Source organism: Molossus molossus, unplaced genomic scaffold, assembly GCF_014108415.1.
Source record: "Molossus molossus isolate mMolMol1 unplaced genomic scaffold, mMolMol1.p scaffold_m16_p_16, whole genome shotgun sequence".
NCBI classification, from domain to species: domain Eukaryota; kingdom Metazoa; phylum Chordata; class Mammalia; order Chiroptera; family Molossidae; genus Molossus; species Molossus molossus.
The window spans coordinates 26,476,772-26,715,654 of NW_023425351.1; the positions used below are offsets into that span (position 1 = coordinate 26,476,772).

Genomic DNA, 238,883 nt, shown 5'->3' on the forward strand with positions numbered 1-238,883 from the left:
CGAGTTTTTGTGGCACACACATTCCTTGGGAGTTCAATGGAGTCCTGATCTCAGTTTACGCGATTAACTCTCAGCCATGTTAGTGAAACTGACCCCAGGGATTTGTAGAGCATCCTCAGCTCAGGGATGGCGTGTGGATCTGTCTCGCCGCTGTCAGGAGGATGTGACTGGCAGCCTGGGCAGGGGTACAGGCCTAATGCTTCACTGTCACCATCTTGAAATGCTTCATTTGGAACAAGGCACCCCACATTTCCATGTTTCACTGGACCCACAAACGACGTACTCCTGTCCTGGGTGGTACAAATGATGTTTTCAAAGGACGAGAGGGTACCCACCAAAGGTAGTTTGGGTTCTTTGGGACCATGGACTTGGGTGGAGACCTACCCACCCTCCAAGACCTTGAGTTTCCTGATGGAGTTCATACACTTCCTCCTGCTCCAGTCACATAACCTCTCGAAAACAGTTTCCTCAATTGTAAAGTGAGAGGTTTGAATTGAAAATGGAAAATGCATAGCGTATGTGCTTTCTTTTCCCAAAATGTGCCCAGGAAGATATTGCTAATGCGTCCAGACACCTTTTCATTAAGCCAGAGTATCTGTGTCCTGAGAACGTGCTCAGTGAAGCCGGCTTCATCTTCTTCTTCTTCTTCTTTTTTTTGTTAATCCTCACTCAAGGATTTTTTTTCTATTGACTATTTAGAGAGAGTGAAAAGGAGGGAGGGAGGAAGAGAGAGAGAGAGAAAGAAACATCGATGTGAGAGAGAGAGACAGCCCTGACTGAGGCTGGGGATCAAACCTACAACCTAGATACATGCCCTTGACAGGGAATCAAACCTGTGACCCTTTGGTGCACAGGCCGATGCTCTAACAACTTAGCAACACTGACCAGGGCAAGCTGGCTTCTTCAGCCAACTACCACCAACACTGTTGATCTGATGTTGGCATGCAAGACAGACACCTGTCTGCCATACCCAAATCAGATAATTAATTTTTTTTTTTCTTTATCCCCACCCAAGGACATTTTTCTATTTTTTGTTCAGATAGAGTTGGGAGAGAGAGAGAGAGAGAGAGAGAGAGAGAGAGAGAGAGAGAGAGACATCGACATGAAAGGGACACATCCAGTGTTTGCCACCCGCACGACCCAACCAGGGCCCGGGACAAACTGCAACCGAGGTACATGCCCCTAGTGGGAACTGAACCCGGGTCTCTCTGGACCGCAGGCTGATGCTCTACCACTGAGCCAAACTGGCCAGGGCCAGATAATTAATATTTGAGGCTCTTCCCAGCCTTCTGGAAAGAAATCACCTATAACCACCGGCATTTGCAGGACGTTTTAAGAGAAAAGGAATGAATACTCACCACTCCCATTCCATGCCAAACATACCTCCTAAAGAAGTTTTTAAGTACTTGTTTTTCAGGACTTGCTTTAGAGCTGATATGACCTCAGGTCCTCCATTTCCCAAATTAGTCTAATTCTGCTTGATATTTTCAAATTTTATTTTAATGAAAAATAAATAACTTCAGTTGATAATTAAAATACTCTGGGCAAGTACCACCTCAATGTGGTTCACCAGCCTGGTTTATTTGGGCCCTCATGACTTGTAGAAGCTGCTATGGATGCTATAATTGCCCCCTTGGCCCCTTTTCCATCCCCAGCCTCTCCCAACTCCAACATATCCCACACTCACCACCAAGTGAGTCTGTCTTCACCATGGCTCAGGTCTCAGCCTCCGACTCAGAAATCTTCAATGATGGTTTAGTGTCCTCTGTGAAGCTCTAACCTTTCACCCACCCACCTGCTCCCCCTCCACCTCACTACCACGACCAGCGTCCCCTGGGTGGGCACCACCTTCCCAGGTCTGAATTTTTCTCCACTTTCCACCTACCCTCCTGGGGTTAATCCCCACTCCCCACCTCAACCTGTGGAAATCTCATCCACCCTTCAATGCCCATGTTATTTGTTTTGCTTTTTCTTTCCATGTAAGCTTTCCTGGACTCCTCCACCCTGGACATAACATCTCCCCCATTTTACACTCTCCCTTAGGTAAAGAAACATGGTGTTGTACTAAATCTGGGCCGACAGGGTGAGAATAATGGGCTACGTGCATAACCCTGCTCTTTCCCCATTTCAGACCAAGAAACTTAACGTAATGGCACCATTGTTTAGTATTGGGCAACTCACCTAGTTGTGTGGTTGACATTGAAAACTTCGCCAGCCTAATACCTGGGCCTCATAGTGCATCCACTGCTGTATGAAGTAAGTGGAGAGAATGACTTTCAAAAATCAGATTTTCTTCCTGCCGGGACTAGAAGGTCCCTGATCCCAGATATTAGAGAAGCACGCAGGGAGTCGGGGACACTGGGAGCTATGGAGTTGAAGCCTTTCCTGCTGAGCGCAGCCTCGCTTTTCTGCTGGCAAATGGGAGTGGTGAGCAAAAGTATTGACCTTCTGTCCTGAATTTCCAGCCCCCACACCAGTCAGCCTCCCAGGATGCTGGAGCTCAGAATCTGCAATCTCTCTCCCAATCCTCCTCTCCCATGTTACCCTACTTCCCAGCCCAAACAGCACAGGTGATCCAGAACCAGAGTGGCACCAATAGGTCTCAGCAGAAAAGGAGATGTCATCAATTTCGCCACCTTAAATTAGTATATGTGTGGCCATTAAAAGCCTGGCACAACTCAAACCAGAAGGGCCCAGAGATTAGTAGAGCATGTGTTTTCCATAATGACCAGTAGGTGTCACTGTAGTGCAACTGGAGACATCTTGGCCGGGAGCCAGGAGCTGGCCCCCTGGCAGACCTGCTACTTACTTGATTTCTAAAAAGTAGCTTCACTTGACAAGAACTTGTCATTTTGACAAGAACACCTAGAACAACGTGATCTATGGCAGGCTCACTCTGTCTTCAGTGCCTAGGAACCTAGTCATGCCAGCAGGCCAATGAACAGTTTTAGCGTTCTACTGATTTATGTGGATGAGTTGGAAATATATCAAACTTTGACATTTAGATTCAAAGGTGAGCACCAAATATTGATTTCCTTGCTTTCCAAAGACTTTGTGCAATTAAAAATGTTTTTTGGCTCCCACAGGCCAAAATTCCAGGGGCCATCTCTGCCCCGCTGACAATTTTAAAAACAAGAGCAAAACTGGATGCTTTTGAATAGCTCTTAAAACACTGAGGTCACCCAAGTCTGAGCTCCAGCAGCAGCTCCAGCATAACCTTTCCTCTCTCTTTATTTCTCCAAAAGAAACTTTTTCTTATGTATCTGTTTCAAAAAGTCCAATATCCAGATCAGTTCTGCCTCTCCCTTGAAAATGTGAAGTATTAAAGGAACTCAAGAGGAACCCTTTTGCCTAAATTGTACACAAAATTGAGGGAAAGGTGGTAGGTTTGGGCAGGGGGTATATTTGCTCTTTGCATAAATGGCTCTCCAGATGAATGCACAAGGAATGGCGGGAAATATGCCTTTATCCAGAAGTAAGCAGACACACGCTACCCCCCGATAACTCATGTACCTTGAGTCACTGTGACCCTTTAGTTCTGCTGCGCAGGGGGTGACAGAGTGAGAAACGGAACTCAATTAGCCTGCTCTCCACCTATGGAGTGCTCCAGGCAGTCTTCTAAATATAAAATAAAACCACTGTGCTTCAGTCCATGAGTCATGCTGTTATTCCCACCGCTTCTTTACCTCCTTCCACGCCTCACCCGGAAGTCCCAGATGCCGGTGCACTTGGAAAGTTCTGCCGTTGTCAGAAGAGACCTCAAAATCCAGGGCTCTTTTCCCACGGACGGAATCTGAGCTCAGGCTACTCCTCCAGTTTCAGACCAGTTCCTGGGCCACTTTAGCAACAATTCATGCAGTGAAGATTGGGGAAAGGGAGTTTTAACTGCTTTGCTGACCAACTTTTGACAATCCTTTGGACATTATTCCTTTTTACACTTGAGACTTTCCTTTTGTTTACCAATTTTTCGAATAATGAGTTGGACTCCTTTGGGAATGATTCTTAATCTATCATAGTCAACTGTGTGGCAAAAATAAATAAAAATACCCACCAAATGCTCATCATTTTCTCCCCTACACTTGCAGGATCCCAGAAGTTGGGCAGGGACGGGTAACTAATTCAGACCTATGCAATGTGATACGCATCATTTCTGAGCCAAGGAAGGGAAAAGGCCCTTTGCCTTTCTCCGGGCTCTCCCTCTCCTTGCTCAGCAACCAAGTCCAACTCTGAAAGTCCCAGAAGATGGGGGTTAAAGGTGGTAGGACCTCTGTCAGGCTGGGTCCCTGAAGGACTCCGTGGAAAAGTCCCACGTAACCATGTGATAGAAATAAGACATAAACTTTTGTGCTGTGCAGCCCCTGAGATTTGGGGGTTAGCATGTTTTTAAGCATAACTCAGCCTCTCCTGATTCCCATAAACCATATTCAAGCACAGAGTTCTGCAGGGCCAAAGTCTGTTTGAATTTCGACAGACAAGTGATGGACTACCTAAAATTACTCTTTTTGGTGACTCAATGTAAAATGTGCTCCCCCAGGCTCTTATAACAATAGTCCTAATAGTTGACAGGTAGGACATTTGGCTTCCAGACAAAGTTATCAGTTATGTAAGAAGTTCATTGCCACCATCTGTCAGAGCAGTGGTGGGCTATTTAATCAACCAACCCTGTGTCTTCATTGTGCGGTGGTAGAGGGAGGGGATGACCACACTGGCATCATTGTTTCGTCTCTTCAAACCACAGAAATCATAAGAGGCAAACTGCTTTCAATCCAACACACTTTCTTATTTTTTTGTTTTTCTTAATTTTTAGTGATCAAGTATTCAAGATGTTGTAAACCAAGGTTGATTAGTACATTGACAATAGATTTCATTAAACACAAGGAAATGATACATCTTTTAAATTACCCTAAGAGGTCACCAAATAAATATTCATTTTAAAATTCACAAAATCAAACTTCTTTATGCAACAACTCAAAACAGCCTTTCATCACAGGCATACACACCTCTACACACAAAACACACACACTCCGAACACGCACTCTGCTAGGATCCTAATTCCAGCTCATTGGACACAGTATTACATTTCCTTTAACTGAAGGATTAGAGGCTGACCCGCCTGTTTCGTGCTTCTGACATTTGGGATTTGGAGTAGAGATATGTATTTTTTTAAATGCCCACTATAAAGTCTTACCAATCATTCTTATTTTTATTTTCTAGATACAATCTTTAAACTTCTTTTGTTTACCCCTTGGTTTAACATGTCCCTGCAATTAACATTAGTTCTAGTTTTTAATCATTTCTCCTTCGATGTTAACATGTAATAGAATACCAGAAAAAAGACACCTTCAAAACCCCAGTATTAAAAACACCTTACATGGGTGTACGTTTTTAGAGAGGAAACAAGAAAAGATTATCTGAAATACTTTCCCCTCTCTGGAATTATTTTTAGCATCTGATTATTCTTGCTAAAATAAATATCAAAAGCGCTGTGAGTTTGTTTTTTTAATAGAAAAAAGGATTCCCCCTGACACTCTTAATTTTTGCAACGTCAAGTTCATGGATAAACTGTAGTTATGAGAGTAATGAGTGCTTGCTTCCGGGGAGTTCTCCAGGTTTCCAAAAGCAAAGCACATGCGGTCCCTTATGAGTGAAATACTGTGAATTCAGTGGTGTGTTTTTGGGGTGAGCATGCTTCCTCAAATACTTCTGGCACCGAGGCATTTTTTTTAACATTGCAAAAGCAAGTATCCAGGAAGGGTTTTCCTCAGATTTGACCCTTCCTAGGGCTGAGTAAAAATGAAGTGCTGCAAATAACCTCTTCAAACATACACAGATCTGATTCCAATGTAGCGAGAAGTCTAGGATGGATCCGGCCAGCAGCATCCTGGGAGATGAGGAAAGACGAGAAGACAGAAAAGATCGAGTGCTCAAGGCCATTGACGCACGGTCAGCCACGGCGCTCCCTTGGCCAGGATGAAAGAGAAAACGTGAACACATGAAGGCCACCTACTGGTCTGCATAACAGAGAATCAGCCAACCTGCAGCCTCGGCAGTTCTGGGATGATACAGCATTGTGATGTCTATCTGCTACTTAGAATTCTCAGTATGCACCAATATGTCAATCGTTATATTCATGTTTCTGTGTCATTTAGGATGTTTTACGTACACACAGAAATATAAAGTAGAACTGGCTACTACCCTAGGCTCCTGGGCACACGAGAGAATTTCCACAAATGCTTCAAGTCCATTCACACGCTGAAGCTTCTCTTTGGTGCACCTGTGGTTGATACGTAACCACTCCCAAAAGAAACTGGCTCCAGGCCCACCAAGGAGTGCGAGCTGGCACGGCCCACTGAGGAACTTTCTTGGTCAGTGTGGAAATGGAGGCGGCCCTCACCTCCGTCAGGGAACCCTTCTCTGGTGGCGGACATTTCCGAGTGCACGCTCCTGCTCCTTACCGCAGCTACTGACAGTCACCACCGCGGTTTGGTATATGACCTATAACATTTTGTATACGGTCACTTAACATGTAATACTTTGCATACGTTCATTTAAAACTTTTATTAGGAAACTTTTAAACCAATTTTCACCAAAAACTCATGGAAATGTTAACATTCTGAAAGAGGGAGTGGAAAAGCATACACCTGAAATCCGCAAAGCTCAATCGAACTGAACCTCCCTACCTCATAGAGTCTCATTACAGAAGCCCTACTGAGACTCAATGTCATCCCCAAAACTGGATTTGCTCTACATTTAAGTACATACTATAAACGAACACTTGAGGTATGTTAGGACAAAATATTTTGAATATAACACTTAGCTAAGTAAATGTAGATTTACCTTGCAAATCTAAACATGAGATTTTAACGTTTCCTACAGATTTGTTTTCTATTTTACGCAAAGAAATAATAACGTCTCTACTCTTCAGAAACAGCAGCACATCGAAAACTGAAGTGATTTACCTCACTATCCTCTAGTCACATCTTAGCTCTGTCAACCCAGACTATTAGATGCATTCTGTAGTGTAAGAGGTGAGCCACGGAGAGTTGGACCCTGACTTGCCCTCTCTACAGTCCTAGTGACCTCTCAGAGCCTCAGTTTTCATGATCTATTTTTTTAAAAAACAACAAAAACATATCAGAACATAATTATCTTTCAAAGTTATTAAAAGGATTAAAACGATGTATATTAAGTGCTTGACAAAATGTTCTGCAAATAGTCAACACTCAACAAATGCTCATTTGTGTCCTCTCTGCTCCTTCTTTCTCCCCCCTCCCCCCTTGGTTCTGAATGACTTTTGACTGTTTGTCAAGATTAAAGTCACCTACAAAGGATCAGGATTTCACAGTAATAAAAATAACCAAAGAATGTGCTCCAACCCCACCTCACCCCCTGGGGCTTTCTGAATTAATAGGCTAGAGTCAAGGATATTATATTTGCATATAAGCCAAATAATATATTAATCTCCAGAGTTTATAAAGGAACAAGATGACCTTTTTCCAAAAGAAGTAATTATAAGCCTAAGTTCATGGAGAGTGGCAATTAAACTTATAATAGGAGCTGTGACTATAAAGTAATATTACCAATTTATTAACAAGCATATAAGAACCTCATATATACAATTAAATGGCGTCATCTATAATATAATCACCTTAGTTGACTACATAATATTTCAGTGACACTACCAGGGCCCAAACCATTTCGGGGACAACTCTTACTTGGTACATATTCCAAAACTTCAGTCCCCTATAATTTTTAGTACTTACTCTACACTCCCCAACGACACATTAATGATACACCTGCTATGTATAAGTATCGGATATTGAGGAAGAACAATACTAACATCGTGATGTACAACTCATGCTAATTTCTTTTCATTCTGGCCTAACCAAACCCAAAGGATTTCATAGAGTGGCAAATGGTAATGGGTCAAATGGGGCCCAAGAGAGGACAGGCACCGGGTCACAGATTGCTAAACTGGAGGACGGTTCAAGGTGGAGAATGGAGAGCGGCTCTCCACGCTTGACGGCGCCATCGGTCCCTATCCTGGGTTCTGAGAGCAGCTCCGTTTCCGAACATCCTACCAAGAAGAGAGAAGTTGCAACAGTGTGGAAACACATGGTCTCAGCTATATAAAAAAGGGAAATCTCACCAACGCATTTTCATATTAGAGGGAAATTAAGAAAACACTACCTCTCCCTCCGAAACCACGTATCTTTAGTTCCAACACAAAGGGAAGCTTTCTCTTCCAAAGGCTTGAAGATTTCCCATAGAGGGTAAAGGGGAACCCTGAGGCCCCAGAGTAGGCACTGGGTTAATCAGCAGTATATTCTGAAGACCTTCAATATGCACCATGTTGACCAAAGTTTGATGGACACCAGTGTAACTACAGACAACAAAGGTTCTATGACTCCGTCAAACAAGACTGCTCAAAGGGAAGTCCTTGTCACTGAGATCACTGGCTCCACCCCTTGGAGACATTATTCAGTCCAACAGTAATAACCTTCTCCACAAACTGCATGCAACCAATAGAACCACTTGACTGATGCCATTCGTAAGTAGAGAGGAAAAGGACCCTGTTCCTAGGAATATTCATTCACACAACCCCACGGGGCAGCCAAGGATGGAGGGTAAAAAGCCTGAATCATGGGACAGTCCTGTCAGTCACATTCCTTCTGTGGAAGAGTGTAAACCAGCCAAGGAGGCCATTTCCCAGGTTAGCTCTACATAAGCACAGGCTCCTTGGCAGAAAGTGATATTGGTATTTGGACCTCACAATCCCGCCTAAATCTGGGTTGTCATGATTCTTTTTCTGAGCAGCCAGCTCCCATGAGTTCACTTGCCATCAGTCCACAGTGCTGTCAGGAGGCATCTGCCTTAAGAATCACGTAGAAAGCATCCTGGGTGGCACCTAAGTCTAAGTGATGTGCTGGGTGGCATTAGAAAGGATCATGGATAATGAACCCCAAGGAAAAGCAGTCCTCTTGCAGAATTTTCCAGAAGGTCACAAAAGGGAGGAGTCAAAGGACAGTGTAAACAGATTCTAACCCTGATAAAGCAGGATTCAGTACGACAGACCAGTTTATTTTGTATTTTTCAATCATTACTTAGGATCATATTCTAGGTCTGGCTTCCGGATCTCTCTCCTCCTATATTCAAGGTGATTTCCGTACAGCAGGTGTAGCTTTCCTGGTTTAATGACTCAATCTCTGTAGCAACCACAGCAATTTTCAGTACATAAGAAAGAGAACAATACGGATTTGCTAGTGTTTCCAGGCAGATAACTAAAATGATTGGGTGAGACTCAATCTTACATCTTTTAAAATCCCTTTTCCAACTATTTAGAATGTCAAGGTTACAATTCCTAATTACCCTAATGTGGGTCCTTAAGGGTTAAAAGAATTTCTGCAGCAATTGTTTTGGATGAGAAAACCATGAGTTTCTTTCCTTATTATGTATTTCAAATTACAGTCCCTAGCCATATTATTTAGCACACTAGTTTTAAAGCCCCTTATGGAGGAATACTGAGTTTATATTCAAGCTATCAGATGATTTAGCAGCCTCCTTAACTACTTTATGATGGGGGCAGACAGACCAAAAGAGAATGTGTTTCATGAAATGAAGTAGCTGTTCCTTTTTTCACCCTGTGCATATGGTTCCTTTGAAGCATTTGAAAAAACCTACCTGATTTATAACTCTGCTATGGCTTAAAATGCTATTGACAGTACTTTAAGGAAAGTTGAGCTTCCTCTTTTCAAACACGTATCTGATTTAGTCTCTGAAAGCAAAAGTAACATGCTGCACTTACACTTTCCCCCGATCAAATTGCATAGTTGAGGCAAATTCATTTGTGCTTTGAAGCAGAACTCACAGTAGGTGTTCAGATCTAAAAAAACGTTGATTCGTAAATGCAAAGTCATGGTCAAGCTCACCTCGGTGTGGAGTGCATGCTAATGAGAGGCACCTCTATTACACTCCCGTGGTTTTGTTAACCGCCTACCTTGGCCTGATGCCACATTGGTGCATGAGCATGAAATTAACAGCGGAAATGGTAACAGGTCTATCTAAGCTCCTCCTCCTTGGAGAGAAGGTGGGAGAGGTTCTCAGTCTCGTTGAGGTATCCAGCCCTCAATCAGTAGTGGCTGTGTGTACTGAGTTTTGTTGGTTTGAGGATTGTGTCTTTAGAGGTTACAAAAGGAAAGAAAGAAAAGAAGGCACGGGTGTTTTCTCAAGTCGCCAATATTCAACTCAACCAACAAAACTAAAGTCTTCCATTTTCAAGCTTCAGGAGGGAGGCTACACGGCAGTCGGGCTCTCGTCCAGCCCCGGGTCTGGGGAGGAACGTATTGCTTCTGGGAAGGGCCCTGGGTAGGTCTGTGCTGTGCACTGGATCCCTTTTCGCAGACGAGCCTCCTCGCGGGACTCTCCCTGGTTGCCGAAAGCCGGGCAAGACCTCGTCCGGGCGTACCTGTCGCCACCTTCGGGGGCGCCCACCAGCTCGCTCACGGTGCCCAGGGGGAATTCTCGCCACCTCTGCCTCTGCAGTGCGTCCTCCTTGTATTTGATGGAGTACCAGGCCAGAAAAATAAAAACAAAGCCAACGAATTTGAGGCCGGCTGCCAAACCGAAATAGACAAAACGAAATGACGTCACGTTGTACTCCCAGCAAGAGCCTTGCACGCCGCACTCCTGCTGCCAGAGCATGCAGGTGGTGTCTATGACGGCTCCGAAGTAGATGGGCGTGGGGATGTAGGCTGCAGGTGCAGGGAGACAGAGAAAACAGTCAGCACTTTCCATGCGAGAAAACAGATTTGTAAATTAGCAAGGTGTTTACTCGGAATCCGGGAGAGGGGAGCGGTGTTCCTTTGTTACTTGATTTCTTTAAATGGGTGCCGTGCCTTATCATAATATATTTATTATAAAAATGTTTCCTAAATGTGGATACTTTAAATCTTCCCATTTGAAACTCAGTCGGAAAGTGTTATTGACTTTTAGGATCATAAAAAATGTCTATTGCTAAAAATGCAATTTGAGAATCCTTTTAAATTTCAAAATCAGATTTTGTCATTAACCGCTCAAGAGGCTCTATTGGAAGTCTTTATGATCCACTAAATTTCAGGACAGTGAGTTCTTGGGTTCTAGTATTGGATGAGGTAAACATTGCCTCCCATAAGTCAGAAAATCATATTAAACAGCAACTTTATAAAGGCACTTGAGGTACACAAATAATTAAGGCATGAAATGCATCTTTGAAGCTTAGAAACATCTGTGCTGAGTAGTCATAACTTCACTGTGGGGCCATGATATAATAACTTCATTTGGGGGCCATAACAAGAAGGACAGTTTACCCAAGTAGGCTTCCTCATCACGTGTCACTCCCTTTCCGAGAATGTGTCCCCATCCCCCACTTGTTCACCTTTCAGTTCTACCCCTCCTTTCAGTTCCCCACTCCCTCAGACCCCATTTATTCCCACTGCATTTTGTATATACCTCCATTTTTCAACTATCACCTGGTATTTAAACTGTTTGCACATCTGTCACCCATAAGCTCCTTGATGGCGGGAGCCATGCCTTTTATTCTTTGCATCCCAAAGACCAAGAGGACAGCCTATGGATTCTCAATAAGAGGTTATAGAAGGAAGTGGTGGGAGGGCGGGAGCTCGGGAGGAAGGAAAGGAAGAAGAGAGGAAAGAAGAAAGACAGGTGGGCTAAAAGCCCAGGGGGCGGTGGGTGATACACATGTTTAGATGTGTTGCATTCATTTAAATGGGGGTATATTTGCTATAATTAAAATTTAACATTTTTAAATTAAACTTCTCTGTTTTCTTTGGAATTTGGAGAAATGGAAATTGGCTTATTGGCCAAACTTTGTAAAAATAATCAATGGAACATAAGTTAAGGTTGAATTAAATAAATGCCTGGGACATTCTCCATCCTGCTGGTGTCCATCTGTTAATCTACATTTACCCCAGCATCCAGATCAAAGCACCCCAACTCCATCAGGGACAGGCCAGCAAAAAGGAGGAACTATCTTTTTCTTTTCTTGTCCAACTATCCCTTTGCTAAACAAACTTCCTTCTTTGAAAACAACTGTAGTTTTCAATGAGAAGTATAAAGCATACTTCTTAACTATATCAAAGTATGACAGAATTTCCTTTAACTAGCATGCTTTGAAAAATGGTAGCTTCGGCATCTCATTGGTACCAAAAAATCAGCCACACATTCAACGCAACCAGAGAAAAGCCTTTGAGGCCGTCGACCACAGCATGGAGCAAACCTTGGGGCAAACTGAAAATTCCAGTGAGGATTAGGGCCTCAAAGGGTCAGATGATACCATTCTAAAATGTTTCATCTTTCAAAAGTGAAATAAAAAATTTGAATCAGAAAACTGTTTTTTGTCTTGTGGACAATGATACTGATTACTAGGGGAAATAACAGCTGTAGGAAATCAGACTGCCGCTTAAGAAAGAAAATATGTGCCTGATGATGAGGAAGTCAATTAAAAATACATTGAAATTGATCAAGAGAATGGACTGCTTCACACGCTATTTCCCAGGCATTGTCCCAAGACATCACAGGGTGATGCAGTGTTTGTGAAAATCAGAACGATATTCATGCCCAAGCGAGCTCGGCGACTTCCCGCATTGACATGGCGCGAGGGGGCTTCTCTTGGTACCCAGGAAAGGGCAGCGCCTTTATGGCACTTTGGGTATCTTTCTTTTTTCTTTTTACAATATTTTATTTCTTTTCCTCAGACAACTTGATAGGCACACTCTTTGCTCAATCCAACAAGATTACTGGAAAGAAGAAATGGAAATTTTCACGAATAAAAAGAGCACCACTCCCCATCACTGTCATGCCAAAAAGCCAGAAAGGGACAAAAACAGCCAGGATCATAAGTCCATCACAACTGTTTGGTTCAATCTTTTACACTGTACCAAGTTCCCTGGGGAATTTGCCCAAGTTCATGTTGACGGTGAAAAAAAATAGGCCTCAACTCTGGTTTTGTTTCATCCAATGACAGAACTGGTCGGCTTTTACTTCAAATCAGAAACCAGGGGAGTGGTGCCCTCACTGCCAAACTACGCAGCCCAGCTACTACACTGTAACAAATGGCTTCACCCGCCATGTGTAAAGCACAGTGAGAATTTGCCATTCCCAAGAGGAGCTAAGGGGTACACTCGGAAACTGAGGAACGTACCAAGCGTCCGCAATAAAACAAATTGCATTCCCAGGGCGAAAGGTCTCTCCTCGTCTTCTACAGACCTAAAGTGAAGGGGAAGAAAGAAAGCTTTCAAAATCGTGGCCTTGAGACAATCACGTCAAGTCAAACCAGCTTAGCGCAGGGCCCGGGGCTAGAGGGGCTGAGCCAAAGTATTTCATTTGCTAGAATTTACTAATAGCCAAGCAAGACGGCTGATGGCTAAGCAGGTGAATAAAGGTGTCTCCAATGAAGACATCCAAGAAATTCCAGTTTACGCTCATCATTCCCATGTCAATACAGGGTCAGGGCTGGCGGTGGGCAGTGGCTCTAACTGAGCTTCCCAGATCAGTTCTGTTAAGTACATAAAGCTTTGTATCCTAACTGCTACTTTTTCCCCCCTCTTTGCCTGCACTTTCCTGAATGGTGTGCACACTGAAAATTTCTTCTGTAATTTCTCAGGAAAAAGTATAGAGAAGGAAGTTTTATAATATATAGTTTTAAAAAAAAAATAATAATGATGATGCATAGGGAACAAGTCAAAAGTTAGAGAAATAAAGAATTCCCTTCCAGCCACCTCATTTTTCCTTCTTTTCCTAAAACGTATGCACCAAGTCATTCCCACATGGACAGAAGGTTAGAGTCTATTGACTTTGTAATTAGCAAAGATTAAAGGGCTCCTTTTCCGATGTTTTGGGTTCGATGCCAACTGCCATGTTTGAACACTAGAAATTGGGCAGCCCTTATCTGGGTGACCGAACATCTCTTGCAGAATTAAAATTCAAAGAATAAAGTTATTTAACTTCTCCTGTAGAACTAAAGGTCACAGAATTAGGTTATGAACGATTCATATCTTTTAATGGCGAAGTACCTCCGCCTTTTGATCCCATACACATGGGTCCTAGGCAGAGAAGGTAAAATTCCCAAGGACCAGCTCTTGTCCTCTGTCCCCAGCTTCTTCGTTTTCTCAGAGCAGCAGCCGGATGCTGCACACAGAGCTGCTGCTCCGTAACCATATGCTGAGGGAGGACTGAGTGAGTAAACCAGCAGGCCTTCCAGGTGCTGCCATCTACCTGTCCAGGAGGGAACTGGCTGGGCAGCCGCGCAGAATAAGCAGGCAGGCAGCCCAAGGCCGCTGTCTCTGCAGCAGCTCCCACCAGGTGCCCAGCGTTGTGGGGAACAGAGGAGGCCGGAGGAGATAAATGCAGATCAAGGACTGACTCCCTTTCCTGACTCCATGCACGGCAACCCCGGCCCCTACGGTCAGGTCGTGGGTGTGTTCTGGTTTCTCCACGCTGCCCCCTCCTTCCTTTGCCCACCACAGCCTTTACTTTAAATGGAATGTGCTAGTGTCAACATTTTGAAAAGGACCTTCCATTAAAGGTAACATCCACATTTTCATAGAAGAAAAAGAAAAGAAAGAAACGGGATCTTTAATATGGCAAAAAAGGCAGAGTGTGAAATGAAAAATTACATTTTCCAGTCTGCCCTTTCCCTGTTTGACTCCAAAATTTTATGAGAGTAAAAGCAGTGAAATCAGCATTGTGAACTGCAGGCCCAGCCTAAGCTGTCAGTGGTGGAGGTGGTGACTTTGTACAGGGTTGGGGATCATCTGTTTTGCTGTACGCAGGGCTTAGCAACTTCACTGAAAGGACCTCCCGCCGCCTCTGGGGCCAAGCTTCCGGTGGATGTCGTGGTGATGCTTCCGCTCCTGAAGGAGAACCTTTCAGTGCAGAAGCTTCAAGAACCCAAGGCACCCGAAAGAAGTTACCCTGAACTACAGGTACAAAGCCCGCCTGACTAAAGAAAGTTCTGGAGTATGCCATGTTACAACCTTCCTCTCTCTTTCCGACGCAGGAAGCTCACTTCTAAGTTCGCCTGGCAAACAGCCGATGCTTTTGCAGCACATGGAACTTTGTCTTCCTCTGTGCACCAGACCCCGGTCCTGGAGCCGGTGTTCTGGCAACTCGGAGTGTGCAACCCACCCGCGAAGTTGAACGCTGCTCTCACCTGAGCGTTACGATGATGGCTGAGGGCTGGGCACACGCTGTGATGAAGGTGACTATGAAAAGAAAGACTAAGAACGGGATGAGGGTATTGCAGGCCCGTTTGCACTTCCCAGACACAGCATAGCCGTTCTTGTTGAGGTACGTTTTGACGATAATCATGTTGCGCTGACTGTGCTGCCCCATCGTGGGGGGGGTGATCACTTGCTGGCTTTGGACACAGGTGCATTCCGTGTAATTCCTTATCTGAGTGGCCGATAATAAAGATCAGTTAGCTGTGTGCCAATCAAAAGCAAAATTCAACATAGGAATAGAAAGACAGTTTAGTTCAAATGCCACCCAAAAACTCCAGTAGTTTAAAAAATGCAATATATTTACTTGGAAATGTCTTTCTCATTGTTAACAACAGGGGTCCAAAGAGTGCATCCAACAATACCAAAATCTACTGGTCAAACTGTTTAAACCAAACTTTTCTAAGAAGATTTCAACACTCAACTCTAGAGCATTCAGATTTTGTGCACTCATTTTTAGTCCTAATTAAATGCAGCTCCCATTGCTCTGTAACTCCAGGGCGCTTCAATAGAAGTCCTCAAAACCAGGAACCACGCCCAGGCTGGGGTGGCTCAGCTGGTTGAGCACTGTCCCAAGCACGGAAAGGTTGCCAGTTCGATTCTTGGTCAGGGCACATACTCAGGTTGTGGGTCTGATCCCTCATCTCTCTTCTCTCTCTCTTTCCCTGTCTCTCCCTTCCTTTCTCTCTAAAAATCCATAAAAATATTTTTAAAAAAGAAAACAAGAACTGAGCCTTGTTTTTGTTTGCTTGTAACTTAACTTTTATTGCTGACACTATTTGTGCTCACCAGAGCACCTAGCAGAACCCTGAACTCAGAGTAGGACCTGCAATAAATGTTATGTAAATGCAGACCATTCATAATGACCTCCGTTCCAATAGTAGTGCACATTGATAGTATTGGCTGCTTCATTTGAAACCAGCTAATTCAAGGGACTAAAAGGCTGTTTTGATGAAACAACCAACGAAGCTTCTTGCCTATTATGTTGCTTTTACTGAATGGAGTTCAGCCGAACTCTCTGCAACTGTGACCTGTCAGTCACTTAGAGAGGCACTAAGCGCAAGGACAGCCATCCTCTTTGGGAGAATGTGCACCAGAGAACCAGCTCGCTCCCAGGGAAGGACAGCCACCAGAAGAACAGACCTCATTGTCTCTTTCAACGTGGTCACACACTGGAGCTCACTAATCATGTAATGGGGAGCCAGCAACAGGAATTCTCGATTTGTCACTTAAAACTCAAAAGTCAAATATGACATTCCAGAAACACGCAGTCAATGGGATAATCCCTTATCACCAGCCTCCTACAATCCGTTTTGATGCAAAGATTGAAACCAAACTCAATAAGGAACTGAGTAGGATATAAAAGCCTTTCCCTACAGTATTACAGCCTATTTATAATTCACAGGGAAGGGAATTCTCAAAGTAGCCTATTCTTGAACTGACAAAAATATCTTTACTCTGAAAGCTAAAAAAAAAAGTTGGAACTGATAATCTATGAAAAATGGCCACTTCCCATCTTCACTGACTGTCCCCAGGGGAGGTACGCCCCTATCCTCTTCTGTGAGCACCAGTGGGTCATCTTGACCTTCATATCCATCACAAGGGCATTGTTGGAGGAACTCATGAGAGGCCCAGCTCTCAACCCTATCAAGTTGCAGCCAGTCGGCACTATGTGCAAAGTAGGAGCGAGGGCTGCTTGGAAGCAAAGCACTACTCCCAAATACCCCAACTATCCCTGGGGAAAATCACGGCACTGCATGACTTTCTGTCCTCTGGGTTCATGTCATAGGTGTTTTGTAGGTTATTTGAAGGTTCTTGAAAAGGGAGATTGAAGTCACGTGTTTGCCTCTGAATTCTACCACGCCCTTGTCACAGGATGTTGGATTAACAACAGCACAGGAACGTGCGCACTGTACTCACCCCAGTGCTAAGATTACCACTGTTGACACAGCCAGCCAGGCAGGGGTTAAAGTATGTGATTCCGTCTGAGCCACAGACTGGCTCGTACTCGTGTGTCTTACAACCACAGTTAACGTTGCAGCTCCCAGTCAGGTTCCTGTGGGGCATGGTGAGAGAGGGTCTACAAGAGAGAAAAAAGCAGATCATGAACAACATTTACTGAAATAAAACGAAGAGGGAAGTGCTTGATATCGTCATTTGTCCATTTTAGAGAAGATAGTCCCGTTAACTCAAAGCAATGGTACTGTGATGTGGCCACTCTTTTTTTTTTTTTTTTTATTTTAATCCTCACCTGAGGACATTTTTTCATTTTTTGTTCAGATAGAGTGGGAGAGGGGTAGAGAGAGAGAGAGAGAGAAACATCGACATGTAAGGGACACATCGAGTGGCTGTCACCCGCACAACCCAACCAGGGCCGGGGACAAACTGCAACCGAGGTACATGCCCCCAGCGGGAACCGAACCAGGTCTCTCCGGACCTCAGGCCGACGCTCTAACGGCTCCAAACTGGCCAGGGTGATGTGGCCACTCTTGATCATTATTTTTATAACTTTAAAACAAATAAAAGAAAAATGTTACAATGTTTCTAGTACCATAGATTCAATACTTTAGTATCAAATGATCTGTCCTGCCTCAGTTGTACCCTCCAACTTGCTGCTATGGACCTGGTCTCAACATCTGGGCTCACAGTTATAACCATAGACACTTTGTTCTATGTCTTAACCAATACAGGCCTCAATTCCTTGAATTGTAAAGTGAAGGAAATACCTTTTTGGGGGCCATATCAATAACATCATTGTGAGGGCATAAACATGGAATCCATCAATCACAGTTGTCAATACAGGTCCCTTTGGTTAAAAACTTTCATTGTCCTAGAATAAACTATCAAAGAAAGCCATGGGACTCCAGAAAACCAAAAGGAAGTGATTTCCAGAGGTCAGGAATCACATCACTAGTGTGATTCAAACGACCTCAGAAGGAAGATTAAATAGTCCCTTCCTCAGGGTTGCCCAGATGTCGTAGATTCAGTCAAATGTGGTGGGTTTTGTTTTCTTATGGGATCATGATGTCTGAGGCAAATAAATAATCCAATATAAAAAGCTCTAATAAAATCAATTCAGGCAACAAATGTAGAAGGGAGAATAAGGCCGGTCAGGATGCAGGGCTGTGGAGAGAAGAATCAGGAAGCAGCCACGGAAGAGCGGAGCAGGCAGGTCCGTGGGGGACCTGGAGGAACAGAAGGGGCCCTGCGGTGCTCACACCCAGCCCCTCTTCCCTTTGCTTTCACGCCCACCATTTGTAGGTGTCACTGATGGTATACGCTTCCCAAAGCCGCATGAGTGAGCAATAGCAGATCCTCCATTCATCTGTCCATCTACTCCTCATCCACCTATTCAACAAACATTTTGGAAGGTCTGCTATATGCTGTAGTCATTATCTTTAATGACCCTGTTGAGTAACCACTCAGCCAGTAGCAGGGCCCATCCCAACCATACACGTTAATCTAGAAACATGACGATTTGTTTGTGCAAAGGTTTTTCTCCTGTGGCCTCTTTCACACTATGAAAACGAAGGCTTCAAATTTTTTTGTTTGTTTTTTTTTTTTTTATCCTCACCCGAGGACATTTTTACAATTTTTTGTACAGATAGAGTGGGAGGGAGAGAGAGAGAGAGAGAAACATCGACGTGAAAGGGACACATCGAGTGGCTGCCACCCACACGACCGACCAGGGCCAGGGACAAACTGCAACCGAAGTACATGCCCTTAGCGGGAACTGAACCCGGGTCTCTCCAGACCGCAGGCCAATGCTCTAACCGCTGAGCCAAACCGGCCAGGGCCGGAGGTTTCAAATTTTAATGGAACAAATTTATAGTAATATTTAAACCTTACCAAGAAAGCCTTCAGAAAGGCGCAGTAAAATAAACCATGTTCTTCATTCATGTCACTTCACTGAAGAGATTTTACTGCAAGACATTGGTGATTATTATGTTTGCAAACTCTTAGACCATACAACATTCAAGTTGAAATTTAAAATGTGATTTTTTTTTTAATGTGATTTTTTTTAAATGTGATTTTAGACCCATAGTTCTCACCAGGGAGGACTCTGTTCCCTCAGGGGACATTTTTGTTTGTCACAACAGAGGGGGTGCTGCTGGCATCTGGTGGGCAGAAGCGAGGGATGCTGCTGAATATCTCACAACATAGAGAACAGCCCCTCCCCACAGCGAAGAATTAACTGGCCCAGATGTCAATAGTGCCGAGGCTGGGAAACCCTGTTCTAGACCTACTACCACATTCTACAGGTGAGAAAACAGGGGTCCAGGAAGGCCAATGATACACTGTTAAGCTGAGCAGTACTACGTCAATAGTTATTGCATGAAAGGTATTCCATGCACATTACTGTTCTCTTCACTAGTTCCTCAAGAACTTGCAAACATGACCAAATAAAAAACTTGTACATGCCTGCATGCTTAGTCACTAAAAATGACAGGCTTCAAATCTATACAACGTGGTTATTACTATTGCTATTTAGAAGTTGCAAGGAAAATTCTTCTTAGCAGCGTGCTTTGAATTCATTTAGGGCAGCCACAGATTCCAAACACCTCTCCTTTATGGGCAGTCCACTCAGAAGAAAAGAATCTAAAGATAATATTAACAGATGTTCAAAACACCCTGACAACAGGAAGGCAAATGCTTTCCTGAGTCCCGGAAACAGAAGCTCAGTCCTGTGTTACCCTTGCGTGTGTTTGCTTTTCTTGTAAGATCATGGTGTCTGATACAAAAAAATGATACAATATGAAAAACCCTAAGAAAATAAAAAAGGCAGACAATTATAAATAGCAGTAAAAAGAAGTGGGCATTCATGAATAGTTCATGAGGAGAAGAGGCCATACTGGCATCAAAAAAGATGCCAACACGGTTCATCCTTTACAGAATAATGATTTCTTGTTTGATCATCACTCACTCTGCAGAAGACAGACTGGATCGTAAGAATGGTGCAAGTGTTTAAGTCTGAGTGACACTAAGCAAGCTCTCCTTAGCCTGAAGTGAACCCATCACAGGGACATAAAATGCACAAGGGCTGCGGTACACTGCACTTATCCTCGTGCGGAGGGACTGCACATCACCTTCCCAATAAATTCACGTGTTTCTGACAAGTCAGCCTTCCAAATAAAAAGCTCACGTTCACTCAGAGTCAATGTAAGTATTAATTCCAATCAAGGAACCAGGCCTCACTAATAAATGCCTTATAACTACATGATTCAAGCTGCAAGACTGAGAGTCAGTCACACATGATATTTTACTATAAAAATCATGGCATTAAAGAACTAGCATGCCCTGGCTGGCTTGGCTCTGTGGTTAGAGTGTCAGCCCTCAGACCAAAGAGTCTTGGATTCAATTCCCTGTCAAGGGCACGTACCTTGGTTGTGGGTTCAATCCCTGGTCCCAGTCAGGGTCAAGTGGGAGGCAACCAGTTGATGTATCTCTCTTACATCACTGTTTCTCTCTCTTTCTCTTCCTCCCTTCCTCCCACTTTATTTAAACAAACAAACAAACAAACAAAAAATCAATGGAAAAATATCCTCGGGTGAGGATTTAAAAAAAAAAAAGAGAGACAAGACAGGTCTGAGATTATCCAGTACAACTTTTTTAAAGAATAGAAAATTATGAGAGGTACGATGACATGCCCCACAATCACTGAGGTGCAAGAAAGCCAGCCATGGGGAGACAACCAAACAGGAAACAAGACCAAACTTGCTGCCCAAAGTTATTAAATTAATCACTTAAGAATCAATGTTTATTTAAAGTCATATACAATAATAAAACAGATTGTGGTTTAACATAAGTAAAAATCTTTGCCCTGGGTCATTACAGCTGGGTATGTAAGAACACAGTTGCTCTCAAATCACACACTCATACTCACATTGTGTCATTTAATGCTACCAACACCTATAAAACACTTGAAATTCCCCATCTGACATGTTTCTATTGTTCTCCAAAAATCAAAGAGGAGCACCCTAACCTTTCTACCTCCTCCTAAGTTTCTCCCTATTAAAAATTACAAGTGGAAATGCATGCATTCCATGCTCAAGTCACATGGTTTAAAAAAATATATGATTCAAATGTCAAAAATCATTTTAGAAAAATATACTAATCAACTATAAAAAATTTGTATTGTTCTCATAATTTTTAAATCTTTATCAGTGTAACTCAGTCTTCAAGAAGACTTTAATTGAAATGTTTCTTTTTAATTTTACTTAAATTCCTGGCTTAGTATTAAAATCATTCCTTGGCTATATATAGTTGTGCAACTTTAGGTTTATATTATCATTATTAGCATCATAGTCATCATTTTCATTTAAAACTAACATTAACAGAGCCCTATGTTTACTCCAGGACTTGTACAATGAGATCTCTATATAAGTTACCTCATTTATTCCTCATGAGAATTATAATTATTTTTCCTGAGTCTCCATCTTTCAGATGAGGAAACTGAAAAATTGAGAAGATGGTACCGTCCAAGTGCACACAGCTAGTAAGAATCAGAGATGTCTGCAGAGTGTGTACCCTCAGCCCCCTACTAGCAAGGAAGCTTTGTGTATGAGGTTTTGTTTTCCCAACACAAGTCTTCTGGGTGGCTCCTCTGCCGCCTCCTTCTTCCTGAGAAAGCTCAAAGGTAGTTATTCTGTCCCTCAGCTTTCGACTGACTGAGCGTTAGAGTTGGAAAGAGCTGGCTCAATTCCATAACTACAATTCACATTTGTAAAGTGGAGACCATAATGTCTACATCCCATGGTCGGTGGGTGGACTGGATGAGCTAACGCATGTCCAGTGTCCAGCATGGTGCCTGTCACGTAATAGGCACTAAGATATTGATGTGCTTCCATTGTCTACACATGGCAGAAGCATTAACAAGAAACAATAACATAATCACAAATGTAAAAATGCAAAAGGCCTTCATGATTTATTTCCAAACAGGAAGAAGTAATTTTCTAATGTACCTCTACAGAAAATGGGGGAGGCGGGGGGTGAGACTAGATTGGTTATCTGGTTTCAGGCCACTCATTTAATCGCTATATAACTTTGGGCCAAGTCTTTGAGTCAATGGCTGTGAAACCCCTCCTGCCTCCGTGAGAGGGGAGGAAGCATAGTTAAGAGCAGTGTGTGATAATATGTGTACAGCATAGGCTCACTGGAAGACTATATTCATGAAAGTTGTGATTACTGTATCCAATCATTATTTTTGTTGTTTAAGTTTCCTTTATCTATACAGCCAACAAATTCAAACCAGTTATAACTTGAAATTTACTTATGATACTCTAAACCTGTTATAAACCATCTCTTTAAATCCAGAATAATTTTTTATAAAATAATGTATCCTTTATATGGTACCTTTAAAAATACCTTTATTGAAATGCTCAACACCACTAATCATCAGAGAGATGGAAATTAAAACAACAATGAGATATCACCTCACACCTGTCAGAATGGCCGCCATCAACAAATCATCAAACAACAAGTGTTGGCGAGGGTGTGGAGAAAAGGGGACCCTAGTACACTGCTGGTGGGAATGCAGACTGGTGCAGCCACTATGGAAAACACTATGGTGTTACCTCAAAAAATTAAAAATTGAACTTCCATTTGACCCAGCGATCCCACTTCTAGGAATATACCCTAAGAAGCCTGAAACAGCAATCAGAAAGAATATATGTACCCCCATGTTCATAGCAGCACTATTTACAATAGCTAAGATCTGGAAACAGCCCAATGTCCATCAGTGATGAGTAGATAAAAAAGCTGTGATACATATACACAATGGAGCACTATGCAGCTGTAAGAAAGAAAGATCTCTTATCCTTTGAGACAACATGGAGGGACCTGGAGAGTATTATCCTAAGTGAAACAAGCCAAGCAGAGAAAGACAAGTATCGTATGATCTCACTTATTTGTGGAATATAATGAACATAACAGTCTGAGGACCGGGGTAGTCCCAGAGATGTGGAAGTGGGGTACAGACTGACAATCCCCAGAAGAGGCGGGGGGGAGATAATCCACAGAACTTATATGCATGTATGTATGAACAATGGTCATGGACAACAAAAGTGGGGACAGGGTAGGGAGGGGGGAGGGGGAATCAGTGAGGGGAAAAGGAGAAACATCTATAACAAAAATAAATAAATTCATTTAAAAAAATATTTATTATTAAAGTAATACATATTCATTTTGGAACATACAAAAGGACTAAAAAAATTAAATTAGATTCACACATAATGCTACCACCCAAGAATATCCACCATTATGCTTTTAGCATATTACCTGCTGGTCTTTTTTTCAATATGCATATAGATTAACATTAATAACAGATTTCTATAAAAATTTTACAGAGTTCTAATTCTTTTATTTCTTGCTAACACTGCATGATGAACATCTTCTATTGACTATGTTAATATGAGTTTATAGAATTGTAAATTTGGTCTTGAGCTTAATAATGTCCATAGGTGCTTTTGAAATTAAGAGTTTAAACAGATATTACATCATTTTATAGATTTCATGTGGATTTGTTTAGATCTTGGTTACAAAATTTAAAACTCATTGGGCAAAAATTTGCTTATATTTCATATCCCCTTGATACTCCTGAAATGAAATAAAACCAATTTTGTTTGTGTCTCCAAATTGAGTTAAAAACAGATGGAATCATATCCTTACAGCTAGCTATGAACTCTGAGCCTGCTAATAAAAGTAGCTAGGATAATCACAAACACACACACCTGAGATCCTTTAAGTAAACTTTTTTCTTGTACTTTTCAGAAATTTTCTTTAAAATTAGTAATAGCTATAATGAATAAAAGATTTTGAATGGTGGCAAAAGATTTAAATAGTGGGGAAAATCTTCAGCAGGTTAAACTGTCCGTGAGACACAGATGAGGAGATAAGTGATTTAATTAGAGAATGTAGGAGTGCCAGGTCCCCCGAGGGCTGGCAGAAGCCTACGCTCTAAGGAGAACACAGGGCAGGAGAAAACCAGGGGAGGTGACAAGGAGAATGAAATGCACCTGTGAGAAGTAAGTTCTGCCTCAACAGACTGTCTCTACTTAATTTCTACAGTCAGGACTTTGGGGCAATAAAACCAGACTGAGAGAAGTAACTTCAGGGGAAAACCCCAAGCCTGGAGATTTTAGAGCTAGGAAGGCCTAGGTGGATTGCTCTGTCCAGCAGTCATTGCTGAACACAGACACCTGAGAAACGCTTCCTCGTCATTTCATAGCTCAAGAAATCCTCCCTAGCAAAGCTCTGGCCCAGTACCTCAAGTCACAAAACCTGAAGGTGATCTCCTAGGTCTTAGTTGAAGTTGAGAGACGGCACAATAGATGAAAGATAATAAAGCGAGAATTACTAAATGATTTACCAAGACAGTACTGAGGAAAAAGCCTGCACATGGACATCAGATTTCACCCCACTTTACAAACGATTTGAAGAAAAGGTAAAGTGAAGAGCCGTAACTCACGTTATAAAATGTGCTTATGGCAAGTATTACGGAAGCCGCGGTTTTCACAATAGACCCTGGCTCCTTGGCTGGGAGACGATTACGACACACGTGTGTGAAATACAGTTCCGCAGACACCGAGGGGAAGGAAAACACATTTCCTAATCAAAACTGCAGGGAAATTGTGGGTGCTGGGAATGCCATTACTTCAGTTGGAATGTCAATATCAGCTACAGCTCCCAGGATTTTTCGTAAGGAAGAATCATCAGATTCTCAAACCTGAAGGTTTTTTTTTCCTTTAATTTTATTTTACTGTAGATAGAATAGTTAAATGAGGTCTGTTCTCTTAACACATTTTAAATGAACAATACACTATTGCTGACTCGGATACAATGTCGCACAGCAGAGCTGTACAGCCTGTTCACCTTGCTTCCGTGAAACTTCATGCTGATTGGTTGATGACATCACACTCCCCCCAGGCCCTGGGCACCAGCATTCCACTCTTTGATTCTATGAATTTAACTATTTTAGATGTTGTATAAGTGGGATCAGGCAGTATTTGTCTCTGTGACTTACTCACTTTGACTGATTTCTGGCTTATTTCGCTTAGCATAATGTCCTCGTTTTCATCCACATTGTCACATACTGAGTTTCCTTCTTTGTAAGGCTGAATAGTATTCCACTGTGGGTATATATTACATTTTCTTTATCCATTCATCCACTGATGGACATTTAGGTGGTTTTCACATGTTGGCTATCAAATCTGAATTTTCTAAGGGAACCACTAATAATGGGTTCGTTCTACAAAAAGACTGGGACTCCATTTTGGCTCAACAGGAAAATTTCATCCTTGTAAAACTTCCCAGCTCCATCCAGGCACCTAGTGCTCAGCGCTAATTCAAAGACGGTCAGTCACTATGTCTTTTAATGTCAGAAAATTCACCACGCTGGTGAATTTCCAATTAAAATTCCTGGTGAACCTGGAACTCCTTATACAAACTTGAATAAATGGAGTTTGCTTATGTATTGTGCTTTCTTCTTTATGTTTTTTTCTTCCCTCAGAATAGTTTAATAATCAAAAGCATTGCATTCAAAATCAGAGAAACTTGGACTCAAATCCTTGCTCTACCATCTCCTAGTTGTGTGACTCTAAGCTAGTTATTTTACCCCTCTGAGCCTCTTTCTCCCAATATTTAAAACAAGAAGAAAATCAGCTGCTTATTGTTTATGGGTTTTATTCCATTTTATCCTCTCTAATTCTAAGAGATAAGTACTATTATTTACCCATTTTACTGATCAGGAAATTGAGGCACAAAGAGGTTAAGGAATTTGCCAAGTACCTTACTCAATCCTCACAGTCATTCAACAAAATAGCTATTATCAGTATCCTCACCTTAAAGATGCGGAAACCAAGCACAGAAAGGTTCAATCCTTTGCCCTTCCTCATCCAGCTGGTGTGTGGCAAGGCCAAGGTGAAAGTCTCAACTGGCTGATCTGAGAGCTGCAGAGCGCGGCTGTACCACAGTACTAGAAAAGGGGCCTCCTGAAGGAAACGGATACATTGCCTGTCACTCTCTTCACAAGGGAGTGGCGTGATCACTCAGGTGTGTACCCACACGAGGTACAAAACTGAAAACAGCACCAACATGGTCTTTAGAAAGAACACAAAGTCTGAAATAGATATACTGGGTTAGATTCAGTTCCGTTCTTTATTAACTGATGACTTTGGGCAAATCACTTAATCACCGAGCCTCGGTTTCTTTCATTGAAACATGTGGATACTAATCCATACAGTAGAGTGAGGCTGGAAGCATTAGAGATAAAAGACATATCTTAGGTGCCAATCACCATTGCTGAGCCAAACAAATGTCTAACAAAGGCCCCCTCTCTTCGCTGCCACTCCCTTCATCTTTCTCTTTATTGACTTCAAAGAAGAAAAAGAAACCTCACATGCAAGTCTCAAAATTGAGACTGGCCAACCACATACAGATGAGCAGGCTGTGATCAGGAGCACTCAGCCAAGGGGGCGCAGAGGCTGAAATGGAACCCACACCCTGATTGGAGGAAGGGTCCCATTATTTTCCACACACTGTCACTCAAAAAGTGGCACACCTGCCCGGCCAGTGTGGCTCAGTGGTTGAGAATCAACCTATGCACCAGGTTGCCAGTTAGATTCCCAGTCAGGGCACATGCCCAAATTGTGAACCCGATCCCCAGTGGGGGACATGCAGGAGATGGCCAATTGATGTTCTCTCTCATCGATGTTTCTCTCTGAAATTAATAAATAAATAAATGTTAAGTGGCACACCTGCGCAATTGAACCACCCGAAAGTGTTTATACTAATTCAATTTTAGACTGTCTTCCTAGAAGTATTTGGGGAACCAGAGGAGTCCCCAAAGTCACTGGGTTTTTGCTTTGCATGTTTGTAAACGGCACTGAATGACTGGGTCCTTGCAGCAGCTTCCAGCCTCCCAATGGAGCGTCCCTCCGCTGAGTACAATCACGTGAGAAATCTACCAGAATGCAGGGATTTAGATAATTCAGAAGTTTATTTATGTCACGTTCTTTCTAGCTTCAGCAACATTATGAGTAACATCCCTGATCAGATATAGATGCCGGACATTCATTCATCCTTCAAAGAAGGAAAAGGAGCGACTTGGCATGATCTGGAAGGGAAGGAAGTAGAGACCAAAACTAGCTTTTTTCAGCATATACTAAGTGCTAGACACTGCGCTAGGAAACATCAGAACCCTTCCTTCATATAACCCTCAAAATCAAAGCTGCAAACATTTGTTTAAAATATTTGAATGCTTCAAACTAGAGGTTGAGAATGGAGGATGGAGAAACAGCCTTTTTGTTTTCCACCCTCTGTGGTATTTTAATTTTTCAACCATGTGTATTTTACTTTAATCATGCTTATGACCAGGTGTGATTCACATTATCGCTGATTTTACACATGAGGAAACCAACACTCAACAATAACAGGTCATCTTTTTTGCAAGGTCATACAGGTACAAAGTGGTGGCACTAGAACTTGTCTTTGAAAACGATACATTGTTGACCAAGAAGTTTGAGGGGAGAGGGGAGGAAAGTTCAAAGAGTGTATTCGTTGGATCTCTGTTTATTCAAAAATGCAGAATCCTAGGTTGTCCAATACGAAAAACAAGATGAGGGTACGATCGAACACTTGAAGGAAAAGAGCGTGTTAATGGAACCACCACCATGGGGCATAGGAGGGAAGCTGACCGGCGCCAAGGAAGTGGGCTGCTCAGCACAGCTGCAGGCCTGCTGGGACGGGAACCTGTACATTTGTAATGGAGCCAATCAGCACAATTATAGAAGTTTTGCCCAGTCGCGCCGGGGCATCCAGATTCAGTTGATTCAGAACTGGCAAGAGAGACGTGGTGTTGAGCAAGGGCTCTAACAGGCTTGAGGTGACTTGTAGTTTAAAAGCAAGTAAGACAGCGAGTCCGTCTGCTTTCCATTCCTTCTGAGGAGGCACTTGAAATAAAAGTAAGGTTAAAAGGAATAAAGTAACAAAGAGAAATGGAAAGAGTGACACAAAACATCTTGAAAAGAGCAAGTGGATTGGCATAGGTGTGTGTGACATGAGCAGATGCCCCCTTGGAGAGGAGCCAGCCACCCGTGGAACCTCCACAGGGCCCCAAGCTCGGCAGATGTAACGGGGGCCAAAGGAGTGTGCAGCTAAAAACAGTGGGACTCACTGGAGATCTGAGGGAGAAAAAACTGTATTACTGGGTGTTTCCAATTTCCTCTATTCACCCACCTCTATTCCCAATTGCAAACCCAAAAATTCACCAGAAAGTTCTTCTCTAAAGAAGTTGAAAGACAAATTTTAAACTAAGCTTCTACTTTAGATGCGAACAACTCAACACAAATTTTTCAGTCTTGTATTTGAGGGAGGAGGGGAACATAACCTGAGAGACGTTAGACTGAGTGTTGTCAACCTGTAAAGCCCCCCAAAAAAGAAAGAAAAACTGATGCTTAAAATCAAATGATAAAATGTATCACTATAAGTGCAAAGAGATTCGCGGAGATGTTACTCCCTAAAACAACATGAGGATGGAGATGTTACTCCCTAAAACAACATGAGGATGCCATCCAAAGGAAACGCACAGAATACAACACAGAAAAAAGTATCTTCAAAATAAAAAATTTACATAGAGAATAAAAAACAAGATTTGAAAAAATCTCTCAGAGCAAAAGGCATCAGAAATTTGAGAGAATAAATTAAACACACAGGCAACCAGCCCATACATTCTGACATCTGAATTTTGCAGGAGCCCTGGAAAACACAGAAAAAAAATGAAGAGGAAGGAAAGAATAAAGCTACAGTAGAAGAAATTTCCCTGAGGTAAAAAAACAAAAAACAAAAACAGACATACATGTTGAATTAAGTGGGTCAGAGATTACCTGGTATAATCAATGAACAAAGAAAACCCCGTGCCAAGTCATTCATTCATGTATTCATGCATTCATGCTACGAGCATTGTTTTGGCTGGTGGGGAACCAACTATTATATAAATAGTCATTGTACCTGTTCTCAAGAAGCTCATATTTTGGAGACAGAAGATAGGAGCTAAGCAAATCATTCAAAAAGATAAATTCCGACGGTGGTAGGTGCTGTGAGGACACTAAAGAGGAGTGATGATAACAACCGAGGGAGACCAGAGTGTGTTTCCTTAGACTAGTTTGGGATGAAGCCTTGCTAGGAAAGTCACATTGGAAGGGTCTGGCCAAGACCGAATCTGAGGGTAAAGCATTTCTTATGAGATTTCAGAACACCTTGAATGAAAGATATCCGAAAAATGTCCAAATAAAGTTGGCCCCGAGAAATGAGAACTGGGGCTGGTACTAAACTTTTTATCAACACAACAAATGCTGCATTACAAATAAAGCAATGACTTCAAAGTTGTCAGAAAAAGGGGGAAAAAATCATTTTTAACCTATAATTCTATACCCACTCAAACTCTCATTTAAATGTGAGAGGAGAATAAAGACGTTTTAACACACTTAGGCTCAGAAGGTTTTTCTTCCCATGTACCCTTCCCTAGGATGTTATCTAAGGGTTCTTCTCTCGCCAAATGAGTTAACAAATAAACAAACACACAAAAACTAGTGGATATAGCTGAGATCTGTGAAAAGAAGTTCCAGGATATAAATTATGCCAAAAGAGCAACCAGTTCAAGTGAAGCAAAGGATGGAGAGATTCAGGAAAAAGAAGGAGTCGATAAACAGAAAAAATGATTGAGAACCTAAAAATATTCATGGACATGATAAAGGCCAGAGGTAAGGGAAAGACGAACAGGCCTTTAGAACTCAAGAACACACAACTCAAGAAGGTTGTGATCCAAATATGACACAATTTTAAGGAGAGTCCCATCCCTACTCTACTTAGTACCATCTCTACTCTAAGTACCTTCCTTCTTCTACATGTCTATTTCCTGGAGAAATGAACCAAAAGAAGTCCACTTAAAGAGCACCAGACATGGCCCTGGCCGGCTTGCTCAGTGGTTAGAGCATCGGCCTGTGGACCAGAGAGTCCCAGGTTCAGTTTCCGCTAGGGGCATGTACCCAAAAAAAAAAGACCACCAGACATAAAGGATCCCTTTGATGAGATACTAGAATGATGGCAGGGGAATCAGGTAAAATATACAAAATGAACAGTAGGACCTGCCTGCCACTACCTCCCAGTTCTAGCATGCCAGCAGCCAGGCTTACGACCCTGAACCCACCCCAACACAGTCCCAGCCAAGAGCCAGGAGCAGCCTTCTCTTGAGGAACTGAAGCACCTCAGAACGTAAGACCCCAGATTCTGACACTGAACACCCCACTGAAAATGCCACCTGCCCCCCCCCTCTAATTATCCGACAGTGTGATCCACCCAATGACAAGTCCTACCCTCAGACACAGAGCACCTACTCAGCTTTTTGAATTTGCCTTCTTCAACGCTAACAAGAGAACTAAGGATCACCAGCGATTTGAGAGAAGCTTTCAACACAATGGAGATAGCAAAATAAAGAGAAAGTAGGCATATGTACTACAAAATGAGGGAGTTCTAACAAAACAAGGAAGTAAATATGAAAAGAGGTGTCTACAGAGTCCAGAAAACAAAAGGTCAGTATGGAGAGAGGCTGATGAGATTCCCAGGGTGACAGCTGGGCAGCAGGCCCAGGGAACACTGTGTCCGGAACACAGCGGTGGACGAGGGCTCCCATACAGATGATCCGTGGGGTGGGAAATGGAGCCATGAGGTCATCAGACAGGTGAAAACTCACACTGAGATATTTTGAACGCTTAGAGCATGTGGGGAGCTGGAGGCAGGTTCAACGAAAATAAAGGAAATGAAACAAAGGCAATTATTAATTCTGGGAAAATCAATGTTGCACAAAACAGGAAATCTAATCATGATGCTCTACTTGTGCTCAGCAGCTAACAATATTTTCATAACCATGACATGAAAATATCAACAAAGGATTTGACCACAAACCGCAAAGGGAAAGCAGAACTCCTCATTTACCAAGACAGCAAGTCATAAATAATGTCTCAATTTATATATTATGCCTTAAAAATAGAGAGGTAAACACCAGAAGAAATACCTAAAGAAGAATTTTTAAATTATTGCCCCTTGGAAGTAGGGTTATTCAGGAGACTGCTGGTGTTTGTTACTTTTTAATTCTATTTGTGTTTTCCAAATGTAATAAAAATAATTTGCTAGAAATAGCAATTATTCTTAATTTATGAGTTATGACCAATAACAATAGCTAACTTTCAGTGAGCACTTACTGTGTGCCAAGTATTGAGCCAAGAACTTTACAGGTGTTACTCACGTAATCCTTGCCCACAGCCCTCTAAGGTCATTACTATTGCTATAGGCTGAACATTTGGGTCCCTGCAAAATTCACATATTGAAGCCTAACCCTTAATGCGATGTTATTAGGCAGTGGGGCCTTTTGTAGGTGATTAGGTCGTGAAGCCCTCAGGAATGGAATTACAGATGGCACCCGACTTACGATGGTTTGACTTATGATTTTTTTGACTTGATGATGCTACGAAAGCAATATGTATAATAAATTACATGAGATGACACTTTATTGTAAAATAAGCTTTGTGTTAATGGTTTTGCCCAACTCTAGGCCAATGTAAGTGTTCTGAGCACTTTTAAGGTAGACTAAGCTAAGCTATGATGTTTGGTAGGTTAATCACATTAAATGCATTTTTGACTTACGATATTTTCAACTTATGAGAGGTTTATCCGGGTGTAACCCCATCGCGTACGTCAAGGAGTGTCCAGTGCCCTTACGAAGGGGACCCTAGAGAGATGCCCCACCCCGGCCACCAGGGGAGGACAGGGAAGGACAGCCGCGTGAACCGGGAAGTGGGCGCTCACAAGATACCACACCCGCTAGGGCCCCGATCTTGGACTTCCAGCCTCCAGACTGTGAGAAATACATTTCTCTCTTTCCAAGCTGGTCTATGGTGTTTTTGTGACAGCAGCCCAAACGGACTAAGGTTCTATTGTCATCCTCCCATTTTGCATGATGAGACTGAGGCTTATAGAGTTAAGTGACTGGTCAAGCAAAGTCAAGACTCAAATCCAGACTTGACTCAGGAAACTGAGCCCTTATGCCAGACTGTCCCACATGTTTAAAGATTTCATTTCCTATGCCATTTTAATAGGCACCGCCAAGGGCCACACAGCTGGTACGTGTGTGGCACACACTCAGAACTCTCAGGACAAATGGCTGTATTCTAAGCAAGCTCTGATGGGCAGTTTCTTTTCTGTTTTCTCTAACATTCTAAATTGGATAAATAAAATTGAAGCTCTTCATATTCAAATTCAAGTGGAGATTTTATTACATAAAGCTCCACCGAGAATCAAAGAAAAGCAGAGCATTTATTGGTACCAAGCACCAAAAACTAGGCACTCAAGTTCTGTCCAGTGAGCAGATCCTAACAAATCTCGATGTACTCAAGAAATAAAAGTTAAGGTTTTCACAGCTCTCAGAGAAGTTTTCCACCTTCTCCTGGCAAGGCTGTAGAAAATCAGTGCTCATAGCCATTGCCGGTGAGGGTGCGAACCGGCACAACACCAGGGAGGTGACTTGGCTGCATGAATTGCAACCTGCTTCAGGGATTTCATCCGGCTAATTCACAGCACACAAGAGAAGTGATACGTGCATGAGGCTATTTATTGCTGCACTGTTCTAATAGTGAAAGTTCAGAAATAACCCAAATGCCCATCAAATAGCTACTGGCTAAGTTAGAACATAGAATTAAACGGAATATTATACCGTGGTTAAGAGTACTGACTAAGGGCACGGGCTCTGGAAAGTGCCTGGGGTTAAGACCTGGGTCACACAGCATAACCATCCTGAGTCGCAAAATCCTTCTGTGAAATTTTTAGAAATTTTGTCAACTGTTTATTTAGCACAGCTGTGATTAAAAATTAAGTTACATAAACCTACAGTTAAATAAGTGATATTAAAAACAAAAATAAAAACTCAAACTCATCACCTCCTACTTATTTTACTACATGTGACTGTGGTGTGTGCTCCGGACCCGGCTCTGTAAGTCTGTCACATCTGTATGATGGATGTTACATGATGGTGTATGACTGGCATCTCCTCTGAACTCGGTGTTCAGGGTCTTCGTGTTGGTCACTTGAGTCAGCCACAGTGGGAATAACTACACCTCTAAAATTGGCAAATGCTACAGATCGGTGGTTTCTTTTTTGAGAGATATTTGTTACATATTTATCAGCACATCTGCGCTTCCCCACACACACACACACACACGTGATCTGAACCTCAGTTTTGCCATCTGTAAAATGAGGAGAATAATAGCACCGACCTGATCAGGTTGCTATGAGGATTCATGAGTTGCAAATGTGAAGCACTTAGAAGACGTGCTTGGCAAGCAGCAGGGTCAACATAAGGGTTAGCCATGTTCCAAATGTTATCACCGGGACAGAGGTCTCCAAGCTGTACCTTGACATTTAAAAGAAAAGCTCAGCCCGGCCGATGTGGCTCAGTGGATGGAGGATAGTCCTATGGACTGAGAGGTCCTGTTTGATTCCCGATCAGGGCACATGCGTGGGTTGCGGGCTCGATCCCCAGTAGGGGGCGTGCAGGAGGCAGCTAATGGATGTTTCTCACATCGATGTTTCTCTCTCTCCCTTCCTCTTTCTCTAAAAAAATCAATAAAAACACATTTTAAAAGAAAAGCTCAGTAAAGTGTGCATAGAATGCTATCTTTTGAATATAAAACAGGGAAAATTGAAAATACATATTGATGGTTTCTTATCTAAAGAAGCCTTGGGCCCTGGCTGGTTAGAGTGTTGGCCCGAGGAGCAAAGAGTCACAGGTTTGATTTTGGCCAAGAGCACATACCTCGGTTGCGGTTCATCCCCAGCCCTGGCCGGAGTCATCCAGGAGGCAGCCAATCACAGCCAATCACAGCCAATCAATGTGTCTCTCTTACATTGATGCCCCCCCCACACACACACACACTCTAGCTGAAGATATTTGGAGAAATATTCTCGGGTGAGGATTAAAAAAAAAAAATTAAAGAAGCCTTGGAAGGATACACAAAAAATAAATTAACGTCATCACCTGGTGTGTCCGTCATCACCTGGTGTGTCTTTGGTTGGAGAAATCGAAGGGGGATGTGGGTAAGAGCTAGACTCTTCACTGTCCACTGTATTGTCAACTTTGTTTTTAACCTATGTCAATGTAGCATCTATTCAATCATCACATTAAAAAAAGAAAAGAAAAGAACAGTTTCATTAACTCAACAAGCATTTCCTCTTCATTTGCTGTCATCAACATTCTATGGGATATGCATGGCCCATGGATACGGACAACAGTGTGGTGAAGGCCAGAGGTGGAGGTCAGGGGCGGAGTGGACAGGGGCAAATGGGGGGAAATGGGGACATTTGTAATAGGGTCAACAATTAAAATAAAACAAACCTGAAATACCAAGACAAATTTCATCCATAAACAACAGCTCCTAGGGGAAAGAAACTCAATGGGAGACACTGTGTGAGGGTCAAAAGGGACACAGATGATGGAGCAACATGTCCTCTGCCCTCGGAGGGAGCGTGCCCTACTTGGAAAGAGGAAGCACACAGAGACTGGCTTGAAGGGGAGCGCACAGGCTGCCCCTGGACTGAACACTTGACCCATGATGACATGGAACGGCTCTTCCGAGATACTTACCCAGTTGTGTAAGGGATGTTTATGCCTCCTAGATTAATACTGTCACATCCCACAATGAACAGGGTTGAAAAACACAGTAAAGACACCCCACTGCAGATCATTGCTAGTTTTGCAGATTCTCTTGCACCAAGTTTCAATTTTTTTATAATGTAGCCTCCCAGGACAATGCCAACACCAGCGCTGGGGACAATAATAACACCTGGAGAGAAGGGAAGGACAGGATTAACTTGAAGTAATGTATACGATTGTGTGTTTTCTTTTTTTCTCTTTATTTTATTTTTTTCCATCTCCATTTATCACCCCTGTACCCTCTTCCACCTCCACCCACCCTCTACTCCCCGCTATCTGTTTCCTAATTGTTGTTTCCACATATTAGTATTAAGGTAAAAAACAAAAATACTGTATTCAAATTTGGCAGTTATAAAAATAGTCAGGATACAGCATAGAGAATATAGTCAATGATATTGTGATAACTATGTATGGTGTCAGGTAGGTACTAGACTTATTGGGTGATCACTTCGTAAGCTATATAAATGTCTAATCACTATGTTGTGCACCTGAAACTTATATAATATTGTATGTCAACTGTAATTGAAAACACTTTTAATTATTTAAAAATAAAAAATTATTTTTAAAAAACTGTAATTAATAAATCTTCATTGTGTGTGATTTTATAGTATCATTTATTTTCAACACATACAACTAACAAAAAGATTCATTTCCAGAAAATAAAAAAACTGTTATAAAGCAATAAAATAAAAACAAGCAACCCATTAGAAAAGTAAGAAAAACTTGAATGGGCCCTTCACTAAAGAGGAAATCCAGCTAACCAATAAACACGAAGGTGCTCGGCCTCTTTAGTAAGAGGGAAATACAAATTTAAACCACAGTGAAACACTACTCCACCAATCGTGTTGGTAACATGTAAAAGTGACAGTACCACAAGCTGGCAAAGACATGGAGCGACGGGCACTGTGGTGGGATGCAAACTGCGACACCAGCCATGAAAACAGTGTGGTGTTTATCTGGTGGAGCTGAGAATGTGCACACCCTGTGACAGGCAACCCCATTCCTGGGTCTACACCCTGAAGAATCTGGTGCACCTGGGACCAAAAGAAGTATACAAGATGTCTGAAGAAACGTAATAGTTAAAAACTGGAAATGACCCAAATGTCCAGTAATAGGTACAGAACATGTAGTGAATGCACACAATGGAATGCCACACCACAGCAATAAACGTCAGAGACCTAATTACACATAACTATGTGCATGGATCATACAAACACAATGTTGAATGAAAGAAGCAAAACAGAACATATATGTGATGGCATTTGTATCGAGTTCAACAACAGGTAAAATGAAATGATATTGTTTAGAAAGGCATATACAGGTAGTACAGTTATGAAGAAATTGCCATAAAAGCCAAGAAAGTAGGGGAATGGGTGAGACCCAAAGAGGGCACAGAGGGCTCCAGGAGGACTCAAAATACTCCATCCCGTGACCTGGCACATATCATGGTACACACGTGTTCACTTCATAATTATTAATTATCTCTGAACCTTGTTTAATGCACTTCTTAGTGCATTATATTTCACAGTGAAAATATTTTTAAATAGTCACAGTGCCTGCTCCAAGAATCTTACAATGTAAAAGAGAACCAAACAACAACAAAAAAATCCAGAACACAATAAAGGAATTATAGAAAGGGCGGGGAGAACACAGCAAAGGAAGCATCGGAGTTTTCCCTGGGAGAAATCAGGGAGGGCTTCCCAGAAGTGGCAGTATTTGAGCTGACATTTGACAGACGAGACAGAATCTTCGCAATTTGAAAGATAAGACAGAATCTGTCCAATGCACCAGCACAGAGAGGACATCCTGCACAAACAAACATGGGCAGAGGCATGAGCTAGAATTGAGCGTTCAGAGCAGTCCAACAAGCTGGGAATGTAGAATGAACGCAAACTGCCGGAAAGTGGTGGGACAGGGGAGGAGAGGTAAGAAAGAGCAGAACCATGAGAGATCGTAACAGGAGGTCAGGCTGCCTCTCTGGGCAACGAGACACCACGGAAGAATTTTGAGCCGAGGTCTGGCAGGCTGGGAGGCGTGTGTTACAAAGACCATCGCTGGCCCTGAGGTGGAAGATGGCTTAGATGGACTCAAAAGAGAAGTGGCCAGGAGGGTAAGTGCAAAGGTCCAGGAGAGCCGTGGGCAGCCTCTGCACAGATGGCACGATAAAGTAGCGGAGGAGGGCAGGGACGGAGAAAGGACTACTGCACAACCTGTGCGACAAGCAGCCAGAAACGCCTCCCACAGGTGCACCCGGGTCGCGAGCGCAGGAAGAGCTGGGCTGGGGCTTGTACAACCTGCAGCGGAATTCATGCACCGAACAAAGAGAAGTGGGAAGGGCCGATGCCAGAGACCTGGAGAGCACCAGTGTCGATGGGGATCATAAAAAGATGAGCCCACAGAGGAAACTGAAAATACGCAGCTTCAGAGGGGAGAGGAAATCTAGGAAAGATGAATGTCTTAAGCCTGGGCTTCGGATTCACAAAGACTGGACTCGAAAGCCTCGCTCCGTCTTCTGTAGCCGAGTGTTCACACATCAGCACGAGCTTCCCCACGCCCTGAGCCAGAGTTCTCCACTTTCTCACGGAGATCTCCCTTTCGTGTTGAAACGAAGATTACTGACACTATGTAGCCACAGTACACTATATTGCACACAATATAAATTGTAGTTATGTACTACCATTACAGTGGTGCCATAACCACCAAGGAAAGAGTTTTAAGGAGAAAAGGAAGAGAAGTCCGGTGGGCTAAAGGCGGAATGAGACGACCACATCGCTGGAGATCTCCCCCAGAGCAGTGTTCAGGGCGCCGTGGAGGCAGAAGCCCGGCTGCAGTGGGCTGAGCAGCAGCCACGAGAATTTGGAGCCTGGAATCAGCACCGCCTTTGGCTAGAGGAAGAATGAGGGCTCTGGGTCCACAGAGTCGGGGTTCTCAGGGTCTTGTTTGGTGCTCAGACACGGAGAGGGCTGAAGCACATTTATACAGAGTACTGACAAAAATTGACTAAAAAGGAGTAGGAGGCAGGATGTAGAGGGGAGAAGTTACTTCGTGACAATACAAGATTCTTTTTTCTTTTTAATGAAGAGGTTGAATATTTTACTATTAAACAGTCTTGTTTTCCTGCAAGGCTGCTACTTCACTGTATAAAAATAGCACCAGCAAACTCGGTGTATTGCTAAATTAAGAGGGTATTGTTCGTCATCCAACGTTGTGACAACGAACAAAAACTTTTCTCCTCTGACGGTTCTTTCCAATGGAAAGATCATTAAGTATTTTGACCCAAATCCAAAGACTGATGTAAGCAAGTTACGACATTATATAAGCTATAAGATAGCAATGTTATCCCTGACATACATACTTTTTATAACCAGATTTTACCACGGATGACAGGGTGTTCTGAAAAAGATGCATATTGTGTTTATCTGTAATCATTAAACAGCTAAGGGGTATTTTCTTCCCACAGAATTGTTGCAGTTTCTTTTTCCACTGGCGTTACTGAAAGGTGCTATTTTAAATCTTCTATCCACCACGGATTTAAGACAACCATGCTAGATTAAGTCGTTTCATAGAACTTTATTAAGGCAGGGTCCATTTTCACTCCTCACTCCATTTTATGTATTTCCCCTGCTTCTTCACTCATTAGTTCATCTAGTTACTCAGCGTCATCTGGATCAGCCAACGGTCTTCATGACCAGATTTGTTGTCAAGTCCTGGATTTTCTGCAAAAGCTTCATTGATTTCAGTTACTTCTCCCGACAGAGGAGAATCGAGTGCACAAACAGCTTTCACACCTTCCAAAGCGCCAAATTCATCTTGTGTGTTCAATTTTGTCCTAATTTCAGGCAGGTTACAGTCAACGACCTCTCCCAAAGCTTCCTGCGCAAAACTGATGATTCCCACTGTTCCAACACCGTTTCTGCTGTTGTCCATTCGTGTTTCTCTGTGGATTCACCCAAGGAGAGCAGGTAGGGGCAGCATCTGGACGGCGCTCGCCCTCGGGCCCAGGGCCGAGCAGGCTGCAGATCCCAGCCAGCCTGCTCGCTCCGCACAGCGGGGAGCGCCCTTTTCGTAGGAGGGCTGGGGTCCTCCACAACCCCTGGGCCACCCCCCAAAACCCTTGAGAAGTCGGGAGAATGTGGAATTACTGACACGACGATCAGATTAGCCCTGGACGAGGGAAGATCTCTTCCTCTGTGCTGGGAACAAGATGGGGAAGGAGTGGGCAGTAGATTTTCTGTTTCATTATTTTCCCATTATTTCGGAAACATAGTATAACACCTGTTGCAGCAGAACATTTGAAAAGCACAGAAAAGTATGAAGGAACAAAAATTCACTGCTTACATATTTCCCCGTTTCTTTCCCTCTGCCTTTTTTCTTTACGAACTGGTAACATTGGAATGCAGACTGGTGCAGCAACTATGGAAAACAGTATGGTGTTTTCTCAAAAAATTAAAAATTGAACTGCCATTTGACCCAGTGATCCCACTTCTAGGAATATATCCTAGGAAGCCTGAAACACCAATCAGAAAGAATATATGCACCCCTATGTTCATAGCAGCACTATTTACAATAGCTAAGATCTGGAAACAGCCCAAGTGTCCATCAATAGATGAATGGATACAAAGCTGTGATACATATACACAATGGAGTATTATGCAGCTGTAAGAAAGGAAGATCTCTTATCCTTGGAGACAACATGGAGGGATCTCGAGAGTATCATGTTAAGTGAAACAAGCCAATCAGAGAAAGACAAATACCACATGATCTCACTTATTTGTGGAATATAATGAACAAGGTGGGCTGATGAACAAAATAGACCCAGAGACATAGAAAGGAGTATGGTTCAGACTGACAAACTTCAGAGTAGGGGGGTAGGGGGGATGGATGAGATGAACCAAACAACTTAAGTACATGTATGCGTAACCAATGGACATAGACAACAATGCTAGGGGGGTAGGGGGATGGGGAGGAGGGTGTCTGGGGGGGGGGGGTGGAGAACCATCTGTAACAAAAATAATAAAAATCGGGAAAAAAAGAATTGGTAATATGCCGCGGATTTGGATTTTTATAGCTTTGGTTTTTCATTTGGTTGTGTTTTTTGTTTTGTTTTGTTTTCCTGTATAACTAAAAATAAAAGTAACTTAGAGGGAAGGGGTCCTGAGACTTGAAATACGGCCCAGGCTTGGGATAACCGTGGCAGGAAAGGGAAGCCGGGAACAGGGCTGTGCTGTGGGCTTGGCTAGGGCGCGTACTGTGCGTCCACTGGACAACACTTTCCAGGAGCCAGCAGCTGCGCCAGGGCGCGCCGTTGGAAGGCTTGCTCCCGCGTGTTCAACAACCCAGGCAAAGAAGCAGACAAGGAGGGTTAGATTATCGAAAGTCTGAGCTCTGCCTGGCAACCAGTTCATCTTGTAATCTGCACCTCAGTCTTGATTTTTTAAAACCAATCTTGGCCCTTGTACAGATGAGGAAATTGGTGGCTGAGAGCGGTAACTTGACCAATAGTGCCCACAAGGGAGGGAGACAACAAAATTGAGGTCTCTGATTCCCAGCTCTGTCCACATTACCACAGCAGCCTCTTCGAAGCAGCGACTTCCTGGACTCTCCCAGGTAAACTGACAAGAGAGCTGTCTGGGCTTAGAGGAGCTGGTTAGTAAAGTCTCCTCCTCATTAAGGAGAGGTACGAACGCTCTCAACATGATTTAGCAGGCAAAGCTTTACATTTAGAATGAACATGGTATGCTAATACAATTCCTATTTCAATGGAACAATTCATGGAGTGACAGGTACTATGCCAGACCCCCAGGAAACAACAAAACAAATCCCTGTGCTCACCACTGAGTCGTAACCTCAAAGCAGTATAATTTATTTGACTATGCATCCTAATTAGGGCTCAGCTCTTAGAAACAGGACATTTGTCATCAGTTAATATGAGGTTCCATCAAACAGAGTAAATATCCATGAACATTTTCTCCTGATGCCTCTCCCATCATCTAAATCTCACCACACTGTCAAAACAGAAGGGTTCTTACTATCCACTCATGCTAATCCATACATAGCTCAGATCTCCTGCTTGAGTAAAAGGCCCAGATGTTTCCATGTTGGAGTTTATGGCCAATGGGATGAGTGGGGAAAATTTGGGGCTGGGGAGCAAGGAGTGGGGTACGATTATAGAGCCTTCTCATGGCCCCCATGTTTGGGAAAGCATCCTTGCTAGTTTGGGGTTGGCTTATAGAGAACTTGAGGGGCTGGGAGTCACTTCCCCACCCACCACCACGCTGCCATCTAGGCACCCCAACCTCCCCAATCCCTTGTAAAGAGAGGTAAATAATTATGTAAGATGGACTCTCCTTGCCCAGCTGGTGTGGCTCAGTGGTTGAGCATCGACCCATGCACCAAAAGGTCGCTGGTTCGATTCCGGGTCAGGGCACATGCACAGATTGTGGGCCAGATCCCCAGTGGGGGTCATGCAGGAGGCAGCCAATCAATGTTCTTACTCATCGATGTTTCTATCTCTGTCTCCCTCTCCCTTTCTCTCTCTCTAAAAATCAATAAAAATAAATAATAAAGATGGGCTCTCCAGGCAGAAGCTGCCGCACTCAAATTTACCTCACTGACTGGTGCTCTCTTTCTCTTCCCAATGTCCCCAAACTCCGGACAGCCAGCCCACCCTCTACTGACTCCATTCCTCTGAGCCTCTGCATCTGATCCACCTCCCTTCCAGGTTCTGCTGTCCCCAGCTTTCTGCTCCTTGGCTCTCTAGTGGCCTACACGTAGGGAGAGGGGTCCTGGGCGGGGGGGGGCAAGAACATATGATCAGCTGGTGCCCAGGGCCACCTCTGGTATCATTGTAAGGGGGAAAGAGGTGGGGACTAAGCTTGGAATAATGGGAACACCTGGACCAAGCCCAGGATCCACCTAAAATACAGGTGGTAGAGGAAAGAAGCCAATGCAACTGCAGAATTTGCCTAAGAAACAAATCCAGGTGTGAGTATGAGCAGTGTAGACAGATTCCCTGAGTTCGAAACTCAGCCCTGCCACCTACAAGCTGCATGTTTCTGAACATTGCCAGGCCTCAGATTTTCTCATCTATAAAACATGGGTAAGAATAGAATCTTCCTCACAGGGTTATTAGGATCAGACAAGGTAAAATATATGAAGCGCTTACAGCAGTCTGACCCATAGTATACACTAGGTAAGTGTCAACAATCATCATCACAACAAGCATGAACATCAGTAGTCTCTGCCTAGTATGGAGTTTAACATTTACACAAAGCACTATAGCATGATTGTAATTAGGCAAATTTGTATACACTATTAATCTATAGAACTGAATTCTAGCTACAACTAGTGGTCTAACATAAACCTCTATATTCTTTAATATGGAAACCTTTGATATTTAGCTACTATGAGTTTCTCTGTTAGCTGTTCAGCTACTGTGCAACTATATCTGAATCTAAATAACTTATTGCTACATTAATTCACAAAAGGTTTGCTTTCTAGTTGGAAATCTTTTCTCTTTGTGTATATCGAAGCAAATTGACATGTCAATTGCCCTACTTCCGTTCTTTCTCTTACATTATTCAATTTTGAAATTTTTACTCGGGGTCACACTCCTGCTTGTCCTTATAAAGTGTGGCTGCATGGAGTCCAAGGTCTTTATGAAAATGATATTTGGTTAATTATCAAATATTAAAGCTAATAGAGGGATTTTTCCTCTTCACTCCAATTTTTGCCGATAGATAGACATTACCTGCCTCAATGGACACATAAAATATACCCAAGCTTAATCATGATTTAGAACTCAAGAGAACCTTGGACCAAAGGAGAAATGGAAAAAATTAGGTGACTCACTCATTATTAAGAATGTTTTATGGCCCTGGCCGGTTTGGCTCAGCGGTTAGAGCGTCGGCCTACGGTCCAGAGAGACCCGGGTTCGGTTCCCGCTAAGGGCATGTACCTCAGTTGCAGTTTGTCCCCGGCCCTGGTCGGTCGTGCGGGTGGCAGCCACTCGATGTGTCCCTTTCACGTCGATGTTTCTCTCTCTCTCTGTTCCTCTCTCTCCCTCCCACTCTACCTGAACAAAAAATGGAAAAAATGTCCTCGGGTGAGGATAAAAAAAAAAAAAAAGAATGTTTTATGGAGAAAAATGAGGGAAAGGGAGAGACCAAAACAAAACAAAAGACAGTTTTAAGTCTGGGGAACTTCCACTGCACTGTAGCTGTTGCTATTATAAAAAAAAAATTCAGTGTGCTCATGGGTCCCATTGCTCACATTGTCATGGGGTCCTGCTACCATTATCATGTCTCCATCTGTCTTTCCTGCTAGACCATAAAGTCCCCGCACACAATAGGGATGTTATCTCTATTCTGCATATCTCTCTAGCACTTGACCAGGACATGGTGCAGGTATGGCTTGAATGTACTAATTTTATTATTTATAATTTACTGCATAAAATCTTCACATGACTTTTCATTTCATTTTTCACTTTTTCCTTGAACTAGGCTATATCTCATTTTACAAATAGGAAATCTAAGATCTAAGTTGGGGCAAAAACTTGCTAAAATCAGTTTAAAACTGGCAGGCACTAAATAACTAGATTGACGCCTGAAAAATCTCACTGTCCTCAGAATTCCAAATTGCACATTATTAACAGCCAACCCACTAAAGGTGCAAAACGTGTGGTCTGTAGTCCTCTGCCACCTCTGCCACCTCCTCCGTCCTGAAATCACAACGGTGCAGTGTCCGGTGGTGAATTCAGTTCACATAGACAGATTCTCAGAACCTTCAATGTCCTCGTGATCTTTTCTCTAAATTCACTGAACCTTTCCATGTATTCCACATCCAAAGTTTTCCTTAGTTAAGTTGAAAATAGATGGCTTGCAAACATAGGACTATGAGTCAATAAATATCATTGTAAGCCTCTATGGCCTTCAGGTCTGCTGCCTCCTTTGGGGAGGGTGTAGGCACGGGGAGAGGAGGGGGGGAGCGGGAGCACTGGAAAGAAGGAAACTATAATTCATTCTCATTTCTGTTCCCATTCATTCATATTCTCCCCCTCGCCCTCTCCCTCTTTCCTCCATCTCTCCCTTACACACACACACACACACACACACACACACACACACAGATGTTGAGTACATGCCAGATAGTGTGATAACTACTCTGCATATAGTACCTCATATAATTCTCAGACTTGAAAGAACTTTGAGTTGCTCTGAAATCAGAACGTGTCCTAACATCAACAGTATCTCAGCTCTGTGTCATAATCGAATTAGAAGTATTTTTCTCTTATCATAATTCAAAATCATGGTGCGTCTCACAGTGAATGGTGTCTTAGACCGGGGGGAACCTAGCATTCCTTCCACGTCACGGACGAGGAAGCCGAACGAGTGGCAGGCAGGGCAATGAACTCTTTCACTTTCTAAAGGCCGTGCCTCTAATCTTCTACAAAATCAACGTTTTCCTATCACCCCGTTAAGCTTCTACTTCCCCTTGAAAACATTTTCGTGTAGGAAATAAATATCAGTTACTGTCAGAGGGGAATAAAAAAGAGACTATTTTAAAATTCAAATTGAAGCAAGAAAACTTAATGGTCTGGATAGTCTGCAGAGTCCAGATCCACTGTCACTAACACTGCATAAACCCACAAAGTATCACAACAGCACAATATATCTTTCTTTCATAGATCTCAAGACCGCTCTTGTGGAAAATTCTAAAAATCCCTTCACAACGAACAAGGTATATCATTAGAATGAATTTATGGTAACTTCCTACTAATTCACTGGCTGTTTTAAGACAGAGCACAGACTCTTTCTTGAAGTCCACATTGTTTCCCAGCGGCACACTCCATCCAACTGCAAAGGAAGGCTTGCGGAGTACACAACCACTGCCTGCCTTAGAGGACGCAGCCCGTGTGTGCTGAACTGAACAGCACACTCCATAACCAGAGCTGCCAGGACCTCAAGAGGAGCCTACAGCTCCAGAGGAGGGATTCACAGGGAGTTAGTTCCTTTAGGAATTCTCCAGAGGTAGGTGAGCTGGCTGGGTAGCCCCACACCCGGCTGCTGCAGACAGCCGTCTCAAGCTGCGGCCCTCTCTAGGTTCAGATAGAAGACACAGTGCCCGAAGACAACCTCTCAGGCCACAGCTCCCCCTGTGAAGTCCCCATGACAGCAGTGTGGCTCAGGCGGGACCACCTGCAGCTCACAACAGAGGATGCTGTGTAGCTGCTCGCATGGCCTTGCAGAGACTGCCAGCCAAGGCTTTCAAAGGAATGACACACTTCTGCAAACCTTGGCCTCCCTGACCTCAGCATGGAGATAGAAATCTGAGGCTCATATTTAATTCCTACTTGGGCAAATGGGCCTCATTCACCCAGAATAACACTTTCTTCAACTCTGCCAATACAGGGAGACTCTGTGCGGTGGGAGAGAAATCCGAGAACCCCACCTCGGGGAGTCCAGGTCTCAGGATCGCCGAAGGAAAGGCAATCAAAAGGTGCATTCAACAGAGAAAACAACTACACTTTTCATTTCAGGTTTCTGCAGAGCTCTGGCTAAAATAATACAGAGGAACAAATGCCGAGCTGTGTCATGCAAAGAATTCAGAAATCAAAACAAATCAATATTTCATCCTTTACAGCTCAGAAGCCCAAAAGGGTTTTCTGCATCCAGCGATGGAAGTGCAGAGGGCACAACAACTCCAACGACGAGATGCAAACGTCGGAGCGCTGGCTTCCGGTCCAGGGGCTCTGGGAACCCAGGCGAAACAGCAGCCGCTTTACACAAGTCACTGCAAAGGGGGGAGGGGAAAGCCCCTCGGAGAGGGAATTTTATGGGGGAATAATAGGAGCTTATTAACTTCTTCAGTGACCAAAATAAGCTGCAAACTAAGACTTTGGTGTTGAGTTACAGGACTTGGTTTCCGTTCGCAGAGGCAAGGCCTACGGAGGGGGGTCAGTGCCAAGTGCCAAACCTTCTTAGGAGGCCCTTCGGGGCGAGATCCACTTTCTGGGAGCAGTTCTCAACTTCTCTCCTGTCCCCCGCTGTCTAAACCTGCAGCTCTCAAGGCTTTCCGTCCCCCACCAAGACGGTCATCTTCGCGTCGATAACAGCTGAGCCCAAAGGCCTCACAAAGTTATCCTCCCCCTGGGAGAAGTAAGCAAGTTTCTGAACCTCTATCTGTTGGGGAGGGGGGGGTTGATACAAACTTCTACACACCTAAACTGGACTGGCTCGAATGTTGTTGCCCCTGGTGGGAATTTTGCTCATTAAAAAGCAGGTGAATTCTGCCAAGTTTATAGGAAGGACCACAGCAGCCACTTAATAAACAGTCAGCTCACTAATAGAATGTGCTGTGTTTCTCTTTCTTTATTGACAGCTTCATTGAGCTATAATTCACATGCCATACAATTCACCTACTAAATAAGTGTACAATTCAATGTTTTTAGTATATTTACAGATATACAACCATCACCACAATCATTTTTAGAACATTCTCATCAGCCCCCCAAAAAACTCTGTCCCCGTAGATATCACACCCATTTCCTCCCAACCCCCTCCCTCAGCCCTAAACAACCACTCATCTGTTTGTAGTCGCTGTAGTTTGCCTGTTCTAGACACTTCATGTAAATAGAGCCACACATTCTGTCACTGAGCATAATGTTCTCCAGGCCCGTCCGTGTTGGGGCCCTGGCACCTCACGTCCATCTGTGGCTGAGCAATAATCCACGAGCCTGATCTACCGCATTTGGTTTATCCAGTCATCCGTTTATGGACATTTGGCTTGTTTCTATTTGGGGCTAGTATGAACGATGTTGCTATGAACATGTGTATACAAGTTTTATGTAGACACACGTGTTCATTTCTCTTAGATACATGCCTACATAGAAATGAAACTTCTGGATCGTATGGCAACTCTCTGTTTAAGGAAATGCCAAACTGTTTTCTAAAGCAGCTACACCATTTGACATTCCTACCAGCGGAGTGTGAGGGCTCCAACTTCTCCGTGTCTTTACCAGCCCCTGTTATTATCACAGAGAATACCTGATTACAGTCATCCACAAGGGTGTGAAGTGGTATCTCATTGTGGTTTTGATTGGCATTTCCTTGATAACTAATGAGGTTGAGCATCTTTTCATATGACCACTGTATATCTTCTTCAGAGAAATGTCTATTCAGATGCTTTGCCCATTTTTTAATTGGCTTATTTGTCTTTTTAATATTGAATTGTAAGAATTCTTTATATTTTTCCAGATACAAGTCCCTTATCAGATACATGTTTTGTAAATATTTTCTCCTATTCTGTGGGGTTGTTTTTATTTTATTTTTTTACATCTCTGATGGTGTTCTTTGATGTACTGAAATTTTTAATTTTGATAAAATCAAATTTATTTTTTTTCATTAGTTGCATTGTCCAATCCAAAGTCACAAAGATGTATACCTATATTTATTTCTAAGAGTATTATATTTTAGCTCTTACATTGAGGTTTTTGATCCATTTTGAGTTCTTTTTTTTGTTGTTGTTACAGATGTTTCTCCTCCCCAGCCCCGGCTTTGTTGTCCGTGTCCATTGGTTATGCGTACACGCATATAAGTTCTGTGGTTTATCTCTTCCCTCCCTCCATCACCCCCTCTTCTGAAGGTTGGCAGTCTGTACTCTACTTCCACATCTCTGGGTCTACCCTATTCCTCAGAATGACTTCATTTTTATACATGATGTGAGGTAGGGGTCTAACTTCATTCTTTTGCTTGGCACTATCCAATTGTCCCAGCACCATTTTTTGAAACAACCACTCTTTCCTCATTAAACAGTCTGGGCATCCTTTTCAAAAATTGGTTGACCAAAGATATATGGGTTTATTTTTTGGACTCTCAGTTCTATTCCACTGATGTTTATGTGTACTTTAACTACCATGTCTTAATTACTGTTGCTTTTTATTAAGTTTTGAAATCAAGAAGGCTAACTCCTCCAACTTTGTTTTTTATCAAGATTGTTTTGGCTATTCTGGGTCTCCTGCATTTCCCAATGAATTTTAGAATCAGTTTGTCCATTTCTGCAAAGAAGCCAGCTGAAATGTTGATCTATCTGGGGAGTACAGCCATCTTATTAACATTAAGTGTTCCCGTTCATGAGCATGAGATATCTTTCTATTTATTTAGGTTTTCTTTCATTTTTAAACAATATTTTGTGGTTTTCAGGATATAAGTTTTGCACTTCTTTTGTTAAATTTATTCCTAAGCATTTTATTCTTTCATACTAGCATAAATGGAATTGTTTCCTTGATTTCATTTTTAAATTGTTCATTACTAGTGTATAGAAATACAATTGATTTTTGGATGCTAATCTTACAACCTCACCAAACTCGCTCACTAGTTCTAATATATTTTAGTAGATTTCTTAGGATCTCCTACATAATATCACATAATCTGTGAATGGAGATAGTTTGACATCTTTCTGTCCAATATGAATGCCTTTTACATCACTGTCGTCCTAACTGCCCTGGCTGGAATCTCCAGGGCAGTGATGAGCGGAAGTGACAAGAGCAGACATCTTTGTCTTAATCCTGATTCAGGGGTAAGGCATCCAGTCTTTTACTAATAAGTATGATGTCAGCTATGTGCTTTCTGTAGATGCCCTTTGTTGCATTGCTTTTCATCTTTAATCATTTCAATAGCAGTTGAGCTAAAGTTCATTTTGTTATTTACAAATGTGTTAAGTATAACATTCAGAAAACTTATAAAAATATATAATTTTTTAATCTTTATTGTTGAGAATATTATAGATGCCCTCCCTTTTTATCCCCCATTGCCCCTTCACCCAGTTTCCACCCCTCCCCACTTTCACCATCCTATTGTCTGTGTCCATGGGCAATATATATGCATAAAATTCTTTGGATCATCTCTTCCTGCCCCCTGTCCCCCCTTCCCTCTGAACATATACTTAATTTAGCAGAAAACCTGTACTGAGCACCTACTATGTGTTGGGCCCTGTACTAGACTCTGGAGGTACATGGTGAAGAAAGCTGACAAAAAATCCATACCCACATTGAGTTTACAATCTACAGTGGGAAAAACAGACAATAAATAAACCAATGACTAAGCAAACTGTACTGAACGTTAGAAGATGAAAGACACTAGAGAGAAAAATCTTCAACCCAGCAAGGAAAATCAGGAGTTCTGGTGGGGGGAGTGGCATTTTTACACAAGAAATGCTGGGTTGGGTCTCAATGACAAGTGGCCAGCGGAGCCAAAAGGTGGAGAAAAGGTAGAGACTATCCACAGGGAATAAACAACACCCAATTATACACTGTTTCCATCTACCCATTAAAGTAAGCTTACTGAGAGCCAAGACTAACAGTCAGAACACTTTATAACTAGAAGAAAATAAAATTATTAACTTCCTTTGCTCTCTGAACGAGATAGCTTAAGCCAGAAAATCTAAGACCTTTGGGAAAGATAATGACAGTTGGGATGGAAATAATTTTTTTAAATTCTCATCCAAGGACATTTTTGTATTTTATCTTCAGATAGAGTGGGAGTGGAAGGGGGAGAGAGAGAGAGAAAGAAACATTGACATGAGAGAGACACATCAACTGGTTGCCTCCTGCATGACCCCAGCCAGGGCCGGGGACAAACCACACGGAGGTATGTGCCCTTGACCAGAATCGAGCCTGCAAGTCTTTGGTCCGCAGGCTGATGCTCTAACCGCTGAGCCAAATTGACCAGCTCGTGAGATGGCAATCTTAACCAGTATGCTACATACTGCACTTCTTACCTAACATGTTGTCTTGTTTCAAAAGACATGCATCAATCCACCAGATAATAAAGTCACAAAATAAGTTTTATGAATAAAAATGTACTCTAGTAATCTAATGGTCTGAGCAGCTTTGGAGGACACAAAACTAACTGTGGATGAGAACTCAGGCTTCAGAAATTCGTTAATTAATTAACCTTACAAAAAGTAGCCACTGGATAGAAAGCATTAGAAAAGAAATATATGACATGGATCCTGTGTGCTTTCCTAATGCAATGATAACAAGCTGCTGTCTCTAAATCTCTCAGCAAAACACCAATAGTCTCCCCCCTTATTGGACAGATCTCATCTATTCTTGATTTTGAATAATAAAATCATACATTTTCAAATAAAACTTCTTTCTGGACGACAATAGTATATCTTGAAAAGCTAAAAGAATTAGAAAAGGCAATAAATATTTTAAATTTCTACCCAAATGAGACATGTGAAGCCGCAGAGGAAAAATACATGGCATAGCAGAAGTCAGTGTATTGTACCTCCGGACTAACAGCCACTGGCTCCTCTCACAGTGTGATGGTCACCAGTACACCGTCAACCCCTGAGATACACTAAGGGGACTTCCCCAGCGCCAGAGGTATCCCTGCACCTTTTCACATTTTTACTGTCACCAAAATGAAGACACGTGCCAAATAATGTAGTTTTTAACTCAAAGATGGAGAGGAGTAGCTGATGCCTTAGACAACTGGGCTAGAACCAAAGGCAACCACTGTGAGATGGGGACGTGGGCAGAATAAAAAGGCCATCTGACAGACACAACCCAAGTTTCAGCCTGTTCACCAAGAAAGAGCTTTATGGTTTAGCATTTACTAACGTGTGTTAGTGTTTATTAACATTTTCAAAATTATTCTAAGAAATTAGATTTTTTTTTTTAATTTATTAGTTTGAAAGAGAGAGAGAGAGAGAAATATCAATTTGATGTCCACTATTCGTGCATTCATTGGTTGATTCTTGTATGTCACCCTGACCAGAGACTGAACCCGAAACCTTGGCATATTGGTACAGTGCTCTAACCAACAGAGCTATTCAGATTTTTTATTTGTTTGCTATCCTAGAATCAGAATCTAGAAGGGCACTGTGGCAGAGATTGTTACGTATCCCCTGATGACTACCCTTCTTTTTTCTAGAGTAGGTATGGATGAGTTTTTGTTTGTTTCTTTGTTTGCTTTTTATAAAGGGCCAGATTGTAAATATATTCCACTTTGTGGACCAGACAGCATCTGTTACAACTATTGTTATAGTGCTAAAGTAGTCATAGAGTTGTGTAAACAAATGGGCATGACTATGTTTCAATAAAATTTGATTTACAATAATAAACAGCAGACTAAATTTGGCCTAACACCTCTATTCTAGAGTAAGAACTTGGTATATGGCCACCTGGAATGCAGACTACATTTCCCAAACTCCCTTGCAACTAGATGAGGCCATGTGGTAAGTTCTGGCCAATGTGATATAAGCAAAAGTCTGTCCAAGCCTTTCTTCCTTCAACCATCCTGCTGCTTGGAATGCAAAAGGTCCATGAAGCTGGCTGGACCTCTTCTTTGGACCATGAGGACAAGAGTTCGTGATGGAGCAAATACACTTGTGCTGCCTAATTCCAGATTTTTTGTGAAGAACAAATAATCATCAATTTTGCTTAGGCCTCTGTTACTTTGAGTCTCTAATATTCTCAAAAAATAATACTAATAAATAAGATCCTAAATTAACACAGGAGCTCAGAGATTATCTCTTCAATTCCCTCATTTTATAGATGACCAAAAAACCCCGAGGCTCTGAAAACATGCGTGACTTGACTTAACTTGGATCGATGGCTCCTTATGGGTTAACAATGGCTAGTCCAAAGCAAGGCCCAGACTCTAAGCGTTCTGAATCCAAATCTACATTCATATGAGTCTAACACTCCCATGAACACTCGTTTAAATGACCATTGTTATTTTCCCTGTGTGTTTTTTTTCAACCATTCAAGCTACTTGTTTTCCCTGGGAATGAATGGTCAGTTTTATTCTAAAAGTCAAAGGGAAAATGTTTGTTATTTATAGAAACTCACTTTACACTTAATTCTTCCAAATTCTATTTCTTTCAGAATGGGAAGTGTTTTAGACTTATTTTCCACCTAAAGCAACAGAAACTCTGCAAAATTTCTTTCAAAGAATCTTATCTGTTACTGCCTTGAATTAGGAGGTATACACCCAGAAATAAATACTGCAATTAAAGGTTAAACGTTAGAGAAAGCGGACTTCAACTTTAATAGAAATTAGCAGCAACAACCTCAAATCATATGAGGGAAATAAACCTTCATAGTTTTTTCAGAGCACATTCATATTAATTATTTAGTTGAGCAACAAAATAGTTTTGTAAACGGGTATTAGCCACTTACACAGATAAGGAAACGGACTTTGGGGCGAGGAAATGTAATCATCATCACAAATGTGCAGAGCACTGTAAGTCTTAAAGCACTTGTACTTCATCTTATCCCATGAGATGGGTTACTATTTATCCCCATTTTTTATAAAATTAAGCATTAAGGAACATAAGACACATGACGGCTATCACCAAGCTAACAGAGTGCAGCCAGGACCCAAATCTAATTTCCAGCCACAGAGTTCTTTCGGGTCTGAGCCAATAAATCCGCTGCCTGAATTCCAAATCCACTGTTCCTTCTGAAGCTGCTACCTCGTCTCTTAACTTCTACTTAATTTTTTCAGTTAGTTACACTGTCTCATAAAACAAACTCAAATCTTCAATACAAAAGGGCTGAAAATATTTTAACATATGTAGTGTGTGTGTGAATGTATATATGCGCGCATAAAAGTGTGTATATGTAGGTAGTGTGGGTGTATATTTCTGATAGCCAGTATTTTATTTACTTATTCCTTACATCCCTCATAAAAAGGATTTGAGGCCCTGGCCAGTTTTGCTCAGCGGTTGGAGCGTCGGCCTGCAGTCCGGAGAGACCTGGGTTCAGTTCCCGCTAAGGGCACGTACCTCGGTTGCAGTTTGTCCCCGGCCCTGGTTGGTCGTGCAGGTAGCAGCCACTCGATGTGTCCCTTCACATCGATGTTTCTCTCTCTCTCTCTCTTTCTCTCTCTCCCTCCTGCTCTATCTGAACAGAAAATGGAAAAATGTCCTCGGGTGAGGATAAAAAAAGGATTTGAGATTTGAACAGGTATTATCTGCTTATACAGATAAGAAAATGAATTTTGGGAAGTTGGTATTTTCAAAACACACGAACAGCATTATGAAACAACAGAAAAAGTGGCTGAGAAGAATTGTATCACCTCTTTCTTTGACACCCCTTCCCCCAAAGAAGGATAGGTGCTCAGTTGTTTCGAGCGGTGATCTTCAACCAGTGTGCTGCTAGAGGCGCTCTGGTGTGCTGCAAGAATTTTTAAAACACGCAGTACCAAACTATTTTAGTCAGGTGCACTGACCTCTTTTCCCTTAGGTTGTCAAATTTAAAAAATAACAACAGCCAACACAACATTAGCCATCTGGTGTGAATGATTTAAAATTATACCTCTTTTTTGTCAGGTCAGCAAAAAATATATTGTTTGGCCCTGGCCAGTTTGGCTCAGCGGTTAGAGCATCGGCCTGCGGTCCGGAGAGACCGGGTTCAGTTCCCGCTAAGGGCATGTACCTCGGTTGCAGTTTGTCCCCGGCCCTGGTTGGTCGTGCGGGTGGCAGCCACTCGATGTGTCCCTTTCACATCGATGTTTCTCTCTCTCTCTCACTTCCTCTCTCTCCCTCCCGCTCTATCTGTGCAAAAAATGGAAAAAAATTGTCCTCGGGTGAGGATAAAATATATATATATATATATATATATATATAGTTTGATGTGTCACAGAATTTTAGTAATTAGTGTATGCGTGCCATGAGATAAAAAAGATTGAAAATTGCTGAGTTAGAGCAATTTCAGTATGCTTCTTAGAAAAAGTAGCATATACCAAGTCACCAAAAAATATCACAGTACATGAGTATCTATTCATTAAACAGAACTCCATAAAACGTCAACCCCATTGACTAACAGGACTACAGCCATCTTTCTTTTAAAAAATTAGTTTGCATATTTTCTATTAATTGCTGGTTGATCCTAAAGTTTCTCCACTAGGGACTCAAAGCTCTCCATACTATGAAGCCAGTCCACATTATCTGTTCTATTTTATTTCCTCCATTAAAACTCTTTCAGTCGTTTTCATACGCACCATAGTGCCCATCAGAGTGGTTTGCTGAACGGGAGGCACTCAATAATCACTCAGTGAGTTCAGGGAGTAGACATAGTATCCCTAGGTTATGACCCTAGACAGGCTGGGAGTGCACAGCATAGAGCAAAATTCTCCACGGAGCACATAGTGTATATTAACACAGAGTTTCTACTGGCAGCTTGTTCCGCGATTCTTGGAATCTGATCTGAAGACAAATACGACATCTTTTATTAGTTTTCAGCACTGACAGTGCGCCTGGTGTTTCCATAATACTGGAGGCAACTTATAAAGTTTTCTTAAATATTTTCAAATTCTCCCTAACAATATTTCATTAACGTGCAGAATGCTTTGATAAGCAAAGTCAATGCCACAACTCCCTTCAAATAAAAAAAAAGTTTTAAGTATAAATTGACAATTTGCTGACATATATATATATATATATATATATATATATATATATATATTACATATATATATATATATATATATATATATATATTAATATATCTGTATCTTGTAACCACAACTACCAACCCATCGATTATATAAATAACTATCTCTGAGAGCAAGGCTGAAATAGGAACAAATACAAACTTGAACTTGCAATGTCATGAATACAGATGTTCTATTGGAATGTCTTATCAAAGGATATGGACATTTATACAGCTATCCTATTCTGTTTTATTATTAAATGATTCCACCAAGCTCAATTGCATTTCCAAAAGGTTTTGATATTCATATGGAAGATACTTTGAACAAATTTAAGGAAGGTGTTACAAAACAATATTGAACTACTCTATATAAAACAATTATCTATAATATTTCTTTTTTATTATTATTATTATTTAGAGAGAGGGGAAGGAAGAGGGAGAGAGAGATGGAAACATCAATGAGAGAGAACATCAATTGGCCGCCTCCTGCATGCCCCCCATTGGGCATTTGGCCCACAACCTGGACATGTGCCCTGACTGAGAATCGAACCAGCGACCTCTTGGTACATGGGTCGACACTCAACCACTGAGCCACACTAGCTGGGCTGCACCTATAATGTTTCTAAATATTTACTTTAATCAGAAAACCAACATAAGTTATATTCATCCTTATTGCAAAGAGATAAATAAAAATCTTTTCAATGCAATGACTTGAAAAAAATTATTAGCCTAAAATCCAATCAGTCTAACGGTTTTATCCAAATGTTCTGCTTTCTGGCCACAATGAGACTTGGAGCCTGACAGCAAAGCAAATCTGCTGTGGTCCAGGTTACAAAAGAACATCACTTCAACTTCTAATGATGCCTAAGCACATGTTTCATTATTTAGTTGGAAAGAGGAAAGTACTTCCTGCCAGTGTGGTGATAACCATATCCCAGCCATACTTAACGGCCAAGATACACATTAGCTCTGAATGTGATATTCACAAGTTAACACAAAGCATCTCTGAGGAAATGACAGATGGTGGCAAGGGGGGGGGGGGTCACACAGTTTGTCTCTAGACCCAGTTTGCTACTACTTGTGAGGCCATAGACCCTTCAATTAGTGTCTGTACCTTTATTCACCTATCCACAAAACTGGGACAAATCTGTCCCCTATTTTCCTCCCTTCTTCATCTCGCAATAATGATGCTGATTCTCCTGTCCCATTATAGAGGACAAAATATTCGATGTTACAGAGAAGAAAGCCAGGGTCGTTTTCATTAATAATATTTATGTTGTTCTTTATACTTAATAAGTGATTTTTAATTTTTTAAAACTTCACACCATTTTACAGCTGGAAAAACTAAAGCCAGAGAAATTAGTTAACTCATCCAAGGTTACATAGCAAATAAATGGTGGAGGCAGCTCTTGAACCCAGTCCTTCTGACGCTAAAAATATGTAATGTTTCTCTTATAAAATGTTGGCTTACTACAAAGTAGGTAGGAACCGTGCTTAAGTAGGGTGTGGATCTGCTAAAATGGGACCATGCTCAGTAAAAAGTTTCTGAGTTCTCAAAGGAGAAATTTAATCATCAAGCTACCTTGCTCCTTGACCGTCCCTCCAAAATAAGCAAAAAGTGGAGCAAGTCAACCTCATTCCATCACATACACCAAAGGAAGAAAAAGAATCAATATATATAAAATTCAAACTGCCAGGAAAAGGTGTTACAGATATCTAAAGCAAAATGGTAAGACAATAACTAACTTCAATGCCTAGAAAAAGAAGTTGCTCACAAAAATCATAGGATTTTTAGGGTTGGCCAGGAGGGGAAGATGGTGGATGCGTATTAGTTGATCTTTGATGAAAGGTCCTTTAATTCAATCTCTCAGCCAAAGATGAGACTGAGGGCCAGAAAGATAAATGTTTGCATTCCTTCATCCATCAACTCTACTGAGTGTTCCTTGGATGCTGATTTAACCAAGGACACGCTTCGTAGCAGAGATGGTCTTGCTGTGCTCCTGACACTTCATTCTTTCCCCAGGGTTTTTAGTCCTTTTGAAAAGCTTCTCTAATCTTTCTCAACTTTTATACATAAATGAATCCTGCTCTGTGAACGTAATATAGTATTTTTGACGTCTAAGGCTCTCTTCTTTTGGGTTGTTCTGAACATCAATGATCATCAAGGAGCGATCAATGTAGATGCAGAAATCTGGAGAAAATGGGGCTGAATGTCCTCTGCAGTGTGTGTACCTGCACACACATGTGCACATGGAAAACAAGTCCCAGACATAAGCCTGTGCTCTTAGTCATCAGAGACAAGTGGAACAAAAACAGTTCATTTAACTGAGAGATTTGGTCACTTGACATTTCACTGCACCGTGCTTCGAATATATGAAATTATAACACTTAAAAATGTTTCCCACCACCACCAAGAATTGTAAAAAAAATAGACATATTTGAATTGAAAAAAATAAATGAAGAATAAAGAAATCAGAGCTACAAAGATTTAACCCTCCCTCAACACTGACTCAGCTAAAATCACTTACACGTATAATGTGTAGTATACTCTTAAAGCAACTGCACCTTCATTGATTATATTAAATCTCCAGGCCTCCTTCAGTCCACTGGAAGCAATCCCTTGCCCCTCTCATAAGTGTCCCCTGCCCTCTCTTTCATGTTCCCACTTCCGGTTAGCAACACTTTCTCTCTTCTTACTCTTCCAATCCATTTTCCCCAGGTGCCCTTTCCTGTGACAGTTTCTACGTGTCCTAAACCCCAGCTTTCCTCTTCTACCTTGGATCCCTTCTCCTGAGTGTGTCATAAAGTGGCCACTGCAGTGTCCCTACTTCCCAAACACTGTGCTAACATAGCACCCACATTCCCTCCTCTGATCCTAACCCGCAGCTCTCAGAAGTTCACGAACGTGTTCAGGGACACAAACCGCCCGCTAGGGTCACCGTGCTGCAAGGCCCTTCAGGACAGGCCCCTCCATGTTCTCATTCCGCACAGCGCCAGACTCACAGCAGAAGTTTCACAGATGTTTGTGCATGGATGGATGGCGAGGAAGAGCAAGAATTTCAACAAGGTGTGTCTCCCTCCAGAACAGATCCTCTTAACGACTGGACTATATGTCTTACGTTAGTGAAATAAAAATTCTAAAATGTAAGCAGCCTCTCTGAGGACCAGCTCAACCTCGATATTATGAACTGTATTACGGATGTCTGGTGTATAGTTCGCAAAAAGTGCCCTACAGCTCAGTTCCATCGCCCCTGCCCGGAGGAGAAGGACCTCCACCGGAGCACCACGGCGAGAACCGCACGGAAGCCCCTCTGGTCACTGTGCCAAGCTCAGAGTGGAAGGTCAGCAAAAGCCACCTGCTTTTACCATCACGGCACAGACTCCACTGAAGGAAAGACTCCAGTTTCATTTGAATTCCCAAAAGCTATATAGATTTTTCAAAGTGCTTCCAGAAAGGTTCTCTCTTTTGATCTGTATAACAAACTGATGATAAATGCTAAATCTTGGCGGGGGAGGGGTGCTGACTATTATATGACAAATATGCTCATGAGCTCTCAGTCCCCCTCCACTGTCTGGAATCAGCCTCTCTGCCAAGATAAAGGCAAGTAGAAAGTTTAGACAATTAAATTAAATTGTTAAAAAGAAATAAGTATATTAGACAAACGGGCTATTTAGTATAAAGTGATTTATACAGATAAAGATATGCATCATTACTGCAAAAGAATGGAGACAACCCAGTGGCCACTGACAGGGAACCAGAGAGACTGTGATACACAGCAGAGTGCTGTGTGGCTGGACACAGTCTCTGCTGCTCCCGTGCAGAGCAGAGGGGACAGTGACCAGTTCTGGGGGGACACAGGGGAAGCACTGATATAAAACACATAATACACATATTTACTTATATATTCAAAAGGAAACAGGAGGAGAGAACAAATAAAATGCTACCTATAGAAAGAGAGAGGGCATTGGAGGACAGCAGGATGCAAGCAAGGCCCCTCGGAATGTCCTTTGTTTAATGGCTTAGACTCTCACATCACAGACATGTCTCACGTTGTTTGAAAAACAAACTTAACTTAAAAATATAAAAATAAATGAATCCCTAAAAACTGAAAATAAATGAAAGCAAATAAAGTCCACATCAGATCAGGTTGAGGGCATAACCCATACGAAAAAGAATTATTTCAAATAAGTTTAGGTCACAGTATTTTGCATATCCATAAGAGAGCGCCTCCGGACCAAAAGAACCACAAACAAGTCTAAGACTGCGTTTCATATTTTATAGGTAGACAGGATACTGACAGTTTATTTGACACTGTCATACACACAAATAATATGTATACACACATAAAGTAATTACATTAAAGTCATTAGGGAAAACAGATTTTCAGCATTAGAGCAAAGAGATATATCAAAGAAGTAATAACCTGTAATCTTACATTTGAAGCAGAAATATTAGTATAACCTCAAGATTTGTGTTCTCATGTTATTAACAAAAGTCCTAGAAACAATGACAACTTTGTAGCAATGAGCACCCCTATTATCCAGATGGGGACCTCCAAATATCGTCTCCTCTAAGGGGAACCGGGGCTCCTTGAGAAACATGACTGTCTCCAGGTCAGGGCAGGGAACACAATAAACAAGCCCCATTTGTCGTGCTGGAAACCACACAACCTGCTGAAGCAGTGTCGAAGGACACGAGTGCTGACGTGAAGGGGCACCCAGCAGCCAAAGGCTGGACAACTGGAGAGTCCAAAATAATAATGACTGTGCTCAGCTGGGCCAGTCACCCGTGGACTGAGAGGTCCCAGTTCAATTCCCGGTCACGGCACATGCCCAGGTTGTGGGCTTGATCCCCAGTACGAGGCATGCAGGAGGCAGCCGATCAATGTTTCTCTCTCACTGATGTTTCTGTCTCTCTCCCACTCCCTTCCTCTCTCTCCAAAATTCAACTTAAAAAAATAATCACTGCAGTAGATTTTGCATATCACACACATAAATAGCCATGAGCTCATCATTATATATTTTTTAATATTTTTGGTCACTAGACAAATTTGCTACAATAGAAATACTTATTCTAAAATTGGTAAATGAAGGGAAAGACTCACAAAAGAAATAATAGTCATTTGGATAACTGGGCAAACAGAAGGCTGGTCATTGGGTGAATTGATTTAGGAAATTCAAAGAAAGAGTGAGAGAGAGCTTCATGATATGATATGAACACTTCTCCCCAACATCCCTGGCTGTCCCCTGCGCCAGAGAGGTCTGCTAAGACCAAGACTAAAATAGTCCTTACAACTTCATTTGAATATAGTACTTCTCTTAACAGGTGCCTTCTAATTACCACTCTGAATTACACTAATACAAAGTTTGTTTTAATTCACAAAGCGTAATGAAACTTTTTAAATCCTCCTCCAGGGCTCTGCCTATCACTTCAGGCTTTCCAAATTTCAACTTCATAATATTTAATTTCAATCAATAAGTGTGACCCTAAATGTTTTCACAGAAAGACCACAAAGGGAAGAAGGTAACGTGAACAGAGACCCACTATTGCACAGATGAAAACAAATGGGTTCCCACAGGCCAGAGTGGCTCAGTTGGGTGTCACACTGTGCACTGAGGTTCACTGGTTCAACTCCCAGTCAGGGCACAGGCCTGGGTTGTAGGCTTGATCCTCAGTGGGGAGCATTCTAGAGGCAGCCAATCTATGTTTGTCTCTCACATCAGTGTTTCTCTCTCTGTCTCCCTCTCCCTTCCTCTCTCGATAAAAATCAATAAAAAAATCTTCACTCCTATGTTCATTGCAACATTATTTATAATAGCCAAGATTTGGAAATAGCCCAAGTGTCCATCAGTAGAAGAGTGGATAAAAAAACCTGTGGTACATTTACACAATGGAATACTACTCTGCCTTGAAAAGGAAGAAAATGTTACCCTTTGCAATAGCTAAGTGAAATAAGCCAGTCAGAGAAAGACAAGCACCATATGATTTCACTCATATGTGGAATTTAATGAACAAACTGAACTACTAAGCGAAATAGAGACAGACTCATAGATAGAGAGCAGGCAGACAGCTCTGGTGGGGTGATGTTGGGGTTGTGGAGAGATTGAGCAAAAAGGAAAAAAGAGAGAGAACTTAAGGACATGGACAACAGTGTGGTGATGGGGGGGGGGGGGAGGTGGAAGAGGCCGTAGAGGGGATAAATGGTGGTGGGAAAAAAGTATCCATTTCATGTCCCTCTAGAAGATTGCTTCTACATTTATTCCAATGAGTTGTTGAAGGAATCTGTATCAAGTCTTGCTTTCTATGAAAATGTGGAAACATAGCAAGGCCTAATTTAAATAAATAAATAAAAATAAAATGTTTTTTTAAAATTGATTACTTAAAAAAGAGCAAAAAACAAATGGGGTCAATAAAGGTATTTCAATGACACCCTCATCAGACCCTGGTGACAGCACCTCCCCTCAGAGCACAGATGACCTCGGTGTGACGACAATCTGAGCCCAGTAGTGCTAAAAGTCCTTGAGTAGATTTTCACCCCAAAACCAGAAAATGTGCATCCACCCTCCCACAAGACCCCCACCTGCTTGCCATTAGAACCCTGTCTTTTTCCCTCCTAAGAAACAAACTGCTTTTTTTTTGGCCAAAACAAGCCTTATCCTTCCTTGTTCTTTTCCTTTGCTCCAGTTGGTCCTCCACAGGGAATAAATGCCTTCCCTCTAAACTCCAAATAGTCAAATTCTATTTTTCCTTAAAAGCATTTCCCCCATGAAACGTAACTCAAACACACCACTTCACCAGCCAAAACAATCTCTGCAACCCAAATCTTCTTGTGAGTCATTCAAACAGCTTTTTCTAAATGTATTTCATAAACTTTCTCTCTCCTCTTAGAACTGTAAGTAACTTAAGGTCCTAGTTTGAGTATTTACACACACATACACACACACACACACACACACACAACATAACTCTCTGCACAGAGCTGGCATTCGATGACCATGCAGGAGGGAGAGTAATCAAAGTCTCATCTTTTGAATTATGTCTGGAGTTTTATTTCTACCATATAAGTCAGCACAGGCAAATTGCTATGGAGAGCTAAGGTATTTATCCAAATAATTTTTTTAATGAAAAAAGAACTTTAACTCTAAAACCAATAGATGAGAAACTAAAACTGAAACGAAATGGGCATAATCAATAAAGTGTCAAAAAAAAAGAAATTAAAACTATTTTTAAAGTCTTCAAATACATTTCTTAATTCTTTGTCACATATACATAAAAAAGGATTCAAAGAACAGATGATTAAATTAAGTAAGTCTTTAAAAAATACAAATCTCTGCTCAGAGAATAGTCAGTTGACAAAATTTCAAAAAGTCAAGCTGAGTTTTAAAACAAATTATCCACCTGTCAGAATGGCCGCCATCAACAAATCATCAAACAACAAGTGCTGCTCAGGGTGTGGAGAAAAGGGGACTCTAGTACACTGCTGGTGGGATTGCAGACTGGTGCAGCCACTATGAAAAACACTATGGTGTTACCACAACAAATTAGATATTGAACTGCCATTTGACCCAGTGATCCCACTTCTAGGAATATACCCCAAGAAACCTGAAACACCAATCAGAAAGAATATATGTACCCCCATATTCATAGCAGCACTATTTACAATAGCTAAGATCTGGAAACAGCCCCAGTGTCCATCAGTAGACAAGTGAATAAAAAAGCAGTGGTACATGTACACAGTGGAATACTATGCAGCTGTAAGAAAGAAAGATCTCTTTTCCTTTGAGACGACATGGAGGGACCTGGAAAGTATTATCCTAAGTGAAACAAGCCAAGCAGAGAAAGACAAATATCTCACTTTTGTGAATATAATGAACTAAACAAACTGATGAACAAAATAGACCCAGAGTCATAGAAGTAGGGTACAGACTGACAATCCTTAGAAGAGGGGGAAAGGAGAGGGAAGGGTTAAACCACAGAGCTTATATGCATGTATGCATAACCAATGGACATGGACAACAATGCTAGGGTTGGGGTGGGGGTGATGGGGAGGAGGGTATCAATGGTGGGAAAAAGGAAAAACATCTGTAACAAAAATAAATTAATTAAAAATAAATAAAATAAAAAATAAATAAATAAAACTAATTATCATCTTTATTTAATCTTAATATGACAAGCCACCCTCTGTTCCTAATCTATCTGAATATCTCTTGACTATTATTACTTGTTATCAATCTGGAAAGGAAGGGAAAAGTATGTGAGCTGGGAATAAAAAGCAGGAATACAATGAATATTGTATAAATTGCACTGACAAGGATTTTTAAAAAATGCTGCTGACAAAACCAGAATGGAATTGGCACTTGGTGATACTGCTCCTGACTGCTGGTGTTGGCACACGGGATGAACAAGTTCCATGAGCTTGCTGTGCTCAGCCCTGCACTCTCTCCACCAAGGGGCCACACTCAGTCCTGCTGCCTTGACCCCACCACTGTGGAATTCTGCTGCCAACTATCCCAGGGCCAGGCGAACCTTTTACTCCATTTTACTCCATCTTTCCACAAGGAGTTGTCTGTCTAGCCCAGGTTCTCAACCTTCCTAATGCCGCGACCCTTTAATACAGTTCCTCATATTGTGGTGACACCCAACCATGAAATTATTTTTGTTGCTGCTTCATAACTGTAATTTTGCTACTGTTATGTCTTAGGCGACCCCTGTGAAAGGGTCGTTCGACCCACAAAGGGGTCGCAACCTACAGGTTGAAAACCGCTGACTGGCCTCGGCCTCTACAGTAACTAAGAGAGGGCCTGGCCCTGGCCAGGGTGGCTCAGTTGGTCGGACATCATCCCATGCAATGGAAGTACACTGGATAGATTCCTGGTCAGGGCACATATCCAGGTTGCAGATCCGATCCTTTGTTGAGGTGCATACAAGAGGCAACTGATATTTCTCTCACGTTGATATTTCTCTCCCTCCCTCCCTCTCCTGTCCTCTCTCTCTAAAACCAATAAAAACATATTTTTTTTAAAAAGAGAGAAAGAAAAAAAAATTTTTTAAAGAGAGAGAGACATGGCCTGACCTATCTGCGCTCATTATGCATCAATTCCTACCTAGCTTGGCACTGTGCCACCGCCCCAGTAGGGCAGAATGGTGCATCTGGGGGGATGGGAGGATCCAGACAGCGCTGCTCCGAGGCAGGTCTGAAACAGGACACAGCATGGACCAGCAATGTTCCCCGATGCGTGTCCTAAGAAACTGTTCATGGGTAAGATGCCTCTTAAAGCACTGGATTTTATGGTTAAATAAATTTGGAAAAGACTGTAGGCTGAATCTTCCTCTGGGAGTTTCATAATGCACATTAGCATATTAAAGGTTATCAGTCCTGCAGCAAGGGACTCCATGATACTTTATTTAACTCGGTAAGTTTCAAATTTATTTGGCTATAAACCTTCTTTCCAGTAACACTTTTCACTTTGGGAAATACTTGAAGCTATAGATAACAGCTATGTGGCTTCAAATCCAGCTCCTCTTGGCTTCCCCGTCTGGGAATTGTTGCAACAAGAGGTTAGTGTAAGAATGAAACTAGAATTGGGAGGTTAAGATTTTCTGACAACCAAACTGCCAATTTTACTTTAATATACGAAAAACATTTTTGAAAAGCAAGAGAGAAAAACATATTTTTGTGTCACAATTTATACAATGGTCCACTGTAGCATACTATTTAAAAACAAAAATTTTCTATCATGGACCCACAATCCAATTATGTATATCTTTACATGCAAAGTGAAAGAGAGAACAAAGTGATTACCCAAATATTTCAAGTCAATATTTTCTTTCTATAAGAATATAATTCTGCCTGTTAATTTTCAGATAAGAGATGCTTGCTGGGTTTGGATGTGGACATAGAGAAGAAAGTGGGAGCGAAGTCCATTGGAAAGGTATCATAATTCTCTACTTAGCCGTTTACATATACTTGCTTAATATATCGAAACTTAGGTAGATACAATCACTTGACCATCTGAAACCACTAAGAAAATATCCAGAATATCATATGATATAATACACTGAAAATTCCCCCAATATCTGAGAATCAATGTTCCCACCTTGCTGAGCACCCAATTTGCTATGGAAAGAGTTGAGCACTAAGGTACACCAAAGTCTCCTAAAAATCAGTTTTCCCAGACATGAAACAATTCTTAAAACAATATTCGTATATTTTCTTTCTAAATTCAAGCAAGCATCTCCAGTACTTCGATTAAAATCTGTTCACATTTATGAAAGGAACATCCTGGTACCATAGAAATGATCTATATTTCAAATTATAAATGTTCAAAAACCTAACCCTTTAAGATTTATGCCAACCCATAAAAAGATTTACTCAGATTTACATTTGAATGCCATTGCCTATTTCATTCTGTTTAACTCAGAATCATGTAAACATAAATAAATGCAAAGTTCTCCCTTTCCAAAACACAGTGGTAAAATTGTCACACAGTAAGACAATCTGAATCAACAAGAAAATATTCGAAGACTTCCTCCTCCTAAAATCTGGGGGGAAGTTATCTGTAAACGAACTTATTTAACACTTTGATACTGGAATGAACTCGTTCTCTTCACTATTGCATTTCAGTTCCGGGGTGGGAAGTGACCCCGTTTCCAAGGGCTCTGAGGGCGGTGCCTTACCAGTGTAGATGCTGGCATTGGAAGCCGGAATGCCAAATTGTGACTCGATGAACTTGGGAATGAAGGTAATGAAAGCAGTTACAATGGCACTCTCGGCTGTGTATGACAAACTCACAAAAAGGAATGTCATGTTGCTTAAGATCCTGACAGCTGCTCTTGGTAGGTCTACAAAAATGACAAAAATGACAAATGAATGTTATAAACAAGGGATGGAAAACAAAATAAAACTGAATTGTTTTAGAAATGAACTGAAAACAGCCATTCAGCAATATTTGAGAATATTGAATAAAGAATAAAAATAGGAAAAACCTGATGCCCGATTAGAAATGATCCCCTTTATTAAATAAACTTGCGTTTGTTTGTCTTTACTTTTTAACTAAGATAAAGAAATTTAATCTTTTTAAAACACACCCATAAATATCCATATAAGAAGCACCCAATCTATGACTCCTGTTTTAAAAACTGTTTAAAATAAATTATTTGATTGGGAAGAGCAAATAAAGCCTTTTATAAGAAAAATATATAAAATAAATTATTTACCATTTTTATTTATTAAAATAATGTTATTCTTTAAGACTCCAAAGTCTGCTAAATGTGTAAAATGCCTGCAAAGTAACCCTAAATTACAGTTTACTTCTGGGTTGCCACCTCCCTGGCACGCACAGCTGGGGAACTGGCACATTGTTGGACGGCTGATCTTCCAGCCTCAGGAAATAATATAGCTCGAGGGCACGTGGGATAAGGCCACCAGGTCAGACACTCCACGGGACTGAGGAACAAAGAGAAATGACCTCCAAAGGAGCAGGACAGCCCAGAGGTGGGAGCTCAGCACCTGCCCAGCGGGCTGTCAAGGAAGAGAGTCCATTCCCCCACTGGAGGCACTTATTTCACAGAACTTGCCGTATACGTGCTTCAAGACGCATGTGCAAGTATTCCTATGTCCACATTGCTTATAACACAAAATCTGGGGGGCAGATGCCCATCAATGGGAAGTGTTTAAATTATGGCACAGGCATATAATAAAAGACTATGCAGCAATGAAAACTGAAATAAGCCGTACATACTGCATAAAAGGAACACCAAGAAATATTTTTATTAATAAAGTCAGCTGCTGCAGAAATATATATGTGTGTAAATTATATCATATATTTATATAATATATAATTATATATATAATATAAATATATAATTATATGTAATTATATATTATATATAATATTTAAATAAAAATCAAACAAACCAAAAATGTATATATATACAGTAAAATGTATGCAGGATGGGGCAAAAGTAGGTTAACAGTTGTGAGTTTGTGAAAGTTTATTTTTGTATTATTGTTTATTAATTATTGTATTATTTTTTATATGAACAACTGTAAACCTACTTTCGCCCTACCCTGTACATCTCCGTATCTGTAACACCAAGAAATTATATGAATGGAAGTAAGACTGGAAAAGAGGAATAAAAGACAAAGAGAGAATCCTAAAAGCAGCAAGAGATAAGCAACAGGTTACCTACAAAGGAACCCCCATAAGGCTCTCAGCTGACTTCTCACAAGAAACATTACAGGCTCGAAGGGAATGGCATGAAGTAATCAAGGTCATGAAAAACAAGGATCTGAATCCAAGACTACTCTACCCAGCAAGGCTATCGTTCAAAATAGAAGGTCAAATAAAGAGCTTCCCAGACAAAATAAGGCTAAGGGAGTACATTAGCACCAAACCAGCACTGCAAGAAATGTTAAAAGGACTGCTGTAATTACCAGGAGAAATGGGGAGAAAAATAGAACCACACTAAACAAAAATGGCAATAAATAAGTACATATCAATAACCACCTTAAATGTAAATGGACTGAATGCTCCCATAAAAAGACACAGAGTAGCTGATTGGATAAGAAAGCAAGACTCATCTATATGCTGTTTACAAGAAACCCACCTCACAACAAAAGACTCACACAGATTGAAAGTGAAGGGATGGAAAAAAATCTTTCAAGCAAATGGAAAAGAAAAAAAAGCTGGGGTAGCAATACTGATATCTGATAAAATAGACTTCAGATTGAAGGCCATAACTAGAGACAAAGAAGCCCACTACATAATATTGAAAGGATCTATCCAACAGGAAGATATAACCTTGATAAACATATATGCACCCAATATAGGAGCACCAAAATATATTAAAAATCTTCTGGAGGACTTCAAAGGAGAAATCGATAGCAATACAATCATAACAGGGGACTTCAACACCCCGCTCACATCACTGGATAGATCCTCTAGACAAAAAATTAGCAAGGAAACAGAGACTCTAAATGAAGCACTAGACCAAATGGATTTAATAGATATCTACAGAGAACTACACCCCAAAACTACAGAATTCACATTCTTCTCAAGTGCACATGGAACATTCTCAAAGATAGACCACATGTTAGGGCACAAACTAAGTCTCTACAAGTTCAAGAAGATTGAAATTATAACAAGCATCTTCTCAGACCACAATGGTATGAAACTAGAAATCAATTGCAAGAAGAACATACAAAGACATTTTAACACATGGAAGCTAAATAGAATGTTATTAAACAATGAATGGGTCACCGAGGAAATCAAGGAAGAAATCAAAAACTTCCTGGAAACCAATGAAAATGAGGACACAACAATACAAAATCTATGGGATGCAGCAAAAGCAGTTCTGAGAGGGAAGTTTATAGCACTACAGGCCTACCTCAAAAAAGAAGAAAAATCTCTAATAGACTACCTAACCTCACAACTTAAAGAACTAGAGAGTAAACAAAAAGAAAACCCCAGAGCAAGCAGAAGAAAAGAAATAGTAAGGATCAGAGCAGAAATAAACGACATAGAGACCAAAAAAACAATCCAGAGGATCAATAAAACAAAGAGCTGGTTTTTTGAAAAGATAAACAAGATTGATGGACCCTTAGCTAGACTCACCAAGAAACAAAGAGAGAGAACCCAAATACATAAAATCAGAAATGAAACAGGAGAGATAACAACTGACCCTACAGAAATACAAAAGATCGTTAACAACTACTATGAAAAATTATACGGCAACAAATTCGAAAATCTAAGCGAAATGGACAAATTTTTAGAAACACATAGCCTCCCAAAATTGGATCAGATAGAGATTGAAAACTTGAACAGACCAATAACAACAGAGGAAATTGAAGATGTAATCAAGACTCTTCCAGCAAACAAAAGCCCAGGCCCAGATGGCTTCACAGGGGAGTTTTACCGAACATTTAAAGAAGAACTAATACCCATTCTCCTCAAACTATTTCAAAAAATTCAAGAAGAAGGAAGACTGCCAAACTCGTTTTATGAAGCCAGCATAACTTTAATTCCAAAACCAGAAAAAGACACAACAAAGAAAGAAAACTACAGGCCAATATCCCTGATGAACATAGATGCCAAAATCCTGAACAAAATACTAGCAAATCGAATCCAGCAATACACCAGAAAAATTATCCACCATGACCAGGTGGGATTCATCCCAGGGATGCAAGGCTGGTACAATATTCGCAAATCCATAAATGTGATACACCACATAAATAAATTGAAGAATAAAAACCACATGATCATATCAATAGATGCTGAAAAAGCCTTTGACAAAATCCAGCATCCATTTCTGATAAAAACGCTCACCAGTGTGGGAATTGAGGGATCATACCTAGACATAATAAAGGCCATATATGAAAGACCTACAGCCAACATCATACTCAATGGGCAAAAACTAAAAGCATTTCCCTTAAGAACAGGAACAAGGCAAGGATGCCCACTTTCGCCACTCCTATTTAACATAGTACTGGAAGTCTTAGCCACAGCAATCAGACAGGAAGAAAAAATAAAAGGGATCCAAATTGGAAAGGAGGAAGTGAAAGTGTCATTATTTGCAGATGACATGATACTGTACATAGAAAATCCCAAAGACTCCACCAAAAGCTTACTAGACTTAATAAATGAATTTGGCAAAGTAGCAGGATACAAAATTAACGTCAAGAAATCGATGGCATTCTTATACACCAATGATGAACTCACAGAAAGAGAAACTAGGCAAACAATCCCATTTACCATTGCGGCAAAAAAATTAAGATACCTAGGAATAAACTTAACCAAAGAGATAAAGGACCTATTCGCAGAAAACTACAGATCTTTGAAAAATGAAATAGAGCAAGATGTAAAAAAGTGGAAGAACATACCCTGTTCATGGATTGGGAGAATTAACATCATTAAAATGTCCATATTACCCAAAGCAATCTATAGATTCAACGCAATCCCCATCAAAATACCAACGGCATACTTCAAAGAATTAGAACAATTACTTCAAAAGTTCATATGGAACCAAAAAAGGCCTCGAATAGCCACAGCAATCTTGAAAAGGAAGAACAAAGTTGGAGGGATCACAATACCAGATTTCAGGTTATACTACAAAGCCACCATAATCAAAACAGCCTGGTACTGGCACAAGAACAGGTATATAGACCAGTGGAACAGAATAGAGAACCCAGAAATGGACCCTAGGCAATATGCTCAATTAATATTTGACAAAGGTGGCAAGAGCATACAGTGGAGTAAGGACAGCCTCTTTAATAAATGGTGCTGGGAAAATTGGACAGCTACTTGCCGAAAAATGAAACTAGACCATCAACTTACACCCTACACCAAAATAAACTCAAAATGGATAAAAGACTTAAATGTAACCCATGAATCCATAAAAATCCTAGAGGAGACTGTGGGCAACAAAATCTCAGACATCATACGCAGCAGAATTTTTACTGACACATCACCTAAGGCAATAGAAACAAAGGAGAAAATGAACACATGGGACTACATCAAACTCAAAAGCTTCTGCACAGCGAAAGATACAATCATCAAAACGGAAAGGCTACCCACTGTATGGGAGAGCATAATTGCCAATGATATATCAGATAAGGGGTTAATTTCCAATACATATAGAGTGCTCACACAACTCCACAAAAGGAAGACAAAGAATCCAATTAAAAAATGGGCAGAGGAACTAAATAGACACCTCTCCAAACAGGACATACAAATGGCTAAGAGACATATGAAGAAATGTTCATCATCACTAATCATCAGAGAGATGCAAATCAAAACAACAATGAGGTATCACCTCACACCGGTCAGAATGGCCGCCATCAACAAATCATCAAACAACAAGTGTTGGCGAGGGTGTGGAGAAAAGGGGACTCTAGTACACTGTTGGTGGGAATGCAGACTGGTGCAGCCACTATGGAAAACAATATGGTGTCACCTCAAAAAATTAAAAATTGAACTCCCATTTGACCCAGTGATCCCACTTCTAGGAATATACCCTAAGAAGCCTGAAACACCAATCAGAAAGAATATATGTACCCCCATCTTTGTAGCAGCACTATTTACAATCGCTAAGATCTGGAAACAGCCCAAGTGCCCATCAGTAGACGAATGGATTAAAAAGCTGTGGTACATATACACAATGGAGTACTACGCAGCGGTAAGAAAGAAAGATCTCTTGTCCTTTGAGACTACATGGAGGGACCTGGAAAGTATCATCCTGAGTGAAACAAGCCAAGCAGAGAAAGACAAATTTCATATGATCTCACTGATTTCTGGAATATAATGAACATAACAGTTTGAGGACAATCCCCTAAGGAGTGGGGAGCTGAGAGAGGGATGAACAACAGAATTTATATGCATATAGGCATGAACAGTGGACATGGACAACAATCGGGGGAAGGGGCGGGGAGGGAAGGGGGAGGGGGGAACCACTGGGGGAAAAAAGGAGAATCATTTGTAACAAAAATTATTCAATAAAAAAAAAAAAAAAAAAAAAAGAAAAGAGGAATAAAAGCAAAATTTTGTTTATGTAGTTTTGTATTTTTTGCATGTTTATCATGTGAAGTAATTCACACTCAATAATTTTTACATACCTTCATGGAAAAGGTAAGCTGCATTATTTTTGACATATACAGTCAGTCATCTCAGTTATCAGAACAGTTGTTTTATGCTATGACATAATAAAATCATTTCATAACATAAAAATTAAGCAATAACTGTTGTTAAAGCTATAATGTACAGCCTATTCACAGGAATTTAAAACTTAGGAAGGCAAAACTATTCGCTATTATCATTTTTAAATGTAAATTAATTTTCATTTCTATATCTTAATTTAATTATTTAAGGTTTAAATGAAAATATTTTTTTAAAAAATTAAGATGCAAACTTTATTATTTTTAACATGGAAAAACACACCAGAAAAAACTATAATCAAAGTACATCATAAAATTGTCCTGCCCTGGCCGGTTTGGCTCAGCGGTTAGAGCGTCGGCCTGCGGTCCAGAGAGACCCGGGTTCGGTTCCCGCTAAGGGCACGTACTTTGGTTGCAGTTTGTCCCCGGCCCTGGATGGTCGTGTGGGTGGCAGCCACTCGATGTGTCCCTTCACGTCGATGTTTCTCTCTCTCTCTCCCTTCCTCTCTCTCTCCCTCCCACTCTATCTGTACAAAAAATGGAAAAATATCCTCGGGTGAGGATAAAAAAAAAAAAAAAAAAAAAATTGCCCAATGTTCTCTTATAAACACTGCAAATCAAAATCTTATATCTAAACTTTAAAAATTAAAAAGTTAAAAATCCATATCAATTTAAAAACTTATCTTTTTTTTAGAAAGACTATTTTATTTCATTTTATTTTATTAAATTTTATCTTTACTGTTGAATGTATTACAGATGTTCCTCATTTTCCCCGCATTGACCCCCTCCTCCCACCCTCACCCCCCCTCCTGCCTTCTCCCACACTGCTGTCTGTGTCCTTCCCACTCCCCAACCCCCTTCCCTTTGAGGTTTGTCAGTCTAGCAACCAATTTGTACTTCTTAATCCCTTCAACTTTTTTACCCATTCCCCTAACACCACTCCCATCTGGCAACCAACAAAATGTTCTCTGTATCTATGTGAATACTTCTGTTCTGCCTGTTCGTTTTGTTTGTAGATTCAATTGTCAATAGATATGTATTCATTGCCATTTTGTTTGTTCATATTTTTTATCATTTTCTTCAAAGAGACCCTTCAACATTTCATATAATAAGGTTTGGTGGTGATGAACTCCTTTAGCTTTTTCTTGGCTGGGAAACTCTTTATATAGCCATCGATTCTAAATGACAGCTTTGCAGGATAGAGTAATCTTGGTTGTAGGTTCTTGCTTTTCATCACTCTGAATATTTCTTCCCACTCCCTTTTCTAAAGTTTCTTTTGAGAAATCAGCTGACAGTCTTATGGGAACTCTTTTGTAGGCAACTAACTGCTTTTCTCTTGCTGCTTTTAAGATTCTCTCTTTGTCTTGAACCTTTTGCATTTCGATGATGATGTGTCTTGGTGTGGGCCTCTTGGGGTTCATCTTGTTTGGGACTCTCTGTGCTTCCTGGACTTGTATGTCTGTTTCCTTCACCAAGTTAGGAAAGTTTTCTGCCATTATTATTTCAAATAGGTTTTTGATTTCTTATTCTCTCTCTTCTCCTTCTGGCACCCCCAAGATGTGAATGTTGGCACGCTTGAAGTTGTCCCAGAGGCTACTTACACTATCCTCATTTTTTGGATTCTTTTTTCTTTTTGCTGTTCTGATTGGGTGTGTTTTGCTTCCTTATATTTCAAATTGATGGTTTTCTTCTTGGCTTTACCTACTCTACTATTGAATCTGTGTAAGTTATTCTTTATTTCAGTTAATGCCTCCTTCATTTCTGACTGTTCCTTTTTTATGTTTTTGAGGCCCTCACTAAGTTCACTAAGGTTCTCACTCATTTCATTGAGCTTCTTATAAGCAGTATTTTGAACTCAGCATCTATTAGTTGCTTATCTCCATTTCACTTAGTTATTTTCCTGGGGTTTTGTTCTGTTCTTTCATTTGGGACCTTTTTCTTTGTCTCCTCATTTTGGCCGCCACCCTGTGTGTTTTTTCTATGTATTACTTATAAAGAGCCTCCTGATTTTTATCCACCACACGTGGGTGTGGGACCAGCCGGTCCGCCCCCGCCCCTCCTACCAGTCTGGATGTGGCTGCTGCTTTAATTCTGTAGTTGTAAGACCCCCATTCAGCTTGATTTCAGGTGGTTCTGAATGATGGTTGTTCTGTAGTTTAGTTGTAACTTTGATGTGGTGGTGGGACAACACGGTACCGCGTTTACCTACACCGCCATCTTGGCCGGAAGTCTAAAGATTTATCTTTTACATTAAGTTTAGCTATTATATTAAAAAGCCAATGTGTTAAATATGAAATATCTGGGAAAATATAAAATAAATTATTTTAATCCAGGAAGAAAACAAGTATCACATGAATATTTTAAAAGATACTATTTATAGAAAACTGGTTTTCCTTTCATACCCATTTGTTATGCTTAAATAACTCAATTTCAAGGTAACTAAAAATAAATGTGATGTATCTCTCTTCTCTTTCATTAAAAAAAAAAAAAAAGCCTGCTGTTAAGAAGACTTTAGCCAAAGTTCAGACTTTCAACATTAGTTAGCTTCCTTTCTTCTTCCACCTTGCTCCTTCCCCCTTGCTGGGCTACCTTTCAGCCTACACGCCCTGATGGAGTGGGAGCCAGTATCCAGGGTTGTGTCTTCAGCTAGTAGGGTGGGAGTTTGTTTACGTAATGGGGAAGTGAGCAAGTAAGTCTAGACATCGAGAATTAGGGGAGTTTGTTTTTTAATTGCCAGAGAAGGGAGTTACAATTATGGAAAGGGGACAATTAGATATAAGATTGAAACAAGAGGTATTGGTATGAATCCATGGGATGATATATAAATAGATGAGATGATAATTAATTAATGATAGATTGTGTATGTGTGTGCGTGTGTGTGTGTGTACATACAGTGTGAGGCAAAAGTGGGTGTACAGTTGTGAGTACACAAAACAGTTTATTCTTGTATTATTATTTATTAATTATTGTATTATTTCCCATAGAACAATTATAAGCCTACTTTTGCCCCACCTTGTGTATACATGTCCTAACTCTGTCTACTAACAGGGCTTAGAAAAAATGACACCCTGGCAGCAATGAGCCCACCTAGCACCCAGTTCTTGGTTTTTCAATGTCAGTTTCCACAAACTGACCCAAGCTCCTTGGAGAATTGTCTCACCTCAGAGCTGAGGCAGAGAAAATACAAGATGAGCCTGGAAAATCTTGCTGAACAAAAAGGTAAAGAAGTGCTGAAAGAATGATGGGGACATGTCAGTAAGACGGAGGACAGCATGAAGGATCCCCCATGGCCAAATGTGGAACAATCTGAGCTCAACTGATACTAAAAATAGTACGTGAAAGTTTAATAGGAACAAGGGACAGTCGATCCTCATTACCACAGATTTGGTATTTGCAAATTCACCTGCACCCGCTCGCCAGAATGGATTTGTAACTGGAAAATCAATCCCAGCGGCAGGTGGACATTCGGGGACAGGCACAGAATGGTAAAACATGGGAGATGCAGGACGCACATTCTTGCTCTCACACTGCAAACAAGCGTCCTTTTCACAATACATTGTCACATTTTTCGCATTTTTGTGATATTGGTGATTTCATTGTTTAAAATGTCCCACCCCCACCTTGGCTGGTTTGGCTCAGCGGTGAGAGCATCGGCGCGCGAACCAGAGAGACCTGGGTTCGGTTCCCGCTGAGGGCACATACCTCAGTTGCAGTTTGTCCCCGGCCCCGGTTGGGGTTGTGTGGGTGGCAGCCAGTCAATGTGTCTCTCTCACGTTGATGTTTCTCTCTCTCTTCCTCCCTCTCTTTCTCCCACTCTATCTGAAGATAAATGCAAAACAGGTGAGGATTAAAAAAAAAAATTTAAATAAAATGTCCTGCCACCCCCAAACATAGCGCTGAGGTGCTGCTGTAGTGTTGCTAATGCAAGAGGCTGGGACGTGCCTCGCAGAGAAAGTGCATGTGTTAGATGAGCTTCTTTCAGCAGGAGTTACAGTGCTGCTGGCCACAGGTTCAATGTTAATGAATCAACAATGTGTATTAAATAAGGTGGCACTGACCCAAAACGCACATAAAACAAGGTTACGTACTAATGGGTTGACCACTGTGCTAAGACAGGGATCCAGCCCAATATTTCCCCCGGAGCAAGGCTTCCACTTCCGTCTGGGCTATTTCAGTATTCACGGTGACTTTGTAGAACAAAACTGCAAATAACAAGAATTGACTGTACACCAAGTACTTATAAAGTATTTATTGCTTTATAATTGCAATAGACTTATTGACTTCAGAGTGGAGAAACCAGGCAGATACAATCTCATCCAAGTGGTAAAAGTTCACCTAATGGTAACGAGGTGAAGTCCCACCGCGTGGCGGTGTAGGGTGCGCTGAGCACAGCGCCATCTCCGTGGCACGCCTATGAGAGTGCATAGATCAGGGCGTGGCAGCACGGAACCCAAGTTGAGTGATATCTATAAAGTTACTGGCTTATACTTTTTAGAAAGATAAAGGTCATAAAAGACACACACACAAAAAGATTGGAACTTATCCAGACTGACAGAGATGAAAAAGACACCAAAACTAAACACACGTGGCCCTGGACTGGATCTTGGACATAAAAGGCATTGTCGGAATAACTGGTGACATCTGAGTGGGGCGTGTGGTCTGGGTGATAACACAGCATCAATGTGAATCTCCTGACGGACGGCTGCCCTGTGGCCACACAGGAGTGTGCCCTTGTACTTCGGAAACACACACAAAGGTATTAGCGAGACGTAGAGCATCATGTCTTCAACTTCTCCAGGGGGTCAAAACGTCAGCAACTGGGGGAGCAGGGTGCAGGGTACACAGGAGTTCTTCGTGCTGCTTCTGTGGCTTTTATGTAAATCCAAAATTATTTCAAAAACACAAAGTTTCCAAACGCAAGTCAGCAAAGAGGTTGTTAAACCCATCCCTTTGCAGCCAGATACATAGTTTTTACGCTACAAGACAGAGTTTAGATCTCTTTCTTGGTGTCACTTATAACTGTGTCATTTATTGTCAATAAATGTAAGCATGTACGTTCAGGAATGAGTTTGGATTTTATTTTTATTTTATTCTTTATACTTTTACATGCTTTCTAAATTTCCACCATGAGCAAATATTGCTTTTATATTCTAAAAACAACCCCCCAAAACTGGAATTTTAAAGGGATGCAGCAAGATGACATCCTCTAGGAGACGTCTTCCCTGATGCAGGCAGCTGCGTAGACGCTCCTTCACCTCTTCCTCCAACCTTCCTCGGAATGTACCTCTCCACCTACAGCTTATTTTGTCTATTTTCCCTTCGACCTCCCTTAAGAACAAGGACTGTAACTTTTCATATATGTATTCTGAGTTCTTTGTCCTATAGTAGTTGTTCAATAAAGATATTTGTGAAAAAGAAAAAGAAATAGAGACGTTTTCTTGGGATAGATATTGCCAGCCATCTATTTCAATAATTAGAATGCTATTTGGGAACCAGTCTTGTTCCTTCCTAAAAGTCTTACATAATGCCAATTTCTTAAATAAAAGTAAAATTCGAGGGGCTTGTCACTTGAACAAGCAGGTAAAGGTGGCTTAAACAGACTAAGTCAAACATGACATAATTCATATTAGGTACAGACAAAAAGATCACCAGTAAAGATGGAAATATCAGAGAGGGGAGTCCTTGTTATATAAGAGGCTGGGATTTTTATTGATCAGTTATAAAAGAGCATGATATGGCCAGAATACAAGGTGCTTTTCCAAGCACATGGGCAGGACCCAGGGCCTGGGCCCCAAGGTGGAGAAGGGGAAGGTACGATGAGGAGACGAGGGGACACCGTGTTATGATTATAGTAGAGTCAGGCCGGACGACAGTCTACGCTGCCTGTAACACGTTAAGTTTTTATCTTAATCATGTGTTTTTTTCTGTATTTCACAATATTTTGACATCTTAAAATTTTTTTTTCCCTTTATTGATTTTAGAGAGAAAGGGAGGGAGAGGGAGAGAGAGAACATCGCTTGGCGGCCTCCTGCATGCCCCCCACTGGAGATTTGGCCCACAACCTGGGCATGTGCCCTGACCGGGAATCGAACAATCGAACAACCGCTGAGACACGCTGGCCAGGCTTGTTTTGACATCTTAAAAATCTTGCTGGCTGGAGAGAGACTGGACTGCCAATTCTGAGAAATAGCAAGGGTTCACTGGAAACATATCTTTTTTTTTTCTTCATCCTCACCCAAGAATATTTTTTTTCCATTGATTTTTTGAGAGAGAGAAACATCGATGTGAAAGAGACATGTTGATGGGTTGCCTCCTGCACGACCCCAACCAGGACCAGGGATTGAATCTGCAACATAGTATATGCCTTGACTGGGAATCGAACCCAAGAACCTTTAGTGCGAGGGAGAATGTTCTAACCGCTGAGCCAAACCTTCCAGGGCTGGGAACATATCTTTTATATGCAAACCAACCAATCTTGAGTCTATAGCCCCAACCACCAACTTGTCTAACTCTCACACATCAAGCCAGTATTTCCCCTGTCCTAAACCCCCAGGGCCAGGTACCAGACAACTAGAGACCACTCCTACAGCCCAGAGCCCACTGGAATTATGAAGACTACCCAGTCTTGTCTTTCCATGGACACCTCAGTGCAGGCTCTGGCCCCGGCGTTCCCCCAACTCCTGTCTTGTTTCCTGACCAAAACCTGGTGCTTGCCCTGTGGTCCTGAATGGCATGGAAGACCCTTCTCTTGGGATATGCAAGTAATAAATTCTTCTTCCAAGACACTGACCTCTGCCTGCTGTCCTTCAGTCACCTCCATAAATTAAAATTCAAAATATAAAACCACTTCCTTGAACACCTCTCCATGAAATCCCCGATTGCCTTCTTCATACGTACTCAGAGTGAGTATTTCATTTTTCCTTTATCTCCGATCTCTAAGTTCCTACTGCTTGTACACTTTTAAGATTTGTGGGGCATCACCGAGCAGGTGGAAACATGCCATCACCATGCAGGGGACACCTCGATAGCTCCTTCTACGGCCTGTGGGCCTTGCACCATCCTGTGAGTCTCATGGGCAGAGAGCAGACACAACTTTTTGATGCCTGTGACCCAGGAGCATCAAACTATTTTTAGTCACGTCTTTCGGTAAAAGCAAAACCAAAGTTGCTCTTCATATGTGACATGGCCAAATAGGACCCAACTGCCCCACTCATTTTCACTTCATCCATTTCATTCTTGCTCATTTTTCTTTGAAATCAGTGATCCCTGGACTCCTCCAGGAAAGCATCCCAACTTCTCCCGCCCGCACAACACACTGCCATGGTGTGCCCTGTTGCCGGCGAGGCGAGGAAGGCGCGGGGTGACCCTGGCACGCCAGTCACCTCTGGGCGAGCACACGCGCGCCTGAGATGCCTCCCTGCTGACGGTGGACAGAAAGGGAAGCCTTGGGCCCCAAACACATCACATGTGGTTGCTGGCCACAACACTGTCCTGCTTGTTTAAATCCAGCACTAATGAGCATTTCTACAAAGATACCTTCTGATGAGTACCCTACAGTCAATTCGCACTGAGTATAAATAAAGTGCCTCTTTTTAAGGAATTCTTTGCCAGGTCTGTTTTTACCTTTTACCTCATAAGCTGTAGGTCCAACTCTAAAGGTTTAGCTTATCATAAAACATGCACATCAAAAAAAAAAAAAAAGTAAAAAAAAGAAACAAAGCATTAGAGATAAAGAAGATGGAAGTAGAACAAATCATCAAAACCAGAGAAAAGAATTAAATATGTCTATAAGATCTTCCCTGGGCTTCAAATGTGACTCGGAAGCAGAAAGTGGTACACTCGTCATTAGCAGAGACGTTCTGCTCCAGACATCCCTGTGTTCCAGGGCAGATTCTTACAGTGTGGTCTCCAGACCACCAGCATCAGTATCATTTGGGAACTTGCTAAAAATACAGGTTCTCAGGCTACACCCAAGCCACCTGGCCCAGCACTCTGGGTTTTAAGAAGCCCTCATGGTGATTCCCAGCAGGCTAAGTTTGAGAACCACTGTTCCCAAACAACAGGGTTTTATATAAAGGGCACTGAGCCATGGTCCTAGGGAAATTCAAGCACCAGCTTTCAATAGAAGCTGCAACCATAAAACTGAAGTTCAATTCCACAAAGGAGCCAAAGTACTTTGCAAGAGAGCTGAAACAGCATGGCCCTGGCATGTGGCTCTTGGCCATCCCTCATTGCTGAGTCGAGGACTGACCCCAGCACAGTCCATACTACACCAGTTTTAAGACGCCAAGCTACAAGCCACACACAATGGTTCCGATATACTTGGGTAACTCACATTTAGAATTGATTTCTTCTGCCCTTCTCCACTAGTTCCTGTCCCCACTACCAGAGGCTGAAACCCTGAAACCATCCTTGGTACGTCCCTCCCCATCATTCCCGTATCACTTGCCACATCCTACAGATACGATCTTTTTCTTTCCTCCTTTTCATTCCATACTTCTTCATCAAGTACACATTGAGTATCTAAGGCAGTATAAATTCATCAGGGAATATGATGGGCAGAAAGATTCTTTGCTTTCATTAAGCTTACTTTCTCCTTGCAGAGAAAATACTATAAAAAATAAATACACAGTATGTTAGATAATGATGACTGTTGAGAAAAATAAAGGAGAAAAGGGGATAAGAAGCTTTGGAGAAGAGGGTAGAGATTTTTAGATAGGATAATTTAAGCAAGGCCTCACTGAAAAGGGACCATTTGAGTTAAATGCCAAAGAAAGTAAGGGGATCTAGGGAAGAGCATTTCCAGCACAGGAATGGCAAGTGCAAAGGCCCTGAGGTGAGGATGTGCCTGGCATGTTTGAGGAACAGTGATGAACCCATGTGGTTGAAGCAGAATAAACAAATGGGATGGCAAGAAAGAGATGGGTCAAGCAGGTGACCAGGGGTCAGACTGTGGCCCTAGTAGGTGGTATCAGGAAGGGGCTTTTCTGTGAGTAGTATTTTAACAAGATTCTTCTGTCTGTTGAGTTAAAAGTAACTGCAAGGAGCAAGGATAGAAGAGGGAGACCCATTTACAGGATTCTGTTTTTTCCTTCTCTACTTATCAAAAGCATCATCACCTCTCACTTTGGCCTGTCCCTAGCTTTCTACCTGGACCCCCTCCCTCCATTCCACTCCTTCCCTCCATAGTCTGCCTAAAGGAGGGCTGTCGAAGTCCGCCCAGACCTCCCACTGCCCATCAGGGACGACTTCGGTTACAGGCTGGAACTAAGCTCTCCACACACAGCATGGCCCTACCTCACCTTCTGAACCTCATCTCCCAGGCCTCGGCCACGCACATCCAACACACCAACCACGACACAAGTGCTCCACACTTGCCAATACATCTTCAGTCTGACCTTGCCTTTGCTCTGTCTGACGGGAACACTCCCGCCATCTCCCTCCACCTACTGAAATTCTCCCAGTCTTCCACGGTTCATCACCAATCCCACCTCCCCTGTGAAACCTGTCCTGTTCCCTTGCCTGCCTTTGAACCGCACACCAGTGCGTCTAGCCTCCTTTATGGTCATTATATATATTCATCTGTATTTGTCCTGTCTCCCTCAGTGGACTGTAAGCTCCCAGAGGGCAAAACCTGGCTCACTCATCTTCATATCTGCAAAGCAGAGAGGACAGCACCTTCTACAGAGTAAATAGTTGCTTAATTAAATAATGGCAACATAATCCTTTAGTGATCAAAATTCTCTAACTTTCAATGGTCTCTTTAAATCTGTTCATCAACTCAAAATAACTTTTATTTAGTTAGTGTGTAAACACATTACACTCTAAGACAAAGTTTGGCAGAAAAAAGTCTGCTCTATTTCTTGCTAATTTATAATGCTAAGCAATTAAGCATACAACTTTCAAAGTTGTAGACACAAAAACAAAATTGTTCTTATGATTAACTGCCATCCAAAGTTTTCCGTTTAGGAAGATAAACAGTCAAATTTGGAAAACTAAAGTGCTGGATTTCAAAACTCTGGAAAATTGATCCACTTAAATATTTTAAGTGTTTATTTTTATTTTGTAAGGTTTTGATGCAATCAATACTAATTGTAAGGAAAGGTGATGCAGACACACTAAAAATTCTACTTTCCCCTTTGCGGTGTTTTAAAACAGTCTTATTCCTGCATAATTTATAATAAGAACAAAGAAACACTGAGTCAGATTTCCCCAGTGTCTGTCATTGCGATGTGAGGCAGAGCGGAAAGTCTCGTGCATTTCTTCTAGTGTTCTCTGCAGTAGGACTTTCCAAAAGGGGACCATTCAGGATGGCCCAAATCATTTTCTTTTTAAGGACGTATTAACTTAGCTATAGTTCCACCTCTTCTCTGAAGAAGCTAATATTGGTATCCAAATTTCAAATACTGGGCGGGGCAAAGGTAGGTTTACAGTTGTTTCTATGAAAAACAATACAATGAACAAGTAATACAGGAATAAACACTGTATTTCCCATACTCCCAACTATACACCTATTTTTGCACCACCCTGTATAAAATAAAGACCCAGAGAAGCCCTGCTCAAAACAACAGAACAAGGGAAAAGAGGATCTGGGCATCAAGCTCAGATTTAACTAGAAGGACATCGCACTAACCATTCTTTAATTCAAGACCTTAGTAATGAATCTCAGCTTTGTAACACGAATTATGTCAACAATGGAATGATTCACAACAATGGAATGACTTGCTCTTTTGAAAATCAGTTTAAAACTAAGACTATAGATCTGATTTTATTTCCTATAAGTGAAACCAATATGTGCAAAATAAATATGAACTAACTTTATATATTCTAACTGAACATTATATCAATATTATCAACGTAATTTGAATCATTTTCAGCAGAACATTTTCACTTGATCATCCCATTAAAATAGGATTGCTTTTTAACAGGAAAAAGTGTCTCTTGAAGTTTCAAGAGAGAATCCAGGACACAGGGAAGTAATGCAATGAACCAACTTTATGTCTGAATCAGGCCTGGCTGCAGAAATGACATCAACCATCATCATCAAGGCAGAGATAGGGTGAGGAAGTTGAGAATTTATCAGAAATACTGACAAGAAAATCAGAATGGAAAGAGATTTGATAAACCAACTACCAATCACTGTTAGAAGATTCCTCTCACTCTTTCTTTTAAAATAAAATATCCTGAGCCATGAAACTGAGCATCAGAAAGATGGCAGGAAGCAACCCCGAGTAGCACAAGAATACACCCAATAAAGCAGTGCATAGATTCAATTCTCAAACAATTTAAAAAATTTGCAATGCCTTGTATCACTGTTGAACCTGTCTGCCTAAGCGCATGTCCCCACAGAAGCAGATCCTGAGACGAGGATCCAAGTCTACGTCATTTATCTGGAAGATTCAGGAAACCCTGGACAGAGAATGTGGATATGATGCCCGGGCAGAGAGGGCAGCCTACAAAGGATGCAGACACACACAGACTGCCTCTCCCACGAGCTGGGCATTTGTCAGCCATCGGTGAAGACTGCTCTGGCGGGGGGAGGCCAGGGTGTTAATTCCTTGGCACTTGAGCCTGTCTGACGCAGAAGCCCCACAGTTTCCCAGCCTACGAGGAAAACCTTCAGGCAAACCCTGCAGGTACTGGCAGATGACAGGCCTCCACCTTGAAGACAGGAAGTCTCCACTGCAGCACCCAGAAGAATGCTGTTCCCATCAACAGCCATTTCTACTGTGGGTATCTGGTATCGGTCTTCTCTTTCTCTTTTCTCTACTACCCAATACAGCGTATATTTCACATTCAGATGATCTATTCTTATGCTATAGTACAAAACATACCATTTTAGCTCACCTATGCCTTTCTTTCTCCCCTTGACTCAACTTTATACTCTCCTTAAGTTAAGACTCTAAGTCTACTCTTATACTGTCAATTTTCTAACATCAACCTTGATCTCAACTAAACTGTAAAAAAAAAAACCAAAGTCACTCTTTTGGTAGCAACCAAAATAATAATAATGTCCATGAAAAACGATGGGCTGGTCCACAGGGTAAGAGCTCAGGGCACAATGGCACCAATCTAAACGTTATTTTTCATGGGCTGCAGGGATAGTTTGGTAATGTATTAGTAACTTCTTCTAGACCCGGCAGGTGTCTCTTTGCTTTCCTGTATGTGGTCACACTGAGATAATAATGTGTCTAGGTAAATTCTACCTAAAACAGTAAGCACTTGACTGATCTTATGCTTCATAATTGCATATAATCACTTCACAGAATTCAGGAAATAGCAGAAACTAATGAGAGTACGGCACTGTGGGTTTCCTGGGGTAAAGGGATTTATTTCCACGCAACAGGTACATGACTGCTGGACAGAGATGGGCTGGTTGGGATTCAGTTAAATTGTTTCGTTTTGAAATTGCCCCATCTGGCTTTAATGAGGTCATTATTTTTAAGATAAAAGTAAAAACAGACCAGTACACATCACTGAGACTTTCTGGATGATTTTACACTGGGTTGGGAGGCCGTGCCCTGGCCGCCCATCTCTCTGTCCATTTACAAGCATTTGGCGAACCCACTGTTGAATGAGATCCCTGTCCAGTGCTGGGTTTTATATTTATGGAAGGATCAGGCCATCCTACCAAACCCACCATTTCCCTGAAACAAACCATCCATTTATACAATGCAATAAGTGCTTTTAAAAATGAGACATCTCTAAATATAGTAAATTATACATATATATATATATATATATATATATATATATATATATATATCTTTGGATCTAAATCAGTGCTTCTCAAACTATCTTCGGGGAACAATCATTGTATTGTTATTATTTACAGTCTATCATGTGCCGATACTTTTGCAAAAGCCACTAAAAATGAATCATTAGAAAATAAGTTTTTAAAAAAATACAAGCCCAATTTTTAATTATTTCTATTAGATTCAAGAGGCATAAAATGACTCCGTCAAATTTCTTTAAAAATTCCGCAATACTTACTCTCAATTTCGGTCCTTATCCCGTCTCAGACCAGTGACGGCTGTGGGCAGCACTGGCCTGGACCACAGCCTGAGTCACACTGTGTGCACATATTTATTCAAAAGACATACTTTACCTCTGACATTCTTTCCAAATCCCATAGAAGACACTTTTTTGTCCATTTGCTCATTATTGTTCGATTTCTCCTTCATAACGTCATCATCGCTAACAGCATCAGCAGGAAATTTTTTCTTTTTCTTTTTCTTGTGTCGAGGCGGAAGCTTTTTTGGAAAAGTAAACATTGGGAATATCACAAGAAACATTGCAATGGCACAAAGGAGGAATCCACTCCACCTAAAAAATTGGGAAATGTGAATAGCATTTTTGGCTTTTGTATTGGGAGTGAGAACAAATTAGCAAAGTAGAAGTTTGTGGTGATAAAAGTCCCCAGATAAAAACTTTTGACCCTCATAGAATTCTTCCCTTTTTGCAGTATAAATGAGAAATCTATCCAATAATTATACTCATATTATAATAAACATTATAATGAGCAACCTGAAAATTTTACTCAAGTATTTTAAACACATATGCGTTCATCCTGCTACAATGTATATTTTATAATAAATCAATAATTCATAAATTTAATAGATAAATAGCCCTGGCCAGTGTAGCGCAGTGGTTGGACTGTTGGTTCATGCACTGAAGGGTTGCAGGTTTGATCCCCAGCCCTAGTCAGGGTATGTACGGGACGCAACCAATTGATGTATCTATCTCTCTTAAATTGATCTTTCTCTCTCTCTTTTCCTCCCTCCCTTCCACTCTCTCTAGAAATCAATGGAAAAAATATCCCCAAGGTGAGGATTAACAAAATAATAATAATACAGACTATGACATGCTTTGTGGATCAGAATAGACCCTTTTTTCTTAGAAGAAAACCATTACTACCTCATGTAAAATGTATTTTAAATTGCTGACGGTGCTCAAATATTTTTTTGTAAGCACTTAAGAATATATTGAACACTCTTAGCTGGCCCTCACCATACTGAGCCACGCCAAGACATTTCATTTGATCCTTACTTTAAGAATTATAACCTAGTTGTAAGTGAGCTAAAACTGTATCTCCAAGAAATGCAAGAATGTATACAATTAAGTCTTCGATCATAGAGCATGGATCTTACGAAAGCTCAGATCCTTAGGAGAAGTAGAACTTGACTGTTGTAGAACTGAGAATCTGCCTTTGAACTCACCTGAGGTTACCACGCTGCAGAAACCAGGAAGCAAATACGAAGAGTAGAACACAACTTTAAGGCCTGCACCAGAGCTCTGTGTTTATGGCCTCGGGCTTCTTGCTTGGGTAATTCCCCAGGGACAATCTCTCAGTCCCCTTGTAACTTTTTCTTAGCAAACAGCCCTTGGTCCTACCTAACAGAACGTCTTTCTACCTAGGACTCCTCAACTCCAAACTCTGCCCTTAAAGCTTCCAAGTTCGTGAATGCTCAGACTCTGTCCTCTGTATCAGCACCCCGTCAGCTATAACTGGAATGCAAGCAGCATGCTAAGCATAAATGTTGGATTCAACCCAGTGAGAATACAGACCAAATGCAAAGTAAAAATTTATTTCTAAAAGTAGTGTTTCAATCACAGTGCTGTTAGCTGCTAAAGGTTTAGCTGAATCATTCCTAGAACTAGTCATTAATAATCCAGTGTGCTATTTTCAAACATATTTAAAGTTATATCAAATAAAGATTTTAGAACAATCAGAAAGTGGCTTCATCTTGGGTAGATTTCTCACTATGGACTTGTCGCAATGTCAGTTATTCAGGATATAATCACAAACCCAGTGCCTGACCCAGAGTAGACACTGAAAAAGTTTCTTGAATACATTGAATCAGATAGACAGGTTTCAAAACAATCAAGTCACCTGTCTGCAGGGAGCAGAACTACTATAATATCTGGCCCCTGTAGTACTTGCCTGCCTAGGAGGCCTTCACTAACCTGGCCCTGCTCATCCACCTTTCTTGAATCTCTTTCTGCAAATCTGACATTCAGTCTCCCCAGCCTCCAGTTCCCTCGTCCTCCCATGCTCTCTCCACAAGAGGGCAGGCAGCGTGGTGTGAAGGACAGTTCTTAAGCTATAGCTTCAGACAGACCTGGCTTTCCGTCCTGTCTTTACCACTTACTAGCTCTGAGATCCTAGGGAACTTATTTTGCTTGTCTGAACCCACTTTCTCATCTGAAAGAAGGGCAATAATAACTGTTTTGGAGTCATCGAAGTTAATAAGACAATGTACAGAATGAACCTAATAACATGCCTGCCCCATCAGCAAGCAATCACAGTAGTTCATTTTGGTTTTATGTAGATCTGTAAGCAGGCTCCCACACCCCCAGCCAGAGCCATTGACTTAACGTTACATGCAAACATTAAAGATACATTCACAGTAGCCCCAAATGGGAGTAAATACAGAAGAAGGGGAAGAATGATAGTGGATAAACAATGATATAAAGGTTTGGGGACATTTCTAAGCAGAGCAAAGCAGCCCGCACTCTTCAACGGTCCACAGTGACAAACCGTTGTTAACATGTGGTACAATGATGGTGCTAAAGAGAACCCTGAGAAAAGCCGAGTAAGACAAGAAGATGTGCATTACGTGTTGGAAAAAGAAGCAAGAATAAGAGTCAAAATTGAAAAGCCAGGGTTCCCAACTCCTTTTTACGAGCCATTGTTCAGAGACTGTTCATTAAAAGGGTCCGTTAAGTATGTTGACTAAGACCTCCATCCAGACTCAGTTTATCCCAGGTCTCACTGCCTCCGAGGCTCTGGGTGAGTAATTCAGATTGCTGAGCAACAGTTTCCTCATTGGCAAAATGGGCATAATATTAGTGACTACATATAGTTGTTATAAGGCTTAAACAAAAATGTGTATAAAGCTCTTAGTATAATGCTTGACTCATAGAAAGCACCCAATAAATGTTAGCATTATTCCTTCCTTCCTTCCTTCACTCTTTCAGCACATATTCATTGAAAAATATATCTTTCTGCTAGGCATGGGATAAAATAACATTGTATCACATAACTATGTATTTGTTCAAGGTAGAAGTCTTACAAACAGGGCTACTCAGTAAACAAAATTCACTTTTTAATTAGGTCCTTATTATATTTTCCTATATTAAGAAATTTTATCATTTGTAGAACTAATATTGGGCCATTAAAATGAATAAACTACTTGAACATTGATGACATACAAAGGAATGAATAATAACTAACACATTACATAGCAAGAACTATTTAGACCTCTACATACATAGACTCATTCGTTCCTCACAACAACCCAGTGAAGTAGGTATTCTAAGTACTTCCATTTTATGGATTGAAAAAACAATAGCAACAACTGAGACACAGAGAAGTTAAGTAACCTCCCCAAGGTCACACAGCTAGTAGGTGGCAGACTGGGATTTAAATCCAGGGGACCGGGTTTCAGGGTCTGCACTCTTAATCCCTCCACTTGCTAACAATGGGATTGATGTCTACTAGGAAACTTCTTAAAGACAGGATAAAGCACCAATACAATGAAAACTCCTGCCTCCTTCTTTCTCCTGCACCCCAGTTTTTGGTCTTTGCCTCTCTCCCCACCATGCTCCTCTCATGGACATCTGCATAGAACACAGAATATACGTGGAATGTTTATAAGTCTAGTTTTCTGTAAGCAAAACAAAAAGGTCCTTGCTCTAATTTATTTCAAAACTGCAAAGAAAACAGTAGTTGAGACCACAAATTTCACTATCAGTCAAGAACTGAAAACTCCTGTGTTATTCCCCTCGTGCTGTCAAGGGAAATTCCTTTTGTAAATTTCAAAATTCCGCCAGGCCAGGCTCATCCAGGTCTCAGCACTTCCTTCTTCAAAGGGCACTACTTATGAAAATAAGAAGTGTTCCATAACCTAATTGATATTTTTAACTTTTTTGAAAATAGTGTTAAACATTATTCCCATCTACCTCAGAGCTATGAGGTTATCATCTTGTCATGAAGCCCAGAACACAGTACTCTAAGAAACTCTTTAGAAACTAATTACTCGACACTAATGTCTGATACTGCCGTATTCTCTCTGGTATAAAATGAAAATGTGTTATCAATGTATACCTGTTACTAATGCATGTTAAATGAATTTAAGACACCAATACTTTATAGTGCTTACAATTATAAAAAAAAAAAAAAAAAAAAAAAAAAAGAACCCCTGTTCAAGTGGATAGCTGTGGAAGACTCGGACACAGCCCTGGCTCTCTGAGTAAATCACCTAACACCCCAAGTGGAGTTCTCCTTCTCTGAGTCCTCAACATTGCTTACTTAACAAGACAGCTGAGGGCTACAAGTGAGCGGGGGCTAACTCTCCAGCGCACGTGGGGAACAAGCTGCTCCCCAGTGAAAAGATTCAGTGTGTGTGACAACGGAAAAGTAGAGCTGGAGTTCTGGGCACTGGGGGAGGGTTGACAAAGTACAAACACAATAAGAAAGTGGGGGAAATTATTTTAAAGCACAGAAAAGATCATGAAAGCGTTGATTCAAGTCCACAGGAAAGTCCCAGCAGCCACATCACCCTTGCCCTCCATTCTGCTCTAGAGGAAACACCTGCCTCCTTCTGAAAGAATGGAGAGTAAGCTGTCATTCCCAAACCCTCTGTATCAGTGTCCTGTGGCTGCTATAACAAATGACCACACACTTTGTGGCTTAAAATAACACACATGTATGCTCTTACAGTTCTGGAGGTCAGACATGGGTTGGCAAGGGTGCCTTCCTCCAGGAAGCACCTACTTCCTTGCCTGTCCAGCTTCTAGTGTCCACCTTTGCTCCGTGGCCCATGGCCCGTGGCTGGTGCTCGTGGTCCTCCATCTTCAAAGCACATCACTCCAACCTCTGCCTCAATCACCATATCACCTTTTCTTACTCTGACCTTCCTGCCTCCTTCCCTCCCTTGTAAGGACCCTTGTGGTTATACTGAATTCACCAGGGTCATCCAAGGTAATCTCCCATCTCAAGATCCTTAGCTCAATCTCATCTACAAAGTCCTCATTGCCAAAAAAGGTGACACATTCATAAGTTCTGCGGATTGGGACATAGATAATTTTGGGGAATTATTATTTTGCCTACTACACCCTCTTAGGTGACTTTTGGCTACTTATCATGTTCTTCTTGGGGAAATTTTTATGTTAACTATGAGGGTACCATGAGTCTATCATTAATAATAAGTAAAATGAAAAATTTAGTAAACAGTTCTTACCAGTTTCCAATGAAACGAGGGTCATTCTGGTCAAGGTGAACAGGATTTCTGGGATCAACATAAAAGCCAATGAGAAGTCCACCTAATAAATATCCCACTGCAGGACCAAGAGCTCCCATGACATACATGATGGCTGAGAAGACAGAAGGGGAAAAGTGAGATACAGCAACACGTCCCTTACGTTTCTGTCGTTGTCTCCGTCCAGTCACACCACGCAGAAGTCACAGCTCAGTCCAGTTAACAACTCCCAGAAAAAGAGTGAAAAGACTCCCTCTTTGGAGAACTTGACAGAATGTGTCTACGTTGACATTTGGGTTTCAAATCATGTCCTTTATTTAACTGTTCCCTGTGGTTCTCTTAGTTTGAGAGCATCAAAAGCACTTGGAGAACTTTTTGATTGATTTTGTTTTGTTTTGTTTTTTAATATAAGTGCTCAGGACCTACCCCAGATCCACTCAATTCAAATTTCCGAAAGTACAGACCTGAGTGCTTAATTGAGGCAGTCCCTGGATGACCAAGAGATGATAAAAGGTTTTCTCAACAATAAGAAAAAGGGGGGAAAGTAGATGCCACTTGTCACAGCGAGACGGTTCTAACCAGTGAAGGGAACTCAAGGTCAGGTTTTGCCATGAAGCTGATTTAGTTGAATTGGCATAGCTTCTTAAACACCCTCAAAGCGCTAATACTTCCCAATCCCCACTTTAGAACCCACGATCTCATGATGAGTTTGGTTTATTGTTCATTGAGGAGTCTTACTTCAATGGCATGAGTGAGAACCCAAACCGGAAGTACTAACCCACAGTTGAATCCAAAGATAACTTTTTAAAGCAAAGTCCAAAGAGGGAGGGGCTGGGTCTCACTGTCCGTAGATCAGAAAACTTGTCATTTCACCATCAAAATGGGCTTATGGCAAAATAAATAATATATATATATGTGTGTGTGTGTGTGTGTTATATGTTATATATATTATATATAATATATATATATTATAATGTTATATATATATAATATATATATATATAACAAATTCACTTTCATTTCTTTTTATTAAATCCTCACCAGAGGACTTTTTTTTTTTGCATTTATCTTCTAATAGCGGGGAGGGAGAGAGGGAGGAAGAAAGAGAGAAACATGGATGTGAGAGAGACACCTCGAGTGGCTGCCACCCACACAACCCCAACTGGGGCCGGGGACAAACTGCAACTGAGGTACGTGCCCTTAGTGGGAACTGAACCTGGGACTCTCCCGTCCGCAGGCTGACCCTCTATTGCTGAACCAAACTTGCCAGGGCACTGTCATTTCTTTATATTGTTTTCATGCTACGATTTACATTTTTTAAATATTTCCCCAATTTTTTAATTTTGAGGTAGAATATGAAATTCCTTGAAAGTCATAGAAGATCTAGCCACACTCCAAACCGGTGTTCGTCCTGATGAAACTCAGTTACATGGGGACAAACCAAATTACACCTCAGGGAATGATAAACGGGTGGTACGTGTGTCTCCTCTGTGGTGCCATTGTGCATTTTAAGCACTGAAGAAATGAGTGGTTTGCCATAGCCTCTCAACAGGACTGTCTTTACCAGACCACTCAGAAGAGCTGCACCTCTCTTTATCATCTGCACCTGAGGAAACTGAATCATTCTGCCCCTTCTGTTACTTATAGCTGCAGACAGTCATGTAACACCTGCTCTCACTTTTCACAGTTTGGGAGAGACAGTGCAGTGTTTATTTCTTTTACAGAATCATTTGCTTGTAACAATAAGACATTAGGTGTTTGGACTTCTCCACCCGTGCTCAGAAATGCAGGCACATTCTCGGGTGATGTGTTCTTTGGGAAGTGTGCTCTTCGTAAAGTAAAATTGGAGTTTTGATAAATATCTTGTTAACCTCCCATTTGTAGCCTAACGTGGAGCTGAAGAATAGAAAGTACATAACTTTGCCAGTCCCAGGTATTTCCTTATGCATATGGAGATAAAAATTTATGTTTACACCTCCAGGTAAACCAGCACCGTGTATAACTTAAAAATGTAATGAGGCCAAAATGTGACATGAATCATCTTCCCAAAATAGTTCCTCTAGCAGGAAAGACACTGTCATACAAACAGCCGGGAAAGGGGGTATTTCTGCCAAAGTGCTCATGCCTGGGGCACCTGGTGCGTCTCTGAGCACCAAGCTGCAGCGTGGGCCATGCTCTCAGGCCCCGGGGCCTGCAGTGACCCAGTGATGGGGAATCCACACCTTCACTACTTCATGAGACACAGATGGAGCTTTTTAAAATTCAACTGTGCAATCAGAAAAAAATTATCTTCATTATGTCTAACAGAATCATTCTTATTAACAGAAATAAACATATACATATATATGCAGATCTATAAAACTATACTGTATGCTGTATATATACACTATAGCATATAGTATAGTATTTATACTATATATAATTATGTGTTTTATATGTGTTACATACATATATGTATATCTATAACTACACTATGTGCTATACTATATATGTTTATATATAGTTAGGAATCTATATCAATAAGTATATGTAATATATTGAAAATATGTCATAACTCATGGACATAGTCCCATGTAGTAGATAAACCATTCTGGTCACTGAGTTAATCTTTTCAATTGATTAACCAATGGCACTCATTCAGAGCTTATTAGAAGGAGCAAATTGTTGACAAAAACACATATCATTCACTCCCCAGTCAAAAATTCCCTTACTCTGGCTGGTTTGGCACAACGGTTAGAGCATTGGCCCAAGAAAGGGTCACGGGTTCAAGGGCATGTGCCTGGGTTGCAGGTTCAATCCCCAGCCTTGGTTGAGGTCATTTGGGAGGCAATCAATTGATGTGTCTCTCTCACATCAATTTTTCTCTCACGCGCTCTCTTTCTCTTTCTCTCTCTCTCTCTCCACCCCCCCTTCCACTCTCTCTAAAAAATAAAATCAATGGAAAATATACTGGAGTGAGGATTAACAAAAAACAAAATGAAACAAAATTCCCAATCACCCCCCCACACACACACACACACACACACACTGTCTACAGAAAAAAGTCTAATCTGCTCTGCCTGGAGTTCAAGGGCGGGACAAGCTGGCCTCCTGCTGCTGGGTCAATCTTCCAACCTATTTCCTGCGCTCAGGGCTCTAGCAGACTGACGCTCAAATCAGGCCTGGGCAGATCGCCCCTCCTGCGTGGTGCCCCCTCGCACCTTTCTATCTGAACGCCACCCACTCTTTTTTTTTTTTAATCCTCACCTGATTTATGTTTTTATTGATTTTTAGAGAGAAAGGGGGAGAGAGAGAGAAACTTTGATTGGTTGCCTCCCATATGCACCCCACCAGGGATCAAACCTGCAACCTTATATTCCCTGATTAGGAATCGAACCCACAACCTTTTGGTGTATGGGATGATGCTCCAACCAACTGAACCACCCAGCCAGGACTAAACCTCACCCATTCTTCAAGGTCCAGCCAAGCCCGGCACTGATGGTTCTCCCCTGCGTGGTCTTTTCTTCAGCATCCCTGTAAACTGTGTAATTTACAGAGGTTTTTCACATGCACGAAAACCCACACTTTCTCATCATGCACCCCAATCAGTAAAGGTTTTAAACATTTGACTACAGTGTCATTTTCAGTATAAATAATGTATATGTAGCATTAGTATCTCTCACCATTCATATCTAATGTTATCAGTAAATCCTGTTGGTTCTACCATCCAATCATATGCAACATTCACTCCTTCTCCTTAGCTCTACCTTGGTCCAAGCCATCGCCACTCCTCTGGAAAACTGTTCGAGGCCACCCAGCTGATATCCCTGCTGCCCTTACTTATACTGTCAGTACTGCAATGTACTTAATACAGCAGCCTTGCTGGTCCCTAGAGCCACAAGCCAGGCCATGTCACCTCTTGCTCACCTCCTCTCAGGAAAACAGGTACAGCCTATCTTCCTAAAGCTAAGCAGTGCTCATGCAAGTTCTTATTATTCTTTTTAAATAAACTTTACTGTTTTTTCTAATGATATAAAATATACAGGGATTCAGTGTAGAGAAACTTCCAAGAGCATAAAAACTAATTTTTTTCTTTATTGATTTTAAAAAGAGAAGGGAGAGGGAGAGAGAGAGAAACATCAATGAGAGAGAACATTGATTAGCCGCCTCCTGCATGCCCCCCATTGGGGATCAGGCCCACAACCTGGGCATGTGCCCTGACTGGGAATTGAAGTGGTGACCTCTTGGTGCATGGGTCAACGCTCAGCCACTGAACCATGCCAGCCGGGCAGAAAAACTAATTTTTTAAATCACCCAGAATCTCTAACTACAGATAGTAATACTAATAGTAGTAATAAATGTTTTGGTTTTTACTATTTATATACTGCATACATTTTAAACAGCAGGAATGATACATACTTATTGTTCTGTTGTTACTGGAGAATTGCATGGGTTGCCTTTCTGTCACTAGAGGGAGTGGGGTTCGTGGGGTGCCGTTGGAATAAGCATTTCTGGAGTGCCCCACAGGAGAATGAGACGTGGTAAAGGCTTTATTTGTATATAGTCACATCCCTCGGTTTGCAAAGCCCCATTTGTCTTAGTCCAAAGTAGAGCCAGACGCAAAGCCAGTGTCCAGAGTTTCCATTCCACTTGGAGTTCAGTCCAGCACAGCATCAGGCTAATCACAGTCCATTAGTCCATTGTGTGTGGGGTCCCCACGGCCACGAGACATGTGGGCAACTGCAGGAGCGTGAGAGCCCCGCAAGCCAGGAGTGGGGTGTGAGCAGCAAGAGAACAGGAGCACCCAGGGAGGGACCCCCTTTGTTCAGGAGTCAAGCCTCTCAGATTTTACGCCCTTGTGGTGGCCACGCCTATTCTGGCCAATTACCTGTCTCCACGTGCGAGAGACAGGTGAGCATCTTCCCACATCACCCAGACTTTACTGGGCATGTGTCTACTGTCCAGTCCCTTCTCCCGGGACCTGTGGGGAGCAGACTGGAGAGAGTTACACCGCAGCTTCCTGGCAAAGCTGTGCAGATGGCATGCCTACACCACCTGGCCTGCCCCTTGTTCCTTTCCTATAACTGACTAATAGCTGGGTTATTATAATGGTATCACTATAATATATTTTTTCACATAAATGTCTCAAATATTTCTTATGTCAACAAATATTCCTCTAGAGCATTTGTCCTGGCTAAATGGTGTGTTGTCACATGGCTGCGACATGCTTCACTAATAACCCCTGGCTGGCGCAGCTCTGTGCCCACAACCGTCGGACTGGGGCTACTCTTCTGAAGGCTGTATCGACCTGTCTCAAGCTTTGTTACAGCCTACACTGCACAGAACCAGACCAGCCTGATGACAACTCCTGGCCCCCAACCAAGCTCCACCATATACTTTTGTGGAGGTACAAAGCCACTCTTGATGGGGGAAGGTCTAAAAGGCCCCCTTCAACTCGGGGGAGCCAGCTCCTCACCTCACTTTGAACATCATGGTTGGTTCAATAGAGAAACCACCCTTGGGAAGGCTGAATCCACCACCAATGTAGTAACGGTCGCCTCCCCTAGTTCCTTCACTATCTTGCCCCAGGCTGTTTGACTTTCAGACCTGCCATTTCTGTTTTCTTCTTAAATTACTTTATACCTTATTCTGTGGTCATTTGTGCTTTTTACATTAAAGCACATTAACTTCTATTTTTAATCCCATTTACCTTCACATTTTTAGCTATTCTCTTATAGACTTAACCTTCATGATGATCTAATATCATAAACCGTTTACCTTTTTATATTACTTTTTCTTTTGATGTACTCTATCTTCTTAAAACATTTTTATGGGGGTTTTCTTTGTTGTTGTTGTTATTAATCCTCACTCAAGGATATTTTTCCATTGATTTTTTTTTAGAGGAACAGAGCGAGAAACATCAATGTGAGAGACACACATTGATTGGTTGCTTCCTGCACGACCCTGATCAGGGCCAGGGATCTAACCTGCAACCCAGGTACGTGCCCTTGACTGGGAATCGAACCCACGACCATTTGGTCCACAGGCCAACACTCTAACTGCTAAGCCAAACCAGCCAGGGCAGGGGGTTTTCATTTTTATAATAAACTTTCAAAGTTTTTAAAAAATTATTTGTTTGTCACCTTATTTCTCATAACTTAAGTGTTTTTGCTTACTTTTTTAGCTCTTGTTATATGAAGCTAATTTTTTTAATAAACTCTCATGATTTTAAACTTTAAATCTTGGTTACACTCTGGAATTTTACCGTATTTTGATTGTTTAGTGGTTTCTCTTTCTTTTCTCAGCCTTCTGACAATATCTTCTTTTGACAGACTTTATCTTAGTCTTCTCTTATGTTTTGCTGTTTTGGATCAATTTTGGTCATAGCTCATGAGAAGCTGGGCCCAACCTCCCATCACCTCTGGGCCATCTCCCGCTGCCTCTGTTCGCCTGCTCCTGTGGCCCCACGGTGCTCCAGCGGGCTAAGGATGGCAGCCTGAGAGACTCTCGCTTAATTCTCCCCAGGTGTCAAGTCTCACTTTGCACATGGCATATTTGAGCAGCTGGACCCTCTGACTGCTCTCGCCTTCTCTAGTGATGAGAAGGTGTGAGTTTCAAATCCAAGACCTCTGGCCAGCCACGCCCACAGAGCAAGACACAAACCAGAGGGCTTTTCATTCGGCTCCCACCTGGCCTGGAGAGGGTCCTCTGGGTTGGCCTTCCCAGTCCTACTCAGTCCTACGAGCGAGAAGGCAGACACCACCCTCCAGCACGCGCCTGCACCCAGGCCCCTGTGCTGAAGCCAGCACCTGTACCCCTGACGGAGTGCAAAGACGTCCCTCCTTCCCATCACAAAAGCCCGTCTTGGTAGGACTGGGGATGAGCTCCAGTAGGATCATCCGTGAGGTCTGCTGCAACCCAGGGAACAGCTCTCTGAGCTCCATAGTCTATGGTGAATAGCTCCACCAGCCTCTTACTGACACAGTGATTCAGGAACTCCGAACTGTGACCAGCCGACCAGCCAAAGCCTCACTGGCCCTGGGAAGGTGAGGGGCCCACTCGCAACCAGCAGAGGTCCTGGCCTCACAAGGCCCCCACAGTCTCCTCCTTCTCCGGATCGCTGCTCAAATAGCACTCCTCGGAGAGGCCATCTCTCGCCACATAGCTACACATGGCACGCCCGTCCCACCCCCCGTCACTCTGGCACCCTGTCCTGCTGGAGTTTGCACTATGGTACACACCGCTCTGCGACATGACATTTGTTTATCTGCTTATTATCTGTCCCTCCCACTGGAATGTCATTTCCATAAGAACAAGGACTATGTTTTCACTGATGCCATATCCATGCCTAAGCAGTGCTGACCACCAGCACTAATAAATATTGGTGAGTAGAAAAGAGATGAAGGCATGGGCTTCCAGGCTCCGGTGAAGTAATACAGGGGGTGAAGTGGATTTGTCCTTGCAACAGTGCCTCGAAGAGCCATCCACAGTGCCTGCTCCCTAGACCCTGGGGCTGCCTGTCCTTAAGGGCCACCTCCTTCCCCTGCTCCCTAGACCCCGGGGCTGCCTGTCCTTGAGAGCCACCTCCATCCGCTGCTCCCTAGACCCCGGGGCTGCCTGTCCTTGGGAGCCACCTCCATCCGCTGCTCCCTAGACCCTGGGGCTGCCTGCCCTTGAAAGCCACCTCCATCTGCTGCTCCCTAGACCCCGGGGCTGCCTGTCCTTGAGAGCCACCTCTATCCGCTGCTCCCTAGACCCCAGGGCTGCCTGTCCTTGGGAGCCACCTCCATCTGCTGCTCCCTAGACCCCGGGGCTGCCTGTCCTTGAGAGCCACCTCTATCCGCTGCTCCCTAGACCCCAGGGCTGCCTGTCCTTGGGAGCCACCTCCACCCGCTGCTCCCTAGACCCCAGGGCTGCCTCTCCTTGAGAGCCACCTCCACCCGCTGCTCCCTAGACCCCGGGGCTGCCTGTCCTTGAGAGCCACCTCCACCCGCTGCTCCCTAGACCCCGGGGCTGCCTGTCCTTGAGAGCCACCTCCACCCGCTGCTTCCTAGACCCCAGGGCTGCCTGTCCTTGGGAGCCACCTCCATCTGCTGCTTCCTAGACCCCGGGGTTGCCTGTCCTTAAGGGCCACCTCCATCCGCTGCTCCCTAGACCCTGGGGCTGCCTGTCCTTGAGAGCCACCTCCATCCTCCTTCCCCATTGAATCCTCTGTTCAGTGGAGTTGGTTTCTATGCTTTACAGCTACAAAGCCTCGACTCTTACCTGAGCTTACTCCAGGCCTGACTCCTACCTCCGCCAGGCTGTCCATGGGTTTCCAGAGTTCTCAGAACCTCTTTGGAACGGGCCTGGGTTTGAACTTGGGCTCTAAGTTATCAGACTCTGTGTCCATGTTGCTCCCCACCTCCCACTCTCTGCTCTCTGTCCACCGCTTTGTCATGTCCCCTCTGGCTCAGACCCACGTGGCCACTGAGTGCTGCTGGGAATGGATGCTGACAGGAGGGGTTACATGTAAAATTTAGGCTCAGTCTCAGGACCTCAGATTGCTTCCAGGACAGTCGCACAGAGAGACATTTCACATACATGTCTAAGGTCCTCAGATGACTATTACATCTAGACTGGGACAAAGTGAGAATATGTCTGGTGTCACATTTTCTGCAGATGACAAGAGGACATGCAAAGCAACCCACACATCGCTGGGCTCTTCCAGCAGCAGGGACACCAACTTCCACGCAACTTGCATAATTCCTTGAAAAGTAGCCAAGGTACTTGGGAGCATCACATTTAGACAAATCTTCCCTCGCTCATTTTTTCCACTCAGAAGCACAGATAGGAAACCTTTGATCTCGATTATTTTGAGCAGCAATTTTTTTTTTCTTTAAAATGATTCAGTTATTTTGACACAGACCTGGCAGCCAAAGGCCTGCTGCCTCCGCAGTCAGGGGCCCGTCTATCACTTCCCTAAAACATCCAGAGGGCATCTGAGGTCACAGACGAGACAGGAAAACGGTTTACGTAGATTCAAAGTATTTTTTTCCTCACTACCATAGTGAGCAATAGCTGGTTTGAATTCACCCTCTTCCTCTAGACCAGCAGTTCTCAACCTGTGGGTCACGACCCCTTTAGGGGTCAAAAGACCCTTCACAGGGGTTGCCTAAGACATAACAGTTGCAAAATTACAGTTATGAAGTAGCAACAAAAATAATTTTATGGTTCCTCACAACATGAGGAACTGTATTAAAGGGTCATTAGGAAGGTTGAGAAGCACTGTTCTAGACTCCAGAGGTATTTTCAAAGTAATCTGTACTCTAAAAGGGAACAACCAAGTATATATATACGCAGCCAGTTGCACTTGATTCAGATCTGGACATGGGAGAGGGGAGTGTTTAATGAGCTGTGGCTTTAAGACATCAAATTTGATCACCTGTGAGTGACTGCTGTCTATAAACTTATCCAGTCCTCAGGAAGAACTGCAGGACAGTTATCATGACAGCAAAAAAAAAAAAAAAAAAAAAAACTTTGTCAAATTTTAAAAGTTATATTTTGGGGCAATAATATGTTTTATTAAAAGTTAAGTATGGAATCCCAATGCAAAAATAATCAAAACATTAATGAACTCAGGAGAAACTAACTTCACTAGTTATCTAAGAAATAGAAGCTGCAAACAACGAGATACACTCTAACAATAAATTAGCACCAGAGTTATACATTTGGTACAAGCTTTTGCATTATGTATATAGAAAAACAGAAACTATATTAATAATAGTGATTAAATTTTGAGGCATAATGCAAGTATTAATTTGAATTAATTATACCTTGAGGAAATAATTATTTCTAAAATTTAAGTGAAAATAAAGAACACAAAATTCTGTTGACACTGTGATCATGATTATGTCAAAAAACATGTACTTTAAAAAGTCTACAAAAAAGCTGCTAGAATTAATAAGTGACTAGTAAGGTTACAGGATACAAGTCTAATATTTTTTTAATTAACTAATTTTTTATTTACTGGAAACATACAGAAATTAAAATAATACCATTTACAATAGTATCAAAAACATAAAATACTTAGAGATAAATATGACAAAATATGTACAACATCTGTACACTCAAAATTACGAACACTGCTGAAAGAAATTAAAGATCTAAATAAATGGCAATGCATGCCTTATTTGTTAGTCAAAAGCCCCAATATTGTTATGTTTATTCTCCAAAAATCAATCTAAAAATTTAGTGCAATTCCAATAAAAATTCCAGTGGGCTTTATGTATAAATTGACAATGTGATTCTAAAATTTCTATTGATCACAGAATAGCCAAAACAATTTTGAAAAAAAAAAACAGAATTGGTGAAATACCACCACCTGATTTTAATACTTATTATAAAGATACTATAATCAAGAATATAAAGTATTAGCTTAAAGATAGGCAAATAGATCAATAGAATAAAAAGTCCAAGACAGACCCACACATCAATATGAGTCTGTTGACAACTGACTTATGACAAAGGTGTAAAGGTAATTCAATAGAAAAAGAATAGCTTTTTCAATAAATGGTGCTGAAACCATTAGACATCCATATGTAAAAATTAACTCAAAATGAATCAGAAACAGGGACTTGCGGTCAAGATGGCGGGTAAGTAAACCCAGTAACATGTCCTCCCACAACCACATCAAAGTTACAACTAAACTACAGAACAACCATCATTCAAAACCGCCTGAAATCAAGCTGAATGGAAGTCCTACCACTACGGAATTAAAGCAGCAGCCACATCCAGACTGGTAGGAGGGGCAGAGGCAGACTGGCTGGTCCCACACCCACGTGTGGCGGATAAAAATCAGGAGGACACCTTGGCTGGGAAGGTCCTCGCTGAGGACTGAGGGGTCCCTGTCCCACACCAGGTGCCCCGCTCATGGTTCCAGTGCCAGGAAGAGAAGTCCCCATAATTTCTGGCTGGAAAAACCAGCGGGAACTGAGGCTCAGGGAGGCTGAGGCGGCTGGAGCCCCAGGCAGCTCCTCTTAAAGGGCCCGCGCACAGACTTACTTGGACTCGCACCCTCCAGGCTCCAGCTTGGGAGAGGCAGCTCAAGGGGCACCAGAGACATATAGTGAAGAACTGAGCTGTTTGCCATTGGAGTGAGGGCTGGAGAGGTGGCTTTCTCCTGGACAGAGGTGCTCTCAGAGGCCTGTGTTCCTTTGGTGAGCCCTTCCCTGGGGCGGCAGGCAGCCGCCATATCTGGGACTCCAGCAACCTGGCTCACACTGGTAGCCCCACCCTGGTGACTCCCTGAGGCCCCGCCCCACCCAACTTTCAGGCCCACCCACGCTGTTGCCAGTTGCTTAACCATAGGATTGGCCAGTCTTGGATCTCGCTTCAGGTTTTCCTAAATTCTTTCAAACAGGCAGCATCTGGTCTCAGCTAGCCCCATACCTCTTGTTAAGCAATACATAGAAACAAACACAGGGAGGCAGCCAAAATGAGGAGACAAAGAAACAGGTCCCAAATGAAAGAACAGAACAAAACTCCAGGAAAAGAATTAAGTGAAATGGAGATAAGCAACCTAACAGATACAGAGTTCAAAATACTGCATATAAGGATGCTTAATGAACTTATTGAGAATCTCAGTGAACTTAGTGAGGGCCTCAAGAGCATAAAAAAGGTACAGTCAGAAATAAAGGATGCACAGTCAGAAATGAAGGAGGCACTAACTGAAATAAAGAATAACTTACACAGATTCAATTATAGAGTAGGTAAAGCCAAGAAGTAAATCATCGATTTGGAATATAAGAAAGCGAAAAACACCCAATCAGAGAAGAAGGAAAAAAAAAGAATCCAAAAAAAAATGAAGATAGTATAAGGAACCTCTGGGACAACTTCAAGCATGCCAACATTTGCATCTTGGGGGTGCCAGAAGGAGAAGAGCGAGAACAAGAAATTGAAAACCTATTTGAAACAATAATGGCAGAAAACTTCCCTAACTTGGTGAAGGAAACAGACATACAAGTCCAGGAAGCACAGAGAGTCCCAAACAAGATGAACCTTAAGAGGCCCACACCAAAATGCAAAAGGTTCAAGACAAAGAGAGAATCTTAAAAGCAGCAAGAGAAAAGCAGTTAGTTGCCTACAAAAGAGTTCCCATAAGACTGTCAGCTGATTTCTCAAAAGAAACTTTGCAGGCCAGAAAAGAGTGGCAAGAAATACTCAGAGTGATGAAAAGCAAGAAGCTACAACCAAGATTACTCTATCCTGCAAAGCTGTCATTTAGAATCGATGGCTATATAAAGAGTTTCCCAGAAAAGAAAAAGCTAAAGGAGTTCATCACCACCAAACCATTATTATATGAAATGTTGAAGGGTCTTTTTAAAGAAAAAGATTAAAAATATGAACAAACAAAATGGCAATGCATACATATCTATCGACAATTGAATCTACAAACAAAATGAACAGGCAGAACAGAAGCATTCCCATAGATACAGAGAACATTTTGTTGGTTTCCAGATGGGAGTGGGGTTAGGGGAATGGTTGAAGGGGTTAAGAAGTACAAATTGGTTGTTAGACTGACAGACCTCAAAGGGAAGAGGGGTTGAGGGGTGGGAAGAGATAAACCAAAGAACCTAAGTGTATATATGCATAACCAATGGACACAGACAACAGTGTGGGGAAAGGCAAGAGGCGGGCGGGAGTGGGGAGGAGGGGGTCAATGGGAGAAAAATGAGGAACATCTGTAATACATTCAACAATAAAGATAAATTTTTTTAAAATGAATCAGAGACATAAGTGTAAACCTAAAACTATACAACCTCTGGGAGAAAACAATTGGAAAAAACATTTTCAGCAGACACTTTACCAAAGAAAATATATGGATGGTAATTAAGCACGTGAGAGATGTTCAACATCACCAGCCATTAGGGAAGTACAAATTACAACCACAATGAGATATCATCAAACTCCTATTCAAAGTGTTAAAATTTAAAAGACAAATTATTTCAAGTTTTGGCAAGAATGTGGAGCAACCAGAACTTTCATATGCTGCTGATATGGATGTAATATGTTCCAACCACTTTGGAGAACAGTTTGGTAGCATCTTAAGGAGTTAAAACATAACTATCTATGAGTTGACCATTACACTCCTAGGTATTTTCACAAGAGAAATGACAGCATTTGTCTATCCATAGAGTTATATACAAATATTCATAGCAGCTTTATTTGTGGTTACCCAAAGTGGAAACAACCAATATGTCCATCAAGGGGTAAATGGATAAACAAATTGTAGTATATATTCATACAGTAGAATACTATATAGAAACAAAAAGAAATGAATGATTGATACGCACTAAAACATGGATAAATCTTTTTTTAATTAATTAATTTATTTTTGTTACAGATATTTCTCCTTTTCCCCCCACTGATTACCCCCTCCGCCCTTTCCCACCCTGTCCCCTGCTTTGTTGTCCATGTCCTTTGTTCATGCATACATTCATAAAAGTTCTGTGGTTTGTCTCTCCCACACCACACCCTCTTCCGGGGATTGTTAGTCTGTACCCCACTGCCACATCTCTGGGACTACTCCATTCCTCAGACTGTTATGTTCATTATATTCCACAAATAAGTGAGATCATATGATACTTGTCTTTCTCTGTTTGGCTTGTTTCACTTAAGATTAAACTTTGCAGGTCTCTCCATGTCGTCTCAAAGGATAATAGATCTTTCTTTCTTACAGCTGCATAGTACTCCACTGTATATATGTACCACTGCTTTTTTATCCATTTGTCTACTGATGGACATTTGGTCTGTTTCCAGATCTTAGCTATTGTAATAGTGCTGCTATGAACATGGGGGTACATATGTTCTTTCTGATTGCTGTTTCAGGCTTCTTAGGGTATATTCCTAGAAGTGGGATCACTGGGTAAAATGGTAGTTCAATTTTTAATTTTTTGAGGTAACACCATATTGTTTTCCATAGTGGCTGCACCAGTCTGCATTCCCACCAGCAGTGTACTAGAGGCCCCTTTTCTCCACACCCTCGCCAACACTTGTTGTTTAATAATTTGTTGATGGTGGCCATTCTGACAGGTGTGAGGTGATACCTCATTGTTGTTTCAATTTACATCTCTCTGATGATTAGTGATGTTGAGCATTTCTTCATATGTCTCTTAGCCATTTGTATGTTCTGTCTGGAGAGGTGTCTAGTTCCTCTGCCCATTTTTTAATTGGGTTCTTTGTCTTTCTTTTGTTGAGTTGTATGAGCACTCTATATATATTGGAAATTAACCACTTATCTGATATATCATTGGCAATGATGCTCTCCCATACAGTGGGTTGCGTTTCCATTTTGATGATTGTATCTTTTGCTGTGCAGAAGCTTTTGAGTTTGATGTAGTCCCATGTGTTCATTTTCTTCTTTGTTTCTGTTGCCTTAGGTGATGTATCAGTGAAAATTCTGCTGCGTATGATGTCTGAAATTTTGTTGCCTACATTTTCTTCTAGGATTTTTATGGATTCATGAGTCACATTTAAGTCTTTTATCCATTTTGAGTTTATTCTTGTGTATGGTATAAGTTGATGGTCTAGTTTCATTTTTTCGCATGTAGCTGTTTAATTTTCCCAACACTATTTTTTTTTTTTTTTTTTGTACAGATAGAGTGGGAGGGAGAGAGAGGAAGGGAGAGAGAGAGAGAGAAACATCGACGTGAAGGGACACATCGAGTGGCTGCCACCTGCACGACCAACCAGGGCCGGGGACAAACTGCAACCGAAGTACGTGCCCTTAGCGGGAACCGAACCCGGGTCTCTCTGGACCGCAGGCCGACGCTCTAACTGCTGAGTCAAACGGGCCAGGGCTATTTTCCCAACACTATTTTTTAAAGAGGCTGTCTTTACTCCACTGTATGCTCTTGCCACCCTTGTCAAGTATTAATTGAGCATATTGCCTTGGGTCCATTTCTGGGTTCTGTATTCTGTTCAACTGGTCTATATGCCTGTTCTTGTGCCAGTACCAGGCTGTTTTGATGACAGTGGCTTTGTAGTATAACCTGAAATCTGGTAATGTGATCCCAACATAGATAAATCTTAAAATCATTTTGCTGAGTGAAAGAAAGCAGAAATAAAAGAGTACATACTGTATGATTCACCTTATAAAATTCTAGAAAGTGCTAACTAATTTAGAGTAATAAAAATGGTCTAAGGCCAGGAGAAGGGAGGGATGACAAAGATGCCCAAGGAAGCTTTTGGTGACAATGGGGACGCGCAGTCATTGTGGTGACAGTTTCATAGGTGAATATATGTGTCAAACTTTACCAAATTATATATTGTAATTATGTGTGGTTTATTTTATGTCAGTTTTATCTAAAAAAAAAGACAAGTGTTCTAAAAGTGGGTTCTGGTGATGGTTACACAAGTCCGTAATTAACTAAAAGTCACTTAATTATACACTTTGAGAGGATAAATTTTGTGGTATGTAAGTTATGCCTCAAAAAGTCATTAAAAAAAAAAAAAAAAAAAAAAAAAAGACCAGAAATAGAAATGCATGTATTAAAAGTTGTTGGCTCAGGTAGTGAAATTACAATGGGGTTTCTTTTGTGTGTGTGTGTTTTTTATAGCATTCCATATTTTCAACTTTTTCTAATTGAATACAAAATTTTAATATAGCTCCTGGAATTAATACATTTATCTCTTTCAACTTCTAATATTCCAGCCAGGAAATGTATCATCTTTGTGTAAACTTAAATATATACATGTATATATATATGAAGACTTCACAGGTTAATAAACCTGTTTAATTTGTTCTCATACCGCCCTGGCCGGTTTGGCTCAGCGGTTAGAGCGTCCGCCTGCGGTCCGGAGAGACCCGGGTTCGGTTCCCGCTAAGGGCATGTACCTCGGTTGCAGTTTGTCCCCGGCCCTGGTTGGTCGTGCGGGTGGCAGCCACTCGATGTGTCCCTTTCACATCGATGTTTCCCTCTCTCTCTCTTCCTCTCTCTCCCTCCCACTCTGTCTGTACAAAAAATGTCCTCGGATGAGGATAAAAAAACAAACAAAAAAAAAAAATAATAATTTGTTCTCATACCTATAACACCTCCTGCAGGGGCACCTAGCACATAGTGAGTACCCAGTAACTTTGATGAGTGAACATACAGTATTTGTAAAGCAATCCTTCCATTTTTCTTAAGGTTGATCTGACCAATATATCATGATAAATTCTCTTTGGCTAAATTATAATAAATTAGGGGTCATCAAACTACTGGCCAAATCAGTAAATAAAGTTTTATTAGAACACAGCCACATACATTCATGTACATACTGAGTGTGTCTACTTTTCACACCACAGCAGCAGAACAGAGTTGTTCTACAGAGAATGGATGACCTTCAGACTAAAAGATTTATTATCCAGCCTTTTATAGAAAAAAGTTTGCCAGCCTGTACAATAAAAAATGACAGTCATTTATGGCATACCTAGACGTATAGATAAATGTTTGCATGCATCATTTCTTTTCATTTTTACCTCTAAGGTAGTTATAATTATCTCAGCTAAAGATATATACAGAGAGGTATGGGTGAGTTTTTGCTTAAATGTGTATCTGGGAAAGCCACTTTTCTATAACTGTTTTATTATGACCAACTTATCTATGTAGATTAAAAATTATAAATGTAAAAGTAAGGATTAATTGTATAAAAGAGAAATTCATTTGTAAAATTCATTTTTCCAGTGTTGGCAATTTCTCAATTTATAAGGGTATAAACCCCAAGTAATATTTTAGTTGAACTATAATTCACTGTAAAGTAAAATGATATCACACCTATTGTTTACTGGTGATCTTCCAGAAACTACAATAGGCATTCCACATCTTTTGTGCCATTCAACACTAACAGCTGTATGAAAAAACATATATTATCCTTCCCAATTTACAGATGAGAAAGCTGATCCCTGAAAAGTTAAGAGATTAGCAATTACCAGTAAGTGGTAGAGCCAAAATCAGAACTTGGCTTTATCTGAAACAAAGCCTTCCTGTTTATGGACACATGTCTCTAAAATATAAAAAAAGCAACAAAAGTTTAATAAGAAGTACGGAGCTAGACCACTAAAGCAATTAGTCCCATAAGAGCTAAAAATCTCAAAATATTTTCAGAACTGTTAGTAGCAGGAATCTTAAAAGCATTCTAAGTGAAAAAGAAGCTCATTTTTCATCTCCAGCATCATCAATAATTGGCTGCCATAGGGTGGCAGAGAAATGCACACTAACTGAAAAACACATTGCAAATATGTTATATGACATTTACTTCCATAGTTATGGTGAAGACTCACAAGAGCGTACCAGCCGCTATGAGCGGATTAAATTGATCTCCTGGGAAGGGAAAGTCATGCCAGGAGACACCTTCCAGGTAAACACACTCTGGTTTGCTGTCCAGGCATTCAAAGAAGCATGATTCCCATAGGAAAGAGCCTAGTCCGGAGCAGCACTTAGGAACGTGTGGAAGAATGTCATGTGCAAATGTCCCTACACACAACAACATCATCACGGCCTTCTACTGAATTTTACAGTCAAGTGATATAACCTTTTTAGGACACTTTAATATTGCCCACTCTTTCCCATCGGTCCACTGGAATTAGTTCTCATACAGTCAGACTGCTTGCACTAGGGCTCACTGTAGAGCTTATTCTTTATTTAGAAAAGTGTTAGTAGTCAAAGTCTACAGTCACTGACAGGAGAACTATTGTTAAAACATGACACTGGGGCCCTGGCCAGTGTGGCCCCGTTGGTTGGGCATAATCCCATGAACCAAAAGGTTGTCAGTTGGATTCCCCGTCAGGGCACATGCCCGGGTTGCAGGCTCAGTCCCTACAGGAGGCATGCAAGGGGCAGCCAACCAGTGTTACACTCTCACATCAATGTTTCTCTCTCTCTTCCTCTCCTTTCCTCTCTCTCTAAAAAAATCAATAAACTATTTTTCAGAAATTAAAAGATAACACTGGGCGTGTATTATATATGTAAAAAAAATACTGTGCTAAATGCCTTTATATGTATTTTCTCACTTAACTGTCACAACAACCTTATGTGGTAAGTACTATTATTGTCCCGATTTAAGGCATTTTCCTTTGTAATCGCCTCATTGATGAAAGAGGATCAATTCATCTGAATTAAATACAGATAATCCCTGATTTCTTGATATATAACAATGACAAAGGTAATTTATAAATGCAAGCAGTTTTACTAAGTTAATATGCCTAAATACTTTGTGTTTCTTCTATCAAGCAACACTTTCTTTTTTTAAATTAATTAATTAATTTTTGTTACAGATGTTTCTCTTTTTCCCCCCCAGACACCCTCCTCCCTATCCCGCTCCCCACCCCCACTCAAGCAACACTTTCACTTGGGGTAAGAATAACTTTTCACTGGGAAAGCTGGTCTGGGTGGGGGAGGGGAGGAGGGTGCAGTGGGCATGAATGTGATGGACGGAGACTCGACTTGGGGAGGTGAACACACAACACAGTGTATAGATGATGTGTTACAGAACTGTGCACCTGAAACCGGTATAATTTTCTCAACCAGTGTCACCCCAATAAATTCAATGAAAAGAGAAAAAGGAAAGCTGATCTACAGTTGACTTTATGAGGAGGAAATATGGCAAAGGACCAATCTAAAATCAGTATCTTATTTTAAATAAAAAGTAATGCTTGATGTCCCACGGACAACTACAATTCAGCTCAACATCTGAGTGGCTCATAAGAGCACTGGCTTCAGCATCAGATGTCCGTCTGCCTGTCGGGTTCTGGCTCCACGATCTTAGATAAGAGACTTAATCCTGCCAGACAGGCTTCCTCATCTATAAATAGAGAACCATAATTTATCTACTTCCCAGAGCTACTGAGGGAATAAATGAGATAAGGCACATAAAACCCTTAACACTTACTAAGTGCTCAGTGTCAGCTATAACCATTATCTTTATTCTTTGTATTATTATATCTAGGTAGATAGCTAAAATTGTGATTCTGAAACAACATGAAACTTTAAAGTATCTTCAGAACCACGAAAGGATGATGATTTTAGTGTTAAATGTATTTACTGAAGTAATATACATTTGAATGTATATAATTGAATGAATATAGAATTCACATAGCTGGTTATCAGATAATTAGAATATTTAATTACCCAAAGCATCCTATTCTCTACTAATTCATCAATCAGTAGTTACTTGTTGAAATTATACTGTATATTAAAAATAAATAAATGAACAAACAAAACAGAAACAAACTCAAAGATACAAAAAAACAAAGTGATGGCTCCCAGGTGGGAGGAGGGTCAGGGGTGAGGGATTGAGAAGTACATATTGGCGGTTACAAAATTGTCACAGGAATGTCAAGCACAGGGCAGAGAATACAGTCAGTAATACTGTAATAACTGTGTCCAGTGGGTACTAGACTTATTGGAGGATCACTTGGTAAACTATATACTTATCTAACAACTATGTTATACACCTGAAACTAATATGTTGTGTGTGAACTATAATAGAAAGCGGGGTTTTTGGGGGTTTTTTTTATCCTCACCCGAGGACATTTTTCCATTTTTTGTTCAGATAGAGCGGGAGGGAGAGAGAGGAAAAGAGAGAGAGAGAAACATCGACCTGAAAGGGACACATAGAGTGGCTGCCACCCGCACGACCAACCAGGGCCGGGGACAAACTGCAACCGAGGTACATGCCCCTCGCGGGAACCGAACCCAGGTCTCTCCGGATGGCCGGCAGACGCTCCAACCACTGAGCCAAACCGGCCAGGGCGAAAGCGGTTTTTTTATTTTAAATATTATTGGTGATAAAAAAAGGGCCATGCCCCTTCCTATAAAGAGTTTGTGGTGAACTCTTTCTTGAGAAATAAAACACACAAGAAAAGATAATTACCAAAATAAGAATTCTAAGATAAGGGCTAAAGCATGGTTTCAATAAGAATTTGAGAAGGTTTAAGGAGAGAGAGAAATGCAAGAAGAAATCTAATACTTTAAGTGCCTCCTCTGTGCTTTTTAAACATGATACTTAATCCTCCCAACAAAATATCTCAGCGATAAAGTTTAATGAGCTCCCACTTTACAGAATGATTCTGACCTCTGAATGTTAGGGAATATACCCGAGTCACAAACCTAGTGAGCGGCAGATTCAAGACCAAGTAGGTCTGACTGCAGAGTCAAACATTTACACTACACCACGTGGCCTCCCAGGTGAGTTAAATGAAACCACAAGTGAAATCCCACTTTATACAATAAATATCAAATCAAACCATAAAAAAACCATCATCAGTGTTCTCCCAGAAGAAAGATATTTATACAACAGCTATATAATCCATAAGAGATCTCAACACCAAGTCCTAATCTTTAAAAAGAAGATTGTGAATTGTCAGAGGAGCTACTATAATTTTCAGAGGAAAGTTATTAAAGATGTTTTCATACATTTTACTGTTAAATTTTCAAACTTACTCACATACTTTATCAAGTTCTCAAGGACATTTCTAGAGTAATCTCATCATTTACTGAGCATTAATTCTGAGACCTGACTAGAGATAACATAGTTATTATGTAATATTTAATAGTTCAAAATGGGAAGTTAATATACTTCCAAAAATACCAAAGAAATTAATATATAAAAATGTCAACTGTGATCAGCAAAAGTGGCCTTGACTCCTGCCTAATTCTCTCACACTCCTTTTAAGAGTTTTGTATTTTGATATCACGGACAGCCTGAATAACTAATATCATTTGCCAAAAGGCACCTCTTTTTATATTTTAGTTCATTCTCAATGATATAGATTTATCACTGTCTTTTGAACATCATCCAATTCTTCCATTTTCAACTACTATCAGTAAGTTTCACTAACAAGCAAATATGATGAGAAGGGGAAAATTAGGTACTTCCTAAGAGCATTTGTAAAGATATTTTTTATTGGTTTTTAGAGAGAAAGGCAGGGAGTGGGAGAGACAGAGAAACATCAATGTGAGAGCAAAACATCGATCAGCTGCCTCCTGCACACCCACTAATGGGGATCCAGCCTGAAACCTGGGCATGTGCCCTGACCCAGAATCAACCTTTTGGTTCACAGGACGATGTCCTAAACTGAGCCACACCAGCCAGGGCCTAAGAGCATTTTTAAAAATAAAACTTCTGCCCTGGCCAGTTTGGCTCAGCGGTTAGAGCATCGGCCTGTGGTCTAAGGAGACCCGGGTTCAGTTCCCGCTAAGGGCACGTACCTCGGTTGCAGTTTGTCCCTGGCCCTGGTTGGGTCGTGTGGGTGGCAGCCACTCAACTCAATGTGTCCCTTTCACATCGATGTTTCTCTCTCTCTCTCTCTCTCTCCCTCCCACTCTATCTGAACAAAAAATGAAAAAAAAAATGTCCTCGGGTGAGGATAAAAACAAAAAATTTTTAAATAAAACTTCTAAGCTATGCCTGGTAGGCTTCCTGCTTAGACTACATTTAATTATATTATGCACGAAGTTTTCCTAAGTGTTATACCTCTTTGCAGCTCAACTGGAGTTTTGGTAATGCTATTAATTAGAGAGAAAACTTAGAAACAATAATTGAAAGTAAATTTTCGATGATCTAGTAAAAACACACACACAGAAATGGAAATCTAAAGCATATATCTGATCATCTGAAACTTCTCAAATGACCTTGCCTAAAATCATCTAAATAATTGAAGAAAAATTATGTTTATGTTTATGTCATATATTTGGGGAAAGAGCTGAGTTAGTGTCTACTTAGATTAAATAGTTAAAACATATTAAGTAAAAGGCTTGACAACCTCAAGTAAATAACTACTCTGTCCAAGAACACAGTAAATAGTTACAGATCCATTTCTTTGACTATCTATGATTTTGGAAGTGAGAGTGATGTTCATTGAAAATGGGAGGCTGAATTTGCTAATCTGCCTCAAAGGGGGAAGGCATGACCCAGGGTGAGCAGTCTCCGCTGGGAATTTGCCTCATCCTTCCTCACTGACACTGACAGACTCCCACGCCGCCCCTCCAAGCATGAAACCAGGAACCTTCCATCCAGTCCTGGCATCTGGCACCACCACACACCAGTGTAACTGCATCCTCTCTAACTTCTGACATATCTCTGATACATCAAAATTTGGACCTAGCCATACCCCAACTGATCTTTTCCCCCACTGGAAGCTGTGATGGCTAATTTTTTAAATGTTTTTTGTTGATTTTTAGAGAGAGAGAGGAAAGTTGAGGGAGAGAGCCTGCAACCCAGGCGTGTGCCCTGACCGTGAATCAAACTGGTGACTTCTTGTGTACAGGCTACGCCCAACCAACTGAGCCACTCTGGCCAGGGCCATGATGGTTCATTTTATGTATCAACTGGACTAGGCTAAGGGATGCCCAGATCACTGGTGAAATATTATTTCTGGGTGTGTCTGTGAGGGTGTTTTCAGGAGACTAGCTTCTGAGTCAGTAAAATGAGGAAAGAGATTGGCACCACCCAGCCCAACAAGGGCTGAATAGAACCAAAGCTGAAGGAAGGGCAAATTCTCTCTCTCCCTCCCCCTGAGCTGGGATGCTCACCTTCCCCTGCCTGCAGACATCAGAGTTCCTGGTTCTTGGGCCTTTGGATTCTAGGACCTACACCAGCAGCCCCCCAATTGTCAGGCCTTCACACTCAAACTGAATCATACTACTGGCTTTCCTGGTTCTCCAGCTTACAAATGACAGATTGTGGGACTTCCAGCCTCCATTACCTCCATCATGCTAAACATGTACATAGGCATACATAATATATAACAAGTATATGTAAATTAATATTCACATATAAATATATATTTATTAATATTTATATAGAGATGTGTAAATATATTCATATATATCTGCTATTGGTTCTGTTTTTCTGGAAAGCCCTAACACAGATTTGCTTCAAATAGCTAACTTCTCCATACCACACGGTGATCATAAATAACTGAGTCGTAGCCACCACTGACCTGGAAGGAGCCGTCAGGTTTCCAGACAGCCCTAGTCATCAGCATCTGCATCTGCTTATGTGCCACTGTAATCCATCAAGGTGTCCATGTGAGATAAAAACATGACCTTAGGTCCGCGATCCCTGAGCCCACACTCAAGGCTGGATGTGCCTTGGAAGGAAGAATTTTCCACATTTTACAAAATGAGAAGGGTGGACGATGCTGTGCACTAGGTAACTCCCCAGCAGAATGTGCAGTGGTCTCCCAAATCAAGCATGCTGTTGTTTCTCACAAAAATGAACGAATATTCACACTGAGTATGATTTAAAAACCAGCCCCTTATCAGATCAGGCCTAATTTTGCCATGATATGAGTTGCAAACCTAACTTTTGGATTTCAAAGTCATTAATAGAACGTAAAGCTAATCGGAGAGAAAGTAGCCGTAGAAAATGTTTGCAATTGTTATTACGAGAGCCGGCTCCTGAGAACAGACATCGGGCACCAGCTATGTGTCCTCAAGAGGGTGCTTTGCTCAACCAGTTAAAAACACTGGTGGGCAGGGTTAGAAGAGGGTCTAGGGAGAATAAATGGTGACGGAAGAAGACCTGACTTAGGGTAGTGAACACACGATACAATATACAGATTATTATTATAGAATTGTATATCTGAAACCTATATCAGTTTAGTAACTAATATCACCCCAATAAATTCAATTAAAAAGTAAAAAACATAAAATAAATAAATACAAACCCCCCCTAAATCATGGATTCATCCAAATCGTTATTAGCCTTTATTTGACCAGCCTTCTCTTTTCGAACATTGCTTCTCTGATCATAGGCTTTAATATTTAAGGTCTGCATAGCAAGTCAAGAGGCAGATTCGTTGTTTAAATCCCATACTGTCACATTGCTTCCGATTTAGAAAGCCACGGGGTCAGCCCTTAGGCTATTCTGCTCCTTCGACCAAAATCATGAAACTGTTGACAATCATCCCTTTACGGCAGCTTTGCTCCTTTTCCTGAATTTCTGTATACTTACTGCATAATTATGACGTTTGTGCTTCTTCTAATGACCACCACGAGAAAAAAAAACTTGATTTAAAAAATTAAAAGGCTGCCCTGGCCGGTTTGGTTCAGCAGTTAGAGCGTCGGCCTGCAGACCAGAGAGACCCGGGTTCGGTTCTCGCTGAGGGCACGTACCTCGGTTGCAGTTTGTCCCCAGGCCCGGTTGGGATCATGTGGGTGGCAACCACTCAATGTGTCTCTCTCACATCAATGTTTCTCTCTCTCTCTTCCTCCCTCTCTCCCTCCCACACTATGTGAAGATAAATGCAAAAATGTCCTCGGGTGAGGATAAAAAAAAAAATGAAAAGGCTGTGAAAGGGCTACAGTGTTCACACTAATTGGATGGTGATTTGCTGAGCCCCAACCCAGCCTGCGGAGACCTGTGCGAAGCCCACTGCTCCCCTAGGCCACGGTCACCAGAGCAGCCTCAGTGACCCAGTTTCTTCACTGTGTCCTCCACATTCATCCTAGCAATTCACTTCATTGCCAGCCCCATGCTGCCAGCCCAATGGTTGAAAATTGCCAGCCCACATTACATCTTGTGGGATTTTTTTTATAAATATGATATTCTAAGAGTCACAAACATTATAATATATGAGACTAGAGTGATGATGATAATAATCCCTTCTACCTCCAGCGAACAGCTCACTCTAACAACCCTGGTGTAAACTGGTTACACATGTAATTATCATTTTTAATATCCATTTAGTTCAAACAATGAGTCAGATCTTATAACAATGTAATGTATGATCACTTTATTCTTTAAATAAGATACTTCCTACTGTGCATCTTAATTACAGAACAAGGGCAGCATGCCAACTAAAACCATAGTCCTAGTACAAACTATCTTCTCACAAACATGCAAGTCTTTGCTGTAGCAAGTGTCTCAGGTTGGGGTCCCCCAGAAGCGGACCCTAAGAGCTCTTCCCGAAAGCGGCCTAAGGTGACCTTAGAAAATGGTTTGCTATTCATTTGACCCAGAAAACTCCACAAACATGCAATCAAGAGGTTTAAATCTTCATGTTCACTTTAAGAAAACTCATGAAACTGCCCAGGCCATCAAGGGTTTGCATATCCAAAAAGCCACCAAGTACCTGAAGGATGTCACTTGACAGAAGCAATGTGTTCCATTCCGTCGCTACAATGGTGGAGCTGGTAGGTGAGCCCCAGCCACATAGTGGGGCTGGACACAGGGTCGGTGGCCCAAAAAGAGTGCTGAACTTTTGCTGCACATGCTTAAAATGCAGAGAGTGATGCTGAACTTCAGGGTTTAGACGTAGGTGCTCTGGTCACTGAGCACAGCCAGGTGAACAAAGCTCCCAGGGTGCGGCGCAGAGCTGACCGAGCTCGTGGGTGGGTTAACCCACACCTGGGCTCTCCCTGCCAACTGAGCTGATCCTGCTGGGAAAGAGCAGACTGTTCCTGAACCAGAAGAGGAGTCTGCACAGAAGAAAAAGGTACTCCAGAAGAAACTAAACAAAAACGTATAGCCTGGGCCGTGGCTGGTGTGTCTTCGAGGTTAGAGCGTTGGCCTGCACTCCGAAGGGCTCGGGTTTGATTTCCAGTCCAGGGCATGTACCTGGGTTGCAGGTTCAATCCCTGCCCCAGTAGGAGCATGTGCAGGAGGCAACCAATTGATCTCTCTCTCTCTCTCAGCCCCCCACCCCACCCCTTCCACTCTCTCTAAAAATCAATGGAAAAAAATATCCTCGGATAAGGATTTAAAAAAAAAAAAAAAAAAAAACGTATGGCCTGGGAGTAAATTCATCATCAAATAATAAAAGTACTAAAACAAAGACTTGAGTGTAAGTAATTTAGTATAATCCTGAAACACATTCATACTGAATTTACAGATACCAAAGAGTGTGGATCCATCCAATACTATGTCTCTGCAATCCCCTCAGATATATACATTTATTTGTATACATACAAAAATCTATTTCCATTCTCTGAGTATATCCATCGCCCAGGGAATGTGTTTTGCTTTCAAGTAGTAGACACTGGCCTGGGACACACTTGTACTTCTCGCCAAAGGGCTGGACCATCACACACACCGCCACCCTCAGCCAGTGACTGGAGTGCACGTGCCCACACAGCTGTCCGCTCCTCTTTTGTCCATTTGCTTTGTGTTCTGTGAGCAATTTTGACTTGTACTGCCCAAAACAGTATGCAAGTAATAATGTTGAACATGTGACAAAAAAAAAAAAAAAAACCTAAGAGGAGAATCAACATGAAGGCTAAAAGGTCAGAGACACTGAGCGTGAAGATCGGCAGGCAGGTGGATTGGCGAAGCAAGCCCTTCAATACCCTGAGGGGTCTGAACATCACTCCGACTCAGGAAGACGCCTCGACAGCGAGGAAAGTGGGAACTGCAAAGAACTGAGGCCAGAGACAGGCGTGACATCAGGGCGTTAGAAGAGAATGGAGAGCCGTTGCCAACACTGCCATTATACTGCAGTGTGTTCCCTTCAAACGCACTAACATCATTTTTGAAAACTGAAGAAGGGAAAAAAGCAAAGGCCTGGGATTTCTCTGTTCTGCAGGCCATACAATGGTCCAGAGCTGAGGCTTCCTATACCTGCCCCTCGGTCCCCATGCCCAAAGGTTCTCTGATCATATCACTCGCTCTCTCTTCCTTACGGGCGGGGAAGGGCCCACCCCCGGGAAGGGCCAGCCTTGGGTGTCGTGGGGTAAGTTTCAAGAAGCAGAAGCTGGAGGCAGGGACATGCACACAGCCAGCGAGCGTGACCACTCGCTGGAAGGGAGAAACAGAACAGTGGAATCTCTGCAATCAGGATGCCAGCAGTCACAACAAAAAGAGAAGGCACGAGAGAGCCAACATGTGGACACTGGGTCAGGAGACGTCTGAGCTCGGGCTGCCATATAAACACCACAGACTGCGTAGCTTCAAGATCCAAAATTTATTTTTTCATGGTTCTAGAGCAGCAATTTTCAGCCTTTTTCACCTCATGACACAGAAATTAATGACTAAAATTTTGCGGCACACCAAAAAATGTATTTTTTGCCAATCTGACAAAAAATATAGGTATAATTTTGATTCATTCACACAAGGCAGCTATTGTTGTGTTGGCTGTTGTCATTTTATTTGACAATCTAAGGGAAAAGAGGTCTGTGTCTCTGACTAAATAGTCAGGTATTGCATGTTTTAAAAAACCTTGTGCACACCGGTTGGAAGTCGCTGTTCCAGAGAGTAGAAGCCCCAGATCGAAGCGCCAGCAGGACTCGTGTCTGGTGAAGCCGCTTCCTGGCTGGCAGATGGCCACCTTCTCACTGTGGGCTCCCGTGGCCTCTCCTCTGTGCACGTGTGGGAAGAGGAAGCTCTGGTGTCCCTTCCTGTCCTTATAAGGTCACCAGTCCTACTGAATTAGGGTTCTACCCTTTGACCTTATTTAACCCTAATTATCTCCTTAAAGGCCCTATCTCAGAATGCAGTCATTGCTTGGCCGGTTTGGCTCAGCAGTTAGAGTGTCAGCCTGCAGACCACAGATTCCTGGGTTCAACTCCGGTCAAGGGCGCGTACCTCGGTTGCAGTTCGTCCCGGCCCTGGTTGGGGTTGTGCAGGTGGCAACCAATCAATGTGTCTCTCTCACATCGATGTTTCTCTCTTTCTCTCTTTCTCTCTCCCTCCCTCCCTCTTTCCCACTCTGTCTGAAGATAAATGTAAAAATATCCTCAGGTGAGGATTTAAAAAAAAAGAATATAGTCACAATGGGGATTGGGTTTTATCAGTCACACTGTGGGGACACAATTCAGTCCATAACAAAGTAAAAGCTTTTTTTTTTTTATCCTCACCCAAGGACATTTTTCCATTTTTTGTTCAGCTAGAGTGGGAGGGAGGGGGAGAGAGAGAGAGAAACATCGATGTGAAATGGACACATCGAATGATTGCCACCCGCACGACCCAACCAGGGCCGAGGACAAACTGCAACGGAGGTCAGTGCCCTTAGCGGGAACCGAACCCAGGTCTCTCTGGACCGCAGGCTGACGCTTTAACAGCTGAGCCAAACCGTCCAGGGTAGTAAAAGCTTTTTCTTTTAAAAAATAAAATAAAAGCATTTGGTTGTTAAATTGCAATCATTAAAAGTTGTGTTTTGTTTGTATATTTTAGAAGAAAAATATAAATTCATGACAAATACACAATACATTGAAAAATATCTGAGAAGTTAGTTGTCCCTCCTTCTAAGTCTGCCGCGCTGGTCTGCAGTTTTTTCACTGGGTGCACAGGTCAGCACTCACCCTGTGCCAGAGACCGAGTTAGGTGCTAGGGCTGTGGAGGTGACCCAGACACAGAACCTTCCTGCCAGGAGCTCACAGTTCAGTGGGACAGCATCTGGGTCATAAGTGACAGAAGATTTGTCCCGTCATTGATTTTACTGGTTGGAGTTTATTTCATTTAAAAAATCCTATACTCAACAATTTATTAAATATTAGGAATAAATGAAGTCATATATATATATATTGGGGGTGGTTCATCCTTACCCCAGGATATTTTTCCAATAATTTTTAAATAGAGTGGAAGGGAGGGAAGGAGGGAGAGAGAGAGAGAGAGAGAGAAACATCAATGTGCGGGAGACATATTGATTGGTTGCTTCCCACTTGACCCTGACCTGGGCCGGGGATCCAACCTGCAACCCAGGTATGTGCCCTTGACCAGGAATCAAATCCAAGACCCTTCAGTCCACCGGCCAATGTTCTAACCGCTAAGCCAAACCGGCCAGGGCTCAATCAATATCTTTTTTATTTTTCTTTATTGATTTTAGAGAGAGGAAGGGAGAGAGAGAGAGAGAGAGAGAAACATTGATGAGAGAGAACATCGACTGGCCACCTCCTGCATGCCCCCCACTGGGGATTTGGCCCACAACCTGGGCATGTGCCCTGACCAGGAATTGAACCAGTGACCTCTTGGTGCATGGGTCAATGTTCAACCACTGAGCTACACCAGCTGGGCTCAATCGATACCTTTTATACCACGCATCTTCTGCAGGACACTGGATGTTCAAAATGTGAGCAACCTCAGAAAACACTGCAATTTAGTTGGGGAGAAGTGATAAGCACATGAAATGTTAAAAGGCACTGATTAATATCACTTCAGTACAAAAACATCACTAGCCAGTGAACAGAGAAGTGCCACTGCAGTTTACAAAGGCTGAAACATGAACACTTTGAGCAAGGATGTATTTAAGCAAGATCTTCAAGGATGAGTAAAATTTGGACATAAAAGGGGCAGGAGGGTGAAGACACTCACTTACAGAAATACAGTTGGTAAAGATCATAAATCGGGTAGAGATGGAAAATTTGAGAGAGCAGGGAAAGAGAAAATGTTGAGAATCTTCCATATCAAGCTGGGAAATTGGATCCTCAGCAACGGGGACCCTGAGGAGCCCCTGGAAGTGTCTGAGCAAAGGAATGACAGTCCACGTGGCCCTGGTCCAGCACCACTCTGTAAGGATTGAAGGAGACAATGGACAGGGAAACCCAACTGTCGGGGCAAGAAGTGGTAAGGATCTGAGCTGGGCTGGACCAATGCACAATGGTGTGAGAGATCTAGAAGAAAGAATTTATAAGACATGGTAAATTCTAAGAGACCAAAAGATTCACTGGTCTCAGCAACATGTGACCAAGAGAAGGAGAGTATCATTAACAAAATTAAAAAGTCTGGGGGAAAACTGGTTTCACAACAGATGAAAACTCAACAGAAATAGATCAGCCCTGGCAGGTGTAGCTCAGTGGTTGGAGCATTGGCCTGCTCACTGAAGGGTTGCGGGTTCAATTCCTGGTCAAGAGCGCATACCTGGGTTGCATGTTCGATCCCCGGCCCAGTCAGGGTGAGTGCGGGAGGCAATCAATGGATGTGTCTCTCTCACATTGACGTTTCTCTCTCTTTCTCCTCCTCCCTCCCTCCCTCCCTCCCTCCCACTCTCTCTAAATATCAATGGAAAAAATATCCTCGAGTGAGGATTAACAACAACAAAAAGATCACAGAATGATGAGACCAAAAAAATCACAGGATTTAGTATGAATGCTGGCATATATTCTTTTGAAAAATAATCATAGTAAATATATGATTTTAAATAGTATTTTTCTAATTATAAAGCAACTCAAGTTCACTGCAAATTTGACATAAAGAAGAACAAAAACATAAAAATCACTGAGCATCCTGATACCCAGAGATGACTACTTTCACACTGTATCTACCTTTTCAGTCTGTTTTTCTTTTAATGTCAATAATAACAAGAGGGGAAGGGAAGAGGCAGAGAGGAGGAAAAAGCCAAAATTTCTTGACTGCCCAGTACTTTCCAAGTGCTAGTCCAACCTCTTGACACACATTAGTAAAGTTATTTTTCATAACAACCCTATGAGATGGGTACAATTATTATCCCTTTCGGCAGATAGAGAAACTAGAGTCCAGAGAATTTGAAAAACCTGCCCAAAGCAACAGTGCACTGGGCTCTGAGCCCAGGCAACTCAGCCTGGCCTGGGATCGTCACCACCATGTAGTAGTATATTGCCTCTTGTACTGTGTGCTTATATAATGTATATCAATTTGAACACATAATAATAGAACCTGTACTCATTTATTCATTTTTTAAACCAAGTCTTTAAGCTTTGCTGCTCACAGAGACAGCAGAATCCCTTAGGGAAAGTCCATTAAGGGGGTGTGGGGATGTGGGCTGTCAACTGGCATCTTTTCTTTAAAATAATTAATTTCTCAGTAGGTGTTGTTTCTTCAGTCTTTTGGGATTTCCCCAGTTCACCCACTCCAAGAGCCCAACCACATTATGTTGCTGTAACGAGCAATCCCAAAACATCTTAGGGTTTAGGACCACAAAGGATTAATCCTTGCACACAGTTCATAATCCATCAAGGGTCATCTGGGGGATCTGTTCTGTGACTTCTGATTCCAGAACACAAGCTGATGCCCAGAATGTTGCCATTCCTGTGACAGAGGAAAGAAGTCTCTGGAGGGTCCTGTCCCAGCAGTAAATGCTCTGGTCTGGAAGTAGCACCTGTTACTACACACGACTCATTGGGCAGAACCTATCACGTGGCCCCACCCAACTACAAGGGGACCAGGAAGTACCCTCCAACCAGAAACACAGAATGGGAGAGACCCACACCTGTGAACACCTCTGACTTCACATTACATGCGCACATCCTGAGTCCCTGGAGCCCTCGGGTCCAAGCCACACTTTGATAAAGATTCTATTACTAATATCCCTTTAAGGCAAATAGAAATTAAATTAGTAGAGCTGTAAAGGTATATTTATGACACCAGCTTAAATGACAAGAGCTGTCAAATCCTTAAGGATCACCTGGGTCCCTTCTTCTACAGATGAAAAAAAACGAGCTCATATCCCAGTCCAATGTAACCCAAGTGAGTAACAGACTAAAAGCTAACCGTTTTATTTGTGTTATCCACTCAACAATTCCTCAGAGAGCACACAAGAAAAAGGGAAGTCTCGCTTGTTGTGAGATTTACTATTTACATCCACATCAATTATGAATTTCATTAAAACTGAAAGCCATATCAAAATATTTTTCAGCAAAGTACATTACCATAGATCTTAGTCTTCCCGAGTGCCTTTACCAACATTTTATCATTTAAAGTTTCACATTCTCTGGCAGATTTTATTTTAGTTACTCGTCTGGGAAGCATATTCATTTGCAAGCAAAAAAGAATCTAAATAGTGATATTTGGTGAATATATTTATATGTGTCCCTCAGTGTTTCTCCTTTGCCTTAGCAGATACAAACTTGGCAGTCAAAACAAAAAACAAAAAGCCAAATGCCCAAATCAGCAGTCACCCACCCACACTGGCTTCATGGTCATTAGAAAGAGACAGTGTAATCCCCTCATTTCATAGGACTCATGAGGTTAGTTGACCTGCCCCAAGTCCTCCCTTAACAACATGTCACAGCAAACTCTCATCTAGTCGTCCACCTCCAAAGTCAGTGTTCTTTCCACCTCCCCATGTCACCTCAAACTCTATTATTTTACACACGTCATTTACTTTCTCTTGTCCTCAGTTTCCTTAGCTGGAAAATGAGGGAGAAAAACTCACTAGATCAAGATTTGCCACATGGATTTCAAAGATCCCTGGTCTCTGAGATGCCTGTGGAATTAAATGTTGTGTGGCCATCTAAAGTTGAGAAAGACTAAATGCTCAGTCCTTCCCTAGAAATGTATAATGGCTATCAGCAGAGTGAGAGCTTTAAGAAATTCTGCAATAGGACTTCCGGTCAGGATGGCAGCGTAGGTAAACGCGGTATCGCGTCCTCCCACAACCACATCAAAGTTACAACTAAACTACAGAACAACCATCATTCAGAACCGCCTGACATCAAGCAGAATGGAAGTCCTACAACTACGGAATTAAAGCAGCAGCCGCATCGAGACTGGTAGGAGGGGCGGAGGCGGACGAGCTGGTCCCACACCCACGTGTGGTGGATAAAAATCAGGAGGACACCTCGGATGGGAAGGTCCTCCCTGAGGACTGAGGGGTCCCCATCCCACACCAGCCACCCAACTCAGGGTTCCAGGACCAGGAAGAGAATCCCCATAATTTCTGGCTGGAAAAACCAGCAGGAACTGAGGCTCAGGGAGGCTGAGGCTGCTGAAGCCCCAGGCAGCTCCTCTTAAAGGGCCCGCACAAAGACTTACTTGGACTGGCACCCTCCAGCCTCCAGTGTGGGGGAGGTAGCTTGAAAGGCACCAGAGATAAATGGAGAAGAACTGAGTTATTTGGTATTGGAACAAGGGCTGGAGAGGCAGCTTTCTCCTGGAAAGACCTGCTGACAGAGACTTTTGTTCCTTTGGTGAGCCCTTCCCTGGGGTTGCAGACAGCCACCATATCTGGGACTCCAGCAACTTGGCTCACACTGGTTGCCCCACCCTGGTGATTCCCTGAGGCCCCGCCCCGCCCATCTTTCAGGCCCACCTAAGCTGTTGCCAATTGCTTTACCATAGGATTGGCCTGTATTGGATCCTGCTTCAGGTTTCCCTAGTTTTTCAGACAAGCAGCATCTGGTCTCAGCTAGCCCATACCTCTTGTTAAGTAATACATAGAAATAAACACAGGGAGGCAACCAAAATGAGGAGACAAAGAAACAGGTCCCAAATAAAAGAACAGAACAAAACTTCAGGAAAAGAACTAAGCAAAATGGAGATAAGCAATCTAACAGATGCTGAGTTCAAAACACTACTTATAAGAATGCTCAGTGAACTTAGTGAGAACCTCAATAAGCTTAGTGAGGGCCTCAAGAGCATAAGAAAGGACCAGTCAAAAATGAAGGATGCACAGTCAGAAATGAAGGCAGCACTAACTGAAATAAAGAATAATTTACACAGATTCGATAGTAGTGTAGGTAAAGCCAAGAAGCAAACCATCGATTTGGAATATAAGAAAGCAAAAAACACCCAATCAGAACAGCAAAAAGAAAACAGAATCTAAAAAAATGAGGATAGTGTAAGGAGCTTCTGGGACAACTTCAAGCATGCCAGAAGGAGAAGAGAAGGAACAGGAAATCGAAAACCTATTTGAAACAATGGCAGAAAAAGTCCCTAACTTGGTGAAGGAAACCGACATACAAGTCCAGGAAGCACAGAGAGTCCCAAACAAGATGAACCCCAAGAGGCCCACACCAAGACACATCATCATCGAAATGCAAAAGTTTCAAGACAAGGAGAGAATCTTAAAAGCAGCAAGAGAAAAGCAGTTAGTTACCTACAAGGGAGTTCCCATAAGGCTTTCAGCTGATTTCTCAAAAGAAACTTTGCAGGCCAGAAGGGAGTGGCAAGAAATATTCAGAGTGATGAAAAGCAAGAACCTACAACCAAGATTACTCTATCCTGCAAAGCTGTCATTTAGAATCAATGGACATATGAAGAGTTTCCCAGACAAGGAAAAGCTAAAGGAGTTCATCACCACCAAACCATTATTATATAAAATGTTGAAGGGTCTTCTTGAAGAAAAAAATAGAATATATGAACAAACCAAGTGGCAATGAATACATATCTATCAACAATTGAATCTATGAACAAAACGAACAGGCAGAACAGAAGCATTCTCATAGATACAGAGAAAATTTTGTTGGTTGCCAGATGGGAGGGGGTTTGGGGGAATGGGTGAAAAAGATGAAGGGATTAAGAAGTACAAATTGGTTGTTAGACTGACAAACCTCAAAGGGAAGGGGGTTGGGGGGTGGGAAGAAATAAACCAAAGAACCTATGTGTATATATGCATAACCAATGGACACAGACAACAGTGGAGAAAGGCAGGAGAGGGGTAGGAGTGGGGGAGAGGGGGTCAGTGGGGAAAAAATGAGAAACATCTGTAATATATTTAACAATAAAAATAAGTTTCAAAAACACACTCAAAAAATTTTCAAAAAAAAAGAAATTCTGCAATAAAGAAAAACATCTCACATTGTGGAGAACAGAGCTCCCTAAATGGAGGTGGTAACAGGATCTTTCTGTGTGTGCCTATTCCCGCTGACCTCCCTCTCTGATCAGTCTCCCTCTTCTCACTCCCTCTACTCCAGGAAGACCATCATCAAACACCCAACCCTTTCTGCCCCAGACCCTCGCACCTGCTGCACTTCTGCCTGGAGAGCCTGTCTCCCCAAAGATCTTCCCTGACCACCACTCTCCTCCAGTGTCCTACTTGGTGTCCTTTTCCTTTAGAGCCCATATCCCTGCCTCCAGTGACATGATGCACTGTCTGCCTCTTGCACTAGAAGACAGGCTTCTGGAACTCAAGAGTGGGGCTTGTGCATTGCTGTAACACCCAGCACCTAAAGCACCCTCTGAGAAGAGTGGGATTGCAGTAAACACTTCTTGAACAGATACACTAATAAGCCAATTAACAAAGCCTATGAAGCCAGTGTTCTGTAGAATAAAGGAAATTGTCACCAGACCAGTGGCATCAGCATCACCTGGACACTAGCTAGAAATGCGATTTCTCAGGCCCCACCTTGGACCTACTGAATCAGACCCAGTAGGGGTGGGACCAAGCAACCTGGGTTTGAGCAAGCCCTCCAGGTGATTCTGATGCTCACTAAAGCTAGATAGACAACCGCTGGTCTAGATTGTCCTTAAGATAAATTCAACCCAGGAATTTCTAGAATTCAATTATTTGTAAGCAATTCCCTTAAGTTGCTTCAAGCATTTCACAGGGGAATAGTCTAGTTTCTCAAGTTTCCTTAGAGTCTTAGAATTATATATGGCAACAAATGGCTTTTCCCTACAATGAAAATAAAGCACAATTAACACACAATGTCTCCCTGAGAATTAATCAGCTTAACAGCTACCCAAAAGACATTTGAGGGCCCTTTTACCGTGGGCTATAACAAACAATATCGATTACCCTAGAACAATTAAAGCTCTCACTAACAAAGATTATGTTCCTCAAAATAAAAATATGTTCCTTGCACAAGAAGAAAGACATTCTCATCATGAATCAATCCTTGACTATATTCCCAATGATAATACAGAAAACCCAATGGATATTAATATTGAGAAACAGTCCAGAGGATGATTTATATGCTCCAATTTTCACTTACTGTTAACTGAAAATGAACAAAACAATGTGCGATTTTTCATAAAAGTTTTACTAGAAGATGCCAAACTAACCTAACATTATTGAATTGAAAAGCCTCGGGTACATATATTATTGACAAATCACAGTGCCTTCCGGGCCTTCCACAGTGTGGCCCAAACACAGTCATGCTCATGCAGGAAGGCTCTCGGTTCCTGCCACAATGATACTTACAAGCTGCATACCGTGATTGTCCCACTTTCCCGTCTTCTTTTCCCATCTTACCCCTCTCACCCTCTTTGGCCCAGCCCAATCCTGCCCCTTGCTCAAGGTGGACTCCTGTGCATGCCACGCATTACCATCTCAGGCCAAAAGGCTATTTCCCTCTTGGGAGGTTGACAGCATCCAGTGACAGGGACTGCAGTGTCATCATCTGATGTGTATGTTTCATCACCTCTTATCTCCAGTTTCAGTGAAAGAAGACCGAGACTTATACATTTCTGCACCCTCTTTCACCTGTTCTCTCCCAAACCTGCCTTCTCCCATCTTGGTCTTGTCCCTTTGTTTCAGTGGTACCCAAAGATCTAGCTCAAAGACCATCCTGCGCTTCTCAAGGGATCCCACCAGCCAAGTGAGTCCTACACTCACCTCCTCACGTCTCTTTTGGGGAGGAGAAAGGAGGAAGCAGCCAGGAAGAAATCCTGACATACAAGAATCTAAACAGAAATGGGGGATGGGACTTCCGGTCAAGATGGCAGCATAGGTAAATGCGGTACTCGTCTCCTCCCATAACCACATCACAATTACAACTAAACTACAACACAACCATAACTCAGAAATAGAGCTGAATGGAAGTCCTACAACTACAAAATTAAAGAAGCAGCCACATTGAGACTGGTAGAAGTGATGGAGGCACAAACAGGCTAGTCCCACACCCATGTGTCACAAATAAAAACCAAGAAAGACACGTCAGTTGTGAATGTCCTCCCTGAGGAGTAAGGGGTCCCTGTCCCACACCAGACACTCAGCTCAGGACTCCAGTGCCAGGAGGAGAAGTCCCCATAACTTCTGGCTGTAAAAACCAGCGAGAACTAAAGCTAAGGGAGGTTGAGTTTGCTTGAGCACCAAGAAGCTCCTTTTAAAGGGCCCGTGCATGGACTTACTTGGACTTGCTCCCTCTAAACTTGGAGGGGAGGCAGCTTGAGGGGTGCCAGAGACATACAGGGAAGTACTAAGCTGTTTGGCCTCAGGACAAGAGCTGGAGAGGTGACTTTGTCCTGGACAGATGTGCAGGCAGAGGTTGATGTTCTTTTGGTGAGCCCTTCCCCGGGGCAGCAGATGACCACCATATCAGGGACTCTAGCAACTTGGCTCACACTGTTTGCCCCACCCTGGTGATTCCCTGAGGCCCTGCCCTACCCAAATTTCGGGCCCACCTAAGCTGTTTCCAAAGGTTTTACCATAGGATTGGCCTGTCTTGGATCCTGCTTCAGAGTTTCCTGAAATCTCTCAATCATCTGGTCTCAGCAAGCCCCATACCTCTCGTTAAGTGGCCCCAGTCCTGGCACTAGAAGCAGCCAGCCTTGGTTCACAACTTGGTTTATCCTGGGCACCTCTAAGTTCAGCACAAGAAGCAGCCATTAGCAGATCACTTTGTAGCTTATGCCTGGTGGCCCTGGATAGAACACAAGCAGTGACTGACCTTTCCCCAGAGCCAGCACACCCAGTAGACAGCTTCAGACCACATCGAAACACCAACCAATCACCCCCACAAGTGACACACTCAATGAGTGAACTCAGTGGGTACCAGAGCCCTACCGAAGTAAATCTTGCTCTGTGTGTTGGGACCTTACACAGCTGACCCTCCGAGGCAGTCAGAAGCCAGTGGTTAGTGGGCACAGCCAGTCCTTGCAGATGATCAGCCTGAGTAAATTCCTCCCATTGACATGCCATCAGCAATAAAGACTCAATTACAACAGAAGGGTGTACAGTCCACAGTAGGGATGCACCTTGAGGGCCCAGCTGGGGTGATCAGGGAGGCTGTGCCACTGGATCCTACAGGACACTTACAACAATAGGCCACCCTACAAAGCCTAGGAGACATAGAAACTCTACCTAATACATAGAAACAATCACAAGGAAGCAGCCAAAATGAGGAGACAAAGAAGCATGTCTCAAATGAAAGAAAAGAACAAAACTCCAGGAAAATAATTAAACAAAATGGAGATAAGCAATCAATCAGATGCAGAGTTCAAAACACAGGTTATAAAGTTGCTCAAGGGACTTGGTGAGACATTCAAGGAACTTAGTGAGACAGTCAACGAACTTAAGGAGACCACCAAGGAACTTAGCGAGAACATCAACAGCATAAAAAAGGACCAGTCAGCCCTGGCCAGTTTGGTTCAGTGGTTAGAGCGTCAGCCTGCAGTCCAGAGAAATCCGGGTTTGGTTCCCGCTAAGGGCGCGTACCTCGGTTGCAGTTTGTCCCTGGCCCTGGTTGGTCGTGCGGGTGGCAGCCACTTGATGTGTCCTTTTCACATCAATGTTTCTCTCTCTCTCTCTCTCTCCTCTCTCTCCCTCCCACTCTATCTGAACAAAAAAATGGGAAAATGTCCTCAGATGAGGATTAAAAAAAATAAAAAAGGACCAGTCAGAAATGAAGGATGGACTAACTGAAATAAAGAATAATTTACAGGAAATCAGTAGTAGAGTAGGTAAAGCCAAGAAGCAAACCATTGATTTGGAAGATAAGGAAGCAAAAAAGCACCCAATCAGAACAGCAAAAAGAAAAAAGAATCCAAAAAAATAAGGATAGGGTAAGGAGAGTCTGGGACAACTTCAAGCGTTCCAACATTTGCATCATAGGGATGCCAGAAGGAGGAGAGAACAAGAAATTGAAAACCTATTTGAAACAATAATGGCAGAAAACTTCCCTAGTATGGTGAAGGAAACAGACATACAAATCCAGGAAGCACAGACAGTCCCAAACAAAATTAATGCAAAGAGGACCACACCAAGACACATCATCATCAAAATGCCAAAGGTTAAATACAAAGAGAGAATCTTAAAAGCAGCAAGAGAAAAGCAGTTTGTTTTCTACAAAGGAGCTCCCATAAGACTGTCAATTGATTTCTCAAAAGAAGCTTTGCAGGCCAGAAAGCAGTGGCAAGAGATATTCAAAGTGATGAAAAACAATGACCTACAACGAAGACTACTCTATCCTGCAAAGCTAGCATTTAGAATCAATGAACATAGCAAGAGTTTCCTAGACAAAAAAAAAAGCTAAAGAAGTTTATCACTACCAAACCAGTATTATGAAATGTTGAAGGAGAAGAAGAACAAAAATATGAACAATAAAATGGCAATTAATACATGTCTATCAACAATTGAATCTACAATCAAAATGAGCAAGCAGAACAGAAACAGACTCATAGATACTGAGAACTTTTTGTTGCTTGTCAGATGTGTGGGGGCTGGGAGGATGGGTGAAAAAGATGAAAGAATTAAGAAGTACAAATTGGTTGTTAGACCGATGAACCTCAAAGGGAAGGCAGGAGGGAGGGTGGGATGAGATAAACCAAAGATCTTCTGTGCATATATGCATAACCAATGGACACAGACAATAGTGTGGGGAAGGCTGGTGGGGGAAGAATTGGAGTGGAGGAGGTCAATGGGAAAAAAAGGGGGGATATCTATAATACATTCAACAATAAAGATGAGGGTTTTTTTTGGTTTTTGTGTGTTTTTTTATCCTCACCCAAGGACATTTTTCCATTTTTTTGTTCAGATAGAGTGGGAGGGAGAGAGAGGAACAGAGAGAGAGAGAGAAACATCGATGTGAAAGGGACACATCAAGTGGCTGCCACCTGCACGACCAACCAGGGCCGGGGACAAACTGCAATCGAGGTACGTGCCCTTAGCGGGAACCGAACCCGGGTCTCTCAGGACCACAGGCTGACGCTCTAACCGCTGAGCCAAACTGGCCAGGGCAAGATGAGCTTTTTTTTTTAAAGAAAAAATAAATAAATAAACCAAAAAAAAGGAAAGGGGGATGGTGAAGCAGGTCAGAGACCTGGGTAGATGTTATATCTGGCCAGGTGTATGTGAATTTTTCACTGTCTTCCGTGAGTAGACAGTAGAATTCCAAGAAAGGGTGTAGGCTAACAGAAGGCCTGGAAGCAAGGCATCTTTGTTAGAATCTGAAATTTATGCCTTAGAAATCAATCAGCTTCTTTCTGATTTATTTCCCTGCCATCTTTGTGTTTGTAGATGTCTTTGACAAGCTGCAGCTTGTTTTAAGAAAAACCAAGGGAGGGGTCTCTTCCATAGTTGTTGACACATCGAGTGGGAGGCTACCAGCCCACCCCTAGGCCTCAGAGTGAGTGTGGAAATGAAGCAGAAACAGAAGTGAAACGGCCTTGGGGTAGGTGAACAGGTATGTCAGTCCTATTTGTGAGTCACTCACCCCACCTGAAGTAATTCCTACCAGAGAAACCTGGAAGTTTCTGGGTTCTTTCGAATAAAGGAAAGGGTGAGCCCTCTCAGTCACAGGTGCTTTATAAATATAAACACACTCAGAGACCACGTGTTAACTCCCTTTCACCAGCAAACGGGCAGCGCTCCTCAGGCTCTGGGGGCCCTAAAGGCAGCTGTTGCGGCTCACGCAAGGTGGCTTGGCGCCCACACCCCGAGACTACTAAGAATCACTCTTTGGACCATTCTCCACCAAAGGACAAGCTGTGTTCCTGAAGATTTGTCACTAGCCACACTCCACCAGCCACTAAACGCTACTGCACTGCTAATAACCAACCTCCTTATAATAGAGCTTAGAGCCCAGAAAACAAACCAATTTTTTTTAACAACCTCACTGGTAAATCCCAGTGGCTACTCCGTGCTCTCAAACATCCTGCTGCTGGCTTCGCTGAGAACCCCAGAGGGAGAAAGGAAAGAGGGGCAGGCTCCCAGGCCTTCCGACAAATGAGCTTTGCTAGACCTTCGGGGCCCAACACCAGAGCCAGCACTAATACATATCTAAAACTACTCAACTATATTAAATATATGTTAAAGTACATTAAAGTGATATTACATCTAGGCAAAGGGCAAAAATGTGATGAATTCTGTTGTGAGGAGTCTCTAGGCTTACTTTCATAAAATCCCTACTGTTTCCAAATAGGAATAGTTGCAAAAAGCATTCAGATTTCCAAAATAACCCACAACAGTCTTCTTAATATTACGTACCAGAATTCCAATATATGCACCACAGACAGACCTTTTTCCCCACTTAAATAGCATCCAGAAGCACCCCCCACTGCCCACCCCCATATACACACCTGCTGGGAAATAGGACCAGCACCATGACAATGATGGGGAAGCCAGGCCTGTGTCACAGAGGTTTCAGAAAGGTGAAGAACGAGGTAGGCAAGTACACATGGCAGATGGGAAGCAAGACACAAAGAAGACCAGGCCAGTCATTCCTTTGAGAGGACACTGTGGTTTCTGACCAGAGCTTCTCCAAGACAACAGTGTCCCAGGATCATCTGGGAAGCTTTTTCAAAATACAGATTCAAGGACATGATATAATATAGTCTTACTAAATCAGAACCCCCACACAGGTGAGTCCAGGAAGCTGCATATTTAAGTTGATCAGACATGTTTAAGAAGCCCCTTCTACCCTATGTTCATTGCAGCTTTATTTACAATAGTCAAGACATGGAAGCAACCCAAGTGCCCATCAACAGACAAGTGGATAAAAAAGCTGTGGTACATACAAACAATGGAATATTATTCGGCCATAAATAAGAATGAACTTTTACTATTTGCATCAGCATGGATAGACCTAGAGGGTATTATGCTCAATGAAATGTCAGTCAGAAAAAGACAAATACCATACGATTTCACTTATATGTGGATTCTAAAGAACAAAATAAGTGAATAAACAAAATTGAAAGAAAGAAGAAGAAGAAGGCCATTCTAAAGTTTTTGATATCAGAATATAGACTGACCTTCCATTTTCCATGTCACAGTTCTCAAATATCCATTAGATCTTTGCTTACACATGGCTTCCTGTAAGGATCTTTTTATTAAAGTACCTCCTCCCCAAATGCAATGCCATGTGTTTTCTTTATTTATAGCACGTAGCATGGTTTGTAATTACTAGTCCTTTACTTGTATAGTGTTTGTCTTCCCCATCAGACTCAGTTCCGTGAAGACAGTCCCGTTTCATGTCATACCCCACACCCAGCACAGAGCGTGGCCGTGAACTTCTCATGAATGAAAGGACATGGTCTTCAATTCTCTCATTTCATTTCACTGCCCCGTGTATCACATAGGCAGAGCACAGTTATTATTCACAAGTGAATGACATGAATCAGAACAGCTGGGCGGTGGCTCGAGATCATAGGGTGATTAAGTGGCAGGACCGGACCGCATCTGACACCGCGGCTCAGGCTTCAGGTTCCAGCCCTGCTCCTTTCCAGCCCCCATGCCACCTCCCTTCAGCGAATACCGAAACATGGTTCGAGTTTATTAATACCTAACTGACTGAAGACACAGTGCCTGTGTCTCCAAGTCTTTTCTTTATTTGCATGACAGGCAGTTGTACATCTCAGAAGCGTAAGCCCTGGGAGTTTACGTAGAAACCTTGAACCCGGTCCATCCATTTTTCAGAGAAACAATGTACAGGATGTAGGGGGGGGAGGGGACTGAAAGCTCATTGGAAAATTCCGGCATAAGAAATTCTAGTTCTAATTTTTTTTAATGTTGTTATGAGAGGAAGATGATTTAACAACAAAGAAACTTGTCAAAAGACTGGTAGTAGAAGAACCTTTTGCTGGAAAGAAAGAAAAGCACATTTAACAGAGGCTTGAATATAGAGGGGAGGTTAATGAGTTAAATAGAATGAGTTTATTCTAACGTAAGTTACTTACAGGAAACTAAAAGGAATATCTATAGAGAAGAAATTCTGGAAATGAATAGATAAAAATGCTGAATAAATAAACTGGTCATTAAAAATTTAATTTTAACAATAATAAAATTTAAAATACCCATTAGGAACTAGTAACACTTTGTTAACACAGACCTTGACATATCTGTACTGATATTTACAGAACTGATAGTAAACACAACAGCAGGTTTAGATTGTACAAAGTTACCAGGGGAATCAGTTACTGAGCCTATTAACACACTGGCAATTTTCTCTAAAAAAGAAACCAATGCATCTTTCAAATTATATTGACACAAGTATATCTAACAAAAATCTCTCATAAAAGAATAATACAAAAGAGAGAAAAAAAATCATAACAAATAAGGTAATAAAATCAATGATAAAATATCTAGACATTTGGGGGGGAAGAGTTCTTATAAATTAGCAGACAAGGTAATCTTGGTAGGCATTTGACTGTAGGTCTTCCAGGGTCTTCTCTGAATCATTAACTCATATTGACTCACATTAAAGCAGTCAAAAGTCTTTAAATCAACCCAGCCAGTATTGCTCAGTGGTTGAGTATCAACCCATACACCAAGAGGTCACTGGTTCAATTCCCGGTCAGGGCACATGCCCAGGTTGTGGGCCAAATCCCCAGTGGGAAGCATACAGGAGGCGCCCAATCGATGTTCTCTCTCATTGATGTTTCTATCTCTCTCCCTCTCCTTTCCTCTCTCTCTAAAATCAATAAAGAAAAAAAATTTTTTTTTAAGTCTTTAAATCAGCAGGAGTAAATTAAAGCAAAGGATAATAATCAACCAATAATTTTTAAGGGTTAGGGAAGGTCCCAGTGGGAACCCACAGACTTAGTAGTAAGTTTGAATTGTAACATTGATGAAATGATTAATAGCCCTCAAGTTAAAATCACAGATGATACCAAATTTAAAAAAAAAGAGAAGAAAACGCAAAAGGAGAAGGGCACTTAGCCAGATTCTATGATTTGTGAGAAATAAATATCTGGCATTAGAATATACAGTACATGTGTGAGATTTTAATGGGCGGATATGCTCCTAAAAGCTACAAACAAGGTCCATTTTTAGAATAATCCTAGCTAAAGAAATTTATAGAATAGCATAGTAACCTTATTATAAGAAATTCACCTTCCCACCTGAAAAAAAGTATGTATTCTAAGTTTTTGTTTTTGCATATCAGTTTTTCTTCAATCAAGGCAACCTACAGGTTCCAAACTGAGCCAGCACAGTCTGAAATCAACTCATTTAAAAAATGTACCATAATCAACATGTACTTTTTAGCCTAATAACTCAGATAGAGTAACAATTTATCTTTTAGGTATATGAAAGAATATCAACACCAAAGAGGGAAAGGAATACTTCTTTTTTAATATAAATATAATTGCCAATAAAACAAATTTTTTGTTGTTGTTGTTAATCCTCGTCCAAGGATATTTTTTCCATTGATTTTTTTAGAGACAGTGAATCAAATTACAACCCAGGTACTGTCCTTGACCAGGAATAGAACCCTCGACCCCTCCCTGCTCAGACTGACACTCTAACCACTGAACTACATGGACCAGGGCTAAAACAAGAATATTTTGTTGGGCATAAAAATTTGGGGAAAAAAAATAACAACAATAAGCCATCTATCAGAACATAGTCAAATATGCGGAAAAGAAACTTTGAAAAGACCTAGAATCATTTCAGTCATTTAAAACCAGCTGGGTCAGAACATTTAAACACCCTGCCTTCACAGGACTACTTACAAGATGATGATGATAATTACCAAATTACCACATCATCATTATGCCAAGTTAACTATAATTATTATTATTCATTTCCATGTACTGACATACAGTATATGACCTGAAGTGGGGTTTGTTTTTTTGGGGGGGGTGGTGAGCACTGCTCCTATTCTCTGCCTGCTGGAGGTCAGTCGGTAAGTAACCTCATTTAGGAACCGCCAGGACAAGGTTAGAACAGTGCATTATGGGATGGAGCAATCGTGACTGACCTCACACAAACCCACGGTCATGCGCCTCGTTAGCACTGGGCTGTGCCTAACCCCGGGAGCTCACCAGCCACAGACACAGAGAACCCGGACAGAGAAGCTGTGCACAGCAACGCCCTGCGCGTGGCTTTGCCGTGGGAAACCATGCCAGGGCCTGAGCGAGGATGCGAGCTGAGCTGTCCGTATGCAGCGGACTGGCCAGCAGCCAGACGAGCTAACCGAGGGCGAAGCTCCGCATCCCGGAGCAGTCACAAGGAAGATCCGAGGGAAAGTCCACCGGCATCCACAGGGACGGGGCGCGGAGAAGAAAACGAGGTCCCAGGCAACGAGCTGATGGGAGGCACTAGGGCAGAGCAAGCTGGTTGAGAATTTAGGGTAGGAAGTGAAGCCTGTGGACATTTTCTGAGCCCCTTGGCAGGTGTTATTACAGGTAGCCAAAGCTTTAAAAGTGGATAGGCTGGGAGCTGGTGCCCGTGCCCACAGTAAAAACACAAACCAGATAATAACAAATACGAAACTTGACCATTACCTGTGATATCATGGCACAAACCACATGGTTCACGGATATGAATCCACACTTTATTTCAATCATACACCCCTTTCAACTTTTTTTTTTATTCCTCACCCGAGGATATTTTTCTATTTATCTTCAGATAGAGTGGGAGAGAGGGAGAGAGAGAGAGAGAGATCGACATGAGAGGGACACATTGGCTGGTTGTCTTCTGCATGACCCTGACTGAGGTTCGTGCCCTTGACCAGAATCGAATGGAGACCCATTGGTCCGAGGGCCGATGCTCTAATCGCTGAGCCAAACCAGCCAGGGTAAGCCCCTTTCAACTTTTTAAGTAGAACCATTTATAAGTGTAATTAAATATAAAAAATCAATTAACCAGGCCTTTACTTCCTTGTTTGCCCATGCAAACTCTGCATGGAGCATTAATAGGTCATAAACTCACTACAGTTAAAAAGAGAAAGAAAAACAGAGGCTTTGATAATAATGTGTAAAGTACCATATGACCACCCTGGCCGGTTTGGCTCAGCGTTAGAGCGTCAGCCCAGCAGACCAAAGAGTCACAGGTTTGATTCCAGTCAAGGGCACGTACTTTGGCTGTGGTTGGGTCCCCAGCCCTGGTTGGAGTCATGTGAGAGGCAGCCAATCAATGTGTCTCACATCAATGTTTCTCTCTCTCTCTCCCCCCCTCCCCCTCCCACTCTGTCTGAAAATAAATGAAAAAAATATCCTTGGGCAAGGATTAAAAAAATAAATAAAAAGTACCATATGACCATGGAAAACTAAGGATCTGAAGAAATATAAAAATTCCTACTGCAGCAATACCAAAGCATGGTCAATATTTCTGGAGGACAGTGGGATGCAAAGCCTGAAAATGTAGCTGTTTCTTCCACTCACTTTGATTTTTCTCCTGCATTCTCATCTCAAATACACACACACACACACACACACACACACACACACAGACTACATGCTCTCTGTGAGAGAATTTGATCGAAGCCCATTTCTATATTTCCCTGGCACTGGCTTCCTGCTCCTTCACATCATCCAGCCCACCTCCTCATCTGTAATAGCCACATGGACTGCGATGAGAGTACAGGTCCACTCCAGGGAGCACAGAATTCTCTGAAGTTACCAGAACTTGCTGGTTGGAGACCTGATCAGAGAGTGTTGAGTCTAGAATAGGACAGGAAAAGCATAAAGATAACCCATGAGCATATGCGCTTAGGGCCACCTCCCTGTGATCCTTAGCAATTAAACTTGATTATAGCCAACAGCTCCCATCATAATTATCAGAAGCCCATAGCAAGAGCAGCTCATCAGGAAGCTATTTATAACCTGAAAGCTTTGTCTTCTTGCTCCCCAGGGTCACTCTCTCTACTTTGTAAGGAAGGTAACAGCCACTCCAGACAAGGAAGCACAGAGTTCATACCTTACGGGGGGATGGGGGTGGGAAGAAGGGTGGACGCCTCCAGAAGGGGCGCTGCCCAAGTAAAAACAGAGGTGATGTAATGGAACCCACATGCCTAGTCCACCTGGCTCAGGGCCAGCTTAATGCAGAGTGACCCAAGCAGGGGCAATCAACACAAGTACATTGAACATAGCTTGTGAGGTAGACACCTGTTCGGAAAGGCCACAGAAGTTGTACCCTGCCCACTATGATAAAAGTGAATACCACTCTCTTCCTGAACAGGATTTTTTTTTTTCCAGAATGACAGCCCACTTTTTTGAGCATTTAACCATGTGCCAGGCCAGGTCCTGTATTGAGCACATCATGTGCATGAACTCACAACTATCCCACAATGATCCTATATTAACAGAAGTGGCATCGGGCAGGGAGAAGCCACCCACAGAACCTGCCCCAGGTCACACCTGCCCTGGCAAAGCTGGGATTCAAACCCAGGCAGCCCAGCTCCAGCAGCTACAAGTTTCAGCTACCTCAAACATGCTAGCTTCTGGATCTATGCCACAGTAGGTCCAGAAGAAATCACAGTGTTTAATCCCAGCAAGATCCTTTGAGACTAATTCAATTCCATCTGTTTACCAATATGGAAACTGAAAGCCCGAAGTGTCAAATGACTTGTTAGAGGTCACACAGCCTACAGATCAGCTCACATCGTCCAGAATAGATGGTGCTAAATAAATGATCAAATTAGCCCTGGCCAGTCTTGCTTAGCGGTTAGAGCTTCAGCCTGCAGACCAGAGTCCAGGGTTCGGTTCCCTCTAAGGACACGTACGTCGGTTGCAGTTCATCCCCAGCTCCGGTTGGGGTCATGTCTCTCTCACATCGATGTTCTCTCTTTCTCTCATCCTCTCTCTCTTTCATTCCCACTGTATCTGAAGATATATGCAAAAATGTCCTTGGGTGAGAATTAAAAATTAAAAAATAAATAAATAAATAAATAAGTGATCAAATTAGTAAGTTACTTGGGCATCTGGATCCACTTCTTAGGGTTAGTTTTAAAAATACATTATATGACTCTGGCTGGTTTGGCTCAGCAGTTAGAGCACTGGCCAGCAGACCAAAGAGTTGTGGGGTTCAATTCCGGTCAAGGGCATGTACCTTGGTTGTGGTTCAAACCCTGGCCCTGGCCCTGGCTGGGGTCATGCGGAAGGCAGCAGTTGATGTGTCTCTCTCACATCGATCTCTCTCTTTCTCTCTCTGTTTTTCTCCCCCCTCCCTCCCTTTCACACTATCTGAAAATCAATGGAAAAATATCCTCCGGGGAGGATTAAAAATATATATATAAATATAGTATATGGTACATAGCGACTACCCTCTCTCACTGCTCCAATCCCTAATCAAGCTTTCAAAACATCACCGTACAAACCAGATCATTTTATAGAAAAGGAAACTGAGGTCCTGAAAAATGACGTAATTTGGTCAAAAGCATGTCCATAATTACAGCTGAGTTTGTGTCAAATGACTAACGAGCCACATCTATATCCGGTTTATCATTTCCACAGCATAGGTGACCTGGAAGGTTTAAGTCCCAAATGTTTCATTCCCAAAGTGGTATGAAATGTCATGTAAGTGAATAAGTAGGTGTGAATACCTGTGAGAGTCCCACAGGCCACTCCTGAACAAAAACAGCTCTGGAACCTAAAAGGAAAGAAAGTGCATCAAGGACAACATTGCACAGTCATGAAAAAATGATTCCAGCCATTGGGAGGAGCACCGCCCAGCCCCCTTCCCTTCCTGCATTTATCTACCATTGCCTTCCACCATTCCCCCAAAAAATTAAAATAATTTCTCATGAGAGTCTCACAGGAATAAAATAACTAGAGACATCTTAAAAGCTAGCAAAATCAAATTTCAGATCATTGTTCTAAGATTTATATATGTTTTAAGTCAGTCTTTCCCATAGGACATTTTTCAGATTTATCTCAGGAAGATTTTTGCATCGTGTTAAAATGGACTGCTGTCTTCCACCTAAAGGAAAGTCATTAAAATGCAATTTAAATCAGGAAAGGTTCCCCTTCCAGCTGAAATCACACACCAGGGACACAAGCGTATTTCTAGACAAGATACTGGCAAATATCTTTTACCCAATAATACAAAGACACTTTGCCAATGAGGACTGGTGGTCCATCTTCATACACTGATCAGAAGTTGATTTACAGCCAGAAACTCTCAGGTCTGGGATTCACCATCCACAGTCTTATTGACTTAAATTCTGCCCTTCTGCTTACAAAACAAACAAACAAAAAACCCTTGAAATTTCTATTTCCTTTATAAGAATTCAAGGCCAAAAACAAAGAAAAGGGGGGGGGGGGCATTTGATAAGACCAAAACCTATTATTAAAGTATTATAGCTAAGAATTCCTACATGCTAGGAAGTCAGGAACTGAACAATTCCATTTCATATACTTGCAAACAATGTCATTTCATCCTGCTGAAATATTCATTACATGAATATACTCTTTACTTTTAAGCAAGAGTAACCTGCACCTGCCTTTCTAGGTTATATTGGGTAACAGGGATTAGCATATTTGCAGAGTGACAGTTCCACAAGCCATCATAACTCCCAGGAGGGGAAGTAGGCTCTGAATTTCCCATCAGGTAATACAAGGCTGCCTGAAATAAGAGCAAAAGAAATGCCTGGTTCCCCACGGACAGCTGTCACATGGCAACATCGCTCAAGCCGCCAGGGGCTGGAGGAAGCTGCATCTCTCCAAACCCAAGGCCCATCTTGTTCCAAAACAAGACCTTCTCAACCAGGGCTGAAAAGGCAAAGAACTGGAGAGTTTAAGAGGCCAGAGAAATTTAAAAGCCACCAGCTTTGCCTTGTCTTCTCTGGAGACAATGAAATTAAGAACTCAGCTAAAGTCACACCAGAGGTTTATAGACTTTTCCCTCCCTTCCCCTCTCCATAATTCTGAAAGTTAAAGCTCAGGCTTTGGATGAGTATCTTAGGCACTGGTTTTGCCACTTTTTAGATGACCTTGAGTACATTATTTAATCTTGATTTCCTCATCTATAAAATGTGAAAAATAAAAGCAGCTGCCAATTTTTAACAAGGAAGCCAAGAATACACAATGGCAAAGGAGAGCAACAAATGGAGTTGGGACACTGGATGCCCAAGTGCGAAAGAATGAATCTGGACCCTTACCTTACAGCTTACAAAAAATTAACCCAAAACATATTCAAGATCTAAATGTACAATCTAAAACTATTACACTCCTGAAACAAAACAGGCAAAAAGCTTCTAGACATTAAATTCGGGAATGATTTCTTGGACACAACTGTAAAGCACAGGCAACACAATCAAAAATCGACAATGAGACAATATCAAACTTAAAAATTTCTGCACACCACAGGAAACAATCCACAGGTGAAAGACAACCTCCAGAATGGGAGAAAATAATTGAAAAGCATATATCTGACAAATGTTTAATATGTCAACTATAATTGTTAAATAAATTTTAAATAAAAAATGGCAAAAAGCTTAAATAAACATTTCTCAAAAAAAGATATACAATAAGCACATGCAAAGATGTTCAACATTACTAATCATCAGGGAAATGCAAGTCAAAACCATAATGAGCCCTGGCCGGTTTGGCTCAGCGGTTAGAGCGTTGGCCTGCGGTCCGGAGAGACCCGGGTTCGGTTCCCGCTAAGGGCACGTACCTTGGTTGCAGTTTGTCCCCGGCCCTGGTTGGGTCATGTGGGTGGCAACCACTCGATGTGTCGCTTTCACGTCGATGTTTCTCTCTCTCTCTCTCTCCCTCTCACTCTATCTGAACAAAATATCGAAAAAAATGTCCTCGGGTGAGGATAAAAAAAAAAAAAAACCATAATGAAATATCACCTCACACCCTTCAGAATGGTCACTATCAAAAGAACAGAAAATAACAAGTGCTAGTGAGGATGCAGAAAAGTTGAAACCCTTGTGCACTGTTGGTAGGAATGGAAAATGATGCAGCCATTTTGGAAAACAATATGGAGGTTCCTCAAAAAATAAAAAATAAAGTTACCATATGATCTAACAATCTCACTTGTGGGTATAGATCCAAAATAATTGAAAGCAGGATCTCAAAGAGATATTTACACACTCATGTTCATAGCAGCATTATTCATAATAACCAAGAAGTGGAAGCAACCCAAGTGTCTATCAAAAGATGAATGAATAAATAAAATGTGATATATACATAAAATGAAATATTATGCAGTCCTAAAAAATCCCACCATAAACTATAATCTGGAGGAACCTCAAGGAGATTATGCTGAGCAAAATAAACCAGTCACAAAAGGGCAAATACTGTGTGATTCCACTCATAGGAAGCATGTTAAGTAGTCAAAATCATAGAAACAGAAAGTAGAAAGGTAGTTGCCACATATTGGGGGAGGGGAATTACTATCTAATGGGTATAGAGTTTCAGTGCTATAAGACAAAAAAGAACTAGAGAGCTGTTGTACAACAATGTGAATATATTTAACACTACTAACCTGTATACTTTAAAATGGTTGATAATAAATATAATGTGATGTGTTCTTACCACAATAAAAAGGAAAAAAAGTTGCTGCCACATAGAGTTGTTCTGAGGATAAATTAAGATGATAAAGCATTTACTACAATGCCTGCTGTATATTGAACACACAAAAATATTTGCTGTGTGTGACTTCCGGTCAAGATGGCAGTGTAGGTAAATGCGGTCTCACCTCCTCCCACAACCACATCAAAATTATCACTAAACTACAGAACAACCATCATTCAGGACCACCTGAAATTGAGCTAAATGGCAGTCCTACAACTACGAAATTAAAGCAGCAGCCATACCGAGACTGGTAGGAGGGGCGGAGGCGGACAGGCTGGTCTCACACCCACGTGTGGCGGATAAAAATCAGGGGGCTACCTAGGCTGTGAAGGTCCTCCCTGAGAAGTGAGGGGTCCCTGTCCCACCCCAGGTGCCCAGCTCAGGGTTCTAGTGCCAGGAAGAAAAGTCCCCATAACTTCTGGCTGTGAAAACCGGCGGGAACTGAGGCTGAGGGAGGCTGAGGCTGCTGGAGCCCCAGGCAGTTCCTCTTCAAGGGCCTGTGCAGGGTCTTACTCAGACCTGCTTCCTCCAGGCTCCAATGCTGGGGAGGCAGCTTGAAAGGCACCAGAGACACACAGGGAAGAACTGAGTCGTTTGGCATCTGGGCAAGGGCTGGAGAGGTGGCTTTTTCCCAGACAGACGTGCTGGTGGAGGCCGTTCTTCCTTTGGTGAGCCCTTCCCCCATGGGGCAGTCAGATGTGCACCATATCTGGGACTCCAGCAACCTGGCTCACACTGTTTACTCCACCCTGATGATTCCCTGAAGCCCTGCTCTACCCAACTTTCAGGTCCACCCAAGTTGTTTCCAGTGGCTTTAACCATAGGATTGGCCTGTCTTGGCTCTTGCTTCAGATTTTCCTAATTCTCTCAAACAAACAGCACCTGGCCTCAGCAGCCCCATACCTCTAGCTAACTGGCCCCAGGCCTGGCACTAGAAGCAGCCAGCCTTGGTTCACAGCTTGGCTTTGCCTAGGCACCTCCAAGACCAGCCATCTGTAGGTGACTTTGTAGTTTATGCCTGATGGTTCCAGGTAGAACACAGGCAGAGGCTGACCTTGCCACCGAGCCAGCACACCCAGTGGACAGCTTCAGACCTCATCAAAGCACCAACACCCAACCACCTCTACAAGTGACACACTCAAGGAGTGGACTGAAATGGGTACCTGCTGAAGTAAGTCTTGCTCTGTGTTGTGGGCCCTGCACAGCTGATCCTCCAAGGTAGTCAGAGGTCAATGGTCAGTGGGCACAGCCAGTTTTTGCAGCTGATCACCCTGAGTAAATCCCTCCCATTGACATGCCAACAGCAATCAAGACTCAATTACAACAGAAGGGTGGACAGTCCATACAAAGAGTGCTCCTTGAGGGCCCAGCTGGGGTGACATGGGAGGCTGTGCCACTGGACCCTACAGAACACCTACTATAATAAGACCACCCTAGGAAGCCTAGGAGACATAGCAACTCTACCTAATACATAGAAACAAACACAGGGAGGGAGCCAAAATGAGGAGACAAACATGTCCCAAATGAAAGAACAGAACAAAACTCCAGGGGAAAAAAAAACTAAAACAGAGATAAGCAATCTAACAGATGCAGAGTTCAAAACACTGGTTATAAGGATGCTCAATGAAGTTAGTGAGAATTTCAAGGAACTTAGTGAGAACCTCAAGAGCATAAAAAAAGGAAGGAGGCACTAACTGAAATAAAGAATAATTTATAGGGAATCAACAGTAAAGTAGGTGAAGCTAAGAAGCAAACCATTGATTTGGAATATAAGGAAGCAAAAAACACCCAATCAGAACAAAGAATTCAAAGAAATGAGGATAGTGTAAGGAGCTTCTGGGACAACTTCAAGCATACCAACATTCACATCATGGGAGTACCAGAAGGAGAAGAGAGAGAGCAAGAAATTGAAAACCTACTTGAAAAAATAATGACAGAAAACTTCCCTAACTTAGTGAAGGAAACAGGCATATAAGTCTGAGAAACACAGAGAGTCCCAAATAAGATGAACCCAAAGAGGTCCACACCAAGACACATAACCATCAAAATGCCAAAGGTTTAAGACAAAGAGAGAATCTTAAAAAGCAGCAAGAGAAAAGCAGTTAGTCACCTACAAGGGAGCTCCCATAATACTGTCACCTGATTTCTCAAAAGAAACTTTGCAGGCCAGAAAAGAGTGGCAAGAGATAATCAAGGCGATGAAAAGCAACAACCTACAACCAAGATTACTCTAACTTGCAAAGATATCATTTTGAATCAGTGGACATATAACCAGTTTTTCAGATAAGAAAAAGCTAAAGGAGTTCACCAAACTGGTATTATATGAAATGTTGATGGGTCTTCTTGAAGAAGAGGAACAAAAATATGAACAATAAAATGGCAATAAATACATATCTATCAACAATTGAATCTATAAACAAAACCAGATTCACAGATACAGAGAACTTTTTGTTGGTTGCCAGATGGGAGGGGGCTGGGGAGATGAGAGAAAAAGGTGAAGGAATTGAAAAGTACAAATTGGGCCCTGGCCAGTTTGGCTTAGCGGTTAGAGTGTCAGCCTGCAGACCAGAGAGTCCTGGGTTTGGTTCCCGCTAAGGGCATGTAACTTGGTTGCAGTTTATCCCCAGCCCCAGTTGGGGTCATGTGGGTGGCAACCAGTCAATGTGTCTCTCTCACATCGATGTTTCTCTCTCTCTCTTCCCCCCACCCCTCCTGCTCTATCTAAAGATAAATGCAAAAAAAAAGAAAAAAAAAGTCCTCAAGTGAGGATAAAAAAAAGTACAAATTGGTTGTTAGACTGATGAACCTCAAAGGGAAGGGGGGAGGGAGAGTGGGAAGAGATAAACCAAAGAACGTATATGCATATATGCATTACCAATGGACACAGGAAATAGTGTGGGGAAGACAGGAGGGAGCTGGGCATGGGGAGGAAGAGATCAATGGGGGGAAAAAGAAGGGACATCTGTAATATATTCAACAATAAAGGTAAGTTTAAAAAGAAAATAAAGTGCACTGTTAAAATATATATATATATTTGCTGTTGCCCTGGCCAGTATTAGAGCATCAGCCCATACACTGAAGGGTCTCAGGTTTGATTTCCAGTCAGGAACATGTACCTGAGTTGCAGGTTTGATCCCTGGACCTGGTCTGGGATCATAAGGGATGTGTCTCTCTCACATCACATCGATGTTTCTTTCTCTCTCCCCTCCCCACCCCCCACTTCTCTCTTCCTAACCCTCCCTATCCCTTCCACTCTCTCTAAAAGCAATGAAAAAATATCCATGAGTGAGGATTTTAAAAAAATAGCCCTCATTATACCCCACATATAAAACCATATCAGGTTGTTGTGTTTTTTAGTTAATTAAGTGCTCATTTATTTTAACAGAAATTCTAGGTCTTATGACCCCTAAAAAAATTTTTTTTCACACATAATTGGAATTTAATGAACAAACTGGACTAACAAGCAAAATAGAGACAGATTCATAGATAGAGAGCAGGCAGACAGCTCTGGTGGGGGAGGGGTGTTTGGGATGGTGGTATAGGAACTAAGCAAAAAAAGAAAGAAGAACTCATGAACACAGACAACAGTGTGTTAGAAACCCTAATTTTAACCTATCTTTCACTTCACTGCTTCTTGGCCTTTGGCTAAGATCAAGTGTAGCTATATCTTACAGATGTGTTTGAGGTCCAATTATTTGGTTGGTGAGCTCTGCTGTAGAATGCTGATTAATTGCTTTATAGTTTTCCAGAATTCTTCATTTCAATATTTTCTTTTATTAAAGCTACTACTACTAAAACAGAGCTCAGATATATGGGTAAACGGCATACCACTCCCCTTAGTACACACACACACACACACACACACACACACACACACACATGCATCATTCCCTCTTCAAGGGTTACAATATTCCCAACTCCAATAATATGGTCTAGAAATCTCTATGGTTAGAAACTTCAAGCTGATGGGGACTGAAATCACAATAAAAGCCATAAAACCCTACATATTTTTATATGTTATAGACACTATGGAATCTACTGAGTAAAGCAGTAGTGGTGAGTGATGCACAATTAGCTTGTATTTCCTGTCCTTAGCTCACTAGAAGGCCTTCCTATCTACAAAGCCATGTTTTTCCTGGGTCTCCTCCATCCAAATAGTCAATGCTTTCTGATTCTATGACCTAGATTTCTAGTTCCAGTTCCAGTTCCAAGGTTTAAGAATCACAAGGTAACAGAATACCTTGAAAGCTTAAGATGAAAAATGTTTGGAGCATCACTATGGACCATTTTTTTGTAAGATAATTTCTGGTTGTTGGTCTGTTCTGTGCACTGTAAGATGTTTAGCAGCAACATTGGCCAAAACACCACTAAATGTCAGTAGGCCCCCTCCAAGTTGTGAAAATCAAAACTGATTCCAAACCTTACCAAGTGTGCCCCCTGGGGGTGAGGGGAATCACCCCTAGTTGAGAACCACTGTTGAGAATGACCTGAAACCTATGCAGCGTTCCATAGGGAACTGAGACTCAGAACACACAGCACCTGAGTCTTGCAGATGGCTTAGGAGGAGGGCAACCAGGCAGCTGTGGAATCCCTCTTTTCTCCAGAACTAGAAGATGGAACCGCTGGGTGAGAACACTAGCTCCTGCAGAAGCACCCAGCACAGCAGAACACAGCGACGTGGGCCCACAGCCTCCATTTCTGAACTTTCCAGTCTCCTTCTCCAAAAGAGACACAATCGAACAATCCAAATGGCCAGGCATTTCTCTTCACCTTCGTTTGTCCCTGAAGGCTTCCTTCCTAAAACGCCTACTCTAAAATCCACTTTGCCTCCATTTTTCTTTTCCAAAATCCCTATTCCTTCTTTTTAAAATTATGCCTAAAAGGCCTAGCTTGCAATTCCCTCACACTTGGAAAAAGTTCTCATAGTGACCGTGCAGACCAACATCAATCCACACGCACTAGATCGTGGCCGAGGCTGGGAGAAGAGACCTCCGTGCAAGGACTTGGCGTTTGCCAAGTTCCATTTATGTGGTAATGATTTTTTTTAATACAGATTGGTTCGTAATCTATAAATCAGTTCAGACACAAAACAGGTTACCTGTATGATTTGGACAAATCCTTTCATCTTTTTTTTTTTTTTTTTTTTTGCCATCATAACCATTTTTAAGGGTACAGTTGGCTAGTGCTCAGTATATTCACATTATTGTGCAACAGGTCTCCACAACTTGTCATCATACAAACTGAAACTCTGTCTGTACCCATGAAACATGAACTCCTCATTGTCCTCTTCCCCCCAACAACCACTACTCTGCTTTCTGTCTCTATGAATTTGACTACTGGAGGTACGTCATATAAGTATAAGCATACAGTATTTTTCCTTTTGTGATTGTCTTCTTGCACTTAGCACAATGTCCTCAAGGTTCATTCATGTTGTAGATGAAGGTGTCAGAATTTCTTCCTTTTTAAGGCTGAATAATACTCCACTATATGTATATACCACTTTTTTTATCCATTTATCTGTCGATGGACACTGGAGTTGCTTCCACTCCTTGGCTATTGTGAATAATGCTGCTTTGAACATGGGTGTGCAAATATCTCTTGGAGACCCTGCTTTCAAATCTTTTGAATATATACCCAGAAGTGGGATTTCTGGATCATATGATAATTCTAATTTTAATTATTGAAGAACTGCCTTACCATCTTCCATGGCACAAATCTTTAACCTTTGCATTCTGGGTTCCTCACATGTCAAATGATCATTTTACAAATGGGGATGAATGAGACGGTCTCTAGACCATTCCTGCTGGAGAGAACTCAGCCAACCACCCAGCTCAGCCCCTCTTCTGTCTGATCACTCTCTGCAAAGGAAAAACTTCTCCCCAGTCTCCAAAATCATTTCCAATATACTCAGATCTTACATTGTCCAATTCACTGCTGAAACTTCTAGATTGTTTTTTAAAAAAAAAACAGAGCCAAGTACTTGAGTTTGTCTGCTTTTCCTTCACCAAGAGGCCTGATAAGGTGAGCTCACCTGGGGCTGCCGAGTACCACCACCCGAGAGAAACCCTTCAGCATGCACCTACAGGGTGGTGAGAGGAATAAAGAAAGTGGTAGTTCCTTTGGTTAATGTCAAAATGAACACCGTTTATCCAAAGCCACTCTCTCTCTCTCTCGCTGAACTCAGCAATGCACAGAACTGTGGATTCCAGAAACGTAGCCACAGCTTATGAAACACCCTGCATGGACATCTTGCTTCTGCAAATGCAACCAGAGATGACGGGGTTCTTCCTGACAAAGTTAAACCCTGACCCAGATAAAACTCACAACCTGGGTATGTGCCCTGATGAGGCATCAAACCCTCCTCCACATTTTGGTGTATGGATGATGCGCCAACCAACTAAGCCACACTGGCCAGGGCTTTCTTTTCATCTTTGGACTCTTGCTGCTCAGACTGGTCCTCGGACCAGTGGCGCTGGCCAGACCTGGGAGCACTTTAGGAATGCAGAATCCCAAAATGACAGAAGCAGAATCTGCATTTTGAAAAGTCACCTGGGGATTCACCCACACATGTGAAGTTTCTGAAGGACTGTTTCGTACACACATTACAGAACTCACAGCAATGTGAAACATATCAGAAATACTGCCACTGTTATTTGCAGGAGAGCTGAACACACCAACGTGCACCCTCTGTCTCTTCCACATGAAGCAGTAAGCCCTTATTATTTTCAGTTAGCTTGTTTGTTTCTCAGCATCTTGGACCAACTGGCTTGTTACAGGTTAAAGTGAGCCCCAGGCAGCTGCTATGAAATCAGTGGGTGCTCAGCATCCCGGAGCTGTGCCCGTTATGACATGGATGGACTATCCCAGGCATCCGTAAAACACACTCCATCCTCACACGAAGCTTCCACAGCCCCTCTGCACTGCCTCCATTCCGCTACTTCTCCATCGGTCCAGGTCATCTCCCCAAATCCCTCCATCGCCATTCTTCCTCATGTGCGCTTTTGGTGGAGATTCTTTTGTTTATTTATTCACAATTTGTTTGGAGCCTGCTTCCCAAATGGGTTTTATGTGGTTTACAAGGATGAACACATTGTTAACAAGGTGAGCAAAATTAAAGCAGATAAAAAAAAACAGTCCTAAGTCTTAGGGGGGCATGTGCATGCCCACTCTTGCTGTTTCTTGCCCCACCCCCATGCTGTTCCTGCTAAAGGAGAAGAGGACTCATGTAATTGATGAATTTGGAAATAAACTGGGATGCTCAGCTCAACTCTTCCTTTTTGCTGCTCCTCAGAGTAAAAATCCTGCCCTGCTCCTTCATGGCACGTCTGACCCACACACCCTGGCCCAGCCCACGTGGGAGACCCAGGGCTCCACACTGGGAGGTGCAGCTTTGCCTGTGGCTGGATGGGCAAGTCTTTTTAATGCTGGGATTAGTAGGATGTCCATTTGCACAAAAGCATAAGCTCCACTCTTTAACCTCACTCTATCCCAGGTTAACTCCTCTGAGTCATTTCCTAATCAACTCAGGACTCGAGTGAGGGGAAAGGGTGCTCTTTATGGAGCCCTTTCAAAATCCCTCCAAAAAGATCAGGAAAACTAATGCTACAAGCCCCTTAGAATAGGTTATTAATACTCATCAAAGGGGGGGGGGGGCTGAATTTTCTGGCTATTGAGACAAAAAAGAAAACATGACCAGTGTGGCAGATGCAACCAGAGGCCACTCAGTACACACTGCCCTCACCTCCCTGTCCCTCCTCCCCCATACGGACTGGGAAATCTAAAACTTGCCTTCCCCAAAATCAGGTGAGCCAGAATACAACGCTACTGCTACACTGACTCCGAGTTTCCTGTACAGTGATGCTAAGGAGTGATTTCCTACACAGTATTTCTTGCCTTTTTTCCAATTATAAAAGATATGTTTCTGGGTTTTCAGAGTCAGAAAGAGTAAAATCTCTCTCACTCCCTTCCCTACCCACTCTGCAGGATGAGTTGCAGCGTTTGCATAAACATAATCCCACTTAGTCCACGAAAAACCCCACTGAGTACAGTGAGAGAATCAAATGTAATAATTCTCATGTAGAAAGAGAGGCTGGGAGTCCTGGCCGGTTTTGCTCAGTGGTTAGAGACCCGGGTTCGGTTCCCACTAAGGGCACGTACCTCGTTTGCAGTTTGCTCCCAGCCTGGGTTGGGGTCGTGCAGGAGGCAGCCACTCCGTGTGTCCCTTTCACATCGATGTTTCTCTCTCCTCCTGTCTCTCCCTCCCACGCTATCTGAACAAAAATGGAAAAATGCCCTTGAGTGAGGATTTTTTAAAAAAGAAAGAAAGAAAGAGAGGCTGGGAGAGATGAAGGGATAGGTCTGAAGTCTCGCGACCAGGCACTGGTAGGGCCAGACTGCAAAACAGCTTTCTGCCTCCTCTTGGGTGCTTGGGAGCTCTTTCTCAGGCACTGTGCCTGTTCCGACCCTTCCCTGCAGTGTGAAGTCAGGGCTGACCCCAGGGAGGCAGGACGGCTGCCCACACCACTTGGCCAGTGGCCGGCCCATGCCAATCATCACTTATCCTGAATAGCACCCAATCAGTGTTGGGGCTTTCTATTCTAAAAATGCATCCCCCTCCCCCTTTTTTCCCTTTTCCCACTGATTAGCTACTCTTTCTCATCTTCCTCTTGATTCATAAATTTCTTGTCCCCAAACAATCACATTCTTAATACCCACGAAGTGTCCTCTGTGCTCCAGGTCAGCACCAAACCTCTCTTGTTGCTGAAGGAGTTAGGCAGTTAGTGGGGATAAGGGCTGTTCTATCTCATTTATAACCACATCCTCCTACAGGTAAAGCTACCAGAGTGTTAGCATCACACTTTCAAAAGATACATTTACACATTTACAATCCATTTAAATAGTTTTAACATTAGTTGATACATTTCCTCCTGCTGCAATTACTAACCTGCTGCCTGTTTTTTTGTTTTTTGTTTTTTCTTCTGAGGTTGTAATGAGAAGTTTAAAAGACTGACAAAAAGGTTTAAGAAAGGGGTAGGTCTGCCTGGTGTGGCTCAGTGGTTGAGCGTCGACCCAGGCACCAAGAGGTCACCAGTTCAATTCCCAGTCAGGGCACATGCCCAGGTTGTGGGCTCAGTCTCCAATGGGGGGCATGCAGGAGGCGGCCAATCAATGTTCTCTCTCACTGATGTTTCGTTCTCTCTCTCTCCCTCTTGCTTCCTCTCTCTCTCTAAAATCAGTAAAGAAAAAATTATTTAAAAAAAAAGAAAGAAAGGAGTAGGTAGTGAAAAGGGTAATCTAGAAGAATAGTCTTGTGAAAACTACCATTGATATTTAACTAGTTGTTTATTAGGGGAAAACTCCACATCATAATAGGTTAACACCGTTCAGGTTCTAAGCATGTAGTAATCCTTCTTATTTGAATTTGTACAGAAGTCACCTATAAACCTACTTTTAAAAAGGTTTTGAGAATGATCTTGTTTTGCTGACTACAGGCCAGCCTGCACCCCCGGCACCGTTCTGCGGAGTCTGCTGCACACGGCGTGGCCTTCGGCTGCAGGCGGCTCTCGGAGCCTCTTGCCAAAGGACCTGCAGCGTGGAGAGAGGCTCGAGGGCTCTGGGGTCAGACAGGCCTTTGAAGCCCAGAAGCACTCACTGAAACTCTCTGAGCCTCATCCATAAAAGAGGGAAGTCAACTCCCATGTTATAAGTTATAAGTCCACTGGGCACATTAGATAAAACAATCCGTGGAAGATTCCTGGGACTCAAACCCCTGGAGTTTTCACTGAGGTCCATTTAATATGAAGCAGAATTCTCACAAGTTCCTTAAAGCATTCATCAAGATTTTCCCCAAAAAATATTATTAGTCGATATCTGAAAGAGGAGGAAGAGGAGAAGGAGGAGAAGGTGGAGGACAAGGAGGAAGAAGAAGGGGAGGAGAGAGGAGGAGGAAAAAGGGAAAGAGAGGAGGAGGAGGAGGAGGAAGAAGGGGAGGAGAGAGGAGGAGGAGGAGGAGGAAGGGGAGGAGAGAGGAGGAAGAAAGGGAGGAGAAGAAGAGGAAGAGGGGAGGAGAGTACCAGAAAAGTACCACTACCAGAAAAGATGACTCTCATGCTCTTACTAGCAGATGTTTATTGACCAGGTCTCTGCCTGTGTTTTTAATAAAACAAATGTGTGTCGCTGGTACACAGAAGTGGGGTGGAAGGGAAATCCAAGTTTTCGAAGTAAATAGAGGCAAAGGTCAGCAAGAATATGGGGCTAGGTACACAGAGTCAAGGTATCTTGACTCTAAAGGTGGCTTATTATTTCAGAGGGAGAAATGCACCTTCACTATGGAAAGACCTGGCAATCACCCACTCGACCAAGTGATTAAACTTAGCATCACCAGTGAACGCCAGGCGCATGTAATATAAAACACAGCATCAGCCATGAAGTAGTCTGACCAAAAATGTTTTGCCTGAGTCTAATCAAACCTTTAGACGGAACTTCTAGCACACAAGAAATATAAGGAGTGGAGAAACCAGGTAAGTGACACCATGAGGAAATAATCAGACAAATCTAGAATGCGGGACATTCCACAAATCAACTAGGCCTTCAAAGGTCTATGTGATGGAAAAAGAAAAATGTCGAGGCACTCCCTGTTCTAGATTATAAAATGCTAATGAGCCAGGTCCAATGTATGAGTGAATCTTGCCTGGCTCCTGGTTTGAGGGCATTTGATTATGGAGTGGATACATGAGGATGTTAGGGGAATGATTATTAACTTTTTTAGGACATTAAAACTCCTGCAGTTATATAAAAGAAAGTCCTTACTTCAACTTTTTGTATGCTTGAAAATTTGTCATAATAAATGTTAGAAAACATGCAGGCAAAGCAACAAGCAACTTACTCCTCTGTGCCCTAAATGGAAATTTCTTTCTTTTGCATTAAACAATAAAAATAAATTTAAAAACTCTTGTGTCATTGATCTCGGGCCAGTTACTGGGGACTGGAAATGGTTCAGACACCCTCTATAACAGGTTCTGGGGACAGCAGTTGTACTGTGGAAAAGGCATAGCCCTCTTAACTGTATATCATTTTCACTGTCCTTTGAAGCCTTATTATTCCCACACCAAGGATCCTGTCATCACATAGCAAATGAGTTATTAGATGCACCTGGCACTTGCTTATTTACCATTTTTTATAAAGTAAAATCCTTTATCTTCTTTTAGTTGGACTCCAGTAGAGAAACACAGAAAAACAAATATCACACCCAGCAAAACTGCTATTCATCCCTTCCAAGGGTTCACATCCGACCCTCAGAAGTTTGGTGTTGAAGGGGCAGCGAGTGCAGGGAGCTGCAACAACCACACAGACTTCTGGGAACTGCAGCTGGTAGGCAGCTGGTGGCTACCAGGCCTCACATGAGAACCCTGTGCTTGACCCAGGCAGCCCTGTCCACAGAAGCTGATTCACGCAAGTCAACTCACTGAATCCAAAAGCCTCTGATTTTCAGAAAATAATAATGGATTATGCTCCCAAGTTCATGTAATTGAAGGTTTTCAACCGGCAATAAAAATAGGTTTGGATAAACTTTAGGACTTGTGATGTTGCTTCTACATAAAGACAACCTAGTCATATGATATCATTCAAGTTTGTTTGTTGTTTGTTTAAGTGGTGCGGGTGGAATGTGAGAAATGCAGCTATGGAGGTGATGAAGTATGTTCTATGTAGTCTGAGTACTTTGCCACTCAAGCTGCTGGGGGCAGGAAGGAGAAGCAGCAACTTCGCTCCACACATCAGCTACTTCTATTCTTTCTGGAAGCTTTCTAGAAGGACAATTAGAAGATAAACTTGATAGCCTGGCTGGTGTGGCTCAGTGGTTGAGCATCGACCCATGCACCAGGAGGTCACCGGTTTGATTCCCAGTCAGGACACATGTCCATGTTGTGGGCCCGATCCCCATGGGGGGACATGCAGGAGGCAGCCAATTTGTGTTCTCTCTCATTGATGTTTTTCTCTCTCTCTTTCCCTTCCTCTCTCTCTAAAATCAATAAAGAAAAAAACACTTTTTTAAAAGATAAACTTGATAAATTAGAGCTTGTCCAAAGGTAGGCAGAGAGAGAGAGAGAGAGAGAGAGAGAGACTACCTTATAGTCAAAGTTTTGTATTACTTGGGAAAACAGTATGAAGTGGGAGTCTGAAAACTAGTTCAAAGAGCTCTCAACTTTTTTATTCTCTCCCAAACTGAAACACACCACCTTAAAGCCAAACATAAGTAAACTGAAACTTAATGCTTATAATACATATGTAATACATTGTGTATAAATATAAATATACATAAAAGCTCCAGGAAAATGTGAGTTTCCTTTTGATTTTTGACTTCAGCTTATTTGAGAAAACAGGAAAGTCTTACCTAGGTACAAGGATGCATTTTCTTTCTTGACATTGTCATCTAAGTAGGTTGGTCCCAGGGTATAAATAGGTGTGGAGCCCATTCCGATCAGAATCTGTGCACACACGAATAAAGCCACGTAGACCCAGTGATTGTTTCCTCCTAAATCCTTCAGGCAGGCAGGAGGCTCCAAAGTCCCCGTGGAGTTGCCATTCTGACACAGGCCGTCGTTGGAGGCTGAGGCATTCAACTCTTGGATCTGGTAGGGAGGCGAGATGAAGTGAGGTAAAGCGAAGAGGGCAGCTCCGAGGGCGATGAGAAGTCCACCCACGGCCAGCCACAGAGGCCGCCGACCCCGGCCACCAAAGTAGCTAACAAACACCACCACCACCAGGCTCCCAATGTCAAAGCAGCTGACCAGCAGTCCTGACTCGGAACTCTTCAGACTGTAGCGCCTCTCGATGGTGGTGATGACACTGCTCAAGTACCCGGAGACCATTAACGCCTGGATGAAGGTCAGAAAGCACATACAAACCAGGAAGCAACGTGAATCAGTGAGGACCACATAGAGGCACCTTCTCCCCTGAAGCGTGGCCAGTGTGGAGGACATGGACATGGTTTTGCTGACGTCTATCCTGTGGTTGCAGTCCACGAGTTCCGCCATCTCCGTTGAAGTGGAGAGGGCAGAGGGGCTGGGCGCCAACCGGCTCAGGCATTGTTTCAGCTCCTGGTGGCCCAAAGAATGTGTACCGCCCGGCTTGTCACCTACACCCGCAGGGCTGAGATCTGGTCGACAGGAGGTGCTGTTCAGGGCGGGTAAACTTTTGGACCTAAAGGTCTCTAGTTCGCACTTTTGTTGGACAGCTCCTACTGTGGCCGGGGCTCTGAGCTGCTCTCTCGCCTTGGGCTGCGGCCCATTGCTTTTGTCCATGGCTCTTCGAGTTCAGATTCGATCGCTGATCGCATTCGAGGACTCCGGTGCTTTTCATCCACCGACACGAGGGGCCGAAGCTGGGCCCACGCAGTCGTGCCCACCAAGGACCCAGGCTGTGGGATACAGAGCTACGCAGCAGGACATCCTCACCAACAGGGAGGCGCCCAGGGCATTCTGACCGCAGGCACAACCCCGAGGTTCTGCAGCCGCGTGTCCCGTGGGGCGGGGGTCCTCCAGGTCCTACGCTGAGCTGGGCTCCGGGTCCACCTCCGGGCGGTAGCTCGCAGAAGGAGCCTTGCGGGTCCAGGGCACATCCCCTCCGTAGCTTCAGCAGCTCCGCCCGTTGCCCGGAGCGAGAACGCCCCGTGCCAGGCCTGGGGCACTCAGCACTGATGCCCGCGCTTCATCCCACCCAAGAGGCGTGCAGTCCTCCCCGCCTCGGCTCGCGACACCCTCGGGCACAAAGATGCCAACCTGTAAAGCAGAGAGAGGGCGGTCAGCGAAAGGCGGCTGTGGCTAGGGCTGGCGTCAGGGCGCCCCGGCTGTGGCTAGCTAGCGCTGAATGATTCGGACTGTCCCAAGTGGGACCGAGGGATGAGCGAGGAGCCAAACCCTGGAGGAGGTGGTGGCTGCAGGATGCGTCTCTGGTACCGGAACAATAAGAAGCAGCAGGAGGTCGGCAGAGACCCTCCTTCATTGTGTATTGAGGACCGGCCCCCGCCCCGCCCCTTTCGCCATAACAGCGCATCTGTTTTTATATGTTAATAATTATCAACCTGGCAGCTCTGACTCAGAGGCAGTGTCTTTTATTCCAGTGAACTAATTGCAACCTTTTGGTACTCCTACTCGATTAACTCAAAATAGAAAATGCCCAAAGAACAAAGGAAAGTTTTTTTTCTTTTTATAAACACAATGCATTCCCAGTCCCAATTTTCAAAAAGAAAAGAAAAGGGAAAGCTACATGTGTAGAAATGTGTGTAGACACTTGTGCGCAGGCACGTGCGCGCGATTGGTTGTGGATTTGTCGACTCCATCAATTAGAGACATACTCAAAGCCCAAAGCAGCCGCAAAAAAGGTCAACTTGCTAGCCTCTCTTTTCCCAACACTAAAAATAACGCAACACCCCCCCCTCGAAAGAACTCTTCAATGACAAATACCAGGAGCGTTTGAGGCCACGGACCACGCCGAGTCCCAGCGCCCAGTGTCAAGGGAAACCGAAAATCAATTTGCTCTGCGCAGGGGTGGGGAAGCCACAATCAAACAAAGGGATGCGGCCACCAGCCACCGGGGCCTCAGGAGCAGTCCTGGCAGTAAGGGGCCATCTGAGATGTGTGCTATTTACATCGAGCGCACTCCGAGAGGGTGGGCCCGGGATGCGCGCTCGCGAGCGTATGCGCGCACGCAAACACACACACACGAAATGTATGTATAGGAGCCCCTCCAGCGATCCCGCACCAGGCTGAAATCAGCGAGAGCTGAAAACAGGTGTGTCCCTGGGATAAGCCCCCGCCCCTAATCTCAGGGCCACCCGTTCTATTCCTCCAGCCCAGGGGGGGTGTGCACCAGGTGGAAGAGGACAGCAGGACTGCGCTGCATTGGGTTTCATTCTGCAGCGCGCTTTTGTGATGCTGCTGAGAAAAGAAAGGAGGAAGGGTGAGGGAGAGAGGCGGAGAGGCTGCGCGGACAGGGGCGGCCGCTCCAGCGTCTCGGTCTCTGCTGGCCAGACACGCTCCCAGATTCCCCGCCTGCCAGCAGCTCACAGCCCGGACTTCCCCGCCGCCTCCCGGCCTAGGCGCCTTCCCGGGAAACCCCACTGGCTGGCGCGAAGAGCGGGGGAATCCCGGCGAACTCCGTCCGGCGCCGGGGGCGGCGGAGCCCCTGCCCAAGCGGACACCCACACCTCAGCGCAGACCCGAGTGGACAGGGAGCTCTCGGAGCCAGAGTGGAATCCCAGGGAAACCCACTGCATGCGCGTGCGCGCACACACACGCATACACACACAAAGCCCGCGCGGGGGACAAGACTGCCGGGGACAGCTCGCCGTGCGGCGGGGGCGCACAAGCCGCGGCTACTCACTCGTGAGTCTGTGTGTCAGTCTGGCTGGTGAGAGTGGAGCGGCGGGAGGCGCGGACTGTGCCCCGTGCGGCAGCAGTTGGGAGCCGCCTGGGGAGGCAGCATCGGTCCCGCAGCCGAAAAATCAGTGAATGAGACTGTGACTCAGGCTGAACTCTTCCCCCTCGCCTCGCCTGTCACCCAAGCCTCTCTTCCTCTCCAAATAGACACAAGCGCACAGAGACGCGCTGTGAGCGTTGCAGCAGAGGGCGCAGGCGCGCAGACGGCCGCCCAGCCCAGCCCGAAGGCGGCAGCTATCCAGCTGCCCTTCACCTAAGCGGCGGGGGGAGGGTGAGGAGCCCTGAAGCCTCCAGGGAGCAGATCTCAAGTAGTCAGTGGCTGAGGCAGAGAGTCCATTCTGAATAAAGAAAATACTTCTGTTCGTGGGCACTCACAATGTCTCAGGGACCATAGCAGGTTTGGGGGACCAAAGATGAACAGGACAGGATCCCTCCACTAAGAAGCCACTGTCTTATGGAATACCCCTGTAAGTAGCCTAAAACAATGCTGTAAATTCTATCCTGGGTGCTACTGGAGAACCTAAGATCCATTAACCTATTAGATCCACATTTCCAGGCAGAAAGAAAGTCATGTGCAAAAGTACAGGGGCATGTGGCAGCAACTACTTTGGTAGGTGCTAGGTGTTGCACTGAGACTGCAGGGATGGGGCAGAGGAGGAGTGAGGGAGCAGCAGAGTAGAAAAGGTCAGCAAGGGCTTCAGAGGTTGTGTGCCGTGGGCATGGAGGGCCAGTGGCATTGTGATGTGCTCACCAGAAAACTGGTTCTGGTAGTGCTGGGTGAATCAAGGCCACACTGAGGTCACTGAGACAAGTTAGGAAGCTATCCCTGAGCAAAATGTGATGACGCAGTAAATTAAAAAGGGGTGTGTGGGGGTGGGGAGACTAGCTGAAGATGCACTGAGAAAATAGAAGTGGCCAGACTTGGAAACTGAAGTTATCTGGTACATGAGAAACAGGCCAATGTAGGATGTCTCTCAAGTTTCACTTGGGAGACTGAGTGACTGAGGTCCAATGAAAACACAAGAGGAGAAACATGCTCTTGGGGGAAAGATGGTTCTTATTTAGAGAGGTTGACTTTGGCATACCTTTGTGACATCTGAGTGTACATGCCCCATAAACCATTTGATATATGACACACAGGAAGTTTGGACTGGGGACATGGATTAGGAGTCAACAGCCCAGAGTTGGCATGAGGTGAATAAGGAAGCTCATGCAGAAGTCAAATAGGATGACAGCTAAAAGAGCGCATGAGCTACAGCAAGAAGGTCCCTGTTGAACTCTGACAGAGGGAGATCGTTCTACAATTACTGCTGACTATGCTGGCTATTACTGCCACACCAGAGCCACCTCACTGGACCTGGCCTTATGCAATGAGAGCATTGTCTCCACTTCACAGATGTGATGAATGAAGTGTAGAGAGATTAAATATCTTGGTTAAGGTGCATAGCTCATCTGTAGATGCTATGAACTCATGTGCTCTAAAAGTCCGTGCTCTTAACCCTGACTCTATATTCTCTCCCTTACAATTGAAGAGCATCATTATATCTGTTAATGATCTCACTTTGGTCCAATAACCACCATATCTACAGTTGACCCTTAGAGAACACCCCCGTCACTGCCCCCTCTTCTTGAGATCTCCATCAAGCCCCACACTGCTTTTTCACAAACAGGCCATGTAACTCCAGTAGCCACCCCGCCCAGTAGGCAAAGCTTTGTGACACTTCCTGTACCTGAATACTGATCTGCACTTATTCTGGATTCAAACAGAATTGATCTGTTTCCTATTACATCCTTCCAAGCTCTTCGGCCCATTCTTTCATTTCAGGCCCAGCCCAAACATACAGCTGTCCTATAGCAAACTCAATCCGCCAGGTGCCAACAGAGAGCTTCCCTGTGGAAAGTCAAATAACCATTGCCCTGGAACATGTTGTGTTTATTCATGGTCAATTACCATAGTTATACCAGAAACAACTCTAAGAACCTATAGACTTTTTGTTGTCACAAATAGAAAATCATGATTTATAGACAGGATTTAAAAGTCCCGATTAGCTACCTATATAGGAAACAAGAAAACATTTAGCAAGAGACATTTTTTTTTTTTTTTTTTTGCTTTCTCTTTCATAGTTAAATATGACTTTGGAAAAGGCCAGGTGTATCTCCATTAGCCCTAATCTTCGGATTCATAGGATGGGGTTCTGCTACCCCCCATGGTTTATGCCACTCGATCTAAAAGAATACAGCTGGCCAGCGCAGGACACCTGTCTTGTGAGGATATTGGGATCAAGAAGCACATGACTAAAGACTCTCTTCAAATGTCCAGGCTTGTTTATGCTCCTTCTAAGTCATTAATCAGTCTAACTCACACTTAAATTGCTTCTTTCCTAATGTTTATATAACAGTAACCTTAGGAATTACCTAGGGAATTCTATGTGCTTAAAATGGAGCCGCTCCGGAGAATGGGGCGGGGAAGCAGAGGAGCCTTTTCTCCACCCCCTTCCCTCCCTCCTTAAAGAGGGGTCACCTCAGGGGTCTCCCAGACACCACGAGAACTGAGTTTCGGTCCAGAATATTTTCTGGGCTTAAAATGTGATACAGAGTTGCCACTGCCATAATTGAATTAAGTAATGGTTATTTAAGAGGGAACAAATTATATCTTTAAGGTAACCCTTTTATTAATATTGAAATGCAGCTATATTCACAGACCCTGAAGAGGTATCCAGATTATTAAGCTCTAGGACATATTAAACTATACATCTATCCTGATTCAAAATTAAAAAGAGTTTATGGTATGACTGATTTCCTCTATTTTTTTTAATTTAATTTAATTTTAACTGAGATCTAATTGACACATAGCATTGTATGAGTTCTAAGTGTACAACATAATTATTTGAAATATGTTATATTGAGAAGTGGTCACCATAGTAAGTGTACTTAACATCTATCACCACACATAGCTACAGTTTGTTTTCTTGTGATGAAGATGTATAAGTTCTACTCTCTTTTCAGCCATGCAGAGCAGTACTTCTGACTGCAGCAATTGTGAACTCTTAGCAGCACCCTCGCTTGGAAGTCCACTGCGAGTTGGGCGAACAAAAGAGGAGCAGCTCTAGCCCTGGCCGGTTTGGCTCAGTGGTTAGAGCGTCGGCCCATGAACCAGATTTGATTTCCGCTAAGGGCATGGACTTCGGTTGCAGTTTGTCCCCACCCCGGTTGGGGTCATGTGGGTGGCAGCCACTCGATGTGTCTCTCTCACATCGATTTTTCTCTCTCTCTCTCTTCCCCCTCTCTCCCTCCTGCTTTATCTGAAGATGAATGCAAAAAAAAAAAAAAAAAAGAGTAGCAGCTCTGGCCTTGGGAAACCATGAAAGCTGACAGTCACTCTGGCCCTGTGGCTTGGGGTCCCTGCGAGGGCTAAAGGAGCATGCGGACCAACTGAGTCAGCTTCAGCAGTGCAAGTCCCACGGCCCAGGAAAGCAGACTCTTGAACACGGGGACATCCTCTGAAAGAGCCCAGCAACTGGGCAGCGCCCCTGGGAGGCATCTAGGACAAGAAGACAAGACTATCAGTCAGGACCTTCTAGAAACTGCCACTTCCCTTAATAAAAGCAAGTCAGATATTCCACGGCTAGTAAGGAGGTTCCCTGTGAATAGGCGACATTTGCCCCCAAAGATTCACATTCCCTTAAAAGATTTTCAAAATTACCACTGCTGCCACCTGGGTGTAGGAAAAAAGGGAGGACGGGCAGGAAGCTGAAGGAAGGAGGCTGGAGAAGCAGTCGGCCTTGGGCCCTACGCTTCTCCGCTCGTTCTCCGTGGGCATGCCAGGAGTGCCAGACCCTGCCCACTGGATCCGGGCCCCTTCTCAGGGCTGTTTGCAGCCAGCAACCTTGAGGGCTGAGGTAACACTCTGCCCTGGTAAAGCAGGCTTGCTTCTGCTCGCTCCGGGGTAGCCCCCAGGCCCAGTGCTCCTCCCCCGCAGTGCGACTCACTGCTGGTGCAGCAGCTCCCAGGGACTCTGCATCCCACCGTGGGACTCGGGGGCCTGGGAACAGGAACAAAATCATGCCAACGCTGCCTGCTGTTTCTGCCATGAGTAACAATGCCCACTGTCTCTGACTCTCTCTCCCCAGCATCCATGAAACAGTAGCAAGGTAACTTGTTAGCTTGGATGAGGACAAAACCCTAGACCCTACCCAATTCCTGACAGATCACCACCACCCACAATTTTAACATTCTGACCTAGACACGAGCTTCCCTTACACTCTATTATATATCTGAGCCAAACCCCTGAGCTTTTAAACAGACCTCTCGGCGAGTCTTACGGAAAATAAGTACATAGGACAACATAACTATGTCAAATATGGTTGGTTGGCACTCAGTGTGCAGTCCTGAGCTTCCTATTCTTCCTTGAATGGCAGAGTCTGGACAGCTAAGAACAAACAAACAAACAAAAACTACATTTCCCAGACTCCCTTGCAGATCTGGATAAGAACTGACTGAGGCAGAGGCTTAATCCTTTTTGGCTGTCTTATGCCAGCAAGCAGGTCCTGAAGACATGGTCTGCTGCAGTCTGCAGCTGTCCAAACCTCAACTTCTGGGTGTTGAGAGGCAGCTGCAGCTTTGGGTCTCTGGATCCAGCCACAGCGGAGTGTCCCGAGGTCCAGGGACCAGGGAAGGCCTTTGATTCCCCACCCTCCAGACTGTGGCAGATATACCAGCTTTCCCAGCAGGACATATTTGCAGTGTTCTTTTTTTTTAATCCTCACCTGAGGATATTTTTCTATTTGTCTTCAGATAGAATGAAGGGAGGGCGAGAGAGAGAGAGAGAGAGAAACATCGATGTGAGAGGGACACATTGATTGGTTGCCTCCTGCACGACCTTGACCAGGGACAGGGATGAACCACAACTGAGGTAGTACCCTTGACTGGAATCAAACCCAAACCGGCCTGGGCCAGATCTGCAGTGTTCTAAAAGTCATTTCAGGTCGCCTTACCTACAGACCATTTGCCCAGCCTCTCCCCAGGTTTTATAAGCACATAACTTCCTATAGGGAACCCTTTCTGCCGAAAAGCCCAGAATGATTTCTCTGTCCTATACTAGGCAAAGATCAATACACCAGACAGTCGGCCTGCAAATCATGACTCACTCATCCACACAGTTTGGTGTCCCTCTGTCTAGCTCTCAGGTTGCCTCTCTGAAACAAAGGTCACTTTCAGGACCTACCTCAGGAATGACTCAAATCTACCTGTAGATTTCTCAGAGTCTGGATCCAGAGAGCAAAACCAAGAGGAAGCTGGAATTCTTCTCTCCTTCCTACCTTCTGGATGTCCACTTCCTGTCTAAGAACATGCTTCTTCCCTGACCTCGGGTTCACACAAGTAAGTGAAGACTGGGTACTGGGCCATGTTGTTTTATGACATGGGAGCAGATGACTTCAAAGGAAAGGACCTTAGGGATTATTTTGCCAAAAATTCACAAACCTATGGCCAAATCAGGCTGAGGGCGGAGCCCACGTTTGTTTTGTTTGTTTGTTTGTTTGTTTTGAACCCACATATATTTTTAAATTTAGTTTTCAGAATTAGGTGCCAAAACTAATTTTAAACCTGGGAGATTTCAAAGGGAAAAAACCCACATTTCTAGATTCTTGAAATCTGGCATTTGTCACATTAAATTCAAGGTCCTCGGTTACCTGCCTGGACATTATAAGCTTCTACTAAGATCTCTTAATTTAGGTCCATTTCTGTTCTGCCATCCCTACGCCCCTCTTAAAGATGAAGAAGCTGAAACTCAAGGAAGGGAAGTAAACTTACCAAAGTCTCAGCAGCAATGGAGGGCAAAGTCAGTGAGGGATGACCTGGGATAGTGACAGTCCTGCCTCCAGCCAGCACCTTGGCATTACGGTCTCTGTTCCTCACAGACACTGAGAGGCAGACATTGTTTCATACAGGACATAACTTGAGAGAGAGACTAGGTAGCTTGTCCTAAACCACCAGGATAGCTGGTCAGCAGTGGAGACAGTGTTCAAACCTAGATCCACCCAAGTCCTTTTATTACACAATCAGTGTCAGACCCTAGAGCCAGACAAAGCCACTTAGAATCTGGGCTGGCCATTGACTGGCTGTGATAGCAGGGCTGTTACTCAGCCTGTCTGAGTCTCAGCTTTTTGGTCTCTAAACTGAAATGAACATATATCTAATATCTAACAGGATCAACACATTGTAGGAATTTTGGTTCCTACGTATTGCATGCCAGATATTGTGCTAAGCTCCTTATGCTAGAAATAGGTGCTGTTATCTACATTTCAATGGGGAAAAGTGGGATTGTAAAAGGATGCAACTCCCGTAGGCAATGAAGAACACTCTAGATTTGCCCTCTGACCCAGTCTCACTTATGTGTCTCAGCTATACCCTCTACTGGCCTCCTGATAGGCAGGACACACCCAGCTGGTACTTAATAATTAATAGTTCCTTCCATGCCCATGCTGATGTAGCTCCATTGGTTGGGCATCGTCCTGTGCACAGAAAGGTTGCCAGTTCAATTCCTGATCAGTGGGAGGGGGCACAGAAGGCAGCTGATGGCTGTTTCACTCTCACATCAGTGTTTCCCTCTCTCTCTCCCTCCCCCTTCCTCTCTTTCTAAAAATCAATTTTTCAAAAAAGTGTTCCTTTCTTTATCCTTACTCTTACTCCACATCATTTAACCATTGAGTTTTCTACCTCTAGTACTTCCTCCATTCTAGTTTTCCAAGAAAAATAAGAGTGTCTCTCCTCTAGAATCAGTAATGTGGACATGTTCTTAGAACCAAAATTGTTATACAAGTCATCAAAGTACACTATGCTTCTTAAACATTTATTTAAATACTGTTATGGGCTAAATTAATTCATATATTAAAGTTCTAAACCCAATACCTCCGAATGTGACTATATTTGGTAATAGGGTCTATAAAGAGGTCATTAAAATGAGGTCATAAAGGTGGGGTCTAATCCAATATAACTTGTAGGAGATCTGCACACAGGTGCGGAGGGGGGACGTTGTGGGGACACAGGCAGAACACAGATGGCTCATCTACAAGCCAAGGAGAGAAGCCTCGGACAAAACCAAACCTCCTGCTACCTTGATCTCTGACTTCCAGCCTCCAAAACTGTGAGAACATGTTTCAGGTGTTTAGGCCACTCAGTCTGTGTTACTTTATTATGGCTGCCCCAGCAAACTACTACCAATAGTGATAAAAACAAAGTCAAATGTTTTTCAATAATAACTTTAAAGTTTATTCTCAAAGAATTTCCAGGATCATAAGCACTTTGGACAATAAGAAAAAGTGGTTAAAAACCTTCATGATTCACATCTCAGAGTTAATTGGAAAATGGTCTAAGGGGAAAACCCCATGGTACCTTGTTAATCAGAGAAAGTGCCCTCTTAGAGTCCATGTTAATGCACGAGAAATGTGACAGCGATTGAGAGAGAAGAACCGTGTGATTGAGACATACTAAAAAATGAAAGCGCTTCTTCTCCATCACCAAGTGGCAGATGACAGCGGTGCGGTGGGAGGGCCCCGAGGCACAGCCCGGAAGGGGAGGCCACCTGGGCTCCGTGGAGGATTCGTCAGTGGGATCCAGGGCGAGGTTTGGCTGGGGTCTGGGTGGGGGCGAGGCCATGGAGCTTGTGAAGACGAGACCGAGGACAAGGAGTGAATGAATCCCTGTCACCAAGCTGGGCCACCCAGTCAAGGACATACAGATCAGGTCCCTGGAGGAGATCTACCTCTTCTCTCTGCCCATCAAGGAATCTGAGATCATTGACTTTTTTCCTGGGGGCCTCCCTCCAGGAGGAGGTTTTGAAGATTACACCAGTACAAAAGCAGACCCGGTGTCTCTAAGACCTAGTTATCCCAGCCCTGACCTGGGGAAAAAGACTGCTCACCAAGGCTCCCCATCAGGATTCACTGACCGTCTTGGAAAGACCCACACCAGAGTTTCTGTGCAGAGGACAGGCTCCCGCTGTGGCCATGACGTATTTTATAGAAGAAAAATAAAGTGACTTAAGCTCCAAAAAAAAAAATCATAGCAACTTGCATCAAAGTGATGTCACCTAAAAGTAAACAATTTCAAAGAAGCTAAAAAGTCAAATAAACATACCCAATTTTTTAGAAATGAAAAATAGAAATGCTAATCACAAACCTCAGAACTTCCCAAGATCTGCAAGTCTGGAAGAAAACAGGTCTGGGAAAAAGTGTCAGTCCCTCCTGTGTGGTCACATTATCAGTGTGTCTGGATTCTCCTCACTCCAGGCTCCTCAAACTAAGGTCCTTTGTCCCCAGAAGCCCTGGGCTGCCTGCCAGTAGTAAAGCCACACAATAAACATGGGACACCTTCCTAGAAAGCCATCTTTATTAAATTTTGGAAATAATATGAACAGAGACATATCATAGGGTAGAAATAAACACTTAGATATATATATATATATATATTTTTAATAAAACTGGACCCTATTAAGAACTGTGATGTTTGCTTACGGTCACTTAGGGTTACTGGCTGACTAGACTCCCTGGGGTATGTGGCCTCTCCCTTCAGTCAGACCACTTTTGTTGAAAAGTTTAAGAAGGACCTTTATCTGATGCCAGTTTTATCCTTAGAGTATTTTATTTAGAGGGCCTCAGGAAAAAAACAACATCTCAAACGCAGTTTGAAATTCTCTGAATTTGGTCCACACAACTCTTTTTCAAACAAAATAGGCCTGCAGGATTATGCTATCAATCATTCACACTTTAGTATGGATTGCGCCACTCATATATTTTTCTCAGTATCTGAAACTAGCCATGTTTAGAAATTGGAGGTGGGAGGGGAGGTAATCAGGGTTCTCGTGGGGAAAATTGCCAAGTGTGTTGGGTAATTTGAGGGAACTATTTGCCATGATGTGGCAAAGTGTGGGGAAACCAAGAGGGGTGTGCTGTACCCTGGAGTGGGCAGCTACACTCAAGGCTACACTTGTCCCACAAGGCCTCCAGGGGCAGGGAGGGGACAGTTTTCAAAAGTTGGACAGAGAGCACCGCATGGAGAAAGCCACAGACGGGAGCTGTTGCCTTCAGCAGACGAACAGGATCAGCCTGCAGGGACCCTGCAGGGAGGACGCTGGGTGAACAAGCACAGTGGGGTCCTTGCTCCTCCGACCTCCCGCTGAGAGGAGGCCTTCGGAAGCCAGAGAGCGAGGGGACAGCCCGCTGAAGCAACAGGCACAAGTCAGCCTCCAGGGCACAGAGCTCACGGCAGGGAAGTGGGGGCTGACCTGGAGGGAGAAGCAGAGGAGGCCCGCATGGGAGACTGAACAGGAGCATTGAGGTGCCGGAAGTGTTGACCGGGACAGACGGACTGAAAGGCTGACAGCATCGAACGTGTTTAAACAAGGCAAGACCTTGAGCTTTGTGTGCAAAACGTAAAGCTTTAGTGTAAAGCTGGATTTAGAAAATACAAATGGCTGTTTAAAGCACAGGAGAACATTACAGAGACTAGAGGTGAATAAAATGGGAGTAAGCAGCATTATGGAGCAGACACTCAGCTCCCTGCGCGGCGGATAGTTACGCCTGCCCAACAGTCTTTCCCCAACCCTCTCCCACCTCTGTGCCCAGGCACGTAAGCTGGCCCAGTGGCCAGAAGAGCAGTCACGCAGGGGGAATAATCACATTCTCCTGGCCACAGTGACCACTCCAAGAATGGGCCTGGGTCCAGGATCCTTCCCTGGGCTTGTCTCAATTGAAGATGAAAAAGAAAACCATCTTCCCTTTTGCATCACCAAGCTGGAATGTTGCAGGTCTGACCCTGCCTGAAGCCAGCCTCCGTGTCCCATGGAAAACCCCAGCCCACAGTGGTGGAGAACAAGGCCGTGCACAGTGATGGAGAAAGAACGCCGACGGGAACAGCGGAGTCCCTCCTGTGAGTTAGGGCATTCTGTCCTTCCCTTTGATGTGAGGAAAAAAAACTACCCCTTTTACTAGAGTGACTTGAATTGAGTTTCTATTACTTGCAACCAAAAGAATCCTAACTAATGGTATGACTTGAACTGTGTCCCCTCAAAAAAGATGTGTTGAAGTACTGACACCTCGTACCTCGGAATATGACCTTATTTGGAAATAAGGTCTTTATAGAGGTGATCAAGTTAAAAGGAGAGTGGGCCCTAATCCAAGATGACTGGTGTCCTTATAAAAAGATGAAATCTGGAAACAGACACAGAGAAAACACCATGTGAAGACTGGAATTGGGCTGCCACAAGCTGGGAGCCACCGTAGCACGAGGGAGGGCCACACAGAGCCTCCGCTCACAGCCCTCAGAAGGGACCAAGCCGACACCTCAGTTCACTTCCAGCCTCCAGAACTGAGCCAGTAAATGTCTGTTCTTTGAGTCATTCAGTTTGAGGGACTTGGTTACAGCAGCCCTAGCAACCTAATACAGCCATCTAATCACGATGCGGTCGAAAGATTTCGAACACAGAAGCGAACAAGATGATTTTCAAAGTCTTTCAGCTCAGATGTGATCATTTTAGATATGGATAATTGGCCCACAAGAATCAAAAGTTGAGTCCTTTTGCCCTGGCCAGTGTTGCTCAGTTGTTAGTGTTGGCCTGCAGACCAAAAGGTCGTTATTTCGATTCCTGGTCAAGGCCACATACCTAGGTTGCAGATTCGACCCCAGCCCTGGTCAGGACACGCACACACAGGAGGCAACCAATTGATGTGTCTCTCTCACATCAATGTTTCCCCTCCCTGCTCTCTACCCTCCTTCTCTTCCTTCCACTCTCTTTGAAAATCAATGGAAAAAGTATTCTCCAGTGATGATTTAAAAAAAAAAAAAAAGTTGAGCCTCTTTTTACTGGAAATAGCATATATATAGTTGCTAACTTAGAAGTTGCCTTTCTAGTCCACCAAAGGGGCCCACACCTATCAGTCAGCCAAGCAGCATTTATTGAAGACCTGTTATTTATGTTCATTAAATACAAACACTAAATAAGAAAACAAAAGTAATAGAAACCATTTTGGGGATCCTTGTGGATTATATGGGGAAAATACAATGGACATACATAAAGCAACTATGCAAAGCAAGTGTTCAGAGAGTGCGAACTACTCTGCGTGATTCATCATCTCTAGTGAAGCATCTTTGGAGACGCCCTCTACCCCAGTCCAGGGACAAAGCCTATTGGAGCCCCATTTCCAAGCATTTTGTGTCATTTACATAGAGTAAAAGTGAACCCTCCTAAAGTAGGGCAAACTCTTTGTTTAAGTTGTTCCTGGGGCCTCCATTGTTCTCCAAATATGAAATCTAACTATAAAAATCTGAGAAGAAAATTAAACCAATACCAAATTTATTTTTTAAAATAAGCTTCTGGTCTCCAAGTTGTTGACTTGGAGTCTCCATACTTATTCCAACAAAGCTTTTATTGCTCATTTTGGAATTTGTATTAGTCAAATCAATGCACTGTTGCTCCTTTAAGTAGTAAAGAATTTTTTAGGGAGTAGCGGCCACCTTGTGGCATCTCCGGGCGGTTCGAGGAAGCAGACGTGGATAGCAGGCAGCCAGAAACACTGTCTGGAAGAAGGCCTTCAGGGCTGTCCTGGCCAGAAACCCAGTGCTGCCACCTCAGGTTATTTGGCACATCTAAGTTAGGGACCAGAACCCTGAACTTTAGCCGACTGACTCAGAAGAACCAAGTGCTTCTACCCCTGTCCCCGGCAAGGGAACTCACTGCCCTGCCTGGCCACCGCCTCCTATGGCTCACTTCTCCATCCACATCCCTTGCCAATGTCCTTGTTCAGCAAAACCACCACCTTCTGTGCCTCCAGCTACCGAAGGGTCTAGGAAATGAGTCATAGCTTCCCAGACCCTGTCTGTAGGAAAGTGTGCAAGAAGGGGAACCAACCCACTGTGTCTGCCACAAAACTGCCTTCAGAACTAGTTTGTCAACCATAAAAGAAAACTGTATTTCAGTATTTCAGAGTCACCCTTGGCTTTGACAGAAAAACAGTGGATTTGATCAGACATTTTATTTGCATTATTGGCTCTGGAAATCTTTTTAGGCTCCAAAGACTATCACCCCAAATTCTGATAGTTTTAACCATTAAAGATGTTCAAAAGACTGTTCCATAAGATATGAGCCTTTTTCTGAAAGATTCCACAAAAAGTTTTGCCAGTGGTGGTAATATTGGAAGTGATGTTTAGTGTCCCAAAAATACTACTTTCAAAGGGACAGCATTTATCAGGGTGAAGACATTTTGATATGTCTGCTTTTTATTTTTTTTAATCTTCACCTGAGGTCATGTTTTTATTAATTTTGGAGCAAGAGAAGCATCAATCAGTTGCCTCTCGCATGCGCCCTGACCAAGAATCAAGTCCGCAGCCAATAGAACCCACAACCTTTTAGTGTAGAGCCACTTAGCCAGGGCAATATGTTTGCTTTTTAATTAATCCTACTAGTGACAGACATTCGTCATTGGAGGGACCCTCCAGCTCCCTCCAAGAAAGACTCTCAAACACCTGACAGGGAGCCAAGCTCATCACCGTTGACTACCTGCCAGAATTCTCACAATCACCTACCTTTCCAAAGGAGCTTCCCCTTAACGGGTCTTTCAAGCAAGACTGCAGTGACTCAGTACTTAGATGAAAGGCCTCTCCTCAAATAAGAACACTTTAAAAAATCATATTGCCATTTCCCCTTTGGTGGAACTGGCCTCTTTTTAAGATTCTAATGACATAAAATCAAGTTTTAATTTATGTGTTCCATGCATATTCTTAGACAGTAGTTAGAGCTCAAGCAGTTTTGCTCTGCCAATCCAAAATTTCGGAGAAGCTCCAATACCTTACTCAGAGTTCAGATTTAGTTCTCCTTTCGGGCAATGGCATTCTTTTTACGATGCATAAACAAGCAATTTCTGTTTTTGCCCTAAGTGTGCACATTATGCATTCTTGTAGGTACCCATCAGATTTATGCTGAGGAGGGATGAGAATCATTTAAAACACACTATTTTAAATGGTTTAGGAATCATTTTTGCAAAAGTGGTTTCATTTATAAATGATAATGCACGCCCTCCACCAGGGGTGACAAATCACAGCGAGGACCAGGATGGACATGAATCAAGGAGCCACAACTCATTTCTGGCGACTGCACAGGCGCATCCTGGTCATGTCATTGACTTTCAATAAGACAATGCCGATTCGTCTTTTGAACTTTTCAGATTCCACTAAGCACATCATGGCAGGATTCATCTGTACCTGTGATGCTCTTACCCATTGTAGATTCCCCATATATACCAGCGCACAATAACCCTAAAGAAATGACGGGCCTCGGTCAGGTGTACTGTAAATCCAGTGAAGTTAATTAAACCTCAAGGCCTCTCACTTGCATGACTCCTAGAAGGGTCCCTATCCATGTTCTCACATGTTCATACATTTTTATAAAATTTGCAGCGGTGAGATGCTTGAACTGCAATCCATGGAGACCTTGGTCTCTTTCCAATACAACTTCCTCTTCTATCTGTTGACAATGGAATTGCCATGGGCATGTGTAGGCTCTAACTAAGGGTAAATAGGGTGGGGGGACCATTTAGTTTGCAGGGTTCTCTGATTCACAGTTACATCCATGCACAAGTGGATTGTGAGTAGCTGTCCCAGCACAGCAGTGGCATCCAGGAATACACATAAGACACACTATGCTCATTCACTCAAATTCAGGACCCAAATCGGGTAGTGCCACAGGTCACACTGTGACATTGTGCCTGACAGCTTGCAGACAGTGAGTGAGAAGTAAAATGTGAAGTATACTGCATTAATCAGGGTTTACAGAGAAATAGAACTAATAGGAAATAGACAGGAGAGAGAGCGGGGGGAGAGAGAGAGAGAGAGAGAGAGAGAGAGAGATTTATTTTAAAGAATTGGCTCAGGCAATTATAAAGACTGAGCAGTCCCAAGATCCAGTCAGAAAGCTGGAGACCAAGGAAAGCCAATGGGTAAGTTCTGATCTGAAAGCCAGTAGGCTTGAGAACCAAGAAGAGCCAATTTTTCAGTTCAGTCCGAAGGCAAGAGAAGACCCATATCCCAACTCAGACAGCCAGGCAGAAGACTGCCCCCTTTCCCAGCCTCTATTCTATTAAGGTCTTCAAGTGATTGGCTAAGTCCCACCCCTACTGAGGCCAGCAATCTGCTTTACTCAGTCTAAGAGCAATGTCAATCTTATCCAGAGACACCCTCACAGACTCGCCTGGAATAATGTTGAGCCAAGTGTCTGGGAACCCATGGGCCAGTCACGTTAACAGAAAATTAAACATTACATATACCAACCCAGAAAATCCTGCCAAACCTTACAGCTCCCACATGATGAAATTTCGGTAGAAATGTTCCCAAATTTGACAACAATCCTAAAACTTACATAACACTACCAATAATAAACTGTGATGCTGAAACAAACTTTTCTAAACTACCCATAATAAGTTGATTGGTTTCAAAAGGCCAAATTTTCTTCTTTTTTTTTTTTTTTTTTTAATTCTCACCAAAGGATAGTTTTCAATTTATCTTCAGATGGAGAGAAAGGGAGAGAGAGAGAGAAAGGGGAGGGAGGGTGCATCGATGTGAGAGAGACATATCGACTTGTTGCCTCCCGCACAACCCTGACCAGGGCCTGGGACCAAACCACAACCGAGGTGCATGCCCTTGACCGGAATCAAACCCAAGACTCATTGGCCCGTGGACGCTCTAACCGCTGAGCCAAACAGGCCAGGGCTAACTTTTCTTTTTATTCTCTTTATAGAAAACATTACAAAATTGTTGTCAAATGAGGAGGCAATAAAAAAGAAAAACAACAGTATGGTGATTGTCAGAGGGAGGGGGGTGGTGGAGGAAGAAGTTAAAGGGGGATAAATGGTAATGGAAGATGGTTTGACTTTGGGGGTGAACACACAATACAGTATACAGATGATGTGTTATAGAACTGTACACTTGAAACCTATGTAATTTTATTAACCAATGTCACCCCAATAAATTCAACAAAAATAAAAAAAAAATTTTTAAAAGAAGCAATCAAAGAGTACCAAGTCAAGAAATGTAGAAAAAAAGTATCCAAGATGTATGTCTGATAGTCATTAAAAATATAATCTTATTTTTCTGGGTTATTTTTCTATCTGTGGTATTTGTCTGCTTTTTTAAATTTATAATTTGTTGAGATTTCTTTTTTATTCTAAATAAATATCCTCTTTCATATCTAATTTTGTGTTTGTAATTGTGTATTCTTTTTACTTTTTTAAATGATTTTTATTAATTTATTTTTGTTACAGATGTTTCTCCTTTTTCCCCACTGAAACCTGTGTATTCTTTTTACTGACGATGGTCCCCGGCATTGCTTAAGACTAGGAAACCTGTCACTTGTCCGGTGTAAATCAGTTCAGAAAAAAAATGTTTTTCAAGCTGTTAAGGCCCTTACACACCTTTCTGCTCAAATTGTTTCAGCCCTGACTACACATTATAATCAACCAGGGAGATTTTCAAAAATATATAATACTTGGGCCCCAACACGGGCCAATGAAATAGGGGTCTCTGGAAATGGGGCCTGCCGTGGCGGTTTCTAAATGTGCCCCAGCTGACTCCATCCCGGGACAGCCAAGGTTGAAACCCCTGTTCTAGATTAAGCTCCTCATAGCACGGATTTTGAAATAGAGGCCCCGAGAGGCAAGAGCTTTCCCCGAGTCACTCGGCTGGGAAGTGACAGGCTTGACCTTAGACCAGGGATCTCGTAAACCCAGACGGAAACACAACACTGGCACATTCCTCATTTAATCAGGGGAACGGTCACACATGATATTATTATAGATTCCCGGCAGCACATACTCATGAGGGGTTGCCGGCCAGGAAGACCGACAGATTCATGTTTTAAATCTGTAGACAGAAACATACTGCTTACATTCAATTTTCATTCTGTTATAGCAGAGCAGATAAACCCTTCCAATGGTTTAGAGACAAAGGTAAGGATGGAGGTTATAAACGGACTTAAAACAACTGTGTTGACTTAAATGTCAAGGTCATGCCAGACTAAAAGCTCCTAAATATAGGTGTTCTATTTTAAGCAAAATAGTCCGTTCCGTTTCCATAGCTTCATGTAAAGTTTGTCCTACATTTTTATTTTTTTAAGGCCTTGTTTAGGCCCTATTATTTAGATAACAAAAGTCACTAATGCATCCTAGGACTTTAATTTCTATTTAAATGCCCAAGTGAGAAATCATTCCCCCATATCTGGGAATCACTGTGGACCCGAATGAGCGTTCCTATCCCTTCCAGCATTAAAATGGTTTTATTCTGTAAAATAACACAAGCCTATCATTTCCTCAGTGGGCACCATTGGCTTTTTATAAATAACAGTTGCTATTTTATTAATGGTTTTAAATGGTTCCTTTATTATATATAGCAATATTAATTTTTTAGACTACTAAAAACAGTTATCCCCACCTGACATCTTAGGGAGAGGCACATGGCTTGAATAGCAGCATGAATATCTCATCCTGAGATAAACGATGGTTAACCCAGTCAAAATATGGATATATTTAATATACAGTGCATTTTGATCATTAATCCCATGTTGTCTGACTTCACCATCTGTGTTAGGATCTTATGTTTGTAGGTCATGTTTCCACAATGAGATTGTAAGCCTTCAACTTTCCATCTACCAAAGTTAAGCACTTAAAATAAAATGTCTATATTTGTTAGATGGAATAAATAAAAGCCCACATTTTTAAAAATTCTGTTTATAAAATTTTCTCTGAAAGCAACTTTTCAGGACACTTCTACAAAGTGGAACATAGTCTACAGTGGATGGAGCCCTCACCAGTGTCTCAGTCTATTCAAGCTGCTATAACGAACACCCTCGACTTGGCTGGAAAGTCCAAGCTCAAGGCACCTGCACACTTGGTGTCTGGTGAGAATTCAATTCCTGGTTCACAGAAGTCTGCCTTTTTTTGTATTGTTGTATTGTTGTTAATCCTCATCTGAGGATATTTTTTCCATTGATTTTTAGAGAGTGAAAGGGGGAGAGGAAGGGAAAAAGAGAGAGAAACATCAATATGAGAGAGACACATCAATTGGTTACCTTCCAAAGGCACCCAACCGAGACAGGGTATGTGCCCTTGACCAGAATCAAACCTGCAGGCTGATGCTCTGTCCACTGGGCCACACTGACCAAGGCCAGAAATCTGTCTTTTCACTGTATCCTCATATGGTAGAAGGGGCAAGGGGTTTCTCTGCAGTCTCCTACAAGCACACTAATCCCATGATGGCTCCCCCCTCATGACCTAGTCATCTCCTAAAGACCCCCCCTCCAAATACCACTGGGCATTAAGATTTCAACATGTGAATTATGAGGGGACACAAACATTTCATCTATAGCAACCGTTGATCCAGTCACCTGGGAGTATGGTTGATTTTTACTCTTCCTTAATCCCCATGCTCACCCAGGCATCCTTACTGCCGCACCATTCTGCATCCTCAATATCTTGTTTGTTACTTATGTTCCTCCTGAAGCTAGATACATTTTTCTAAAAGTCCCTTCTTGCCACATTCTACACTCAGTTGCAGCCCATCATGACTCCCACCTGCTCAGAGTAGAGAATATAAAGTTTTCCACCGTGTAGTCTCTGCCTTCTGCTTGAACAGAAACTCAATATTCTCCAACATGTACCTCCTATGCCACAGGCATATTAAACTACTTGGAGGTCTTTTTTTTTTTTTTGTAATCCTCACACGAAGACATTTTTGCATTTATCTTCAGATAAAGCGGGTGGAAGAGAGAGACAAACATAGATGTGAGAGAGACACATCAAGTGGTTTCCACCCACACGACCCCAACCGGGGGTCAACTGGGGCCGGGAACCACAGGCCGATGCTCTAACTGCTGAGTCAAACCGGCCAGAGCTACTTGGACGTCTTTAAACCCTTGTATAAGTTTTGTCCTGTCTAAACTATCCTTCTCCCCACGGACTATTTAAAGAATCCATTAGCATCCTTTAAGACACAGCTCAGCAGTCTCCTCCTCTCTGATGCTTTTTCTAACCACAACCCTTCTAGCAACCACAGAGAGCTGATGCCACCCTCCTCGTTCCCCTGCAGGCACTATGCGTACTTTGCATAACACTCTCGCATATTTGCTGTCCCTTTCCTCTCCCTGGAAGGAAGGCTCCTGGAGGACAAAGATTGCATGACTCACCTTTATGTTCATAGCACCCAACTCAGGACTTGACAGGCTGTAGATGCATAATATTTATTGAATGAATAAATTAAACACAGTAGAGTGGGATTAGAGTTTGAAGACATTAGGTAAAAATCTTGTGTAGTCGAATCACTCTTTACACCTCTAAATTGATTCTAAAGGACAGAATCTGAAATAGGGTATGTGGCAATATGACTATAATTGTTAAGAGCTTCAGGGACTATCAAGGAAATGTTAAGACCAATCCCCAATGGGTTTATGGCTTGGAACCAGCCATTTATAGGCTCATCATATGCTCATTGTAATATATTAGCATTCTAAATGACACCATGATCTCAAATGAAAAGCCCATATAAGAACACAAAATGACCAATGGGGCTCTTCCAAGAAGTTGCCACCCCTATCCCCAAAAAATCCTGAATATTCCTCTTCCTTATTGAATTCCCTGCTTCTCCATTAAATGAGCCTCAATAAAAGAAGTAAATCCCACTAGGGAGGGGCTGCTCTGTGTGTGGAGTAGCCACTGTCCTACTGCATCACTAATAAACTCTCTTTCACTGTAAACTCTATGCTGGCTTGTGTTTGAATTCTTTCTTTCATGAAGCCAAGAACCCACAGTGGGTCACTGATTTTTAGGTCCCCAGACATCTGGAACTTCTGCATCACATTTTTGGTTTTTGGATATACCATCTGATTTTTTTTTATTTTATTTTTTTATCCTCACCCGAGGACATTTTTCCATTTTTTGTACAGATAGAGTGGGAGGGAGAGAGAGGAAGGGAGAGAGAGAGAGAAACATCGACGTGAAGGGACACATCGAGTGGCTGCCACCCGCACGACCAACCAGGGCCGGGGACAAACTGCAACCGAAGTATGCGCCCTTAGCGGGAACCGAACCCGGGTCTCTCCGGACCGCAGGCCGACGCTCTAACCGCTGAGCCAAACCGGCCAGGGCATACCATCTGATTTTTTATTTTTGGTACGTGCCCCTAGTGGGAACCAAACACAGGACTCTCTGGTCTGCAGGTCGATGCTCCAACCACTGAGCCGAACCGGCCACGGCTGATATTTCTAAAATATTTTTTTATTGATTTTAGAGAGAGAGAAAGGGAGAGGGGGAGAGAGAGAAACATCAATGTGAGAGCAGAACATCTATCATCTGCCTCCTGCGTGCCCCCTACTGGGGATCAAGCTGCAACCTGGGCATGTGCCCTGACCAGGAATCGAACTAGTGACCTTTTGGTGCATGGGACAATGCGCAATCAACTAAGACACACTGGCCAGTGCTATACCATATCATTTTTTAGGAGGTCCAACTAAGCCAGTTTTTTCCTGTCTTTGGAACAAATAACTATATCGTTGACCTCCAAATAAAATATTTGGCTTGCATTTTTGAGGTATATTCTTTTTTTTAAAAGTGAAGATTTGGGGGGGGGGTAGGGCAAGGATGGTAGTGGTGGTACAGAGTATGTGTATTTAAATTCACTTAAGTTAAGAAATAAAGGACCTATTCGCAGAAAACTACAGGTCATTGAAAAAAGAAATAGAGGAAGATATAAAAAAGTGAAAGCACATACATTGTTCATGGATTGGAAGAATAAACATCATTAAAATGTCCATACTACCCAAAGCAATCTATAGATTCACTGCATCCCCATCAAAATACCAAGGACATATACTTCACAGAACTAGAAAAAATACTTCAAAAGTTCATATGGAACCAAAAAAGACCCCGAATAGCCACAGCAATCTTGAAAAAGAAGAACAAAGTTAGAGGGATCACATTACCAGATTTCAGATTATACTACAAAGCCACTGTCATCAAAACAGCCTGGTACTGGCACAAGAACAGGCAGATAGATTAATGAAACAGAATAGAGAACCCAGAAATGGACCCAAGACAATATGCTCAATTAATATTTGACAAAGGTGGCAAGAGCATACAGTGGAGTCAAGACAGCCTCTTTAATAAATGGTGTTGGGAAAATTGGACAGCTACATGCAAAAAAATAAAACTAGACCATCAACTTACACCATACACAAGAATAAACTCAAAATAGAGAAAATACTTAAATGTGACTCATGAATCCATAAAAATCCTAAAAGAAAATGTAGGCAACAAAATTTCAGACATCATAAGCAGCAGAATTTTTACTGATACATCACCTAAGGCAACAGAAACAAAGAAAAAAGTGAACACATGGGACTACATCAAACTCAAAAGCTTCTGCAAAAGATACAATCGTCAAAATGAAATGGCAACCCATTGTATGGGAGAGCATAATTGCCAATGATATATCAGATAAGGGGTTAATTTCCAATATATATACAGTGCTCATACAACTCAACAAAAGAAAGACAAAGAACCCAATTAAAAAATGGGCAGAGGAACTAAATAGACACCTCTCCAAGCAGGACATACAAATGGCTAAGAGACATATGAAGAAATGCTCAACATCACTAATCATCAGAGAGATGCAAATTAAAACAACAATGAGGTGTCACCTCACACCTGTCAGAATGGCCGCCATCAACAAATCATCAAACAACAAGTGTTGGCGAGGGTGTGAAGACAAGGGGACTCTAGTGCACTGCTGGTGGGAATGCAGACTGGTGCAGCCACTGTGGAAAACAATATGGTGTTACCTCAAAAAATTAAAAATTGAACTGGCATTTGACCCACTGATCCCATTTCTAGGAATATACCCTAAGAAGCCTGAAACACCAATCAGAAAGAATATATGTACTCCCATGTTCATAGCAGCACTATTTACAATAGCTAAGATCTGGAAACAGACCAAATGTCCATCAGTAGCAAATGGATTAAAAAAAGCAGTGGTACATATACACAATGGTGTACTACGCAGCTGTAAGAAAGATCTCTTATCCTTTGAGATGACATGGAGGGACCTAGAAAGTATTATCCTAAGTGAAACAAGCCAAAAAGAGAAAGACAACTATCATATGATCTCACTTATTTGTGAATATAATGAACATAACAGTCTGAGGAATGGGGTAGTCCTAGAGACATAGAAGTGGGGTACAGACTGACAATCCCCAGAAGAGGGGGTGGGGGAAAGATAAACCACAGAACTTATATGCGTGTATGCATGAACAATGGACATGGACAACAAAGCTGGGGACAGGGTGGGAAAAAAGGGGGCGGGGGGAATCAGTGGGGGCGAAAGGAGAAACATCTGTAACAAAAATAAATTAATTAAAAAATGCAAAATTAAATAAATAAAAGAATTTGCAAGTTCAAAAACCGTAAAAAATAAATAAATAAATAAGTTCACCTAAGTTAACAGTGTGTAATACAGAATTCCATATACTCTCTTTACTTACAAAAAAATAGAGATACGAGAATAAACCATAAATCTAACACAGAACAAAGGCTGTCAATAAAGCAGTATTAATTAAATGTTGAGTCAGCTCTAACCACAGATCCAGGCCCTGGCCAGTGTGGCTCAGTGTGTTAGATTGTCACCCATACACTGAAGGGTTACAAGTTCAAGTCCGAGGCAGGGCACATACCTAGGTTTCAGCTTCCATCCCTGATCAGGATGTGTACTCAAAATCAATTGATTGATGTTTCTCATATTGATGTTTCTCTCTCTCTCTCTCTTCTTTCCCCTCTCTCTCTAAAATCAATAAACAGGGATCTCCTTAATTTTTTTATTTTTTTTATCCTTACCTGAGGACATTTTTCCATATTTTGTTCAGACAGAGTGGGAGGGAGAGAGAGAGAAACATCGACGTGAAAGGGACACATCGAGTGGTTGCCACCCGCACGACCCAACCAGGGCCGGGGACAAACTGCAACGAAGGTACGTGCCCTTAGCGGGAACCGAACCCGGGTCTCCCTGGACCGCAGCCGATGCTCTAACCCCTGAGCCAAACCTGCCAGGGCAACAGGGATCTCCTTTAAAAAAACAAATAGTGTTTCTCCAAATTAAAAAAATCCAGAACCAGGATGACTCAGGAATGACAAAAACTCTTTCTGCTCACAAACATTCTTGTAATTAACCTGCTAAGCTTCCCTGGGTTCCTACCCAGTATCCCTGGGTGATAGGCTATAGAAGTCAGGTATCTCATGTGTTTCTTCTCAACTTCATTCAGCTTCAATGGCTGCCTGGAACAGAGTTAATGATTCTAAGGCCAAGTGTGGACTCAGAGGGGGGAGTGTTGAGGTTGACCAACGAGGGCTTCCATGCCATGTTAATATAAGCTGTGACACGTGAATCCTAAAAGATCTGAGCAGAGAAGATGCTGAGGAAGAGGAGGATGGCCCTGAATTAACTTCTCAGATTACCATCAGAAACTTCCCAGGTCAGAACGGACTCAGCCAAGTACAGCAGTGAATAGGAAACGTACAATGTCTGCCAGAACTAGAGTGGCTCCCCCTGGTAAGCAGCCAAATGAAGCTGGTTGATAAGGAAATCATGGGGACTCAGGAGAGCCAACTTGAAATCAGTATACAGGCCCGACACTGGCTGAATCTAAGTTAGCAAATGAGAGCTAGATTGGTTCTGGGAGAAGCAAGATGAGAGAAAGAGGCCAGGAACAGGAAGACAGAGCAGAGACTGGGCACTGAACATGTAGGGTGAAGAGAGCAGGGCCACCCTTCTGGGATTGGCACACGGAGACTACCGGCCAGCAAGACGAGGAATCACTTTGGCTCTCAAAAGAGTAAGGCCCTGAGGAAATGAGATTCACTAATAAAAAAGACTTGAACTTGAGAAGGGAAAGGGTGGGTGCACAGACTAGAACCAGGAAAGATCTGAATGGGGAACCACAGTCTACGGCCTGCACAAGCAGGAGACAGCATGGAGGTCCTGGGTGAGGCAAAGGTGAGCTCTACCTACATCAGAGAGGTACACAGAGTGGGAGACAAATGCCGGCAAGCTGATTTGATTGGCACAGACAGTCCCTGAAGCTATGGCAACCGATCCCAATGTCCAAACTCCTGCAGAATAGCAAGGAGACAGGAGCCCCTGGCATTTCCAGCCATTCAAGGAGACATTGGTAAAGGAGATGCTGTAGCAGCCAGAAGAATGAAATGGAAATTATTAGTTGATTAACAAGTCCTAAAAGACCAGAGCAGAGAGGAAGACGCTTTTGAAAGAAGCTCACCATATTTTTTAATGTGGGGGAGAAGGAAGTCAATGAGCACAGAGAAAAAGTAGCCTTTGAGTTTGGTAGTTCGAAGTGAGGGCTGGGGACACGAAAGAGATTAAACTCAACTTCATTCATCATGCCCATTCTTGGGAGCAGTGCTCACAGGAGATTTGATGAAGGAAAGGGCTGAAACTCGTGGCTAAAGTGGACCTTGGGGATTATCAGTTAACATTCATTAGCATGGAAAGTGAGAGCTGGATACACTGCACAATGAGCAGCGGGGTCACGCACAGTCTCAGAATCATCTTTCTGTGGCAGGTGGACTGTCCAGGCAGCTGTAAGGATCCGTTTTTTGAATCGTGTAAAGAGAAAATGTCACGATCCCACAGTAATGATAGAGCAACAAAGGAAAATGATCTCCCTCGGCTGTTTTTAAAGGGCTAACAGTGCCCTTTGGCTCTGTCTAGTTCCAGAAATTATACACTCATGATAACAACTCAGCAGCCCCAAACAAAGGAGCCCTGTTTTCCATTCTTCACCTCCTCTTACTCCAATCTGCAGAAGCAAAAAGAGAATGCTGCTATAATACTGGTCATAACAGGGAAGAGAATGCCTCAGGCAAGAACATTAATGGAAAAAATACACTACATTTAGATAATAAAAGCCACATTCAGTGGTTTATCCAGCACACTAGAAATAAAATCATAGTTTAACAAACTGACAAGTGGGACTAACCATTCTTAAAACAAAGCTTTTTAATGATACAAATGAATGAAATGTCATTAAGATAGAAATGTCCTACATGGTCTGCTCTTCATTTTAATTAAGAACACCATAAGCAGGTTAAAAGATAAATGCCCACTAATATTTTGGAATAATGATTATGGTTACTGGCTTACCATAGTAATCTCCCAATTAACATTTTATACAGTGAAAAGCAAAGCTATAAGAAGATTTTACAAATTCTAAGGTCCATATGCAAAACAGCTCCTTGACATTTAAACACATAGATAAATGAGAAGAATCGCAAACCCCTAACACACACTGTTCTACTGTCTATTATCTTTAGTACCTGCAACCATAGACATAAGTCAAGAAGATTTTAAGTGAAGCTTTAAATTGAATTTAAGTCTAATATTTGAAAAAAGATTCAAGAATACTCAATTGGGGAAAGATAGTCTTTTCAATAAATGGTGACGAGAAAATGGGATATTCACATGCAAAAGAATGAAACTGGACCTCTATCCTACATCACTCACAAAAATTAACTGGAAATAGAGTAAAGACTTAAATGTAAGATCTAAAGCCATAAAACTCCTGAAAACAGGGAAAAAGACCCTTGACATGGGTCTTGATGATGATTTTTGGATGACACCTAAAGCACAAGCAATAAAAGCAAGTGGACTGCATCAAACTAAAAAGCTTCTGCACAGTAAAATAAACCATCAACAAAGTGAAAAGGCAACCTATGGAATGGAAGAAAATATTTACAAACCACATGTCTGCTGAGGGGTTACTATTCATAATATATAAAGAATTCATGTAATTCAATAGCAAAACCAAAAAATAATATAATTTAAACTGGGCAAAAACCTGATTAAACATTTTACCAAAAAAGACGCCCAAAGGGCCAAAGGTACATGAAAAGATGCTCAACATCATGAGTCATCAGGGAAATGAAAATCAAAACCACAATGAGATACCATCTCACACCTGTTACAATGGCTACTAAAAATAAGACAAGAAATAAGAGTCGGAGAAGATGTGGAGAAAAGACAACCCTTGTACTGCTGTTGGGAATGTAAATTGGTGCAGCCACTATGGAAAGCAATATGGGGGTTCCTCAAAAAATGAATAATGGAACTACCATATGGACCCACAATCCCACTTCCAAAAGCAACAAAACACTGCTTCAAAGAGGTACCCGCACCCCCATGTTCACTACAGCATTATTTATAACAGCCAAGACATGGAAACAACCTAAGTGTCCATCCATAGATGAAAGGTTAAAGAAAATGTGATATTTATATATGATGGAATATTATTCAGCTATGAAAAGAGAAGAAAATCCAGCCATTTGCAGCAACATGGATAAAACTTGAGGGCATTATGCTAAGTGAAATAAGTCAGATAGGGCACAACAAATATTGTATTAACTCACTTATATGTGGACTCTAAAAGAAAAACTGGGTGAAAGTGGTCAAAGGGTACAAGCTTCCAGTTATAAAATGAGTAAGTCCTGGGAATTTAATGTGCAGTATGGTAACCACAGTTAACAACACTGTATTGTATACTTGAAAGTTGCTAAGAGAGTAGATCTTAAAAGTTCACACCACAAAAATAAAATGATAACTATATGAGGTGATGAATGTGTTAATTAATCTTATTGTGGTAATCATTTTGCAATATATTCATATATCAAATCATACTGTCTACTTTGAACTCACACATGTTGTACGTTAATTAGATTTCAATGAAGCTGTAACATGTCAAATAAAGTTTCACAAAAGCTTCAGACAAATTTTTAGGTAAAGTTCTAGAGAAGCTCACAACTACTATGAATTAAACTACTATCAGAGAAATAAGTGGCCAGAGTCCAAAGACATAATATACACAGAAGCATTTGTAAACAATAGCTTGCTGTATAGATACAAGGTCACACTATTTGGTGGTTGGTTGGTTTTTTTGTTTGTTTTGGTCAATATATATTTTATTCATTTTTGAAAATTTTCCCAGCCTTGTTGAGTTATACTTAACAAATAAAAATTGTATATATTTAAGATGTACAACATGATAGTTTGAGATAAGTCTCCACTGTTACTATTATAAGTTCTGGGATATAGGGATCAAAAAAGAAATAGAGAGCCTGGCCGGTGTGGCTCAGTGGTTGAGTATCGACCCATGCACCAAGAGATTGCTGGTTCAATTCCCATCAGGGCACATGCCCAGGTTGTGGGCCCAGACCCCAGTGGGGGCATGCAGGAGGCAGCCAGTCAATGTTCTCTCTTATCGATGTTTCCCTCTCTCTTTCCCTTCCTCTTTCTCTAAAAATCAGTAAATATAACAAAATTTTTTTAAAGAAATAGAGAAACTTATAAAATGTTATAAACTAATGTTACCTCAATTAAAAAAATAGAGACTCCAGGAAAAAGAGTGTGTCCTATATTGGTGTTTTTAAATAAGTAATATCCCCCCCCAAATGCTCAATGAGGGGCAAAAATATATATATATATATATATATATATATATATATATATATATATTCTCCTATTTAACAAGGAAAAATAGGACAATGGAAAAATGCAGTCAAACTAAGACGTGGCTAGGCTCATCACGAAACTGCCTTTCCAACATAAGAGTAAAAATAAACTCGATGTATTTTCTACAGATTATTTAGATGCCCAAGATGTTTATGTCACATCAAAAATCACTTTAAACGTCCAAATCAAAAAGCATAAAATGTTGCTTTTCACTTATTTAGAATTATTAATCTGGTCACCTTGCACTTGCCAAAAAAAAAAATATTTCAAGCAGGGGGGCAGGGGGGAACATCTGTAACAAGAACAAATTAATAAAAATTGCAAAAATAGAAAAATATTTCAAGTAGTAGGGAAGAAGGGAGAGGAAAGGGGGGAGGAGAAAAGGAGGGGGGAGAGGAGGAGAGGAGGGCAGGAGGAGGGGGAGCCCCAGCCACATTGAAATGAGAGGACAGGAGAGGACAGTGGCTTTGTGGGTGGCGGTTGAGGACAGGTTCAAAAGCTGTGGAATTAACTAGTCTCAAGATTCCAAATGAACTCTGACATTCACTGTTGTTACCCAGCCTTCCAGGTGCTGGGGAGGATTTGATCCTTGTCTGCACAACTTCCAGTGGCCTTGGAAGTGAACCAGGGCTCCAGAGGATGGAGCACGCTGATTCTTTTTAATAAATTCCCACATGTCAACAAATTAATTGGTTAGAATGAGATCCATCCAAGAGGATTATCCCCTATTTCTTTTTAATCAATTTTTTTAATCTTTATTGTTGAATGTATTACAGATATTCCTCATTTTTCCCCCCTCCCATCTCCCTCCTGCCTTTTCCCACACTGTTGTCAGTGTCCATTGGTTATGCATGTAAGTTCTTTGGTTTATTTCTTCCCAACCCCCTTCCCTTTGAGGTTTGTCAGGCTAGCAACCAATTTGTACTTCTTAATCCATTCACCTTTTTCACCCACCCCCCAACCCCCTCCCATCTGGCAACCAACAAAATGTTCTCTGTATCTATGAGAATGTTTCTGTTCTCCCTGTTCATTTTGTTTGTAGATTCCATTGTCGATAGATATCTATTCATTGCCATTTTGTTTGTTCATATATTTTATCTTTTTCTTCAAAAAGACCCTTAAACATTTCATATAATAATGGTTCGGTGGTGATGAACTCCTTTAGCTTTTTCTTGTCTGCGAAACTCTTTATAGGGGAGGACGCAATACCGTGTTTACCTACGCTGCCATCTTGACGGGAAGCCCATGGCCATCGATTCTAAATGACAGCTTTGCAGGATAGAGTAATCTTGGTTGTAGGTTCTTGCTTTTCATCACTCTGAATATTTTTTGCCACTCCCTTCTGGCCTGCAAGTTTCTTTTGAGAAATCAGCTGACAGTCTTATGGGAACTCCCTTGTAGGTAACTAGCTGCCTTTCTCTTGCTGCTTTTAAGATTCTCTTTGTCTTGAACCTTTTGCATTTTGATGATGATGTGTCTTGGTGTGGGCCTCTTGGGGTTCATCTTGTTTGGGACTCTCTGTGCTTCCTGGACTTGTATGTCTGTTTTCTTCACCAAGTTAGGGAAGTTTTCTGCCATTATTGTTTCAAATAGGTTTTCAATTTCTTGTTCTCTCTCTTCTCCTTCTGGCACCCCCAAGATGCGAATGTTGGCATGCTTGAAGTTGTCCCAGAGGCTCCTTACACTATCCTCATTTTTTTTTGGATTCTTTTTTCTTTTTGCTGTTATGATTGGGTGTTTTTTGCTTCCTTATATTCTAAATCGATGGTTTGCTTCTTGGCTTTACCTACTCTACTATTGAATCTGTGTAAATTATTCTTTATTTCAGTTAGTGCCTCCTTCATTTCTGACTGTGCATCTTTCATTTCTGAATGGTCCTTTTTTATGCTCTTGAGACCCTCACTAAGTTCACTGAGGTTCTCACTAAGTTCATTGAGCATCCTTATAAGTAGTATTTTGACCTCAGCATCTGTTAGGTTGTTTATCTCCATTTCACTTAGTTCTTTTCCTGGGGTTTGTTCTGTTCTTTCATTTGGGAACTGTTTCTTTGTCTCCTCATTTTGGCCGCCACCCTGTGTTTGTTTCTATGTATTACTTAATGAGAGGTATGGGGCTAGCTGAGACCAGATGCTGCTTGTTTGAAAGAATTTAGGAAAACCTGAAGCAGAATCCAAGACAGGCCAATCCTATGGTAAAGCAACTGGCAACAGCTTGGGTGGGCTTGAAAGTTGGGTGGGGCAGGGCCTCGGGAAATCACCAGGGCGGGGCTACCAGTGTGAGCCAGGTTGCTGGAGTCCCAGATATGGCTGCCGCCCCAGGGAAGGGCTCACCAAAGGAACAAAGGCCTCTGACAGCACATCTGTCCCAGAGAAAGCCCCCTCTCCAGCCCTCTCTCCAGTGCCAAATAGCTCAGTTCTTCCCTGTATGTCTCTGGCGCCCCTCAAGCTGCCTCCCCTCTGACCTTAGAGAGAGTGAGTGTGGTAAGTCCATGCGCAGGCCCTTTAAGAGGCGCTGCCTGGGGCTCCAGCTGCGTCAGCCTCCCTGAGCCTCAGTTCCCGCTGGTTTTTTCAGCCAGAAGTTATGGGACTTCTCTACCTGGCACTGGAACCCTTAGCGGGGTGCCTGGTGTGGGACGGGGACTCCTCAGTCCTCAGGGAGGACCTTCCCAGCCGAGGTATCCTCCTGATTTTTATCCGCCACACGTGGGTGTGGGACCAGCCCGTCCCCTCCGCCCCTCCTACCAGTCTGGATGTGGCTGCTGCTTTAATTCCATAGTTGTAGGACTTCCATTCAGTTTGATTTCAGGTGGTTTTGAATGATGGTTGTTCTGTAGTTTAGTTGTAACTTTGATGTGGTTGTGGGAGGACCAGAGTATCCCCTATTTTTAAGTGACAAAAGCAATACCAAAGATGTGACCAGTAATTAGAATTGATTATATCTAAACATGAATATGACATGTCTAGCAGGGAATTTGCAAAATAAAAAGTTATATTGAAAACTAACATATTATTGTATGCCAACCATACTTACATGTTTTAATAGTTATGAAGTCATAAAATAATAAAAAAAAAAATTCTGATTTTGATGTTACATTATTTTCACCATTTCAGAAGTGATTATAAGGAAAAGTCAAAAGATATACAGGGAAGAACTGAGTTGTTTGGTCTCAGGACAAGAGCTGGAGAGGTGGCTTTCTCCTGGTCAGACATGCTGGCGGAGGCTAATGTTCCTTTGGTGAGCCCTTTCCGCCCAGGGCAGGCAGACAGCTGCCATATCTGGGACTCTAGCAACCTGTCTCACACAATTTGCCCCGCCCTGATGATTCCCTGAGGCCTTGCCCTGCCCAACTTTCAGGCCCACCCAAGCTGTTTCCAGTGGCTTTACCATAGAATTGGCCTGTCTTGGATCCTGCTTCAGAGTTTCTTAAAATCTCTCAAACAAGCAGCATCTGGTCTCAGTGAGCCCCGTACCTCTCATTAAGTGGCTCCAGGCCTGGCACTAGAAGCAGCCAGCCTTGGTTCACAACTTGGCTGTTCCTGGGCACCTCCAAGCCCAGCAAAAGAAGCAGCCATCTGCAGATCACTTTGTAGCTTATGCTGGGTGACCCTGGATAGAACACAGGCAGTGGCTGATCTTGACCCAGAGCCAGCATACCCAGTGGACAGCTTCAGAGCAAGCACATCAAAACACCACCACCCAAACACCTCCACAAGTGACACACTCAATGAGCAGACTCAGTGGGTACCAGAGACCTGATGAAGTAAATTTTGCTCTGTGTTGTTGGCCCCTACACAGCTGATCCTCCAAGGTAGTCGGAGGTCAGTGGTCAGTGAGCACAACCAGTTCTTGCAGCTGATCAGCCTGAGTAAACCCCTCCCATTGACATGCCATCAGCAATAAAGACTCAATTACAACAGAAGGGTGTACAGTCCACTCTAGGGGTACACCTCGAGGGCCCAGCTGGGGAGATCAGGGAGGCTGGGCCACTGGATTCTACAGGACACCTACAACAATAGGCCACCCTTCAAAGTCTAGGAGGCATAGCAACTCTACCTAATACATAGAAACAATTACAGGGAAGCAGCCAAAATGAGGAGATAAAGAAACATGTCCCAAATGAAAGAAAGAACAAAACTCCAGGAAAATAATTAAACAAAATGGAGATAAGCAATCAATCAGATGCAGAGTTCAAAACACAGGTTATAAAGTTGCTCAAGGATCTTGGTGAGACATTCAAGGAACCTGGTGAGACATTCAAGAAACTTAGTTAGAACTTCAACAAACTTAAGAAGACCTCCTAGGAACTTAGAACATCAACAATATAAAAAAGGAACAGTCAGAAATGAAGGATGCACTAACTGCAATAAAGAATAATTTATAGCCCTGGCCAGTTTGGCTCAGCGGTTAGAGTGTCGGCCTGCGGTCTGGAGAGACCCGGGTTCGGTTCCCGCTAAGGGCACGTACTCCAGTTGCAGTTTGTCCCCGGCCCTGGTTGGTTGTGCGGGTGGCAGCCACTCGATATGTCCCTTCACGTCGATGTTTCTCTCTCTCTCTCCCTCCCACTCTATCTGTACAAAAAATGGAAAAATATCCTCAGGTGAGGATAAAAAAAAAGAATAATTTACAGCCCTTGCTGGTTTGGCTCAGCGGTTAGAGCATCAGACCGCAGACCAAAGAGACTTGGGTTCAGTTTCCGCTAAGGACATGTACCTCAGTTGCGGTTTGTCCCCGGCCCTGGTTGGAGTTGTGCAAGTGGCAACCACTCGATGTGTCTCTCTCACATCGATGTTTCTCTCTCTTCTTCCCTCTCTACCTCCTGCTCTATCTGCAAAAATGTCCTTGGGTGAGGATAAAAATTTTTAAAAGAATAATTTACAGGGAATCAGTAGTAGAGTAGGTAAAGCCAAGAAGCAAACCATTGAATTGGAATATAAGAAAGCAAAAAACACCCAATCAGAACAGCAAAAAGAAAGAAGAATTTAAAAAATGAGGACCGTGTAAGGAGCCTCTGGGACAACTTTGATCATGCCAACATTCACATCATAGGGGTGCCAGAAGGAGAAGAAAGAGAACAAGAAGTTGAAAACCTATTTGAAACAATTATGACAAAAAACTTTCCTAACTTGGTGAAGGAAACAGACATACAAGTCCCAGAGAGTCCCATACAAGACAGAGAGTCCCAAACAAGATGAACCCCAAGAGGTCCACACCAAGACTCATCATCATCAAAATGCCAAAGGTTAAATACAAAGAGAGAATCTTAAAAGCAGCAAGAGAAAAGCAGTTAGTTACCTACAAGGGAGTTCCCATAAAACTGTCAGCTGATTTCTCAAAGAAACTTTACAGGCCAGAAAGGAGTGGCAAGAGATATTCAAGGTAATGAAAAGCGAGAACCTACAACCAAGATTACTCTATCCTGCAAAGCTATCATTTAGAATCGATAGACATATCAAGAGTTTCGCAGACAAGAAAAAGCTAAAGGAGTTCATCACTACCAAACCAGTATTACATGAAATGTTGAAAGATCTTCTTGAAGGAGAACAAAAAATATAAACAATATAATGGCAATTAATACATATCTATCAACAATTGAATCTACAAACAAAATGAGCAAGCAGAACAGAAACAGACTCATAGATACTGAGAACTTTTTATTGCTTGCCAGACAGGTGAGGGCTGGGGGGATGGGTGAAAAAAGATGAAGGAATTAAGAAGTACAAATTGGTTGTTAGACTGATGAACCTCAAAGGGAAGGCGGGAGGGAGGGCGGGATGAGATAAACCAAAGAACTTTTTTGCATATATGAATAACCAATGGACACCAACAATAGTGTGGGGAAAACAGGAAGGGGGTGGGATAGGGGAAGAGGGGATCAAGGGGGGAAAAAAGGGGGAACATCTGTAATACATTCAACAATAAAGATGAGTTTTAAAAAAAGATAAATGATAATCTGTGAGAAAATATTTACAACTTACATCACAAAGAACAAATATATAAAAAGCTCTGAAAATTTGAGGGAAAAAAGTTGAAAATCCCTGTAGAAAAAGTTAAAGAATAAAGTCCTTAAAAAAGAGAGGCCATTTGCTTATTAACATGTGAAAAAGATGCTTACTCTCAATTTATAAGAGAAATGTAAATTAAACTGCACTGAAACATAATTTCTCATATAGCAGATTGGCAAAAATCCAAAGCCTGACAATACACTGGTCTGGTGACACCCGGGGTCGGGGGAGCTGACACTCTCTCTCATACATTGCTGGTGGGAGAAATTACACATGCATTTACCTTTAGACCCGGCAATTTCTTGTCAACATAACAAACATTCAAACTTATAGAGAAATTATGTGAATTTATTTGAGCAAAATTGTCAACAACTGCTGGGAAGCAAAATCTCAATGGACTGAGATCATGCTCCAGAGAATGGCAGTTTTGCACCTTATTTTGTACATTACAATCAGAAGAGGAGATGCAAGTGGGTTACAGGAAATCCATTGGTGATAGATTAGGGAGGCGGGAGAATGCAAAGGGGGGTGGAACCTCTGGGATTGGATGAAAAGTAAAATGATAGACACACACTTTTACGTAGGTGGGTACAGGATAATTAACAGGCAACAATTAAATCCCAATGAGGGGATTTGGGTTCCCTGCTCTGTTGAGGTACCTGTGCTTTGAGGAATCCAGAAAAAGGAAATTACTTTAACTTTCCAAAAGTATGTTATCATAGATGCAAAAAGACAACAGACAAGCTTAATTAAGGTGAAAATTACCTTTGTCAGGGAAGATCCTAGCCTGAGACATGACTACCCACCATAAACTGCTTATAGTTAAAGAGTTTGAATTTCAGACTATCCTATGCAGTTACTTTAGGTCTCTGAGTTTATACGGCCTCCACATAGGCCTCCCCTGGCCTTGTCAGGTTTACTATGTGGCCCTTTTCGTCCAAACTCTCTTCTAGGAACTAATCCTGTAGATAGATTCATATTGCATGAAAGAGTTATTAGCGTGGGGAGGCAGAGCGTGGGCAACAGGGAGAGAAGGGTTGGGGATGAAAACAAGATTTTCTTGAACACTGTAGTCCCCCCTTACCTGCAGTTTCGCTTTCTGGGTTTCAGTTACCCACAGCCAACCACAGTTCAAAAATATTACATGAAAAATTCCAGAAATAAAGAATTCACAAGTTTCAAATTGTGCACCATTCTGAGTCATGTGATGAAATCTCGGGTGGTCCCACTCCATCCCACGTGGGACATGACTCATCCCATTGTCCAGCGTCTCTCACAGTTCACAAGGCCAGAAGTCTAAATCAAGGTATCAGCCCAGCCGGTGTGGCTCAGTGGTTGAACATCAAGCCACGGACCAAGAGGTCACCAGTTCAATTCCTGGTCAGGGCACATGCCTAGGTTGTGAGCCCAATCCCCAGTGGACGGCATGTAGGAGGCAGCCAACCAATGTTCTCTCTCATCAATGTTTCTCTCTCTCCCTCTCCCTTCTTCTCTCTCTCTCTAACATCAATAAAGAAAAAAAAATTTTAAACACATTTCTTGTCTCACATTAAAAATAAATAAATAAATAAATAAAATAAAGGTATCAGGCCCTGGCCAGTTTGGTGCAGCAGTTGGAGCATTGGCCCGCAGTCCAGAGAGACCCGAGTTCGGTTTCTGCTGAGGGCACCTGCCTCGGTTGCAGTTTGTTCCCGGCCCCAGTTGGGGTTGTGCGTAAGGCAGCCACTCGATGTGTTCCTTTTTATGTCAATGTTTCTCTCTCTCTCTCTTCCTCTCTGTCTCCCTCCCACTCCATCTGAACAAAAATGGGAAAATTTCCTCGGATGAGGATTAAAATAAATAAATTAATTAATGAAAGAAAGAAAGAAAGAAAGAAAGAAAGAAAGAAAGAAAGAAAGAAAGAAAGAAAGAAAGAAAGAAAGAAAGAAAGGTATCAGCAGGGACCCGCTCCCTCTAAAGAGTCTAGGGGACTATCCATTCCTTTTCCCTTCCAGCTCCTGGTGGCTCCAGGCTGTCCTTGACTGGTACCCACATCACTCCAGTCTCTGCCACCATTCTCATATGCCTGCCTCTTCTCTGTCCCTGTGTGTCTCTTGTAAGGACACTTGTTATTGGATTTGGGACCCACTTGAATAATCAAGGATGATCTCATTTCAAGATCCTATTTGATTTCATATGCAAAGACTTTTTTTCCAAAGAAAGTAACATTCACAATTCCAGGAATTAGGACACAAACATATCTTAATGGAAGCTCATTCAACCCACTGCAGTCTTTCCTCAGATGCCCCCAAATTCACATCCATCCCACATGAAAAATACATTTACCCCATGCCAACATCCCTAAAATTCTCAACCCACTGTAGCCTCAACTCTAAGTCTAAAATCTCATCTAAATGTCATCCGCTCAAAAGCCCCAAATTTTATCATGTAAATGATCTAAATCAGGTATAGGTTTGATTCTGGGTATGAATCTTCTTGGGACAAAATTCTTCTCCATCTATAGAGCCATGAAACAAGACGACAAATTATCTGCTTGCAAAAAATGGCAGGACAGGCAAAGGATAATAGTTATGGGCATTCTAATTCCAAAAAGAAGAAAAGGGAAGAAATGAAAGGGGGTAATTGGTCCCCAGCAGGGTAAATGCCATTAGATCTCAAAGCCTAGGAGTAATCCTCTGTGTTTCGGAGGCCTCAGTGCCCATAGCTTCGCTGCCGTCTGCCTCTGTGCCCATGGCTTCACTCTCTGGGCTCAAGGCTCTGCCCTTGGAGTCTTTCTTCCTTTTTTTACAGGTAGTGCACATGTTTGCAGCTAAGTAGCTCTATCAGTTCATTTCCTGCCTGTAGAATGTTAGAAGTCTAACAGCTTTCTTTGATTGAGTCCCACCTCTGTCCCTTTCAGCTGGCAACGTTCCTGTCAATACAGCATTCTCAAAACTTTGTGAGTCTCCTATGTGTGTCATGCAGCACCAGGCCATCAGATAAGAGGGTCCCCCATAGGCTCTTCCTGGATAACCTCATCTCTGTTCCTGACTTCTACTAAGATGGTTGATTGTATCCATGAGTCATACATCTAATCTTTTCAGCAAAAGGCTGTCCAGCCAGTCAAGGTTGCAGACATCAACATCAATGTACAGAAATCAACTATATTTATTCTAGCAGTGAATAACTGTGAATTACCTTTTTAAAATAACATGTATACTAGCATCAAAAATATTAGATATTTAGGGCTAAATCTAACAAAAGATGTATATGTACACTGATAATTACAAATGCTAACAGAGAGAAAAAAATACCTAAATAAATGGAGAGATATATGGGTCCAAAGACCCCAAAGATATTGATTCTCCCCAATTTGATTTGTAGATTCAATGTAATCCCAATCAAAATCTTAGCAGGACTTTGTGTTGAAATTGACAAAATGATTCTAAAATTCATGCAAAAATGTAAAGAACATAGAATAGCCAAACAACTTTGAACAAGAATATATACTGTATAATGTAGTATACTACCTGACTGCAAGACAGTGTGCTGTTGGCACAACAGTGACAAGTAGATCAGTGGAACAGAATAGAGGGCCCAGAAATAGACTCACACTTATATGAACAACTGATTTGCAACAGAGGTGTAAAAGTAATTCAGCATAGAATAAATAGATATTTTTCTTTTTACAAAAATATAAAGAATAACCTTGGCCAATTTGGCTTAGCAGTTAGAGTGTCAGCCCACAGACCGAAGGTTCGAGGGTTCAATTCCGGTCAAGGGCACGCACCTGGGTTTCAGTTTCGATCTCCAGCCCCAGTCGGGGTCATGCAGAAGGCAACCAATTGATGTGTTTCTCTCACATCGATGTTTCTCTCTCTTTTTCTCCCTCCTTCTTTTCCATTCTCTCTAAAACTCAATAGAAAAATATCCTCGGGTGAGGATTAAAAACAAACAAACAAACAAACAAAAATTTTAATAATAATTTAAATAATAATGAAGGCTAAAAATAAAAAGCTTAAAATGATCAATTTTATGTTATATATATTTTACCACAAATAATTTTCATTGAAATGATAGACATAAAGCAAATATGACAGATTACTGAGAATTACTGTAGTTGGTGGCTATGACTCGTCTTTATTACGCTCTTTCAACTTTTTGAATATTAGAAAATTTCCCACAATAAATACGTTTGGGGTTTTTAAGCAAAGCAAAAATATGTAACAAAAATTAACTAATTAATTTAAAAAAGAAAAGAAAAAATATTGACAATAAGGGAAAAGGAGAGAAAGAAGGGAAAAGAATTAAAGCAAGAAAGAGGAGGAAGAGAGAAGAGAGGAAAAGAAGGACGCTCCTGTTTGCCAGCTGGGCTCCTACTGCACAGACTCCTCTGCTCCCTGGAAAGCAGATTGTCTGCAACTCACACTTGCAGAAGCTACACAAACACCCAGACGTGTTCTTCAGAATGGCTAATGCTTTTCGGAAGGCAAGCATATGGGGATGTTTAAAAAACATTTTTTAAAACATGATTAGCCTACACCTATAATTTTAAACATTAGTGGTAATATGGTCCTACACGAGATGGTCCAGAAAAGACCACCTCCATATCGGACCACAGCAGAAGGCTGTACGGGTTGTCCTGCCCAAGAGCACCAGAAAGCAGACACTTTATATTTTCCAAAGAGAGAATCCATGAGCTCTCGTTGTATATATAATTACCTGTAAAGGGGCCCTGTAAGTTAGGTTGGCATTAAGAGAAAAGGAAATGAACAAATACTTAGGTCTTAAAGGGTTAAAACTTGGAATAAAATATTGTTTTATATTGTTTGAGCTAACAAAGCCACTCTGTGCTTTATCATAATTTTAAAATTTTCATACAGAAATTTGATATTTCATATTACTTCTATTTCTTAAAAAGTAAGTCTTTCTAATGAGCAGGTCTAGGTTAATAATCATGGGGTTTTTTAATGTTTTTATGTATCCCCAAATGCTTGCCTTCCAAAGAGCATGAGCTATTCTGAAGAACACATGATACTTATGCGATTACATTTATCAGCTGTAAAAGCGATGCTGAGTCAGCATGGGCTTATAGAAGTTGATTACAGTTCTCTTCCCAGCGCCCACGTCTTTAATCCGGGAGCTGACCTGATTTATGGTAGAAACATTTCAAAAGGCAATGTAAAACAAAAGCAAGAGGGGAAAAAGCCATGGAAAAATCACTAAAAACCCACATTACTGATAAAAACTATAGCAGCAGCTGTAAAATGATTTGGGAATACAAAGTGCCTGATAAAGTATAATATTCATTTAATCAAAGTAAACATCATAAACAATAAATAATATCCTAAAATATTTCACTGGGTTAAGGGATTTTTAATGAGAAAAAACATCAGAGTTATTATTAAACCTATGAATAAACTATGTACTAGACAAAAATTCTTGTTCACTTTAAACAGTCCCCCTTGAGTACCTTACAACTATTTTTTTTAATATGTTTTATTGATTTTTAGATAGAGAGGAAGGGGAGGAAGAGACAGAAACATTGATCAGCCACCTCTCACACGGCCCCTACCGGGACTGAGCCCACAATCCCAGCACATGCCTGCCCCAGAAGAGAACCAGAAACCTCTCAGCTGGGACAACACTCCATGCACTGAGCCGCACCAGCTGAGTAAGTACCCTGTAACTTTTATCAGAGTTGAGAATTATATGGCTCAACCAACAAAAAAGAATAAGAGCCCCAAACTGCTCACCATACATTTAAACCTGAGTAATTTTGGCAAAAGATTCCCAGAACAGTGTTCAGCTGACCCAGAGATTAACCCATTTATAAATTCATCCAGTAGTCCTTGAGTGTGGTGGGTTTTCATCAATTTAATGAATATTGGTCTAACACAAATTTGTATGTAGTTAAAAATAAAGAACCCCATATAATCCTTTATTTTGCTTCTCAGTACAAGAGAAGCATATGCCAATGTTACTTTCAAAATGATAGATTTCTACAGAATAATTCAAACACACTAATGACGATAACAGGAAAACAAAGAACTCCACAAATTTTACTCAGAAAGTATTCATTAGAACTCCTAAGATTAAGTGAAAGATACAGTATCCACACACAACTAACAGAGATCAAAATCTAGCATTGAATTACAATGAGTCAAATGAGACTAGAAAAGCCATTGGGAACCATTAAAAATATAAGAAGACCCTAGACTTTGAATTCTATCCAATGTATATTCCCAGTGTTTAACTAGGTTCCTGTCTACATAAACAAATGACCAAGCCCTGGCCGGTTTGCTCAGCGGTTAGAGCATTGGCCTGCGGTCCAGAAGAGACCCGGGTTCGGTTCCCGCTAAGGGCATGTACCTCGGTTGCAGTTTGTCCCCGGCCCTGGGTGGTCGTGCGGGTGGCAACCACTCGATGTATCCCTTTCATGTCGATGTTTCTCTCTCTCTCTCTCTCTCTCTCTCTCTCTCTCTCTCTCTCTCTCCCTCCCACTCTATCTGAACAAAAAATGGAAAAATGTCCTCGGGTGAGGATAAAGAAAAAAAACAAACAAATGGCCAATGTTCTTCACTGTCATAGACACTCTTATAGCCAGTCTTTACTTCTGCCACAGTAACAGAATACCAAAATTTCAGCTGGGTACAGGAATGCTCAGATTCAAGACCACATTTCCCAGGCCCCATTGTACCAAAATGAGGTCATGTGATTAAGTTCTGATCAATAGGATACAGGTAGAAGTGGAAGGTGCCATTGTCTCCTCCGCTTCCTCCTTCCCGCTGGCTGGAATGTAAGCAAGGAGCCTCGCGCTCCGGCAATCCTCGCGTGTGCCACGGGTGGCGGTGGGGACGAAAGTGACCCAGGCTGGAGCACGAGAAGGATGCAGCCCGGGTCAGCGACGCAGGGAATTTCATAATACTCCTGATGACATTTGAAATTCTTGAATGCGAAATCCACTTGTATTTTCCTTAAGTTTCTGATATTTGGGGGATTTCCTTTATTTGCAGCTGAACCTAATCCTATGTAATACACATGCTTTACTTATTTCCTATTGTGTGTTTAGCTACTTTTTAGGAGCTAACTAATTTTTCTTGCAAAGGGCCAGAGAGTCAGTATTTCGGGTTTTGAAGGTCTCATATGGTCTCTCTCACATCTTCTTCTTTCTCTTATTGTTGTTTAACACCTCCTCAAAAATATAAAAACCATTTCTAGCTTACATAGAGGGGATAAATGGTGATGGAAAAACTAAAATAAAGCAAAACAAACTACACAGACCACAGTTGGCCTGTTGCAAATTCATGTTTTATGGCAATAGCTTTTAAATTCTTTTCTAATCTCAAAACTCACTATCTAGACTAAATTTTACTGGTGTGCAAATATGTAAAAGAGCAAGACTTGGTCTGGCCAGGGGAAGTACATGAGAGCCAAACCCTGCCCATGTGGCTGCTTCCTCTTCTATCCTCACCTCTGACCCCATGCCCTTGTTCCCTGCCAGGCTTCACCAACCCACAAAGCTAGGACACAGTTTGAAAACCACTGATCTGTGACAGGATTTTGCAGTCTTTGCCATCTACTTGTACAAGTATTATAGTAAATCTAGACACACACACCCTCTTTTTTTTTAAGGCAATCTTAATCATAATCATATCAGTAGGTCATTCTTTGGAGTGGAGGTTGTATAAGGTTGTAGGTACACAAATGCATATACACTCATGCACACATGAATATGTATGTATTTATTTTTATCAGGAGGGAGAAAGATGCTATTTTTAACACAAAATGTGATGGTGGATAATTCTTTTAAGAGATGAAGAGTGACACCACCATTCACATCAGTGGGGGGATAAATTTTATACTGCTCCCCCTTTTAATTTATTTATTTTTTGTTTTTTTGCATTTATCTTCAGATACAGTGGGAGGGAGAGAGGAAGAAAGAGAAAGAGAGAAACATCGATGTGAGAGAGACACATCGACTGGTTGCCACCCACCCACACGACCCCAACCAGGGCCGAGGACAAACTGCAACTGCGGTACATGCCCTTAGCGGGAACCAAACCCGGGACTCTCTGGTCCGCGGGCCTATGTTCTAACTGCTGAGCCAAAATGGCCAGGGCTCTGCTCCCCCTTTTAAAAATATTTTTTTTCTTTATTGATTTTAGAGAGAGAGATAGAAACATCGATGACAGAGACCTCGATTGGCTGCCTCCTGCATGCCCCCCACTGGGGATCGAACCCACAACCTGGACATGTGCCCTGTCACGGAATTGAACTGGCCACTCTTGGCGCATAGGTTGATGCTCAACCACTGACCCACACTGGCCAGGCTGCTCCCGTTTCTTTTTATAATTAAATCTTTATTGTTGAGAGTGCGTCCTCTTTTTTCTTCTCCCTCCTCCCAGTTCCCATCCGAGTTCCCCTCACTTCACCCCCCTATTGTCTGTGTCCATGGGTAATGCATATATGCATGCCAGTCCTTGGTTAATCTCTTCCTGATCCCCCCACCCCCTACTGCTCCCTTTTGTTTACAAGGGCTAGAAAGGCATCCTAAAGTTACAATTATATTAAAGAAGAGATTATAGACTATACTTTTAATCTTCAGCCATGCTTCAAACTGCTCAGGTTGATTCTTTAGTCTCAACAAAACATCTTAGTGAGCTCTTGGAACAACGGAAGTGGTTTGAGTGAGTGCCAGAGACCTGAAACTGTACCTCACGAGAAACGCATGTGGATTTTAGGGGCACCGAGGGCCCTTCATATAAAAGAACAAAAAGCATGGGAGAAGCTGGCCTGGAATAAAACACAGCTTGTGAGAAATTACTAGTTGCTGGAATTCATAGAAATAGAGATATGTATTCTAAATTTTTTTGTTGTATACTGATCTCTGTTAATGTTCCCCCCTGTTCAATACTCCCAACTTTTGTCTTGTTTGGTTTTGTTGTTTTGTTAATCCTCATCTGAGGACATTCTTCCATTGATTTTTAGATAGAGTGAAAGGGAGGGAGGGAGGGAGGGAGGGAGGGAGGGAGGGAGGGAGGGAGGGAGAAACATTGATGTGAGAGACACACATCAGTTAGTTGCCTCCTGTACAACCCTGACCAGGGCTGGGGACTGAACCTGCAACCCAGGTACATGCCCCTGACCAGAATCAAACCTGGGATACTTTGGTCTGGCTCTAACTTCTGGCCAGGACAATACCCCCAACATTTGATAAAATACCCCCAACATTTGATAACACATAAGACCTATGTTAATGATCAAGTAAGGGAAAACATTAGGAAAAGGAGATACATTACATCTCTTTTGATGTAATATTTGAATAAAATAGAAATGAAATAAGAGAACACTTAAGGCGACAAGATGCAAAGCAGAGAACCAGCATTTAATGAAAGCAAGAAATTAGAGTCTGGACTCTCTCTGATTTCTTGAAGATACTCTGGGGGGATGTTGGGGTGGGGCAGAGTCACTTCTTTTACATTAAAGGGAAGGACACACACTTTTCATAGGCTTCTCCAAACAAAATGAATCCATGAGTTTTATATAAATCACATATTTTATACTGTATAAATATACTTAGAGACCAAACATAGCTAAAAACAAAAATGTCTGAATTAACTACATGAATGGCTTAACATAGGCAGGAACTTTCAGTTTAATTTCATAGCTCCCATTTAATTAAATTTGCTGTATTCCTGCTGTCTACATGATGGGTTTTTTATTATTATTATTATTATTATAGATTTTCTTTTTTTAGAGAGAGAGAGAAACATCAATGTGAGAGCAAAACATTGATCAGCTGCCTCCTGTGCTCGCTTCCCCTACTGGGGATCAAGCTGGAAACCCGGGCGCATGCCCTCACCAGGAACTGAACCAACAACCTTGCGGTGCATGGATGACGCCAAACCCACTGAGCCAGGGCTGCATGAAGGTTTCTGCATGAAGTTTCGGTGGCTAAGGCAATGCATAAAGACAGAGGCTCTCTTTTGTGGGACCATCTTCTCCTGGGATAATGACAATACACACTGCTGTCTCTGACAGCAAACCCTATTATTTTTGCTATTCTCTAGTTTACAGTATATCATATGACATCAGAAATTTGAAGTTGCATTTAGTTATTTTTCTGGAATTCAACATACACAGAATATATTACTTCCTAGATCTTTACCTGCCTATTTTTTTTTTTTTTTAATCCTCACCCGAGGATATTTTTCCATTTTTTGTACAGATAGAGTGGGAGGGAGAGAGAGGAAGGGAGAGAGAGAGAGAGAAACATCGACGTGAAGGGACACATCGAGTGGCTGCCACCCGCACGACCAACCAGGGCCGGGGACAAACTGCAACCGAAGTACGTGCCCTTAGCGGAAACCGAACCCGGGTCTCTCCGGACCGCAGGCCGACGCTTTAACCGCTGAGCCAAACTGGCCAGGGCTACCTGCCTATTTTAAACTTGGGGGAAAAAACACTAAGCTTAGGCACAATGAGGATTTAAAAGGTTAAAAAGATTTAGGGGGCCCTGGCCAGTTTTGCTCAGTGGTCAGCCTGTTGACCAAATTGTCTTGGGTTTGATTCCGGTCAGTGGCATGTACCTGGGTTGCAGGTTCAATTCCTGGCCCCAGTCAGGGTCATTCAGGAAGCAACCAATCGATGTGTTTCACATTGATGTTTCTCTCTCTCCCTCCCTCCCTCCCTTCCACTCTCTCTAAAAATCAGTGGAAGAATATCCTCCAGTGAGAATTAAAAACAAAAAATTTAGGGGGACAGTTAAAAGGACTAAGATTATTCAGACTGAAGAAGAAAGAATTAATACCATTTCCAACAGTAAAAAGTGTTCTTTCCCTGGGACTCCTGACAAGCTGTTCTCTTAAAATGGTCACACTTACAACTCTGAGCCTTGGGGCACATTTTTCTAGAGCCAGGCCCAGGAGCAGATTTTGAAACAGGAGATAGACGCCCAAGCAGACACTGGTGGTTGCCTGTACTCGTGGCCATGCCTCTACCTTTCCCCTGGCTGACAGAGTCTTGATTTTATTCAGGTGGCAGGAGGCCCTGTGCTCCAGAGGAGTCTAGTCCCTTCCCCTGCGATGACTGTTTTATTCATACTCGTTTCCCTCCCCAGTAACCAGTTTAGACATGACCACGGTACATGAATCGGTCTGATGGGACATGAAAGGGAGTGTGTTGGGGGCGGGAGGAAGATTTCTGGGAAAGATTTGCCTGGGTGGAAAGCGGCGGCCCTTCTTCATCCAGTTAGAGTTACTGTCTGCGTGAGGGTGGGAGTAGGAACTACAGCACACATCTTGGACCAGGAAGAAAACCAGCCAAAGCAAACTCAGACGAGCCACCTCACCAACACGGAGAAGGTGCCCTCGACATTGCCTTTGACTTTAAGCCCCTGAACTAACCAACCCCAGAATCACACTAGACTTATTTTCATTTGAGGGGATACATTTTTCTTATTAAGTTCACTGAGGAAAGTTTTCTTGTTAACATCCCGAAACACACATTCAGTTCAAAACCTATTCCATTACTATAGATTGTCAAGACTTCTTTTTAAATTCTCTTACCCACCTATCCCTTCCCGTACACATCTCAATTCTAGTCCAAGCTCAAACAACACTTCACTCCTGGTTACTCACTGATGTAACTTCTCAGCTCATCTCCAGCCTCCAGTCCCATTAGTTGAATATTTCTCAAACTCAGGAGCCTCCTGTGGCTAACACTGAAAGGTTCCCCACCGTGCACATGGTTAACTGGCCCGACTTCATTTCAGACAGACTCGTGTTCTGCTGAGCAGTGCATGTGGTGCACTGCCAAATGCCACCCTGGGCATGTTTTCGGGGCTCAGGCCACTATTGCCCCGGAAGCAGCAGCTCAGCCTCCCTCACAGCATTCCGGCTGGTGTGCTTCCCTCTTAAGTTTCTTTGCCTTTCAGACCTTTTGCTTCTTCCTTGCCTTTTTTTTTTCCCCTTTTACTTTAAATTCTTATTTTTTCTCTTTTGAGGACTTTTTAACGTTCATTTTCTTTATTTTGAAACTTTAAAATAAATATTTCTGCCCGGCCGGTGTGGCTCAGTGGTTGAGTGTTGACCCATGCATCAGGAGGTCGCCAGTTCGATTCCCAGTCAGGGTACAGGTCCAGGTTGTGGGCCAAACTCCCAGTGGAGGGCATGCAGGAGGCGGCCAGTCAATGTTCTCTCTCATCGATGTTTCTCTCTCTCTCTCTCCCAACATCTCCCTCTAAAGTCATTAAAGAAAAGAAAAGAAAAGAAAAGAAAAGAAAAGAAAAGAAAAGAAAAGAGAAGAGAAAAGAAGAAAGAAAGAAAGAAAGAAAGAAAGAAAGAAAGAAAGAAAGAAAGAAAGAAAGAAAGAAAGAAAGGGAGGGAGGGAGGGAGAGAGGGAGGGAAGGAGGGAGAAAGAGAGAAAGAAAGAGAGAGAAAGAAAGGAGAAAAAGAGAGACCTAAAAAAACCCAACTATTTCTTATTCCCAACATATTTTACATCTTCCTTCATACTCAGCTTTTATTTCTGTAGTTGTAGCTTTTCATATCTTTTATTTTAACTCCTTTATCTCGCCTCTCATTTTCAAAATGTTTATGCTTTTACCTGTTTTAAGCAGGGAAAATGCAGTGTTCACTATGGCATCACTACTAATAGCCAGGACATGGGAGCAACACAGATGCCCATCAATACATGAACAGCCCTGAAACCTATATAATTTTATTAATCAATGTCACCCAAATAAATACAATAAAAATAAAATCAATAAAAATAGATAAACAGATAAAGAAGATGTGATACATATATGCAATAGAATATTACTAAGCAATAAAAAAAAATCTCACAAGTCATTTGAAATTTTTGAGACACTGACACCTGTCAGATACCATGTAACCTGCCAACTTGAGGCAGTTAAGTTTCACATTAGATAGCTCCCTTCCTGTCAATGAGTCACATCTCTGCAAAGCTAGGTTGCTGGCAATTGCCTTGATAAAAAGCAAGTACCATGTAAAAATGAGTGTGGGCCCTGGCCGGTTTGGCTCAGCGGTTAGAGCATCAGCCAGCGGTCCCGAGAGACCGGGTTCAGTTCCCGCTAAGGGCATGTACCTTGGTTGCAGTTTGTCCCTGGCCCTGGTCAGTCGTGCGGGTGGCAGCCACTCGATGTGTCCCTTTCACATCGATGTTTCTCTCTCTCTCTTCCTCTCTCTCCCTCCCACTCTACCTGAACAAAAAAAAAAAATGTCCTCGGGTGAGGATAAAAAAAAATGAGTGTGGGACATGAAATGAAGGTGGCAGTGTCCCATCTGATTCCAAGATTTAAGAAGCCATACACAGCCCAGCCGGTGTGGCTCAGTGGTTGAGCATAGACCCATGCACAGAGAGGTCACCAGTTCGATTCCCAGTCAAGGCATGTGCCTGGGTTGCTGGCTCAATCCCCAGTAGGGGGCGTGCAGGAGGTGGCCAATCAATGTTTCTCTCTCACATTGATGTTTCTATCTCCCTCTCCCTCTCCCTCTTCCTTCCTCTTTCTCTAAAAAAATCAGTAAAATCATATTTTATAAAAAGAAGAAGGAGAAGGAAAAGAAGTCATGCACAGCCCAACAGGTACAAACATTTTACCTAGAATTTTGGTGATTTAAGAATAAAATAGTCCTGGTTGGTTTGGCTCAATTAGTTGAAACATCGTCCTGTACACTGAAAGGTCATGGGTTTGATCCCCAGTCAGGGTGTATACAGGAGGCAACTGATTGATGTTTCTCTCCCACATCCATGGGTCTCTCTCTCTTTCTCCCTCAAATCAATAAAAACATATCCTCAGGTGAGGATTATAAAAAAAAAAAGAATAAAATAAAAATATAAGTTTTTTTCTCTTTCTAAAATCAATCAATAAAAAATTTAAATGGTAATATATTATATATTTTTTACTTATATATAAATTTATATGTATATATAAATTTTACATTATATATTTTTTTTCCTTTCAATTTATGAGTGTGTTTTTTTATAATGGCTGCTAATAGTACTGCTTGGACCTCACAACTTACTGAATGGACTTGGGACACTAAGGGCACTGTGAACTGAGAAGGTTTGGGAATCTCTGTCTTAGACTTTGCTCTTGAAATATGTCGATTTTATGTTACATATGTTTTATTTTACAATGTGTATGTCAGTAGTATTCCTAAAACATCATATGTGTGTGTAAATTATGCTACATAAATAGGTACAGGGCTCCTTCTGTTTTACAGATTTAAATTTCAACCTGACCATCAAGAGTTGACTGTCACAGCTCAACTGGTGTGACTCAGTGGACTGAGCATCATCCCATGGACTGAGAGGTCCTGTTTTAATTCCTGGTCAGGGCACAAGCCCAGGTTGAAGGCTCGATCCCCAGCAGGGGGTGTGCAGGAGGCAGCCCATTGATGTTTCTCTCTCACATCAATGTTTCTATCTCTCTCTCCCTTCCTCTTTCTCTAAAAAATCAATAAAAACATATATATATGTATTTTTTTTATTCGAGAACATTTTGGGGGGGGGCATTTATCTTCAGATAGAGCGAGAAAGAGAGAGGGGGTGAGAGAGAGAGAGAAACATTGATGTGAGAGAGACACACTGAGTGGCCACCACCCACACAACCACAACCGGGGCTGGGGACAAACTGTAACTGAGGTACGTGCCCTTAGCGGGAAACCAAACCCAGGACTCTGGTCGGCAACATTCTAACCGCTGAGCCAAACTGGCCAAGGCTAAAAATATATGTTTTTTTTGAAAGAGTTGACTGTTACAGACTGAATGTTTTTTCTTTATACATAAAAGTTTCTTTTACTTATTTTTTTATTTATTAATTTGTTTTCGTTACAGATGTTTCTCAATTTTCCCCCATTGACACACACATACACACACACACACACACACACACACACACATACACACACCCGCCAGACTAAATGTTTATGTCCCCCCCACCCCCCGCATTCATCTGTTGAAGCCCTTACCCCCCATAGATTTGTAGGCGGGGCCTATGGAATTAGTCTCCTGAGAACATGAAGACACACTGGAGAAGTTGCTCCCCCCTCCAGCTCTCCCCCTCCACCATGTCAGCACACAGCAAGAGGTGACCTTCTGCAAGCCAGGAAGAGTCCTCACCAGAAACCAAACCCTGCCTGACCTTGATTCTGGCTTTCCAGCCTCCAGAACTGTGAGACGATAAACGTCTGTTGTTTAAGTCACGCCGTCTGTGGTATTGTGTTAAGGCAGCTTGGAATGACTAAGACCTCACATTCTGAAGGAACATAGAAAATCACAGAAATCTTTACAGAGTGGGTCACTTCTGACATCCAGGTTGCACCCCCTGGACTCAGGGGAAGGGAGAGCAGAACGGTGACAGCAAACCTGAGTGGAACTTGCCAGATGTCACCAGAGGAGTGACAGAAGAGTCAGGGAATGACAGGTGGGTGACAGCATTCCAAGCTCCATGGGCAGAGGCCATGCCTATTTTATTCACTGCTGTATCCCAGCATGCAGTACAATGCCCAACACATGGCACACCCCCAGAAACGTCTGTTAAACAAATGACTCTAACAGGGAGGGTTAGGGAGGTTTAAGTACATTTTCGTAAAATGCATTTGAAATAGATGATAATATAATTATTAAACATTATTTGAGATGGTTGCCAGGTGGGATCTGGATGAAAAAGGTGAAGGAATTTAAGAAGTACAAATTGGCAGTTACAAAATAGTCATGGGATGTAAAGTACAGCATAGGGAATATAGTCAGTAATATTGTGATGACTATGTATAGGGTCAGGTAGGCTCTAGACTTATCAGGGGATCACTTTGTGAATTATAATGTCTAACCATTGTGTTGTGCACCTGAAACTAATATAATATTGAATGTCAACTGTAAATAAAAAATAAAATATCTTAAAAAGAGATCATTTGAGAGCAATTTTGCAATTTGCTCTCATGGATATATATTTCTGATAACAGTCGATTACACACATAATTCTGTGTTATAAAGGTGTAGTCTGTGATCAACTGTAACAGAATCAGCTTGGCTTCCTGGTGCCCTCCAGGACCTCCTGAGTCAGAAGCTGGCCACCCACAGTACCCAGAGTTCCCAGAATTTGAGAACTGCTGACCTAATGGGCCTGGTTTCCGGACAGTTTAAGTTCTCTTTACTCAGTTCAGGTATGTCGTCCAGGATTTATGTCAGCTTTGTGTCTCTAGTTTACACAGAATCATTAATAAACTGTTGCATCCTGCAGAGCTTTATAGACACCTGGAAAATCTTTCTTAAAGTAACTTATTTTGGAGAAAGGGAGGAAAGTAGAGAGAGAATGAATGTGTCAGTGAGAGAGGGATTGAAGGAGGGAATAACAGAGGAGAGAATGAATGAATAAGTGAATGAGAGAGGGAATGAGGGAGGGAATGAGAGAGGGAGGGAATGAATAAGAAGGTAATAAGCGGGAAAGGAGGGAGAGAATGAAGGAGACAGGGAACGAGGGTGTGAGGGAGGAAACGAGAAGGAAGGAGAGAATGGATTTAAGGGTGAGACCCTGGCCTAAAGGCATTTCTTCTTATTCCTAGGTTCAGCCCTGCCCGGTGTGCCTGGAGCTGTGCCGCTGCCGAGGTGGTGAGGTCTGGCGGGAGGCAGAACAGCAGAGGAGCAGTTCATCCAGCTGTGTAAGTTGCCCCCGCAGCCCTCACACCCACAGTGTCAACACCACCTACCGAAGTGCACAGCATTCCCAGGCCCTGTTCCAGGGGCTACTGGCTCTTGGGGACCGCAGCATCCTCTTCGATGTAGTCCTGCTGGGGGAGGGAGACACAGGGCAGCCCATGGCATCCTGAGGGCTGCCTCCTGTGATTGCTTCAGAGGACTGATTGCTGGGGGTTGAAGAAAATGGAGCAGGGAGAGGTCCTAATCCATGGCCTGTCCTACACTGCCATGTGCCAGGTCCTACATTTATGCACACTTCTGACTGGAGCTCAGCCTGAGCAATGTCCTGGAGATGCTGGTTGCCGCCTGCCAGCTTCAGATCCCAGGAATCACCCACTTCTGCTATGATTCCTTATGTCCTGGCTGGACCAGGAGAACATCCTCCATGCTAGTGGCTGGCAGAGCTATTTGACTTGAGCTGTCTGACCACGCAGCTGGACACCTACATCCTCGAAAACTCTGTGGCCTTCTCGGGTCAGACAAGTGCCGCCAGCTTCCCCAGGAAAAGGTCTACTTGTTCCTCAGCAGCAGCCGCCTGGAGGTCTCCAGCCAGACCGAGGAGTATGAGGGCACCCTTCTACCATTACCCCTGGAGCAGGAGCACCAGACCGGGTCTCACTGCAGGAGTCCCCCAAGCTTGATGTGTGCGGCTTCCCCTGATGGAAGCCAAGGTCCTCCAGCGGCCGCAGACAAGCTGGACCCCAGCCCCCTGAGGACACAGTGGCCAATGCCTTCCTGTACCACCCAAGGAAAGCCTGCAGCCAGACTACAGAGCGCACAGAGGGAGCTGCGGTCGGACTTCCCCCGCGTCACAGGCTTCGGGGGCCTTCACTCCACACCAGCCACTGTTCTCCTGACCCCCTGCTGGGAGGGCGGAAGCACTTCACCGCCTCCCTGGCCCCCCACATGTCCAACCAGGGCATCGCGGTGCTCAGCAACTTCGTGTACCTGACCGGAGGGGACAACAATGTCCAGGGATTCCGCGCTGAGTCCCGATGCTGGAAGTGTGACCCGAGACACGACCACTGGTTCCAGATCCAGTCCCTGCAGCAGGGGCACGCCGTGACCTTGTGCGGCGGGCCTGGCACGGCATGGCCACCCTCCTGGACAAGTAACAATGGCCCTGGCTACAGGTGGGACATGCGCCAGGCGTCCTGCTACAGCTGCACATCTGGGCAGTGGCTACCTGTCTGTCCGCTCCCAGGGGGCATGGCGAGCCCCGCATTGCGGTGCTGGGCAACAAGATCCATGCGCCCCGCAGCCACACCGGCCACGTGCACATCTGTGACGCCTAGGGCTGCTGGGACGAGGGACCCCAGTGGGACAACTCCACCTCGGGGGTGCTCTGGTCCGGCTCCCGCAGCCACCTCTCGGACCGCTGACTGTAGCCAGGCCCACCCGGACTTCGCCTCTGCGGCGGTGAGTGTGCCTGACCGGGAGGAGTTCGACAGCTCCAGCCAAGGCGAGGGCCTGGGGCTGGTGTCAGCAGGAAGGGAAGGGTGGCAGGGGCTCCCAGGGCAGCACAGGCCAGAGCGCTCTACCCCAGGGCTTGACACCCTTCCTTCTGGCACCCCCGCTGGCTAGCTTCTGTCATCCTTCCTTCACACCAGCCTGCCTGTCAGTTTGCCACAGGTATCTGGGGGCTCCGTGGATCTCTGCTGTGGACCACCCCGCAGGGAACAGTGCTCAGGAAGGCTCTGGTCCCCTGAAGGCACGCTACCCCTCAGTTTAGACAGGTGCGCTGTCACCAGCTGTCTTGGCTTCCCTGTTCCCTGGTTCTGGTCCCTGCTGGACTGAAAGGTTTCCTTCTCCAAAGAGACCTGGGGACTGGCACCTGGGTGAGGGGGCTGAGGCCTATGGAGCCCCCTTCTGTGGGCAGGGAGGAGGTGGGGGAGCCCCTTGCCTACCCAGCAGCCAGGGGCTTGAGCAACTGAGAGCTCCCAAGGGCTAGAGAGGGGCATCAGCTGCCTGAGACCAGTTCTAGAGATCAGAGGATCCCTGCAGCTGGGCTTTTCTGACCCCATGTTGTTGATAAATGAAGCAAATCATCTTACAAATGATAAGGAAGGAAGGAAGGAAGGAAGGAAGGAAGGAAGGAAGGAAGGAAGGAAGGAAGGAAGGAAGGAAGGAAGGAAGGAACCAGCATTAGCAATTAACACTGGAGACAAAGATGGTCCAGGTCATTATTAACTAAAAAGAAAAAGGAGCTCGAGTTTAACATCAGGCAAAAATGGAATTCAAGTAGAATGGTTTAAGACACACTTTATGTTACAAAATATATCACCCACATAAAAGACAGAATCAGCATTCTACACCTTTAAAAACTCAACTGTATAGCACCCAAAGATAAAAAGCAAAACTGTTAGAATTACAAGGAAACATTGATACCCTCATTACCTTCTGAGAGCTATCTGTGCCCTGCATGGACATCTTTTGTTCGTCCCTTGCCTCTGATTTTGTTTATTGTTAAGTACAAATATCTAAACCAGGAAGACCTACCTACTATATTTAGAATTCTTGATGTTCAATATGTGCAAAATTTAGAAAACAGCATTCTTAGATGACTGTCTTAAGGGGACATATTTTTGTCATTAAATATATAAGGGTCAAGTTGGAATGAGACCTTCACCAACTCTCCTGTGCTTTGACATTATGGACATACCCAATGAACCACAGCAGAACTCTCCGTTCAAATTAGAAGGAGGAGGAAAGAGGGAGGAAGAAAAGTCAGGAAGGAAGAAAAGAAAGAAAAAGAAAGAAACCTTTGCCAAGTGGTCAGCACTGTGCTAGGTGCTTTCAAAAACGTTAGTGCTAAATTATGTGCCTCTTAAGTCAGAAATAGTCTCCCTGACATTCATCACAAGCAGAGCCAGATTTTTTTAAAGCCCTAAAGCTTTGAACATGAATTAATTTGTCCTCTAAATCCAGGTCTCTCTAACTCAAAGGACGTTAATGCCCAAGGGAGTTATGAGATCAAGATCTGTGTGTTCATTTAAATTCCCCATCCTGCCTCAATTTCAAAATAGATGTCTAAGTATTTAGCCTTTAAATCCATCTAAAGGGAGCTGTTTTTTTCCTCCAGCTTTCTCTTTTCTGTGTAGAGGACTGAACAGTAGAACAGATGCCAAACGTCCACTGCATGCCCATTAATGAGCAATGGTCTCTGGAACCTTCATTAGCCACGTTGTTGGTTCATAGACTGCACTTGCAGAGTGAGAATGAGCTACAGGAGCTAAAAGTGTTTGCTCTTTGAAAGAAAACACGACTGACATCTTCAGATGTTTGAAAGACTGAGATGCTAAAGAGAGATTCGCTTTACCCTGTACACCCCAAGGGCAGGGCTAGGATGTGGAGGTGGCAGGGAAGCCATCTGTCAACTAGAACCCTTCCACTTAAGGTGGCTGCCTAGTGAGACGAGGCACACCCCACAGAAGTGTTCATGCAGAAGGCAGAAGAGCATCTGTCAGGGTGCCATGACTGGGATTTCTGCCTAAATCGGAAAGATGAAGTAGACCAGTGGTTCCCAAATGCATGCCCAGATATAACAACATTTCTACTGCTCTGAGACAAAATGTAAAAAAAAAAAAAAAGAAAAGAAAAGAAAAATAAGTAGGTCATGAATTATTCCTAATTTATTGAATTTAAAGGGTTGCTCTGAATCTCCACTGTTCCATGCAATAGTGATGGTAGGAGATGATACTAGTTGTTGCTTTTGGTGTTAAATGGAAGAAGCAAAAATAGCATCCCTATGCTGATTACCCCCAATTTTTCTTCCATTAAATGACCCATAGAATTCAGAAATCAGGGAACTGGCCTAGATAAACTCAAAGGTCACCCAGTTGTTCAAGCCAAAACCTTGGCATAGCATCATCTCAAAGTCCTGAGTTTTCTCCTTCTCTCAGCACCCACATCCAAAAATTACTATGTTCACAATGTCCCCAAAGCAATGCTTCTCCCTTGCATGATGTCCCTAAGCTAAGCTCCATCATCTCTCTTACCAGGACCACTACATCATGTTCCAACTGGTCCCCCCCGGTTTCACTCCACCTGTCACTTCAGTTCATTCTCCATTCAGCAACCAGAGCAATTAAAAATGTAAATTAGGGCCTAGCCAGTGTGGTGCAGTGGATTGAGCATTGTCCCATGGACTGAGAAATCCGGGTTCAATTCCCAGTCAGGGCACAGGCCTGGATTGTGGGCTTGATCCCCAGTAGGAGATGTGCAGGAGGCAGCCAATCAATGTTTCTCTCTCAATAAATGTTTTTTTTTTTTTTATAGTTTAACTTGCTTCTTTTTTTTTAATTGCTGAAAGTATTATACATGTCCCCCTTTTTTCCTTATTGACCCCCTCCTGCATGCTTCTAGCTCCCTCCTACCTTCCCCAGCCTAATGTCCCTGTCGATTGGTTGTGTGTATAAGCATATAATAAGTTGTTTAGTTTATCTCTTCCCATTCCTCCCACCCCCCATCCCTCTAATGTTTATCAGTCTGTTCCCTGCTTCCATGATTCTGGATCTCTTTTGGTCGACAGCTTATTTTGTTCATTATGTTCCACAAATAAGTGAGGATTAACAACAACAACAAAATAGCCAGCACTTAGATTATTCAGTACTAGGCACTCACCTAAATACCATCTTGTCTGTTAACTTGCCTAATCCTTACCACAACCCTACAAGGAAGATACTATTAATTCTCATTTTATATATGGGGAAAAAAATGACCCATTTAGCTTCATGTCATCTCCAGAAAAAAATGACCAAAGCTCTAACATTGTTTCTCGAACTTACTTTCATTGCTTGATTCAATGCTCGTTCCAATTTCTCTCTTTTCAGCATGATTTAGAAAGTAGAGAGAGAAGAACTCTTGATGCCTTTCTCATGCAAAGATTAATCCCACTAACACATTATAATGTCGTGTCCTATAATGAGATATGAATTTTTAACTTCGATGAGACAAGTTATACAAATAGGCACAGCCAGAAAGAATGCACAAAATAGGGTGCAACAGCAACAGCAACAGCAACATGGAACAAGGACGCCCCCACATTTTCGGCCATGGCAGCGATCCACTGAAAAGCAGCCTCTCTGTGGTGCAGAGGATCAAGATGTTGTGAGGACGGCTGCGCAGCTGGTCCTGATCTGGCTCCAAGAGCTGACTGCCTCCAGGCCAAGAGCTTCCTCTAATTGACTCTCTCCTGCCCACATTCATTAACATATGTCCCTCCACAAGACCAAGAAGGAAAACACTCCATTTGGAAATGTGCCTGCCCACTCGGACGGGAGGCCCTTCCCGTCCCTGGATGACACTTTTTATGCAGCAGAAATGTGGTGGCTAGCACCCTTTTATTCAGAGCAGTGCTGACATATGTCTGTTTGCAAAAAAATATTCCCAGATTAAGTGGCTCATGTGGTGGGAGTGACACCCACGATGAGAGGGCAGGGGACAAATATTCAGGAGGCATGAAAGAGGTATGTCTCCGTGTATGGAAGTCACATTAGGAGAAACTTATTCAAAACATCAAAAGCTCTGGGCCTTGACCAATTCCACAAAGAAGGCCACAGCTGCTGAGTGGAGGGCGCCGACCCATCCTGTGGTCCTAACAGTGACAAGAGGCAGAGATCTCTTCTGAGCTCAAGCTGAGTCTGGGAGTTTAAGAACCAGGTTCAGATCCATTTCTAAATGGACAGATTTAATGTATTGGCATTTGGAGCCAAGGAACACATTCCCTTTATAGAACTCATTTGTGTTCCAGAAAGACGTGAGGCACAGCAACTTCACATTGCTGGCTGGCTTTTGCTTCTCAAGGATTCAATATACTATTTTTAAGCTGATTTCTGTCTTTTTAAAGACACACTGTACATTTATATTAAAAAGGAAATGGCTGGTAGTGATGGTTGCACAATAATGTAAATGCCACTGAACTGTATACACTTAGAAATGGGTAACATACTCAGTTTCATATTAAGTATATTTTACCACAATTAACAAGTTTTGTGTTTTTTTTATAATTTTTTTTTTATGTTAGAGAGAGAGAGATAGAAACATCAATGAGAGAAAACATCTATTGGCCGTCTTTCACATGCCCCACACTGGGGATCGGGCCCACAACCTGGGCATGTACCCTGGCCGGGAATCAAACCGACAACCTCTTGGTGCATGGGTCGATGCTCAACCACTGAGCCACAGTGGCCCAAGATTTTTACTTGGGAAAAAAAATGTAAATGAATACATATTTGAAATTTTCCCCTTTAGTAACAGAGTACAGAGATATAATAATGCTGACAACAGTAATTTTACAAAAACATATTTTAATATTAAATGACAAAACAACAAATAAGAAAGAGTTAATAAAAACAAATGTGAAGTATTTTGTTTTCATGCATACTGTTTGCAATGGGAACCTCCAATTTTTCAGTAGCACTAAGTTAAGGCATTTTTTGCTGAAGATTCAGCTCAACATATTGAATAGATCTAGAGGTCTGAAGAATTTTAACAAATCAGAAATCAAACCTCTTACAATTCTGATTATTTCAATTGTCTAACATGATAGAAATGCTGTGTTTCAATAAAACTTTGAATTATTTTACAAAAATATTTTCAAAAGTGGTCACATTTGCTTGGCATCACCAATGGAACAGAACATAATCTAGAAATAAACCCAAATTTATTGAGAAATTTTGTATACAATAAAGGTGGGACTCTCTTGACTGTTGCCAGATTGGGGGGGGGGGGATGGTAAAAAAGGGGAAGGGATTAAGAAGTACAAATTGGTGGTTATATAATAGTCACAGGGATGTAAAGTACAGCATAGGGAATATAGTCAATAACATTGTAATAAATGTATGATGCCTGGTAGGTATTAGATTTATCAGAGTAATCATTTGGTAAGTTATAAAAATTTCCAATCATTACGTTGTGCACCTGAAATTAATATAATATTGCATGTCAACTGTAATTGAAAAATAAAAAAAAATAAATAAATTAGTTAATTATAAAAAAGGACTTTTGCCCTGGCCAGTTTGGCTTAGCGATTAGAACATCAGCCTGTGGACTGGAGAGTCCCGTCTTTGGTTCCCGCTAGGGGCACATACTAAAAAAAAAGGACTTTTGCAAAATGGCAGCATAGGTAAACTTGGTCTCACCTCCTCCCACAACCACATCAAAGTTACAACTAAACTACAGAACAACCATCATTCAGAACCACCTGAAATCAAGCTGAATGGAAGTCCTACAACTACGGAATTGAAGAAGCAGCCACGGAGATTCCAAATGGCGGCAGAGTGAATGGAAGCTACACAGACCATCTCCCAAGACCAAACTGGAATTACAAGACAAAGCAACAGAAAAGCAGCTTTTGAAGACCATATAACCAGGGACACTGAATCAATCCTGGTAGAATTGCAGAAGTGCAAGAGGAGGGCTGGGAGCCCACAGACAGCAGTGGTCTTAACTGTGAGCAGTGCCCTTGGGGTTAAAATGTCAAGCCTGCTCCATAGCACAGAGCTAGGACAGAGGCTAAAATAGCCACAGCCACTCACCTTGGGCTTCGGCAGAAGGAAGGCAGACAGGACTGGAACTGTGTGTGGACACTTGGAATTTGGAGGGTGCTCAGAGCTTTTGCTGAGTTGCAGCCACACAGGACAGTGGCCATCTTACTCCTTCCTTGGGCTCTGGGGAGAGGAGTCGGCTCCTCCTTCAAAGATTCAGCACCACACAGGCGGGCCTTTGAAATGCAAATTGAGGCTCATTAACAAGCAGCATCAGCCCCACACTTGGGAAATTCTCTTATGCTGAACACCTGAGGGAGTTTTTCAGTCGACTGAGAACCCAAGTCTCTTCAAGTAACTGGGACTAATAGCCTCCAAGCGAAAAGCTAGAGGATAACTGAACCTAATAGCCTCCAGGCAAAAATCTAGAGGATAACTAAAACTTTCCTGAGCTAACAAATCTACCCAGGAAAGTAAGACTCGACAGTGGCATTTAACGTGGGTCCCCCATGCTCATCCAAACCAAGTAGAGGGAGCCACAAACAGCAAAACACCAACACCCACAGGGAAAATTTGCCAGGCTCCAAAACCCACTGAGATAGCCAAAATGATGAAACAAAGAAACAAATCCCAAATCAAAGAACAAGAGACCTCTACCAAAGATGAAATAAATGAAATGCAGTTAAGCAAGTTATCAGAGGTAGAATTCAGTACCATGATCTTAAGGAAGCTTAACAACATGAGTAAGGATATCAACACCATGAGTAAAGACATAGAAACATTGAAAATCGACCAACTGGAAATGAAAAACCACTAAGAAGAAATGAAGAATGACATATCAGAACTAAAGAACACATTAGAAGTTATCAGAGGTAGAATTCAGTACCATGATCTTAAGGAAGCTTAACAGCATGAGTAAGGACATCAACACCATGAGTAAAGACATAGAAACATTGAAAATCGACCAATTGGAAATGAAAAACCACTAAGAAGAAATGAAGAATGACATATCAGAACTAAAGAACACATTAGAAGGTCTAAACAGCAGAGTAGAGGAAGCTGAAGACTGGATCAGTAAATTAGAAGACAGGGTAGAAAAAAATCAACCAATCAGAAAACCAAAAGGAAAAAACAATTAAAAAACAGGAAGACAGCTTAAGAGAACTGTGGGACAACTGGAAACGTAATAATATTCGCATCATAGGAGTCCCCCAAAAAGAAGAAAATGAGCAAGGGTTAGAGAATATATTTGAAGAAATAGTGACAGAAAACTTCCCTAATTTGGTGAAGAAAAAAGACATTCAAGTTCAAGAAGCACAGAGAGCCCCAAGTAAGAAGAACCCAAACAGGCCCACACCAAGAAACATAGTAATCAAAATGCCAAAAATTAAAGACAACGAGAGAATCCTAAAGGCAGCAAGAAATAAGCAACAGGTTACCTACAAAGGAAACCCCATGAGGCTCTCAGCTGACTTCTCAACAGAAACACTACAGGCCAGAAGGGAATGGCATGAGGCCATGAAGGTTATAAAAAACAAGAATCTGAATCCAAGAATACTCTACCCAGCAAGGCTATTATTCAAAATAGAAGGTCAAATAAAGAGCTTCCCAGACAAAAAAAAAAAAAAAAAAAAAGGCTAAGGAATACATTAGCACCAAACTAGCACTGCAAATGTTAAAAGAACCACTGTAATTAGTACAAGAAATAGAAAGAAAAATATAACCATACTAAACAAAAATGGCAATAAATAAGGACATATCAATAATCACCTTAACTGTAAACAAACTGAATGCTCTGATAAAAAGACACAGAGTAGCTGATTGGATTAACAAAGCATGACACATCTATATGTTGTTTACAAGAGACCCACCTCACAACAAAAGACTCACATAGGTTGAAAGTGAAGGGATGGAAAAAAATCTTGCAAGCAAACGGGAAGAAAAAAAAAAAGCTGGGGTAGCAATACTCATATCTGATCAAATAGATTTCAAAATGAAGGCCATAACTAGAGACAAAGAAGGCCACTACATAATATTGAAAGGATCTATCCAACAGGAAGATATAACTTTGATAAACATATATGCACCCAGCCCAGGCTGGTTTGGCTCAGCGGTTAGAGCGTCCGCCTGCGGTCCAGAGAGACCCAGGTTCAGTTCCCGCTAAGGACATGTACCTCGGTTGCAGTTTGTCCCCGGCCCTGGTTGGTCGTGCAGGTGGCAGCCACTCGATGTGTCCCTTTCACATCGATGTTTCCCTCTCTCTCTCTTCCTCTCTCTCCCTCCCACTCTATCTGTACAAAAAAATGGAAAAATGTCCTCGGGTGAGGATAAAAAAAAAAAAAAACATATATGCACCCAATGTAGAAGCACCAAAATATATTAAAAATCTTTTGGAGGACTTCAAAGGAGAAATCGACAGCAATACAATCATAGCAGGGGACTTCAACACCCTGCTGACACCACTGAATAGATCCTCTAGACAAAAAATTAGCAAGGAAACAGAGACTCTAAATGAGGCACTAGACCAAATGGATTTAATAGATATCTACAGAGAATTACACCCCAAAACTACAGAATTCACATTCTTCTCAAGTGCACATGGGACATTCTCGAATATAGATCACATGATAGGACACAAACTAAACCTCTACAAGTTCAAGAAGATTGAAATTATATCAAGCATCTTCTCATATCACAATGGCATGAAACTAGAAATCAATTGCAATAAGAACATGCAAAGGCATTTCAACACATGGAGGCTAAATAGCATGTTATTAAACAATGAATGGGTTACTGAGATCAAGGAAGAAATTAAAAACTTTCTGGAAGCCAATGAAAATGAACACACAACACCAAAAAATCTATGGGATGCAGTAAAAGCACTTCTGAGAGGGAAGTTCATAGCACTACAGGCCTACCTCAAGAAACAAGAAAAATTTCTAATTGACTGTCTAACCTCACAACTTAAAGAATTAGAAAGCAAACAAAAAGAAAACTCCAGAGCAAGTAGAAGGAAGGAAATATAAAGATCAGAGCAGAAATAAATGACAAAGAGTCCAAACAAACAATTTGAAGGGTCAATGAAACAAAGAGCTGGTTTTTCGAAAAGATAAACAAGATTGATGGACCTTTTGCTAGACTCACCAAGAAACAAAGAGAGAGAACCCAAATACACAAAATCAGAAATAAAACAGAAGAAACAACTGACACCACAGAAATACAAAAGATCATTAACAACCAGTATGAACAATTATATAGCAACAAATTCGACAATCTAAGTGAAATGGACAAATTTCTAGAAACACACAATCTCCCAAACTGGACTGGGAAGAGATAGAAAACTTGAGCAGACCAATAACAACTAAGGAAATTGAAGAGGTAATCAAGACTCTCCCAGCAAACAAAAGCCCAGGCCCAGATGGCTTCACGGGGGAGTTTTATCGAACATTCAAAAAAGAACTAAAACCCATTCTCCTCAAACTATTTCAAAAAATTCAAGAAGAAGGAAGACTTCCAAACTTGTTTTATGAGGCCAGCATAATTCTAATTCCAAAACCAGAAAAAGATACTACAAAGAAAGAAAACTACAGGCCAATGTTTCTGATGAACATAGACACCAAAATCCTGAACAAAATACTAGCAAATCGAATCCAGCAATACATCAAAAAAAATTATTCACCATGACCAAGTGGGATTCATCCCAGGGATGCAAGGTTGGTACAATATTGGCAAATCAATAAATGTGATATACCACATAAACACAATGAAAGATAAAAACCACATGATCATATCAATAGATGCTGAAAAAGCATTCGACAAAATCCCGCACCCATTTCTGATAAAAACACTCAGCAATGTGGGAATAGAGGGATCATATCTAGACAAAATAAAGACCATATATGAAAGACCTACAGCCAACATCATACTCAATGGGCAAAAACTAAAAGCATTTCCCTTAAGAACAGGAACAAGACAGGAATGCCCACTTTCGCCACTCTTATTTAACATAGTACTGGAAGTCTTAGCCAAACAATCAGACAGGAAGAAAAAATAACAGGGATCCAAATTGAAAAGTAAAAAGTAAAACTCTCATTATTCGCAGATGACATGATATTATACACAGAAAACCCTAAAGACTACATCAAAAATCTACTAGACTTAATAAATGAATTTGGCAAAGTAGCAGGATACAAAATTAACGTCAAGAAATTAATGACATTCTTATACACCAAAGATGAACTCACAGAAAGAGAAACTGAAAAAACAATCCCATTTTCCATCGCGGCAAAAAAATTAAGATAACTAGGAATAATCTTAGCCAAAGAAGTAAAGGGCCTATTTGCAGAAACCTACAGATATTGAAAAAAGAAATAGAGAAAGATATAAAAAAGTGGAAGCACATACCTTGTTCATGGATTGGAAGAATTAACATCATTAAAATGTTCACACTACCCAAAGCAATCTATAGATTCACTGCAATCCCCATCAAAATACCCATGACATATTTCAAAGAACTAGAACAAATACTTCAGAAATTCATATGGAGCCCTGGCCGGTTTGGCTCAGCAGTTAGAGCGTCAGCCTGCGGTCCAGAGAGACCCGGGTTTGGTTCCCTCTAAGGGCATGTACCTCGGTTGAAGTTTGTCCCCGGCCCTGGTTGGGTTGTGCGGGTGGCAGCCACTCGATGTGTTCCTTTCACGTCGCTGTTTCTCTCTCTCTCTCTCTCCCTCCCACTCTATCTAAACAAAAAAAAAAACAAACGAAAAAATGTCCTCGGGCAAGGATTAAAAAAAAGTTCATATGGAGCCCTGGCCGGTTTGGCTCAGTGGTTAGAGCATCATCCTGCGGTCCAGAGAGACCCAGGTTCACTTCCTGCTAAGGGCGCATACCTCGGTTGTAGTTTGTCCCCAGCCCTGGTTGGGTCGTGTGGGTGGCAACCTCTCCATGTGTCCCTTTCATGTCGATGTTTCTCTGTCCCTTCCTCCCACTCTATCTGAACAAAAAAAGGAAAAATGTCCTAGGGTGAGGATTAAAAAAAAAAAAATTTATATGGAACCAAAAAAGACCACGAATAGCCTCAACAATCCTGAAAAAGAAGGACAAAGTAGGAGGGATCACAATACCAAATATCAGGTTATACTACCAAGCTACTGTAATCAAAACAGCCTGGTACTGGCACACAAACAGGCATATAGACCAGTGGAACAGAACAGAGAACCCAGAAATTGACCCAGGACATTATGCTCAATTAATATTTCACAAAGGTGGCAAGAGCATACAATGGAAAAAAGACAGCCTCTTTAATAAATAGTGTTGGGAAAATTGGACAGCTACATGCGAAAAAATGAAACTAGACCATCAACTTACACCATACACAAGAATAAACTCAAAATAGAGAAAACACTTAACTGTGACTCATGAATCCATAAAAATCCTAGAAGAAAATGTAGGCAACAAAATTTCGGACATCATACGCAGCAGAATTTTCACTGATACATCACCTAAGGCAACAGAAACAAAGGAGAAAATGAACACATGAGACTACATCAAACTCAAAAGCTTCTGCACAGCAAAAGACACAACCATCAAAATGGAAAGGGAACCTACTGTATAGGAGAGCATAATTGCCAATTATATATCAGATAAGGGGTTAATTTCCAATATATATAGAGTACTCATACAACTCAACAAAAGGAAGACAAAGAACCCAATTAAAAAATGGGCAGAGGAACTAAATAGACACCTCTCCAAACAGGACATACAAATGGCTAAGAGACATATAAAGAAATGCTCAACATCACTAATCATCAGAGAGATGGAAATTAAAACAACAATGAGGTGTCACCTCACACCTGTCAGAATGGCCGCCATTGACAAATCACCAAACAACAAGTATTGACAAGGGTGTGGAGAAAAGGAGACTCTAGTATACTGCTGGTGGGAATGCAGACTGGTGCAGCCACCATGGAAAACAATATGGTGTTACCTCAAAAAAAAAATCAAAAATTGAATTGCCATTTGACCCAGTGATCTCACTTCTAGGAATATACACTAAGAAGCCTGAAACACCAATCAGAAAGAATATATGTACCCCCCAAGTTCATAGCAACACTATTTATAATAGCTAAGATCTGGAAACAGCCCACCTGTCCATCAGTAAATGAATAGATAGAAAAAAGCAGTGGTACATATACACAATGGAGTACTATGCAGCTGTAAGAAAGAATTATCTCTTATCCTTTGAGATTACATGGAGAGTATAATCCTAAGTGAAACAAGTCAAGCAGAGAAAGACAAATATCACATGATCTTACATATTTGTGGAATATAACAAACATAACAGTCTGAGTAACAGGGTAGACCCAGAGACATGGAAGTAGGGTACAGACTGACAACCCTCAGAATGGGGGGTAGAGATAAACCACAAAACTTATATGCATGTATGCATAACTGATGGACATGGACAACAAAGCTGACGGATGAAGTGGGCGGATGGGGAAGAGGGTGTCAATGGGAGAAAAAGGAGAAACATCTGTAACAAAAATAAGTTAATAAAAAAATAAATACAGTGATACCTCGGTTCTCGAACGCCTCGGATTTCGACCAAATCGGTATTCGACCAGGAGATTCGAGAAACTTTTGTCTTGGAATCCGAACAAATATTTGGAGCTCGAACTTCCGAGATGAGCCGAGTTGAGCCGAATGGCGTTCATTCGGCCCAGCGCGCCTTGCTTGCGTCATCAGTGTGAGTGCAGAGAGAGTCACGCTTTGTGGAGAGAGTCACGCTCTACACTGAATTTAACCCTTAGACATACTGTACACTTTTATTTCTTGTTGAGACTTATGTTTTTCTACATATTATATACAAATTAGGCCAGTAAATAGGCATTTTCTGGGGCTTGGAACGAATTAATCCAGTTTCCATTATTTCCTATTGGGTTTCATTGCTTCGGTTCTCGAACAATTTGGTTCTCGACCGTCCTCCTGGAACGAATTATGTTCGAGAACCGAGGTATCACTGTAAAGAAGCAGCCACATCGAGACTGGTAGGAGGGGCGGAAGCATGACGAACTGGTCCCACAGGTGGAAAAAAATTAGGAGGACACCTGGGCTGGGAAGGTCCTTCCTGAGGACTGAGGGGTCCCCGTCCCACACCAGGTGCCCTCTCAGGGTTCCAGTGCCAGGAAGAGAATCCCCATAACTTCTGGCTGGAAAAACCAGCAGGAACTGAGGCTCAGGGAGGCTGAGGCGGCTGGAGCCCCAGGCAGCTCCTTAAAGGGCCGGCGCACGGACTTATCGGACTCTCTCCCTCTAAGCTCGGAGGGGACACAGCTCGAGGGGCACCAGAGACATACAGAGAAGAACTGAGCTATTTGGCATTGGAGCAAGGGCTGGAGAGGGGGCTTTCTCTGGGACAGATGTGCTATCAGAGGCCTTTGTTCCTTTGGTGAGCCCTTCCCTGGGGCGACAGACAGTCGCCATATCTGGGACTCCAGCAACCTGGCTCACACTGGTAGCCCCACCCTGGTGACGCCCTGAGGCCCCACCCCACCCAGCTTTCAGGCCCACCCAAGCTGTTGCCAGTTGCTTTACCACGGGATTGGCCTGTCTTGGATCCTGCTTCAGGTTTTCCTAAATTCTTTCAAACAAGCAGCATCTGGTCTCAGCTAGCCCTATACCTCTTGTTAAGTAATAGAAACAAACACAGGGAGGCAGCCAAAATGAGGAGAAACAGGTCCCAAATGAAAGAACAGAACAAAACCCCAAGGAAAGAACTAAGCAAAATGGAGATAAACAACCTAACAGATGCTGAGTTCAAAATACTGCTTATAAGGATGCTCAATGAACTGAGTGAAAATCTCAGTGAACTTAAGGAGGGCCTCAAGAGCATAAAAAAGGACCATTCAGAAATGAAGGATGCACAGTCAGAAATGAAGGAGGCACTAACTGAAATAAAGAATAATTTACACAGATTCAATAGTAGAGTAGGTAAAGCCAAGAAGCAAACCACCGATTTGGAATATAAGGAAGCAAAAAACACCCAATCAGAACAGCAAAAAGAAAAAAGAATCCAAAAAAATGAGATTAGTGTAAGGAGCCTCTGGGACAACTTCAAGCGTGCCAACATTCGCATCTTGGGGGTGCCAGAAGGAGAAGAGAGAGAACAAGAAATTGAAAACCTGTTTTAAACAATAATGGCAGAAAACTTTCCTAACTTGGTGAAGAAAACAGACATACAAGTCCAGGAAGCACAGAGAGTCCCAAACAAGATGAACCCCAAGAGGCCCACACCAAGACACATCATCATCAAAATGCAAAAGGTTCAAGACAAAGAGAGAATCTTAAAAGCAGCAAGAGAAAAGCAGTTGGTTACCTACAAGGGAGTTCCCATAAGACTGTCAGCTGATTTCTCAAAAGAAACTTGCAGGCCAGAAGGGAGTGGCAAAAAATATTCAGAGTGATGAAAAGCAAGAACCTACAACCAAGATTACTCTATCCTGCAAAGCTGTCATTTAGAATTGATGGCGATATAAAGACTTTCCCAGACAAGAAAAAGTTAAAGGAGTTCATCATCACCAAACCATTATTATATGAAATGTTGAAGGGTCTTCTTGAAGAAAAAGATAAAAAAATGTGAACAAAATGGCAATGAATACATATCTATCAACAATGGAATCTACAAGCAGAATGAAAGCATTCTCATAGATACAGAGAACATTTTGTTGGTTGCCAGATGGGAGGGGGGTTGGGGGAATGGGTGAAGTGATTAAGAAGTACAAATTGGTTGCTAGACTTACAAACCTCAAAGGGAAGGGGGTGGGGGGTGGGAAGATACAAACCAAAGAACTTATATGTGTGTATATATGCATAGCCAATGGACACAGACAACAGTATGGGGAAAGGCAGGAGGGGGTGGAACTGGGGAGGAGGGGGGTCACTAGGGGAAAAATGAGGAACATCTGTAATACATTCAACAATAAAGATACATTTTTTAAAATAAATGACTTTCAAATAAACAAGGAAAAGATAGATTAAACAATTAATAATATTGTGACAATTGAATAGCCCTCTGAAATATTAAAATTAAAAATAAGCCCTGGCTGGGTGACTCAATTGGTTGAAGCTTCATTCCATACATCCAAAAGGCTGCAGGTTCAATTCCTGGTTGGGTGCATACAGGGAGGCAACTGATTCATGTTTCTCTCTCTCCCTTCCTCTCTATAAAATTAACAAACATGCCCTGGCCGGTTTGGCTCAGCGGTTAGAGCATCGGCCTGCGGTCCAGAGAGACCCGGGTTCGGTTCCCGCTAGGGGCATGTACCTCGGTTGCAGTTTGTCCCCGGCCCTGGTTGGTTGTGCGGGTGGCAGCCACTTGATGTGTCTCTTTCGCGTCGATGTTTCTCTCTCTCTCTCTCTTCCTCTCTCTCCCTCCCACTCTATCTGTGCAAAAAATGGAAAAATGTCCTCAGGTGAGGATAAAAAAAAAAAAATTAACAAACATATCTTCGAGTGAGGTTATTTTAAAAAAGATCTCTACCTTGTTTACAGATCAAAATAAATTCCAAATGAATCAAAGATATGCCTGTGTGCGCGCACACACACACACACACACACACACAAAGTAGGAGAAAAAAACATGGAGGAATTTTTTTAATAATCTCAGAGAGTGTCCTGGCCAGTTTGGCTCAGCAATTGGAGTGTCGGCCTGCGGTCCAGAGAGACCCGGGTTTGGTCCTTGCTAAGGGCATGTACCTTGGTTGCAGTTTATCCCCAGCCCTGTTTGGTTTGTGTGGGTGGCGGCCACTCAATGTGTCCTTTTCACGTCGATGTTTCTCTCTCTCTCTCTCTGTCCCTCCCACTCTATCTGAACAAAAAATGAAAAATCTCCTCGGGTGAGGATAAAAAATAAAAATAAAAAAATTTAAATTAAATAATCTCAGAGCTAAAGAAGGTTAAGTAAGAAACAACATCTAAAGCCATAAAAGAAGAACTTATTTGCATATATGCACAACCAATGGACACAGACTTAGGTTGGGGAAAGCAGGAGGAGGGTGGGAGTGAGAGGAGGGAGTCAAGGGGGAAGAGGGATATCTGTAATACTTTCAACAATAAAAATTAAATTAAATGTAAAAAGTCATAAAAGAATATATCCATGTGGCTGGCCATTGTGGCTCAGTTGCTTGAGCATGGTACCATGCACTAAGAGATCACTGGTTTGATTCCTGGTCAGGGCACATGCCCGGGTTGCAGGTATAATCCCCAGTAGGGGGCACGCAGGAGGCAGCCAATAGATGGTTCTCTCTCACACTGATGTTTCTATCTCTCTCTTAAAAATCAATAAAAATCTATTTTAAAAATAATAAAAAGAAGAAACTTAGTTGAATGTATACCCACCTCAGGATATCCTTAGAATTATTTAGTATTCACTAAAACCATGCTCTAAGTGCTAAAAGGTAAAATTGGAGGTAGAGGTGAATTCGTAGGTTTCAGACAACTGATCCTTTATTAATAGAAGTTTTGCTCTAATTAATCACCAACAATACAAACAATAAAAAATTAGTTGTGCTTTCTGTCTTGACAAGAATGATATAATAGAATGATATAAAGAATTATTAATAGAGCAGGCAGCCTGCCTTTCTTCTTGCTTTACAGAACTATGCCAGCTTGCAGCTAGGCAGGATCCTTTTCTACCTAGCAACTCATAAACAAACAAACAAAAGAAAACCTTTGCCATTGACCAGATCTCTATTTGGAAACAGGCCCAAATTCACTGGTCTTTTTTTCTTCTTCTTCTTCTTTTATTAATTTATTTTTGTTACAGATGTTTCTCCTTTTTCCCCACCTCAGACACCCTCCTCCCTCTCCCACCACCCACCAAACATTGTTGTCTATGTCTATTGGTTATGTATACATAACCAATGCATATAAGTTCTTTGGTTTAGCTACTACAGTTACATCTTAGCAGAGAGAAGAAAAAGGGTATAATTTTTTTTATTAAAAATTTTTTCTTGCCCTGGCCGGTTTGGCTCAGCGGTTAGAGCATCGGCCTGCGGTCCGGAGAGACCCGGGTTCAGTTCCCGCTAAGGGCACGTACCTCGGTTGCAGTTTGTCCCCGGCCCTGGTTGGTCGTGCGGGTGGCAGCCACTTGATGTGTCCCTTCACGTCGATGTTTCTCTCTCTCTCTCCCTTCCTCTCTCTCCCTCCCACTCTATCTGTACAAAAAATGGAAAAATATATCCTCGGGTGAGGATTAAAAAAATAAAAATAAAATAAAATAAAAAATTTCTTTCTTTCTTTATTTTTTTAAATACTATTTCTTTATTGATTTTGGAGAAAGAGGAAGGAAAAAGGAGAGAAATAGAAACATCTATGAGTGAGAACATTGATTGGCCGCCTCCTGCATGCCCCCCACCGGGGATCAGGCCCGCAACTGGGACCTCTCAGTCCATGGGATGACGCTCAATCCACTGAGCCACACCGGCCATCAAAGAGTATAATTTTTAAAGCACATAACCTCTAACGTGTGTGACCACCACAGAAGAGACTCACAGTGGATAAATTAAGAAAAAGAATGTTTAACTTTGTGACACATTTCACTCTTTACTCAACATATGTCTGTTATTGTCCTAGTTCATGCAGCTCATGGTGACACAGGATAGTAGACTTTTTTTTTTTGCATATAAGTGAATCTTTTTTTTATTATTAATTTAGTTTTGCTACAGATGTTTCTCCTTTTTCCCCCATTGACACCCTCCCCCCATAACCCCCACCACATCCCCATCTTTGTTGTCCATGTCCATTAGTTATGCATACCTGCATCTAAGTTCTGTGATTCATCTCTTCCCCCCGCCATCCCCTCCTCTGAGGTTTGTCAGTCTGTACCCCACTTCTATGTCTCTGGGTCTATTTTGTTCATCAGTTTGTTTAGTTCATTATATTCCACAAATAAGTGAGATCATGTGATATTTGTCTTTCTCTGCTTGGCTTGTTTTGCTTAGCATAATACTCTCCAGGTCCCTCCATGTCATCTCAAAGGATAAGAGATCTTTCTTTCTTACAGCTGCATAGTATTCCATTGTGTATATGTACCACAGCTTTTTAATCCACTCATCTACTGATAGACACTTGGGCTGTTTCCAGATCTTAGTTATTGTGAATAGTGCTGCTATGAACATAGGGGTACATACATTCTTTCTGATTGGTGTTTCAGGGGGATAGAAGACTTTTTTTTCCTTTATTGATTTTTAGAGAGAGAAGAAGGGAGAGAGAGAGAAACATCGATGAGAGAGAACATCCATGGGCCGCCTCCTGCATGCCCCCCACTGGGGATCGGACCCACAACCTGGGCATGTGCCCTGACCAGGAATTGAACCGGTGACCTCTTGGTGCATGGGTTGATGCTCAACCGCTGAGCCACACCGGCTAGGCGGATGGTAGACTTTTAAAAAAGCAACAGCCCTGGCAGGGTAGCTCAGTTGGTTAGAGTGTTGTCCCAATACACCAAGGTTGTGGGTTTGATCTCTGGTCAGGGCACATACAAGAATCAGCCAATGATTTCATGATTGGTACAACCACTGAGATAACAAATCAATATGTCTCTCTCTTTCTCTCTCTCTCTCCCCCCCCACTTCCTCTCTCTCTAAAATCAATAAATTAAATTTAAAAATAATAATAAAAAGTGCCAACACTTTGGTGTGATATTTTGTTTAAAAACAGGACTGTGAGCTCATCGCTTGGAGAGAAAGCCCTGTGGTGTGCCTGTCACTCTAGCGCTGTCCAGGGCTCACCAGGCTCAGAGAGAGGGGGACTGGCACCAACATTTCAAATCTCCTGTGTGAGGTCTTCAAAGCAGTTTTACTCCTGTCGTACTCATCTTCCCAGCAACCCGGTATCGGGCAAGTGGGACTCATATAAGAAACTTAGCCATGAAGGGAACTCAGTGACTGGCCCAAGGTCACAGTGAGTGTTGAACAAGTCCAGGAATCAAGCCCGGGTTTCCAGCTTCTGCTCACCCCATGCCTCACCCTGTTCTATTCCAGATGGTGTTCACGCCCTCGCTGAAATCAGAGTCCCCTGCACTGCCTAAAGCTCTCCCTTCACTGGCCCACACACAGGAAGTCACGAGAAGATGGCAATGGCCCGCCTCCAGGTGTCACCCGGTCATGCTGCCTCCCCTGGACAACTGGCCGAACCTCTTCAAGCCTCAACTCCCACACTTGGTCTCATGAAGACTGAATGACATGACAAGTATATACACATAGTGCTTAGCACAGTCCTAGCACAAAACACACCCTTAATAAAAGGTATGTCATCAAATAACAGGTATGCTGTTGAGGAGGTGGAGAGACTGGAACCCTGAACACTGCTGGTGGGGATGAGATTGGTGCAGCCACTGAGGAAAACAGGATGGAGCTGCCGTACGACTAGCAATTTCACTTCCGGGAATGTATCTAAAAGTATTGAAATCAGGGTCTCAAGGAAATGTTAGCACTATTCACAATAGCCAAGGTGTGGACACAACCTAAATGTCCATCTGTGGATTCATGAATAGAGAAAATGTGGTCTATAGATATAACAGAAGATTACTCAGCCTCGAAAAATAAGGAAATCTTGTCATATGCTACAATATAAATGAACCTAGAGAACACGATGATAAGTGAAATAAGCCAGTCTTAGAAAAACAAATACTGTGTGATTCTACTTATATGAGGTTTCTAAAGTAGTCAGACTCATAGAATCAAAAAGTGGAATGGTAGCCCCCAGGAGCGGGGAGGAGGGGAAATGAGGAGTCCCTAAATGGGCATAAAATGTCAGCAAAGCAAGATAAATGTACTCTAGCAAGCTGCTGCATCACATTGTACCTGCAGTCAGCAATAATGTAGTGTACATTTAAAATTTTGTTAAGAGTCCTGATTGGTTTGGCTCAGTGATTAGACTGTGGGCCTGCGGACCAAAGAGTCACAGGTTCGATTCCAGTCAAGGGCACATGTCTGGGTTGCAGGTTCAATCCTCGGCCCCAGTTGGGGTCATGTGGGAGGCAACCAATCAATGTGTCTCTCTCACATGGATGTTTGTTTCTCTCTCTCCCTCTCTCCCACTCTACCTAAAAAAAAATCAATGAAAAAATATCCTCTGGTGAGGATTAACAACAACAAAAAAATTGTTAAAAGGGTAGATCTCATACTAAGTGTTCTCACCACAAAATAATAAAATTAAAATAAATAAAGATTAATCTCTGTAGTTTAAAAAAGCATATGTCATTATCTCATCATCACCAAACAACCTCTACCACACTAGGGGAACTGCACCAGCATATAAATATACCTTTCTGAACCCAACAGATATTTTTTCCTAATCTTGCCCCACCATGAGATTTAATAGTATAGATATGCTGTTTATGTACTGTGTCCCATTGGAGTGCCACAAACCAATGCACTCTCTATTAAAATATCTAAGACAGCCCGGCCAGTGGCTCAGTGAGTGAGTGTCGACCCATGCACCAAGAGGTTGCCAATTGATTCCCGGTCAGGACACATGCCCAGGTTGTGGGCCAGATCCCCAGTGGGGTGTTATAACCCAGTAATTCTCCACCCGCTAGAAGAAGGAACCTCTCCTGGGTTCCTTGAACCCGAGTTGTTTTTGCAAAAATTCTTGAAGAGGAAGGCATGCCTCCAAATGTTGTAACCCAGAAGAATCAACCTCACTCGGACACAAAGTAATTTTGAATATTAGGGGCTTTATTACCTGCGCAGGGACTGCAGCCAACGTATACAGAAGAGAACTGCAGCCCCAAGCTCAGGGGGAGGGTTGCTTATATAGGACAGGGGTCACTCAAGAGTTAAGCAGAGCAAGCAAGCTACGTGTACAGAAGTGGGTATCAGCAGTTAGTAGCTGCACAGTTGTTTATTTTATATTTCTTAACATTTATTAGACCCCAGCCTTGAATGTCTCATTGTCCCGTCTGGCATCTCCTGATTAGTTAAGCTCATGTCAGTACCCTTGTGGTCATGGCTGATGTATACCTTCCTCTGCAAGAATTTTTGCAAAAACAACTCGGGTTCATGGAACCCAGGAGAGGTTCCTTCTTCTAGCAGATGGAGAATTACTGGGTTATAACATGGGGGACATACAGGAGGCGGCCAATCGATATTTTCTCTCATCGATGTTTCTCTCTCTCTCTCCCTCTCCTTTCCTCTCTCTAGAAATTCAATAAAAAAAATATATGATAAAAATAAAATATCTAAGATATTTGTGCCCCCTCCCCCACCAAGAATCAGTGTTCACTGCCTTGGGAGGGACATTGCCCCCACATCCTTCCAAGCCTCCTTCCTTAAGAATACTTGGTCTGGCCCTGGCCGGTTTGGCTCAGCGGTTAGAACGTCGGCCTGCGGTCCAGAGAGACCCGGGTTCGGTTCCCGCTAAGGGCATGTACTTCGGTTGCAGTTTGTCCCCGGCCCTGGTTGGTCGTGCGGGTGGCAGCCACTCGATGTGTCCCTTCACGTCGATGTTTCTCTCTCTCTCTCCCTCCTATTCTATCTGTACAAAAAATGGAAAAAAATATCCTCGGGTGAGGATTTAAAAAAAATTATTAAAGAATACTTGGTCTGTGTAACCGTGAAAGCCTCCGATGGACGTGTCTTGCATAACTTTTGATACCCACATCCTAACTCGGTCCCTCTGAACAATATTGCAATGCAAACCATAGCAGAAGCTGGATGTCCACTTAAAACCCAGCCCCTATTCTGATATTTGGAAGTTTCATAAAAACAAACACATAAACTAAAGCAAACATATGGATCACCTATTTTTTTTTTTCCACCACTTTTAAAGAAGAAAGAATTATCACTGACAATTTTTGAAAAGATGAGCCTGGACAAGTATCAGGTCTGGGCTAAATCAATATGACCGTCCATGTGTTTTCCCCACCACTTTATGATATATAATCAATCTAACGATGCAAATTGACTGAGAAATGATGCTACACAATAGCTTGGAGTTATTAAATCATTAGCTAACGAGTCTTCTGCATCGCATGCAAGATGACAAATTCCCTCGGTCCTCTCAATTTCAATTTAAACAATCTAATGTTCTGCTCAAGGTCAGGAAGATCTTGTGTTCATTAACTGTGGTGAGATGGGGGTTTTGCTGAGTATTAAGAAATAAAATGATCATTTAACAACTAGGACAGAGGATAATCCATTGCTGAAAATAGTATCCTCACCCAGCTTGGAAGGTTTACTGTGGAAGAAAATGTACTCAGGCGAATGCCAGTAGCCTGCCACTTTGCCAGGCTATTCTTCTTCCTGGTGTGTGATTTGGACTGAATTCTTCTTATATGTCCAACACAGCCGCACGCCACCCTCCAATTACGTCCAGTGAGTTGTGATGGGGTAACATGCCCCCAGCCTACAATGAGACAACATGAACATAAATAACCATATGACATTCATATTTATTGAAAGAATGTTGTTGAGGATATTGTTTTCTACATAATACAATGTGCTCCACAAGACAGAAGAAATGTATCTTTGGCTTCAGCCCCAGGAACAGTTCTACCCTCCTAAGCAGCCAGTTTACCCCGTACTCAGATAAAAGCCATGGACAGGAGAGCCTTGGCATTTGCAGATTTGACGTTTGTATTTTCAAATGAGACAAGTCAGATGGGCCTCGTGTCTAACTTACAACAGCTATGAAGCTGGATGGGATCTCAGCCCTGGCTAAGACGGGGGCCTGATGCCTGACTGCGCACATGTTAGGACGGCTTTGTTCACTGAGGTGTGCAGTGACCCTCTTGCTCTTCTCCATAATGTCCTCTCCTGTTACGCTCTCTGCCTCCTGCTGGCTGCTGGAAAACTCGGAGTGAATTTTATGCCCCCTTCTAAAGTTAATTGGACATCACTGCATCAATGCTGGGTTCTAACCCCACTTTTTTTTTTTTTTTTTTTTTTTTTTTTGGTATGTGCCCCTGGCGGGAACCAAACCCGGGACTCTCTGGTCCGTAGGCCAACGCTCTAACCGCTGAGCCAAACCGTTCAGGGCTAACCCCACTTTTTAAATATATATATATATATATATATACACATATATATATATATGTACATATATATATATGTGTGTATATATATATGTTTTTATTGAATTGAGAGAGAGAGGAAGGGAGAAGGCGAAAGGGAGAAAGAAACAGCAATGTGAGAAACATCAGTGGACTGCCTCCTGCACATCCCCTACTGGGGATCGAGCCCCCAGCCTGGGCATCCTGACCAACAACTAACTGGCAACCTCCCGGTACAAGGGCCAATGCTCAGCCAACTGAGCCACACCGGCCAGGGCTAACCCCGCCCTTTTTAATGACTCCATCTTAATACAAGTAAGTTTAGAGTGTGCAGGTGCCCTTCCCAAGGGCCCAGTCATCTGTACCCTGTCACTTCACCTTGAACAAGGTCAGAGAGCTCGGATCTATGGGAATCAGGGCAGAATTGAGCAGAATAGGGCATCTCCCTGGCTCAGGGCCATGCCACCCCCGGAATTGCTCGCCTCGAGGAGAGAGCTCTGTCTTGGCTGAGAAGGGGGATGAGGAACACTAAAGGGGAAGTGGGAATACGCACCTCTGCCCTGCACTGAGAGGAACGGGTCACCCTTCCCAGCAAATGAGGGGAAAGAGCCAATCCCCGCACACTGAGTTTCGATGTTACCTCTGGGAATTTCCAGCAGAGGACGCTCTGGTATAGGTAGAAAGAGCAGCAGAGTGGTCCACTTACCGAGGGACAGTTGGAGAAAGTACATGTTGGTTGCCCACGGGGCTCCAAAACGTCTATACAGAAGGCACTTGGGGTAACGTGGCCAGTGCTATCAGAAGCTGCAGGAGGGATTTGAAAATGTTTACACACATGGGGGAGAGAGAGTGGAACTGCCCATAGAAGTCCTTGGGGCTTTTGTAGCTCTTCCCAACATGTCACCCCTTAGAACAATAGCCAAAATTAGGTAAAATATCCCAGCAATTAAGACCTAGTTTATTAATAATTTCCCTCAATATGTCATATTACTGGATCCTTCTGTACTGTGGACATTCACTCAATAAACTCAATTTAAGTACCTTTTATGGGCAAACAAGATACCAGATGCCATGGAGACTTGAAACATGTAAATCCAGCCACTGTCCACAATGAGTTTACCATCTAAAAGTGGAATTTAGACAAATACACAAATTACCACATTCTCCAAGTCAGAACATGGCCAGTGCTATCAGAAAGTCACAAATAGGCCCTGGCTGGTTTGGCTCAGCACTTAGAGCATCGGCCTGCAGTCCATAGAGACCCGGGTTCGGTTCCGCTAAGGATGTGTCCCTCGGTTCCGGTTTGTCCCCGGCCCTGGTTGGTCGTGCGGGTGGCAGCTGCTTGATGTGTCTCTTTCACGTTGATGTTTCTCTCTCTCTCTCTCTCTCTCTCTCTCTCTCTCTGTTCCTCTCTCTCCCTCCCACTCTGTCTGAACAAAAAATGGTAAAATGTCCTCGGGTGAGGATAAAAAAAAAAAAAAGAAAGTCACAAATAGGTTGTGGCAGAAAAGGGGAGTTCACGTGCAGCCGAGGAGAGTCATGAAGAGACCATCGTGGTGAGGGGCGCACCAGCCATTACTTCCTGGCAGTCTCCAGAGACCTACCCGCGTCCTGTTATCACAGACATCACAATGCCCTGTGCGGTGAGAACTGGTCAAGTCCATTACGGTCAGCCTTGCAAACAGCATTATTCTCGAAGATGAAGAAACTGAGCTGAGGCCAGTGGTCACCTGTTAGATGTCATCATAGTCAGGATTTGAACCTAAATCTGTCTTAGTCAGAGCCTATGTGGTTCTCATTGCTCCATTCTGCCATTCTCAAGTGGAACAAAGCCCTAGTAACTGTATTTACCAAAAGACAAAGTTCTGAGGGGGGAAGTATTTAAGAGCCCGGTAAACAGTAGACCTTTGGGGGAAAGGAAGGGATGTATTATTATTATCTTTATTATTATTATTATTATTGATTGGGGGGACATCTATTTGTTGTTCTACTTATTTGTGCATTCACTAGTTGCTTCTTCTGTGTGCCTTGACTGGAAATCAAACTCACAACCTTGATGTATCGGGACAATGCTCTAACTAGCGGAGCTACCCTGTCAGGGCTTTGGGGGGAATTTTTATTAAGATGATCCTGACCACGCATCCCAGAGGCACACGGTCTGTGATTTCTCCCTAGGTCTCTGATTTATCTGGCTATACTTTTGCCCTCCGCAAAACCACTAGTTAGCAGACCTTTCTGAATATTGATAACAGTAATTTTCAGCTGGCCTTAAAGATTAGGACCTTTGGCCCTGGCCAGTTTGGCTCAGCGGTTAGAGCGTCGGCCTGCGGTACAGAGAGACCCTGGTTCGGTTCCCGCTAAGGGCATGTACCTCGGTTGCAGTTTGTCCCGGGCCCTGGTTGTTCGTGCGGGTGGCAGCCACTCGATGTGTCCCTTTCACGTCGATGTTTCTCTCTCTCTCTTCCTCTCTCTCCCTCCTGCTCTATCTGAACAAAGAATGGAAAAATGTCCTCGGGTGAGGATAAAAAAGAAAAAAAAAGATTAGGACCTTTGTACTGAAAGCCAGGTGTCCTGAAAGGGAAAACGCTGCATGTCTTTTTTCCACAAATCCTGTAGGTGGCGGCCATGCACAGGTTTCAACTGAAGGAACCCAGCATTGACCTTTCGGGAATCAGAACAGGCGCACAGCATACATCAAACGTGTAACTCCTTTTATTCTAAGTGAAAAAGAAGGAAGTACAGCCTTGCTCCCTGTGCCTTCCCCTAAAAACGCTCCCCTTCCAACATGGCTCTTGTTCGCCTGCAGGAGATATATCCGGTGCCCGGAAGGAGAAGTGCTGGCTTTCGGAGACACCTCTAAGCCTAAACATCCATGTGACCTTGAGCAGACACTTAACTTCTAAGGGTCCCCGTCTCTCATCTAGAAAATGAGAAGGGTAATCCAGACAGCTTCTGCTTCTAAAGTCCCTTCACATTCATAAATTTGATTTTGTGCCCCCCCACACACACACACACACACAATAAAATCATGAATGTTCCCTAAGGGGAAAAAATTTTTGTAAAATCAGCCTGGCTGATAAGTTGTTCCACTGATTTATGATTCTTGTATGTGCCCTGACTGGGGATTGAACCTGCAACCTTGGAGTATTGGGATGGTGCTCTAACCAACTGAGCTACTCAGCCAGGGCTATTGGAAATTTTTTAAATATGCTTGAAAAAAACTCAGATATGTGAATCTACTTTTCTACTGTAAATTTTATGAAACCTAAATACAAATCAAGTGTTTCCAGTGAAAATTTGGCTTCAGGATTGAGATGTGCTCTAAGTAAAATACACTCTGGATTTCAAAGATTTCACATAAAAATATGTACATATCTCAATAATTTTATATTGATTCCATGTTTAAATAAAATTTTTTAAAACTGAGTTAAATTAAATGTATATTAAAACTAATTTTATCTGCTTTTTACTTTTATTAATGGATCTACTAGAAAATGTAAATTTACATTTATGGGTTGTATTCATTCATTAAATCATCCTATTCCAAACTATTCCAAATAGCTGTCAGTCTGGGAGTCTTTCCTGTGCAAATTCGTCCAGTGAGGTTTTCAGATCCCAGTTTAGAACTTTTATTAATCTCCATTACATTGCTGTTTCTTGGATTCTGATTTATTATTCTAGGCAGGCAATCCGGTCTCTTGGGATTTTGACCCCACATATTTGCAATCCCCTTCAAATTTACGTTATCCACAAATTTGATAAGTAAACTTTATTTATATTCACTCAAGTCTGGTTAAAATATTGACAATGTCAAGGCTGAAGACATTATTAGAAATAAATCACCTTTCATGTTAGAAACAGCCCATTGATTAGGCATTACCTTGGATGTTGGATGTACTTTATTTTAGCTAAATGATAATTCACCTAGTTGTAACAGCATACAGTTCTTACTATTTGCCCTCGTGTGTGGCCAAAGGACTGACGGGTGGAAAGGGGGTAGGACAAGCAGCAGCTCGGGGCAATTAGCAAAGCTGTGGCCAGGGTCAGGGTAGACCTAGGGCTGGGCGTGAGGTATCTAAGAAGAGATAAGCAAGGCTGCAGCTGGCCCCAGACCGGTTTGGGCTTTCTGATAACAGGGTGAAAAGTGGCTCTGGGGCCTGAATGATAGAACTGAGCCCCTGGAGCAAGCTGGCCCGGTGGGAGGCAGGCACACTTGGAAGTTCCGGGTGGGTCAGCCTTTCCCTCTAACTCAGTTCCCTTGTCTTCCCGTCCTAGGGTCAGAGAATCCTAAAGTCAGAGCAATCTCAGACGTCCTTTTATTCAAACGTCTGGTCTGTCCTATAACACACGTTCCTGCAAAAATGGCCATTGCGGCCACCTATGTCGCTGCTAAAACACCTCACCAGCAGGGGGCTTATGCTTTCATTGGGCAAAAAAACTTGACTTGTTAAGGAATCCTTTCTCAAATGAAGTGGAAATCTGACTCCTTACAACTTCAATTCACTGGTCTCATTTCTGCCTTCTGAATAAACCTAATTCTTCTTCCATATGACAGTTATAGTGATATTTGAAGGCAGTAAATGACCCTCTTAATTCTCTCGATACCCAGACCATCCTAGTACTTCTAGTCATCCTTTATTCGACCGGGTTGTGGTCTCTTCACGTCCCAGGAGCTCTCCTCCGACCACTCTGGTACGCCCACTGCACCCCTCATAAAGCGCAGTGCCCTGCACTGGGCACAGGGCCCTGCAGTGGAGCACCTCCCTCCTGACACTGCACTTCCTCTGCGTCCGTGGTCTGACTGCAGGCAGTCACATTACACTGCTAACGGTCAGAACTTGTAATCCACTAAACTGCATAGTGACTTGACGCTGTGCCATTCTCTGCATGTGTGCTCCCATGCACTTCTCTGAGACAACGCTGATCAATGCGACACACTGTTCCCTGCAACCCAGAAGGGTTCCTTCTCAACACAATCTCTAGCCAGCATGGACAGTTGACACACAGACCCATCACAGCCTCTTTGACACCTGAGTGCCAGGTTCACTCCATCCCCCCACCCCCCTCCCCCCGCCACCCCTGCTGTGCCTCTGCAGCTGGCTTTCATCTGACTTTTACATTTGCCCTTGACTGGATTTATTGATATTAGATTTGGCCCATCAAGTCCAGTTTCATCATCTGCATTATATAGTGCTTAATAGGACAAGTATGACTCCATCTAAATATTTCCCTTCATCTTATCTTTGTAGTATTGCTCCCTAATGGTTACCGGAAATTATGTATTTTATTATCTGATATATTTATTGAATGGAGTTTTATGTTCTCTCTTTAGTTTAAACGTATTTTCGTTTCATATGAAATTAGCAGCTTTTTACAATTATGTGGCCCTACTTTCTGTGTCCATTTCCATTACAAACTTTTCCTGGGACTCTGGGATACCAGCAGTGGCCATCAGGATGATCCAGAATCCGTGCGGCGCTCACAGCATCCTCTGCTAACATCAGCAGGAAGGGACCTCCTCCTTCTCTTAAACTGGTCTGATCTTCCATCCACTGAAATAATTTCTCACCAGGCTCTGCAGGCTCCATGATCATCAACTCACATTTTCTTGTCTCATTGGCCTCGTCATCGAAGCCATTAGGGCGAGAGCAGAGGACATGAATCCTGACAAACTGGCACTAAGCTTAGCTCTCCCTGGCGGGTCTCCCACAGGGCTGTGCAGGTGGCAGAGTGTGGAAGAGGAATGTTCTCTATTTGAACTTCTGCACTACATGCAACACACTCCAGAGGGAGACACAGAGTCACCACATCTCATTCTCTGGTTCCCACAGAGCTGACCATGGGGCTCAATGTTCACGACCTGGAGCTTGTTCTTAGGAGCAAACCAGACCCTCTGGGGAGGGGCATTTCACCACACTGGTAAGTCTTTGGTCCCTGAAGCAGTACCTCAGTCAAATGGTGCCAGTGCCTAGGGATGTGGGGTTGTACACACCGGCTTGACCCCACTGTTACAGATCACTCTGTCACAGAAGGTCAGACGGCATTAAGTGGACCTTGAATCACAGACCAGCCTCACCATGGACATGCAAACTGGACAGTCTAGGAAACAGAGAATGATTTACATAATTCCTTCAGCTCTCCCTGTCCTTTATCCAGCCCCCACATTATTGGGGACATGATACTCTGCCAGACAGTCTACACTCTAATTGAAATTACCCCAAGACAACACTGTGATGAAGTGGTTTGAGCACAGAAGCTGCAAAGAGAGATCCATTTTCCAATCCAACTAGGAGGTTAATGATTATATGTCACGTTGGAAAATCATCACCTCTTTGTTGAAATGAAAACTAAGTCCAAATGCATGTTGCTTTGTGTTGGGTCAGAGCCTCTAACCTTTCAGGAGAGAGGTCACGGCCTCATTTCCACCCTGCACTCCTGTCCCTATGCAGGAGCTCTGATAAAGGAAAAAATAGTGTCTACGAGATGCCTAATTTGGAAACATCAGTAGAGAATTGAACTTTCCATGGAAGAAGAAATAGAGCTCAAAAAGCCCTGTACCGCCCCCCAACAAGAATAGGAAAGAGGGGATTTGGAGCCCCACACTGTCCTCCTCAGCTCATCCACAGGACACACCTGACAGAAATTTAAAACCACCTTAGCAGGAATAAAAACAGAGTCTTTGCCTGCATGGTTCTTTACCCCAGGAACCAACCATCTCAGTAGGGGCTGAGAAGAGACTTGGACTGTGGAGATATGGAAACCTGTCTTCCAAAATGATGAACATTCCAGAACAGGGCACGAGAATATCTTTTCTCAGTGTCTCTTTTTTTTTTTTTTTCTTTTTTTTTAAATTTATTTGAGAGTGAGAGAAAAACATCGATTTGTTATTTCCACTTATTGATGCATTCACTGGTTGATTCTTGAATGTGCCCTGACCAAGGATTGAACCCGCAACCTTGGCTTATGGGGACGATGCTCTAACCCACTGAGCAACCCAACCAGAGTGGCTCAGTCTTGTACCAAGTGCGTGACCTTGAGCCTCAGCTCCCTCATCTATAAAGTGGGGATAATACTCCTATCCACCCCATAAGGTTAAGAATTAAAAGGCTAGAAGCTCATTAAGAGATTATCAGGGGGGAAGTGACTGCCAAGTAAGAGCTCCTAAAATATTACCATTGTGATTATAATGAGCTTGGAGGGATTTGGTGTCAGCATAATCAGGGCTTTGAATTCATATTATAAATACCCACATGGGGCCTGAGAAAGGTGAGCATTAGAGACTGACGCCCTGGGGCTGCCCCCAGAGAGAACAGTTAATAACTGAGGAAGCTTCTGGGCAAGGTCACCCCAGCAGCTCAGGGCCTGGAATGGAGTCAATGCTAGGGACTGGTGATAGAAAAGATGAAAAGTCACAAAATCCCTGACATCATGGGTGCTTATGTTCTAGTGTGCGGAGAGAGACAACAACTAAACCATTGTGACTATATACAGTGATGTAAGTGTCATGAAGAAAAATAGAGCAAGAGAAAGGGATAGAGGATGCTTTTGAGGTGGGACTTGAAGTGGGCCAGCAGTCTCCTCAGAGTGATTTGAGCAGACAACTGACCCAAGCAAGGAGCAAACTGGATATATGGGAGATGAGCTCCGTGCAGAGGAGCAACAAGTGCAAAGGCCCTGAGGCAGAGCCCTTGGTAGTCAGTGCTCTGAGGATCCTGGGGAGGAGGTAGCCATAGTGGCTTGATAAAAAAGGCAACACACCACCCACACCTGTGCTGTGTGGTGCTTTTTCTTTTTTCAACGTGTGATCACCTTCTAACAAACGTATTTTACTTATGTAGCATATTTATTTTTTCACTATCTTCCTTGCCAGAATGCAAGCCCCTACAGTGCAGGGATCTCATCTGCTTGCTTCCCTGATCCAGGCCAAGCATCTAAGGCCAGTTCTCCACAGAGCATAGAACGCTCAGTAAGTACTTGGTGAATGAAAGAGTGACATGTAGGCCAGATAATGACGCAGGATTCGTTGCAGGGGCAGTGGGACTTTGAAGCAAGTTTGAATAGGAAAATGGCATGGTCAGACTTAGTTTCTGATTGCTTAGCTACCATAAGAGAGAAAATAAAGACCAACATTGAATGAATGAATAGGTGATTGAATGAATACCAGAGTCCACAACTCCTGATTTTCAGGTGCCATTCAAACCGGAAGCAGCTCTGCTAATATTGGAGAGTTGAACAGTGTCCTCACAGCATCCCACCCCACTCCACGGCTCAAAGGGGCCCTGGGAGAGACCCTCCCAGGAAGAGGCAGGGGACTTCCAAAGGCTAGCAAACCTCAACTCTTCAGCACTCTGAGTACTTCAGGGGGAGGCTGAGTGCTTCTGGGGTTGGTATCTGGAAGAGGTCATGGGAATTTGCAGACAAGGATCCAGGAAAGAAGCTGGGCAGCCAACAGAATCTGGGATCCACTGACTTTCCTGAGACATGCCCAGCTGGGGATCCCACCAGCTTCCTCATGGTTCTCTGCGGTACAGAAACTCATGCCTAAGGCACTGGTTTCAGAAGACAAAGGTCTCACTCTACTGTGTACCCAGCCATTCCAAATTAACCTTTTAGATGGGATACGGTCCTGAATTAAAGAACCACTTCAGGTATTGGTGAAGTTAACAATCTCATAGGGGAGCCCTGGCTGGTTTGGCTCAGCAGTTAGAGCGTCGGCCTGCGGTCTAGAGAGACCCGGGTTCAGTTCCTGCTAAGGGCACGTACCTCGGTTGCAGTTTGTCCCCGGCCCTGGTTGGGTCGTGTGGGTGGCAGCCACTCGATGTGTCCCTTTCACCTCGATGTTTCTCTCTCTCTCTTCCTCTCTTTCAGATAGAGTGGGAGCACTCTATCTGAAAAAATGAAAAAAAATAATAATAATAACAATCTCATAGGGGAGACACTTCTTGAAAATTTCTGTACAGATTCTGATGTCCGAAGTACAGCACCCCCTACATGGTGGCCCCTTGATACTGTCTGCAAGTGCTACCATGTTCCACACATTTTCTTTTATATGGCACATTATTATTATTATTATTAAATATGTTTTTATTGATTTTTTAGAGAGGAAGGGAAAGAGAGATAGAAACATGAATGTGAGAGAGAAACATGGATCAGCTGCCTACTGCACACCC

General features: G+C 42.6%; 1 protein-coding gene and 1 pseudogene across 1 annotated transcript; one reads left to right on the forward strand and one right to left on the reverse strand.

Moving 5' to 3' along the window:
- Nucleotides 1–6,649: 6,649 nt before the first annotated feature.
- SLCO5A1 (solute carrier organic anion transporter family member 5A1) lies at nt 6,650–155,941 on the reverse strand. Its single transcript, XM_036264367.1, has 10 exons — nt 155,811–155,941; nt 152,821–154,207; nt 89,373–89,505; nt 84,236–84,453; nt 65,154–65,318; nt 34,963–35,161; nt 17,196–17,355; nt 15,209–15,450; nt 13,199–13,263; nt 6,650–10,751 (listed from the first exon to the last, which is right to left on the reverse strand). Exons 2-10 carry the CDS (start codon nt 153,728–153,730, stop codon nt 10,294–10,296), a joined length of 2,550 nt encoding a protein of 849 aa, XP_036120260.1. The 5' UTR covers nt 153,731–154,207; nt 155,811–155,941; the 3' UTR covers nt 6,650–10,293.
- Nucleotides 155,942–193,035: 37,094 nt separating this feature from the next.
- On the forward strand, nt 193,036–206,468 carry LOC118631883 (annotated as a pseudogene).
- The last annotated feature ends 32,415 nt before the right edge of the window (nt 206,469–238,883 follow it).

Coding starts and splice junctions, on each gene's coding strand:
- SLCO5A1 (XM_036264367.1), bottom strand. CDS start 153,730: ATGGACAAAAGCAATGGGCCGCAGCCCAAGGCGAGAGAGCAGCTCAGA. Junction 65,319..84,235: donor ATTTGGAAAGAATGTCAGAG/GTAAAGTATGTC, acceptor TCATTTTTGTAG/ACCTACCAAGAGCAGCTGTC. Junction 13,264..15,208: donor GCCATCATCGTAACGCTCAG/GTGAGAGCAGCG, acceptor CCTTCACTTTAG/GTCTGTAGAAGACGAGGAGA.